Source organism: Orcinus orca, chromosome 2 (assembly GCF_937001465.1).
Source record: "Orcinus orca chromosome 2, mOrcOrc1.1, whole genome shotgun sequence".
NCBI classification, from domain to species: Eukaryota; Metazoa; Chordata; class Mammalia; order Artiodactyla; family Delphinidae; genus Orcinus; species Orcinus orca.
In genome coordinates, this window is record NC_064560.1 from 57,737,487 (window position 1) to 58,025,844 (window position 288,358).

The window sequence follows — 288,358 nt, forward strand, 5'->3', positions numbered from 1 at the left end:
AGTCCTTGTAATGGCACAAAGATAAAGGAGGCCAGTCTTACATAACTCAAATCCAATTTTATGACAAAACGTCATACATTTTACAATGAAAAGTCAGAAGTTCTGTTGAATGCAGATTTGTCTTAATTAAAATTATTTGGTTGCAGGTAAAGGGAAGCAACTCAAGTGGCTTTAGGACTAAAAATAGAGATGGGCTCCGGAATGCTTTGGGGAGCCCTAAGGCTTGATGGTCACAGGACCATTCATGGTACCCAAGAGCCAGAAAGCCCTCAGATACTCAAACTGTCCTCTCTCCCCATCTCTTTCTCCCTGCGTGTCTGTTTCATTCTTGCCTTTCTTCCATTTTTCTTTCTCTGCTTCTCCAGGAACAGGATGGAAAATGGCTGCCCCACACATTTAAGTATGTCTTCCCTAAATCCAAACAACCGTAGCCACATAGCAACGTGGCAACTGCAGGGCACTCTGCTCGCAATGGGCAGTTCTCAGGGAAAGTGAGTCATGCCTTGGGTAAACCATCCCCCTAGTGTAAATCATCAGGTTGGGACATGAATGGGGGATGCAGCCTTTGCCCTCAAGAAGCTTACTGTCCAGCGAGTGACACTGCTCAAGTTGCACAGACAGCGATGGAAATGGCAAAATGTCACCAGATCTGGAAGAGTGGTGCAGATAAAGTGCTGGGGGAGGTCAGAGGGAGAAGAGAGGGAAGACATGGGAAGAAATGGAGCATTGAAGGAATATTTCAACCAGCGTAGGAATTGGAAGGAACCCCAAACCCAAAGGGTGAAGCGGAGTCTAAGGGATAATCAAACAACAACCAGGGAGACTGAGCACAGTATCTAATGAGGGGCCGGGAATTAGATGAGGCAAAGCGGTTCAGAAGGAAAGCTGGGACTGAGCTTGTCCTGAAGTTTTCCTTTTGTATGTGCATAGCAAAGAACTGGCTCTGCAGAGTTACCCCATGCCCGTTCCTTGGATTCATCTTCAAAGCACCTCTCACGTTTTATCCTCATAGTGACCTTTCCATTCTTGTTCTGACTAGTACCTCTGGTGAGCAGTTTACCATGTACCAGGTGCTGTGTTACCTATACTGTCTCGGCAGGTTTCCATAACAGTGCAATGAACTAGGTGTCATTATTCCCACTTTAAATGCAAAGGTTAAGCAAGTTGCTTAGGGTGACACAGCGACGAAGTGACAGATCCAGGTCTGTGTGATGCCAACACCTGTGTTTTGTTATCACTCTAGTGTCTGTGGGTTCTGTCTCTTGCCTGTTAACTTCTGAGTTGTCACAAAAATAGCATCTGATGTATCACATTTTTCTGCCTCCACTAAGAAAATGACCTATAATTCCAAATCGCCTAAATAGGCTGAGAAGAAGCAGCTGAGACTGGTAAATACATGCAAATTCCTGGAAAAAGTCTGGTACAAAATACAAGACAAAGGGCTTCCCTGGTGGTCCAGTGGTTAAGACTTTGCCTTCCAATGCAAGGGGTGTGGGTTCGATCCCTGGTCAGGGAGCTAAGATCCCACGTGCCTCGCGGCCAAAAAACCAAAACATGTAACAGAAGCAATATTGTAACAGATTCAATAAAGATTTAAAAACAAACAAACAACAACAACAAAAACCCAAAATACAAGACAAGTTCAGCCTAGAAAACTCCCACCAGGTTTCTGCCCACTTTCTGCCTCTTGGGTTAAAGAGTTCTTGAAATCTGCATGACCATGTGTTTTCATTGTAAAACTTCTCACAGTAGCATTATAGCTCCAGTGGGGGATGCTATTGAAAGCAGAAGAGCATCTACATTTAGCACAGAAGGTCAGAAGGAAGCCTCTAAGTAGGAAAGTATGTGTGCTTAAACTTTTGACTGATTTAAATATGGAGAGAAATTTAAGCACTCTTTTGGTGTCAACAATTCCAACCTCATAAATTAGGAACAACTACAGTAAATGCATCTGACAGCATTTGAGCTAATTTTTTTTTTTTTGGGTCTAATTATAAAGCGTGGGGCTGAAATCATTTGCTTTGATTTACCCAATTTCCTATTGTCAAGTGCTACATCTATGCTTGATGTGATTATGTTAATGTGCTAATTAAGTTCAATGTCCTTTGTTGCACATTCTGCTTTCAGCAAAACAAGAGAGTAGTTCTCAAAGTATGTTTTCTTTGACTGTGTTCTGGGATAAATAGGGCAAAATACCTTGGGAGGGCAGGAAATGTTATCTTTTGGGCTGAGCTGGCTTCGATACAATTTAATTTGAATAATTGAACATATTTATGAGGTACAAGAAGCAAATAAAAAAAGAGCATTCAAGCTGTGTGTTGTGCCTTGCCGTCACCATTCGAGCTGCAGTAACAGCATGCAGCTTCGTGGGTCATAATGTTTTGGGGGGAACACTATGGGGACACAAGCCGAGAATATTCTGCTTATGTTTTCCCCAAAGCTATCTTTTCCTTGAATTTATATCTTGTATTTTTTCTTGACTCAGTTTACACAGACATTTTCGTTATCTTGCAGTTAATATTGCTTCTGATTTTCATTTCGAAATTCCAGAAAAAGACCTGTGGCCCAGGTCTTGTCTGAGATAATGAATATTTCTTAAAAGAGACTGAAAGAATCCATTGTTTCAATTTGCAAATGGTCCCATGAGTAGAAAGAACTCAGGAATGCCAGTTCCCTGCTCCCAAGATTATCTTGATGGGCTTGAAGGTATCTGGTTAACCTGCACTGCCTCGAGACACAGCCAGGTATCTGTGTGAGTGCTCTGTGTTAGGTGACTCACAGGGCAAAGGAAGTTGACACCATAATACCAAAAACTGAGCTGTGAGCAGTGGGGTACAGACTGGCTAAGAGCTGGGATGTGCAGTCAGACCCGAGTGAAGATCTTGGCTCTGTCTTTTACTTACTTGGTGAGTTATTTAATCACCCTCAGCCTCTGTTTCCTCTTCTGAACAATGGGAAGAGTACTGTATTTCATAGACGCCATCAATGGTAAAATACGTTACTGATTGATGTACCACAACAGAAAACACACATGCACAAGAAACAATGACAGTTAAACTGACGTGATACTTTCTTAGCATTTAAATTTTTATTTCATGTTATTGAGAGATGTTTTAGATTTATTTAGACAGACTTTTTAGAAAATCATGTATCACTCTTATGCATATATTTATTCTTCTCCTAAAAGTTGGTCACATTCAGTGTCCTTCTTCTGAATCACTTTCACCTCAGAGCTGTCAGTGTCCATGTTTTTCTTTACAGTATAATCATGTGGGCCATCAGCAGTGTGGAATTTGGAGCACTTCTTGCAAGAATGTCCTACTGTTGTCTTCAGGACATTCTGCAAGTCTTGATGCTGTACTTTCTTGTTCTTACCAGAAAGCATCAACAAAAGGCTTTTAGTCCAAGTTGTGTCTAGATAGAGAAAAATGACTGTGTCAATGTGACACGGACTGTGAAACACCACTGACTGGAAGATAAGTCTCGATTTCAGAAACGTGCATCCTAAAATCCATGAGATACTGTAGCAGCACTTTCCTCCCAGGGTTGCTGTGAGAAAAATTCAAATAGAATCCTGAAATAGTGCCTGGCACTTATTAAGCATTTAGTAAATAGTAGCTATTAGTAATGCTACGATAATACTTTGTGATGGCTCTGTATATGTAAATTATCAAATAATTTGATTAAGTTAATAAATTATACCCAGGCTATAATTACACAGTTATTTTAGGAATGTGTGTATGTTTGGTCTCAAATAAATGAAAAATTGAGACCAAAGTTGATACTAAATTATGTAGATAACTTAGGTGTACTAGATCCCAACCTGGAATAAAGATTCAGCTGGTTATGTTACTCATGGTTAATGAAGATCACCCCACCATCAATGAATTCGTTATGCAACTTCATTATGACACAGTCATTGCTGCAGCCAGTTCAGCCATGGACTCAGATATATGATCCATGGACAAAGACTTTTATGTTTTTAAAATGTCGATGGAAACATCTCAGCACCACACACCTATTAAAATGGTGAAAAGCGAAAGCACTGACAACACCAAATGCTGGCGAGGACGTGGAGCAACAGGAACTCTCAGCCGCTGGTGGGAGTGCAGCACGGTACAGCCACCCTGGAAGACAGTGTGGCAGGTTCTTACTAATTTAAACATACTTTACCGTTTCTCGCCCTATGACCCAACAATCACACCTCTTGGTAGTTACCCAAAGGAACTGAAAATTATGTTCACACAAAAGCCTGTGCGTGGATATTTATAGTAGTTTTATACGTTATTTGCCAAAACTTGGAAGCAACCAAGGTGCCCTTGAGTAGACGAACCGATAAACTGTGGTACATCAGATGATGGAATGTTATTCTGTGCTAAAAAAAAAGAAAAAAGCTATCAAGTCATGAAAAGACTGGAGGAAACCTATTACTAAGTGAGTGAAGCCAATCTGAAAAGGTTACATACAGTGTCCCCCAGTATCTGCGGGAATAGGTTCCATGACAGCCCTTGGATACCAAAATCCACAGACGCTCAAGTCCCTCATATAAAATAAAGCAGTATTTGCATATAACCTACACACGTCCTCCCATATACTTTAAATCATCTCTAGATTACTTCTAATACCTAATACAATGTAAATGCTATGTAAATAGTTGCCAGGCGAGCAGTAAAGTCAAATTTTGATTGTTGGAACTTTCTGGAATGTCTTTTTCCTAATATTTTCCATCAGAGATTGGGTGAATCTGTGGATTTGGAGCCACAGATGCAGAGGGCTGACTGTACTGTATGGTTCCAATTATGTGACATTCTGCAAAAGGTAAAACTTTGGAGAGAGTAAAATAATCAGTGATTGCCAGAGTTCTGGGCAGGGGGCGAGGGGGAGGGAGGGATGAACAGGTAGAGCACAGAGGAATCTTAGGGCAGTGAAACCACCTGTATGATACCATATTAGTAAGATCAATGTTGTCATAAATTTGTTAAAAACCCATAGACTGTACACCACCAAGTGTGAATCATTCTGACCATAATTCAAAAAGACACATGCACCCTAATGTTCATTGCAGCACTATTTACAATAACCAGGACATGGAAGCAACCTAAATGTCCATCAACAGAGGGATGGATAGAGAAGCTGTGGTACCTATATACAATGGAATATTACTCAGCCATAAAAAGGAACAAACTTGGGTCATTTGTAAAGATGTGGATGGATCTAGAGACTGTCATGCAGAGTGAAGTAACTCAGAAAGAGAAAAACAAACATTGTATATGAGCACATATATGTGGAATCTAGAAAAATGGTACAGATGAACCTATTTGCAAAGCAGAAATAGAGACACAGATGTAGAGAATGAACAAACGTATGGACATCAAGGGGGAAAAGGGTGGGTGGGTGGGATGAACTGGGAAATTGGGATTGACATATATACACTGTTGATACTATGTATAAAATAGATAACTAATGAGAAACTACTGTATAGCACAGGGAACTCAGTGCTCTGTGGTGACCTAAATGGGAAGGAAATCCAAAAAAGAGGGGATATACGTATACGTAGAGCTGATTCACTTTTCTGTACAGTAGAAACTAACAGCATTGTAAAGCAGCTATACTCCAATTAAAAAAAAAAAAAGAGTGAACCATGATGTAAACTATGAACTTTGAGTGACTACGCTGTGTCAATGTAGGTTCATCAGTTGTAACAAAGGTACCGCTTTGGTGCGTGATGTTGACAGCAGGGAGGTTGTGCTTGCATGGGCAGGGGGTATGTGGGAACTCTGTACTTCCTGCTCAATTTTGCTGTGACTCTTAAAACTGTTCCCCGAAAAAAGTCTACTAGAGAAAAAAGTGGAAACATTTCTAGATTACAGGAGACTACAGAGACATAGCAACATGTGACCCTGGATTGGGCTCTAAGTCAGAATTTTTTTTTTCTATAAGGAACATTTTTTTTGGTAATTGGGGGAAAAATGAGTACATAATTATTTCATCAGTGATAACTTCTTGATTTTAATAATTATAATGTGTTTACGTGAGAGAGAGTCCCTGTTCTTGGGAAATACACACTGAAGTAGTTCGCAGAAAGGGCTGCAATGTCTCCAGTTATTCTCAAATGGTTCAGAAAAGTAATGTGAAGATGTATATATAGAGAGAAAGCGAGAACACAAGTGCCGTGACATGTTAACAATGGAGGTGAAAGGTAGGATAGCTCTTTCTACTATTTTAAAGCTCTACTATGAGCCTGAAATTATTTCAAAATAAAAGAGAATAGAAAATTGGGGAAATAAACCACTTCAAAGGAGGTAAAATGGATGCGAAGTGTATTAAACTCATTTTGGACCAATTCTAAATTCCCCCCCTCTCTGACTTTTCATTATTGATACGCACATTCGTAGAATTGGAATCATAGTGTTTGTTTCTTTCTTCCTGCCTTTTTGTTTTTGTAACCCAACATTACTTCACATAAGCAATGCCTTGCGTTGGCAGAGTGTAACGACCAGGCACACTCCAGGGGCAGTTTGGAGCCCACTGTGTGCCCGTGCCTCGTGGCTTAGCTGCCTTACTATTGTTAGGAATTTCAGTTATTTCTCAGCCATTTATTGATTCCTTAGTGCTTGACTCTATATATCTAGCATTTATGTATCCATTATCTATCTATCTAGCTAGCTATTTTATACCTATCTATCATCTATATCTATTATCCATCCATCATCTATCAGCTATGTATCTATTATCTATCTATCTACCTGTCTAGCTATCTAGCTAGCTATTATCTATCCATCTATCTAGCTATTATCTATCTATCTATCATCTATCTATCCTCTATATCTATTATCCATCCATCATCTATCATCTGTGTATCTATTATCTATCATCTATCTACCTATCTATCTAGCTATTATCTATCACCATCTATATCTATTATCCATCCATCATCTATCATCTATGTATCTATTATCTATCTATCCATCTACCTGGCTATTATCTATTTATCTATCTATAATCTATATCTATTATCCATCCATCATCTATCTATCATCTATCTAGCTATTATCTATCTATCTATCCTCTATATCTGTTATCCATCCGTCATCTATCATCTATCTATCTACCTGTCTATCTATCCATCTATCTAGCTATTATCTATCATCATCTATATCTATTATCCATCCGTCATCTATCATCTATGTATCTATTATCTATCATCTATCTATCCATCTACCTGGCTATTATCTATTTATATATCTATCATCTATATCTATTATCCATCCATCATCTATCTATCATCTATGTATCTATTATCTATCTATCTATTTATCCATCTACCTGGCTATTATCTATTTATATATCTATCATCTATATCTATTATCCATCCATCATCTATCTATCATCTATGTATCTATTATCTATCATCTATCTATCTATCCATCTACCTGGCTATTATCTATTTATCTATCTATCATCTATATCTGTTATCCCTCCATCATCTATCTATCATCTATCTACCTGTCTATCCATCTATCTAGCTATTATCTACCTATCATCTATATCTATTATCCATCCGTCATCTATCTATCATCTATGTATGTATTATCTATCTATCTATCTCAATACTAATACCATCATCAGTAATTGTGAGAAACCGATTCCCTGTGCACTTCTTGCTCTTGCACCTGCTCTCACTTTCTCACTGAATCTGTGAGTTCTGGCCCCTGGGCATCTCACAAAGCACCACTTAGAGGTCATCAGGTATCCTTGAGAAACACAAAGCCGAATCGCTGACTAGAATAGCCTCTGTCCACACAAAATCCCTTCATATTTTTTGGAGACAAGGCAAGGGGATAAGTCCAGTTGTCTGTGTGCAGCAACGTGAATGAATGAAAGACCTGGGTGAGCGTGTTCATGTCGAGGAGCAGACTGTACACCTATGGCTGCAGAGGAGCAAATACGTTCATTGCGTGTTTTCCTTTGCAAGGGGCACATGACATATTATAATTACCATACGTGAGCAAGGTGTAAGGAGCAGCCGTAAAATGGGTTCTCACCTGTGAAACCTGCGTGTCCACCACCGAGCTCAAGGAGTAGCACGTGACAGATGTCTAAGCCCCATGCGCCCCGGCCCGGATCTCCTTCCTCTCCCTCTCTCCCTACTTTTCTGAGTCGTGTGCTTATTATTCCTCCGCTAGCTTTTTAATTTTACCACATGTGTATGTATCCCTTAACCATGCATGTTTTTAACTTTATGTAACCAAAATCATACTTACGTATTCTTCTGAAACTTATTTTTTCTTATTCAAAGTTGTTTTTAAGATTCAGCCGCGTTGATGTTAGTAGCCGTTGTTCATTCGTTTTCACTGCTGTGTATTACTCCACTCTGGAGCACACACCACGCTGTGTTTGTTCATTCTCTTATCCATGGCTGTTTCCAGTTTGGAGCTATTAAATAAAATGCTGCCATCAGCATCTTTTTGCGAATCGGCTGTGTCCCTCTGCATCCCTGTGCAATTTGGGGGCTCATCTGCTACTGTGACCCAAAGAGCTTCCTTGCCCAATTGTTGAGGGTATAAAACACAAAGTCCAATCATAAACCTTAGGAAACCCAACTTTGTACTTTAGAGAAGTTGTTTAGAGATGTTATTTCAGTTCACTACTGATCTCACCAGAAAGTTCAACAATCTGGGGTCGAATCTGTGTGCTGACATTGTCAACAGGATAAGGGACAAGGCACTCATCACAGCGTGTGTTCAGCTAGTGACCAGCGAAACCACAACAACCGGGTCTCAGAGTGGGCAGCCTGCAGGCTCCTGCCATCTGCGTGACCAGAGCTTATCTGGGGCGTTAAGGGCTTACCAGGGAAGTTACCTTTCTAGTTTGTATGTTATAATATCTCTCAGTAGTGAGGGGCTCTTTTCTGCATACATTAACACTTGGAGACTGAGTGAGCAAGAATTTTTGAGTCTGATCAACCTGGGTTCAAAGATTTAGCTCTGTGACCTTGGGACCGTTGCTTAACCTCTATGAATGTCAGTCACCAGATCTGTAAAATGATAATAAGCAAAGATTTACATAAAGGGTTAAATGAAGTATATACAGAAATAATTTTCCTCTGTTTAGGCACCCTTTATATAGGTATATGTGTAGATAAAGGCCCAGATAGTCACATGAATGCAAATGTCCTATGGTTGTCCTATAGATTGTGTTGATTTAAATTAGACATTGGTGAGACCAGGATCTTCTCCAGGGAGGTCATGGGATGCCCGGCATCACGTCGGGGCATGAACACCGCCCATGGTCTGGAACGTTGTTGTTTTTTTTTTTTTTTTTTTTAATTTAAGCAGAGCTCGTCAGGTGTTGAGGGACAGACTGAACTGACCAAATGCTAATCTGTTTTTAATAGGGAACATAAATGCCATGGTGCTCCCAAGGGTCGGCCAGTTCATTACGTCCTTAGGTAACCAGATCATAGGTTGAAGCCTGCGAGGGCAGGGTGGGGTGTGTTTTGGGGTGGAGGAGGGAGCAGGGTACAGGCCAGATGCTGAGTGATAGGAGATTAGAAAGATGGCCTTGAGGCCAGTATCACTGAGTCATGACAGCCTGATATGTCCAAGGGGAGGAACCAGCCACATGAACAGGTCCCAAGATCCCACTGGAGTCTTGGACACACTTTGCTTTTTGCGTGTTGCTTGATAAAGCTCCTCGTAGACCATTCCTTTTTGTTGCCAAAGGAGTTCTTGAGTATGTTTGTTTGTTGGTTGGTTTTTTAATTGTCAGTTGTAACTGGTCTGTTCTTTGTTTATTTGAATATGTATTTATCTTCGGCAGGACTTGCTTAGATTTTCTAGTCCCGTTCTTTCTGCTTTAGAACAAATAAAGATCTTCTTTTAAGTCAATGTCTGCTTTAAACAACTTTATCTATTTTATGTTGACTTCCCACCCCCTGAGCTCTGGGCTGGGGGTGGAGGTGGGGGTCCCGTTCTCAGCACAGGATCCCGTTGCTCTGATCAGAACTTCAGAAATGGCCATGGCAACTCGGCAAACAGCTCCTGTCTTTGGGCACCATGAGAGGGTGACTGGGGAAGTTCCCAATTAGGAATGCACCTGAAAAAGAGAAAAAAGTGAGGGTTTCAAAGATACCTTGTATTAACAATGTCTGGGACCTGTCACAGCAAGGATGCTACTGTCCTGTGGGTTGGCTCTCCCTCTGACCGAATTCTCCTGAGTTATGTCAACGGAGTGCCAAGGGACTGTACAGGGGCCAGAGCCGAATGGTTCTCACAATGAATATAGGGATAGTCAGTATTACCTTTCCATTCAAGGATCATGTAAGACAAATATAATTTGATGGGCAAATATTCTGTTTAAATTAAAAGTTTAGAAACTCACGTGATGAAATGGAGACCATATGAGGATCTGTGATTTCTCCTAAGCATCTCCTTGCTCATTTTCCCTCAATCCTGCAGGATGCTATGCTTAAACAGTTACATGAGGATGAGGAGACCCAGCCCCACCCTTGCTATCATCCCACAGTCTCTGTAACAGGGAATCTGACTTACAAGATTGAGAAACCCATGCTTAGGGAAGGGTACCCTTATCAGTCTCATCCTTGTCTTATCCAGTCCCCAGGAACAGCGGGGAGGAACCCACATCTTGGTAGGTCAGGAAGGGAATGCGTGTTTCCACTTTCAATTCTCTAGGGAAGCTGGAAATCTTAAACCAGGAATTGAGGTGGGCTCTGAACTGTCTGAGGGAGGGATGTTCCCAGGTTTCTGGGAGCTGGAAGACATTGGGACTCTGGACTTCAAGGAGCAGAGAAGGCCAGAGCACTGGGTGGTGAGAGGTGTGCACGTGGAGGTAAGGCCAGGTATGCAGTACCAACATGCCCCTGGTTTGTGCTTCATTTGTTTGGCTTGGTTTTCAGTTGATGACAAGTTGGTGTTCAGTGCAAGTGGCAGGTGATTTAGCAGCAGAGAGAAGGGCCAGTTTCTGGAGCACATGGGCCTGTAGTTAGAGATACTCTGAGTTCTGGTCCCATTCACAGGTGAGAAGAAGGCACAGAGTTGCCCTTTGTAAACAAGGAGAGCAGAGCCTGCCCTAGAGCCAAGCCGGGACGGCAGCCAGGGTGTTGGCAGCAGGGCCCAGTAGAGCAGAAATCTAGCAGGGTTCCTAGAAGAGACAGGTGCTGACCAGGAGAGAAGTCTGGACTAAGATGTGGCAGGGAGGTGGCCACCTGGGGTGGCAAGAGGCAACCAAGACAGATTCGTGGGAAATTCAAATTCCTCGAGGACCCCCAGAGATGCCTGGGCACGGGAAACCTGGTGAAAGACTAGACTTCTTGCTAATAAGGTGGGTATTTGTGTCGTACTCTGAGGCACCATAATGGAGGACTTAGGGATTTCTTCCCCTTCCTTCTAGCCATAAGGTACCCGCCTTGCCCAGGATGCTAACATGGTACACGTCTCTTGCCGTTTCTAACCTTTAATTGCCTAATAGATACAATACGCAGAAAGAACTGGAAAGTTTCAAAGGTTTACCTCTAAATTACACACAAGATGGGCTTTCAGGTTTGCCTCTCAAAGTCTATGACTGTGTTTAAAACAGGTAGATATTCAGAAGACCAAAACCTAACCCCTCAGTGAGTGAGACTGAACGTTTGCCAAATAAATGTTCTTGAACAGAAACAGATTTCCCTCTCACAGTGTGACCTACAGGAAGGGAAGTCATTGTCACCTGTCTTTTATTTGTAGTAATTTGCATGCTAGTGATTGAACAGTCGCAGACCAGTTGGTTGGATAATGAATTTGGTCTAGATGTGTTGTATCAGAGTAACCAGTGTGGATGCCAACAGAATGTCGAATATCACTTGGAAAGGGAGGTTAATCATTAACCCCATTAATTCACTTGGTATTTTTAAGCAAAAATTACCTCTGTAAATGTATAACATGGGAAAAGACCTAATGCATAATAGTATTACCTACTAAAACACCCGGAGAATCTTGTTAGGCTGAAAAAGAAAATCGTTGTCTTTTGTGAGGTGGTTTCCAAAATGGATTAATACAAACAGGAAAGCGGTTATCTATCAAAATATGAATAATTTCACATAGGTTCTATTTCTTCACTAATAAAGCCAAATCAAAAATGCCTGAGCCTGTGGAATAGTAGTGTCAGAGTGATGTGAACGTCAGAGAGTGGGGCACATAGGAGAGGAGTTGTTCTAATTCCTACTGGAAATGGAGTTGCTGAAACCGTTCTCACGCACCTGGAGAAAAGGAAGGCTTACACTGCATACAGTGCTGAGCACTGGGTAGAATATCTTTTTTCATACTCATTTCCCTCTTGTTCTCTAAGGGTAACTGATGTAGCTTTTAATATGGATCAGAACTATGGTTACCAATGGGGGGAAAGGGGGGGTGGGATGAATTGGGAGATTGGGACTGACATACATACACTACTATGTGTAAAATAGATAACTAATGAGAACCTGCTGTATAGCACAGGGAACTCTACTCAGTGCTCTGTGGTGACCTAAATGGGAAGGAAATCCACAAAAGAGGGGATATATGTGTACGTATAGATGATTCACTTTGCTGTACGGCAGAAAAGTGCAACATTGTAAAGCAACTATACTTTAATAAAAATTAATTTAAAAAAAGAAAGAAAAAGAACTATAGCAGGAAATCAAAAATAAAAACCCAGCCAAGAGGAGTTAAAAGATAGAGCTGCCGGGGTTCCCTATCGCTGGAAACGTGTAAGATGTTGCAGAGAAGCTACATTTCGTTCTGTGTATCCTGTCAAGACAGTCACATTGGGGAGGCATGGTGGGTTATATGATCACTCATGTCTGATAAGATACTCAACCACTCACTCCATAAATATTAGAATACTTCTTATGGGTCAGGATATGAGCTAGGTACCAAAGGAGAAAAAAAAAGAAAAGTGAAGGCAGTAGCTCACAGCTTAATGAAGCAAAAAACATATAAAAAAATCAATCCCAGTACAGCGAGATATATGCTAAAGTAAAGGAAAAGGAGGGACATGGAGCCCCTCCATGAAAGAAGTCATGGAGTCACTGCTTGGAAGGGAGAAGCCAATTGACAAATGGTGACCGATGAGTGAGAAGGTCATGGGGGAGGGGCAAAGGAAGCATTATGTTGTGTGTAGGAAATGACAAGTACTGGACTTTACTGGAGCATAGTTGGTGGTGGGGGGTGGAGAGTGAGTGTCAGAGGTCAAATGGAAAGGTAGGTGGAGCGGATACACGAAGGTCCTTTCCAAAGGCTCAGCCCTTGGAGTAACTGGTAAGTGCTTCTTTTGGGGCTTGCTAAATCCCCTTCTGCATTCCTCTCTGTTAATTTTTTTCTCTTTCTTTAACGCTTACCCACTTTGCAGTGGCCGTCCATGGGTACGTCCCCTAGCCTTTTCATCCTTCTCTCGGAACAGCATCCCCGTGTTTTTGAGCGCTGCTTCTTTGTGGCTCCAGCCACAAGGTTTCATCAGGAGCTGCGTTCTTCTCACATGATCAGGTCTCCTATCCCAAGATGGGACAGTCAAAGTCACCTGCCTCCTGGGCATGGCTGGGCTAGAGGTAGACATCCAAGCCAGGGCCAGCCTCAGCTGCTCTCTGTTCGTGGGAGCCAGAGAGTTTCATCTCTACATTTCAGGAGCTGTGTTCTGCACCATGTGGAGGAAGGTGGTGTGTAGTGAGAAAGAATGACCCACAAAGAAGAGGAGAAGAGAAAGATGGGCACAGTGAGTCCTGGCAATGTTCGGATGCTTGTTCCCGGTTTCCCTGAGGTCTAACTGGATCCCTGTCTTCTGTGTTTTGCTCACTTTATGTGTTATCTGGGTGTATTTAGCATCTCACGAAAGGTCTCTCCTTTGAGCCAATATGAGTTGGGGAGTTGCTGTGGTTTTGAATTCCTTTTTTTTCTTTTCCAGTTTACCCCATCTTACCCTAGGCTATTGAACCTTACCTCTCTCATAACAGCAAAAATATCAACAAGTAAGTTATACCAACCACATGCCAGATAATGTTCTAAGCTTTCTATAAATATTAACTCGTTTAATTCCCACAAAATTCCTCTCAGGTGAATGCGCTCCATTGTCTCTGTTTCATGGATGACGAAACTGAGGCACAGAGCGTTTAACTCCCACAGCAGGTGAGTAGAGCTGCTGAGATCTGAACACGGGCTGTCTGGCTTTGGAGGCCAGAGCAGCTGAGAGTCTACCCTGATAGGCTGTCCTTGCTTTACATGGTAGATGAGGCCAATCCAGATGCCACCAGCAAGTCAGCAAAAGGGCAAGGGCAAGCACGTGCTGCCCCAGTAAAACTGTGGAACCCAGACTGGGACTCGAACCCGGCCACAACCCAGACTGGGACTTGAACCCACAGTCTTTATTTTTGAATTTTATTTTATTTATTTTTTTATACAGCAGGTTCTTATTAGTTATCCATTTTATACCTATCAGTGTATATATGTCAATCCCAATCCCCCAATTCATCCCACCACCACCACCCGCCCCTGCCACTTTCCCCCCTTGGTATCCATATGTTTGTTCTCTACATCTGTGTCTCTATTTCTGCCCTGCAAACTGGTTCATCTGTACCATTTTTCTAGGTTCCACATATATGCGTTAATATATGATATTTGTTTTTATCTTTCTTACTTCACTCTGTATGACAGTCTCTAGATCCATCCATGTCTCTACAAGTGACCCAATTTCATTCCTTTTAATGGCTGAGTAATATTCCATTGTATATATGTACCCATCTTCTTTATCCATTCGTCTGTCGATGGGCATTTAGGTTGCTTCCATGACCTGGCTAATGTAAATAGTGCTGCAATGAACACTGGGGTGCATGTGTCTTTTTGAGTTATGGTTTTCTCTGGGTATATGCCCAGGAGTGGGATTTCTGGGTCATATCGTAATTCTATTTTTAGTTTCTAAAGGAACCTCCATACTGTTCTCCACGGTGTCCATTTCCATTTCCATTCCCACCAGCAGTGCTAGAGGAACCCGTGGCCTTTTAACTGAGATGACACACCTGGTCTCAGGACTCAATGAAGCTCAGGTTCTTGATGTCTCGTTGCAGAAAGAATTCAGTGAGAAACAAAGTGGTAGGTAAGAAGTGGATTTATTTAGAGAGAAACACACTCCACAGACAGCGTGTGGGCCACCTCAGAAGGTGAGAGGCCCCGAAATATGGCGTGGTTAGTTTTTATGGGCTGGGTAATTTCGTAGGCTAATGAGGGGGAGGATTATTCCACCTGTTTTGGGGAAGGGGCGGGGATTTACAGGAATTGGGCCACTGCCCACTTTTTGGTCTTTGAACTTGGCCTCGGAACTATCATGGCGCTGGTTGGTGTGTCACTTAGCTTATGTTAATGCATTACAATGAACGTATAATGAGGTTCAAGGTCCACTGGAAGTCAGATCTTCTGCCACCTTGGATCTCATTGGTTCTAACCAGTTTTGGTCACGTTCTATGGCTGTGTCGTTCTTTTAATGGTTGCCCCCTTCCCTCATGTTTCACCAGTACCTGAAGAAGTTCAGGCCTTAGGATGAGAGCAACTCCCAAGAGACAGACATCTCCAGGGAGGAAGACTATGCCTGTCCCATTATGGTCTAGTCATTGTCTCCAGGCCCACTCAGTCATAGCCACATGCTTTCCGCTTGGGGCCGGGTGACTCTGGCCCTTGCTAAGAGGAAGAGTTGTGCTCAGGCTAGCGGAGCAGAGTCTACGGTCCCACACTATGGCTGAGAGTAAACAACAAACTTCACATCAACATATCTTACATTAGCATTTGTTGTTGTTCCATCAACAACCAGAAAAAGCTTAGCCTGCGCTGCCACTGTGCTTTTTGTCAGTTCCTCCTTGAATTTCTAGTAGCATTTGCTGTATACATTTTCATGTCATGCTTCCTGGTCTCTTGCTATGTTAAAGTTAAAAGAAGATAACAATTCTTGGAATCATTGTACATTATACAGTGGGAGTCCTGTCTCTTATATCAAAGGGATACGAAGCAGAGGCAAGGTGATCTCTTCCCCCTACCTAGTGTTATCAGCACTGTGGCCTACACCCCGAGTCATTTCTGGGAGTACCGTACCCAGAATCGTGTGCTACGGGCCCAGCGGTTCAGCGTTAATTAAAAAAAAAAAATGCAAATCTCAGCTTTGAAAGCAATAGCCTCCTTTGGAATTTAAAAGAGTTCTAGGTTGTTTAAACATTGAGTGGGATTCCTAAGCCTGTTAACCGGTCACAGTCTACTAGCTCTCATAATTAGCACAAGACCACTGTACTGTGCAAACGACACTCAGTATTCAACAATGACTAACTGCTCCATTTCAGACTGCTTACTTAAGAGTGGGGGGTTTGCATCCACAATCGATGTTTCTGGGTAGTTACCTATTTAACACCGAGAGACAAGAGAGATGATGAGGGCCCAAATCACCCACTCCTCTATCCCTTCACAAAACCCTGCCCATTCCACCCCTCCACCACCCCCCCCCCACCAAATCCCAGCATTGTGGGTGACTCAATTCCAAGTCTTATTTGGCTACTGAGCTGTGTGACCTTGGGAAAGTCACTTCCCTACTCTGAGCTTCAGTTTCCTTATCTGCAGACTCTGGGGGCTGAATTGGGTGATGCCAAAGGTCCCTTCCATCTCTAAGATGTAGTGACTGGGGGAGAGGATCTAAGATGTAGTCACTGGGGGAGAGGATGAAATGCCTCCTTCTCTGTTCAAACGCAGACATATTTATTACTTACTGAAAACCACAGCACGGCAGACTCCAAGCAGACCATGGTAAGTGTCCCAGCCTCTTGTAGCTGTCCATAGTCTACCTTTTATTGCCATGGCAAATGCAAGAAGAATGATTAAAGATATCTGCAGAGCAGCGTTTTAGAAAAATGGGCAGAGGGCAGCAACACAGTTAAATATATGTGTGCGTGCAGCTGTAATGGTCACGTTTACTACACTTTTATTTTTTAGGGAGACTATTAAAAATGTATTTGTTTGGAGATAATACCAAAATGAGCCACATGTTGTGGCCGATGCGTGAACACCAAGGAGAGGGTCTTGCTTACCTCTGAGGGGTGTGGAAAGTCGGAGAATGCAAAGAGCTTGGTGGGAGCAGGGGTACAGTGATGCTGGGGGCTATGTAAAGATGCGCCACCACAGACAGAACTGCCAGTGGGGAGCGGCTCCTAAAAGGGGATCGTTCTGTAGCAGAAACATTGAAGGTGGATTTTTACCTTGCTTGAGGAGTGCAATAAGCCTCCTCTTCCACTTACCCTAACAAATCTTCAGTCAGGTAGACTGTGTATTTATTAAGTGCACATGGGTACTTGAGGGTGTTGCCGGTCGGGAGTATGTGGAAGAGAGCCTGAGCTCTCATTTGACTGATGTTGGGGAAATCAAGGGCAGCTACTTGGATGGGGGTGGTCCCAGCTGGTACCCGAGTTGCTCTCTCTCTCCCTCTCATCATCTGTCTGGAGCTGGCCCATCGTGATGCCGGATGCACACATGCCTTAAGTCTTCACCTGAAGTGTCTTTCTTTTCCACCTCTCCACATTCTGCTCATTTCTTTACAGCCTAGTTTGTGCTTTCTTGATCACTCCACCCTCTCTCTGGCCTCATTCATTCACCAGTGACCACAAGGTGCCCCAGGCAGCTGTGTGCTTCCTGAGTGCAAATACCTTAGAAGTCCAGGGAGGGCAGAGCCCCTGTGGCTCTCTTTCCACGGTCTGGCCAATACCTAGCTTTGTGCCAGGCACACAACAGACATTCAGTTTCGTGGAATCGATAAACAAATGAATATTAAGCACGTGTTAGTCAAATCAGTAGTGTCAAATACTCTCCGGAAGACAATGCTTATGCGAAAATATACCCCAAGCATTTTTTCTCTACCCACCCCTCCAAATGCTTCTTCGTAAGGATTTCAGACAGTCCGATGTTTTTGCAAACATGTCTACATTTAGGGGCCATCTTGCCCTTTGTGGCTCTCGCTGGGATGTGTTCACTCTTCCATGGAACCTGCACAGGGCACCCACTAGGGTGCCAGTCTTCTTCCTAAGAGCCAGCCTACCGTCTGGCAGAGAAACAATCCCTCCAAGCTCCCTACAGCCTAACTTTACCAGGATATGCCGACAAAAGCATTTAGAGAATCTTTTAAACGCTCAGGTGGTCGTATAAGCCTCCTGCAAGAACTTCAGGTGATAGCCAATGACAGCCACCGCGCAAGAAGGAAAGCAGAGCTGAGAGCCTTTCTCAAAGCCAAATCATCCACAAATTCCCGGGCCGGCTGCCTCTGCCAGGGTGTTTGCTGAGTGCGCTCGTCAGCTGTCCGTGGCCGTGGCCTTGGAGGTGCCCGTGGCCTTGGGCGTCTCTAGCCGCGGGAGCCGAGCGGCACGGCCCTGGCATGCTAAGTGGGCAGCACTGGGGCGCCTTTGTTTCTCTCCGTCTCCGAGACCTGCGTCCCTCTGCATCTTAAGAGGTTGCCCCCCCACCTTCTCCGCCCCGGCCCTCTGGCCTGGGGACAGCGCCCCTCCGTGATGTGTCCCGGACACCCGGGGGTGGGGGAGACCCGGACCCAGCGACAAGGGAGGGGGCGCGCCTCCGGCTCGAGCCTGGGCACCTGCGCGGGCCCGAGGGGGCGGCCCCAGACTCGGGGGTCGCCCCACCCGCCCGCGGCCCCAAGTCTCGCGGTGCTGCGGCCTGGCCGGGGGAGCCGCGGCCCGGCACCCCCCGCCGCGTGACAAAGGCTGAAGCGGGAGGAGGAGGCCGAGGAGGGGGCGGAGGCGATAAAGGCGGGGGCGGCGGGCGGCCGCGGCGGCGGGAGAGCGCGGAGGCAGCGCCCGCCCGCGCCGTCCTTTGTGTGGTGGCGGTGGCGGCGGCGGCGGCGCCTGGGCCTGCGCTGGCCTCGCCTGCCCCGGGTGGGGCGCCCGGCTCCGCGCCGCCCCTCCTCGTCCCCGCCCGGCGCGCGCCGAGCCTTCCGAGCAAGATGGCAACCCCGGCGGCGGTCAACCCTCCGGGTGAGTAGTGGCCGCGGGCCCCATCGCAGCCCGCAGGCCCTGCCCGGGGCCGGAGTGGGCCGGAGGGACTGGGTGCGCCGAGCGCCCCCGGGAGCGCGGAGCCGGGCGCTCGACACCCCCTGGGGCAGGGTGGGGGGAGCGGCTGTCATTTTGCGCGGCAGCCTCAGCATCAGCACCAGCCGCGGCATCTTCATCCCAATCTCTGCCCCATCCCGGTTTCCAGGACGCGCCAGCTCCTACCTGCGGGCGGCGGACGCTGCCTCGCATCCCTGGGAACCAGAAGGGCCAGTCCACGAACCACTTAAGTTCCGAAAATACCCAGCTTTGCCTCCCCCATCCGACGCCTTTTTCTCTTTCTGTTGCGGCCCCTGTGGCATCAGGCGTCTGCCGGTCGGGGCGGGTAGGAGGGTACCGCGTTGACCGAGGGAAAAGTTTGGACCCAGGATTCAACAGGGTGGAACTCCCCGGATGCTCCCCTGCCCGCCCCGCTCCCCAAGCGCTGGTCCTTTGAGCCCTTCGCGACTAGCTACTATGTATCCTGATTTTCAATGGACACACACACACACAGTCTGTAGAAACGCAGCGTGGAGAAGCCCAGGCCGGTTCAACATCCTCTGCTTTCTAAGGCTGACCTGTTCTCAGGGTGCCGTCTATGACAACTGTGCTCAATGGGCAGATTTCAAAAAATGGGAAGAGTTCATGATCAGGTGGGAATATTGACCTGCTTTGGAATTGCAGCAGGGAAATTCTATTTTAGTTGGGAAAATGCCCTACCTTGTGAATAGGACAGCCTGAAGGGTGTCCGAGAATGGAAAGGGGGACACCTAGACAGACTGCTACAAAGTTTTGGGTGCTGTGCAGTGACTGCTCTGGCCATGACATGGTGTTAGATCCCTGTGGAGGATGCGGGGAGAGTAAGAGAGAGGCCAGCGGTCAGGGAGTTCCCCGTAGAGGGAGGTCGTGGGGTGGGTGGGAGGGTGAACGCCCACAATGCCTAGCAAAGAAAAAAAATGTGTCGTACGAGTTAGAAGTGAAGGATTCCTTCCATCTAAAGTGGTAAGGGAAAGGTTTTTGGAGGTTGGACATTTTAAAACTGGAGTTTGAAGAACTGGAAGGTTTGAATACACAGAGCCCGGCGCTGAAGCGACTTGCAGGTACAAGGGATGGCGTGAGCTGTGGTGGACTTACTCTGAGCACGTGTAGATGCCAGTGGGTGGTTGGAGCATTAGGGGTATAAGGGAGCAGCGGAATATCACCCAGACTGGTTTGGCAGTGGCCAGGCTTTAGAGGGCTTTGAAGGACAGGCTAAGCAGTATGGGCTCTTGCCCTACACGTTATGAGAGAGTTCTCTGTGGTATTGAATAGGGTAGCCACATGGTCACAGTACTTGTGGAAGATTAATTTGTCAGCTAAGTTGAGGTACCATGGAAAGGAGGCAGCAAGACTGGAGGCGGGGAGGCGGGGTCAAAATGAGGCAGGTGCTGGGGAGGTGAGACTTAGCGGCACTGGCTTGGAACAGAAAGAGGAAGGACAACACCATTGGGCAGGTGGAGGAGCTCAGACTTGCACTGCTTAGATTGGGGGTAAGGGTAAAGGGGGTGGCCTAGGAGGCACTGAGGTGGGGTGTCCATGGAGACACCGAGGTGAAGAGCCTCAGTAGTTCCAATGACGGAGGTTGCATTCGCAAAGTAGGGAGTCTTGGAAGAACAGATGAGTTCCCTGTCCAGACGCTGTTTGAAAACAGCTGTGCCAGTTTGCTTGCGACCGAAGCCTGCCATTTCAACCTGTTCAGCTGCTTAAAAATCAATAACAACTTGATCGATTTAAATGTTATGACATTAGAAAAAGCGAAGGAAGTTAAATGAGGATATTTTAGTCCAATGTAGGTTTATGTTGGAAACAGGAATAAAATCAGAGGCAATGTACGTTTTATATATATACATATATATGTTTACACATATACACATATATGTACATACCATTACATCTCTGTTTAAGGCGTTCTGTCCATAACATTGTTCCGTGAGCTTAATGGAATAAATACGGGGCAGCTGCTTGGCGGTGCTGAGCACACAAATGTCTGTGCCTTGGACTGTGGGACACTTGAATCAAGCAAGTGCAGGGCATTGTTTTTATTATTTGCAAAATAATAAAATAATTTGGCTTGCTTGATGGACAGTGATGTCTGTGTCTTTTCTCTGTTCGCAGAGATACCAGAGATCTTGAGCATGGTGAGACCTTCTCAAGGGAAAACTCCTTGAGGGGGTCGCCTTTTCTCTTACCCACCCGTCTTTTCTTTGAGTGGCCCTCCGCGGTAACCCTCAGATCTGTGGGGCAGGTTGTTCTCTCACCACGTGAATCGCGAACCTCTTTGGGGAAAGGGTGTAGTTTCAAGGGATACAGCTAAAGGTTAGAGCCCAGAGAGAGGTTTCAGACTTTTCCTGGCAATTTACCACCAAGAGAGGCAAGGTGCCCGAGCTGGACACCCAGAGTCCACCTCTCAGAGGCATGAGTCATGTGATGCTTGGTTGAATGCCTCCTCCTCTTTCTCCCACCTCTCCCCCTCTCCCCAGATGCTGTTGCTTTGCAAAGAATAAGAGCTCAGTGAACACAGGCAAATGCACTGGGAGGCACCGAGGTTTATTTCTGCTGCTAATCTGTGTCCAGGGTACAAAGGTGACAGGCCGTCACTTCCGCACCCCTACCCACTTGTTCCTTTTTCTGCGGCTGACCACTGCACACCAGCAGACCCATTTGCGATGATGCTTGTCTGTGATGTACGGCAGGGGCACTCTGGGGTCTAGGTAGTGACAGATGAAGTTGGAATCTTCCTGCTCTCATGTATTCAGGTGATCTGAGCCAGGTTCAAACCTCTAACCTGCCCCTTCTAGGTCCCCTGTTTGGGTTTTCAGATTCTACCAGTTACTCTGGGGGAGGAGTGGTCTTTGGAGAAGGAAGGGTTTGTCTTCCGGACGTTCTTCTCGTGGCATCTGCCACAGTACTCCTGGTCTGGTTCCCCTCTCCTGGGGCCTCTGACCCCTCCCTATTTCTAGGTCATTGCAGCCCCTACCTTCGTTGCTAATATTACGGTAGTGGCTGATTTTCTCTATTCTTTCTAGATAGGAAGAACTTATGTCCTCTAGACTAGAGAATGGAACTCTAGAATCTTCTGTTCCGTATATATGTATTATTTGTTTCACTTCCTTTGGGTGATTTTTAAGCATTTCTGATTTGTATTTAATAATGAAGGTTTGAATTAGTTTCATGCATGAAAGGGTACGTGCAGCTGAAATGGCACAGTTCGGAAGGGGACTGTTTTTCCAACTCCATTGTTTCCACCTTAATCTTGTGTAATTTAAGCATGAGGGACTCAGGTTCAAATTCAGACCAGTGATCATTAGGAATTATGCATTATCGGAGCACACTCCGAAATGAGTATTTGCAGAGTGTTAATAAGGCTTGCACATTTTTAAACTTCAGAGGTATGTTTTAAGAGATTTAGAATTTCTACTTTTTTCTGAAATCAACTATTAGATTTTTTACCCCCTCCAGGTTTCTGGTCTCTGGCATTTTAGTTTGGAATTGATTGTATAGTGCAGAAGATTCTTGGCAAAAATTGCCTTAGATGGAGGGATATTCGGGTCGGTTCAGCAAACATATTGAACACCTTTGACCTTCCAAACACTGTGCAGGGCGGAGGGCAATGTGAACATCCCTTCCTCAACCTCTGGGAGTTCTGAGTCTAATAGGGGAGACGTCAAGACCAGGTTTATAACAAAAGGTGGAATGAAATGAACTTGACTAGGTGTATATGTATCATGAGAGGAAGCTTTGTAGGGAGGTAGCTTCTGAAACTGGACCCCTCAAAAAGAGAGAGTTTGGCCTATGGAGAATTTAGGAAGGGTCTCAGAGAGCTGGGGGTGGGTGTGTGGGTGGGTGGATTTGTGAAAGTCTGGGGAACCGTCAAGTGCTTGTCTTCTCAGTGCTCTCAGGGACCCAGATGGACCCCCAAGAACGATGGGGTAGAGTTAGAGCTTTGGAGAGATGCTAGCTGTGATTGCAAGCTGCCCAGCAGCACTGCCTCAGCTAGAGGTGGAACACCCAAACGAGCTGAACATACATGTCCAACGTCTTTACACACTGCATTTCGTGCTTTCTAGAAGTCTCTTGATTGCAAGATACATCATTCTTTTATGTGCTTCCAGGAAAATACTGTTGCCAGTTCAATGATGACGTACTGTCAATCGTAAAATGCTCCTCCATTTCAGTGATGTTTCAGAAGATTGCATCTAGAACCAGTAAAATACCGTGCATTAAGAAAAAGTCAATTTTGCTGCTTCACCACCTGTACGTAAAACATATGGTCTCTTTTTCCAGTAAAAAATGATACAGAGTTTGCCCTTTAGGCATGTGCCAGGGAGCCCAGTGATGAACCAACAGCCTTTTAGCACTTGTCAAAAGATAGGAGTGATATCTAAAAAAGAGATTGATTTATTCCTCAGTCAGTATTTATTAAGCAACTAGTATGTGTCAGTTACGGGGAGCTGCGCTAGCTTGAGGTCGGGAAGAGCTGGGCTGGTTCGAGGAGCCAGAACAGGCCAGGGTGGCCGGAGGACGGTGGGTGAGCAGGGGCGACGGGGGTGTGGGAGACCACTCACGGAGAGGCATGGATTGGGGTACGGGTTGAGGTTCGAGTGTAAGAGAAACAGAGAGCTAGACGGGTATTGAGCAGTGGAGACACGTGATCCCACCTGCAGTGGCTGCTGTCTGGAGAGCAGACTGGAAGGAGGACAGCGGAGAAGCAAGGGTCCCGTTGCTAACGTGGACGGGGGGTGGCATTGGGCGTGGAGAGAAGGAGATGGAGTTGAGATATATTTGGGGGCCAGGACGCCATGCCGAGCAGCTCCAGGGACACTAGTTGTATCCTCGGCCATCCTTGCAGTCGGGCAGGGCGCCTGCAGCACCTCTTTTTTGCGGGTAGCACCATAACTGTAGGGTACAGGGTTGGGAGAGGGTGCTGAGGGGGAGGGAAGAGTCAAGAATGAGTCCCAGCTTTCTGTCCTGACAGCTGGGTGGTGGGAGGTGATGGGAAGATAGTGAGGCACACGTGGCTGTGGGGTGTGCTCGAGGTTCCTGCATTAGACGGTTGGGTGCAGGTGCCCAGGAGACACAGAGGTGGAGCCGCTGGGGAGACCGAGGGCCGTGTGGGCCCAAGGGATCTGGGCTGGAGAAATAAGTAAAGAGCAGCTTCTCTAAATGCTTTCCTTGGGGAAAGTGAGATCAAGGAGAGTGGAACACTTGGACCAAATCCCCTCCATTCCCCAGCAGTGCCTCCATTACTGCTTCATTGTCGGCCTGTGCCGAGATTCACCAAGATGCACGGAGAAATAATTTCTGTATCTTTTCCAGAAGCATTACTCCACTCACAGTGTCAGCTCTGTGCTGGGCCGTCCTTAGGAAAGGAATGTCCAGCAGAGTTGCCCAGGAATGGGATATGCTGTGTGAGGAGCTGAGAGCGCTTTCACACAGAAGCGGGTAGGAGCCCTGCAGGTCAGGCTGATGCACTAGTTTAACACACAGAACTTCTTGTTCAATGAATAGAAATGGACTCCCGCTTCTAGTCAAGCCCTTTCCCACTTGAGGGCTTTTGCTTGTGCTGTGTTCCTCTTCTTGGGATGATAAACTGCTCACCTGTCCCTTCCTCCTCTCTCCCACCCCCTCCCCACACCTAACCATTTCCCCATCCGACTCCTTTTGTTTCCTTATGGCCTCAGCTTGAATTCTTACTCCATTGGAGAAAGCCCTCCTGACCCCTTTATCCAGATCAAGTGTGCCTGTAATGCATTCCACCAGGGCCCCGCAGGGTGGACTTGGGTTGGAGCTCTTCCTCTCATGCGGAATGAAACAGTAAATCACCTAGATGTTTGATCCATGCCTGTGTGTCCTGCAGCTCTGGGAGCCCCCCTGAGGGCAGGGAAGGCATCTGTTGCTGACGTGGCCCCAGCATCCGCCATATTGCCTCCTGTACAGCAAGGCATGCGGGAAGGTTTGCTGATGAGTGAATGTCTGGACGCCAGACAGTTGCATCACAGTTTCGTATGTGACTGCCTTGAAATGCCCACCTTGAAGAAAAGAAAGCATGTGCACTGTATCTGTGGGTCTCTGAAACCAAATACACCAGTGCTGTCTAATCTAGATTCTGATTTTTATTGGTGGGAACTGATTTTGATCTGAAAACCCTACCAGAATAATCTGTCCCCACAGCAGTGCCTCTAGACTTTATAATAAGGCCTTGGAAACACAGATATTATCCTTCTTCCCAGAAGGAGGGCAGGGCAGACTGGTAGTAGCCTGGAGACCAGCTGGTAGTGGTGGAAGACCCGTATCCCCACCCTGTGAAAGCCCCACAAAGGTCCTCCCCTTTGGGGCCTTCTGCTCTGTGTGCGAAACCGTTGCTATGGCTTGTGTAATCACTGGCAGTTACAGATAAGGTCCCCCGGGCTGGCTCTCCATCCAGCTGCCCCCCCCCGAGGGGCTGACACGGGTCCCAGAAAGGCAGCACTGAGGGGCCACAGGCCCTGGAGTTGGAAGCGAGACCCTTTGCAAATAAGTAGAGTCTGCGTGGCTTTCAAGACTGACTGTAACAATTGGAACATTTTTCAGGGAAATCCACAAAGAAGCAAAAATGTTCACAAGTAGGTCATTCCTGCTCTTGTACATTGTACAGTAACATGGGGCATCTTTTACTGCTCCAGTTGTGTTGGGAGAGCAGCTAAGCAGAGCCTGGGAGGGGTCTTCTCCTAGCCCCCGCCGAGGAGTTGGCTTCTTTCTTCCCCATAATCACTTTTCCTCCTGAACACAACAAGAAAGATACGTGTGGATTATGAAAAATTTGGAAACTATACGTAAGTGCCAAGATAGTTCTACTACCCACTATTAAGAGTTTTGCATATGTTGTTACAGACTTTTTAAAAAACGTCATAAGTCAACACAAAATAGAATTGTTCAGAACATATCATTTTTTTCCACCTTCATTAATAGGAACAGTGTATCTTACCAGAGATACCGAAGTGTTCTGATTTATGGCCTTGTCATAATTTTTTGACTTAGTCTCATATTTAGGCATGTAACATTTGGTGTGCTTTTCCATTTGTCAGAATTATACACAACATTGTAGTGTCCATCCCTGTATGTAAATATATAATTACATGACTTTTTTCCTTAGGGTAACTGCTAGAAGTGGAATTACATAGCCAAGTGGGTTGGTATGTTTTTATTTTATATTGCTTTCCACAGAGGTTAAACCACAGGCTCAAAGGGGTTCAGAGACTCACCTGGGGTCCCTAGGGCATACATGGACATGAGCTCAGATGCTCTGCTTCCAGCTCTGGGCAGGGCCCTGCAGCCCCCGCCAGGCTCCCCTCTGCCCCCCGGGTTCTGTCTGCACCCTAGCCCTGCCCTTACCCGTTCCCTTCTTTCACGTGGCCTTCCCAAACACACGTGCTATAACTGTCCTGGAAACCTTTGATCCCTGTCTGTTGTCCACACATCCTCCTTGGTTTGAACTATCCATCCCCCACCAGACCACCTGGCTGACCAGCCCCCAGACTCCGAGAGCACAGGGCGCAGTAAGGTGTTGTCCTTCCTGCCTGCCTTCTGTGGCATTAGGCAAGCTGTGGTAGTTACTGCCGCTTCAGATGCAGAATCAGGAGGTTTTAATAACGGAGGGTAAATGTGTTTGCTTTTGGTTTTGATGATCCCTGCTTTTCTTCCACAACTCTAAAAAAATAGAGACCAGCTGCAGGTGGCACTGGGCACCTCTGCACCCAGGCTCAGGTAGCAAAAGGAAAGGCTTGGATGTTGGCAGCCTGGGACGATTCTGGGGTACTGTGTCCAGGGTGAAGAGCACCCCGGGGGGTTGGCCCAAGCCAAAACCAAGCTCAGTGGGTGGATTCAGAGCTTTCCGGGAGCCAGGTCAGTGAAGTACCTTGCTGGTAGCCGAGTGAGGGACCAGAGGAGAGGAGGGTAGTCTTCTGTACACGGGGCACTCCTGGGGGACCTACAGTGACCTACTCGTGGCCATCAGAGGCTCTCTGCCTGTTGAGAAATGCAACTTCCCTCCGGTTTCTGTCTGGCCTGCCAAGCTGCCCTAACCACAGTTAAGGAAAATCCACTGGAATCGATAAATGGTTGATTATTTATCAGGAGAGCCACGTGGTTGCTCCTTACAGACAGCAATAGATGAGCTGGGTTCCAGACTTTGAGGCGACAGCAAGTAGCAAAGTTCATTTTGCCCCCATTTATTTCATTCATAGCCGTCCTCAGATGCTATTCTCTCGGAGACGCTGACTGAGCCAAGTGGCAGAGCATCTAAGAACCCTGGCCCGGGGGGCCAGAGATGTGTCCACACAGTGCTTATCGACTGGGAGACATTCCGGGTTGTTACAACATCAGGGGTGGGTGGGGAGGTAGGGTGGGAGGTGGCACCTTGGGGGTGGAGGCCAGGGACGCTGCTAAACATCCTACAGTGCACAGGGCAGCTCCCACAACAAAGAATGACCCAGCCCCAAATGTCACCAGTGCCAGGCTGAGAAACCCCGGTCTATGCGGACAGGGCTTCTCGTAAGCCTCTGGGCAGTGGCAACTGGGAAAGGAACCCAGGAGTTCCATGGGGTACACAGCTGGCAGAAATGAAGGGGCTGGCCCCCGAGACCACCACTTCAGAGTACGAAAACATGGTGGCTTTAGAAACAAGATGCTACTTCTCAGAAAATTAATGGAAGTTAATTTAAATGTGAAATAACAGAACTGCCCGAATTTTTTATTATTATTTTTAGAACAGCATTGATGTTTCTATCACATCAGCAGGTTTAAAACGAGGCATAGTCTGGACTCATTTGCCATAATTTGATATGCTTGATGGATTCCAAGTCCCAGAAAGAATGAAATGAATGAATGTGATCAAGGATCACAGCTGTGTTCTCTCTCTTTGAAAGCATTTCACATCAGAAAACTTCTAATTTGTTTCAGCCAGCCTTCCCCGGGCACCCCTCTGCCACCCCTGCACAAAGGGTGAGGTGCCCAGTGCTGGGGGTGGCGTGTAGAGAGATGCTGAGCGAAGTCGGTTGGCCACACGTGTGTTCAGCCAGTGTCCACAGCAGGCAGGGGCGGGACAGTTTTATGCAAATGACTGGCGGCTTGTTAGAGGGCAGGAGCGAATGTGACCCCGCCCCCCAGCTCCTCCTGAAGGGCAGAGAGAGCGTGTGTTACAGGAATGGCTCAGGGGCGCACAGCTCGATTTAGCACCAGAGTACGTACCTTTTCCTGAAGTCAGCCTCACAAACCACAGGTCTCTGTTTCCCGCTGCCTGCCCGGCGTCTTGTCCACCTCTCCCTCACGTTTTGCAAAGCCAGCACCTCCTCCACGCCCGCCTCCCCCAGGTCCCCTGTGGCAGTGAATGGTACCACACTCCATTCACTGGTCCAAGCCCGACATTAAGTATTTTAATTGCTTATCCACCTAATTAAACAAATATTAATTGAATGCCAACTCTGTGCTCACAGTGGTGTGCAAAGCCAGGCGTGGTCCCCGCCCCCGTGGAGCTCACTGTGGGGAGAGTCGGCCGTTTATTAAACAGTCACATGCACGAGGGTATTATTTAAGTAAGTATCAGGAAAAAGAAAGGTGTCTTTGTGTCCAAATGCAACAGGAAGCCATTGAAATGTTGTGGGCAGGGCTGTGATGTACTGGGAGGTGGATTTTGAAAAGATCCCTCTGGCTGTTGAATCAGGCCGGCCTGGTGAGGGCATCCATCCTCCCCGTCCAGGGAGGGGACCACCGGGGCCTGCTCCACGTGGCAGTGGACATGGAGAGAAGCAGGTGGATCCCTGAGATATTTAGGTAGGAGGTAAAGCCAACAGAACCAGATGATGGATCAGATTGAGCTGATAGAGGCGGCAGTGGCTAGGTTCCCAGTAGGGAAGGGTAGGGTGCTGTTTCCCAAGACGGCGAACGTTGATGAGGTCCTGGTATTTTGGTGGAGGTGGCAGGGAGATGACAGACTTGGTCTTGGGACATGTTGAGTTGAAGACATCATGAGTTCAAGGCATCCAAGTGGGGATTTGCCAGAAACCTCAAGTTGCTTCATTTCCCTTTTAGAGTTGGGATTTTCTTTTTTCTCTATGGTATCCCCAGTGGCTTGAATGAAGCCTGCCACATAATAGGAGCTTAATAAATATTACTGAGTGAATGAATGAATGGATTGGTCTCCAAGTTCCCCAAATTGCGAACCAATGAGAAGCAGCATGACCACTACAAGGTTCCTTTTCTGTTTTTAGTAACTTTCTACGCTGAAGTAATTTCAGGCTTACAGAAAAGTTGCAAGAATAGTGCACAGAACTCCTCTATTCCCATCACCTAGATTTCTCAAGTGTTAACATTCACCACCTTTGCCTAATCAATTTCTTCAGTTTTTCTCTCTATTTTCCTGAACAATTTGAGAATACATGGTAGACACGATGCCCCTTTTAATTCTAAATACTTCAGTGTGTGTTCCTAAGAATAAGCACATCCTCCTACAGAGCTACAATGTATGATCAAAATCAGGAAGTTAGTGGGACTTCCCTGGTGGTGCAGTGGGTAAGACTCAGCGCTCCCCAATACAGGGGGCCTGGGTTCGATCCCTGGTCGGGGAACTAGATCCCGCATGCATGCCACAACTAAGAAGTCTGAATGCCACAACCAAACCGATCCTGCATGCTGCAGCGGAGATCCCGTGTGCCACAACTAAGACCCGGCGCAGCCTAAATAAATATTTTTTAAAAATGTTTAAAAATCAGGAAGTTGGCATTAATATAACAGTATCAGCTAAGCCGCAGACCTTATTCATATTTTACCGTTGTTCTTCATAGCCAAAACCATTTTTTTTTTTTTTGGCTCCAGGTTTAAACCAGGATTACAAGTTATGATGTCCCTTAGTCTCCTTTAATTCTGGAATTATTGCTGTCTTTTTTGGTTTGTTTTTTTCCCTTTCATGGCTGTAACATTTTTGCTGAGTACATGCCAGTCCCTTTATAAAATATCCCTCAATTTGGTTTTGTTTGATGTTGCCTCACGATTACGTTGGGATTTTGCTTTTAAAATTTTTATCAAGAACCCCCCTAAGTGATGTTATATCACAAGGCTGCTTTTAGCAGGCATTACTTAAAAGCGAGTCTCTGAGTTGATGAAGTCAAGGTCCTGTGCAGATAAAGCTAAGGAAGGATGATTAGCGGTTCCACGTGCCATTCCCTACGTGCTTGGCAAACCTCTTTGGGTTCTATACACCATATATAGGTAGCTTCAGATGCTCCTTGTCAAGTGCAGGTCCCAGGGTTTTTGGGGTTTTTTTAAAAGCCTGTGAGGATAACAGTTTCCTAACTAAATATCAACTTCACTTGACAAATAAAATAATTATAATCTAACTGTGTAAGGATGATCATATCTCTAATAAAGTCAATAGGAAGTTGAAGTGTTTAATTACCAACTTTCCTAACATACAGATTGGAAAGCTTTTCAGGTAAGTTACTCATGTGAAATGCCTGAAACACACTGCAGTTAACAATCGGATCTTCCTTCAAACAGTAATTAGTGTATGATTTGTCCTGCTCTTCGTGGCTGGTGCATATCCAGGTTTAGGTGTGTATTTGTGTTTACTTTAGGAAGTGAATTTGCTGCTGCTTTTTTTTTTTTTTTTTTTTGTGGCTGCACCACATGTGAAATCTTAGCTCCCCGACCAGGGATCCAACCCGGGCCCCCTGCATTGGAAGCATGGAGTCTTAACCACTGGACCACCAGGGAAGTCCCCTGCTGTTTCTTCTATAGTCCACTTAAAAACAAGTTTGCATTTTACTGTGACTTCATAAAGAAAGACCTAGTGACTTAAAAATCAGATATTTGGGGTGCATAATTTGCCTGCAGAAACTTGCTGAGTTTTTCCCCAAGATCTGAGAATCTCCGTCCTCCCCCCTTCCCTTTACCCCCTCCTCCCTTCTTTCTTTTTCCCTATGTCTCTTTCTCTTCCTCCTTCATCTTCTCCTTTCTTCCATTTGTCCTTCCTCCCTTCCTCCCTCTCTCCCTTGGTCCTTCTTTCCCTCCCAGCTCCCCCTTCCTTTGCGTCAAAGACCCAAAGGAACCAGAGAGGTTGGAAATGTTCAGGTCACCACAGTAGCTCATGCTGGGTCACCTTGCTGCAAGTATTTAAAAACCCAGACTCCTCTACTGTGTGAGTGGTGACGATGTGAACACCATCTACTAGGGGACAGTAGAGGCAAAGTCCTCAGTTTTCCCATCTGTGAAATGCGGTGACTTCTTCATTGAGCACTGACTGTGCTGTGTGCTCAGGATTCAGAGGTGAGCAGAACACTGCCCCCCGGGCTCGAGGCAGGCCACGGAGGATGCGGTGACCATGGCTCGTGGGCTGGCTGGTTACCCTCTCGTGGCCGCTGCCTCCTCACATGTACAGTGGTGCACCTCATTCGGTTGCACTGTGGATTAGATGGTTCTGTTTAACACCTTTTGGGATGGGACCTGGCACATGGTACACACCGGGTCAGTGGTGACTTTGCTCCCTGTAGTTGTTTTTCACGGGGGCACGGAACAGGGCCCAGGGCTCAGAAGTGAAGGGCATCTTTCCAGCTGGGCAGGGAAAACGTGGGGAACAAATAACCAAATGTGCTTATGAAAGCAGGCAGTCTGATGTTACCAGGGCTCTTCTGTGCATGTGGGGATCACAAGCTGTCCCCGCTCCAGTATTCCTCCTCCCAGGCTCAATGCTGGGGAAGTCCCCGCCCTGCCTGTGTTCCTTACAGCCCTGGGAAGAAGTGCATGAGCCACAGGGACAGTCCCTCCCCCGCCCTGCTGGACTCCAGGCTTTTCCCTCCTGTCGTGTTGTGACTGTCCTTCTCGCCATCCCTCCCTGTTTGCTAGACTTTCTGCCCTGGTCCTGCCCCTAAGTGCAGACTAGTGTGTAATGCCCTGCCCCCCACTTCTCTGCTCCCTGTTCTCACTGGCATAGTGGGGTGGGGGAAGGGTCCCATCGCCCTAGAACAAGTCTCCCTCCTGGCCTCTTCATACTCTGGACAGACTGGGATGGGCTGACCACCCAAGAGGGTCCCCTGTTGAATGCGTAGGGCTGCTGTGACCTCAGACACGGTGCCTGGGCGCCTGGAAGCGGCCTCTGCAGGTGGTGGCTTGGTGCCCCTGTCTCCTTCCACCTCTTGAACTGGCGCCACTGGGCCTCAGGCTGCATCCCAAGACATTTCAGTTTTTCACAACACTTTGTGGACAGACTAGGAGTTAAGACGTGTGTCTCCTTTGTTCAAGTTTATTCATTCGTCTTCATCCATTCAACAAATATTCATTAACTGTATGCCCTTTATTAATCATGGTGCTTAAGTGCTGGGATTATACTGGTTAGAAAGAATGGCGCAGTCTGTGCCTTCAAGCATTTACAGTCTTGCAGAGGGCAGCTCCTGCCCTGAGTCATTCAGGCTGAATGTTCGCGCAGGAGCTGTTAGGCCCGTCTACCACTAGGTGGCGCAGTCACACAGGTAGCTCAGTCACTCAAACTCGACCTGCCTCAGAATCACCAGGAGGGTGGCTTGTTAGTACCAAGTGCTGCCCTGTCCCAGAAGCTCTGTCAGTAGGTCGGGGTCGGGTCAGAGAGGGGTTGGGTTGACATTTGTATTTCTGACAAGTTCTCAGGTGATACTGCTGGTCTCTGGACCACCCTTCAGGTCCACAGAAGCAGAAGCAGCTAAGCCAATACTGTGCCCGCTGCCAACTAACTCAGCCTGTCTCAAGGCTTCTGGATGTGTGAACTTCATGGATCGTTCTGATGGCTGGACGTAATAGCCTCATTTCACAGATGAGGAAGTTGACAGCTGGTAAGAGGCAGAGCTGCGACTGGCACTGATTCTGATCCTAAGTTCACCCTCTTTCCACTGTCACACTGGCTCTCCCTGGGTGGTTTGGGAGAGAAGGAGGAAGGTGAATGACTGAGCGGACCTGGGGAGATGTGAACTAGAAGTGTGATAGGCATTCCAGGCGGCAGGAGAGGTGGGAAGAGTGCTGTATTCGTGCCCGGTCCTGGCTCTGTCCGGCATGGGCCTGGTTTGTGCCCTTGGGCACCCCGCTTTTTCTCTTTGAGCTTTTATTTTCTCATCTACAAAATGAAGGTTTGGACCGTGGTGTGGGGATTTGTTTCATTTATTGTGCTGGGTATTCAGTGGGCCTCTTCAATTAAGAGACTGACTTTAGGGCTGAATTTTTTTTTTTAAGTAAATTCTTTCTCTCTAGCCTCTCTTTCTGGAAATTCTGTTAGTTAGATACAGACCTCCTAGATTGATCATCTCTCTCTTCTCTCCTTCCCCAGCTCTTGATTGCTTTGGGGAGGTTTATATTTCTTTAGAAAACAAACCTCCAGTCTCATTCCTTGGGGGAAATACCAGCTTGTTGGCATTAGGGGTTAGAAGTTCCTTACTGTCATTAATGGTGTGTCGGGAAGAAAGGGGATGAGGCATGTGTCACTGGGCCTCCTTTAACTGGAAAACGGTGGCTTTTAAAAGAAGCATCTAGATTCACTTTTCTTTTAAAAGAAAATGATTCTCTAACTGTGTAAAACAACAGAAGCCAAACTATACCACCAGGTACTACTATTTACAACTTGAAAAAAGTGATTTAAAGGTTTGAAAATAAAAGGACTGACCATGGTCTGTCAGGCCAGTGCAGACAAAAGGAAAGCTGTGATCACAATTTTAAAATCAGTAAAAAGGGAATTATTGCCAAAACATCTAATGGTACAAAGAAATTATTACCCTATAATTTATTGGTTTTGAACCTTAATGGACCCAACAACACTGTGTAACTGATAGGAGTTTCTTATGATACCTTGTGTGGAAACCCCATCTTACTGCTTTATTTTTACCCATCAAATTAAACCTGCCTCATCTCTGCCAGGTTGGCTGTTGGAACATCCATTTTCATTTTTCCGGGGAAGATACACCCTTTGGTCATTTATGATACCTTTGGACCTTACACAACTCAGGAAAATTGGAAACAGGCCTCTGGTCTTTGGTAGTTCCCAGTGAGATGCTCATTACCCAGACCCTCAGGTCTGATTGAAGGCAACCTGTTGGCTAGCTGTCATTTAGTCCAAGTGGGCTGTCAGGAAATTATAGCATTGAAAAATAAACAAAATTAGGAAACTGATGGATGAGTTAAATAGCTACTAAACACAGATGAATAGGGAATTAATGAATTAGAAAGTGGAATGAAAGAAATGACAGAAGTCAGCATAGAGATCAGAGTTAGAACATATCAAAGAGTGGCTATGAGACAAAGAGACTAGACTTCCTACTTCTTTTTTTTTTTAATTGAAGTATAGCTGATTTACAATGTTGTGTTAGTTTCAGGTGTACAGCAAAGTGATTCAGTTATACATACACATATATCTGTTCTTTTCCAGATTCTTTTCCCTTATAGGTTATTACAAAATATTGAGTATAGTTCTCTGTGCTACACAGTAGGTTCTTCTTGGTTATTTGTTTTATATATAGTAGTGTGTATAAGTTAATGCCAAACTCCAATTTATCCCTCCCCCCCGCCACTTTCCCCTTTGGTAACCATAAGTTTGTTGTCCATGTCTGTGGTTCTATTTCTGTTTTGTATATAAGTTCATTTGTATCATTTTTTTAGATTGCACATGTAAGCGATATATTTGTCTCTGGCTTACTTCACTTAGTGTGATAATCTCTAGATCCATCGGTGTTGCTGCAAATGGCATTATTTCATTCTTTCTTTATGGCTGAGTAGTATCCCATTATATATGTACCACATCTTTCTTAAAATTTATTTCTTTACTTATATTTATTTTGGGCTGCGTTGGGTCTTCATTGCTGTGCGCAGGCTATCTCTAGTTGCGGCGAGTGGTGGCTACTCTTCCTTGCGGTGCACGGGCTTCTCATTGTGGTGGCTTCTCTTGTTGTGGAGCACGGGCTCTTAGGCGCAGAGGCTTCAGTAGTTGTGGCACGTAGGCTCTGTAGTTGTGGCACACGGGCTTAGTTGCTCTGCGGCATGTGGGATCTTCCCGGACCAGGGATCGAACCTGTGTCCCCTGCATTGGCAGGCAGATTCTTAACCACTGAGCCACCAGGGAAGTCCCTGTACCACATCTTCTTTATCCATTCATCTGTTGATGGACATTTAGGTTGTTTCCATGTCTTGGCTATTGTAAATAGTGCTGCTATGAACATAGGGGTGCTTGTATATTTTCGAATTATGGTTTTCTCTGGATATATGCCCAGGAGTAGGATTACAGGGCCATATGGTAGCTCTATTTTTAGTTTTTTATTTTATTTTATTTATTTTTAAATTTTTATTGGAGTAGAGTTACTTTACAATGCTGTGTTAGTTTCTGCTGTACAGCAAAGTGAATCAGTTGTACATATACATATATCCACTCTTTTTTAGATTCTTTTCCCTTATAGGTCATTACAGAGTATTGAGATGAGTTCCCTGTGCTATACAGTAGGTCCTTATTAGTTATCTATTTTATATATAGTAGTATATACATGTCAGTCCCAACCTCCCAATTTATTTTTAATTTTTTGAGGAACCTCCATACTGTTCTCTATAGTAGCTGAACCAATTTACATTCCCACCAGCAGTGCAGGAGGGTTCCCTTTTCTCCACACCCTCTCCAGCATTTATTGTTTGTAGACTTTTTGATGATGGCCACTCTGACCTCACTGTAATTTTGATTTGCATTAGGCTTCCTCCTTCTTAGTGCATGAATTAGAATTCCAGTCAGAGATAGTAGGGAGAACAGGGGTGGGGCAATATTCGAAGACAAGAGGCTGACAATTTCCCAGAAGTAACGAAGGGCATTGAGCCTGAGATTCAGAAGCTACAACAAATCCCGGAAAAGATACAAAGAAATCCCAACCTAAAGAAAATGTAGTGAAAATAGAGAACACCAAGGACACCGAAAAATCCTAAAAGCAGTAACAAAGAACAGGCAGATCACCTACACAGCAGTGGCAGTGACAGCCGGCCGTTGAACAATGCGGGGGGTTAACCCACATACAGCCTGTAGTCAGCTCTCCGTATTCCCTTTCCTCTGCATCTGTGGATGCAACCCACCACAGACCGCGCAGCTCTGTAGTATTTACTATTGAAAATATTCACGTATCAGTGGACCTGTGCAGTTCAAACCCAAGTTGTTCAAGGGTCAGCTGTAGGTTGATGAGTGACTTCTTGACAGCAGTAATTCAAGCCAGAAGACAATAGAATAATAATTTCAACACGCTAGTTGAAAATAATTGTAAACCTAGAATTCGAAACTTTACAAAATTTTTCTTTTAAGAATGAGAGGAAAATAAAAACATTTCAAGATAAATAAATCAAGAGAGTTACAGATTTCATCAAAGAAGCTTGTAAAGGGTCTAATTCTGGGAGATGGTAAGTAACCCCAATGGAAGTTCTCAGGCACAGGGAGGAATGCTGAGCGAAGAGAGTGATGAACACAGAATAAACATAAGTGTGCTTTGAATATAAATAAATAATACTAACATGTACTTTATGGGGTGATCAGAGGTAAAGCTCTTCAGGATTCCTGAACTCTGCCAAGTATGTGTAATCGTATTTCTAGAGTAGTAATTAATGCATATAGAGTATATAACCTTCGAACTAGCAGAACAACAAAGAACAGAATGGTGTATATAACCCCCATCTCCAATAAAACAGCAACAAGGGAGGGGAAAAGAAACAGAAAAAGTGGGACAAAAGAAAAAAAGCGGTAGAAGTAAGTCTGTACATATAAGTAGTCCCGATAAATTAATAAACCTTTGTTTCTGGATTAGGAAACAAAGATTGTCAAATTAGATTAAAAATATATACATATAGCCATGTGTGGTTTACTAGAATCATATTTAAAATGTAATACAAGGAAGTGTGAAGTTTTTCCATTGGAAAAGTTTACAGCTTCAATAGGGCATGTTTTATTTCTTAACGTGGGAATTTTTTATATAAATTTCATTCCCTTTTGTATATCTTAACATTTTTCATAAGTTAAAATTTAAAAGTCAGCTTAGACCAAGTTAAATATCAATGGAGAAAATATTTTTAAAGTATGTGAGGAAGCGTTAATATCAATGTATGTATATCTGTACACGTGTGTGTATGTGTGAGTGTGTGAGTCTATGTGTGTATACACAAACAATAAAAGGAAGACTAAAACCTCGAAGACCATTTTTGAAATAAAGAACTAAGCAATTCAGAAAATAAATAAAAATAATCACAATTATGTTTAGATTCATTGATAACTAATGAAATAAAAGTCAAAACAAGGTATACATTTTGCTTGTCAGTTTGGCAACAGTTAAAATGCACTATAAAATCTTGCGTTGGCCGGGAAGTTCGTTTATTTCTGGTGGTAGTAAATGTGTAAACTCTCTGATTCAAGTATGTTAATCGATTTTAAGAAAATAATCAGAGTGAGAAAATACCTCATACGGAAAGGATTTTTGCAGTGTTGTTTATAAAACTGGAAACAATCTAAATGTCCAACAATGACAAATAATGGTTAAATTATTTGTATGTATTTTAAATGGCCTATCATTTAGGCATTACAATGATGATATACTTCTATTTTTATTGACAGGATAAAGCTTCATGATCTATTAGTTGAGAAAAGTAAATTATATTAATAATATGATCTTATTCATATTAAATATATCTATTTTTATTTGTATTTATATATGTACAGAAAGGGGTCTGGATTCATATTCAACAAAAAGTTAACTATGGTTATCTCTTTTTGTGTAAGCATATTTTCCAGCTTTTTTGGTCTTGTAATTTATAATCGAATAAAATTTTAAATAGAGAATGTGTTCCTAACTTAGAGGCCATATTTCGTACTGTGTGATTAAAAGCAGTAGCTTTTAAATCCAATGTACGTTGGTTTGCATGCGTTTTAGCTCTAGCCGTTACTTAGCTGTGTGACTTTAGGCAGATTACTTAGCCTCTTAACTTTGGTTTCCTTATCTGTGAAATGGAATAAGAACAATACCTAGCTTCTGGAGCAGTTGAGCTGAGCTGTTGAAATGAGACGCTGCATGTAAAGTGTTTAGCAGTGTGCTGGACGGTGTCTGTGCCCAGTGCATGTCAGCTGTTCCCATCACTGGAATCATTCTGGCTCTGAGGACCATTTCCACATGGAGCTGAGAAGTGATTCTCAAGTGATCTGAACAAGGGCAGCTTTGAGCAGTCAGTGTGGAAGCACACAGCAGCTCGTAACACTAGGAGCACATACCTGTCAAAGGGATGAGTCACATGATCGGTTATGTCACATGTCCTTTTCAGTGTCTGTTGAGATAAGCACAGGTCGTTTTTTTTTTTTCTTAGTTCAGCTATTAATAGATTTCCTAATGGTGAATTATCTGCATCTTCCTGGAATAAAAGGTACATGGTAACACTGCATGGTTCTTTTAATATTATTATTGTAAGATATGCTGGATTTGATTTGCTAAGATTTTATTTAGGGCTTTTCCATCCATGTTAATTAGTGAGATTTTTCTGCAAATACAGAATTTGTAGTGTAGCCAGTGAAGTGTTGTGCTTGTCCAATAATTCATCATATATACAGATTACAAATATTTATTGTGTGTGAGAGAGACATGGAGAAGAAAAAGGAGAAGAAGAAGGAAGGGAAGGGGAAACGAAGGGGGGAGGAGGGGAGGAGGAGGAAGAGAAGAAGGAAGGGGGAGGGGGAGGGAGAGAAGGAGGGGAGAGAGAGAGGTGGAGGAGAAGGAAGAGAGGGAGGGGAGGAGGAGAAGGAAGAGGGGGAGGGGAGGAGGGGGAGGGGAGGAAGAGGGAGGGGCGAGGGGGAGGGGGGAGGGGGAGGGGGGAGGGGAGGAGAGGGAGAGGGAGGGGAGGAGGAGGGGGAGGGGAGGAGGAAGAGGAATAGGGGGAGGGGGAGACTCAGAGAAAATAAAATCACAATATATTCGCCAGGATCCTTTCACTCTCAAAAGACAGACGGCCCAGTTCAAACTAGCTTAAACAAACCACGCAGGAATTATTGTTCATAAAGTTAGGATCGCCAGGCAGGCGTTTGGCTTCAGATAAAGATCCAGAGGTGCTAGCACTGTACCTACGGCACTGTTTATCCTTCCTTCAGTCCTCTAGCCCTTCCTCTTGTGCTGGTTTTAATCTCAGGCAGGCTCTCCCCGAGGGGTGGTCCAGTTACATCTCATCAGCGCAACTCCTGCAGAAGTCAGACGATAGCACTGAGCCAGGGTCTGTTGCCAGGGGATGCAGTACTCTGACAGACCAGATCTGGGCATGTGCCCACCCCAGGAGCCCTCTTGGGGTCCCACTTGAGCCACATGGACTGTGAGTGTGTGTGTGTGTGGGGGGGGCATATCTCAAACGTGGTTCTCAGCACTGTCACCAAAGTGCAGAAGGGGGCGGGACAGGCAGTTCAACAGATGATTGATTATCCGTAATTGATCAGGTGCTTTTGTGTGTCCCAGGTTGTGGTTACTTCATTTGGTTTGCACACCACTCCCATGAAGTTTGGTTTTATGTCACTTTACTCCCGTATTTATTGGGGAGATGCTCAGAAGCTTCCCCACTTTGCCAGGACTATAGAGTGGTAAAGTCAGTCCAAGTTGAGGACTCCTCTCCCTCAGTGGGGCTGCTTCTCCGGTCAGGACAGCCTGTGCCGTGTCTCCTGGAGACGCTCTCAGGCCAGCCATGGCGGTGTCGTTGTCAATGTCCCACGTGGCTTTACTATAGCACCCTCTTGTCTGTAATAGTGCTGTCAAATCTACCTGCGGGTGGAAGCCAAAGTGATTGTACCCGTACTGCTTCACTATCACCTAAAACCTTTCCTTTCAGTTGTCTGAGTCATAATTTTCCTTTGGTTTATTGACAAAACAGCTTTCACTGTTTTCCTCCCAAAGAGTCCTAAAAAGACAAACAGGTAGAGAATGGATTTCTAATTTGTCTCACAGACTCAGGCTTCCAGACACAACTGAAACCCAGAATCTTTGCTTCAAAGATGTGAATGTGGAGCTGTCTCTATCTATGGTTGCTTCCAAGAATCTGACATGAATTTTGTAACATTCCTTGTGAAAAATAAGTCTTGTTTTGCAGCACAAAGCGCTGAAGTTGAAGGATCACATAAGACGTACAGCAAGCGAGTTGTTAAACACTTATCACAAAGATGTTTTTGCAGAGTAACTTGAGATATTAGCCCTTATCCAGCTGCTCTTGACCAAGTCTTGGCACACTGGGTGTTTTTGCTTTACAATATTGAAGGTCCGCTCAGAGTAGCCTTGTTTCTGTCAAGATGAACATAAATGAGATGATCAAGATGAGGATGAACAGGGACTCAAATGCCTTTAAATAGCTCAAGACAAGAATGTCCTTCCTGGGAGCCTGAAATGCTGTGTAATCTTTGACTTCTTAAATGTAGAGCAGACTTCCTGTTTCTGCGAGTGTGGCTCACTAAATGGCTGTTTTAAAATCTGAAACCCTAAGACGCACGTTGCTTTTCCACTCTCTTCGATGAAGATAGCTATGTCAATAGCATCTCTACAGGATGATCTCTGAGGGTCGTGATCCATATTTGCTCCCTATTTCAGGTTCCCCAGTCTATCCAGGAGGCTCGATTGAATTAAGTACTCTTTAGAAATGGAGATTTACCGTTTATTTGGTGTATGGATAAAAGCGAAAAGATGGAAATGCGATTGATTGCCTTCTGTGGCCAGGGAGGTAGATTCTTGAGGTCCGTGCTTCTTCTCAAGATAAATGTGGATTATTGGTAGCTCCTAACAGCTCCTGGGTCATGCTGGCCCACATATTTTCCTTCTTTTTTTTTTTTTTTTAAGATTTTTTGATGTGGACCATTTTTCTAAAAGTCTTTATTGAATTTGTTACAATATTGCTTCTGTTTTCTGTTTTGGGTTTTTTGGCCTTGAGGCATGTGGGATCTTAGCTCCCCAACCAGGGATCGAACCCACGCCCCCTGCCTTGGAAGGTGAAGTCTTAACCACTGGACCTCCAGGGAAGTCCCCTGGGCCCCATATTTTCTACTTTGAGCATAACTGGACAAGTAGAGTTGGGTTTTAGGATATTATCTTAATAGGATACCTAGAACAGCAAATCATAGGAGCCCCAGGCTGCCATCAGAATTCACCTCCTCCTGACCCTCTTTCCATCAGAGCAAAACCCAACTTCTTAATGGCCCCTTTCTCCCAAGGCCACTACCTAGGAGGGGGCAGGGCCGAGGAAAGGGAAGACTTGGTTAACACGAGGGTGCGGTCATCATTCCCTGGGTTGTCTTCCCTCAGTGTCCACGAAGAGGAAAAATGTTTTCACTACTCTTAATCTGGTTAAATTGTTTAGAACACCTTTCACAAATGAAAGGCATTCTTTTTGCCCAGGTGCTGTTGACCAACTGTATTCGCTTGGGCTGCCATAACGAAATACCACAGACCGGGTGGCTTCAACAACAGATATTCATTTTCTCACAGTTTGGAGGCTGGGAAGTCCAAGATCAAGGTGCTGGCCCGTCTGGTTCCTGACGGGAGCTCACTGTCTGGCTTGTAGATGGCCCACTTCTTGCTGTGTCCTCACATGGTAGCGAGAGGGGGGAAGCAAGCTCTCTGGTGTTTCTCATAAGGGCACCGGTCCCATCGTGGGGCCTTCACCCCCGAGGTCTCATCTAAACCTCATCACCCGCCAGAGGCCTACCTCTGACTACCGTCACATTAGGTTTTAGGGCTTCAACATGTGACTTCTGATGGGGACACAATTCAGTCCGTAGCGCTAGCACAGAACTATTTTTGTTAGATGCTTGTTGTAGTGACCCACGTTTGGGGCAGTAAGGTCGTAAACTCGGGTGGGAAGAGTGAGAAGAAACAGACGTCAGGAAGGGCCGTGAGGAGGGGCAGCAGGCCTGCGAGGTTAGGGCTCTGTGGCCGAGGCTCCTCCTGCTGAGACCTGAGCTTGTGTGCTCTGTGTCCCTGTCTCCCTCTCTCCTAAGACATTTAAAAATTACTTCTTTGTTCATGGCTCAAACTGAGTCTGTACGGGACCATCCCACTCAATTTTGAGTTTGAGGCAGGGCCTGGCATGGTACCTGATAGAAGATGGCTGCCTGGAAAACCTTAACAGAAGGAAAGCAGGGAGTTTTGAGCCTCAAGATTGAAAACAAGTGAGGTTCTGCTGATGGAAAGAACGGAAGTCAGCTTACCAGATGGTTCGGGAAGGAAAAACTGAGTTCCGTTTTAGAATATAAAGATTGAGGTTAACCGTGGAACCTCTAGTCCATACATTATTGCCAAGCAGTTGAAGATCATGTAGTCATACGTCTTAGGAAGATACAGGTCATTTATTTTAACCCTGTAGTCACAGCAGGGATCCCCATGATAAAGCCATGGCCCGATAGCCCCCCACCCATGCTGGGTGACATGTTCATCTATAAGGCATTTAGACATTCCCATCCCAGCTCTTGGAAAGTTCTCTGCTACCCTTCAGTTCTACTATAATTCCTCCTTGTTCCCGTCATCTGAGGGCTTACAGTCTGCATCCAGCTTCCCTTTCTGCTGCCCGGCCAGCCCCGCTCTGCCTCGCTGTGTCTCTCTGGCATTTATGGTTAGATCACCCACCCTCAGCAGTTGGTCCTGATGATGGTGAAGGGCAGTCTCTGCTTGTCTATTGTATTGACCTGCGGGCTGAGTACAGGGACTTAAACACCACTGGTGTTTGCATAATAAGGACTGTACTCATCTGATGACTGAGTGGAACACTCATTGTGGGCCAGAGGCCCAAGATCTGGGTGCTTTCCTCCAACCCTATGAGAGGCAGTGCTGTGGAATGGTTCACCCTGACCACGTCTGTGCACAGACTCAGAGGACGCTAGGGAAACTGCTGAGTAGTGAGCCATACTCGTATGTGCATTGCCACATTGACCTACTAACCGTTTCTTGGACATTATCTCATGAGGCATGAGTACATGGGTTGCATCACTTACAGATGCAGCGGGGGTGGGTCAGAGTGAGGCTCACCCAGCTTCACAGGTGAGCAAAGAAGGGACCTGGATGTTCTTGTGTTCCAGCCTCAGCACTGTGTTCAACCTTATACCGCAGTTGTGCAGGGATTATCTCAGCTGCTTGAAACCACTGTCCGCTGAAGGGCCCTCAGTTGATAAATGTGGGAAGTGGTACTGAAGGAGGGTCCAGGTCACACAGAGGAGGAACTGGCAGAACTGAGACCGTAAGCTCTGTGTCCCACATCCCTGACACATGCCTTCACAAAGCAGATTCTTCAATTTAATAGGGGCGAATTCCGTTCTCTTCTGGAAGAGATATGCAGAGGATTCTGAGGAAGCAGAGAACCACTGTTGGTTCAAAGTGAACGTTATCCCTTTAATATGCCATTCCCAACTTTCATTCTCTGTCATCTGCTCATATTCACATCTGGCCCCTGGATCTAGAAATAGACAAAAAAAATTTTGTGACGTGTAATGAACGTAACCCTCGATGTGTATTTGACACATCCTTCAGGCCAGGAAGTGGCCTGGAAAATGTGGAGGGTTTACTTGATACAGTGTAAGTCACCAGAAGGTTCTTTCTTCTCAGAATGCCTTTTCTATATTCCAAGCCTCCTTTTAGGATAGAAAGCAGAGGAAGTGAACTTGACTGACACAGCTTTTCAGAACAAAGGGATGCTGTGGCCTAATACTGCTGGGTCGAAGTTCCCAGCAGAGCCTCCGCCCAGTCAAGAAAGCCAGGCCCTTTCTCATGCCAGCCAGGGTCACGACCACCATTCTGTCCTAGGAAGCGGCAGAAGCAGCCCTGCACCCCTGCCTGGCATCTCGTCCTTTTCCCGACCCTGCCCCCCTTGGAGTCACATCCACAGGACATCACTGTCCTCTGAGAAGTACCAACAGGGCAGCCGGTGAGGGACCACCAGCCATCGTCAGGATCTTTTTGTCCCCTCAGAAGGGTTCTCTTGCCATTCAGGTCTCCTCCCCAGGATGAGAGCCACTGTTCCTGGTATCACCATGGCTTCCTAGGCCTTCTGACTCGATACCATAGCTGTGACTGGGCTTTCAGCCTCTAAGATGAGTCAACAGGTCGTATGACGATGTGTGTGGTCCCGGCTCTGAGATCTAGGTGGTCTCCCCACTTCCCAGGCCCAACCAGCCTCTCTTCTCCCCTGTCCCCCAGCCATGCTGGCCAGTTTCCTGCCAGACCCTGGATCTAAGGTAGACCCGTGGGGGAATGGAAAGGTCAACTATGCGTCATTTGTATGGTCAAACCAGTCAAACCCATAGCAGAGGTCCTAAGTCAACGTTCTTCCCCTCCAAAAGCTCCCTGGGTGTATTCCCTCTTGGGATACCCCAGAGCCAGGAAGAACAAGCCCAGAGGAGACAGAGCCCAGAGGACCCCAGATGCCACCACCGCCGGTCTCAGATTTGACGTGTGAATGGTTTCAGGCTCTCCTTCCTGGCTTCTCCATACCCTTTTCCTGATGTCTTTGAGGGGCTGGATCTGCCTGATGCTTCAAGGTTATTGGTTGTGACCTTGGGGTTTTGCTCTGCTCGGGTGGTCTGTTTAGCTTTAATGACACAGAGAAATCGTCAGGATTGGGAATGTGGGAATGAGGGTCATAATATCCTCCCCCCATCCCCCCCACCGCCAGAAACTTGAAAGCAGTCACTTAGGCAGCCGGTCCAGACCTTGGGTGGGGGGAGGACGGTGTACCTGGGAGAGCCTGTGCAGCTTTCCCAGGTCAGCTCACCCACGAGCTCAGTCTGCCCCGCTCTGTGCTGGGCCCTTCCTGGGTGGTGCGTGCACAGGGATGAATCCCACATGCTCCTGCCCCAGAGCATGTCCTAGGGGAGTTTTCCACCAGCCGACACTCTGCTCGTCTTCATTGCTATCATTCACCAGGATCCAGTATCACACGCCCCCGTGACCTCCTGCCATGGGGCAGTGGGCAGCAGTCAGGGGAACTGTGCAGTGGAATTCTTCTGAAGAAAAACAGTCATCACCTGTCGCCACCACCCCATCCCTCCAATGCAGTAAGTCCCCTACACATGTACCTTCAGGTTGCGAACTTTCAAAGATGTGAACGTGCGTTCGCACATCCAGTCACGTAAGTTAGTTCACGTGTCTGGCGAACATTGTCACGTGTGTGTATCCTGTACAAGTGGTTGTGCTTTCGTGTACTGTACAGTACTGTTTAGAGTACAGTAGTACAGTATCTTTATTTCAAACCCAGGAGGTCCAGAAGCAAACGTAAAAGCAGCAGTGATGTAGCTGGTACTGTACTTTTCAAGGTACCGTAATGTAAGATTAAAAATGTTTTTTTTTTAATTTTTTGTGTTTCTTTTTTATGTATTATTTGTGTGAAAAGCATTATAAACCTATTACAGTACAGTACTGTACAGCCGGTTGTGTTAGTTGGGTACCTAACTTTGTTGCACTTACGAACGTGCTCTCGGAACGGAACTTGTTTGTATGTAGGGGACTTACTGCAAAGGCAACAATGAAACCAGAACTCAAACCCCGAATTGTCCCTGCAAAGTCAGCAGCCCAGGCCCTGCAATCAGCAGGCCGTCTGCCTGCTCTGCAAGGTCTCCTTCCAGAGGCCCTGGCTCTCTTCCGACAGGTGGGTTGCCGAGAACAGCAGGGTTATGATGGGTTGCATGGAGTCTTTATGGCCGTTGCTCCTGCCCATGTCCCGGTCACGGGAGGACCAGCCCCCCTCACCCCGTCCGCCATCTCCAGGGCAGTCTTCCCGAGGCCCTCTTCCCGCCAGCGCCTCTCCTCTGAAAGCCCCTTGGCCTTTCCTTTCCCTGGTAGCTGCGGGGCTTCCTTCAGGATCCTGAAGGCGGCACGGAGGGGCCCTGCCTGCTCTGAGCCTCCTCCAGAACGCCCGTTTCAGGACCGTCCCTCGTCGGGGCTATGGGTGGGGATGGGCGGAAGCAGCTTGGCCAGCGCTTCTTGCAGGCCAGGCCCGATTCCTCTCTCTCTCTTGCTTCATCTTCTGTCCTCTCCTTGTGCATTTTCCCCTCAGGCCTCGTGGCCAGGACAGTCCCATCGCTTACTGCCAGGACCCTGGTTCTGCAACCCAGCCAGCTGTTTCTCAGCCCCCAGCCCGAGCTGTTCCCGCTCATCCAGCTGCTTCTGCAGGGCTCTGCAGCCTTCTCTCACTGCCTGCACTGCTGTTGGCAGCTCCTGCTGGTCTTGGTGCCGAGGGCAGGCTCTGCACCCCTCATCCTCCTTGAAAGATCACCCAGGGGCTGAAGCCCTCTCTGGCCATGCGTGGGTGGCCTGCTGGGTGGGGGTCATCTTGCAGGAGGCCAAGCAGCAGAAGCAGCTCTCTGAAATGACCAGCCACCCCTTGATCTCTGCCTGGGCCCCTCCTCTGCCTCGGGGTCAAGTCCAGGTGTGGTGGCCCCAGTCCCCTTCGCAGGTGGCCTGATGGAACTGACCACAGACCTCGTGAGGGTTTGACTTGGTGGAGCCCTCCTGGGAGCTCAGCCTCAGAGATTGGGGGTTTTCTCAATAGGTAAAAATGCAACATCTGCTTCCCATCTAACTACTACTCTTCTGGGTGTGGACCGTGATGAGATACACACACTTGCTGTGTTCGCCGGCATCTCTGGGGCGCAGTGGGAGGGCAGTGCCGTGCCCACCGTCAGCTGCATTAGAGCTAGAAGGTTCCTCAGCTTCTCCTGGGACCTGCTTCGGCAGGAGGCTTGGGCTCATTTGCTTAGACCAGAGGTTGCAAATAGTGGCTGATGGACAACATCTGGCCTGCCTCCTATTTTTCTATGGCCCACAAGCTAAGAATGATTTTTACATTTTTAAATGGTTGGGGGAAAAAAGCCCACAGAAGAATAATACTGCAAAATGTGAAAATTATATGAAATTCAAGTATCATTTGATAAGTTGGCACACAGCCAAACCCACTCATTTACATACCATCTATGGCTGTTTTGGGACCATAACCTCAGAGATGAGTAGTTGCCACAGAAACCGTGGCCTGCAAAGCCCGAGATATCTACTCGCTGACCCCTCACGGAAGAAGTGTGCCGACCTCTGGCTTAGATGGTCTGGACTGAGGGGGACTTCTCTGCTTGGGCCAGAGCCTCTGAGCACAGAGTGATGTTCCCATGAGCTCTTGGAGCCTGGGGTCTTCATCTATAAGTAGAGTGTGGTCTCATGATCACCGAAGGCCTCTCCAGCCCAAGCTTTCCATGGTTCTAGGAAACCTCAGTAGCTCCTTCACCAGGAGCTCACCCACTCCGCCCTTCAAGTATCAGGGTCCTGGCAGAAATTGGGCCACAGGGAACAAATCCATTTGGTTTTTGGTACCAAGGAGCACAAAAACAATACAGTAATCACTTTGAAAAGAAAACTGACTTTAATGCCTTGCATGTAAACATTGTTACTCCTTTGCACATTTTGTATTTGTAGTCACTCACTGTGTAAAACTGAAGGCACAACGTGTTTCTCGCATGATGGATGAATTACATTCATCAAGGAATATATTCAACAGGGAAACCACTTTGTTTCATAAAACTTTTCAAAGGAGATTTTGTATCTCTGGAAGGATAGTGATTTCCTTAATCACCTTTTTGTGGGGTGTGTTCCCGTTTTTTTTTTCTTCTTTTTCAAGTAAAGGCATGTAAAGAAAGAGAAGAATTGCACTTAAAGGATGAGAAGCGTTCTTCTTTTTTTTTTGTTCCTGTTTGACAAGATTTCCTGAATGAGAAACGCTGGTCCTTCCCCGGGCGACAGCATGACACTGGACGTCTATAGACTTGAGGGTGTGTAACAGTATTGCCTTTCTCTGCTGCGTTTTCCTATGGAAAGTTTACCTCATTGACATTCATCTCTATGTGGAGTCACACAGTCGCATGTGACTGCACCTGAAAACTTGAAGCCAGAGATAGAGTCCCGAGGGACAACACCAGGGCAGAGGGACCTCAGAAAGAGAGAGTTTAGGTGAAGGTGTGCATATGCTTTTGTGTCAGGGAGAGGGTTGGCGGGAATCAGAGATGTCAAAGGGCTGAGAAGTGGGACCAGCAAGCAAGGGACAGAGGGAGGGGTCAAGAGAAAATTGACAAGGGGTGGAGAGGGAGGGGCTCAAGGGGGGGCAGTAATGCAGCAGGAGTGCAAGGGAAGGGAAGTGGAAGAGGTGGGGAGGGAGAGGAGAGGAGGGAGGGGAAGGAAATGTACAGGAGCAGGACGGTGGAGGTAAGCAGGCGGGTAACCAGGAGCTTAGACTAGAGAGGTAAAAAGTGGTGCCTCAAGGAGATTTTACATGACTTTTTCTTTTTTTTTTTTTTACATCTTTATTGGAGTATAATTGCTTTCCAATGGTGTGTCAGTTTCTGCTTTATAACAAAGTGAATCAGCTATACATATATTCCCATATCTCTTCCCGCTTGTGTCACCCTCCCACCCTCCCTATCCCACCCCTCTAGGTGGTCACAAAGCACTGAGCTGATTTCCCTGTGCTATGCGGCTGCTTCCCACTAGATACCTATTTTATGTTTGGTAGTGTATATATGTCCATGCCACTCTCTCACTTCGTCCCGGCTTACCCTTCCCCCTCCCCGTGTCCTCAAGTCCATTCTCTAGTAGGTCTGCATCTTAGGTTCTTCATGACCATTTTTTTTAGATTCCATGTATATGTGTTAGCATACGGTGTTTGTTTTTCTCTTCCTGACGTACTTCACTCTGATGGACCTAGAGACTGTCATTCAGAGTGAAGTAAGTCATGACTTTTTCTGAAGTCCTGGGTGCAAGGTGGTGGGTGGGCAGAGCACATAGCAGGTGGGAACGTCCAAGGCCACCTTCTCCTTGATTCTTTCCAAGTCCTTCTCCCGTGAGGCCGCACCTGGACTCTACCTGCAGGTGAGCTGCTGGTACCAGTGGGGTGTGTTCACCCGCTCATGCCCATCCCTCCCGGGATGACTTTTACACTCCCCAAAGCCCACTGTCCAGGGAGCTTCCCATCCCTTGGTGTCTGCAGACACAGCAGGTGGCCAGCATGGCTCCTCCTGGCCCTGTGTCCTCCCTCCTGCATTTACCTCCAGGCCGCTTTTCTCAGATGCGCAGCGTGCCTCTCCAGCTGCCGGCTCTCCCCCTGGGCTTCCTCCGTCTCTGGGCTGTAGCACTTGCTCCCTTATATTTTGGTTTTCAGTGTTCAGGAACCCTTAGGCTCCAAGATTCAGGGCATAGGAACCGCCCCCCCCCCCAAGAAGAGCCACTGTCTGGTGCTCTTGCTTTGGGGACGGCAGAACCCACTGCTGCTGAGCAGGGGCCATTCAGGCTTTTGAACTGGCTTCCTTTCACTGCGGGGTCCCCGTCCTCCCTTCCCCCCCGCTTCTCATCCGTTCCACTTCCTCCCAATCCAAACAGCAGTGCCTCCTGTGCGTCTTTCTCACCACACTCCTCTGTCTCGCGCCTGCTTCCTCCCCTCTTTCCCTCCACAGGGAGCAGGCAGTCATAAGGATACTCTATCCAAGGTCGTTACCGGGTCAGACATGGGTGGTGTGTGGGCTCCAGAGACGGCTTCGAAGCTGCCATTGGTTACTTGCCACTGATTTTGCACCTGAATAATTGAGAACCTTTTATGTGCCCCTTGGAGCAGCACTCAGAGTAAAATTAATTCCTCCACCCATTCATTCATTCACGTGAAATGTATGTACTGAGGGGCCTGGGCGTCCCATCTATGATGCTCTGCACCAGTGAGCAAATGACCTCCATCCAGGTGTCCAGGAAACCTCCACTGTCTTCACCCAAGTCACCCCCTTCCTTCGTCCTTCCCTGTCTCTGCCCAGCTCTCACCATTATAGAGCTTCCCCCTCCTGTCTTTACCCGAGGACGTGGCGGGGCTTCGTCCAGCCTGGGCGAGCCAGCTGTAGCTGAAGTCCCAACTTCTCACCAGACAGGCACTCTGTTTCTCGTTGACTTTCAGGCCAGAGGTGGTGTTTTAGACTGTTTAAACTGCTATAACAAGAATACCATAGACCAGCGGCTTAAACAGCAGACATTTATTTCTGACGGTTCTGGAGGCTGGGAAGTCCAAGATCAAGGCGCTGGCCTTTGCTGTGTCCTCGTGGCTGGGAGCAGAGAGACAGGGAGAGGAAGCAAGCTCTCTCCTGTCTCTACTTACAAAGAAACTAATTCCATCATGAGGGCCCCATCCTTAGGACCTAATGACCTCCCGAAGGCCCCACCTCCAAATACCATTCCACTGGGATGAGGGTTTCAACATATGAATTTGGGGGGACACAAAGCAGTCTATGACAGGTGGGTACATCACTCAGAAGAGCAGTTGGATCTGAGCATTCAGCAAGGCTTCCAGGAACCCTGTTCTACGGGACCCAGTTCATCTCAAACATGGCAACAAGGAGAGCACGGCAGTCGTTGAAAGATGTGTCAAGTCCCTAAGAAAAATGAATAGACACTGCTCCCTGCCCTCGGGGACTAGAGACCCATGCTCAGCAAATGACATATTGTAACAGCATGATCTTGCTTCCACCCCGTGCCTCCAGGGGTCTCCGTCACAGTGCCGCCTCCTTAGGGTTTGAGTGAAGGTTCGGAAGTGTTGCTTGCTGGGTGGTTCGGGGAGTCTAAACTCGGCAGTGGTGTTCCCAGGTGACCCACATCCCCCAGATCATTAACCATCTAGTGTCCTGGTGGGGGTGCGTTTGCTTCATGGTATATGGGTCCTGGCGCCAGAGGTGTTACCCACCCCTTTCACTGTGGCATCCAGGACCTGGCGTCCACACACAGCTGCGTGCGGTCTGGTTTAATATATGTGCCACTCTCTGTCAAAAGTGTCCTTGTTTGGATGAGGATCGATAAGGCCACGGTATCTCTGAGACTCTAGTCTGACTCGCTTTGTCTGTCGCTCACTGGGTAAACAGTGTTCACCACGAGTCCACCGGCTCATTGCCTCCAGAGCCTCTGGACCTTTCCCATGCATTGCTGCTTGCGGTGTGGGTGTGCTGACACCTCAGTTTCCGGGGCTCTGTGAACTTACCTGTGTGTCACTTCTCACACAGCCACGTGTCCTGGGCTCTTTGCTGGTCCTTCTTCCCTCACATTATCAGGCTCCCTCTTGCCTTCTCCGTATTCACCGCCTACACTGTGCCTGGGACCAAATACTAGGTAAGCGTCGGCACAGCTGTGAGGAGTTCAGGACCAGGTCCTGGTTCTGAGTGGTACCAACTGGAATGACCGGCCCCCTGTGTGTGCAGGGAAGTGGGCCTTTGCTCCCCACGGCCCACGGGCATGGAGAAGTCGTGGACTGGGGGTGGGGGATGAGGGGCAGGCCCAGGCCTCTGGCCACCGCTGTCCCTCGTCCCCGCTTCTGAGTTGGCAGCAGCATGTCCCTCAGCTCGAATGACTACTTTCCTAGTATTTCTTGGCTGGAGTCTCACCTTCTCTGTTTCTCTCCTTCTGTTTTTCTCCTCTCCTCTTGTCTGGCCTCATCTCCCCGTTCTTTCCACTTTCCTGAATATTTCAGATTGTTGACCACGTATATTTACTACTGTTCTCATCAGAAAAGAATAAATACTATCTCACCTGGGAAATGGGGATGGTGGTGCTTCTCTCACAGCCCTGCTGTGGGACTCAGCAGGTACTTCATCTTGGAGCCGCGCCCCCTTCCCGCCTACCACCCCTTCCCCTTCCTCCAGGGCGAGCTTGCTCAGCTGTAGGTGCTGCACGACTTCCCACCTGCCGGCCTCTGTTCCACTTCCCAGCTCCGTGCTCTAAGTTCCCAAGCAGCCCGCCCACGGGTCCAGCATCCCACGCCTGCTCCTTCACTTTCAAATCAACCACTTGCATTGTACCCCCATCATAAGAGTACTGTATTCTAAATTGTAACAACTTAGAGATACAGAAAATGCTAAGTGGGAAATAAAAATCACAGGTAATCTGACCGTTCAAGTATAGCTTTGTCCCCTTTTTAGTGTACTGACCTCAAGACACACACACACATACAGACACACGCACAGAATCTTTCTCTGCTGTATGTGTGTAATAGAGGTGCATTGAATTAAATCCATTGGACCTAATGCTGGATCTCTGAGCATCAAAGTCAACGTTTGGTTGTGTTTGAGGCTGGAGCTGAATATCACCATCGTTGAGTGAAAGCCAGACATTTTACAAAAGTAGGTTTTATTGCTATTTTACTATTATTTATTAGTAGTAGTTACATTGTAAAAGGTTGACATCTGACTCAGAATAATATATGGGCACTGTTCACGGCTGATTGCTCCTGTGTTCATCATGCTGCAGTCGGTGATACTAAATAGATGTTCGTTTGCAGTTGAGTTTGGGGGAGGAACGAGAGGTATCAGGCGGACTTCGTATTTCCCTAACATCTCCTCTTTTTTCTCTTTGTTTTCTTAATTGCATCTAGATTGTTGATGATTTCCTCTAGATCAGCCTGGTGTACTTGATTTTGAAGGTTTTCTCTCGTGCAGTTTGGAGGTAGCAAAGTTGACAAAGCTGGCTACTAATTCATCCTTGTACAGATATGAAAACTTCCAAATAAGAATTTTCCTTGAAAGATGCATGGCCTAAACAGATAAATTGTAAAAATTTAAAATCTCGACAGTTTATTGCTATGAAGGCCAGTATGTATACCAAACAACTCCACAATATTAATTACAGGGCTTCCCTGGTGGCGCAGTGGTTAAGAATCTGCCTGCCAATGCAGGGGACATGGGTTTGAGCCCTGGTCCAGGATGATCCCACATGCTGCGGAGCAGCTAAGCCCGTGCACCACAACTACTGAGCCTGCGCTCTAGAGCCCGTGTGCCACAACTACTGAAGCCTGCGTGCCTAGAGCCTGTGCTCTGCAACTAGAGAAGCCACCACAATGAGAACCCCATGCACCACAACGAAAAGTATCCCCCGCTCGCTGCAACTAGAGAAAGCCCACGCGCAGCAACAAAGACCCAACGCAGCCAAAAATAAATAAATAAATTTTAAAAAGCAGTCTTTCAAAATCTCTAAAAAAAAATATTAATTACAGCATACTCTGATAATCTCTTTTATTCTGCTTTGTATTATTATTTATGGTTCTATAGACATCTTAGCTCAAAAAGGATATAACAGTCTTCCTAAAGGCAACAAGCTAATGCATTCTCCCTTAATATTTGTATCATTTCCCCATTTTCTCTTACATTTAAGTATTTGAAAATTCTTAATAATTGGTTTTGCACGTAAAATTAATAGCTTTCAGCCTATGGCAATGAATTATGACACATTATACTCCTGCAACAATATATTTATAAACCATCTGATAGGGAGAATTGAAACATATATATAAGGAGCTTTTCAATCTTAGTTCGTCTAGAATGCCTATTTACGTTTGAAAGTGAACATTCGGACTTGAACAGTAAGTTTGTGTGGCATGCCTTGTTTTGGGATTGCTGTTGATCTACTATAGATGTAGATGACGATAGGGACCCATGTGATTATAGGGTCATTGATTACCCCCAAGTTCAGGGACGCCAGAAACGATCCTGAAATCGGTATTCCACTGCTCGTCCTTTCAAAGGTCGAGGCATTCGTTCAGAAGCAGGGCAAATACGGTGACTGAAGCTGAATTTTGATGAATCCCTGACAGATGTATGTTCGCCTCTAAGCTTTTGTATCCTGCTCTATGAATGTGTACCCTTAGCATTTTCCTGTAACATTATTCTTTGAAATCGTAATATTTAATGGCTGAGTGTTTTTTATCTGTGTGGGTATTCCATAATTTATTAGCTTTTCACTTTATGTCAGATGTTTGAGTTCATTTGGTTTTTTTTCAACTTCAAACTGTATTTGGACAGTCAGCACGCATGCGAGTCATTCCTTTCTTCCCTTACCCTTCATATCCTTGGCCGCCGTGCCAAGGCCTTGGCAGTAATCAAGAATTGGCCTCTTCCGTTTCGTACAGGAAGGTCTCTCACGTATATTCATGTCTCCTCCTGCCTCAAAGAGTTTCCTTCAACCACAGCCTGGATTTTAACTGAAGATCCCTCTAAGACGCTCTCAAGGGCAGCCTGTCCACTGACAGACCCCGAGCCTACAGCCCAGGGGACCTGGCCTGTCTTCTGCCTGACAGATGAGACCCACTTCCCTCTGATGGTCTCTGGCTGTCGTATTTGACTCAAGCATGGGACAATTCGTGGTGGAGGCCCCGTTGTGGTTATATATGTGGGCCTTTGTTTGTCATGTCCCAGAAGGCGGCCAGATTGAGTGTGGAGCTCACTCTTCCTGTCTTCCTCCAGAATCATAACCTCATCGGTAACCTCCCTGCCTTTCTTCCTCTGGGATTGTTGGTTGTCCGTCTTCTTCTTGGGTCTGTGTGTTTTACCCTTTTTATAAAGTTCAAGGCAGGGATGCAGGGCCTTCAGCCAGGAGGGTGGGCTTGGACACTAGTGGGAATACAGGTGCTAACGCCCTAGTGGGCTCTGGTGCAGTGTCCGTGTTCCAAAGGGCACAGCACTGCCCACTCGGGCCAGGGAGCAGGGCTCTGCGTAAGCCAGCATTGCTAGCTGAGGTGGGAGGGCATCTCCCCAGGCTGCCCTGGGACTGGTTCCAGTTCCCTAATGCCAAACCTGCCTGCTGGCTAGGAGTGACTCAGGCCCACAGCCAGGGCTCTGTGTCCAGGAGGGAGACACAAGCTGATGGAGGAAGGACCTGGCCTCTTCCTTCTTTCCTGGGTCCACTGGCCATCTCTTCCCATGTCTACCACCTCCTGCCCTGCTGCAGAGACCCCCACCCAGCCCGCCTTTGGATGAGGGCTGCCTTACAGAGGATACACAGCTGGTTAAAGTCTAGCAAGGACCTGGGATCAGAGTCCCCTGGCTCTCGGTCTAATGATTTTTCTGTACCTTGTGCTACAAAAATCCCACCCTATGGAGGGCCTTTGGGAGTCATGTGCCCTGCCTTCCTTCCAGAAGTGGAAGGGACCCTTTCTCCCTTGCACATCAGGAGGAATCTTTTTTGATCTCTGCCTGACATGTTTTGATAACAATCTAGAGATTTCAACATACATTGTGGTTGCACAAGAAATCCAAGTCACCAATTTTTCAGAACCTAAACAGTTAACATTAGAAATTTTGCCGCAAATAAATTGATCAGTATGCAAGACAGTTGTCACGGCTGAATCATGGTCCACAGTTAAGGTAAACAGATCTGTGATGACATTTTCTGAGCGGAATACAAATGCAGCTCATTTCCTCCCAGAGGTTTCTGACATTTCTTCTACACGGAAAACAGATTCTCCCAAGAAGGTGCTGGTCACAAGGAAGAAAGATCTTTGTTTAATCCCTCTGAAAAGGTATGGCTGTGAAATTTTTTATGCTTTCTGCGAAAAGAATTGTTCTAAGAGAAATGAATAGTGACGAGAGCGTTTTTCTTTGATTAGCTGTCCCTTACTCCCTCCCAACCATGGAGAGACCCTTTTGGGTTTTGTTTATTTGAACGTTCATTAAAATATTATGTCAGGGCTTCTCTGGTGGCGCAGTGGTTGGGAGTCCGCCTGCCGATGCAGGGGACACGGGTTCGTGCCCCGGTCCGGGAGGATCCCACATGCCGCGGAGTGGCTGGGCCCGTGAGCCATGGCCGCTGAGCCTGCGCGTCCGGAGCCTGTGCTCTGCAACAGGAGAGGCCACAACAGTGAAAGGCCCGCGTACTGCAGAAGAAGAAAAAAAAAAAATTATGTCATTGTATTGTGAGAGTTTGCATGTCAATAACATTGTTTTGCAACGTGAAGATCAAGGGATATTTTTCTTATTTAGGTTCACATGAAATAGTGCGGGAGGGAACAAAATGTTTTTTCATTTCCTCATGTTCTTTTCATCTGTAATGCTCTCAAGTTTCACATTTTCCCCCAGGTTTTTGCCCCCTATACTGTATTTTAGGAATTCTGTACACTGTGTCTGCATCTGAAATGTGAAATAGTCCTTAGCTAGATGCTGCATTGTAAGCTAGATCTGTTTTCTGTATTCAGGTGAAGCTTTCAAAAGCCTCAGCTTGTACTGCAGTTGAAATGAGCTGAAAACCTGCAACTTTGTGTAAGGGTAGGCAGTCATTCCATCCCTGTGTGTAACGGAAACAGCATTTCCTGGGTTGGGGGCAATACTGGCATTTGGGGTGGGACTGCTGTAGATGGAGATATTTCTGTCTATTTGTGCATTTGTCGTTGGTTATGACCAGGGATCCTGAGCAAGGAGCTATACAAGACGGTTGCATTTGAGGTGGGGGAATGATTCTAAGATCCTGTTGGGAGTTGCAGTTGGGGTAAAAGGCCAGAAAGCTCCAGTGACTGGACATGAACAAGAGGGCATGCCCCTCAAAGCAGGGGCATGAATGAGTCTGTTCACCAATTCTGGAGCAATCAAAGGAATACACTTAGGAAAAGGGCATCTTTTATATCGTGCTTCATTCCTCCCTGAAGCGTTTGCTGTCCATTGCCAGGATAGCACAGGTGTGGCCTCCTCCAGGAAGCCTTCTTGGATCTTCCTGATCCTTCCCACTACCCAGTGTTCAGTCTCTTGCATAGCACACAGCTCTCAGTATGAAATTACCTGGCTCTGGGTCTCCATCACACTCAAGACTGAACCTGTCAGCGGCAGGATGGGGTCTTTTCATCTCTGACCGACCAGCTGGTAGCACAGCTCCTGGCTCAAAAGCAGAGCTTTGCAAATGCTGTGTGTAATTGAAACAGGCCCCATTTTCTTACAGCAGCTTCTGCAGAAGGAAGGGATGTCCTGATTAACCCCATTTCTTAGTTGGAGAATAGATGGGGAAACTGAGTCGCATAGCAATGAAGCCAGACTAGAACCAGATGCCTGTTTAGTGCATGACCCTCTGAATAAATGGACAGAGGAAGGTGTAAGCGATCACACCTCTCCTTTGCTGCAGAGTCCCCATATATCAAGTGTATGGTGTGGTAGATGTAAATATGCAACCGAACCAACCGTATTTTTCTTCCTCCTCCAGAAATTTTTTGCCCCATGCAGTCTCAGTGTAGGAGGATCAGGTGGCCAAGGCTTTTTAGAGTCTTCCTTTCTGGGCTCTGACAGTGACACATCATGTATTTTGAGGCAGTAACATCATCTCCTTCCTCCTGAATGCCCTCTGGGTGGCTCCATCATTCAGGCCCTGTTATCTGTCATCTGGACCGCTGTGACCTTCATTCATTCACAGGAGAAGTACAGGTACAGTAAGAATGAATCACCAGGGACCAGACCTAGAATGGGAGGGGAAGGGATTGGCCAAGGACAGGCTTCCTTGGAAAAGTGATGTTTGAGCTGAATCTTAATGACCGTTAGGAGTTAACTTGGTGAAGAGATGGAAGAGAGCTTTCTGGCCACAGGACACAGCATGTGCAAAGGCCCTGAGGTGGGAGGGAACACAGTGTGTTCATAAGATTGATAGGGCTGTGTGGCCAGAGCCGAAGAGGTGGGTAGGAGAGGTGGACAGCAGCCTGGCCACACAGGAACTGGCTGATCGTTGCAGGGAACTCCACATTTGTGCTGAGAGCAAAGAGAAGCCGCTAGAGGAGAGAAGTAAGAGGTGGACTGGTCAGCTCAGACTCCTGTGCGAAGAGTGGGAGAGTAGATGCAGAGGGATCAAAGGAGGAGGCCCTGCGATAGGCCAGCAGAGAACCCAGAGGACGGAGAGACCTTTAGGACGTGACAGCAGGACTTGAGAACTGGATTTGGGAATCATCAGCACAGAAATGGTATTGATGCCGGTGCTTGAATGGGTTCACCTGGAGGGAGAACAGAGAAGAGGGAGTGGTGTAAGTGCCTGGAGGCCTGTTGGAGGAGGGGGAGCTGGCCAAGGAGAGGAGAAGGCGGGCCTGAGAGGTGGGAGGGAGGGGATGCGGCCCCTGGCAACCCAGGAGAGAGTGCTGGTGATGGTGAGTGGGCAGCTGCACCCCACAGAAAAGGGTGGGGGCAGAGATGAGACCCCTGAGATGATGCCAGCTCCCTAGCCGGGTGACAGGGACAAAGGCCTGACTGCGGGGGATTGAAGGGAGAATGGGAGGTGAGGAGACCCTGAGGGGAGACCCGAAGGGGAGCAGTGACTTTGCCACATGTGGCAACTTTTTTTTTTTTTTTTAATATTTATGTTATTTATTTATTTATTTGGCTGTGCTGGGTCTCACTTGCGGCATGTGGGCTCCTTAGTTGTGGCATGAGGGATCTTAGTTGCGGCATACATGTGGGATCTAATTCCCCAACCAGGGAGCGAACCCAGGCCCCCTGCATTGGGAGCGTGCAGTCTTACCCACTGGACCACCAGGGAAGTCCCTACACGTGGCAACTCTTACTTGTACAGTTGACAATTCCTCCTCTGCTTTTAGGATTGATATGCATGTTGACGTGGTGTTCTGGTCCGTAGGATGTGTTCATGTTTCTGTGGCACTAGAGCCTCTCCTTGTTACGTGTGGTCAGCCCTCAACTGCGGGGGAAGTCAAGGTGCGGACCATGACCGCCACGCTTCTCTCAGTGGAATTCCTTGCCAGTGCCCGCCTGGGTTGCCCACAGGGAACCAGAGTCAAGTGGGCGCGGGTGGTTCATCCGGGATTTCTGGGCTCCCTTGCTGGCTTTCATGAACCCTCTGAAGGCAGTGTGGAGCTGTGTGGGACCGTGGGGTCCCAGGGCTGTGACGGGGGCACGTGCACCTGCTCAGGTGAGGCTCCCCTGGGTGAGAGCACGGTGTGGTGAGGAGGGAGCCGTGTCCACCTCAGTCCAGGGCGGGGGGTGTGCATCTGTGGAGCCCTGCAGAGACCTGGGAGAGGGGGTGGAGGCACACTTGGGGCCTGTCTGCTGAGCCCTCCCTGGGCTATGGGTGGGCCAGCCACTTAAAGGCAGAGCTCTCAGCAGGGAGGCAGTATGAGGTCAGCACAGGACGAGGACCGCGGCTCAGGCTGCCCGGGTGTGTGGCAGCCCCCGTGTCTCCCTGTAATAGCATCACCCTGGGGGGCATTTTGCACGTGGGGCTGCAGAGGAGTCAGTCCCGTGGCCACCCCCCTCTTCTGTGGCCCACTGTCACCCTCCCTGCACTCCTTTGAGACAGAGCCATAGAAATCAAATCACAGAAGTGACCTAATTCCTTACCGTAAGAAAATGATTGTAAGTTTTGTATGTGTCTGTGTGTGTGTTTTACTTAGCAAACGCTTAGAAGTGCTTACTATGTGCCAGACATCATTCTAAGTGCTTTATGGGTACTAGCTTTTTTAATCCTCATAGCAACCTCATGAGGGATTTACTATTTCTTATTATGCCCATTTTATAGATAGAAGACTGAGGCACAGAGAAGCTAAGTTTTGCTCAAGGGTTATGTAAAAATACACACACACACAATGTCTGCTTTAAAAAATATTCTTTTCTTGGGGGAAAGTCAAAGGGGAAAGGGGAAATAACTTCTGCCAGGCATCTGTTATTTTTATTTTTTATTTGCCAGTCTTCTTTATTTTTTTTTAAACGACAGAAATTTATTGTCTCACAGACTGGAGGCTAGAAGTTTGAAATCAAAGTGTCAGCAGGCTTGGTTCTTTCTGAAAGCTCTGAGGAAGACTCTTTTCCATGCCAATCTCATTGCTCCTGGTGGTTGCCCACAGTCTTTGGCATTCTGTGGCTTGTAGACTGCCAGGCGTCTTAAATGAGGGCTCTTCCTTAATCCTCACAGTAACTGTGCATGATGTGGGGATATTCCTTTTTTTATAGATGAGGAAACTGGAGCTTAGGGATAATGAATAGCTTGCCCGTGACCCCAAAGCATGGACATTTCCTGCATGTCACGCAGCTTCCACCCGGGCCTGTGATTTAGAGTCTTGATGTTACAGCGTCTCTGGTTGCCCCCACCCCACCTGGGGAAGGGGTCTGCTGGCCGCCCAGCCTCTGCCTGAGCACCTTGAGGGGCGAGGGCCCAGCAGAGGGTGGCTGAATGGCGAGAGCCCGCTCTGCTGCTTTGCAGTCATGTGACCGAGGCATGGCCCTGACCTCTCTCTGCCCAAGTTCCCTCGTCTGTACAATGAGTTGACTTTATACCTCCCTTGTAGGCTGGATGTAAAGCACACGTGAAGAGCTTGGGACATAGCAAGCACTCAACATAAATCTTATTACCTTTATACAGAAATATTTTACATATTTTTGTATAGGATGTTTATCATTATTATTAAGCCAGTCCATTCCATTGTTGGACACTCTTGTTATTAAAAAGGTATCCCCTTCCTTTATCTCTGTCTCATTCGTTCACTGCGTCTAGCTCTCCAGCTATATATGCTTTTGACTGTGGCTTACAATGAAACCCTTTAAAAATACGTATTTCTCTGTTTGTGGTCATTAAATTAACACATCATTACCTTAATGTTAAATTAACACATGTTGTTGAAGAAAAAAACCTTGTATATTCAAAAACAAAAAGAGCTTTTAGGAGAAAATAAAACCCACCTATAATTCCCACAACAAAAATAGCCAAGTTTAACACATTGATGTACTTGTATCTGCCTTCCGGTCTTTTTCTGTGCATATATTAAGTACATACATACACACACACACACACACACACACACACACACACAGCTGTGGCATCCTTTTGTGAGGCATGGGTAACTTAATGTCTCTTGACACATACTGCCAACTCATCCTTCACAAAGGCTGTGTTCATGTACACCCCCAGGGGCAAGGTATGACCATGGCCACATTGTCACCCAGTAGGTATCCGACTCTATTTCCTCTCTGCTCAGTGCTACGGTCAAGTTTCCACTTTTCTTCCTTTTGGAGTGAAATTCAATAGCCCTGGAGCAAATCAACAATGGGCTTATGGGGATACTTTCCATCTAAATGTATAATACCAGGCTCGGGGACTTTCCTGGTGGCACAGTGGTTAAGAATCCACCTCCCAATGCAGGGGACACGGGTTCGAGCCCTAGTCCGGAAGATCCCACATGCTGCAGAGCAACTAAGCCTGCACTCTAGAGCCCGCAAGCCACAACTACTGAGCCCGTGGGCCACAACTACTGAAGCCCATGTGCCTAGAGCCTGTGCTCTGCAACAAGAGAAGCCAACGCAAATGAGTAGCCCTCACTTGCTGCAACTAGAGAAAGCCTGAGAGCAGCAATGAAGACCCAACGCAGCCAAAAAAAAAAAAAAATACCAGGCTCTGTCTTGGAGACCCTCACCTCTGAGTGAGGGTCTCACCGGGTGACCCTCACCTGGTGAGTGACCTTCCTCTGGCCACCTTTCCTGGGTGGGTGTCCTAGGAGATTTGGTAACTTACATTCGAGTCACATGAAAAAGTTGCCAGATCTGGGGAACAGTTGTCATTTTTCCAAAGAAGGCTGACAGCTGATCACATTGGTAGATATGAACATAGATTACAGATGAGAGAGACATGTTTTTTATATTTTTATTTGAATGTATTAAGAGCGGCTCCTAAAAGACATTAGAGAAAAGTTTAACCTTTAAAGTGAATTTTAGTCTCATCAGTTGCATCTTTCACTTGGTTTCTTTCGTATCTAAAACTCTATTTTAGTTACCACAATGGCATTTGATAAGATGAGACATCCGTTCCTTGAGAAAACTAAGAAAATGGGATAGGAGCAGATTTCCTTGATGTCGTAAAGCATATTTGTCTTAAACCAGCAGGTCATTACGATTAAATTCAAGGGCCAAGCAAGTTTGCTTACCATCACCGTAATCATGATAATTTTAATCGTTGCTTCCTGAGAGTTTTTTTCCCTCCCAGGCACTGTGTTAGGCTCTTCATATACATTACCCTTAATTTTTAAAATGATCCTTTGAAGTAGATTATTGCTAGGAACTGTTTGGGTTGTGATTTGAAACCAGGTATGTTTCACTGCAAAGCTCTGTGGCCTTTCTGGTACCCAGTTATTGGTCATTATTATTGAATATTCTGGAAGTTCTGACCAGTGAAATAAGACATGAAAAGAAATTAAACCTTTAACTATTTAAAGTGAGAAAATAGTATCATTATTTGTACCCCATAGGATTTGTAAAATTAGAAAATTCAGAAGAATTAATGATGAATCATTACAACAATTTAAAAAATTTGGTGAAATGGCAGGACATATGGCAATGGCCCTAGAAACTCTGTAGCCAAATTTTGAAAGCATAATACGTACATAGAACAGCAAGGGAGGGGAGGGCAACACCTATCTTAGCTGCTGGTCAAATCAGTTGATATCAAGCATGACAGAGTTATCGTAGCACAATTATCTTCATAGCTAGTAACCAATCAGAAAGTAATCTGGGAAAGGAGATCTCATTCACACTAGTAGCAATGATCATAATACACAACACAACATCACATCGTAATAACATCACAAAGTACCTAGAAATAAACTGAATGAGAAAGTGGGGGGATCTATATGATGAAAATGCAAGACTTTTTATTGAGCTAAAAAGGAAGTCTTGAGTAAATTATAGGCTTATGTCAATTCTTTGTTGAAAATTCTAAATGTTGCAGAACTGTCACTTTTCTCCAAAATTAATTGTACGTTCAAGATAATCCAATTAATTTCCAAAGGAGGTTAAACTTTATATCTTAATCAAATTATTCTAAAATTTAAATGGAAGCATAAGCCAGAAGAACAAAGATAATTCTGAAAGGTAAGAGCAGTGAGAGAAACTTGCATCACTAAGTGTGTTATAATGGTGCAATACTAGAGCAAGTATAGATAACTGGGTAATTGACAAAAAAAGAAAATAGATATTCTAGAAACAGACACATTTTCTATGTACAAATAAAACGTAAGACAGAGGGAGCATCAAAAAAACTTATGGGGAAAAGGAAGGACTCGAATAAATGAGGTTAGAACAATTGATCTTTTCTTATGCTGTGGACTGAATTGTATCATCTTCTCAAATGCATACGTTGAAGCCCTAACCGTACCAAGCCCCACCCCCACCCGCCATTGACTGTATTTGAAGCTAGAGCTTATGGGAGGTAATTAAGTTTAAATGAGGTCATAAGAGTAGGGCCCTAGGATTGGTGGCCTTAGAAGAAGAGAAAACGACACGGAGGGCAGGTGGTCTGTAAACCAGGAAGTGGATTCTCACTGGCGCCCAAATTGGCTGCCACCTTGACCTTGGACTGCCCAGTCCCTGAACTGTGAGAAAATACATTTCTTTTGTTTAGGCGCCCCGTCTGTGGTATTTTGTTATGGCAACCCAAGCTGACCAATACATCTTAAAACTCTACCTCTTAAAGCTTTCTCTAGTATTAAAAAATCTCTCTCAAAAAAAAAAAAAAAAAAATCTCAACCTAAAAAAGCAAGCAACAGATTGGAAAAAGATTGTAAAAGATTTTCAGAAAATGTGGCAAAGCTCTAATATCTTTGTCATAAAAAGAGATCATACAAATAGATGAGAAAAAAACCTCTGAGTCTCAGTAGGGAAGCGGGGACATGATATACAGATGCAGTGTACAGGAGAAAATGTAAACCTAGAATGAGCCAGGTCTTCTTAGAAATGCTTTTTGAATGCGGGAGGGGGGAGGGGGTAGTTTTGGACATTGTGGATGGTGAGCCACCATCCTTCTGTATTGTGTGTGCAGCCCCCTTTGCTGGAGATGTGTATGTGCCTCTCATTTGCAAATTATGTCCATGTATTTGCATATAAGGCTCCCTTGCTCCCTTCCCCTTATCCCATGGTGCATGGGCTCTATGACACATGCATATCACATGTAAAGATTGTAGCCAACTCAGCATATCCACCACATGGCCTTCATGAAGCATACACTTTCTCTGTGGTAGAAACTACTTGTGTCTGCCTGTCCACTTGCACTTGGTATCTCGAACCAAGCCTGGAGGGCACAAGAATATACCTAGTGGGGTCTGATGGAGGCAGGCCTGTCTTCGCAGAGCTGGCTCTTTTTCTGGGCCAGTGAAACTTAATCATGGGAAACAGTCCAGCAGAATAAGATGCTGATGTGACAGCAAGACCGGGCCTGCCCCTGGCCCGGCCCCTGGTCCACCGTGGGCACCTGTGGAAGTCACTTAATCTCTTTTTCCTTGCTCCCCTCATCTGTCTGAGGAAAGGATTGGACTTCCCATATTCCTCAACCCTTGCCCCATAGCCAGGGTTTTTGTGGAACTTCACCGTCTGCACCTTTGTTTTCCCCAAATAAAATGGGACAGATATCAGCTTCTTTCCTAACTGCACATTGCCTTCCGTTTTCCTCTCCTTCCTCCCCACTCCCCACCTCCGAGCTGGAGGGTAACCACACAGGGAAAGGGTGGGCCTTTCCAGGTCTGCAGACAATGGCAAAGATCTCCTCCAGCCTGACGTTTCCTTAACTCAAAGGCAGGAATGAGGTAGTTGACTTTAAAATACTTAAACTAGTGTCACGTGGAACATGAGTTGTTCGGAGAACACATTTTAAGAGTTTCCACCGTTAGAGACCTTTATGATACGCTGGCTTAGTCACGGGTAAACAAACGTCCTTATATCAGGACTTCTCGGTGTGTTTTTTTGGTGGGCACTGAAATCTTCGAGGAGGGGGATAAGTGTGTGGCTTTTCCCTAACCTGTTTGACCACGCAACCCTTTTTCCTGGAGAATCTTAAGGGCCTGATGTTCTGTGGGACTTACTTTGGGAAGCGGTGACTTTTGTTTTCACCCATGTTTGCACTGGCAGTGACTCAGCCTTTTAATTTTGGGACTTAATGGACTTAATGTGCTGTAGCCTCCATTGCAGAAAAAAAATACAGATTTCTTATCAGAAGCAGGCAGATATAAGGTTATGAGGTCGTTGCTGTTCATACTGCCTAGCTGTCACAAATCCAGTACAGGAATTGTTTAGAGAGGAGAGGATTGCTTTAAGAAAGGGATTTTTTTTTTCTCCTTGAGTACTTTCCAATGTGTACATTAGTTTAAAAAAAACCAAAAACAACAACAACAAAAAACTAATAGCTCTCAAATTTTTGTGAACATAGTGGAGTAGCTAAATTAAGATTTTGTTTATTAGTACTGTAAAATTCTTCTACAGAACTTTTGAGTGGAGTAGTTCAGGTTGACCTTAGAGTGTGTTTATTAAACACAGTGTCTTTGGACATAACTGTGGACCAGCGGTCAGATGCCTCCGTGGTTTCTGGGAGGGGGCAGAGAGCAGCAACTTAACACTTCTGAGCATCACCAACGTTCCTTCACTAACAAGGGCCCAGATCCCTGTCTTTATCCCAGACTGTCTTTCTGAAATACATTTTCGTAGACTGTTGCTTCCCTTCTGCCCTGAATAAGAGTTGGGCTGAGAAAATAGAGCCCTGTGGGAGTCATTCCCAAGAACAATAAGCAGGATCATAGAGGCCCCTGGAGTACTGCATTTGTCATTTAATGGTCTGAGGAAAGGTCATCTGAGTTCAAGAACTCTCCACAAAGTGGGAAGGAGAAATTCTTTAACTGTGGTTTCTTTGACGTTAGGGATGTGTACCTTGGTCTTAACAAGCTTCTGAAAGTTTCTAGCTTATAAGCAATAATACATTATGATAAAGATGTACTGGAAAGGTACTCTCGTCTAATGCCAGACATACCTGTTGTTTTTTTAACTGAAGTATAGTTGCTTTACAACCTTGTGTTGGTTTCTGCTGTACAATGAAGTGAATCAGCTCTATGTGTACATCTATCCCCTCCCTCTTGGACCTCCCTCCCAACCCCCGCCATCCCACCCATTTAGGTCATCACAGAGCACCGAGCTGAGCTTCCTGTGTTTTATAGCAGGTTCTCACTAGCTATCTGCTTTATACATGGTAGTGTATTTCTGTCAAACCTAGTCTCCCAGTTCATCCCCCCTCCCCTTCCCCGCACCGTGTCCACATGTCTGTTCTCTGTGTCTTGTGTCTCTATTCCTGCCCTGCAAACAGGTTCATTTGTACCACACCCAGAGTCTGTCATACAGAGTGAAGTAAGTCAGAAAGAGAAAAACAAAGACATACTTATTCTTTAAATTAACATTTCTTCCCAGAAAGTCCTGGCTGTGGAGAGCCGTTGTCACTGGCTTACCGTGCAGCCCGAAGGGATGCTTTTAAGGTCCCTGGACCTCACTGTCCTCGTCATGAATGGAGGGCCAGGCAGGGCTCTGTATTCGGGGATTCTGCGTCCATACTTAGAGAGGGGAACAGACTTTCTGCTTGAACACAGATGCCCAGGGTGAGGACCGAGCATCAGTGGTGGTGCTGCAGGGGACTGGCTCTTTTGGTTCTCTGGGCTGGCCCCATGTGGGCTACCAGTAGTTGGGACCAGCAGTGGGGTCCTTCCCCTTAAGCTTTGGCCACATGCCTGGATTCCTGAACGTCTTACCCGCCTCCAGGTGACAGGAGACAGGAGCTCTTTATGAAAGCTAAGTTAGCTGCGCGAACTCTTTTTTTACCACCTAAACTAAGTATGGGCATACTGCCCAGGGATATCCTTTTCCAGACAGGGGAAGGGCTCAGCTGCGTCACGTGACTAATGATGGGCCCAGGACCCAGGTCCCTGGATTCTCCTCCCAGGTGGTGCTTTTGGTCTGCCGACAATCTTCTTGCTTATTCTTGGACTTTTCTGGCATTAACAGAACCTCTCATCTTTGCTGAATTGCAGAAATGGCTTCGGACATCCCTGGATCGGTGACATTGCCCGTCGCCCCCATGGCGGCCACTGGACAGGTGAGGATGGCCGGGGCCATGCCCGCCCGCGGAGGAAAGCGGCGTTCTGGGTAAGCAACCTCGGTGGTTCCAGGAATTGGGCTTAATACATGTTGAGCAACACTCTTGACCTGTTAGGAAAATATTGTCTCTCCCCCTCCTGGAGAATCAAAGCTCAGCAGTTTGCATCCTGTTTAGATTTTGCAAGATTCCTAACTATGCATGTGATTTGCCTCTGAGTGTTTCTGGGCCTCGGCACCCAGCTGGGGACTTCTGTTTGCTTGTCCTTGTGGTGAGAATGGCTCTGTGATCCTGCTGGGCTTTGCTCAGGCCATCTCTCTGAGGGAGGGGACTTACCCATCCCTCTGCCTGAGCCCACCAGCCGGAGGGCAGCCCTGCAGGTCGAGCTTCAGCCCCTGTGGGCAGCAAAGATCCCTCTGGTGCTCTCTGTTCTTTGCTCCGTCTACCCATCTTTGCTAGGTGGTGTGCAGGAATTCCTTTCCAAAAAACTGGCTCTAGCCCAGCACCTCAAGGCTGGGCGGCTTACGTTGTAACCTGCTCTGCCAGTAAAGTTGGTAACAGTGTTAAGTTCTGGTGGGACCAGAAAGACCATCATTCCTAAACTGATGGAACCCAAAACGACATCTACTCATGATATATGGTGTCTGTAGCTGTGCAGAGATCTACGAAACCGATCAACCAACACAGATCCCTGCAGGAAAAACATAACCGACATTTTCAGACTCTGTATATCAACCAACCCCTTTCCTTCATTGAATCAATTTTATTTTCAATGAAATATTTGAGAGACAAATATTTGATAGACAAATACTTTCATGAAGTAGAATCAATTTGTCCTATTAATGCAATTTCCAATAACCCAGGTCTCCCCAGGAAGACAAGGGTCCAGGCTCATTTGTAAAATGGTCCATCATTTTAAACCTAAGAGTCGCTTTTAAACCAGTGTGATTCTTAAACGGGGCTGGGGGGGGGGGGAGCAGGTATGTCATGAGGACCTGGAATGGAATGGAGTAGGATGAAAAAGCCCCTTCAGCATTATAATTTGAGATGGTGAAAAGACTGCTGTGTGTGTAGTAGTCTTTAAAAGAAGGGCTAAGATTTTGGTGATTAGTGAGAGGGTAGTGGAGTCTGGTTCCCCAGCTTTCTCCCCTCCATTCAGCTCGCTCCCCTCCAGGGTCAGCGTTCCTTCCAGCGGGACCAGCAGAGCTCTCAGGAGCAGTGTGGTACCTGGGGCAGAACTCCTGAGATCAGCTTTAGAGTAGGAAGCAGCCTGCCCTGGGGCTGACTACAAACCCAGACATCCTCTTTTAACCAGCTACTCCTGCTAGCTAGGTGCTAAGCTCAGTGGAGTGTGGGCTGTTGAAAGAATGCACTTGATGTCAACATATAAACTTACTGAATTTTTTTTTAAGATGCCAGGCCTTTTAAAAATTATTTTAAATGTCTGTGCTTGCTAACTTCCATTCCCTGGGGACAGAGCCTCATTGCTGGCCCAATCCTTTTTAAGAAGAGGAAGCACAGGACTCTTTTTGTTTCTTTTTTTTTCTGTATATTTAACACTTTTTAAAAATTTTTTAAATTTTATTTTATTTATTTTTTTATACAGCCGGTTCTTATTAATTACCCATTTTATACATATTAGTGTATACATGTCAATCCCAATCTCCCAATTCATCCCACCACCACCACCCCCCACCACTTTCCCCGCCTTGGTGTCCATACGTTTGTTCTCTACCTCTGTAGCACAGGACTCTTTGATGCAGGAAGGTGGGCTGGGCCAGGGCCAAGGACAGGCAGAGTCGCTGGGGCCCAGTATTTGCAGGACAAGGAGCCCTCTCCGTGCAGGGGAGTCGTCGCTGAGCCTCTGCCACCCCTCCCGCAGGGTGTGTACTGGGCCTACGCTTTGCTCAGGGCTGGGCTGTGGCGAGCTGAGGCTCCCGCCCTCCTTGACCTCCGAGTTCCTGGCGTCCAGACCCTGACATCTGCTTGCTGCCTGAGCTGATGACCGGACAGTGGACTCGGTCTCCTTTCTGAAGAGGTCTTCCAGGCTGCCCCTTTCCCTACCAGGTCACACATGCACGGCGTGACACTGGAGGTGGAGGGGGACCTGGGGTGGACTGAGACAGAGCCCAGAGGTCACTTCCACTTAGAAGCAAGGAAGCACCACAGCAAGCAAAGAAACCAGAGATTCAAGGGGACGAACAGCAGCTGCTGGCACGCTACCCAACCAGCAGGATGAGGGCCCGCGCCTCCGAAACGCAGATCAAGGAGCCGACCTCCTCCGGGGGCTCGTCCTTTATTCTCCTCATTTTTGGAGCCCGTGCGCCTGCTTTCTTTTCCCCATCAGAAGGAAGAGCAGGCAAACCGCGCTTCCTTCTGCTAAGCCCCTGTGACTAAGGGATGTATCCTCTGCGTCTCAGCAAGGAAACCTCCATTTTTACAGGGCAGTTTCCATAGTAACTCTCACATCTGGTATTTTACGTGTTTTGCTGAAATTCTGTGATGGAGGCCACCGCGGTTGTAGAACAACCACAGCAGTGATAACGCCCCGCAGACCGCAGCCAGCGCTCTCAGTCCTGACGAAAGTCACATTCATCAAAAAGCAGGTCACCCCGGGCTTCCCTCGTGGCGCAGTGGTTGAGAGTCCGCCTGCCGATGCAGGGGACACGGGTTCGTGCCCCGGTCTGGGAGGATCCCACATGCCGCGGAGCGGCTGGGCCCGTGAGCCATGGCCGCTGAGCCTGCGCGTCCGGAGCCTGTGCTCCGCAACGGGAGAGGCCACGGCAGTGAGAGACCCGCGTACCACAAAAAAAAAAAAAAGGCAGGTCACCCCACTGCGGCGCCCACCCCTGCACCATGGCGCGTTTATGCACGCTCCCCCGTCACTGCCACGGTGCTCTTCCTCCTTCTCTCCGAGACTGTGGGGCACAGCTGGAGACGCAGGGAAGGGGAGAAGGAGAGAGCAAAGGAGTGGGGGGTTGGGAGAGGTAAGGACCTGCCTCCCGCCCCCTATTCCCTGCCTAGGTCTTCCCGCTCTGACCTGGTGATTCCGGTGGAGGGACGTGTCCCAGATTCCCAGGATGACCACCCAGCCCTAGTGTTTCAGAGCCAAGTAGAAGTGACCCCTCGTGGGGTTTGGATGCCCCGGCCACAGGCCTGGCCCAGCGCCGTGGATCCTCTGATGAATGCTCTTTCCCTGTCCCCTGACGGCTCCCCCAGTAAGCATCTTAGCAAGCAGCGTGCTCTGCTAGCAGTTGGGACAAAGGTGAAGGTTCAGAAGTTTCAGATTCTTTGAAAAATGATTCCACATGTGTGGCAGAAGTGACCAGAAGCAAGTCACCTGGATTGCGTTTTTGTAGAGAACTCCCTGATCCCAGTGAGGCGGTGGGACGGCATGGGGGGGCATCCACAGGGCACACTTGGTGCTTTTCAAGTGACAGGGGAAGTGGCTGTCATTAGACGGGCTGTGCCCATCCCCAGAGTCAGCCCTTGGTGGGGAGGGAGGGTGAGGCTGGAGGGCACTGGGTGTACCAGCCCCTTCCCGCTGCCCTGGAGTCAAATGTTGGGCTTCTAAAATATCGTCATTGGAGGGAAACGATTTCCAAATTGTGTGCGGCCAGTAGGCCAGCATCTCCCTGCAGTCTAACCCCACGGCTGCTGGAATGTGGTTGAGTAAAAGACATATTACATAAGCAGATGTTTTGCTTGGTTCAAATTTCTGCAGTAGTGTTGCTGTAGCCCCAGTCAGCTGGCCCAGGCCCTGAAGGAAGGGTGTTGGCTCGCACCCGTGTCACTTCTCTTTTTTTCAGCAGCAACTTCACGCTGGCCTGGGGTCGCTCGTTTGCTGCACTCTAGAACCAGCCTTGTTGGCACGGCGTCTCATCTTCTCTCATAAGAGCATAAGTGAATGATTTGCTGACTCATATTTGACGATGCATTATTATTATTATGCAATCACTGTCAGGCAGGCCCGCAGCACTCACTCTTAACTAGCTGCAGGCTCAGAAATGCTTTTCACGGCCTTTTATCGAGGTTAGAATCCATGCTCAGCAACAGGAAAGTGAGGTAAAATGCATTCTCAGCCCACCTTTTGAGGACTCTTAGATCATCCACTTATTGTACCGAATCCTTTAAAGTGAATACAATAGGACTTAAAAGGCATGTTTTGATTTCTCTCCCTTATTATCCAGATGCTTAAGTATAAAAGAGACACAAAAGACATACAGGATGATTTACTCAGAGTTTTTACAGCAGAAGAAAAGCACAGCTTTTGTAGTCATATTTAAAGTGGAGCCTTTGAATTGGTGGCAGAAGACCCAAAGGCAGCGTCTTGGCAAGCGCTCCTCCGAAAGATCCTTCTGTCCTCAGAAGTTGAATTGTTTTCTGTGTGGCTGATGGGCAGTGAGACCGCTTTGGGGTCAAGTGAGTTACCCTGAGGATCTGAACGGTCGTTTGTGTCCTGATTTCTCTCCTGAGTTCACGCCCACATTATGCATTTCAAAATGTGGCAGCACACGTGTGATCACACGCTTACACAGGTGGGAAGGCACAGTTTTGTGGTCCCTAAGTTTTCATAGCCAAATCCTGCTTCCTGAGTTTTCAGGAGACTTCAGAAAACTCCAGCTCCAGAGCCTGGCCGTCCCTCTCTTACACTCTCTGCTCAACTGGGCTGACCTGATCCAGACTGGGACCATTTACCGTATGGCTTGCTTCCCCATCCGTCTGCTGCATGAGGTTCAGGTAAAGAGACAAGCTGTCCTTAATGAAAACTCTGGTGACCAACTGTCCTGGTTGGCCCAGGACCTTCCCAGTTTTAGCACTGAAGCCCAGTACCTCCACAGATCCCCACATTCTGGGAAAACCGGGACAGTTGGTCTCCCTAAATACCCCAAAGATCGTGCAGCCTGAGGAGGGAAGGCCGACTTAATCAATTGTATCTTGCAGGAGCCAGATTATCACGCTCGTATCAACTTGACCTGAAAGGCGTTTTAAAGATAACTGTACATGTCGCACCCACTTGAGGTTTTGCTAAATGCTTGCATAAATCCATTAGAATTTTGAAAGTGTGAGTTCTTTTTCTTAACACTAGTCTGTTTTTGCCAGCCCAGGGGTGTTAAGTAACCTTCACGTCTGCAGCAGAGTCGCTCTTACCCGTGATGAACACTGGGTGGCAGTGTGGTTCTGTAGCTCTGCAGAGGCCCAGAGGCTCTGGGAGCAGGATTTTTGGTGCTATCTCCCAGACGTGATTTTTCAGGAAAGGTGAGGTGATGGCTTAGTAGCTAAGCAGTATATTGATGACTCTGCTTCATTTAGAAAGTCGTGCGTTCAGCCACCATTTTCCCACAACATAGGTGACTCTGCAGCTGCTGTCTGGTGCCCGGCTGCCCAGTCTGCATTGTAGGGGGGTGCATGTCTGTCTCTCCCAGTGGTGTTTTAACTCTACTTTCCCTTTCTTATCACTCTTCTTCCCGGTCTTCCCTCCTCTTTGTGCAGAAGTATTTTTGTTAACATCGCTGTCATCTCTCCCGGTTATGTAATGCCTTTTGTGCTTTTATTCCAAGCAGCCAGCGCAAGCCCTGGTGCCTGGAAATCAGGGATTCCAAACTGGCAGGGGATCCCATCAGTTCAACTCAGATTAGAACTCTGGCCACACTGCACATAAAACAGTCCAAAAATAAACATGTGATACCATTTTAAAGAAGATAATGTTCCTTTGCCCTATGTCATCACAGTCTCTAGGTCCCCCAAGTAACCCCAAAGCCTGGAGAGTACGATTTATCTCATTAGGGGCCTCTCCCATGTGCTTGTCCCGTGGTGGCTCTTCCTATGCAACTGGCCATTTCCTGGTGGCCTGGGTGCCCTGTGCCTTCCCCCCATCACCCATTACCCACTGGGGCCCCCACCCTGAGAGCTGAGGGGGAGATCACGTTCCCTGGGAGGCCAGCAGCCCTGGCATATGCAGCTGTGGTCCTAGAGCACACCCGCCACTCTGGTGGCAAGCTGTTGGCCACCAGGCAGGCCGGCCTCCCTTCTGCTTGGGGTCCACGGAAACTGTCCCACTTAGTCCCTCAATTCCACTGAGAACAAGATGGGGCATGCAGTGGCTCTGAGACGTTCTTCCCCCAAGGAATCCCACCTCCCTCAAATGTCCAGGAGAGCGAAGACATCTGTACCATTTCTGTTTTGTTCCCGAAGACTCTGGGTACACCTTAAATAAGTACCTGCTCTGCTCTAACATCTTCAGGAGTAAAATTAACTGACCTTAGAGAGGGCTGTTTTTTGTTGTTTGTTTTTTGAGAAGGAGAGTTTGGGATATCAGTTAAAGAAATATCTAACAAAACTTTTTGTTTTATGTGTATTTGGAGAGGCCCAATGAAGTGGGAATCTTGAGTATTTATTGGGTGAGTTTCAGTAAGCAGACAGGCACTTTGAGTAGCTTGGGCCCCAAACGACTGTTTCTCCCGCACACCCATTTACTTGGACCTGGAGTTTATAGGCTAATGGCCTTAAATGCCCTTTCCATGTTGACTCATCCACACCAGCCAAGTCCTCACATGGCACAACCAGTAGTATATGTTTCCCTCATAATCCCGTCATTGCCCTTAAAACTTCCTGTTTTTGAAACCCTCTTGGGCTTTTCTCAGTCTGTTAATATACCACAAAATAATTTAAAGAAGGAAGTGTCCCTGTGGAATAAATGATATGGAAGGGAGCAGGTATCCCCAAAGGTGGTGGGAGATAAGGGGTGTTGACTTTTCCAGCACAGCCTGAGCAACCCACTGGCAGCCTGTATAGGGTTCTAGAAGGGTTCGAGTTGATATTCCAGCACTTTTGCAGAAGTCCCCAATCATATAATTAATGGCACTGGTGCTGTAGACCTTTCATTCTGCCCTTTCTTGTCTCAAACCTGTACGACGACCGTGTAGAGATACTGTTTTTTGCACTGCCAAGGGTTGGGATTGTTGGAGAGCAATCTGACCAAATAAAACCCCCTGTGTGTGACAGCAGCTCATGTGTCCAGTTGAATGTCCTACGTACAATGAATGCTCACTCGTGATGTTGATTTTTCAGAATGGACTTTGATGATGAAGATGGAGAAGGTCCCAGCAAATTTTCAAGGTGAGTTTACTTTATGTTCCCTAGATTTAAAGAAGCCAAGACCATTTATCACCTCATTGGGACCAACAGGGTTTTAAATGTCTTTCGTCATTGAAAGAAAGCCATTGCCTCATTCTGTGCCAGTATTTGGCCCGGGGACAGGTAACTATTAGCAAACCTGCCAACCCCAGCCTGGATGATCAAAAGTTAAGGAACAAATTATTAGCTCTTTTGGCTTTTTGAATTAAATACTGAATGCCCGTTTCAATGGATTCTTTTTTAAAAGACAGACCTAGAGTTCAAGTTTAGAAAAACAGTCAAGATAAAGGCTCTTTTTCTACCGTGGAAAATAAGGAGAAATATAAGAAACCTGGGTGGCCCTGTTCTGGATGTAGGATATAAAACTGGACCTTAAGTTCCTAAGAGCTGTATCACTCACTGGCCACTTGACAGCATCTCTAACTAGGCTCTGTGGGGCTGTCCTGAGAACAGACTGCCTCACAGAAGGATACTGGCCCGTGGGAGCCGGTGGTGGTAGATATACCACATACATGAAGGACAAGCCCGGCCCAGCCCCATGGCTTTTTTTTTCTTTATTATTTCGTTCAAGTTATGGGAGGAAGTTTGGCAACACGGAGAAAAGGGCAAAGATCAGTCTTAGCAAAATGCCCATCTGTACTCAGTTTACTTATGGAAGGGCCTGCCTTGACATTCCTCCCCCGCTGCCCCATCAAAGCACTCCTAATTCCTGGTGGTTGATGCGTTTGAAAATGTACCCCAGGTTACGGGTACCTTTCTCCGGTATGCACAGTCCACGGTTTGGATTGACAACCTCAGTTATTTTATAAGTGTTTTTAGCAGAATGATGTCCGTATTGAGCCCCGGACCCATGGCCTCCCCCAGTTTGCTCATCCCCATGCAGTTACTTTTGGTTGGCTACCTTTTACCCGTGTTGTGGGTGTGGATTGAGCACCCCCTCCCCAAATCCAAGAGGAACATGCGTCTCGTTCCTATTCCTGGGCTTCCTGGCGTCTCCAAGTCCATAGAAAGTCTTGTCACTTGAGACGCTTTCCTCCCCGAGAACTTTGCCTTCCATCCTCCCCGCTCCGCTTGGGTGAGAAGGACAGAGAAGGTGGAGCACGCTTTGACCTCGAATGACCCCGGAGTTTCTAATCAAATCAAGACACGAGTTTCAACAACAAAAGCGTATATTAGTTTTCCCTTGGTGCAGACAGAACCCCAGCTTAGATGTCCACCCATTTCTTAGGATAAGTTTTAATAGCAGGGAGTGCTTTGTTCCCGAAAAGAGAGCTAGCCTCGGAAATAGGGGCACACATCTGCCCAGCCTAGTTTGCGCTCGCCTTACACAGCCTCCCTTTACAAGGAAACAATGACCTGTGGTTTCTTGGAGCAGAATTCCCCTTGAGATAACATTCCATCGCTTGTTGACCTCAGGAAATGATGGTTCCTGGGTCTCAGAACAGAGGGAGGAAGAGAGACGAGGAGTGACGTTTGTTTGACATGGAAGATCAGTGTCAGTGATGAAATAACAGTGCAGGGACACAGAGAGCTCATTGTTTGAGGTCCCATCAGGAGGAAACAGAAACCCTAGACTCTGTGAAACTGTCTTGTAAGCCCGCCAGTGAGTCAGGTTGTACATAGTCAGGGTTCAAACCTAGGCTTCTGGGAACCGCATCCTTTCCCCTGCACATGGAAAATAAGGGGGAAAGATGGGACATGCTTCCAACATACACTAGTACCCGCGGAAGCCTGGGCCCACTTCAGTGTGTGACCGTCGGAGAGTTGATGGACCTGTCAGCCGGAGGGGGCATCTGAGCTGCTCCCAGCTGGGGAGGCGACTGAGGCTACCTGCCCTCCGCTTTGCGAGCTGTTCTGGCAGCCGTCCAGGAGAGGGTCGGAGAGACTGCTGCAGGCCGTCTCCTGCCAGTGGCGGGCATGGCCTGCCTCGGGGCCGCTTCTGTTTCCCGCTCCTGTGCTTACAGTCAGCCTAGGGAGCTCTTGGGCGAGGCCCTGCCAGAGGGGTGGCTGAGATGCGGGCATCTCACCAGCAGAATTTGCTGTCTCAGAATCGGGCCAGGGTGCTAGGCTGTGATTTCTGTCCCCCTGCTGTGTGTGCAGCCAGCTTTCCCAGGGCTTCTCAAGGGTGGTCCCAACTCAAACGTCCAGCCTCTCGTCAGACGTCGTGTCTCAGTTTCGGATATGGGAAATGCGGTCACAGCCACATAGGAGGTAAATCAATTGGGTTTGGTTCCTGCCTGATCACAGCAGGTCTCAGGAAGAACAAGGTAGTAGCCATGAAGCTGCCCACAGCCACCTAACCACACACATGCACACGCGTGCACATGTGCATGTGTGTACCCAGCCGCTGCACACAGGTACACACATATGCACGCGCACATGCGCACACACATGTGTTCCAGGGCCAGAAATGCCCTGAGGGCCGCTGCACCATCCCCAGGCCTCAGCCCTCCTTTCCACACCGGTTCATGCCGCTCTGGGGGCTGTGGGACGCAGGACAGGGCTTTGCTGGCCCCGGATGCTTCCCACCTCCCACACAAAGTCACGGGCAACCTGGTGGGCAGAAGCCAGTCTGCAGGGGCTGAGGATTGTACTGGGGGATGCAGAATTGAAGCCTGGGGGAGACAGCTCGTTGAGCAGCTTGGATGTGGATAAAAAAGGAAGAGGGCATTTGGGGCTTGGGGAGGGAGACCACTCTTAAGGATGGGAAGAGACCATGAGCACATGTCCACGGGGAGGGGGAAGAGTGAGTATAACCGGGGATTTGGAAGGTTCTGGAGTGGGGTTGGGGAGAGATGGGTGAAGGGAGTGGGGAAGGGGAGGGATAGCTCCAAGCCCAGCAGGGGGACCACCCGTCCTTGGCCGCAGAGAGGAGGAGCTGCAGGTGCAGCTGAGTGTGATGCTGCTGGGTGTCCGGAGAGTTGAGGGGTTCATTCTGATGGTTCCTCCTCTCTGGTTAAGCAGAGGCCGTGTGCTGTCAGGGGCAGAGGCTTAATGGTGCGCCTGAGAGAGAAGTTTGGGATGCCTGGGTGGAAGAGATGTACGAACTGTACCGTAGACCCCACACCCTAGCACACTGTGTTAGCGTGCGGTTTTCCCCCAGCAGCGCCCAGCTGGTTGGATGGGGGGATGCAGATGGCCTGTGCACTCAGGCCTGGGGGGTCCAGCAGGGGGGCGGGGTCAGCAAGGTGGTTGATGTTGATGAGAGGGCCGTTGAAGAGGTCAAGCTACAGGTCCAGCTGCAGAAGGAAGAAAGGCCAGGAGCAGAGAGAAGTGAGGGTTGATGACCTGGGAGAACATGGAGGGGAGTAGACTGGAATACAGCTCGTGCCACCCCACGTTCATGGTCTGCAATTTCAGTCGGGGTCTAACGTTTTTACCTCCGTTTCCTCCATTAGCCTCGTTGGAATTCAACCTGGGGCATCCCAGACTTCCCTCTCAGGCACACCTGTAAGCCTCTGCCCACTGCAGATGAACGAAGAACCTTCTGCTTTTGTGGGAATCTGAGGGAGCTGGAGAAGCAGCGGGTGTGTTCACGAAGTGGGGAGTCGCAGCTCTGGGAGAGGTTGGCCGAGGCTCAGGGGTGGGGGGATGGCTGCTGGAGAAGAAGGGGGACGCGGAAGGTGGTACAGCCGGGCGGGCTGGTGCAGGTCCGCGCTGTCGCGTGGGTGGCTGGTGGGGACGGTGACAAGGAGCCTGGAGGGTGGTCGAGACAGGTATGTGGGAGCGTCAGGGGAGTGGGCGTTCGGAGCCAGCCTTTCTTCCCAGGCTGGGCTCCACCTCACGCCTCTGGGAATTCCAGTTGCCAAGTCATCCTCCTGTCATCGGTTGGGGTTGAGCTCTCCATCTCCGGGAAAACTGATTATACACCAGGAAGTGTTTCTCCGAAGATGAATCTCCCCGGCGGGGGTGAGTGGGGCTGGACCCGCCTTCGGGGAGGCCAGCATGAGCCCCTCCCTGACCCCGTCCTCTCGCGGACAGCCCTGGTCTCCCTTGGAGGCGCTCGCAAATCCTGCCCAGCAGATCCAGCATCCCTACACTCGAGGAGAGGCCAGAGCTCTTCCGTCATGCTGAGCGGCTCAGGGTTCTTCCTACTTTAATGCCCTGTTGGTGGATAATCTAGTGAGTCCCAAAATCTCCTCTTGTGCCTGCAGCTGGGCTCAGTGGCGTCCTTCTTTTTTTTTTTTTTAAATTCTTTTTTGTTGTTGTTTCTTTGTTTTTTTCATTTTGGCTGCGCTGAGCGGCATGCGAGATCTTAGTTCCCTGACCAGGGATCGAACCCGCGCCCCCTGCATTAGTAGTGCGGAGTCTTAACCACTGGATCGCCAGGGAAGTCCCTCAGTGGCGCCTTGAATACTGTTTCATACACAGGACAGCTGGCATCCCAGAGCTGTCATCAAGAGAGTCAACTTTACACAGCATGCTCTCCGTGTGACTTACATATATGTACATACACGTGTACGTGTATGTGTGTAATGTTCATTAAAACAGAAGAGTGGAAACATGAAAACTAGAGATCTTTTTAAATGTTGGGTTTATATCTTAGGAACAACCAAGTGTTCACTCCCAAACCCTTAGTTTTTGTCGCTACGTTGCTATCAACCTGATTTTTGCCATGTTCACACTCATTCTGCACCCTTTCTCAGAAGACCCAGGAGATCTCGCAGGGAGTTCTCACATCTGTTACTGTGAATTCAACTATAGTGCATGGGACCATCTACAAACCTGGAACTAAAAGACCTCGTTGATGAGTTTTCTTAGTCTCTCTTCCACCCTTCACCCTTCGAGGACCGGCTCCAATTGACCTTCCCGAGGTTCCATCCATCATCTGTGTGACTCTCAGCTGTTCCCTGGGGACACAATGTCACCCAATTGCAGCAGTCCAGAAGGAGTCCTTATATTTTTTTGTAGGGTTTTGCCAGTGAACCTCTGACATTATCTAAAAGTAAAGCTGCCCACGCTAGGAAAGTTTCCACAGAATTGACTTTTCCTTTTTCATCACACCCATTTTGATATTTTCCTCTTGGTTTTGTGCAGTATTTACGCTTGTGGGCATTTTGTTTCCTGGCTCTGTGGGTTGCGATGATGTTTTAGTTTAATCTTTCCCTGGGAATCTACCACCCTGTTTTATTTAGAGCTCTGATATCAAAACCCCATTGATAAGGGACAACTATGCAATGTGGGCTTGTCCTGCAGAGATCTTTCCTGGCAGAAAAAGAAAAAGATTGTCATGTCCCAGAATTCTCAGTCTGTCCATCTTAGCTGAGAGAGCTGAGCATTCTGTTTCGAGGTGGGAAGATGCTCAAAGTACTTCTGATGCAGAGAGGGCAGCTGGGAAGGAGCAAGGATTGCCTTTTTTTTTTTTTTTCTACTTTATTTATTTATTATTTGGGGCTGTATTGGGTCTCCGTTGCTGCGCACGGGCTTCCTCTGGTTGCAGCGAGCGGGGCCTACTCTTCGTTGCAGTGCACAGGCCCCTGATTGCGGTGGCTTCTCTTGTTGCGGGGCACGGCCACTAGAGCGCGGGGGCTTCAGTAGATGCGGCACATGGGCTTTAGAGCACAGGCTCAGTAGTTGTGGCTTAGGGTCTTAGTTTCTCCGCGGCGTGTGGGATCTTCCCGGACCAGGGCTCGAACCCGTGTCCCCCACATTGGCAGGCGGATTCTTAACCACTGCGCCACCAGGGAAGCCTGGATTGCCCTTTTCTGTTGGACTTCATCTTATCAGTAACCTTGTGGGGGACACCCTGGATTGGCCATGTGGACTCCGTTTAGAGCAGGGAGAGATTCAGCTGAGCCTTCTGACACTTCTGAGTAAACACCCAAGGTGAGCACTGCCAACCTTCCCAAACATTCTCCTTGCCTCAACAGCCTTAGTTCTTTTTTTTCTGGACTGTGATTTTCTTTTCTTTCTTTCTTTTTTTTTTTTTAGTTGGAGTGTAGTTGCTTTACAATGTTGTATTAGTTTCTGCTGTACAGCAAAGTGAATCAGTCACATGTATACATATATCCACTCCTTTTTAGATTTCCTTCCCATTTAGGTCATCACAGAGCATTGAGTAGAGTTCCCTGTGCTATACAACAGGTTCTCATTAGTTATCTGTTTTATACATAGTAGTGTGTATATGTCAATCCCAATCTCCCAATTTGTCCCACCCCCGCTTTCCCCCTTGGTGTCCATAGTTTGTTCTCTACTTCTGTGCCTCTATTTCTGCTTTGCAAATAAGTTCATCTGTACCTTTTTTCTAGATTCCACTTATAAGCGATATTATACGATACTTGTTTTTCTCTTTCTGACTTACTTCACTCAGTATGACAATCTGTAGTCCATCCATGTTGTTGCAGATGGCATCATGTCGTTCTTTTTTATGGCTGAGTAATATTCCATTGTATATAGGTAGCACATCTTCTTTATCCATTCCTCTGTCGATGGACATTTAGGTTGTTTCCATGTCCTAATAGCGCCACAGTAAACATTGGGGTGCATGCATCCTTTCGAATTATGGTTTTCTCTGGGTATATGTCCAGGTGTGGGATGGCTGGGTTAGGTGGTAGCTCTATTTTTCGTTTTTTAAGGAACCTCCATATTGTTCTCCATAGTGGCTTCGACAGCCTTAGCTCTTATGAACAGTGAAGTCTGGCAGAGAAGTTGGGTAGAACCTGGCATGGTGTAGCCCATGAGCAACCAAATTACTGGGGGGTTTAGCTTGAGACCTTCTCGTCGTTTCAGTGGGTTGGGGTTAGGATTGGAGTTAGAACGCTTTGGAATGAACTCCTTTCAGGTGGAGCCAACCCTCTGCCCTCAGGCCCATCTGGACCAGTCACCCCTTCGTAGATGTTGGGCTCTCATGCCACTGACTTCAGTTTTGATGCCCTTCTTTCCTTGCTCAGCAACCCCAGCTCCTCCTGCTTTTCTCTTGCAGAGACTAACCTAGATTTGCAATGACAGTACCTGGATAACCCCAGACTTTATAGAGAAGGGGAGGAAATCGTTTCTGGAGTCATAAGTAGTCCTGAGCTGTGTCTCTCTAGAAGCCGCCAGGCCTCTTCTTCCCCATAGAGCCTTAGGTATCTTTGCCTGTCAGTCTCCCCGGCTGTTCCAGCTCTGAGCCTAGTTCAAATCCTGGGATGTCAGTACCTCTCTGAGCTCAGGGTCGTCTTCCACAAAGGGCGGTCCTGAGGACCAGAGCAGTGACCAGTGGGAGAGGCCTTGGGAGGCTGTGGGGGAAGTGATCCCACCAGAATGGGGGTGATCAGAGACTGGGCCTGGGCCTCCTCTTTGCAGGACCTGGGCTTTCTCAGACTCCATCTCCCTGTGTCTTGTGTGAGCCTTATCTTCAGCCTAAACACCGGGGTATCTTGCAGCTGCTTTGCAGAAAACCACGCCGTGGATGGCTCCTGGGGGCAGGGTTCCTGCCTCCTTCCCAAGGAGGAAACATCTTTTGCTCCTTCTGCAGAAGCCTTGGAGCCCAGGGAAACTGCCTCGCTGGATATGCCTCTGTGGGTCCCCTCCGCAGGGCCTGTGACCAGCGTCACCGTGGGGCTGCCCAAAATGCCCTCCTCGGGCCTTCATGGCTCTCACGGTGCCCTGCCCTGCCGCCCAGGAAGGGCTGGGCAGGACAGGAAGGGTGTTCCCTGAAAGCTTGCAAGATACAGTCTCCCTCCTGGTGTCAGGGAGGAGGAGCCAGGGCCAGTCTGAGCCTGAGGCTGCTGGCAAGGACTCGTGTGGAAACCCCCCAAAATCTGGAACGCCCCCCCAAATCCTCCCCCCTTGGTCAGGATGGTTCCCCATCCCAGTCCTGAGGGACAGATGGTCTGCACCTCCGCAAAGGGTCTCCTCCCGCAGTCTGACTCCCCCCTGGCTGGAGGGGACGGATGCTGCTTTCGCATGAGAAGTGCTGAAGACCTTTACCGAATCAGACCTTTCCTGCTGCTTGGCCGTGTGTATCCAAGTGGACAGAAGAGGCGTTTTGCTTGTTTCCTGCTGGTCTGTTGTTGAGACCATGGTGGCCTGGAGAGCAGCGCGTGTGTCAGGAGGTGGCGGTGGAAGCTGAGGTGTCATAGAGGAGCGTGGCCCTGGTCCCACGGGAGCAGGGCTGCTCTACCAACAGTCCTGTCACCTGTGGAGCTACTAAGCTGGCAATGGCGGGGGGTGGGTGTCAGCACTGACTTCTCAGGTTTGGGACCTGGCCATGTGGGTGACCAGGCCGAGAGGGAGCTGGTCGTGTCCCTGATGGTGTCAGGCTGTCTGCCACCCCCAGGGCTCACAGCTGGTGACAAGAGCAAAGAGAGGCAGCTGGAGGACTTAGGTTTACCACACGCTCCTCTCAGCCAGGCCTGCCTAAGGGGCATGCAGGGTCTTGGGGCCCTCGGGTTCCTGGAGATTTCTCGGGACTTTTGTTGTAAGTCCTGTTTGTTCGTAAGTCCAGCAGAGTTAGCCTAGGTCCCCAGCTAACACAGTCGGCTCTCTAGTACTGTACTGGAATAGATTTATAATACTTATCACACAAATAATACATAAAAGACAAACATAAAAAATAAAGAAAACATTTTGACTCTTACAGTGCAGTACCTTGAAAAGTACAGTAGTACAGTACGACAGCTGGCGTCCAGGGGCTGGCATCGAGTGAACAGGCAAGAAGAGTTACTGACTGGAGGAGGGGGAGGAGGTGGGAGATGCTAGAGCTGAAGGATCATCAGCAACAGGAGACGGAGGGCGAGCTGCAACGTCACTCACGCCTGACGTGGATGGCGCAAGCTCTGGTTCCTCGCTGGAATCAGATGCACGTTCGCGTCTTTGAAAGTTCGAAACTTGAAGGTTTGTATGTGGGGGACTCGCTGTGCACAGGGGCTGTGTCCTTGCCTGCCCACTCTCTGTTGCCTCTGCTGGTCTGTCAGCGTCTGTCCTGCCTGCCCGCCCCCAGCACTCAGACCCTGAGGTGCCCCAGGTGTCTTGGGTCTGTGGTGACCGGGAGACCTGGCCCCAGCGTGGAGCTGTCCTGTCCATCTGCCTGTGCAGGTCTGTCGTTCCCTTCCCACCAGAGATGGGAGACTCAGCTGCCATCCGCGGAGTTGAAGGAAGATCTTTATTGAGATTTCCAAAGCACCCCTATTTTGTATTTAATCAGGATGGACGTGTATCTCACTGCTCCGATTACCCTTAGGAGGTCAGCCTTGGGAGCCGAGTTGGAAGAGAAACCCAAGGCAGTGTGCAGCTGCACTTCCTCTTTCTTGCCCTTAGTTTCTGCAACCGTGTTCCTGGGCCAGGCTGGGGGCCCTCTTGTCCCAGCAGAGGTGTTATAGCCGACGGCTGTGCCTGCATCCTCAGCTGTCACTGCTGCAGAGCCCTTGCCCCGTGCCCACGTACAGAGGGGCTCATTGCCTTATTGATGCTGCAGGTGGGGCACACGAAACTCAGATGCCAAGGGCACAGGCTGCCCCTGCAGCTCCTCCAAGCAGACCCCGCATCGGCCCACACCCTGTGAAGGAGGTGGCCTGGGTCCTGGGGACACTTCCTTCTGTTTTCCCAAGAGGGTGTTTTTCCTGTTTCTTGCCTCCGTGATCTTTCAAAACGGACCTATATATACATACATGTATATGAATAGACATATACGTATTTTAATAGATTCCGTAGCTACACTCATTTATCTTGTTGCTAGGTAACCGGCAGCTCTTCGTCGTTTTGACCTCCTGTTGGTAACTCAATCTTATTTCGTGAAACGATTGGAGCATTTTCTGCACTGGTCAGTCAATACAGTCGGTTTTAAACAGTTGCCCTCGCGTCTCCGTCAAGCACCTGATGTCACGAGTTGGGTTTATCCAGTGCAGGGATGAAATTGCTTTAGATCCATGTTTAAGAACTTCACAAAGACTCTTCCCCCCAGATGTTTACAAGGCGAGATGGTCTGTGGCTCTTTTGGAAATAGGATCAGAAGCAGGCGTGCCCTGGTCCAGTCTTGGCGCGGTTGCTGTGGTAGCTAGCCAGGGGCTTGGACTTGGCCCTGTGGGTCTGGGGCATCACTGAAGGGCTGGAAAGGGAAGAGCTGGGTTTGCGTCTTTAGAAATATCCACCCAGTCACAGCACGCAGACTGAACTGAGGGCGATGAGATGAAAGAGGTGACCAGACTGCGGAGGCTGGTGGCACCGAGTTGAGGGGGTGAGAAGTGGTACCAGCCGGTGGGCGTGGGCCGGGAGAAGGTAGAAGAGAACCGGCAGGTATTTAGAAAAGATCTGACGCAGACCGAGTGTGAGGGGAAGAAGCACTTCACTGTGGGCTGCCCTGAAGGTGAGGAAGAGGGGACAGCGCATTCCTGTGCTGTGAGGCGAGTGAAGGAGCTGAGCGCCTGCTGGAACACAGGGCGGAAAAGTGGGTGGGCCCCGACGTGGGGTGCAGGGGGGGTCCTAAAAATCAAGCTGAGGAGGTGGAACTTAGACGGCAAGCCGTAGGAGCAAGTTAGGGTTCGGGAGTGTCTCTGAGCAGGAGATACGGGGAAGCATGTCCAGGGCCCCCCGGCAGGGATGTGCATCCCGCATCGTAATGTACTGTTCCTGCGTGGCCAGAGTTTCTGTCCGAGACACCCTTCAGCAGTCCCAGGCAGCGTTCTCTGCACACCGTCTCCGCTCCTGTCTGCCTCGATGAGGTGCAGGCTGGCAGGGTGGAGAGCACGCCCCCGAGCGAGCTCACCCAGGCCCTCCCGGTGTACAGTGCACAGTGGGCCAGCGGCTCCAGGCCACCTGTGACAGGTGTGTGTGGAGGGCACAAGTGGGTGATGGTGATGAAGACTGGGGCACACAGGAGTCCCCTGACCAATTGCCCCCTTCTCCCCACTGCCCCGTCTCTGAGATGGACCCCCTCCGCTTGGTTGTCTTTACTCTCTCCACAGTATACGAGCCCCCGCCCAGGAACCTGAGAGCCGAGAGCCGTTTCTCCCGAACAGCGGGCATCCTCCCTTGCCCCGTGCAGCAGGGGTGCTTGGGCTGCCTCCGGCTGTTTCCTGTGCTCCCTAGTCCGCTGCCAAGGGCCCTCACTATGGGCAGGAGGGGAGACCTTGCCCCAGGAGTCCCCTTGCTGGCCTCAGCTGCCCTCTCCTTCTGCCTCCCCGCAGGACTCACCCACCTCCGAACCTCTCCCCAGCAGCCCGCTGAGGGGCGTGGGAGACCCAGGCCCTGTTACCAGCCCAGTTTCTCACGCTCCTGGTTGCTCGGCCCTCTCCTCCAAGCCCCAGGACCGCCCCTGCACCCAGGCCTGTCTGCTCCTGCCCACAGAGGCTGCATCCCAATTCCAGCCCTTTCTTTGATCCTGCTGATTCTCCCCCCAGAATACGCCCCCTTTACCTGCTCCCTCCCAGCTCCTCCCCCAGCCCTTCCAGGAGCACCTCCCCCTCTCCTCTCTTATTCTCTCCTGGGGTCTTTACTTTCCATGTGCCTCTGGGAGCATTTAATCCCATCCTGCCTTCATTTCTACTATGCAAGGTGATGTTTTACCATCCTAACTGGTACTTAGCTGCTCTAGGATAGGAGCGGGGCATTCCCTGGTTCTTTGGTCCCCTCCCCCTTGTGCGCTGGCTCAGTGCTTTGTGTATAGAAGGTGCTCACCGGGCCTCCCGGCTTAGCTCCTCCCCCTTGGTTTGTTCGCGTGTTCACGTGACCCCTGCCTGTGATCAGGCCTGCCTGGCGTCTGCTCCCAGCCTGGGAGGGTGGGGTGCGAAGCCCCATGGATACATGCAGCGTGTGAGGCAGCCTTGCCTGGGGTGCTTCCTTTCTTGCTTAGTGTCACCCTCATACTTTGAGCACCTGTGAAACCCTAAATCCTACAACGGACGTGTGATGTACTTTTAGACAGTTCTTTTATCCAAGGTGACAGCTTTGTCTCAGTGTCGTTGAACTGGGTTGGCTGTCACTCCCTTTCAAGCCTAGAGGTGATAATCTCGAGACAGAAACATGCTATCATCCCTTTTGCTAGTTTAGCATCTTAACACGTCAGCGAGGGTTGCTCTCAGAATTCCTGGCAGCGCTGGGCTTTTTAATGGGCTCTCCGTTGTTTAGTGAGCGGGATGCACCTGTTCTGTTACTAAGCTGCAGAAAATGTGCAGCACATAGTGCAAAGGCTTGTTCACAACTCGATGTGACGTAGGTCTGTGGCGTGGCTGTTCAGTGACACCAAGAATGGCAAGGCTAGACATGTTTCTCACTGCGGGTCAAAGTAAACCACGTATTTGAGCAGATGGTAACTACATTCGGTGTGTGTGCACGTGTGTGTGTGCGCGTGCACGTGTGTGTGTGTGCGCACACGTAGCATGTACAGATCCGTGGGTGCACGTGGAAAGCATGTTGAGTTCACTTTGATGCCTGAAGGATAATGTCTTCATTCTTTATGCTTATTAAAAAGTACTTAGGTACATAGGAGCAGTGGAAAGCTTTGAGTACATATTTAGAGGTGAGTCTGAGGCATCTGTAGAAGCCTGTCCCCACCCCACCCCCCGAGAAAGAAACTTGCTAATGTGTCGGGGAGCTGCTCTGCCCAAGATGTGTTCAAAGCCACTGAATTAGCCATTACGAGCTAGTCTTTTGATGACTTGGCATTAACGATGTACGTGCCGTTTTACACCGTCAGACAGTAACCCCCAGTCTGATCCTTCTCTTTCCCCCTCCCCTGATCTCGTGCTTTCGGGAAGAGAGAACCACAGTGAGATTGAAAGGAGGCGGCGGAACAAGATGACCCAGTACATCACCGAGCTCTCTGACATGGTCCCCACGTGCAGCGCGCTGGCCCGGAAGCCAGACAAGCTCACCATCCTGCGCATGGCCGTCTCGCACATGAAGTCCATGCGGGGCACCGGGAACAAGTCCACAGACGGCGCCTACAAGCCTTCGTTCCTGACGGAGCAGGTACCCCGTTGGTCCCTCGCCTGCGTGCTTTTCTTCCCCGGTAATGGCATCATTGGAAGGGGAGAGAATGATTGACAGCATCGCCAAGATGAAACAAGCTACGTGGGGAAACAGGGTTAAAGGCTGAGGTAGGGACGAAACCAGGGGATTTTATTTCCATTCTTCACTAGGAAACGCTCTTCCAGGGGTGTTTGTCTGATTTTGCGTCCTCTGCTTTTTAAATTTCCCATGTACCTTAATAAGGCATCACTCAAAAAAAAGACATTGTGCTTAGCATGCTAATATAGGAGAAAGCCAAGCAAAACCACAGTTCTTCTGTGGTAGAATAGCGGTGGTGATCATGATGGCGATCAAAGTTTTGGTAGCTGTCACAACAATCATAGTGGCAAGGATCCTAACAGCCAGCACTTAGGCCTCTGCCCTGAGCCGGGGTCAAAGTCAGATCTTTCTGTGCAGGATTTCATTCAATCCTTATTCTAGCCCGAGGAGGAAGCCTCTGTAATTCATCCCTGCTTTAGAGATGAGCAAGTGGACTGGAGGCTTAGAGAGCGTCAGTCCCCTGCTCAGTGGCGGGGCCAGGAGTTGACACAGGTTGGTCAGACCCCAAAACCATGTATTTAACAGCTGTACTAGGAGCTGCATAGTTGGGAAGAGCAAACCCAGGAAATGGTCAGTGGGAAGTATTTTGTAACTTGACCGTTCCCTGCGCTGGAAGGCCTGTGTTCTGGGTCATGGTTCTTCTCCATGCTGGTCAGTAGTAGCGCAGATCATCAGATGCCCTCAGCTTCTGTTTGCTCACCTGTGGATGAACATGAGCTCTCTGCCTTCCTGACTCTGAGGGGTACTGCAGGATAAAGGAGATGATGGACTTGAGAGCACTTTGTATATGGTGCAGGCAGGGGAAAGGGAAGTGATGTGCTGTCGGGGATGCAGGTAGGAAGTGTTAGGTCTCGTCGGGGGCTTCTCGGGAGAGAGCTGGCCCTGGCAGGCTGTGAAGGAGCCCCAGAAGATGCACAGAAACGGGAGAGGAAGGGATTCGACACGAGCAGACCAGTGAGCACAGAGCCTTGGAGGAACAGGTGAGGAAGGCGTGTCCAGAGACAGAATCGTTTATTGTGCCAGTGTGAAGAATCCGTTCATGTCACAGGACTTAGGTTTAGAAAAAGAGCAAAGGGAGAGGAGCTAACATGTATTCCTGTGTGGCAGGCATTTTAGCAAGGGCTTGGGTCATCCCAGGGCCCACGTGTTCCTCACCTCGAGGTGTGAGGAGGTGTGGCAGCAGAGTGACCCTCGCTGGGAGGCCACGGGGCCCGGTGGTCCAGGGCACAGGGCCCAGCCTCTTTCCACCTCTGTAAAAGGACCACAGTGATGGCTCCCACCGGGCAGGGTCGTGGAGACAGGTCAGGGAGGCAGCAGAGGAGAATGTTTAACACGGGGCTGCAGTGGAATGAAGGATGGAGAGCTGGCAGGTGAGCAGACAGAAATGCATTATGACCACTAGGATCGTGAAAAGCTTTTTCTCTGCATTTCTTTAATCCTTACGTGGACCTGCCAGGGTCCATATTTGACATTAATCTCTTTACCTGTAAGTGACTCAGGATTAAGAAAGTGAAGAGAAGAGAGAAGGCAGTTATGCAAGTTACATGAGTCCTCCCCATCTTTCTCTCTCGGTTCCCAGGTAGGTTGTTGATGACAACAGCAGCTACAGGTGTTAAGCGCCTACTGTGTGCCAAGCCTTTACTAAGTCCTTCACGTGTAAGATCTCACTGAACCTCACAGAATCTCACTGAAGAAAACGTGTGAAGAAATGGAAGCCGAAGATGCTCAGTAGGGAGCCCAGACTTGCACGGTGAAGTGGAAGGGCCATAGCTGATGGTCTCCTTTCATGCCACAGTCCGTGCCTTTAGACCTAACTGTTGGCTTAACTGGAGAATACAGGCAAGGCTCATTCTGGATTCGAGGCACAGGACCTTGGTCATGAGTGACGTGCTCCCAGAAGACAAAAACCGGGGAGGAGGGTGTAGAAGGAGGGGCCCGTGATGAGGGTGAGGCTCTGTTCCATAAGCCCTTCCCACAGTCCTTGCAAAAGGGCTGAAACTGTGAAAACCTACGTGGAGGCATCAGCGTCCACTTCCTCTCCTCCAAAGACAGAGAATTCTCTACTTTCCCAGACAACCTGTTTCATTTTTTACAGTCCTTCCTGTTGGCAAGATCTTCTCCATACTGAAAGTAAAACCGCTGACCCAATCTTCTGAACTGAGTAAACATCTAAGCGACATGGAACAGCAGAAGGCCAAGCAAGAGAAATGGACAAAATAAACTTTTCCTTAAAAAAATGCTTGTACAGCCTGCTTCCACGCTAGATTCCCAGACAGAGGATGTTACAGTTCTGACTCGGCCAAGGGCTCAGAGACGCTGGCAAATCTCCCCAGTTTCTGCTCCCCAGCAGACTCACATTTTCTAATTTTCGGGCTTTTGGAGCCCCCTCGGGACGGGCACTGAAGGTGGGGTCAGATGCTCTAGACTCCACGTCTTTTGCCTCCATGCAGATGGCCCTCACTCTGTTGTTACAGAGGGGCTTCCGCCTAAGATTACACGTGAACAAAGGATTCCCAGCAAAAAGTGCTTGCCAACCACTGACTGGAAGGATCCCTTTGTTCTTTGGGCCCTGAGCAGTGTGTGAGGTTGTTAGAGAGGCGGCTGTGGACCCCAGCACACGGGGAAGAGATAGCCCCCCAACTCCTGCAGGAACGGAGCCCCTTTCATTCAGCAGGAAAGGGCTCCTGAGCTTGATGGGAGAATGACAGGGTAGGTAGCCACACCTGAGCTGCCTGCAGGCCCTGCAAAGAGAAGACTTTATAACAGAGTTGACTTTGCCCCCTCTATGTCCCTCTCGGGATGATGGCCAGGCTTCCTGCCGCCCATTCATTGATCCCAAGCAGCTTCCTTCCTGCCTTCACTGACAGTCATGAGCTCTGTGAGTGTGACTCCAGGGCTGGTGCAGTCAGCCTCTCTTCTCACCGTAAAGTGACATGGACAATGCTAGGTGCCCTGCCACCTTCTGGGATTACTCTGAGAGTCTGTTGAGATGTTGGCTGTCAAGGAGTCATGAAAGTTTGACAGACATGCAGATGTAAGGTGATACTCTTACATCTGCCGCCAGCATTCAGCTCAGAAAGGAAGGAAGAGAAGAAGAATGAGTGCACTCTGAGTGTGGCAGGTGGTGGCTGGGGAGACACCTGGTGCCTTTCCTTCTCTCCTCCCACTTTCCCATGTCCCTCCCTCCCTTCCATGAGCCCCTTGTGTACCGGGCCCTTCTGCTCCAATGACATGACTGCAGTTTGAATATGTAGGTGAGGCCATTCACACCTCTGACAACCCAACACCTCCCTGGTGATCACTTCTTGCTCTCTCATTCCCCAGGGCTGGAAATTTCCTCTCTCCCTAAGAAAGGGCTGGTGAAGACAGGGTTAACAGTGTTTGGAGTAGCTGTATCTTAGGGCTAGTATAAGCTTCGTGCATTTTTACAGCTCATTTTTCCAAAACAAACAAACAAAAGCCCCAAAAACTGTTTGTGTATCACAATGAATTTCTGAATAAAAGTTGAAGGTTGCTAATAAGACTATTTAATTGTCCTGGGTTTGTCCATGCTTGGTCCTAATCATGATTTTTTCTTCCCAGGAACTGAAGCATCTCATCCTTGAAGCGGCTGATGGATTTCTGTTTGTAGTGGCGGCTGAGACGGGGAGAGTGATTTATGTGTCTGACTCCGTTACCCCCGTGCTGAACCAGCCCCAGTCAGAGTGGTTTGGGAGCACCCTCTATGAACAGGTGCATCCTGACGATGTGGAGAAGCTGAGAGAGCAGCTGTGCACCTCAGAAAACTCAATGACAGGTCAGTGTAGCTCTCTCTCTCTCTCTCAAAACTTTTCCCTGGAGAAAAATTTCTTTCATTAAACATATCAGGAAGCTGGAGGTCAGAAAAAATTGCCTACAGGTGAGGGATGTATTTGACTTAGCTTGTGTAATAGCTTCATTCATCCTGTAATGTTTTAAAACTTCATTTTTAATACATCATTTTTTTCCTATATTTTACCTGCAATTAGGGCATGTCGCCCCTAGGAAGCACTGTTGACACATTAGTCACAAGCACATGCTCTGAAATGAGGGTTATGCCTCAAGTGCATGATTATTTGTGAACCTGATTATAGGCACTGATTTCCCAGACCTTACTTACCAGAAATGAAATTTCTCATTGAGACGTTTAAATACAGTCAGCTCTGCTCTAACCCAAAATGCGTGTCATAAAAATCACTGCAGTAAACAGAATCATGAAACAAAACCCACAGGGCTTAGTGGGAGAAAGTGGGCTGGGAACACAACACTCAAAAATTTGTCAGTGACAGGTAAGAACAAAACTAGGAACCTGATAAAAATGGGAGCACGGCTTGACACATTCGATGGTTAAGAAATTTATAAATAGTACCATAAATGTGGCACTTGACCTTGAAACTGACTTGAAGTTTACTTATGGAAGTGAGCCTCAGAAGGGCTGCCACTTGGGTGTTCCTGTGAAATGGTGCAAGGACAGTCATGTGAAATCAGGCAGAAATCAAAAACTGTAACACCAGATGTTGGACAGGCTATGGCTCATAACACACACGGTAAATTGAGGCGGCTGCTGTGTGCCTGAGTGTGTGCATTTTGTGAATTCCTATGTGGCTGAGTTCAGCTGGGTGCAGTTTTCTGTGTTCATCTAATATGTCTTGCAGATGAAATCATGCATCAGCAAACACAAAATTCACATTCTGCTCAAATTGTCCCCCAATGGATCAATGGCACTGGAACAGATTTGCGTTTTCAAAACAAGCGTTATAGTAGAGCTGACTTATACCATGATGCGTGCATTCCACTTTATGATAGATCTGTTTGTGCAATGGTGTTCTTCCTGCCACACTGAGAGCTACTGGATCCTCATCCACTTCTGTGTCTGCCTGCAGAGCCTTACTCGGTGCTTGGCATGCAGTAGGCATTCAGCAGAAGCCTGGTGAGCAAATGAGGCAGTGCTTTGCTCATTGTAGTGGTCTGCGAGGGCTGCCATAACAAAATACCACAGGCTGAGTGGCTTAAACAACTGACATTTATCTTCTCACAGTTTTGGAGGCTGAAAGTCCAAGATCAAGGTGTTGACAGGTTTGGTTTCTGGTGAGACCTCTCTCCCAGGCCTGTAGACGGCCACCTTCTCACTCTGTGCTCACATGGACTTTCCTCTGTGTCCACACATCTGTGGTGTCTCTCCCTCTTTATTTATTTATTTTTGGCTGCGTTGGGTCTTCGTTGCTGCGTGCGGGCTTTCTCTAGTTGCGGCGAGCAGGGGCAGCTCTTCGTTGTGGTGCGCAGGTTTCTCATTGCAGTGGCTTCTCTTGTTGCGGAGCACGGGGTCTAGGCGCATGGGCTCAGTAGTTGTGGCTTGCAGGTTGTAGAGCGCAGGCTCAGTAGTTGTGGCGCACAGGCTTAGTTGCTTCATGGCATGTGGGATCTTCCTGGCCCAGGGCTCGAACCTGTGTCCCCTGCATTGGCAGGCTGATTCTTAACCACTGCTCCACCAGGGAAGTCCCACTCCCTCTTTCTTCTTATAGGGACACCAGGCCTACTGGATTAGGGCCATACTCTTTTGACTTTATATGACTTTATTCACCTCCTTAAAGGCCCCGTGTCCAAATACAGTCACATTCTGAGGTTCTGGGGGGCTAGGATTTCAAGATATCAATTTAGGGGGGACACAGTCCAGTCCATAACACCTATGATAAGACTGAATCAGATGTTGTCAAAAGTGACAGCAGTACCACTGTTTCTGAACGATAATAGTCATTTTCTCAGAGTTGGTTATCAATGATACATGAAAAGGAGGGAGAAGATAAAGGATTAAGGTGTGAGGACAGAGCCTACATTGTGCTTATCTCGTGTCTCCTGAAATGGTGACACGTGACCGTACTTGTAAAACAACGGCGCTGAAACAGACGCAAAGAAAGACGTGCTCTGCCATCCTCCAGCCTGGGGTGAATTAGAGAACTCCCTGTAGAAATCGTTGGGAACACACCTTGTAAAGTTAGATATCTGGGAGGGATGTGAAAGGGAAATAAAGCAGCCAGGAAGTGTTGGTTTGACAGCTGAAATCACCTTCTGTGGAAAGAGCTGTCTTTTTCCAGACTTCAGTGTTTGAACACAGGATGTGGCTTTTTGAAACCAGTCAGGAGACCCAGCTGGGGCAGTTGGTGGGGGAAGTGATGGTCAAGGGCAGGTCAGGCTCTGGGTCAAGGGTTTAGCCAGCGGGCTCACCAGAGTTGGGTGGACACTTCTGTCTGTGGGAAGTCTTAATGTGTCTGGCAATGTTTAAAGGGGCAGAGTGAACCACATTTGGACAGAAATGTCCCTGGAGTGGACCCTGGATGGTGGCCTTGGCATCCTTCACCTCCAAAAAGTTCCTTGTGCTCTTTCGTGGCTTTTTTTCTTTTTCCTTTCCTCTCTTCCTTCCTTTCTTTCTTCCTCCCTTCCTCCCTCCCTCCCTCCCTCCCTCCCTTCCTTCTTCTCTCTCCTTTCTTTTTCTTTTTCTTTTCTAAGAACGCTGAACACGAGATCCCTCCTTACTCCATTTTAAAGTGCACGTTACTGCATCCTTAACTATAGGTACAGTATTGAAAGCAGATCTCTAGAACGTACTCATCTTGCATAACTGAAACTTTATACCCATTAAGCACAAACTCCCCATTTCCCCTTCCCCCCAGCCCCTGGTAACCACCATTCCCCTCTCTGCCTCGATGAGTTTGACCACTTTAGGCACCTTGTATAAGAGGAATCAGGCAGTATTTGTCCTTCTGTGACTGGCTCATTTCACTTAGCATACTGTCATCTAGGTCCAAACCTATTGTCGCAAATGGTAGGACTAACCTCTTTAAGGCTGGATAATGTTCCATTGTATGTATAGACCACATTTTCTTTATCCATTCATCTGTCAACGGGCATTTGGACTGTTTCTGTATCTTGGCTATTGTGAACAATGCTGCAGTGGACGTGGGAGTGCAGATAGCTCTTTGAGATCCTGCTTGCAGTCCTTTTGGATATACACTATAGCCAGCAGTGGGGCTGCCCCAGGCAGGGTTGATTCTCACCCAGGCTCTCCTCATATAACAAAAAAGGTGTTTATTAGAAGCTCTAAGTTTATGTTCTACTAGCTTTGCAACACCAGCAGAAACTGTTAGCCTTCCCAGTACTTCCAGCAAATGTCCCAGGATTGGCTCTCTTGGACCAGCTTGGGACACCTGCTCTGCCCTATTCCGGTGGCTAGGGAGTCTGAGCCAGGGTGTGAGGCCAGCTTCTCCATCCAGGGCACTTGGACCCAAGAGGTGGGGAGATGTGATTTCCCAGAGGAAATTAGCGCAGTCACTAAAAGTTGGCCCTGGCTGGGAGAGCCAGGCTCTGGGCGTTAGAAGTGATGCCCATGGGGAAGGATGGGCGTTCTCCTGGAGAACGGGGAGCACCTTCTCCTCTTACTGGGAATGCTGGGGATATTGGGGTTAAAGGATTCTGAGCTGAAGATGGAGCCAGTGTCAGGTATGAGGGAGGGCAGTGATGAGGTAAACGTTTGATGGAGGGAGGGGCTGCAGAAATAATTACTGTGGGTCTTGGAGTGACCTGAGCCCCAGCTTACTGTGTGGAAGGAGAGGAACCAAGGAGAGGCCCAGGCTTTCTAGATGGTGGCAGAGCCTCTGACTATAACTGGATGTGCCCAAGGGGTGGGGTCAGAGGGCAAGCAGCACAGAGACCTGCCCAGCAGAGTGCAGAGAGAGCGAGTCCTTCTCTGTATCTTCCATGATCTATCCCAAGACCCCACCCACTCACCACCACTGTGGCTGCCGAACTCTGGAAAGCGCTGATCCTGGCGAGCAGAAACTGGAAACGCCTTGTCAGTGACACTGTGCTGCGCAGGAAGTGCCTGGTGGCCCCGGCTGGGAAGCGGACGTGGAAGAGGATAACCCGTGGCCTCGTCAAGACTAGGTTTATTTGGCCCATTTCCCCACTCTGCTCTTCTGTGGCTCTGTTTCTGCTTGACTCTTCCTTCATTCAGAGAATTGGGTCAGCCTTTTGGTTCAGTATAGGGAAGAACTTTGCAATAGTTAGAACTGTCCAAAGGCACAAAGAGTGTAAAGCCAAGTTTCGATTAACCTTCCTTCCTTCCTTCCTTCCTTCCTTCCTTCCTTCCTTCCTTCCTTCCGTCCTCCCTTCCTCCCTCCCTCCCTCCCTCCCTCTCTTCCTTCCTTTCTTTTCTTTCCTTCTTTCCTCTCTCCCCCTCTTTCTTTATCCAGTCACTACTTTTTAAAAATCATTGGGGACTTCCCTGGTGGCGCAGTGGTTAAGACTCTGTGCTCCCAATGCAGGGGGCCCGGGTTCGCTCCCTGTTCAGGGAACTAGATCCCACATGCATGCCTCAACCAAGAGTTCGCATGCCACAACTAAGGACCCTGCCTGCCGCAACCAAGACCTGGTGAACCAAATAAATAAGTAAATAAATATTTTTTAAAAAAATCATTTATTCATTCATTCAACCATTACCTGTTTTGCATGGCCATAGAAAGGTCATTTGGGATGCAGCCTCTCCTTCCCAATCACCGACAGGAGTTTCCAGCTGTTGTTGAATGAATGGACCCCCATTTCTTAATTGTTCCAAATTACTTGTGATAATTCGGGTAGAGCCCCAGCCAGGTCGGTCCCTGAGGCCTTTGGCTGGAAAGCTCCAGTGCGTGATTCACATGTCCCAATCAGCTGTGATTAAGCTTCCCTATCTCCCCGAGAGCTTCGCTGAAGTCCAGAGATACTTTCAGCCTTGGATCACAGGATTTGGCCGGGCCGCGGTCCGGGCACAGATAGCAGCTCACCAGGAAGCCGTGCTCAGCCAGCTCTGCCGGCTGACCTGTCATCACGCTGTTTCTGGGAGAGGTTAAAGATGCTGCATCTGCTGTGCAGTCTCCCTGCTCGTCCGCGAGAGGGGACGCCTTTGGGACCCATCGCACATTTTGCTTTTATTTTCTCACTCAACCCTAACAGTGAACTATTAATAACTATAACAAACTCTTACCTTCTGATAGCACGTTTTTACCACTTTAGTGGATATGAACCCAGGCTGCACCTGCATCTCCTAAGAGCATCTTAGAAATCATAGGCCCCCTGGGCCTAGACTCAAGAGCTACATTTTAATGAGATCCCCAAGGGATTTATATGCACATTCTAGATTGAGAAGCCCTGAACTAAAGAATTTAGCAAGTTGTGGTTGGGGTCTTGCAGCTGCTGGGGTCGGAGACATCCTTCGACTGCTGGGACCGGCAGGAAGCGGTGGGATTGGCCCCAGCAACCTCTGCTGCCCGTCTTGGATTTGCCCAGCTCTCGGGCCCGAGGCCAGGCCTTTGGGGAGAGCAGCTGGAGGAGCAGCCCTTGGAGGCTTGATGCCCAGGGCACTGGCTAGCCAGGCAGGGGCACGAGCATACACAGAGCAGCCTGCAGCCCTGGGACCTCGCTCTGCAGTCCACACATGGCAGACTCTCCACCAGGGTCAGGAGGAGGTTTGCAGGGTCGGCAGTTGGCATCCTCCCCTGCAGAAGAGGAGGAGAGCAAGGAGCTGAGGGCGGGCTCACACTGCGCCCTCGCGGACCCTCTGGAGCAGAAGCAAACTAGTTACGCGTGGCACCGCACAGGACAGCAGACCTGCCTGGGAAAAGAGCTGACGGCAGTCAGCATTCAGCCTCACCCACCCAAGGCAGCTGGGCCTCCGTCGTAACACTTTGCAAAGGAGGGCAAGGACGAAACCGTATTGGACTCAGCCACGCAGCTGGGTCCTTCCGGGAAGAAGGTCAGGCCAATAATTGGTCCCCCAGGGGTCCCATGAAGTCCACCCCTGTGATATCAGCTCTGGAAAAATATAGTCTGTTTCCAAATGTCAGTCATGAAGGTAACTTCATGAAAACCATACTTGCAAATCTATAGCTTATTTTCTTTGGAATAGCCACACTTAGGCCTTGGACTAACGCCAGACTCTGAACTCCTAAACACATTCATCAGTCCCTTTCTTGCCATATTAGGTAACGTAGATAAATGTGCCCCCCCAAAAAAATCCTTATTTTATCTGAGTCAACTATTAACACTGTTATTGGGTTTCTGCTGTTTTGAAATAGAAATAAAGTGTTTTAGTGGCAAGCAAAGCATGTTTATTTGATTCAGGCTCCTTTGCCCAAGTTGTGTAGTAAACACTTAGGCCACCGGAAACAGCGTTTAGAGTTGGGTCGCCAGAGGTGCTAGGTAAATGCACGTGAGAGCGCAATCGGAGAATCACGAGCTGGTTAGTTTCATGTCTTCCTAGTGACTTTTCCACTAGAAACCGCAACCTACTTAGATCTGTTATCCCAGATGTTTCTCTGGCGCCAGTTCAGTTCTTTCTCATTGTTAAATATTTATACAACCTGCCTTGTTTTGCTTTGCTACATACATAGCATGTTGTTGCTGCTGAGCTGTTTGTGTTTTTCTCACATATTTTATGTTGAAAGATATCTCATGAATCTGGACAGATTTCCAGCTTGGGTTGCTGGGTTCATTATCACTCTGGTGTCACCGCGGATAAAGGAGTTGGGCATTGTTTTCACACACGTCGCAGATTGTGGCTGGACGGCCAGCTTCCCTGCCATCAGGGAGAGCAGAGAGAGCCCACCCCAGCCAGCGTGTGTGCTCACCAGGGCGGCTGAGGGGTGAGATGGGGTGGGCACGGGGCCTGAGGGGAGACCACTGGGGGTCGTGGAAGCATCCCTACGCTTGGAGTCAGATGGACCTGGTGACAGTTCGGTTCATGGCCCTTTATTTTGTGTGAATGACTTAATCTCCCCGGACTAAGTTTCCTCACCTGTAGATGCAGACAATAATATGCCCCCTACAGGACTGCGTTGAAGCATGAACGACAGGACATATGGGATAGTATTACTGATTGTGTTTGAGAATTGTGGAGATTTCATTCACCTTTTTTTTTTTTGTGGTACGCGGGCCTCTCACTGTTGTGGCCCCTCCCGCTGCGGAGCACAGGCTCCGGACGCACAGGCCCAGTGGCCATGGCTCACGGGCCCAGCCGCTCCGCGGCATGTGGGATCTTCCCGGACCGGGGCACGAACCCGCGTCCCCTGCATTGGCAGGCGGACTCTCAACCACTGCGCCACCAGGGAAGCCCTCATTCACTTTTAAATAACTGAAAATTATATTTAAACACTGATGTGGATCAGTGGTTTTCCAAACTATCTGTCTTGCTTGCTTTATTTCTCTTCTTACCCCTATAAAACCTGTCTTAGGATTTTGGCACTGTTGACAAGGGAAGGTGGGTAGACTTTGACCTTTCTGAGTTTTGCCCAGTTATGAAAGGATGGCTTCCCCCTCCCACCCTGTGCTTGAGATCCCCCATCACACATTCCGGAGGAGGAGAGGGGTTGAAGAAGTGCTTACTCTCTTTCTCTCTTTGTTCTGTTGGTTCATTCATTCATTCATTCATTCATCCAGCACATATTTATTGAGTACTAACTCACTTTGTGCTGAGTGTTGGGGATATAGTGGTGAACAAAACTGACGCAGTCTGGCTCTCCTGGAGGTTAAAGTTTAGTGGGGAAGAGAGACAGCAAAGAAATAATCACATGTAACACACACAACACACCATGACAAGTGTTAAGGAGGAAAAGTCCAGTGGGGGCGTGGAGAACAAATAACATAGGACCTGGCTCATCTGGGCAGGTTGGAGTGGGCTCTTGTGAGTGAATGAGGCTTAGTGACATCTGGGAGCTAAATGTTACCCGAGGAGACGGTGGAGGGTGAGGAGAGTGTATGCTCAGTCCCAGAGCATTAAGTACCCAGACCACTGCAGGTTTTCAACCAGAGGAGTCCCGGGATCCATGGTGCTTGCGAGAAGCTCACTCCGGCTACAGAGTGGAGAACATGCTGTGTGGGAGCCAGCCTGGGTGGGGGGAGTCAAGGTAACGAGGGTGTGGGAATTATCCTGGGGCGGTGATGCAGACAGGGGTTAGGATGGTGTCTTAGTTTCCTTGAGATGCAGTCACAAATTACCACAAACTGGGCAGCTTAAAACAACAGGAGTTTACTCTCTCACAGTTCTGGAGGTCAGAAGTCCAGAATCGAGATGTCAGCAGGGTCGAGTCCTCCTGTAGGCTCTGGGGGAGACTCTCTCAACTTCCGATGGTGGCCAGCAATCCCTGACGTTCCTTGACTTGTAGACACATCATTCCCATCTCTGCCTTCTCATCACATGGCGTGTGTGTCTCTGTGTCCAGTTCCCTCTTCTCACAAGGATGCCAGATGTACTGAATTAGGAGTCACCCTCATAGAGTATGACCTCATCTTAACTTGGTTATAGCTGCAAAGACCCTATTTCCAAATAGTGTCACATTCACAAGTTCTGGGTAGATGTGCATTCTGCGGACCTACCATTCAAGCCAGTACAGGAGGCGCGGGGGAGTCGGAGATTCAAGACATGTTCAGGCAGCAAAACCAACAGGGGGAGATGATCCACTGACCCTAGTTCTATCTCTGCCCAAATTATGTTTTAAAAGCTGATGATCTAGGGCCTTTGGTGACCTTTTGTTGCTGCCTGGATTGTCACTGACAAGTTTCTTCCACCAAAAGTGAGTTGGACTGGGGAGAGCTGGAGGTTCCCCCTCAAGGGCCCCGACGTGTCATGTTGAATCAAGTCACAAAGCTCATCCCTTCCTGTCATGCGTTTGCACCCCAGTGGATCGCTTTGGACCCATCAGCCTGCTTTCATGATCAACTTGGCTACAATGCAGAATGTGCTCAGTGTACAGCGCTGGGAAGCAAAGAGACTCAGTGTTGTTCCTTGTGTATAACTGTGGGTCACGCTGCAGCGTGAGTCGACAGTGTCATGACCCCAGGACTGGGTCTTGCAGCCCAGTGGGTGGGGTGGAGTTTGCGTGCCCCTCCCCCAACTATGCATGGCGCTCCTTCAGATCTGAGCCTCAGCAGAGGTAGGGCTGTGCTCTCCCAGTTCCTCTCCTTCCTGCTCCCCCCCCCCGCCCCCCGCTTCGCTTCCTTCTGGCTGGACCTGCTGACGCTCGCCCCCATCCATCTGAAGGAGGGGGAAGCCTGCCCGAAGGCAGGATACAGAGCAGCCTCTCAGAGCTGGTGGGGCCTGGCATTCAGTCACCCCTCCTGACTGGGATGGGCAGTCTCATTCCTGCCTCTCACGCTCCCTCCAGCTCCTAGCCTGGGCTTCCGTCTCTCTCTGCCTGCCCTCGTTCTGACCTGATTCACTGCGTGATATCTGAGTCCCGCCCACCGCCCCCTGTCTTGGGCCAGACCTGCCACTTTGCACTGTCTTCACGGACAGAGCAGAGCCAGCCACAGTCCAGAGCCAGGGCCAAGGCCGTGTGGTGCTGAGAGCGCTGGAAGGTCGCCGCGGCTGAGCGCGGGCTCAGACGGGGAGAGAGCAGGGGTCCAGGTCAGGGGTCCAGGTCAGGGCCTGAAGCTAGAGAGGGAGCTGGGCGATGCTAGGATGGCCGAGGGCAGGGAACAAGCAGGGCACATCCGAGAGGGGAGGTGGAGTTTGTCCTCCAGCTTGGGCCATGTTCTGCTGTGACACAGACCTGGACTGCTCGGGCCTGTCTCTGCCGGTCTTCAAGGTACAGAATCAGTTTCCAGATGTAGGACTTAGACCGTCGGTGCAGCCACAGTGCCTGCGTTTCCTGAGGCTTCCTTTGGAGTCAGACCCTGCAGCTAGGGTAGGGCACCCATCCCTTCACCAGACCCAGACTCTTTTCTCTTCCTGTCCTTGCCTCCCCTTGTCTCAGGACCTGTCCTGCGTTGTCCGGAGTAACAGCTTGTTGGGAAAGGGTCCAAAACTTAAGTGTGCCCAGCTTTACAAGTCTGCAAGAGGCCTGCCTAGGAATGGCACTGAATGATTGGGTTTTCCATTCATCATGGAGCACACCTCTGCAAGAGAAGTTACGGAGAGGCGCACAGACTCCTGCACAGAGGGGCTTCCAGGAAGGCAGGGAGACATCCAGGGATGCAGGTGAAACAGCCACCGCTGGGAGTGTTGTGTTCATTGTATTTATGTACAGCCAAGTGGATTCTCCCCTTTGGTGTTAGAGAACCAGCCGCTTCCCCTTCAAGTGAGAGCCTCCCTGGGTGAATCGAGGGAGCCCTCGGCCTCTGCCCAGGCTGTGCCATTGCTCAGCTGGGCAGCCAGGTTTGAGAAGAGAGGGGAGCAGGGCTGCCATATCTGGGGAGGGAAGTAGTCTTTTCCCAACTAGCAAGAGCAGTGAGTCTGTCCTGAGAAAGGGGGAGCCTGAGGTTACAGTTCTTAAATAGGTCAGCATACACATTTTCCATCCCATTATAAAGGCATGTGAATTAGACTTGAGAACTCTAAATCTTGCTTCAAATTCACGCCCAGATTTAACCATATCAAAGAACCACTGGTGCGTTTCTCTGAAACGCTAAAATCACCCCCTAAAGATCTGTTCTCTACATGCTCATTCCTGTATCCTGGCTTTTCTTGAACTGAGGAACATGCAGGAGGCGCTTGAAACAGCTGCTTTGTAAATACGTTTTTTTAATTCCCAGCCCCTGACACAGTGGTTCTCAAGCTTGATGCACATCAGAATTTTATCGGATGTTTTAAAAATTCTAATGTCAGGGCTTCACCACGTTTCTCTGATTTTAATTATGTTGTGGTCAAGCCCAGGCATCTGTATGTGTAAGAGCAGCCCTGGTGATTCCAGTGTGAACTAGAGGTTGAGAATTGCTGTATCCTGGTGTATCCCCGCCAAATAAAACCCAATCCAATCAAATAATACAGCCTCATCTGTTTTACACTAGGAGAGAGATTTCAGCAAGATCAAAATAACAAAGAAACAAAATGTTAAAAATGTAATCGTGTAGCAACACGATTGAAAAACGAGCAGCTTCAGCATTTTAGAACCTGTTTGCAAGAGTCTTGATTTCTTAATGAGGTATCTTTTGTCCTAAGTTTGATGCTCAAGAAATAAAGACCTTTTTTTTCCTTCCACGTATGAGAGGAAACTATAACGAAAATAATCTATAAGTAGCGTTGTTTTTAGACAGATGAAATTATTTGGAGTTCGTTTAGGACATTTGAAAAGACACATGGAGTCATTGCTTCCTGCTGGTATGATTTCGGTTTCAGTAATATTCTCACGTGATGGTCACATTGTGTAATGCTTTGGTTAAAAATAACTTGATTGCAAAAACCCCAGCGTGATCAAGAAAATTAAAATAGTTTCCTTTGGTTTCACTAAAAAAAGAGACATATTTCCTCTGAAAGGTTGTGACTCACGCCAAATGGTTAAATAAAAATGCACACATAGCACTGACCTTTCCTGTTTATTGCTTTCTCAGTAGAAGCTAATTGAGGAAAACATCTACATTCGGTTTTCCCTTTGTTTTTGTTTTTTTAACATCTTTATTGGAGTATAATTGCTTTACATTGTTGTGTTAGTTGCTGCTCTATAACAAAGTGAATCAGCTATGCGTATACATATATCCCCATATCCCCTCCCTCTTGCATCTCCCTCCCACCCTCCCTGTCCCACCCCTCTAGGTGGTCACAAAGCACCGAGCTGATATCCCTGTGCTATGCGGCTGCTTCCCACTAGCTATCTATTTTACACTTGGTGTCCATGCCACTCTCTCACTCGTCCCAGCTTACCCTTCCCCCTCCCTGTGTCCTCAAGTCCATTTTCTACGTCTGCATCTTTATTCCTGTCCTGCCCCTAGGTTCTTCAGAACCTTTTTTTTTTCTTTTTAAGATTCCATACATATGTGTTAGCATATGGTATTTGTTTTTCTCTTTCTGACTTACTTCACTCTGTATGACAGACTCCAGGTCCATCCACCTCACTACAAATTACTCAATTTCGTTTCTTTTTATGACTGAGTAATACTCCATTGTATATAGGTGCCACGTCTTCTTTATCCATTCATCTGTCGATGGACACTTAGGTTGCTTCCATGTTCTGGCTCTTCTTTTCTTATCCACCAGTTTTCTCAGGCTGTGATCTGACGGGTGGGTTTCAGTTCTCCCCTCTCTGGTGATGATGTAAGTTACTCTCCAATGAGTGACAGACAGTGTCATTCTCTAACCTTGAGTTGAAGGCTCATATTCTGGGGATCTAGAGTCACTAGAGCTGTGCATTGTATGGACCTCAGAGGTCACACGGGCTGACTCTTCTCTGGATCACACAGCTCCTTCCAGAGCACGCCTCTGGAGTGGGCGCCTGGCTCCTTCTGGAATGTCCGCAGGGGCAGAGCTGACGGCCTCGGCAGACAGCCCTGTCTGCTTTGGGATAATATCCCTGTGCTCAGTCAGTTTGGTCACCCCAGCCCCTGTTCTAACCAGCACAGCTGACTTGTCTGATAGGACTGGGAGTCTGCACACACGCACACAACACACACACGTGGGGTGGCAAGTGAAGGACATGGACTTGGGAGACAGAGTCTGCCATGAGTCTGGGTCCTGGTTTCCCTCTCGCCCGGCGAGGCCACCTTGAACAGAGGCCGGGTTCTCCCTGGGCCTTGGTTTCCTCCTCAGGGTTGCCGTACGGCTGGTGCCTAAGACGGTGCCTGGCCTGTGCTGCGTGCTCAAAGCTCGTGGGCGTCCACTCTCTGCAGCCGGCAGCCTCGGTCTCAGGTGGAGTCCCCAGACACCACGCCTGGTTGGGGGTTCGTGCACACACCTCCTAAAAGAGCCCCCGAAGAGGAATGGTGAGGGAGAGGCAGTGTGGGTCAGAGGCAGCACCACGCCAGGTTGGGTTCAGGAGAGGTCAGCTTCAGCCTGATGCCACAGGGAGCTCGCGCCAGAGTTTATCCCACCTGGAGGAAAGGAAGAGGGCTGTCCTTGGTCACAGACCCCGAGGGGTGCGTGTAACTCCCTGGCACCTTTAGGCCAGGCGGCTTCCAAATGACTCCAAGGACACGCCTCTGAGAAGATGCACGTGTGAGCCGTTAGCTGAAGCACTCCAGCAGCTGGAAGAGGGATCTGCTGGTCAGAGATCCAGGGAACTTGGCTGGGACAACAGCAGTGGCCACGACATCCCTCGAAGTAAAGAAGCCCGAGGCGGGAGATGAGGATCCTCAGGCTTGCCCACAAGAGCAGCTGAGGTTTGTCCTGGACAGCCTGACAAGCAAGTCTTTGGATTCGCCACTGTCCCAGCTCTCTAGCACTGGCAACAGCCAGGCCCAAGGCAGAAGCCAGCTCCCAGGGCTTGACCACTAAGTCTTCGTGGATGAAGGGGAAACCTCTTCCTGGGAGGCAACTTGCATGTCTTTATTTAATCCAACAGATATTTATTTAGCACACATCACTGTGTTAGAAACTGAAAATACAGCTGTGGGTGAAACAAACGTGGTCACCATCTATGATGGAGCTTTTGGCATGGCTGGGGGAAAATAGCAAGCATGGTCAGACGAATATAGAATTTAAATGGTGATGTGTTCTAAGGGGAAGAAACAGGAGTCTAAACACAGTAAGAGGGGACCCCGACTCCCATGTTAGCAGTAGTGGGGAGAGTGGCACAAGGAAAGTCCTCTCTGAGGAAATGATTGTTAAGTTGGGACCTGAAGGATATGAATGGGGATTAGCAATCTGTAGGGCCTGGAGTGTCAAGAACTTCCCCAGCCATGGGACCAACACGTGAAAAGGCCCTGTGGCAGGGAAGGTACTGTCAAGTCTGGGGAGGTGAATAAGGCCATGGAGTGTGATGGGGGAAAGGCCAGGCCAGTGGCAGCCACAGAGGACCATTACGCAGTAGAATTTACTCAAAGTGCGAGAAGCAGTCCCTGAGCACGTTATCATGCTCCGATTTTCATTTTTATGCGTTTTCTGGTGCAGGGAAAGAAATGGTTTTATTTGGAATCCAAGAATGAAAGGAACTAATATATACATACTACCTGAGGTGCTCTGTGAAGTAACTTCACAAATATTTCTCATGTAATGCTCAGGACAAGCCGTTTTTTGTTTTTGCTTTTTTACATGTGGATATCCAATTGTTCTAGCACCTTGTTGAAAAGACTGTCCCTTCTCCACTTAATTGCCTTTGCATCTTTGTCAAAAATCACTTATCGCTGTGTGTGTCGGTCTATTTCCGGACTCTCTATGCTGGTCTGTTGATCTCTTTGTCTGTTCATACACCAGCTCCACAGTGTCTTGATCACTGCAGCTTTCATGAAATCAGGTAGTGTTCATCTTCCAACTTCTTCTCTAGAGTAATTTTGGTTCTTCTAGGTCCCATATGAATTTTAGAATCAGCTTGTCTGATCCTACAAAAAAAGTGTGATGGGATTTTGATTGAGGTTGCATCCAATCTGTTGATCAATTTGGGAAGAACTGACATCTTAACAATATTGAATCTTCTGACTCGTGAGTACTGTATACCTCTCCGTTTATTTAGTTTCTCTTTCATTTCTGTCAGCATTATTTTGTTATTATCATGGTACAGATCTTGCACATCTGTCAGATTTATCTCTAAGTATTTTGTATTTTTATGCTTTTGTAAATGGTATTTTCTTCATTTAAAGTTCTAACAGATGGAATATAGAAGTAGAATTGATTCTTTTTCTTGCCTGATTGCATTGTCTAGAACTTATATGTAAAATATGATGTAGAAAAGGAGTAGTGAAAGTGGATATCTTTGTTCTTTTTATGATGATACAAAGTATTTAGTCTTTCAACATTAAGTATTATCTTAGCTTCAGTTTTTCAAGGACTTGAGATTTGAGTTAAGTTATCTTCTACACAAAGTTTGCAGGGTGTTTTTATTACAAATTGATGTTGGATTTTGTCAAATACTTCTGTGGCATCCATCATGATAATAGTATGGTTTTTCCTTTTTAGTTTGTGCATGCAATGAATTACATTGTTTGATTTTCAGAAGTAAAGCCAATCTTGCATTCCTGGGGTAAACTCTACTTGGATGTGATGTATTATACTTTTTACATATTGTTGGATTTGACTTGCTAACATTTTGTTTAAAAATTTTTATGTCCATGTTCATGAGGGATATTGGTCTGCAGGGTTTTGGTTTTTTGGGGTTTTTTTCTGGTAGTATCTTTGCTCTACTGTCTTGTCACTTGCATTGACCCCTATGAGAAACCTGCTGTCATCTTTATCTTTGTTCCGCTTTTCTTCTCTGGCTGGTTTTAAGGTATTTCTCTTTGTCATTGGTACTGAACAATTTGATTATGATTTAGCTTAGTACAGTTTTCTTATGTTTATTATGCTTGGGGTTCATTTAGCTTCTTTGGTCTTCAGGTTTATAGTTTTCATCAAATTTATTTAAAATAGCAGCTATTCATTCTTCATATTTTTTTTCTATCTCCATCTTTCTTTCCTGTTTCAGGGACTCCAGTTACCTGTATATTAGACTGGCTGAAGTTGTTCCACAGTTCATTGATGCTCTTTTTATTTTATTATCTTTGTTTCTTTTTCTTCTTAAAAATCCTTTTATCTGTGTATTTCACTTTAAATAGTTTTTTTCTATGTTTCCAAGTTCACCACTCTTTCTTCTGTGATACCTAATTTGCTATTAATTCCATCCTGTGGATTTTTTATCTTAGACATTGTAGTTTTTGTATCTAGAATTTCAGTTTTTTCAGTGTTCAAGTTTTTACTGTCCTTTCTGATATTTCAGTTGGTGCTTTCCCTGTCCTCAGATAATCTCCTCACATGCATGTGAGGTCAAGGGGGACCCTCTACAGATCTCTGGCGTTCTCTTTGTGGACCTCTCTCCCTCCTTGTACTCTGTCCTGTGGATTCTAGCTGCTTGGTCTTCCTGGTCTGTCAGCTTGATTTCCTCAACTCAGGGAGTCCGCTGGGCTCAGCCTGGGTGCCCTGTGCCTACGGTGCAGCCTGGAGTTCTCCAGGTAGTGTGGTGGGGGACTGTAGGGCTCAACCTGTGTGTTTCCTATCTCTCACAGATCACTGTCCTTCGCTGCCTCATGTCCAGTGTTTTGAGCACTACTGTTCTGTGTTCAACTGTTCAGTAGTTTTGTCAGTTGTTTTGACTGTTTCGGAAGGGAAGGCAAATCTGGCCTCTGTTACTCTGTGTTGGCTGGAAGCAGAAGTCCTTATATTTCTTTGAATGTCTCTCCTCTGTCAGCTCTGTTTTGCAGTTCCCGTGATGGATCTCCTGACTGTTCCCTCAGAATGTTAGAGGTTTGCTTATCGCACTCACCTCCTTTTTCTTTTTCCGTGATGTCTGGGGCAGTTTCTCTTTGGATCTTTCTAATTCAGCAAATTGAGCTTTCAGCAGTATCACTTTGTACTGCCTCCATTTGAGTTTTCAATCCTGAAATCATGTTTTTCATCTAAAACTAATCTTTCCTGGTCTCAGGTTGTTCTCTTTTTATTTATGAAAGATCTCCTCAAATATCGCTGAGATTTGGTATTTCGAAATATTGTTTTCTTTCTTGGAATGTGTTTCATGGAGTGGAGTGGTATTATTCCAGCTTTTCAAATCACTTCCTTCCTTGTTAGGTACTGAATCTTTTCATCTATTAAGCTACCCTTCCCCCTCCCTCATCTATTTATTCATCCTATGTTCTTAACATTTATTAAGACTTGAGATGATTTAAGTCATTGTATATTTCTTTGAAACTTAATTTGTCTAGCTTGGGGGTCTGGTTGGCTGGCAGGGGCTATGAGGTTGTGCAGGCAGGGGCCGCTGTGTGCTCTGGTTGTGGCAGCCTCAAGTTGGCAAGGGCATCACCCACTCCTCTCACTAGCATGCTGCCCCTTGGAAGCGGCCTTTCCTCCTCTTCGTGGAGCAGGTTGGCTGCTGTAAGTCAAGGTGATGTGAGAGCTCTGCCCCTGGCCTCTCTGGGTCCAGACTCTGGACCACTTCTCTGCTTTCTGACCCCCTAGTCTCTTTCCTGCTTGCAGATTTAGAGGTTTCTTTTAGGGGACCCTTTCCCTTCCTTCCCAGGCAGCCCATTCTTTTGTATTTGTTGAGCCATATTCATTCTCATCCCATCCTTAGATGTGCTGTTTCTTGCAGAAATCCCTCCATGTTTCTGATCCATGTTTCAAGACCCCTTCCACTGTTTTTCTGCATGGGTACGCACCGTCCCTGCCACTTTTGTATTTCTTTGATCATTTCATTAGCAATTTGCAGGGGAGGCGAAGCACGACCTGAAATTGCCTTCTTGAGCTACATGTCAACCTGGGCTCTTTCCATGCACCAGGCAGCCTCTCTGCAGCAGAGGACAGAGAGTAGGGTTAATCATCCGCCCTCAGGCTTGCATTTCTGGCATTTTTGTAGCATGATACCCCAAGAGGAATGTATTTCTTTAAATCACACTCCAGCACATTCTAAACAGGATGAAGAATTTGTACTTTGTCTACAGATTACATAGCAGAAGAGGTGCCGGCCGGCCACAGGGGGGACTGCGGGGTGACGATTTTATAATGAATAGCAGAGCCCCGGGCTACAGCACGCGGCACTCCAGTTAGTCCACGTCATGTTTGGAATGTGAGCGTTGGAGAAAGCTGTTAGGCTCTGGGGCTTTTCAGCGAAGTATGAGAGCTGTTGTTTAGGTGGATGAGATGGTGTGGCCTGTCACGCCTGCTGGTGCTGTCTGCCCCATCCTTGGTACGGATTTGCCCCAAATGTTCTGGTCTTGCGCTTGTCCCTGCACACAAGGCAATTATCCCTTTGATGCTCTGTGCTGATTTCACCGCCCTCCTTTTGCAGAGCTGCTGCCTACTCCTTGCCCAGTTAGCGACTCCTTACCACCTTCCCCAGATGGTGGAGTGGGGAGATGGAAAGATTGACACAAAAACCAGACTGCTTGGCTGGGAGGCTCCTTCTGAGTGTCCGCGGGGCCTCTTAGTCACCGTGCTCAGTCCTCTTTGCCAGCCCTAGCCAAGGGTCCCTGTGAGCCCTTTTGCGTATTTCGTTATTTCACAGCCGCAGACGAGAGTCCTGACCCAAACCCCAGCCACTAGCTTCCTTGGTCCAGAAAAGCAAAAGGGCTCAGAGGAGGGATGTTTCCCCTCAAACCTATCCCTACCCCCGAAAACAGTTCACTCTGTGGGTCAGCCAGGAGCCTGGTTCTGCTCAGTGATCATGATGGCTCTTGCCAACGGTCACTTCTTCCCAGTATTGATTTAGAAAAACAGCACAACCTAAAAGTTGACAGTTACGTTTTATTCGGAGACCTTACTGAGGACTATAGCCTGGGAGTCAGTCTCTCAGGTTGCTCTGAGGAACCATTCCAAAGAGGTAAGGGAAGAGCCAGGATATACAGTAACTGCCCTACCCACGCACCTTCAAGTTGCGAGCTTTCAAAGATGCGAACGTGCGTTCGCATGTCCAATCACGTAAGTTAGTTCATGTGTCTGGCATACCTTGTCACGTGTGTGCATCCTCTACAAGTGGTTGTGCTTTTGTGTACTTTCCAGAACTGTACAGAGTGCAGTCGTACAGTATCTTTATTTCAAGCTCAGGTTGTCCAGAAGCAAGCCTCAAAGCCCGTTGGTGTAGCTGGTACTACTGTACTTTTCAAGGTACTGTACTGTAAGATTAAAAGTCTTTATTCTTTGTGTTTGTTTTTTATGTATTATTTGTGTGAAAAGTATTATAAACCTATTCCAGTACAGTACTATAGAGCCAGTTGTGTTAGTTGGGTACCTAGGCTAACTGTTGGACTTACAAACAAGTTGGACTTAACGAGTGCGCTCTCGGAACGGAACTCGTTCGTATGTAGGGGACTTACTGTACAGGAGTTTTTGCTAAAAACGAAAACAAACAAATAAAACCAGATAGTTGAACATGAAAAAAATTACTGTTAATCACAAAAAAGCAGACATCTCAAGGATGTTAGTCCTTTCTGTGTATGGGAAGATGCAATGAGTCTGGGCTCATTGAAATCATTCCTTTGATATGTATCTTAACTCTCTGGGGCCAATATCCTGTTTTTCTCCATCCTGAATCCCCTCAGGGCGCACCATAAGGCGGCTGCAGTGGCTGATGGCTTGATGGCAGGCAACATTTGTTGTTTACCTGAAAGGCAGGCAACAATATTTTGTCCATGCCAGCAAGCTTTTTTTTGCTGCGGACTGAACACTGTCCCTGGATACTAGGGACAGTGAATCCCAAGCCTGGCGTCTCTCTTTCCCTGAGTGTCAGAGGTAGGCAACATTGGATAGTAATGCTAGCCTTACAGGTTTTTTGCTTCTGAAATCGAAATTATTGTTATTCTTATATAAATCTTACGAATTTCCCCAGACAGTTCTGGGACAGTTAGAAGTTTTGCTTTTACAATACGATGTTGCCTGTGCAAAGCACATTCAACGTTTGTTGCCAAAGACATCAGGGGACGGCTGGGTCTGTCGGAAGCACATTTCCTAAGCATCTGGAATCTCTGGCTCTCCTGCCTCTGTGTGAAGAACAGTGGAACAGCCCTGAAGGCTGGACTCTTCTGTTTGCTTCTGTTCACGGCATTCTGGTCTTCTGGGCCTTGGGGCTGGGCCTCAGCCTCTCTCCCCCTGAGCTCCATCTGGACAGGACTGTACCCCATTTGCAGACCCCTCCCTCCACTGTCCTGCACCCTGCTCAGATCCCTTGGCTTGGGACACCCCTCCCCTCTAGCTCCGCCTCTCTGGACCTCCAGGGCTCCTTCTAATGCCGCCTCTTCCAGGAAGCTTCCCTTGATAGCCCTTTGTGCTCTCTGACGTGAAGCACTCTCTTTCTGCTCTGTGCTGCCTTTGCACTTGGTCTAGACTTCTCCTCCAGCCCTCAGTTGAGTTGGCTGAATAGCTGGCAGAGAACGGTGCCTTGTCTCCCCCTAACTGTGAGCCGCTGGAGCGTGCACTTTGAAGTGTCTATGGAATAGAGCCAGTTCATAGATTCTTGCTCCCTGCGAGCCTTTCAATGTTCATGAGCTTCCATGTGCCCTCTTTCGACAATATTATTTTGACAAAAAACTGCTGCTCTGTGTGGTGAATTTCCATCTCAGGGCAATTGGGCTGCCTTTTGTAGTCCCTTCTTGTCCAAATTCACCGCGTGCCAACCACCCTCCTCTCCTGCCAGCCTGAGTCATGAGCACCGGATGTGATATGGAAGAACCCTACCCAGCATACGGTCCAGGTGGGGAGAGTTTAACACAACGTGTAACTCGAGCTGGGTAAGGAAGCGTCCCTCAGTTGCTGCCATTAGACCTTGTGTCTTTTCTTACGAAACCCCTTCCAGAGCCAAGTGCCAGTGTCCCAGTGTATAAATAGTTGTGAACCAGCTAGTGTGACACACAGCCTGCCATTCATTGGATGTCACCCAGCTTTCCCTGCCTGGATAACCAGACAGAACCAGGGGCCCAGGTTACTAGGGGAGGGCCCTTGTTTACTGCCTCTGTGTTGTTGAGGAGATCTCAGGAGCTCGGCTTCCAGTAGCTGCTCAGGTTTCCTACTGCCAAAGGGAGATGCAGTGAGGCTTGAGGTGGGTGGAGGTGCTCTGAGACAGAAGCCCTAGTCCTAAAACTTCAGGGATCCTTTAGAAAATAGGGGGAAAAAAGACTCATGGGACATGCATTGGAGCACATGAAGACTGTAATTCAGCCACCATACAGTCATGACAGCTTAACCTCCGTGGTAGGTGGTGGCGATTCAGGACAGAGCTATTGGACACCAAACGTGTGGGAGACACCTGGCCTGGGGGACACGAAGAGATCCAAGTCATCTGACCAAGTACCGTAAGTCCCCTACACACAAACGAGTTCCATTCCAAGAGTGCGTTCATAAGTCCAATTTGTTCATAAGTCCAACAGAGTTATCCTAGGTCCCCAACTAACACAATCGGCCCTCTAGTACTGCACTGGAATAGGTTTATAATAGTTTTCACACAAATAACACATAAAAGACAAACACAAAAAATAAAGAAAACATTTTTAATCTTACAGTACAGTACCTTGAAAAGTACCGTAGTACAGTACAACAGCTGGCATCCAGGGGCTGGCATTGAGTGAACAGGCAAGAAGAGTTACTGACTGGAGGAGGGAGAGGAGGTGGGAGATGGTAGAGCTGAAGGATCGTCAGGAACAGGAGACGGAGGGCAAGATGCAGTTTCACTCACGCCTGATGTTGATGGAACGCACGTTCGCATCTTTGAAAGTTCACAACTTGAAGGTTCATACGTAAGGGACTTAGTAGCTATGATGTTAGGGAAAATGGTGGGCAGTATATTCAAAGGTTCCCCAAGCTTGCCCCCTGCCCCCGATTATTCACTCAAACATGAATCTAGGTTCTTCTGGGAAGGGATTTTACTGATGTGATTAAAGTCCCAAGTCAGGTGACCTTAAAAAATGAAGATTATCCAGGTAGGTCTGACCCAATCAGGTAGGCTATTTAAAAGCAAATTATGGGCTTCCCTGGTGGCTCCGTGGTTGAGAGTCTGCCTGCCGATGCAGGGAACACGGATTCGTGCCCCGGTCTGGGAAGATCCCACATGCCGCGGAGCGGCTAGGCCCGTGAGCCATGACCGCTGAGCCTGCGCGTCCGGAGCCTGTGCTCCGCAGTGGGAGAGGCCACAACAGTGAGAGGCCCGTGTACCGCAAAAAAAAAAAAAAGCAAATCATTTTATCTGGCTGGTGACAGAAGGGAAAGTTGGAGAGATCCGAAGCACAAGAAGGATACCGTTGCTGGCTTTGAAGGTGGAGGGGGCCGTGAGAAGTGATCTGTGAAGGTCTCCCTGAGAGTGACTCCCCCCACAAAAAAAAGCCAGAATGGAAATGGGCACTTCAGTCCAACAGCTGCAAGGAACTGAACCTGCCAAGACCTTGAATGAGTTTGGAGGTGGCGTCTTCCCAAGAGCCTCGAGACAAGAGCCCAGCCCAGCCAACACCTTCAGTTTGGCCTTGTGGGACCCTGAGCAGAAAACCCAGTCAAGTCCACCCAAACTTGGACCTAAAGAACGTGAGCTAACAAATAGGTGTTGTTTTAAGCCTCTGGGTGTGGGGTAATTTGCTACAGGGCAATAGAAAGGAACACAGATAATAGGGGGCAGAGCATTCCCTGGGCTGTCGGGGGTTCCCAGAGGAATAGGAGAGGACCCCTGCCCTGAGAAGCTCACATCCTGCCATCACCAGTAAATGGTTGCATGTGGATTTGAAATAGTAGAGCAGCGTTGCAGACGAGATAATTATGAATGTATTCTTGATGAGGAAAAGGTGAAAAAGAAAGGCCTTGTTTCTAGAGCAAGAATTTTAGAGGGAAGGGGAAGGAGAAGCGCTTTCTGATACATTTCATCTCGAGACTTCACTTTCATGTTCATCTCCAAGCATTTGCAACAAGTCAAAACCTTGACTGTGACTCAGGCAGTGCTCCTGGGGTCGCATTAATCCCGTGCAGCTCAGACCAGAGCAGCATGAGTTCAGCCAGCTGCTCCGCTCGGGCCCCCAGAGGGTTTCTTTAGAATGGCGCTTTCCCACTCCGCCCGAGCATTAACTCCCCCTTCCCAAAGCTGAGTGAGCTTTTGCTTTTTGTGAACATGTCCCGCTGAACCAGGGACTGCATTGCTAGCACACCCTGTTCTTCTGAGAGGCTCTTGGAGAACTGCCCCCTACCTCTAAAGACAAAATGGAGACCTGTCCAGGAGCAGAGGGGCCCGAGCGAGGGACAGGAGGGCTAGGTGACCTCGAATCTAGCAGAGTTTCTCAGTCTTCCTAGGGTGAGATCCATCTCTCACTCTGATTCCCTCTGAGATCACCTGTAAAGAGGGACCATATGTATATAGTCTATCATCCGAACCTGGACACTTTGGGAGTGAAAAGAGGCCCTCCTAATAACTATGCTGGGACATTGGCAAAAGCCAGGACGGGCAGGTGTGGTCATTCTAACCATGCCCGCCCTGAGGGGTGCTGCTCCTTCCATAGCTCCATCCAAATATAGACATAAATCCATTCCAGTGATGTCCGAGGAATGGCTGAGACAGGCTAGCATAATCTACAGGTGTCTATTAAATCAGAGGGAAAAACTGAAAAGCAGGAAACACACACACAGCTAAGAATTACAAGGAAAAAGTCCTTGCATTTTCCTAGTCTAGGTTTCTGATCCTGAAGCAGCTACGGGCTGGCAACGATCCCCTGCAGATGGCTGACCTCTTGCCCCCCTGCCTGCCCATCTGCTTCCGTTTGGTGGCTGCTATCTTAGCATCTGCTGAGGGATATGGCCTCCCAGGTCCCCCGAGCAATCGCTGCTGTGACGAGCACAGACTCCAGTTCAGATCGTGACTCCCCACTCCCCAGTGATGAGACCCATCTTGGCTGAATTATTCAGTATCTCTGGGCTTCAGTTTCCCCATGGGAACAATACAGCCTACCCAGGGGCTAGCAAGGAGGGGGTGGTGTTGTGAGTTTCTGCCCAGGGTGCCAGGAATAAAGGGCTGCATTGTTTATAGAGAATTAAAAAACAATACCAAAGCCCACTAAAAGGTCATCTGCTTTTTATTATCACCCTGTACCAGCAGTTCTCGGCGATATCGGTGATAAAATATTTCTCCCCTCTGAGGCTGGTGACTCCCGATGCCCTTTTTCCTTCTCCCCACTCTACCTGGGTACACCACTCTGACCTAATTCCCGGGGTTGTGATGTAGATCAAACAAATAATGCATAGAAAGTGTTTAATAATCGTTTATGATAATAACCGGTCCTTCCTAAAATCCTCTAAAAGTGAATCCTTTGTCTTTCCTTTTCTGTCAGAGGCCAGAGATTGTTGTGTTGGTCTGGGCTATTTGGCTGCAAGTAACAGAAATTAAAATTGAACTACTTTAGGCATTAAAGAGGGCACTTATTGGCATCAATGATTTGAACACTGCGAAGGAACTCCTTCACTGGTTTATGTCTTCACTGCTTTCTTAGAGTCAGCTTCATTGTCTTAGATCCAATTCTCCATGAAGCTGGAATCATGGCTGCTGAAAAAGCTGTGCTCAGATTCCTAAAGAAAAAGGGGAGAGGTAGAAATGGTCACATTTTGCCTATGGAGGATTCTGATTGGCCTGGCTGGACCATGTCCTGGTCTTGGGGCCAGTCACTATGGACAGAGGAGGAGTGAGGTCCAGTGATTGGCCCAGCTTGTGTCAGGTTGCCCAGCCCTCACCCATTCACTGTGGGCACAGGGTGGATGAGGTGCTATGATTGGCCTAGCTTGTGTCAGTTACCCAACACTCAGCCAATCACTATGTCCCAGGAGATGGGCTCTTATAAGATGGCAGCTTCTCGTTTGACTTCCGTAATAAAGGAATAGCACAAGGTAACCAACAAGGTCCTACTGTATAGCACAGGGAACTCTACCCAATATTCTGTGATAACCTACATGAGAAAAGAATCTAAAAAAGAATGAGTATATGTACATGTATAGCTGAATCACTTTGCTCTACACCTGAAACTAACACAACAACGTTGTAAATCAACTATACTTCAATAAAATTAAAATTTTTTTTTAAAAAGGAATAACACAAGAACATTGTGGTGGGGGAGGTTCTGGGTGGATAGAGGAGCAGTTGTCCTTGGCAACTCTACTGCCCATTCAGAGACCCCCGCTTCTGGTTTGAGAAGAAAATAGCTTGGCTACAACTTCAGAATTGGTATATTTGTACCCTCAGTTGTGTCCAAACACCTGCCAGAGATAATGAAAAATAGGAAAATGTACCCACCCTCGGTAGCAGAAGGCCCATTCTCTCCCAGGCTCAGTAGCTGTAGCTCGTGCTCTGGAGTTTGTTCTGGAACAGGCCCTGTGCACTCTGCTTAGGTTCCTCTGCTGTGGGGTATGTGTTCCTGTGTGCACAGCTGCTGGAATGGCTGGGCTCAGCCTTTTGAGAATGAGAACACAGTGTCACTGGAACAGCAACCAAAGTCTCCTCTAGCCCCTGGGCTCCCGTTTCAGGGGCCACACATTTTTGGAAGGACATCAAATATTGTCCATCATGGAGCCGTCGCTTTGCTTTTGTTGCTAATCATTTTCTCTTGTTTTCCTCCTTTTCAAACCAAGATAAGATGTTTCCAGTTTTCTTAAGGATTCTTTTGATGAAATAATTCTAATTTATATTTGTATTTCTGTTATAGCCTGGGGAGCTGTTTTATGAGCACAAAGCCTTCTTTTGTGATCTTATCCAAGACAAACTTCTGATTCTTCTTTTATCAAAAAGTTACTACTGACCAAAATACTACTTAAAAATCAGCTTACTGAAAACAATTATAGAAGGGCCCTCTGCCCATAGAAAAAGGTGCTCTGTTGTTGGACTCTTTATAATCATTCTTCTTCTAAAATAGGAGTCAGCAAAATGTTTTTTGTAAAGGGCCAGATAATGAATATTTTTGGCTTTGTGAGCCATATTGTCTCTTTCACAACTACTCATTTCTACTGTCCTAGCATGGAGGTGGCCATGGGCAGTGCATAAGTGAATGGCCATGGCTGTGTTCCAATAAATATTTAAAAACCAGAGAGTGAGCCAGCTTTGGGTCATAGGTCAGAGTTTGCCAACTCCTGTTCTGAAGCATCTTATGCTTTTTCACTGTCTTTTTAAAAGTATAGTTAAAATCCAGGATGTGTCATAATTCTTCTTTCCATTTCATGGAGCAGAAACACTGAATATTGGTCAATGTGTTAACTGCAGGGTTCACTAGGACCTGGCATTAAGAACCTTAAGAAAATGTTTTCATTTGATGCAATAATTCCATTTTCAGGAACCTGTCCTAAGCTGATATGGCTAGTTTTTTCTCTGTAGTTATTTACCACAGTATTATTTGCCACGTAAAAAACCTGGGAACAACTTAAGGTCCCGTGGTAAACTGTCTACTCAAAATAATATCACAGAGCCTTTCAAATAATATGTATGATTAAATCCTTTATGAGTCTATGTTGTAATATAAAGTGGAAAAATATATACCATGAAACCTCACTTAATTAAAAGAAAAGAGCAGGCATGCATAGAAAAAGATTGACAGGAAATACACCGAAGTATTAATAGTTTTTTCTCTAGAGAGGAAGATTATCTGAGTTTTTTACTGTGTGTGTGTGTTTGATTTTTTCTAAAAAGACCACTTTAGTTCTAGAATTTTAAAGAAGTATTTTAAGGAGAGAAGTAGTTCTTCAACCTTCTAGCCTGAGACAGTGTAGTATGCGTTATTCTAGAATCTTCCTTAGAGAAGCCAAGGGGCAGGGGCTGGGTTGACTCTAGGAGAGCCTCTCAGACCTGTGCTCTGTAGTCCAGGACGGTCATCTTAGGGCTCACAGAGTGGCTGCCTGGGGTCTGCCAGTCATTTATACGGTAATTCTCGAAGCAGATTATTGAGCTCTTATGTGTAAGTCTTCGAATCCCCACAGAACCTTCAAAGTAGGCAGGTCTGACCCTGCTTTCCAGTTAAAGGGACTGAGACAGAGAGAAAGGAAGTGACCTGCTCCTCTCCCACAACTGCACCTGCAGCATCTGTGTCTCCCATCCTTCCCAGCCTTTCTCTTTGAAACAGCCTACTTCAGGTTTGGGATGTGTTATTCACTCACTGATGGTTCTGCTTTGTACATCAAATTCAGAAAAAATATCTGCTTCCACAGCTGCTGGTTGCGTTGGAAGATTTCTGGGGCTTCTTCGGAAAAGTGGGCCATTGTGTAACGTGAGACCTGCCTGCTCTGGTGACCGGCTGGGTGCGCGTGCTCAGAGAGAAGCTCGTGGCTTCTGTACTGAAAGCAGGAAGAGCTGATGGGTTGGGAGGCTTCGGCACTGGCCTGTCTGAATTCAAAGAACTGGTGAAGTGGGAGGGCCAGAGTGAAAGGACCAGCGGGTGTGAAATTTGTGGTCCAGAAGGGGATGTTCGAATGTAAACTCTCCCAGGGAGCAGTTGTAGATGCCTGTGGGTTCCAGCATACGGTGGTGGGCGTGGAGTCTGCCATGGAGTGGGGGGAACATATCAGAATTGAGGAGGGCAGATACTGAGGCAGGGATGTTAGGTGAGTCCTCCACATGGAGGCTGAACCCATCCATGGTGACAGCAGGTCTTGGGGTGAAGAGAAGGACTATGAGTGATGTGCTAACATCTAAAAATGAAAGAGGAGCAGTGACCCGGAGGTTTGAAGACTACAGAGGATTGGGGGAGAGGGGTAGTTAGGGAGTTTGGGATTGCCATGTACACATTGCTATATTTAAAATGGGTAACCCGTAAGAGCCTACTGTGTAGCACAGGGAACTCTGCTCAATATTAGGTAACAACCTAAATGGGAAAAGAATTTGAAAAAGAATAGATACATGTATATGTATAACTGAATCACTTTGCTGTACACCTGAAACTAACACAACATTGTTAATCAACTATACTCCAATATAAAATAAAACGTTTTAAAAAACTACTGTAAAAAAAAATAAAAGAGGGCTTGCAGGTGAACGAGGCTGACATGGTGAGTGTGGAAGGATCCTGTGGTCATATGAGAGGAGTGCTGGTTTGGAAGGGCTCTGGGGGCCCAGGAAGATGGCAGACCTACCTCTGACCCCGTAGCATATGGGATGTGAGAGAACAAGTCTCTTTTCCAGAAGAAATGCTGCCAGGGGAGCAAGCAGGTCAGGCTGGACTCTTAAGTCGGGGGGGCTGGGGAAAGGCCCTCAGCTTCTGAAAGGAGCTGAGGATATAGGAGTTTGTTTATTTCAGAGTGCGTGTTCCAGAGGGCACCTAGAGGAGATGAGGGAGGAGGGGAACGGGGGGCTTGGATCGTCGTGGTTGAAGAGGACAGAGAGTAGGGAGAGGTGACCAGGGTGGCCGGGAGTTTAGGCACCGGCCAAAGGAAAGCAGGATGGGAATAATGGTGACACCAGCCAGTGACAGGATTACAAAGGAGCGAGTCCTCCTGACCCAGTGGATGGGGTTGGGCATCAGGGGAGTTTCTGGAAGGGGTCAGCTTTGGCCTGGTTGATTGTGTTTCTAGGGACCCACTGGGAACCAGTCCTAGAAGTCCAGACCCACGGTTCTAAGCAGACCAAGGTTTCTGTGGGTCAGGAAAGAAGGTTAAGAGCGGTAGAAATAGCAGCTGTGTCTCCATGCTTACTTCTCTCCTGGGGACCCCCGTTGTAAGTAAGATCGACACCCAGTTGCCATGGGATGGAGCGTGATTCTCAGTCCATTACACTGGGACTCACTGCCCAGAGCCGGGGGTCGGCCCCCTCCCTTCATACATCTCCCCTGCTATTAAATTTGTCACCAATCCAATTTCCATAAGCCTTTCAGGAACACACCTACTGCATAAAGTAGGCATGCTTTCCATTCCCAAGGAGCCTGGAATGGGGGTTCGTTGTGCCTGAGGAAATTGGAGAAGCACACGGAGAAATAAACGCTGAAGCTCTTGCCCCTCAGGGTCAGGACAGCAGACCGTGGAAATGTGTTTTTTCATTTCCTAATGTTCCAGGGCTCATGTGCTTCGCAGCTGTGATTTATTTTCACAGCACACTCTGGAATTTGACAGACTTTCATGCTGGCCTGCTTCACAGCTGAAACCATTTGCCGTTTGGTAGATGATGAAGCAAGTGACAAGTTCCACTAAAACAGCCCTAAAAATAAGACGTCTGTGAGTGAGACAGACAGGTGTCAAACGCTGGCGGGCCTCCTCCGTGCGGGATGGTGCCAGAGCTCCCAGCAGACAGAGAGCCGGGCGACGGGCTTGAACTGTGGGGTACACCTCCTGCTTAAAGATGCGTGGCTCTGTGGTGGGCATGATGGTGACTACCGGTGTTCGGAGGGCTGCTCACCCCGCACCCTACAGAGCCCTGGTCCACCTGGGGAGCTGGGGAGCGAAGGCTGCAGTGTCCCAGCTGCTGCTGCAGGTGCTGGGGAAGGAGAGTTGACGCCCCTTCCGAAACCCTGCGTGCCGCCCCTGCTTCCTCCCCTCTGCTCGAAGAAGTGGGAGTCACTTGGGTGGGGGGGGGCGGCCTTCTTCAAGGACCTTTCAATTTCAAGTGATAGAAACCCGTTCAACTACTTACTGCAAAGGTGTGGCTCTCTGACCACTTTCTCACTCTGACTTTATTTTGTTCCTAGCACGTATTTCCTCCCGACACACTCTCTCTCCTGTCTCCTCCCTTCCCTCCCGTTCTTTGGTTTTTGCTGTCTATTCACGCGCTGGAACATAATGGCCTTTGCCTGTTTAGCTTTTTGTGCTTATATTGGTGCTTACCTATTGTAGGTGTTTAATAAATATGTATTAAATGATGGCAAATGACACCTTGGGTAGATTGTGACAATAAATAGGAGTTAGTCAGGCAAAGGGAAGGGAGGTCCCAAGGCAGCTGCAGGGAAGGCCCAGAGCTGAGAGGTGAGAGCAGCCCCTGGGGACCCATGATGAGTCATTGTATGCCAGGGAGGGAGCTGAGCGGTGGTGAGTGACTGGTCAGCAGGAGGGGGTGACAGGTAGAGTGAGGTGAGCAGACACCAGATCTTGGGGGACCTTTTAATGCCATGCGGCATGTGGCATGTGGGATCTTAGTACCCGATCAGAGATTGAACCCACGCCCCCCGCAGTGGAAGCGCAGAGTCTTAACCGCTGGACCGCCAGGAAAGTCCCATTGGGGGACCTTTGATACTGGGCTGCAGGACTTGGATTTTATTGGGAATCCATCGTGGCAAGGAGGAATGTGACAGGATCATTTGTTTGAAGTCTGCTGGGAAACTCACCCTTATTGCTCTCCTTCTGTGTGCAGATCACTTGTGTATGTGTTGTATCACAATGATCCTGGAAGTAAGATCCTACTCCTCCATTTTGCAGGAATAAAACTGTGGGCTAGAGAAGCTAAGTGCTGGGGGTCACACAAGGCATAGAACCATTGTCATTTTTGTGTTTTAAGTAAAGACTTCTGGTAGCTGCGCAGAAGCCTGATTGAAGGGGGCAAGGCTGCTGCAGCACTCCATCCAGGGGAACAGCGGTGGCAGATCTAAGTAGTAGCAATGCAGATGGACGTGCATAGACCAAGGTGTACAGGAGGGAGAGTTGACAGAACGTTAGTAATTGACCAGATGTTGGAGTGAGTTTTTCATATTCACTGTTTAATAAGCTGTTATAGAGCACTTTCTATGAGCCATGCTCACTTTATAGCATTAACCCATTTAATCCTTGCAGCAACCACCCGAGCAAAGTGCTATTATTATCCTCGTTTTACAGACGAAGAAGCTGAAGCACAGAGATGTTAGGTAACTTGCCCAGGGTCACACAGTAAGTGAAGGAGGCAGGATTTAAAGCTAGGTCCACGCTCTTAGCTATTAGGTTTCTAGATGGAGCACCTGAGTAGTGGTAGTGCCAACGACCAAGGCAGGGAACTACAGAAAAGGCAGCTCTGGCTGCTTTGGACAGGAGGACGGATTTGGTTTTGGACCTGTGGAGTTTAAGGTGTCTGAGATGCCCAAGAGACAGCTGGACACAGAGGAGCTTCCCAGAGGTCTGGCTGGAGATGACATCTTGGTGTCATCGGCATGTAGGGCGTAGGGGAGCCAGAACATTACTAGAGGGTCCTGGGGAGAGTGAGAGAGAAAAGGACCAACCCTCCCACACCGCAGGAGTGCCAGGCTGGGCTGAGGAGAAAGAGCCGCCACAAGGGCTGAGAACCAGCAAAGGAGAAGCAGGAGAAAGTGGTGTCCTGGGGTAAGAATGTTCCAAGGAGGAGGGACTGGTCAAGGTCAGGGATGAAAGCAAGAGCGACTGAATAGTGTGTATTGAATGTGGCAACAAACAGGGACCCTGTGGTCTAGGCTGGAGCAGCCTTGTGAGCTGTAGAGAAGGCAGAGTGCAGGGGCCAAGCCATCAGGAGGAGCGGGGCGGGAGACAGTGCACGTGGACAGGATGCTCTGACGACGGGGGTTAGGGGGAGGATGGGAACTTCAGAAGTTGGGGGACAGGATGGGAACTTACAAGAAGGATTTTTTATTTGTTCCCACCCCACCCTGAGACACCAATGATGAAAGATACTTGATGATGTTTGAATACTGGAAGGAGCAGATGGTAGGGAGGGGAGACGTTAGAAATAACTGGGTTGGAGGGCTCTGGCTGATGGAACAAAGCCCATTGTGGGTGGGGAGGCCGCACTGAGATTCAGCATTTCTTCCTCTGAGATGAGAGCACAGCGGGTGATGGGTGCAGATGCGTGTGTGTTTTAACGTAGGGACAGGGAAACAAGGAGGTAACAACCCATTTATACTAGCATGTTACTTAATGCCAATTGTGTTGAAAAGTCCTCTTATGGATGGGTAAAAACAACTCAGTTCAACTAGCAAGCGTATACCGTCGAGCCTCCGTATCCATGCAGATTAGTTCCAGTACCCGCCACAGATACCAAAGTCCACGGATGCTCAGGTCTCTTATATAAAGCAGTGTAGTATTTGCATGTGGGATCTTAGTTCCCCGACCAGGGATCGAACCCACATCTCCTGCATTGGAAGCGTGGGGTCCTAACCACTGGACTGCCAGGGAAGTCCCCCTCCTTTATACTTTAAATCATCTCTAGATTACTTATAACACCTATATGTAATAACAATATAAATGTTATGTAAATAGTTAATTCAAGTTTCGCTTTTTGGAAATTTCTGGAATTTTTTCCCCCAATATTTCCCATCCATGGTTGGTTGAATCTGGGAATGCAGAACCCATGAAATACGGAGGGCTGATTGTACACTGAATCAGACACCATAAGTGGTGCTAGGACACAACATTTTAAACTTGATTCCTTTCTTCAAGGTACAGAGCTCAAGGTCAAGGAAAATGGACATGTCATTAAATCATTACGATACAATATGGAAAGTGTTATAAATGTCTGTTTCTTCCACCAGACATGGTGGTAGACATGATCTTGCACATATGTGCATCCCCTGAGCCTCACAAGATGCCTGTCTCATGAAAAGCATTTGATAAATACTGAAGGAAGGAATGAAGGAGGAAGGGAGGGAGAGAGGGAGGAAGGGAGAAGAAGGAAGAAAAGGACATGAAACTCTGCCTGAAGAACTTAGAAAAGATTTCCCAGAGGTTGTGACATGTGAACTGGTGCTGAAGGATGAGTAGCAGTTCACCGGGATGACAGTTCATGTGGAACAGAGAGAGAATTTCTGGCAGAAAGGACCATATCTGCAAATGTGTGAGGGCACAAGGCACTTATAGATATGCCTGCCTGGTGAGTGCTTTGATGAGGCCACGGTCCAGAGCTGCTCTCTGTACTGCAGGGAAGCCTCTAACCACATATGGTTACTAAGCACCCGAAACGGGGCCAGTCGGAATTGAGATATGCTCTACATGTAAAATACACACCGATTTCAAAGACTTAGTATGAGAAAATGTGGAATATCCCATTAGTAATGTTTGCAGGGATTACATGTTGAAAGGATAATGTTTTGGATATATTATTAAAAGTAATTTTACCTGCTTCTTTTAACTTTTTAAAAATGCTCCTGCTAGAACATTTAAAATTACATAGATGGCTCTTAGTATGTTTCTCTTGGACAGGGTACCAGGAAGGGAAGGGGAAGTGAGGTTGAGTGGCAGGCAGGGCTCAAATCATGGACTCTGTAAGGACCTCCTGTAAGCAATGCAGTTTTTAAAAATTTTTATTTTATATTGGAGTTTAGTTGATTTACAATGTTGTGTTAGTTTCAGGTGTGCAGCGAAGTGATTCAGTTATATATATACATATATATATATATATATATATTCTTTTTCAGATTCTTTTCCCGTATAGGTTATTACAAGAGTATTGAGTAGAGTCCCCTGTGCTATACACACTCCTATATATAAAATAGATAATCAACAGGGACCTACCATATAGCAATGCAGTTTTAAGCCAGGACGGGCACAGTCAGATGCGTGTTGTCTAGACAGCTGTCAGCTGTGTGAAAGGTGGACTGAGGAGAGAGGATGCTGGGGGTTGGAAGTGAGTGAGTCTCCCTCGAGGAATGATGAGCCAGACGAGATGGACCGACTGAGTGTGCGGGAGGCGAGGGAGAGGAAGGTAAGATGACATCTAGAATTCTGGCTTCGATTGCCGTTGGATGGAGACGCTTTTGCGCGTATCTGGGGAGAAGTGGGTGATGCTGCCTTCGAGGTATACAGTCAGCTGCTGGTGGTTTAGATCTTGGTGCTGGAGTTGTAGACGTAGGGTCATTAGGATAGAGGTGATCATGAAAACCTCGGAGTGGATAAAATCGCATAGGGGATGCATAGAACAAGAAGAGAAGATGGCTGAGGTTGGAGCCCCTGGGGGATGAAGGGGCAGACACGAGGAGAGTGGAGAGTGCTTGTCAGAAGCCAAGGAGAGGGGGGATTTTTGAGAATCATTGTGCCGTTGAGTAAAGTTCTGCCAAGCAGTCAGATGAGTCAAAGAGAGAACGCGTTTTGGATTTAGCAATAAGAAAGTTGTTGGTGACCTTGGTGAATGCCGTTCCCATGAAGCAGTGGGGGAGAAAGCCGAATTGGAGGGACTGGTGGTGATGGAATTGAACAATGCAGAGGCAGCAAGTGTGGACCACTCTTTGAAGAAAACAAGGCATTTGACTTGTGTGGATTTCATTGCTTAAAGAATGTTGGGAATTCCAAGAAACAAACGACTTGCGATTTGTGTTGCCCCCTGTGTTTTCATTTGCAGAGCTCTCCCTGCACCTGCACCCCCCACCCCAATCAAAGGCAGAGACTTATGCAAATGTCCTTTTCTCTCTCTCTCTCAGGCCGGATCTTGGACCTGAAGACTGGGACGGTCAAGAAGGAAGGGCAGCAGTCATCCATGAGGATGTGCATGGGCTCCCGGAGGTCCTTCATCTGCAGGATGAGGTCTGTTTGGGGGAACAGTGGGCTGGGCTCTGATGGGGTTGCTCCCTTCTCACCTCCGCTGAGAGTCCTGATGGGCTGTAAGATCACACCTTCACTCTGGTGATGTCATCTGACTGCAGCATGTAAGCCTTCTCCTTCTTGGTCTGTCTCACCTGTAAATGGAGAAGATGAGTCGACAGTTGGACATATAGTTCAGGAATTCACGGGAGAGTTTGGGGCTGAAGACATAGAGTCAGGGATTGACGACAGTGAGGTGTATCTAAAGCCCCGAGACCGCATGAGATCACCTGGGAAATGAGTGTTGCTAGAGAAGAGCTCTGAGCTCAGGCCACCGCTGCACGAGGGAGGCGAGGAAGAACCGGCAGAGACTGAGAAGGAGCGGCTGGGCAGATGGCAGGGAACAAGAGAGGGAGAAGGAAGTCTCCAGGAGGAAGGCGTGGTCCACTGCCAGATGCTGCTGCTGATTCCCAGATACGAGGACTGAGGATCCATCACTGGACCCCAGAGGGAGAAGCAGCGGCAGCTGGAACTGCAGGCAGGTGAGCGAGGCGGGCGTCCTCCTCTCCTCCAGGAAAGAAGTCGGTCCCCGCTGGCCCGGGCACGTGCTCTCCCAGGCTCTTCTTGAGCACTTTTCCCGACAAGGCCACCCAAGTCCACACCAATCCTGATTCAGCTCCAGCACCTCCTGCCCTCTCCAACCTCCTCCCCGCCCCTGCCAAGCTTCCTGATGCTCCGATCTCAGGGCCGGGCACAGTGGAGCCACTCACTACCGTCACCTTCCTCCAGTGGTTTGCTTCTGGGACGGGGACTTACCACTTGAGCATCTGTTGGGAACTATGAAGTTACAGACAATCGATGTTTAAAATGAATCTATATTTTCACTAATTCAAAGTCACCTTTTAAAGCAACTCTACTTCTTTTTTTTTTTTTTTTTTTTTTTTTGCGGTACGCGGGCCTCTCACTGTTGTGGCTTCGCCCATTGCGGAGCACAGGCTCCGGACGCGCAGGCTCAGCGGCCATGGCTCACGGGCCCAGCCGCTCCGCGGCATGTGGGACCCTCCTGGACCGGGGCACGAACCCGTGTCCCCTGCATCGGCAGGCGGACTCTCAACCACTGCGCCACCAGGGAAGCCCAAAAGCAACTCTACTTCTTAAACAAAAACTGTTAATCTACGGCCTAGGCCATCTCAGATCACAGGTTGCCTGTGTTGAGGGGAGCCCTGCCTCTCTAACCTCTAGCTGAGTCCTGAGAACCGGCAGAGGACTTGAGTATGGCTGTCCTTTCCTCCCAGTCGGCTCCTCTCCAGGCTGAGTATTTGGAATGCTTCCAGAAGACACGGATGGAATCCCCTTCACCACCTGCCTCAGGTCATAAGGCGGTGTTGGAGTGACAATACACGAGCATCTCCTTGTGATTTAGCACTGAGTCTGCGCAGACTGCCTTCCCTCTGTTCAGCCTACAGGGGCAAGCTGGGGGGCTCGACTCACGTGCGTTAGTGTCCACCCAGGGACAGAATGCCATCAGTTAATGTAGTCCGACACAGCAAGGGCTTTCCACAGTGCTTTGGCCCATCCTAGCTTGATGGACATTCAGTCTAGCACCAGCGATGTGAATTCTTAATTGCACCGTCTAAGCAGTTGCCTTGTGAATGAATTTATTGGAAGCATCAAGTTCACCATTCCTGAGTAGCCTCCAGTGCCATTAGCACTGCCCTATTGACCAGATTCAGGCGGTCCGCTTCCTGCCCTGGTGCCTCTCAAGACATGCTCTAGGTAGCTCTTCCCAGTACCAGACCCACACTACCTGGATTTACCTGTAAGGTGTGCAGCACTGCCATCGGCTGAGAGCATGGCCTTCGCCTCCAAATAAAGCAGCTTAGTTTCAGGAAGACACTGGGCATTCCCAGGCAGCAATGTCTTCAATTGACCTGCTGTGAAAATACGCTCGTGCTGGCAGCCATCCCAGGTCTCAGAGTATATAACTGGACTCTTATCTTTGTTGTATTGAATACTGAGGCATCCAGGGCATTACCTGCTATGTAGCTGGGAAGTGGAAGCGCATGTAAAGAGTGGACGTCCTGAGAGCACAGGTCAGAGGTTGGCCACAGTGCAGGCTTTGGACATGCAGAGCCTGGATGCTGAGAGAGTTATGGAGAAGGCAGAAAAGGTGCTACCAGAGTGGGCAGTGGGACGCCTCACGTCCCCTGCCTCCCAGAGAAGGACCCCAGAAAGCCCTGATTCCAGACTCATCCCTCCCTGTCCCCACTCTGACCTTTGCCATCCGCAGGCCTGCAGCTGTCTGCTTATTCCTAGTGCCAGAACATTGCAGGGGAGGAGGCAGTTTCCACGCTGTGAAGCTAAAGCCTGAGAAGATGCTTCTGTTCATCAATTGGCAACATCTGTTTTGAGTTGATGCCTCTGCTCGGGCCTGAAGAGACACTGTTGCTGTCATCACCCTCTTCCCTTGTTTCCTGAAAGCCACCAAGTTACACTGAAATGATCTGCAGGACGGAGCATGGCCAGGATCCTCCTAGTGTCTTTCTGGTTGTCGGCGGCTCCTGGGCTGGGCCCTGAGGCAATTTCCATGTGCAGTGCAGAATGGCTCTTGCCTTCAGTGACAATCAAAATTCACAGGCATGCAACCCTGCTTCTGCACTTTGGAAAGAACTTGGCTACAGGGTGCTCGCATTAGATAAGGCCCATATACTTGCCTGCAGCACTATGTGCTTTATAAACTTGCCTAGGTCTTCACTCACTCTAATATATTTATCAAATCTTAGGTGTGGAAATGCTCCTTTGGACCACCTTCCTCTAAACAGAATAACCACCATGAGGAAAAGGTTCAGGTCAGTAAGCCTTTCTGATGTATGTTTTGGGGCTGTGCTGGTAGATAGCTTAAATGCACTATGCTAAGGAGTAGCCGGACTTGAAGACGGGGCTTAGCCTTGGAGAGCACCAAGAGACCCGCACATCAGGGTTGCAGTGGTTGAGATGAGAAAGGGAGTTGGGTGGATTTATTTTGCATATTCAGACCATGTAGGAGGAGGGAAAACAGGATGGTGGGAAGTCAAGATTGAAAACCACAAGGCCAACAGGAGAACCCAGTAACTTAGATACCAAAAGAGTCATGGACATCCTTGCCTCACCCCCAGATGTCGAAAACAAGCTCACAGAAGTTCTTTCTCTAGGAATGGCCTTGGCCCTGTGAAAGAAGGAGAAGCCCAGTATGCTGTGGTCCACTGCACAGGCTACATCAAGGCTTGGCCTCCAGCAGGTAAGCAGAACCTGCATATTCATTCCCAGGGGATCTCATGTTATTTCACCTCACCATGGTATCCTGTTAGAAATGCATTCTTTTTTCGTTTTTTTTAACATCTTTATTGGAGTATAATTGCTTTACAGTGTTGTGTTAGTTTCTGCTGTATAACAAAGTGAATCAGCTATATGCATACATATATTCCCACATCCCCTCCCTCTTGCATCTCCCTCCCACCCTCCTTATCCCGCCCCTCTAGGTGGTCACAAAGGACCAAGCTGATCTCCCTGTGCCACGCAGCTGCTTCCCACTAGCTATCTATTTTACATTTGGTAGTGTATATATGTCAATGCTACTCTTTCACTTTGTCCCAGCTTACCCTTCCCCCACCCCGTGTCCTCAAATCCATTCTCTACGTCTGTGTCTTTATTCCCGTCCTGCCCCTAGGTTCATCAGAACCATTTTTTTTTTCGATTCCATATATGTGTGTTAGCATATGGTATTTGTTTTTCTCTTTCTGATTTAATTCACTCTGTATGACACACTCTAGGTCCATCCACCTAACTACAAATAACTCAATTTCATTTCTTTTTATGGCTGAGTAATATTCCACTGCATATATGTGCCACATCTTCTTTATCCATTCATCTGTCGATGGACACTTAGGTTGCTTCCATGTCCTGGCTATTGTAAATAGTGCTGCAATGAACAATGTGGTACCTGACTCTTTTGGGGTTTTTTTTTTTAAATGTTTATTTATTTATTTATTTGTTTTCTTATTAGTCATCCATTTTATACACATCAGTGTATATATGTCAATCCCAATCTCCCAATTCATCACACCACCACCACCACCCCCTGCCGCTTTCCCCGCTTGGTGTCCATACGTTTTTTCTCTACTTCTCTGTCTCTATTTCTGCTCTGCAAACCGGTTCATCGGTTCCATTTTCTAGGTTTCACAAATATGTGTTAATATACCATATTTCTTTTTCTCTTTCTGACTTACTTCACTCTGTATGACAGTCTCTAGATGCATCCACGTCTCTACAAATGACCCAATTTTGTTTCTTTTTATGGCTGAGTAATATTCCATTGTATATATGTACCACATCTTCTTTATCCATTCATCTGTCAATGGGCATTTAGGTTGCTTCCATGATCTGGCGATTGTAAATAGTGCTGCAATGAACATTGGGGTGCATGTGTGGTTTTGAATTCTGGTTTTCTCAGGGTATATGCCCAGTAGTGGGATTGCTGGGTCGTATGGTAGTTCTATTTTTAGTTTTTCAAGGAACCTCCATACTGTTCTCCACAGTGGCTGTGTCAGTTTACATTCCCACCAACAGTGCAAGAGGGTTCCCTTTTCTGCACACCCTCTCCAGCATTTATTGTTTGTAGATTTTTTGATGATGCTCATTCTGACCAGTGTGAGGTGATACCTCATTGTAGTTTTGCTTTGCATTTCTCTAATGATTAGTAATGTTGAGCATCTTTTCATGTGTTTGTTGGCAATCTGTATATCTTCTTTGGAGAAATGTCTATTTAGGTATTCTGCCCATTTTTGGATTGGGCTGTTTGTTTTTTTGATACTGAGTTGCATAAGCTGCTTGTATATTTTGGAGATTAATCCTTTGTCAGTTGCTTCGTTTGCAAATATTTTCTACCATTCTGAGGGTTGTTTTTTCATCTTTTTATGGTTTCCTTTGCTGTGCAAAAGCTTTTAAGTTTCATTAAGCCCCATTTGTTTATTTTTGTTTTTATTTCCATTTCTCTAGGAGATGGCTCAAAAAGGATCTTGCTGTGATGTATGTCATAGAGTGTTCTGCCTTTGTTTTCCTCTAAGAGTTTGATAGTGTCTGGCCTTACATTTAGTTCTTTAATCCATTTTGAGTTTATTTTTGTGTATGGTGTTAGGAAGTGTTCTAATTTCATTCTTTTACATGTAGCTATCCAGTTTTCCCAGCACCATTTATTGAAGAGGCTGTCTTTTCTCCCTTGTATACTCTTGCCTCCTTTATCAAAGATAAGGTGACCATATGTGTGTGGGTTTATTTATGGGCTTTCTATCCTGTTCCATTGATCTATATTTCTGTTTTTATGCCAGTACCATACTGTCTTGATTATGGTAGCTTTGTAGTATAGTCTGAAGTCAGGGGGCCTGATTCCTCCAGCTCCGTTTTTCTTTCTCAAGATTGTTTTGGCTATTCAGGGTCTTTTGTGTTTCCATACAAATTGTGCAATTTTTTGTTCTAGTTCTGTGAAAAATGCCAGTTGTAGTTTGATAGGGATTGCATTGAATCTGTAGATTGCTTTGGGTAGTAGAGTCATTTTCACAATGTTGATTCTTCCAATCCAAGAACATAGTATATCTCTCCATCTGCTTGTATCATCTTTAATTTCTTTCATCAGTATCTTATAGTTTAATGCATACGGGTCTTTTGTCTCCTTAGGTAGGTTTATTCCTAAGTATTTTATTCTTTGTGTTGCAGTGGTAAATTGGAGTGTTTCCTTAATTTCTCTTTCAGATTTTTCATCATTAGTGTATAGGAATGCAAGAGATTTCTGTGTATTAATTCTGTATCCTGCTACTCTACCAAATTCATTGATTAGCTCTAGTAGTTTTTTGGTAGCATCTTTAGGATACTCTATGTATAGTATTGTGTCATCTGCAAACAGTGACAGTTTTACTTCTTTTCCAATTTGGATTCCTTTTATTTCTTTTTCTTCTCTGATTGCTGTGGCTAAAACGTCCAAAACTATGTTGAATAATAGTGGTGAGAGTGGGCAACCTTGTCTTGTTCCTGATCTTAGTCAGTTTTTCACCATTGAGAACGATGTTGGCTGTGAGTTTGTCATATATGACCTTTATTATGTTGAGGTAGGTTCCCTCCGTGCCTACTTTCTGGAGAGTTTTTAACCGTAAATGGGTGTTGAATTTGTCAAAAGCTTTTTCTGCATCTATAGAGATTATCATATGGTTTTTATTCTTCAATTTGTTAATATGGTGTATCACATTGATTGATTTGCATATATTGAAGAATCCTTGCATTCCTGGGATAAACCCCACTTGATCATGGTGTATGATCCTTTTAATGTGCTGTTGGATTCTGTTTGCTAGTATTTTGCTGAAGATTTTTGCATTTATTTTCATCAGAGATATTGGCCTGTAGTTTTCTTTTTTTGTGACATCTTTGCCTGGTTTTGGTATCAGGGTGATGGTGGCCTTGTAGAATGAGTTTGGGAGTGTTGCTCCCTCTGCTATGTTTTGGAGGAGTTTGAGAAGGATAGGTGTTAGCTCTTCTCTAAATGTTTGATAGAATTCACCACTGAAGCTATCTGGTCCTGGGCTTTTGTTTGTTGGAAGATTTTTAATCACAGTTTTAATTTCAGTGCTTGTGGTTGGTCTGTTTATATTTTCTCTTTCTTCCTGGTTCAGTCTCGGAAGGTTGTGCTTTTCTAAGAATTTGTCCATTTCTTCCAGGTTGTCCGTTTTATTGGCATATAGTTGCTTGTAGTAATCTCTCATGATCCTTTGTATTTCTGCAGTGTCAGTTGTTACTTCTCCTTTTTCATTTCTAATTCTGTTGATTTGAGTCTTCTCCCTTTTTGTCTTGATGAGTCTGGCTAATGGTTTATCAATTTTGTTTATCTTCTCAAAGAACCAGCTTTTAGTTTTATTGATCTTTGCTATTGTTTCTTTCATTCCTTTTTTATTTATTTCTGATCTGATTTTTATGATTTCTTAACTTCTGCTAACTTTGGGGTTTTTTTGTTCTTCTTTCTCTAATTGTTTTAGGTGTAAGGTTAGGTTGTTTATTTGAGATTTTTCTTGTTTCTTGAAGTAGGATTGTATTGCTATAAACTTCCCTCTTAGAACTGCTTTTGCTGCATCCCATAGGTTTTGGGTCGTCATGTTTTTGTTGTCATTTGTTTCTAGGTATTTTTTTATTTCCTCTTTGATTTCTTCAGTGATCTCTTGGTTATTTAGTAGGGTATTGTTTAACCTCCATGTGTTTGTATTTTTTACAGTTTTTTTCCTGTAATTCATATCTAGTCTCATAGTGTTGTGGTTGGAAAAGATACTTGATACAATTTCAATTTTCTTAAATTTACCAAGGCTTGATTTGTGACCCAAGATATGGTCTATCCTGGAGAATGTTCCATGAGCACTTGAGAAGAAAGTGTATTCTGTTGTTTTTGGATGGAATGTCCCATAAATATCAATTAAGTCCGTCTTTTTAATGTATCATTTAAAGCTTGTGTTTCCTTATTTATTTTCATTTTGGATGATCTGTCCATTGCTGAAAGTGGGGTGTTAAAGTCCCCTACTATGATTGTGTTACTGTCGATTTCCCCTTTTATGGCTGTTAGCATTTGCCTTATGTATTGAGGTGCTCCTACGTTGGGTGCATAAATATTTACAATTGTTATATCTTCTGGTTGGATTGATCCCTTGACCATTATGTAGTGTCCTTCTTTGTCTCTTGTAATAGTCTTTATTTTAAAGGCTATTTTGTCTGATATGAGAATTGCTACTCCAGCTTTCTTTTGATTTCCATTTGCATGGAATATCTTTTTCCATCCCCTCACTTTCAGTCTGTATGTATCCCTAGGTCTGAAGTGGGTCTCTTGTAGACAGCATATGTATGGGTCTTGTTTTCGTATCCATTCAGCCAGTCTATATCTCTTGGTTGGATCATTTCATCCAATTACATTTAAGGTAACTATTGATATGTATGTTCCTATTACCATTTTCGTGATTGTTTTGGGTTTGTTATTACAGGTCTTTTCCTTCTCTTGTGTTTTCTGCCTAGAAAAGTTCCTTTAGCATTTGTTGGTGGTGCTGAATTCTCTTAACTTTTGCTTATCTGTAAAGGTTTTAATTTCTCCGTCGAATCTGAATGAGATCCTTGCTGGGTAGAGTTATCCTGGTTGTAGGTTTTTCCCTTTCATCATTTTAAATATGTCCTGCCATTCCCTTCTGGCTTGCAGAGTTTCTGCTGAAAGATCAGCTGTTAACCTTATGGGGATTCCCTTGTATGTTATTTGTTGCTTTTCCCTTGCTGCTTTCAATATTTTTTCTTTGTATTTAATTTTTGATAGTTTGATTAATATATGTCTCAGCATGTTTCTCTTTGGATTTATCCTGTATGGTACTCTCTGTGCTTCCTGGACTTGATTGACTATTTCCTTTCACATGTTAGGGAAGTTTTCGACTACAATCTCTTCAAGTATTTTCTCAGACCTTTTCTTTTTCTCTTCTTCTGAGAACCCTATAATTTGAATGTTGGTGCATTTAATGTTGTCCCAGAGGTCTCTGAGACTGTCCTCAATTCTTTTCATTCTGTTTTCTTTATTCTGCTCCCTAGCAGTTATTTCCACCATTTTATCTTCCAGCTCACTTCTCCATTCTTCTGCCTGTTATTCTGTTATTGATTCCTTCTAGAGTATTTTTAATTTCAGTAATTGTGTTGTTCATCACTGTTTGCGCTTTAGTCCTTCTAGATCCTTGTTAAATGTTTCTTATATTTTCTCCATTCTGTTTCCGAGATTTTGGATCATCTTTACTAACATTACACTGAATTATTTTTCAGGTAGTTTGCCTATTTCATCTTCATTTATTTGGTCTTGTAGGTTTTTACCTTGCTCCTTTGTCTGTAACAAATGTTTTTGTCATTTCATTTTTTTTTTTTAATGGGTGGTTCTGTATTCCTGTCTTACTTGTTTTTTGGCCTGAAATGTCCAGCACTCGAGTTTGCAGTCAGTTGGATAGAGCTGGGTCTTGGTGCTGAGATGAGGACCTCCAGGAGGCCTCACTCCGATTGATATTCCCTGGGTCTGAGGTTCTCTGTTAGTCCAGTGGTTTGGACTCAGAGCTCCCACCACAGGAGCTCGGGCCCAACCTGCAGCCTGGGAACCAAGATCCCGCAAGCCAGTCGCTAGGGTTCCCTCCATCCCCTTAGGTGTCCGTGGTCCCCCATTGGTACCTGGTAGGTGCCCTAGTTGTGAGGAGACGCGAATTACGTGTCCTCCTAGTATGCCATCTTGACTTCACCAGAAATGCATTCTTAAAGAAAGAGACAGGAAAATAGTCTTATTTTCCTTTGTAGTTAGAACATAGTGATCTTTGTAACTGCAAAAAAAAGTCCTGCTACTTGAAACAAAGGTTTCTAAAAAGAGCAATCCTGCAAAGGTGGTGGGAGCCTCACAAATCCTTTCTATGATCTGTCACCCAGAGCACTCTGTAAAGTCAGAGTGACATTTGAAACGATAATTGTATTCAAGTCGTTAGAGAAATGCAAATCAAAACCACAATGAAATACCTATTACGCTCACTAGGATGGTTCAAATAGACAGACAGTAACACGTGTTGGTAAGGATTTGGAGCAACTAGAACCCTCACACTTTGCAGTGGGGATGTAAAATGGTGCAGCTGCTTTGGAAAACAGTCTGGCAGTTCCTCAAAAGGTAAAAAACACAGAGTTGCCTTATGACTCAGCAATTTCACTCCTAGGTGTATATATATATATATATATGTTCAAGAGAATTGAAAGCATATGTTCACAAAGAAAACTGTACCTGAATGTTCATCGCAGTATTATTCATAGTGACCAAAATGTGGAAACAAATCACATGTGTACATCAGTGGGTAAATAAAAAGTGGTGTATCCATATGATGAAATAGTATTCAGCAATAAAAAGCAATGCAGTAGTGATTCATGCTATAATATGGGCAAACCTTGAAAACATCATGCCGAGTGGAAGAAGTTAGACGCAAAAGGCCACTCATGATTCCACTTATGTGAAATATCTGGAATAGGCAAATCCATTGAAACAAAAAGTAGATTTATGGTTTCTGGGTTTCTCCAGGTGGAGAAAAATTGGGAGTGACTGCAAATAGATATAGTGTTTCTTTTCAAGGTGACAAAAATGTTCTAAATTTAGATAGTAGCAATAGTTGCGCAACTCTGCAAATCTAAAAACCACTGAATTGTGTACTTTAAGATGGCACATCTTACGGTATGTGAATTATATCTCAATAAATCTGTTGCTAAAAGAATATATACAATGTTAAACCATTTGTGGACACTTTATGGCCCCCAGAGTAGTCTGGCTCAGTGGATGTTCCAGGTCAGCTTGAGTACAACATGTATTTCGCTGTTGTTAAATGGAGTATTCTTTAAATGTCAATTAGATCAAGTTGATTGATAGTGCTGTTGAGGACAGCTATATCCTTATGGATTAGTTACCTGCTTGATAGATCAATTACTGGAAGAAGGGTGTTTAAGTCTCCACTGTAATAGTGGCTCGGCCTATTTCTCCTTGCAGTTTCCTGTTTTTGCCTCACATATCTTGACGCTTTTTTGTTTGGCTCATACGGGTTATGGGTTTTTATGTCTTCTTAAAGAAATGACCCCTTTGTCATGTAGTGCCCTTCTTTATCCCTGATAATTTTCCTTGCTCTGAATTCTGCTCTGTCTGAAATTAACACAGCTACTCTAGCTTTCTTTGGATTAGTGTTAACATGGTATATCTTTCTTATCCTTTAACTTTTGAACTTTGTCTTTATATTTAAAGCGAGTTTCTTATAGACAACCTATAGCTGGGTCTAGTGTTTTTAATCCATTCTAACAATCTGTCTTTTATTTGGTGTATTTAAACCATTCACATTTAATGTGATTATTGATATAGTTTGATTCATACCTAACATGTTTTTTTAAATTTAGCTCAATGTTTACTTTTTTATTTTTTATTGGAGTATAATTGCTTTACAATGTTGTGTTAGTTTCTGCTGTACAATGAAGTGAATCAGCTATATGTATACGTATATCCCCTCCCTCTTGGACCTTCCTCCCACCCGCCCCCCAATCCACCCATCTAGGTTGTCACAGAGCACTGAACTGAGAGTGAAGTCAGCCAGAAAGAGTAAAACAAATATCGGATATTAATGCATATATGTGGAATCTAGAAAAATACCTAGCATGTTTTTGATTCATTGTATTTGTTCTTTGTTTCTTCTTTTTCTCCCTGCTCTTTCACCTTCCCTAGTTTTCATTGAGCATTTTATTTATTTATTTTTCAGTCCAGATGGTGTTGACTTTATATCTGATTCAAACATTTTATGATCAAACTGTCTAATTCTAAAACATGCCAGTTCAATACCTCATTTGCATGCTATGAGCTCCTTTTTTTAGGGCTTTTTTTTCTTTTCTTTTAAAGAGGCAGCCTTTATTTTAAGGATTTTTACATTGAAGAATTCAAAAACTGGTAGGTTTTTGGAACTTATTGATCTGTATTTAAAAGGAACTGTTGACAAAGATTCACCAGAAATAATCTGAACAAGCAGGAAAGTACAGTTAATACTACTGAAACCTACTAAAATAATTCCAGGACATACGGTTTATCCGACATCATTGAGCATTTTATATGATTTCATTTTCTCTTCTCTCTTGGCATATCAATTATATTTCTTTAAAATTATCTTTATTGTTTGCCCCAAGTTTGAAATATACATTTACAACTAATATAAATCCACTTTTAAATAATATCATACCACTTCATGGGCAGTGTAAGTACCTTATAGCTAAGTGTCCTTCCTTCCTCCTTCCCATGTCTTCATGTTGCCCTCATTCACTTTACTTATCCATAGGCTGTCATTGCCCAATACAGTTGACCCTTGAACAACGTGGATTTGAACTGCGTGGATCCACTTATAAGTGGATTTTTTTCAGCAAATACATATATGTACTGTAAATGTATTTTCTTTTTCCTTATGACTCCTGGTAACATTTTCTTTTCTCTAGCTTACTTTATTGTAAGGATACAATATATAATACATATATCATACAAAATATGTTAATTGACTGTTTATGTTATCAGTAGGGCTCCCAGTCAACAGTAGGCTATTAGTAGTTAAGTTCTGGGGAAGCCAAAAGTTATACATGGATTTTCAACTAGGTGGGGTGTCAGCATCCCCAGCCCCCATGTTGTTCAAGGGTCAACTGTACACTGTTACTGTTATTATTTTGAACAAACAAGTCTATTAGCTCAATTGAGAATAATAAAAATAAAATATTTTATTTTTACCTTAATTTATTCCTTCTCTGATGCTCTTCCTTTCTTTGTGTAGATCTAAGTTTCTGAACTATATCATTTCCTTCTTCATGAAGAACTTCTTTTAACATTTCTTGCAGGACAGTTCTGCTGGCGATGAATTCTCACCATTTTTGTTTTTCATAGAAAGTCATTATTTCTCCTTCACACTTGAAGGATAATTTCACTGGATATAGAATTTTAGGTTGGTGGTTATTTTCTTTCCACACTTTAAATATTCACTTCATTTTCTTCCTGTTTGCATGGTTTCTGATGAGAAGTCCACATAATTCTTATCCTTGTTTTTCTATATGTAGTGTGGGACTTTTTTTCTGGCTTCTTTCAAGATTTTTCTCTTTGTTTTTGGTTTTCTGCAGTTTGAATATGATAGTGTAGTTTGCTTAGTCTTTTTTGTGGTTTGTTTTTTTTCATTATTTGTACTGGTTGGTATTTTCTGAGCTTCTTGGGCCTGTGGTTTGGGGTCTGTCATTAATTTTGGAAAATTCTTAGACATTATATCTTCAAATATTTCCTTTGTTCCATTCTCTTTCTTCTCCTTTTGGTATTCTAATTACATGTATATGTTTTGAAATTGGACTACAGTTTAGGGGTGTTCTGTTCTGGGTTTTTTTATTCTTTTTTCTCTTTACATTTCAGTTTTGGAAATTTCAATTGACACATCTTCAAGCTTACTGATTCTTTCCTTGACTATGTCCAGTCTACTGATGAGTCTTTCAAAGGCATTCATTTCTGTTACAGTGGTTTTTTTTTTTCCTAGCATTTCCCTTTGATTCTTTCTTAGAGTTTCCATCTCTCTGCTTACATGACCCAACTGTTCTTGATTTTGTCTACATCTTCCATTAGCACTTTGAATATATTAATCATAGTTATTTTAAATTCCCAGGCTAGTAATTTCAAAATCCATGTTGTATCTGAGTCTGGTTCTGGTGTTTAGTTGTCTCTTCAGGCTGTGGGTTTTTTTTGCTTTTTAGCATACCTTGTAAATCTTTGTTGATATCCAGACATGATGCATTAGGTAATAGGAACTGAGGTAATTAGGCCTTTAGTGTGAGGTTTTATGTTAATCTTGTGATGAGTTGGCAGTGTTTAATGTTTGAGACATATGTATATAAATATCTACAGATATATAATATATTAGTTTTATTTATATTTATATCTTATTTGTATATGTTTTTCTACTTAGACCATAATGCACAAAATTGTCAAGCCGTTGTTTGCCTAAAGGCTGGACTCGAGGACAGGGACTCAGAAGGCGCCAGTACCTTTACAAGTGTCCAGAGCCTGGACCTCAGCTTTGTAGATCCACTGTCAAGACAGTGCTGTCAAACTGATCAGATGCAGGGTTCTCAGCAAGAGTCCTCCGAAGCTGACATGTTAATCAGGTGCGATTCTGTGATGCCCTGGGTTTTCCTCGCCACTGGCATGGATGCCCATGTCCATTGTCCAGGGCATATATGAGGTTTGGCAGTACTTGAGACAACAGATTTGTACTGGAAGGTTGTCCAATGAGAAGCAAATAAGAGCAAAGGGATGTGGGCAGCCTGGAGAGAGATTTCCAGCAGGGACTCAGTTCACCGAGCACAGGAGATGGCGTCATATGTGCAATCTGCTGAGCAAGGCTCTCGGGCACCAGACATAGCCCATCCCTCAGGGAGCGTGAAGATGTGTTAGTGGGGGACCAGCACGTGCACAGGTGACTCCAGGAGAGAGTGGGCAGGTAGTCAGCCCTGGGACAGAGGAAAGGTCCCTAACGTGCCCCGGGGTCAGGAGAGGCTTCCTGGGCTCCTGAGACCCATTATATAGACGCCCCAGTCCTGCCAAATGCAGTGTCTCGGGACAAGCGGGCCATCTCCTTCTTGATGCTTTCCTCATTTGAACTCATCATTCTCATCATACCAGGCAATTCCTCTTCCTTTTTCTGGCGTCAAAGTGCTTTTTTCTACCACTTTATTTGAGCGCCGGGCCTACACATCACAGGAAATGCCACCATCGTGGTCAAACTAACCCACAGTATCCTTGTGGATGAGCAGGAGAAAGGAGGCTGATGCCCGAGGTGTAGGCAGGTGACTGCATCCGGAGAGTCTGCCAGGAGGATTTGGGGCATGCTTTTCTGGAGCCGCGTGGAGTTCTGTACCCGAGGGTGCTGGAGGGTACAAGGTCACAGGGGCAGGAGGATTTGTTATGCATTTTCTCCAACGACCGCCCTTGAAACTTTGCCACAGGAAAAACGGTTGAAGGAACCAGAAGTGTTTATCTTGGAGAAAGTGAGACATGACTTTTGTCTTCAAGTATTTAAGGGGCTGTCATATGAAGGAGGAATTAAACTTACTTAGGATAGTTCCAGAAAGCACAAGGCAGATTTTAACTTAATAGGGAGATATGAGCAAAAGCTATGAACAGGGTGTTAAATACATATACAAATATGAATACATACACACACTCAGCATCTGGAAAAAATTCAGCCTCCTGTTAATCAGAACCGCAAGTTAAAATAATTTTATACCATCTCCTCTTACCTATCAAATAGCAAAAAATTAAAAAGACAAAACACACAGTATTGGTAAGGTTTAGAAAAATGGACACTTTTATGTTCTGCTGATGGGAATATAAATCAGTACAAACCTTCTGTAGAATAACTTGCGAGTATATATTAAATGCCTTAAAATGCGCATTCCTTAATATACAGGAATTGTACTTCTAAGAAGTTATTTTAGGGAATTGATCAGAGATGTGTGTGTGTTGTATAGTTAAACATTATTTATAATTGTGAAAACCTTGAATTATTCTAAATTTCAAATTCTAAAATTCTAAATATCTAAATTTAAATAATAAAGAATTGGCTGAAAATAGCATGAAACACCTACATGATAGGCTACTGGACAACCATTAAACAGGCATGCTTTCAAAAGATATTTAAGAATGAAGCAAAGTGCTAAGAAGTGTTAAAAAGAAAGACAGGTTATGCAACATAAACATCATGGTCCCAATTTTATTTTTAAATTATAAATGAATAGTGTATCTATGCATTGAAAAATTATATATAGAATATTAATCATTGTTATTTCTGTGTAGGAGATTATTGGTTACTTTTTCTTCTCTATTCAGTCTTACATTTTCCAAAATTTTACATGACTTTCATAATCAGAGAAAATGACATTTTTAGGAAATCAAGCTGAATTTTCTAAACAGCATTTCAGACAATTGGATTGAGTGGTTTGCACTGAATTCAGAAATTGTGTCATTTTGTTTGTTTTTTGGTTTGGTTTTGTTGTTGTATTTAGTTGTTGTGTTTCTATAAAGATAGAGGTTCTAGAAAGTAAACTTGTATCCACACGTGATGATTATATCATGCCTCCAGGGTCCTGAGCTGACGTACCTTGTTCCATGGCTGTTAATACTCTGTTTGTTGATTGATAACTCCATTCTTTACACATATAACCCACTATCTTGCACTTACATTTAGATCTCTTAAGACCAAGTGCATGCTTCATTTTCTCAAGCAGTGCTTAGCACATAGAATGTATTTCACACAGACTGGATGGATGGATGGATGGATGAAAGGAAGGAAGGAAAGAGTCTTGCCTAGACAAAAGAAATAGTTGACTTAAGGGAATGGGTATTTGAAAGAATTTCTTGCCAGAATTTTCAAAGATATTTATAGAATCCACTTTGCCAGAAATCTTTTGAGAGGGTACAGATAGTCATCTGGCCTAGATGAGGTGACTGAAATGAGGTCATTGTTCATGCTTGCCCTATAATAACGTCATGAAACTGGAGCATTGGAGCAGCAACTCACTGGATGCTTGAACGATGCCTCATAAATGTCCACGAGGAACGCTGTCCCTGCTTGTTCATGGGCTTAAGCTCCTTAATTGTAAACAATGACTTCGTTAGGAAGTATGAAGATTCCTGAGCACCCAAGTTGTGAACAATATCTACAGGCCATCTTGGAAATCTCTAAAGGTGAGCAGAAGCAGTAGGCTTTGTGCAGCCAACAAGGGCCTCATAAGTAATTCTTTGCCAACCCACTCGCAACACGTGTGCTTATTTCTGAACCGGTGAGTCCTGCACTCGAGGTTTTGCCTGGTGCCTGTGACTCCACGGTAAACATAAACATTGCAAAAAATTCTGCTGTATTCCAGAAGCCCTTTCTATTACACAATGGCCTTCCCAGGGCCTCACATCATCTTATACTACATAGGTTTCATTTAAACTGTTTGGGGTATGACTAAAGAAAAAACAGAGTTCCACAGTTGCTTTGTCTAACCCTCCAGTCTCAAGAACAAACGCTGTGTTCAAGATAGTAAAGAAGGCATCACCATAGGTGCAGAAGAAAGCACCCACGATGGCTTGCAGTTTACATTTTGTTTATTTTTATTTATTTATTTTTTTTGCGGTACGCGGGCCTCTCAGTGCTGTGGCCTCTCCCGCCGCGGAGCACAGGCTCCGAACGCGCAGGCTCAGCGGCCATGGCTCACGGGCCCAGCCGCTCCGCGGCATGTGGGATCCTCCCGGACCGGGGCACGAACCCGTGTCCCCTGCATCGGCAGGCGGACTCTCAACCACTGCGCCACCAGGGAAGCCCGCATTTTACATTTTGTGAGGTATGTTCAGAGTCCAAGGGAAACTTTGAAATTCTGAAGATGTGAATTGTCTCCACCCCACTGTCATTGCCCTGGCACCTTGCATTTTGAAGACTGGAATCCAGCTTTGAGCCAGAAGCCATTTCTGTAACAGAGGCCTCTTTTCCAGTAACCATCATCTGACGTGCTTGGTTCATCACCGAGTCATCCACGGAAAATCTCTGATTAATTGGCAGTGTGTCTGCACAGGAGAGCCAAGGTCTGCCCGGGTGGAGGGAGTGCTTGACCAAGATCTGGTTACCTCCCCTTGGGACCATCCTGGTCAGCAAGAGGCTTGGTTCTCAGTGGCCTCGTGTGCTTTTTCATCAGCGAGGCTGATGCTCTACTGCGTTGTGCCGCTAGACCTTCAGTAAGCCTCGGCCGCAGCATGCCAGAGGCCTGAAGTTGTTTTGGGGTTTTAGCTAGAATCTGCAGTGGTCAGGCCTGCGTTGTCACTTTACCAGACACCTCAGCCCTGCCACGAGCTCATCGACAGCAGCCCTGCCCTTCTTGCAGGTTGCTTGTTGAACATAGTGTGTTTGGTTTTTTCCTTCATTTGAAAATCTTCAAAAGCTGCTTGTCTGTATTGAAGACATCCACCCACGAGGCAAAGCCTGGATCCCTGCTCTCTCCAACCCTGAGCCAGTTCTGTCCTGCCCAGGTTGCATGTGCACATCAGGACTCAGTCTCCTGCTCATGATCTCGTTCTGATGTCCTGGTGAGACATCAGAGCCATGAACTTAGCTTGTGAGATGGAGAATAACAGTTGGCCACAACTCCCCTCCTCCTCGTTCTTAGGCAGGGCACAAGCCACCCTTCCATTTCCTTCAGTGAATACTTTCTGATCACCTGCCATGGGCCAGGTACTTTACTAGGTCCTGGGGATCCTAGGGTGAGTCTGACGCAGTAAGCCCTTAAGGAGCTCACAGTGCAGTGGAGGAGACAGGTAGGCTTGCAGGTCATTGCAAAGCCCTGGATCAAGGGTCATAACAGAGGCACTCATAGGGGAAAGCATGTAGGAGGTAGATTCCATCTGCTGGGAATGTCAAGGTTGGCTTCTCACTCCTACACGCTATGGCCAAGCCTCACTGAAAGCCTAATAGGCAGAGAGTAACCTTTGAGCTGAAACATAAACATAAGGGAGAGATGGGAGTTTGCTAGTTGAAAAAGTGCTTTACAGGCACAGAGAGTGGTATGCATAGGGCAGAGGAGGTATACCGACGATCACAGTTTCCATCTGTGAGAGCCCACTCTGTGCGGGTGCTGTGCAAAGTACTTTATGCACTTCGTGCCTCGGTGTTCACGACAACCCTCATGAGGTCCAGGCATTGTTTTTATCTCCATTCTGCAGAGGAGATGCTGGAGGATTAGCATAGCGACTTAATCAGCCCAGTTCACACAGTAAGTAGCAGAAATGGGTAGTGGCTCTAGGCCTTCCTGATACTCTGAGGTGGGAGAGAGATGCTGTCTTGGGAACTGTGTATAATTCACTGTGGCCGGTATGGAGGATGGCTGGACAGACGGGTAGAGTCAGATCCTGGGGGCGAGGCCTTCTGTGCTAAGCCTGGGAGTCTGGACCCTTCTCTGCTCTCTATGGAGAGTCACTGAAAGCCACTGAAGGTTTTAAAGATCATTCTAGAAGTTGGAATGAAGTGAGAGGAGGGGAGGGACAGACCTGATGGCAGGGGGGCCCAGAGAGGACTAACCCAGGGAGAAATTGTGAGGCCTGAATGAAGGCAGTGGCTGTGCAGATGGAGAGGCACGTGGAGAGTGTACGGACAGGGGGGAAGTGTGAGCTGATGGGGAAAAGCAGGCCGCAGGCTGGGGCCGTGCTGGGCACATGGCTGGTGGGTGGTGAGACTGGGATTCGGTCCCAAGGAGACCGACTCCAGGGACTTCCCTGGCGGTCCAGTGGTTAGGACTCTGCGTTTCCAGCACAGGGTGTGCGGGTTTGATCCCTGGTCGGGGAACTAGGGTCCTGCATGCCGCACAGCACGGCAAAAAAAAACTTCTAAAAATAAATAAAAACAAAACCAGGGAGGCCAACTCCAGAGTCTGTGTGTTTAAGAATTACACTAGATTGCCTCCCCCACCCCAGCCAACTAACGTGGAAATAATCTGGGCTTTAGATCCGTAATTTAGATTTTAGATATATGGTCCTTATTATTTTACATTATCTATCTTTCAAGAAATAGGTTTGCCATTTGCAGTAAAGTCTGGGACTATGTTACCAACAATTAATCAGCCTCCCTGGTTTCCTCACTCCCCTCTCCTGGCTTCTTGACCGTGCTCCCTCCATATTTTGTGTCAGTGCCAGGATGAGCCTTGAAATAATTTCTTCAAGATGGGTGAGTGGGTGCTACATTTCACAGTTCCTTGGACGTGTGAGAAGTTCCTCCTGTTGCTCTTTTATGGCTCTATGGAGGCTTCGTGGGCCACGGGATTCTCCGTCAGAACCCGGGGACAATGCTCCGTCATCTTCAGACGTCAGCGCTGTAGAGAGGTCTGAGACCAGCCTGTAGTTCTCTTTTCTCCGTAGGCTGTTATTCTTTTCTCCCACTATGACCCTTGTAGTTTGTTTTGAGTTTACCCTTGGAATTCAAGACTTTCACTTAGATATGTCTAGTGTAGATCTGTTTTCATTAATTTTATTTGGAGTTGGATGGGCCCTTAGAGTTCTCACACTTAAGCCTTTCCTCACCAGGGGGAAATCTGTCTGGATCTTTCCAAGTTGCCGCTGCTTCTCAGCCCGCTCTACTCACACCCGGAAGTTCCATATCCGTTTCCTAGATCTGTTCTCCCTACCACTTGAGAGTTTTGCTCATCATATTAATTTCTTTATCCTTCTGTTCTAAATTCTTGGAGAATTTCTCAGCCCCAGTCTTCTATTCATGATTCCCATTGAATATTTTAATAATTTGGCCATTACACTTTTCATCTGAACTCAATCCTTGCTGAATAAAGGCTGTGCCTTTTTCATAAGCATTATGTCCTCTTGAGTCACACTGAGTAGCTGAGTTTAGATTTTTCCTCTCCTTTTTATTTTTTTTTAATAAAAAAGTCTTTTCTTTAGTGGGAACAGTTGCTGTGATTCTTCAACTCAGTCTTCTCTTGTCCACTTGCTTGTGATTTTTTTCCACGTGGCTCCCCTTAGAGAGGTCACCGTAAGGGCGTCCATCATCGAGTGTTGAGCACGGTTCCATCATTGGTCATGTGGATTCTAGTAAGAGCTCTCAGGCCCTGACAAGGGCAGAAGAGGAACGTTTAGCTTTACTGTTACCTGACGAGGAGTTCAGTTTTCTGTAGCTGAGGGCCAGTGGTGGGGCGAGGTGACCAAAGTCACAAGCAACCCTGATGGGACACACTGGCATTCTGCCGCCGTGCTGTCTCCTGGGAGGTGTGAGGTCAAGATTGGCTCTCCCTGGAGACTTGGCCCGTTCTGTGCCACTGTCGAGCCGAAGCAGCTCTAAGCTTGTAGGTTAGTCCTGCTGGGGGCCCTTCCACACACTCCCTATTCCTTCATGTGCAGGGAATCATAGCTTACTCAGTTCTTCCCTCAATCCCATCTTGCCCAAACAATACCTCAACAGTTTCTCCCAATTGCTGGTCTTTTAAGGTAATCCTCCCTGGTTTCTGGTACTGACATATCCTTCTCCTATCTCAGACTCTGGTCATTTCCACAGTAATTTGGGAGGGACAGGTAGCTACTCAAGTGATCTCAGTTTGCTCTTAGGAGCCAAAAGCACCAGTTGTACTTTGAAGCTCTGCTTTGCAAAGTGGGGGGATCCAGCTCCTTAGGGTTCCCAGCAGGAACCCTGAAATGCAACATACCTGCAGGCCAGCGATTCCTAAAGTATATTCTGAGATCACAGTCCCCAAAGATACACCATGAAGAAAGGATTCCCTGGTCAATAATCTGAGTACCTTTCTCTCTCGTAGAGAATAGTACTCCAAAGTTGCATATGTCCTGAGAAGGCCTACAGTGATAAAACCTCTTGATCTTTGTTTAAACTATGTTTCCCAAATGTATTTGGCCAGAGAATCATTTTTTTTCCCCTAAAACTTATTAATATTCCTCAGAGAACACTTTGGAAACATACTGTGAACAAGTGGCTGTTTTTTCCCCCTGCATTTGGTGGAATGAAAAAAATACGTCTTAATTCACATGTGAAGATGTGAATCCCAGGACAGACTCCACACAGTGTTACTGAAAAACAACCCAACTTTCCGTGAGTGTCTGCACAGAGTTAATGCAACCCATAGTAAGACATGAAGAAGCCTTTCTGGCCGATGTTAAGTTTCATCCCAAACAGCAGTTTCCAGTTACACTAAACTTGAGTGTTGTTTCTGTTACTCAAGATTTTTTTAGACCTGGCATTAGTGGAAAGTGTTTCCAAAGAAAAGGTAATTTAACGTCAGGCAGAATGGGCTTGTGAAACCAATTAGGAAATCGTTGAAATCTGTTAAAATGGTAGGATTATCCTGTTCCTATTAAAAACCACTTTGAGAAATGTTGCAGTTCCTGCCAGGAAAGCGTTCCCTCCCGACACAGTTCCTCCCGGCCCTGGCTTCCAGCCTTGGCTGCCCGCCCTTCCTCAAAGCAGCGTGTTCTTTTCTCTGTTATAACAGTAACCACATGCATTGTGATGATCTGGTTCTGGTTCTCTGTTTCCCGCTCCAGCCATGAACTCCTTGAGAGTAGGAACCGGTCTCATGCGTGCTGAACCCTTAGTGTGTAGCATACTGTCAGGCACTTGATAGGCGCTCAGAAGGTATGTCAAACTTGACTGATCGCATGGCCAAACTCTGACCTGGTGTTCGGACCGAGAATGTCAGAGTCAAAGAGAACCTTCAGCGTTACCCTGAGCCAGCCCCTCCTCTCTATAGAGGAAGAATCTAAAACCCTTCAAGGCTCTTGCATCTCAGCTGACCCCAACACTTCTCCCCTCCCCTTGACCACAGCCCAAACCCTGCGTGGGAAGCCTGCAGCCAAGCAGAGCTCAGCTACCAAGAGGCTCGCTCAGAAATGGGATGATTCCTTGTCTTTTGACCAGTGCCAGGGAAGGCATTACCAACCTCACAGCAAAGACGAGAGCTGGATGTATTAAGCCCTATGTGGCAGGGACTGTGCTGAATGCTTGATGTATACTTTCTCATCTGATGCCCAAGGCGGCCCCATAGCAGAGGAACTGTAATTGTTCCTATTTCACAGATCATAGCTACTCTTATTCCCATTTCCTGAAACTGACAGAGGCCTAAGGCTTTGTAGTCAGTACATAGAGGAGTCAGGGTTCCTGACCTGAGACTCCTCTGGTCACTCCAGAGCTGGAGCCCTTGATCACCAGCAAGTCGCCCTGTCCCATAGACTTGTCTTCTGTCAGTGTCGATGCCAGACATGATGACCATTTTACCTTTAAAGCGTCTTTCCTGGAACCAGTTTTGCCACTCAGTGCACTCATTGTGAGGCCTTCCTAGTGGCACCTCTGCCCCTGACATACAGAGAAAGTCTTGTCACCACCATTTCAAATATAAAGAAACTGCCTACCTTCCCGGATTGAGAGGTAACCTACAGTGCTCAGCGGCTGTGCTCGGAAAAATTCTCTCCTGTGGATGCAAGTGCGTTCTTTGCTCCACGTGCTTAGGCCATAGACCACTTTCTAAAAGACCCTCATGGTGGCCAGTACACTGCAGGGCAGGACAGAAAGAAGAGCTCAGCCAGCCTGTAACAGAAAGTCATATTATACTTCTATCAAACCTATTTGCCCTTCGTATCACTTATCACTTCCTCACTGTCCAGATTCTTACTCGGGTGAGCTGCGCCGGAACAGATTCTGAGATGTGTCTTCCAGGTAGTAGTTGCTAGAATCAATTTCACAGGTGGAATGAATGGTCCTGAAATTGGTGACCAGCGGGGAGCTTTTGAGGTTTTTGGAAAAGGGGCTTGAAATACGGTCAAGGCTGTGCTTTGGCAAGGCGAAAGTAGCGATAGAGTAGACCACAGTCAGGGGGAGGCGGGGCTGAAGAGGAAAGCGCGGTAGGAGTACCTGTTGGGAGAAGAGTCTTTGGAGCCCTGGTAACGGGAGGGTTGTGTGTAGGCAGCGTCTGGAGGGGGACCAGGGGCTGTGACCAGGGCCTGTTGGAGGAAGAAGCAGCTTCTCCTGGGGAGGGGGTCACAGTCAGGGAGGTGCCCTGGAAGCAGCCACATCACAGAGCCTGTGAGAGGTAGACGGCCAAAGCTTCCGGTCTTCAGTTGCAAAGAGTACGGTTCCCAAGGACTGAGTAGAAGGAACTTATCTGGGAGCTGGATAGTTTTGAGAAAGGTGAACAAGGCCAGGTGGAGGCTGGTCTTCATGGGGGGAAGACTGTGGAGAAGAATGAAGCAAGACACTGATGGTGGTGAGAGGTGATAGCAGAATCAGGATGTGAGGGCCACGAGGGGGACCGGCTATGGTGAGTGATGAATCAGCAAACTTTGAAGTCACGGAGGAACTCCTGGTGCCAGCCGGTCCCCAGCCTGCCCAAGACAGAAGTATGGTGACCAGAGGTTGGAGCCATGGTGGAGCCCCAGAGCGGGCATGGGTGGCAGGTGGACTGCTAGACACAGCTGTACCTTCTAGATGCCTGGTTGGCCCTGGTGAGGGTTTCCAGCTTCTAAAAGGTGGAAATGGGGGAGAAGCCAGTCAATGGAGCATGTCATTTATCTCTGAACTTTTTATAACTGAAAGCTAAAAATAGCAGTGAAGTGCTACAGCTAAACTACGGAGAGGATGAGAGGTTCAGTGTCCTTGGCTTCCTTTGGAACACAGCCCACTGCTTTCCATCGAAATCCCTCCTCTGTCAGGGAAGATAACACATACTCAGGGGCCTCGAAGTGGGCAGGGGGACTGGGGGACCTCATGGCCCACTCCTCTCTGTACCCATGGTGACACCAAGGCGGGGAGAGGGGCAGCTGTCATGCCCCCGAATTCCTTTCTCCTGACGTCTCTGCTGTACCTCAGTGCAAGTTTTATTGTTACAGCCCCTTAGCCCTTTGTTTACAGATTACAATTTACTGGAAATGAAGCTCTATCTTCTGAGTCCAAGTTTATACAGAAAATACTCCTTTACAACTTTCCCTTCAGGCAAAAGAAGATGCACGTTAATTTTCATGAGTTAATGGCAGCTAATTTGGCAAGAAGTGTTGCATCTCTACCAAATGTTTGAGAATTAAACTTCCGCCATCATCACGTGCATTTTCCCTCAATTAGGTAATCGGGGCAGAGCTCTAAAGTCTGAAGTTAAGTACGCCACGCTCATGTTTCTAACCTTGTTGGACAGTGAGGTGCAAACTGGGAAAATTTCCCAGGTATGTGAAGCCCACCTTTTTAAATACCAAACATCATGTGACAGCCTTTTTTTTTATCACCTTTTTATTATTATTACTATAAAACAGACCATCTTTGTTAAAGAATTCAAGATCTATAAAATCTTTAAAAATAAAGTAAAATTCACCTGAAAACTTATTTTTAAAAAATTTTAAGGGGTTGTGAAGTAAAAAGTAAGTCTCCCTTTCCACCCTGGTTCTACCCCCAAGAACCAGTTCATAACACCCCAGTGCTTCTCATTCTAGACATTTTTCTATATATTAAAAAAAATGGAGCTCATATGTGTATATTTTATTTCACAGCCTGTTTTTTTTTTTTTTTTTTACTTTTCATGGATATCGTAAATGTTTCCAAGTTAGTACATAGAGCGCTACTTCATTCTTTTAAATGCCTGTGTAATATTCCATCAGCTGCTCCCCAAATTAGAACATTAAGCTTGTTTTCAGGTACTTCCCTTGCGGTCCAGTGGTTAAGACTTGGTGCTCCCAATGCAGGGGGCAGGAGTTCAGTCCCTGGTCGGGGAACTAAGATCCCGCATGCCGCATGGTGCGGCCAAAAAAAAATTAAAAAAAAAAAAGACCGTTTTCGGTTTGGGGCTCTTGCAAAAGATACCACAGTGGATATCCTTGCACACGATTGTTTGCCTGTGGGTGCTGGTGTTTCTACAGGATAGTCTCAGAAGTGGAATAGTGGAATAAAATACATTTTAATAGATATCATCAAATTCCCTTACAAGGCAGGACACATGTCCATGTTTCCACACTCCTACCAGCTCTGAATGTTTTCCTTCTTTTGTAAGTTTTACCAGTCTGATAGTTTTTTTTGGCGGGGGTGCAGATGACATATTTTAAATTGGATGGTCTTCATGAGTGAAGTTGAGCATCGTTCCTGGGTATATCGACTGCTTGTATTTTACTGTGAGTTGCTTGTTCATGGTATATGCACATTTTCCTGCGGAGTGATTTGTGCTTTTCTTATTTACTTGTAGGAGGTCTCTATAATATTATGAATATTAATCCTTTGTCTACTATATGTTGCAAATATTTTCTTCTGGCCTGTCGTTTATCTTCTACTTTTCTTTGCAGTATCTTTCATTGCACAGAACTTTTTTTCTGCTTAAATGAGAGGCCCAGAACATGCTGTCATCTTTTTCCCAGATGATTCAGAGCTGGCATGACAAAGGTCCAGAGCTGGACAGGAATTGAAAGGACAATTCAAAGATGTCCTCAGGACTTGTCAGCCCACTGCTGCCTCCCCTGCGGTTGTTGTTGTTTTGTCGGTTGTTTTTTTGGGTTGTTGTTTGTTTCTTTTTATGCTCTGTGAGGATTCGCTGTCCTCAAATTCACCTACTGGTAGATAATTCTTACTTTCCATGTGCCTATTTTTTTTTTTTTTTTTTTGCGGTACGCAGGCCCCTCACTGTTGTGGCCTCTCCCGTTGCGGAGCACAGGCTCAGCGGCCATGGCTCACGGGCCCAGCCGCTCTGCGGCATGTGGGATCTTCCCAGACCGGGGCACGAACCCGTGTCCCCTGCATTGGCAGGCGGACTCTCAACCACTGCGCCACCAGGGAAGCCCTCCATGTGCCTATTTTTATACTGTCCCATCCAATCACAAATTGCTGGTTCTCATCCTTCATGGTCTAGACAACCAAACAGCACAACTTGTCAGTATCATGGGCAAAAGGAATAAAATAGGTTGTGAGTTGGGAACTGACAGCTTTTCCTGAGAGTTAAGTGCCCGGGCTGTAGTGAACGGCCTTTGACATGTCTGTTAGGGCTGCGTAGAGACCTTATTCTGGTTTGCTGAGATTGATAAACATATAATTTGTTGAGGGATGAGGTGCTTTTGTAGGCTTTTTTCTTACATGAGAAACATTTATTTGGAGCCTCTGCATGGGACTCAGAGCCTTGACGCTATATGGAACTGTGCCCGACTCGTTAAGACACCATACTTCACCCTCTTCCCCCTGACGCCATCCCTGGAGACATCTTTCCCAGTCTCCGCCGGTCCCACCAGACAGACACACCCAATTCTGATGAATCCTTGTCTATAAAACCTTCACCAGTATTCTCCCAGCAACTTCCCAGCGAAGCTATTTGTGTCATGTTGAACTTTTCATTATAGCTTTTTTGCATCTGTCTGTCTTCCCTGCTTATAACAGCGCTCCTGGAAGGCAAGGACCAGATCATATGCATCTCTGTATTATTTAAGCTACTGAGCACAGGGCTTAGAACACAAAGGGGGCCTGGTGAGTGTTTGGTGACTAAATTTCTCTTTGCATCTTCCGCTCGTGTACCCTGCAATACCTACTCAGAAGGAACCCAGGTTTACTAATACCACTATTTTAAATTGTTATTTAATCATTACTATTGAAATAATTTGTAAAATTTTATAATAAAACACTAAGCTAAGAAAACAGAAGCGGCAAATACGTTTTATTTCATGGCCCACTTTGATGAACTGTTTTGGGTCTGCTTCAATAACTAGAGGGAAAATATACCATAACCAATTAGTGACACTTGCCATGAGTACAGGAACGGGTTCTCCCAGTTCATAAGCTAGGTTTGTGTCATATCTAACGTGTTAGAAAGGCCAAGAATAGAGTATTCACAGAGGTGTTTTGGGTTGAAATGGGTCCCCCTACAAAATTCATGTGTTGAAACCCTAAGGTCTTGTACTTCAGAATGTGACCTTATTTGGAAATAGAGTCCTTGCAGATGTAATTAAGTTAAAATGAGATCATACCAGAGTAGTGTGGGCCCCTAATCCAATACAACTTGTGTCCTTATGAAAAGGTAAACCAGTTATGGTATTTGGACAAAGAAACCTATCCTGGCTGACTTTTGGTGGAGGATGGAAATCAAAATTAAACTCTCATTAAAGACTATTTTGTAATTAACCACCGTGGCCCCATTCCATATCAAGACTTAGTGGATGTGGCCAAAACAGTGTTTATAGGAAAGTTGTGGCTTGAAATGCTTGTCTTATTAAGTGTGGGAAAACTAGGTATTTAACTTATGAATTAGCAATTTAACTTATGAAAATAGAACTTATTTAACTTACAAACATGGAAAAAGAATAACAAAATACCATGAGCAAGCTAAAAGGATAGAATTAATGAAAAAATAGAAATGCTAAAAATTAAACTAGAAAACAAAATTTTTGTCCTATTGATAAATAGTTATTCATCAAGACTGGTAAAAGAGAAAACCTCTGACAAGTCTATCCCTAATTTTTTTAAAAAAAAGAAAGAAAAGAAGTGCATGTTAAGGGTGAATAGATTTATCAGAGAAAGTTAAAAAACTTACAAGCATAGTGTGCATAATTTAGATTGATACATGCTAAAATCTTTGGGAAGAAAGCTGATTTCTGGGAAAATCGAATCAAAGAAAGGTTTTTGTTTTCTTTTTTTAATGAGAGGAGATCAAAACTTGGCAAGAAATTGCAAAAGCTGACAAAGAACTGCTCTCGCCAATGGTGCAAGGCCTAGAGGTTTTATGAGCAAATTATTTAGACACTTAAAAAGCATAGGAAGAGATAGCATGTGTACTGCTTCGTTTCTTAAAGTTCGCACAACTTTGATACAAAAACAGACAAGGGCATTTTAAAAAAGAAAACCATGAACCCAATTTCATTTATGAACATACAGGTGCTAAATGCAATGTTAGCAAATCAAATTAACAGTTATACGTATACGTATTAATTACAAGACTACCTTAGTGCTTTAACATTAGGAAATCTGTTAATGTAATTAATCAAAGGAGGAGAGCTAATTAATTTTAGCTATTAATTTTTTAAAATAAAAAGTTTTTGTAAACCAATAATAGAAATATGTTTCCTTAATGCAGACAAAACAAATATCTGAAACCAACAATCAATATCTTGCAGAATGGTGAAATATTAGAAGGTTTCTGATTAAAATGAGGAATATGAGAGGAGTGATCAGTATCACCTCTATTAATCAACATTGTTTTGGAATTTCTACTCCAGACAATAAAATAAGAAAAGGAAATAGGGACTTCCCTGGTGGCGCAGTGGTTAAGAATCCGCCTGCCAGTGAAGGGGACACGGGTTCGAGCCCTGGTCCGGGAAGATCCCACATGCTGTGGAGCGACCTGGCCCGTGCACCACAACTACTGAGCCTGCACTCTAGGGCCCGCGAGCCACAACTACTGAGCCTGCGTGCCACAACTGGAGAAAGCCTGCACACAGCAATGAAGACCCAATGCAGCCAAAAATATATAAATAAATTTATTTTTAAAAAGGAAAGGAAATAAAGCATAACTACTTGAAAGGAAGAAAAGAAAGAAAATGATGATAGACTAAACATTACTTGCAAATGATATGATTAGCTGAAGAACCAAATCAAATCTACTGAAAATCTTTTAGAAAATTGAATACAAAGCCATTTAGGAAATACTAAAAAAATCAGTAACACATTAGACAATAGCATATGAAAAAATACCCATCTATAAAAATAGCAACAATTTAAAATACATGCTAATAACATTAACATGAAATATATTGTAGAAGATTTCTTCACTTAAACTACAAAATAATATTGAAGGATATGAATGTAGCTAATATATGAATTATATATGAATATAGCTAAGTGGAGAGTCACGTGTATTCTTTGATATAAAGGTTTAAGTATTGCAAAGATTTCAGTTTTTTCTAAACTAATCTATAAATTTAATACAGCTTTAATAATTGCCCCAATGGGATTTCTTTTAATTGAAAATTAATTCTGAAATTCATATGGTCAAATAAATATAAAAGTTGCTAATAAAATCTTTTTTTCGGTACGCGGGCTTCTCACTGTTGTGGCCTCTCCCGTTGCGGAGCACAGGCTCCGGACGCGCAGGCTTAGCGGCCATGGTTCACGGGCCTAGCCGCTCCGCGCGCGGTATGTGGGATCTTCCCGGACCGGGGCACGAACCCGTGTCCCCTGCATCGTCAGGCGGCCCCTCAACCACTGCACCACCAGGGAAGCCCAAAAGTAGCTAATAAAATTTTGATTAACAGAGTACTGGGGAGTAATTGCCTTACCATATGTGAAAATATTTTTTAAAGCCTAAATAATTAAGATGTGATCAATGAATTTTATAAATCCAATTACTGAACAAATATAAAAGACCTAAAACAGACCCAAGTATCTTTAGAAATGTGGTGGGTGATGAAAGATGCATTTTCAGTTAGAAAGTAAAAAATTAGTACATAGTTTGAGGACAACTGACTGATCATTTGGAAAACCATCAAATACAGCATATCAAAAATAAGTTTCAGATTTATTAAAGGTAAATATGAAACTATAAAAGTACTGTATGAAAATATGGGTGAATATTTTACATAATCTTAGGATAAAGGTTGTGCTTTTCAAAGAATGACCCCCAAAGACAAAAACCACAGAGTAAAAACTGACAGTTTTGATTATCTATACTTTAATCATACTCTCTGCAGAAATAAACAAAGAAAACACTTTAAAGGAAAAAAATATAGAAAGTAACTTATATGAGACCCATATATATTCTTTTTCTTTTTTTTTTTTTTTGGCTGCGTTGTGTCTTCGTTGCTGCCCGCGGGCTTTCTCTAGTTGCCGTGAGCGGGGGCTACTCTTCGTTGCGGTGCATGGGCTTTTCATTGCGGTGGTTTCTCTTATTACGGAGCAGGGGCTCTAGGCGCGCGGACTTCACTCGTTGTGGCACATGGGCTCAGTAGTTGTGGCTCGTGAGCTCTAGAGCATAGGCTCAGTAGTTGTGGTGCACGGGCTTGGTTGCTCTGCAGCAGGGCTCAAACCCGTGTCCCCTGCATTGGCAGGCAGCTTCTTAACCACTACACCACCAGGGAAGTCCTGTATTCTTAATATATAACAAGAGTTTTAAAATCAATGTGGAAAAAACCCGCAACAGAACTTTTATATGGCAAAAATCACGTACAGGCTGTCCATAAAAGAACAAATGGAAAACAAATACATGTTCAAAGAAAATCAGAGAGAAGCAAATACAACTAGTAATAAAGTGCCATTTATACTCTTTGAGCTGGTAATTTCACCCCAAGGGTTTTTATGCTAAAGAAATCATTGACATGCTCCAAGATTTTGTCTAGAAGGATGCAAGTAATTGTATTTCTTGTATGTGGGAAAAACTAAATGCATTAAGTATAAGAGAGATTGGGTTAAACAAATCACAGCACATCCATACAAGAAAAATGAAAACACAAAAATGTTTCAACACAGTGAAAGGTTTTCTCAGTAAGCTGGAAAGTTTCCAAAGTAGATTATAAAACAATATAAGAAAAAAAAAGACATTTTATTATACACATATACACACAGTAAAGGACATAAGGATATTAACATAATTAAGGTTAACTTTTAATGTTTGTCCTTTTATTTATCTATAGTTTTCTAAATTTGCTCCAAAAAGACTGGACGGAAATATACCAAGACATCACTTTTGATATTTTTGTGGTAGGTCTTATGAGTGGTTTTTTTACTCCCCTTATTTCTACTCCCTTTTTTTTCAAAATCTTGTTTATGTACCAGCTTCATTGAGATATAATCCACATATCATAAAGTGTACGACTTGAAGTGTACAATTCAATGGTTTGGGGTGTATTCACGTAGTTTGGCAACTATCATTAGAAATAATTTTAGAACATGTTCATTATCCTAGAAAGAAATTCCATACCCATTAGCAGCTATGCCTTGTTTCCCCCCAATTCTAGGCAACCACTAATCTACTGTCTGTATCTGTGGACTTGCCTGTTCTGCACATTTCATATAAATCGACTCATGGAATATGTGACTTTTTGTGACCGACTGCTTTCACTTAGCATGGTGTTGTTAAGGTTTATCCATGGTGCAGCATGTGTCAGTATTTCCTTTTTGTTGCCAAATAAGATTCCAGTGCCTTGGTTTGCCACATTCTGTTTATCCATTCATCAGTTAACAGGCATTAGGATTGTTTCCACTTGGGGGCTGTTGGGAATATTGCTGCTGTGAACATTCATGTACATGTGATTGTGTGGACATTATGTTTTCATTTCTCTTGGGTGCATACCTAGGAGTGGAATTTCTGGGTCATATGGTAGCTCAGTGTTTAACCTCATGAGGAAATGACAGACTGTTGTCCAAACCAACTGCACCATTTTACATTCCCACAAGCGGTATATGAGGGTCCCAATTTCTCCACATCCTCACCAGCACTTGTTATTGCATTTTTTTATTAGAGCCATCCTAAAGGGTATGAAGCGGTATCTCATTATGGTTTCGATTTGCATTTCCCTGATGACTAATGATGTTGAGTATCTTTTCGCATGCTTACCAGCCATTCATATACTTTCTTGAGAGTAATGTTCAGATCCTTTGCCCTTTTGTTCATTGGGGATATTTGTCTTTTTATTGTTGAGTACTGAAAGTCAAAACCCCTTTAAAAGATCCTGTGTAGCTTGAGAGCATTACCCAAGCAACGCTTGGAAAATAGAGAAAATCCAAAGATTTAGATGATAATCTGGAGATCGCATATCACTGCCCTGTCAGAGGCATTTCATCAGAAAAGCATGTGAGGGCTTGATCCCGAATCCTTTCCACCTGCCAGCGCCAGAGCCTGCCCCTGCCTTCCTGTGGTCTTCCGCAGCCACTTCCAGACCCTGGTGGTCTGAGCAACGATGATCACAGCTTTCTTGGCAGTTGGGTCCCTACAGCTGCTCGTGGGATTGTGTCAGAGCCGCCTTTACAAATGTTTGTCTCCACTGTGTTAGATGCCAACCCTTTCATGGGAAAACTGAGTCCAATGTCTTAAGGAGACCCTTCAGACAGGCACATAAATAAATTCCCTTAAGGAAGTTTGGGTTTGCTGAAGATTTTCTGGAAATTTTGCAAACACATACTTGGATCTCATTCACAACTAAAGATTACTTGCCCACGTGAAGGCCCAAACTATTTATTTAATAAGTCACAACTTTCCACCTCATTTGTGCAAAGCCAAGGGATTATTTTAACATAATCATAGCTGGTGGATTAAAATGCCTTCTTACAAATGAGTCTGTTTATACATTTAAGGGACTTGTAGCTTGGGCCCCCATCAACTCTCTTCCTCTACACTTCTAGACTGATGCATCTTCTAATTGAGACACCTTATTTTATTTTATTGATAAAATCACCACTATTTTATTTATACTCGCAGCTTCTGTGGGCCAGGGGTTGACACAGGGTGCAGTAAGGATGACCCGTCTCTGCTTCTCAGTGTCGGGGACCCCTTGTCTAAAAGCCAAACAGTGTCACTTCCACTGTATTTTATTGGTCAAAGTAGTCACAAGGGAATCTAACTTCAACTCTTGATAGAAGGTATGTAAAGAGCATTTGTGGCTATTTTTTTAAAATCTGCAAAAATTCTCAGTCAACACTGGTGGAATAAAGAACGAATCAACAAATGGATTGTGATATCTCTAGGCAGATGGTCTCAAGTATCAGCCAATGAGAGCCTCATCCTGCCCGATTCCTCCAAAGGATAGAACAGAAAAACATGGTTTCTTCATGCTGTCCTCTCTGCTTCCTTTTCTGGCCAATGGTATTGCACCCTCATCCTAAGTGTGGCAAAGGTGCATCTGTGCCCACTGCCCACAGATGTACCTGCTACCAGCAGTTGGGGAGTGAGGTCAGGGAAGCGAGAAAGAAGCTGACATTCGGGCCTTGGGCTGGGGACTCCACGCATCCTCTCATTCAAGCCTCACAGCATGACGTGAGCTATTTCATACCCATTTCAGACAAGGAAGCAGAGGGCAGAAGAGGCTGGGTCACTCTAACAGACACCACTGGTGCCCTACGGCACTGCAGCCTCAGCTGCATGCAGCAGGCAAGCTCAGACTCACCTCAGGCTGACAGCATCCCATGTCAAGATGTGGTGTCTGGGACTTCCCTGGTGGCACAGTGGATAAGACTCCCAACGCAGGGAGCCCGGGTTTGATCTCTGGTCAGGGAACTAGATCCCACATGCGTGCCACAACTAAGGAGCCCGCCTGCTGCAACTAAGCAGCCCGCCTGCCGCAACTAAGACCCGGCACAACCAAATAAATAAATAAATATATTTTTTTTAAAAAAACCAAAACGATGTGGTGTCCTTCTCCTCTGCACCAGGGACTCCCCTGCAAGGGTCCAGTTGTAGGCAAAGCCCAGGGTGTGGAGGTGCTTCCCTGATCTTGGGTTTTCTTCCTTTTCTCTTTCACTCTCCTCACTGTCTCGCCCCTCCTTTCTTGCACTCACCTCCCATGTAAACTATCTGCACTAAAGTCCTGTCTCAGGCTCTGCTTTTGGGTTGACCCTAAACCAAGATACCAACTTGTCCATTTTCTGGAAAAACTAGGATTTGAAAAACTCTGATCTGAACTTGGTTTAGACTGCAGAACCTGAGGAGTGGTGTGAGTCAAGTCGCCCCTCAAGACTTTTTCCACTGTCAGCCAGATTCAGTAGAAGAAGAGTTGGGCATGGGGAGAGGGTGAGGATAAAAGAGTGGATGGGACTTACGGTCACTGTTTCTCCTGCAGCCCTCTCTTGAATAAGACTTTATCAAGATGGGCATGAACAAATCAGTGAAGGAGGACATGAATCAGTGCATTCAGTCTTCTAACACTTTAACTTCCTTCTCAAGGGATTTCTGGAACTGCAGTCAATGACAGTAGTTGCCGTACCACTCATGAGCACTGTAGCACGTAGAGGCCTCTCCCAAGGTGGGTGTAGAGACGTCACACGGACCTCATTTTAATGCAGGCTAAGATGGAGCTTAGCCAGTGTGGCTCCAGGACCCTGACTTCTGTGTCAGATATTGTCAGTGGCATATACCATGCTAGAGAACTTTCCATGAAGTGAAACTGAAGAATATGGATACTACCCCCAAAAGGGTTTAAAAACCATCTAAGACACAAATAAGCTTGAACTTAGATCTTTAGTATTTCTTCTAAGCAGCATATGGTTAAGTCTTGCTTTTTTATCCAATCTGATAAACTTGGCCTTTTAATTGGGGCATTTAGACCATTTATATTTAATGTGATTATTGTTATGGCTCATTTATGTATCGTTTTCTATGTTCCTATTTGTCCTTTGTTCCCTTTTTCCTCTTTTCCTGCCTTCTTTTTGATTTTTTTTATGATTTCATTGTATCTCCTTTTTTGAATTATTAGCTGTAACTGTTTTGGTATCTTAATGGTTGCTGTAGCGCTTATAATATACATCTTAACTTATCAGAGTCTATCTTCAAGCAATATTATACCACTTCACGTACAGTATAACAATCTCACAATAGTGTGCATCCATGTTTTCCCCTCCTGGCTTTTACATTACTGATTTATTTCACAGGAAAATAATCTTGGGAGTTCCTTGGTGGTTGGGTTCAATCCCTGGTCAGGAAACTAAGATCCTGCATGCCGCGTGGTGTGGCAAAAAAAAAAGAAAAAAAAACTTACATATTTACTCATGGTTACCGTTTCCAGTGGTTTTCATTCCTTTGTGTAGATTCATATTTTCATGTGGTGTTATTTCTCCTGTGGCGTAAAGATGTTTTTAACATTCTAATAATGATGGTGTGCTGGTGCTGACCTATTTCAGCTTTTGTATGTCTGAAGAAATCTTTATTTCACCTTTATTTTTGAAAGATATTTTCACTTGATATAGAATGCTAAGTAGACAGGTTTTTTTTTTCAATACTTTAAAATATTATCTTCTTACTTACACTGTTTCTGACAAGAAATCAACTGTCATATTTATCTTTGTTCCTTTGTATGTAAACATGTCTCTTTTTTTTCCCTCTGGATTCTTTGAAGACTTTCTCTTTTTTTTTCTTTTTAATTAATTAATTTTTGGCTGTGTTGGGTCTTCGTTGCTGTGCGTGGGCTTTCTCTAGTTGCAGCGAGCAGGGACTACTATTCATTGCGGTGTGCGGGCTTCTCATTGCGGTGGCTTCTCTTGTTGCGGAGCACGGGCTCTAGGCGCGCGGGCTTCAGTAGTTATGGCTCGCAGGCTCTAGAGCACAGGCTCAGTAGTTGTGGCGCATGGGCTTAGTTGCTCCATGGCATGTGGGATCTTCCCCAACTAGGGCTCAAACCCGTGTCCCCTGCATTGACAGGCGGATTCCTAACCACTGCACCACCAGGGAAATCCTGAAGACTTTCTCTTCATCACTGGTTTTGAGACATTTATGATGTGCCCTGGTGTAATTTTCACATTTCTCGTGCTTGGGGTTTATCACCATGCACTTGCAGGAAAAATTAATTTCAAAATTTAATTTAAAAGTGCTGGTTTCACTTGAGAATGTCCTTGATGAAGAAGTAAAAATATTAATAATATTAATTGTATCAAAGTCTGAAATTGTCAGTATGTATAAAGTGGCTTCTGCTGCATACCAAAGCATGCTGGTTGTGTCAAGGAAAAGCGCTCGTGCAGTTGTTTGAGTTGTGAGCTGAACTAGCTGCTTTTTTCACAAACACCGTGTTTTTACTTGAAAGAATGACAACAAACTATGGTTATTCAAACTTGTGTGTTTGGCAGGTAGTTTTCTTAAAAAGTTAAAATGAGCCTGTCACTTCAAGGAAAGCAGTTGATAGTATTTGTTGTCAGTGATAAAATTCAAACTTTTTAGTGAAAGTTTGAATTTTGGAAAAGTTGTAGCCACCACCATCATCATGACCAATACCTAACCATATCTTCTGATGCGATACATGGTGAAATTAACAAGTGTGATTTTTTTTTATATTGTATAATGTAATGTGTCAACATTTAGAAGATCTGTGTAATTTGGTAAACCAGTATTTTCCAAATGACCAATACATGATGTTCAGAATCATGTATGGGTAAAAGATTCAGTCAAAGTGTTAGACCAAAATCTATTTTCACATAACAGAGTGTGAAAATTTCATTGATATAGTCAGCGAATCACATTTCAATTAACCTTTAAGACACTATCACTTGTCAAGGCTCAGGAAACTATCAAAGAAGAATATCAATAATTACCTTAAAAAACTTCTCCCCCCTCCAACTAGCCTCCATGTGAGGCTATATTTTCTTCATATTCCTCAAGTAAAACAACATATTGTAATAGATTTTGTGCACAGCAGATAATAGAATACAGCTATCTACTATGCAGCAAGGCATTAAAGAGATTTTCAAAAATGCCAAACAGTAATTCAGAGATAATTTTTTAGGTATCTTATTGAATAAAGCAGAGAAACCCTTGAGACATTTCCACTAAGATCAGGAACCAGGCAAGAACGCCCACTATCTCTACTACTAGTCAACACTGTAATAGAGATATTAGCCCATGTAATTAAACAAGAGAAATCAGAGGCAAAAACTGTGTAAAGAAGAAGGAAAACTATCTCTGTTTTAAATTATATGATAATATACCTACAAAAGCCCAGTGAATCAATAATAAAATTAACTGAAGCAATAATTCAGTGAAGTAACACAATACAAAGTTAATATACAAAAGTCAATAGTCTTTGTATACATAAACAATACACAGACGCGTAAGGGTAGAGAAAACCCCATTTATAATAGCAAGAAGGAAGGTGAAATACTTAGGATGGGGGAGTAGGAAGACCCTGAGCTCACCTCCATCCATGGGCACACCAAAATTACAACTATTTACAGAACAATTACCAATGAGAACAACCTGAAGACTAGGAGAAAAGATTTTCCACAACTAAAGAGATAAAGAAGGAACCACAGGGGCTTCCCTGGTGGCGCAGTGGTTGAGAGTCTGCCTGCTGATGCAGGGGACATGGGTTCGTGCCCCGGTCCGGGAAGATCCCACATGCCGCGGAGCGGCTGGGCCTGTGAGCCATGGCCGCTGAGCCTGCGTGTCTGGAGTCTGTGCTCCGCAACGGGAGAGGCCCACTTACCACAAAAAAAAAAGAAGGAACCACAGTAAGATGGGTGGGAGGGGCAAACATGCCATATAGTCAAGACCCACATCCCCAGGGAGGTGACCCACGAACAGGAGGATAATCACAATTGCAGAAATTCTCCCCATAGAGTGAGGGGTCCAAGCCCCACATCGGACTCCCTGGACTGAGAGTCCTGCATCAGGAAGACAAGCCCCCAGACATCTGGCACTGAAGGCCAGCAAGGCTTGCGTACATATATGTGTTGGTGTTGGGAAAATGGACAGCACATGCAAAAGAATCGAACTGGACTACTTTCTCACACCATACCACAAAAAGATCAAGATGGATTAAAGACTTAAATGTAAAACCTGAACCCATAAAACTCTGTGAACTAAAATATACTATGCTCTTTGACATCCATCTTAGCAATTTTTTTTTGGATATGTCTCCTTAGGCAAGGGAAACAAAAGCAAAAATAAACAAGTGGGACTACATCAAACTAAAAAGCTTTTGCACAGAGAAGGAAACTAGCATTAAAATGAAAAGGCAGTCTACTGGATGGGAGAAGATATTTGCAAATGATATATCTGATAAGGGGTTAATATCTAAAATATACAAAGAACTCAGCATCAAAAAAGCAAACAACCCAATTAAAAATTGGGCAGAGGGTCTGAATAGACATCTTTCTAAAGAAGACTACAGATGGCCAACAGACACATGAAAAGATGCTCAACCTCACTAATCATCAGGGAAATGCAAATCAAAACCACAGTGAGATAATCACCTCACACCTGTCAGAATAGCTATTCTCAGAAAAACAACAAATAATAAGTGTTGGCAAGGATGTGGAGAAGAGAACCCTCATGCACTGTTAGTGGTCATGTAAATTCGTGCAGCCACTATGGAAACAAAATGGAGGTTCCTCAACAAATTAAATATAGAACTACCATCTGATTCAGCAGTTCCACTTCTGGGCATTTTTCCAAAGAAAACAAAAATACTAATTCAGAAAGATATCTGCACCCTTATGTTCATTGCAGCATTATTCACAGTGGCCAAGATGTGGAAGCAACCTAAGTGTCCATTGATAGATGACTGGATAAAAGAGATGTGGTATATATACACAACTAAATATTGCTCAGCCATAGAAAAAAAAAAAATGAAATCTTGCCATTCGTGACAGCCTGGTTGGACCTAGAGCGTATTATATTGATACTAAGTGAGATAAGTCAGGCAGAAAAAGACAAATACCATATGATTTCACTTCTATGTGGAATCCAAAAAACAAGACAAACAAATGAACAAGATAAAACAGAAACAGACTCATAGATACAGAGGATAAACGACTGCCAGAGGTATCAAATAAATAAGTAACAGGGATGTAACGTACAGCATAGGAAATGTAACAACTTTTAAGGTGACAGATGGTAACTAGACTTAGTGTGGTGATCATTTTATAAAAACATCAAGTCACTGTGTTGTACACCTGAAACTAATAGGTCATTTACACTTAAATTTTTAAAAAAATTTAAGTACTTAGGAATTTTCATAAGTATACAAAGTACAAGTAGATATGAGGAAATTTTTAATACAGTTCTGGAAGACACAAAAGCAGGCGTACAAATGGAAAACATCCCCTGTTCTTGAGTAGGACAATTCAACTTTATAAAGATGTCAGTTCTCCTGAAGTTGGTTTATAAATTTAATTCAGTCCTAATAAAAACAGCAAACTATTTATGGAGTTAAATAAGTTGATACTAAGTTCGTGTGAAAAAATAAACGTCTAAGAATAGACAAGAAAACAATGAAAAAGAAAAACTACAAGGGAGGAATAGCCCTGCCAGAGACTAAAACATACAATAAATCCTCTGTAATTAAAATCCTGTGGTACTAATGCTTGATGGACAATTGGCCTGTGGAATAGAAGAGAAAACCCAGTATTAGACCCAAATACATACTAGAATTTATAGTATGATAAAGGTGGCATCTCAAATCACTGCATTTTTAATAAATGTTAGTGGGACAACTGGATAGCCATTTAGAAAAAGATAAAATTAAATCCAATATATCTCACACCGCTACACAAGAATAGCTCCAAATGGATTAGGGATCTAAATGTAAAAAAGGAAACCATAAAATGTCAGAGGAAAACAGGGCTAACTTTCTCTTTAACCCTGGTGTAGGAAATGGCTTTCTAATTATGACTCAGATACTAGAGGTAATAGATAGATAAATTTGACTACATAAAAATTATAAATTTTTTCAATCATCGTAAGGGAAGTCAAAAGACAAAGGCCCACCCGGGAGAACATATTCACAACATATACCACAAAGGCTTAATATGCCTGATATACGAAGAACTCCTGAAAATTGAGGGGCAAAGGATCAAAATCCCAATAGAAAAATGGGGAGGGGACTTCACTGGTGGCGCAGCGGTTAAGAATCCGCCTGCCGGGCTTCCCTGGTGGCGCAGTGGTTGAGAGTCCGCTTGCCAATGCAGGAGACACAGGTTCGTGCCCCGGTCCGGGAAGATCCCACACGCCGCAGAGCGGCTGGGCCCGTGAGCCATGGCCGCTGAGCCTGCGCGTCCGGAGCCTGTGCTCCTCAACGGGAGAGGCCACAGCAGTGAGAGGCCCGCGTACCGCAAAAAAAAAAAAAAAAGAATCCGCCTGCCAATGCAGGGGGCACGGGTTTGAGCCCTGGTCCAGGAAGATCCCACGTGCTGCAGAGCAACTAAGCCCGTGAGCCACAACTACTGAGCCCATGTGCCACACTGAAGCACGTGCGCCTAGAGCCCGTGCTCTGCACCAAGAGAAGCCAGCACAATGAGAAACCTGCACACCTCAATGAAGAGTAGCCCCTGCTCGCCACAACTAGAGAAAGCCCAGGCACAGCAACAAAGACCCAACGCAGCAAAAATTAAAATATATAAATAAAGAAAAAAGAAAACCTTTTAAAAAAAAATAGGGAAGATACACAAATAGACAATTCACTAAAAGATAAGATACAAAAATGATCCTCAAACATATGAAATGATGTGCAGACTCACTCATAATTAGAGAAATGCAAATTAAGACAGCACTGGAATACCATTTCTAACCTATCCAACTGACCAAAATTAAATCATATGACAGCATATTCTGTTGGCCAAGACTGGGGAAAAAGGCCTCTCATACCTTGTTGGTGGGAATGCACATTGGTACACTCCTTCTGGAGGGGAATTCGGCAACACCTAACAAAACTACATACATATACACTTACCTTGTAACCTAGAAATCCCACTTCTAGGGTAGGTGTATCTTCTGGGTGTATCTACACCTCCAATTCTTAAGAAAATGTGTGTGCACAAGATTATTCTTTGCAGCCTTGTTTGTAGTTACAAAGTATTGGAAACACCTAAATGTTCATACATAAGAGGGTGGTAGTATTCAACCTTGGTTACTCTACATAATGCAGCAATATGCAATTCTGAAAAAAGAATAAGGAGGAGCTCTATGAATAATTACGGAGTGACTTTCAGGACATACTGTGAAGTGAAATAAACAAAGCCCAAAAGAGCATCTACAGTGCACTGCCCTTCATAGGAGAAGAGGAGACAGATGCTCATTTGTGCAAAAGAAATACAGCGAAAGATAAAGCAGAAACATAAGGGGCTGGTTACCTCCAGCGGGGGGAGGGGGGTGGGGACGGGGGAGGCAGAGAGGAGTGTGAAGAGGGTGGTGGGAATGAGGAGGGAGTGACATTTCTCTGGCCCTTACAGCTAGAGTCGTGTTAACACTCCCTTCACAGTCTGTAGTGATGGGCTGTCACTGTGCTTGTGTGATGCCATCACCGTGAACCTTCAATCTGACCTAGTGCGAAAATACTTACGTTAAGTGTTATGCAGTATAAAAGGGAATTTTCTACTTAACAGCTCTTGTCTAGGAGATATCAGAGCAGAATGCTTGTTTCACTACAACAGTTCTAACCAACAACAATGAGGATTGTTTTAACCAATTCCTTCCTGTCCAGAGCACTGGTTTTTAGCGCTTAATCAGTTTCTCCTTTCTATCCCTCGAAAACCCTGACTTTACATCAGAAGGGTGAACACTGGTTATGTTCTCTTCCCTGGCAAGTTAGTCATTTTGGTTTTGGTGAGTTTTGTTTTTTGTTTTTGTTTATGATTCTGCCTCTGATGGTCTTTGATTTTTGGCAACAGATAAGTGAAATATTTACATAATTTGAAGTGCCCCTATACACTTCTTATCGAAATTTCTCTTATAACCAAGTGTTTTAGCCAAGGTTTGCAAATGTATAAATGAATAATTTGTTTCATCTTCCTTAAATCCCTCTGCATCATCCACAGATGCAGATGATAATGTACCGTGAAATTATCAAAAGACATCAGGCAGAGAGAGGAGCAGGAAATGAGCGAGGGGTGGTTAATTCATTGGCAGCTTCCCAGACCCTGCAGGGTCAACAGTGGATCTGTATCTTTGACTGTGTAAATAAAATCATGGACACTTTTACCCTTTTTCGATTCATCTTGGACATGTCGTTGATGACTCTGGCATTTCTCATTTCAGGAATGACCATACCCGAAGAAGATGCCGACGTGGGACAAAGCAGTAAATATTGCCTTGTGGCAATTGGAAGACTCCAGGTAAGAAAAAGCTCACAGCCTTTTTGATCTCCAGGGAAGGCTTATTATTGCAAAGAGCAAGAGCCTGTAGGTTTGGATGCCTTTTTAGAACTCCTGTGTCCTCAGTATTGTTGGGTTCTGTGTCTCACTCTGTGGGAGAAGGATGAGGCTGAATCTGGGAGAAGAAGGGGGGCAGGGACTCTGAGCTGCGGGCAGCAGAAGCAAGCTGTCCTTGCTTCACTGAGGCCCTGAGTCAGTCCGTCTCCACATGTGCGCCAGTTACTGCAAAGTTGAGCTCTGCTTACATCACACCCGGGTTTTTAAAATATTTTTTATTGAAGTATAGCTGATTTACAATATCATGTTGGTTTCAGGAGTACAGCAAAGCGATTCAGATATATAGAGAAAGATAAATAGAAATATAGATAGATAAACAGATACATAGACAGAGACATAGATAGACACATAGGCACATAGATAGATATTGGGCTGGCCAAAACGTTCGTTCACGCTTTTCGGAAAAACACGAACGAACGTTTTGGCCAACCCATTGCATAGACAGATATATCTTTTCCAGATCCGTTTCCATTATAGGTTATGACAAGATACTGAATATAGTTCCTGTGCTACACAGTAGGACCTTGTTGTTTCACACCCCTGCTTAATCCCCTTGAATGTTGCCTCATCGTCTGCAGGATAAAGCACTCACTCACCTTACAGCCCCACCTCCTTCCTCCCCCCTCATGCCCTGTTCCCAAACGACAGCACGCCCTTTCCACAAGCCCACCGTGCACTTCCCCACTGTTGCAGGTGTCCATGGGCTGTTCCTTGTGCCTGGTATTTCCTTGTTTCCCTTCTTCTCCTTTTACAACTCCTTCTCCTCTTGTTTACTTCCTATTTCCTCATCCTTCAAGATCCAGTGAAATGACTCCTTTATCTGCTTAGTCAAAATGAATCACCCCCTCCTCCCTACACGCCTGGCATTACGTTTATATGTCAGTTCTTCACTGTCTGTTTTCGTATAGTTAGTTGAGGGCAGTCCCCTTCCTTGCAAGCTCCTCGAGGGCAAAAAATGTGTCTTTTTAATCTTTTGAGAATTAGATATGCTGAATAATGTATATAAAGTCCGCTGGCTTCATGCCTGGCACACACAGTAGCCACTCAGTCTTTCTCCTTGTGGCATCGAGGGCCCTCCCCGTACTGATGAAGGGGCCATGACAGATGTGGTTCAGAGGACACTGACCTTTCACATCCCTGGTTTCCTAGGTCTTACCATTTTCAGACAGATGAATAAGCTATTCCATTCACATGTGATAAGCATTGGTTATTCCTTGCAAATGGGGAAGAAAGAACACTTGGGTAAATTCAGTTCACAAATAGAGACTTTCCAAATATTTTGACCAGTTCCTTAGACTCATTTCCCATCCTTAGTAATGGGAAGGTGGGGGAAGGGAAGGGTATTAACATTTCTGAGCACCAGCTGTGTGCCAGGTGTTGTGCCAGGGTTTGACGTGCAGTGTCGCTCTGAATCTCACAACCACCCTATGAGGTTACAGCTTCCTAATTCCCAGGGACTGATAAGGAAACGGGCTCAGAAATGTAAAGAAAGTGGTCCACTCTTCCGGTTAGTCCAGGGTGTGGCCAAGGCAGTTTGAAACATTTTAGACTCATTGTACTCATGACCTGGAAGGATCTGTGAAATTAAATCCACATGGGGGACTTCCCTGGTGGCGCAGTGGTTAAGAATCCGCCTGCCAATGCAGGGGACACGAGTTCAAGCCCTGGTCCGGGAAGATCACGCATGCCGCGGAGCAACTAAGCCCGTGCGCCACAACTACTGAGCCTGCGCTCTAGAGCCCGCGAGCCACAAGTGTTGAGCCCACATGCCACAACTACTGAAGCCCGTGCGCCTAGAGCCCGTGCTCCGCAACAAGAGAAGCCACCGTAATAAGCCTGCGCACCGCAACGAAGAGTAGCCCCAGCTCACCGCAACTAGAGAGCCCGTGCGCGGCAACGAAAACCCAACGCAGCCAAAAATAAACAAATTAATAAATTAATTAATTTTTTAAAAAATCCACATGGATTGTTCCCATTCTCTAACTCAGTCTCCATCACCACCTCCCTGTGGATTTCTCCATCCAGGTGACCAGCTCTCCTGTGTGCATGGACATGAGCGGGATGTCGGTGCCAACGGAATTCTTATCCCGGCATAACTCTGACGGGATCATCACATTTGTGGACCCAAGATGCATCAGTGTGATTGGCTACCAACCCCAGGTAGGTGGTTTTGAGCTCATGGCAGTCAGCTAGAGATTTAGTTTTACTTAAAATGCACCTACTTCATTTGTTCGAGATACTGTACATCACAATATAGGGAAACACAGGGTAAAAATCCATCTCCCTACCTGGGTACAGTAATGTCGTTCCAAAGCAAAAAAGAACATTGTATGCCACTGCACTGCTTAAAATTAACTCTCCATTTTTTGTCCTAACCACTTCGTTTAATCTAAATGATTTTTCTCAAACTAGAATTAAGATGCTCTATGAAAAAGAGGCTCTCTGATCAATTAAGTTTGATTAACACCGAACGGAAAATCTCCTTAGAAACTTTAAAAGTATATTAGTGTGAAAGATGCTGAAAAGTCTTAAAGATGTTCAATTAATTTTGTCTAACTGCTTGTTTCTCAAATGTATTTGGAACCTCTTTTTACAGGGGGCACATTTTCAAGGCCTTTCTTTAAAAAAAGTCTATGAGAAACACAGAAGTCATAAGAAACACCAAAAGGCAGGAGAGATTGTTCCAAATTAAGATAAACCAAAGAGATAGAATAATAATATTAATGTAAGAGCCTTAATTGGGTCCTCAGCCTGAAGACTTATAAAGGACATTTGGGAGGAAATGTTAATATGTATGGAATAATGGGTGATTTTATCAAATAACTATTGATTTTTTTTAGGCATAATATGGTATATTATGGATTTGTGAGATGGTGTCATTTTTATGAGATACATATTTCAGGGGAAGTGTCATGATTTCTGCTAATTATTTTCAAATGATTCAACAAAAAATTTTAAAATATATGTGTATATGAAAGATATTTCATTTCTATATATTTTATGTTTCACTTATATATTTATGTTTACATATATATGAAAGAAAGAGGAAAATGCAAATGTGGCAAAATATTGACAATTGATGAATCAAGCTAAACAACACACAGGTGTTTATTATACCACCCTTTCAACTTTTCTGTAGATTTAAATTTTCAAAATAAAAAGCATTTGAACAAAAAAGAAAGAAAAAAAGGAACAAAGTTTGGGATATGTTGATATGGGTATTTTAATTATATATATATTTTTATAAATTCGTTTATTTTATTTATTTTATTTTTGGCTGAATTGGGTCTTGTTGCTGCACACGGGCTTTCTCTAGTTGCGGCAAGCGGGGAATACTCTTTGTTGCAGTGTGCAGGCTCATTGCGGTGGCTTCACTTGTTGCAGAGCACAGGCTCTAGGCACGTGTGCTTCAGTAGTTGTGGCACACAGGCCCAGTAGTTATGGCTCACAGGCTTAGTTGCTCCGTGGCATGTGGGATCTTCCCGGACCAGGCCCGTGTCCCCTGCATTGGCAGGCGGATTCTTAACCACTGTGCCACCAGGGAAGTCCCCCATGTAGATTTAATTTCACAGCTCCTTCCAGGTCATGAGTACAATGCGTCTAAAATGTTTCAAACTGCCTTGGCCACACCCTGGACTCACCGGAAGAGTGGACCACTTTCTTTACATTTCTGAGCCCCAGTTTCCTTATCAGCCACCAGGGAAGCCCACATATATATTTTAGAACAGACCAAATTGAAATATTGGAACCATTCATATAATTCTACATCTCTAGGTTGATGGCAAACTTCAGATTTTGGATTGGAATGATGGGGAAAATTAATCTGTTTCCAAAATCACCATAACCTCTGATGGCCCTCTGTTTCCAGCCAGATCCATTTATCCGCTGGCACCTTCCATGGGCATCTAGATGCTTTTTGGCACACAGATAAGACTTCCTTTCCACCGTCAGTGTCCGCTCCCACTGAGGCCATTTGCGGATTTGGGTTCTGATCGATGACTTAGTTTAAATCCTTTGCCATTTAAGGCACTTCCAACTGGACCACTTTCCTACAACGCATTTGCCTTTTGACGGTTTATCTTTTTATAGTTGGTTTCATTGCAAAACACTTTTGTTTGGGGTTAATGCTGGGTCCTTTGAATAAAACATAGAGGAGCAAAGGTAGGTAGTAAACAGGCTTTTAGCAAGTACAGTTATTTTATGATAACAGCATTTCTCCAGGCACGAGAGAGCTGCAGTTTCCCCATTTAAACAATTCCAGTTTTCATAGGCAACACATCTGTCCTCATGCTATCATTTGCGTTCTTTTTGTTTATTAAAATGTTTATTACAGTTTGCCTGTGCAGTTTGCCTCTCCAAGGCAAACAAAAATAAAATTGCATTTTGAAGCCGCTGCTCTAATGCCTTAGCACAATTAGAAGTTGGTGTTGAACATGCCGAGAGGACTGAGGATAGCGTACCAGACGCCAGCTCCATGATTGCTCAAAGAGAAAATTTGCATGCACTTCTTTTCCCCTAATGATGGTGTGAGCTAAAGGGTTGAAGGGGGTGTATGTGAGCGCTCTTGTCTAACGGTGAGATATAAAAAAATGAAATGTGGGATTGGAGATGATTAAAGCTTGTCTCTTTATTTAGGATCTTCTAGGAAAGGACATTTTGGAATTCTGCCACTCTGAGGACCAGAGCCATCTGCGGGAGAGCTTTCAGCAGGTACCACCAGTGCTCATTTACAGGTGACGTAGAAGCCGGCTACACACGGATGTAGTCCTTCGATGTGCCAGGCAGGCCAAGCAGGATCCCACCGAAGGCATCAGTCAGGGCCCCTGCCGTGAAGGGGCTCGCAGTCCAGCGGGGACGGCAGACCATCAGGAAGGAATTTCTGTTCGTGGGAGAAGAGCAGAGGAGGGAGAGGTTGACAGTGTGGGGAAGAGGCCGGAACAGTCTCGGAGGGGAGGCAACAATTGGGATGGGTCTTAAACGATGAGCAGAGAAGAAACGACATTCTAGACTGAGGGGCCAGCACCTGAGATGCAAAAGAGCATGGCTTTTTGGGCGAGTTATGAGTAGTTCCTCACGGCTGGAGTGACCCTGGCCGGCTTGTGGGGAGGAGGTGGGCAGTGGTCAAAGATGAGGCCGGTGAGGCCAAATTCTGAAGGGCCTCACGTGCCATTGCGAGGTGCTTAAATCCTCTCCTGAGTCGTTTAAGTGCGGATTCCCTTGAGGATTTGAAGTGGAGCAGTGTTGTTGAAAAACAATTTTGGCAGCCCAGGTATGCAGAAGAGACAAGGGTACGAAATAACTGGAACAAAAGACAAATTGGGAGCCTGCTTCAGTCGCCCAGGTGAGAGGTGGTGAGACCTGAAATGGGGTAGGAGCAGCAGAGGAGGCGGTTGTGGGGTTAGTGATGCTTTGGATAGAGACAGTGAAGGAGAGAGAAGGATTGAGGATGACCGTGAGGGTCTGAGAGGAAGGCCACACTACTGACTGCATCCCGAGCAGCATTATGACCAGCTGCTGTTTATTGAGCACCTACTATGTGCCAGGCGCTATGGAAATCCCTTTCGCACACACTGCTTTCCTGAATCTTCACGACAGTCACGGGAGATGGGCATTATTATCTTCATGCTACAGGTGAGTCAAGTGAAGCTCAGTGAAGGAAGAGCACCTTAGGGCAGGCTTCTCACTGAGGACCTGCCACCTCCTGAGCCCGGGTCCACCTGGGAGGAGAGAGAGAGAGCCCGTTTCACAAAGGGCTCCGGCGACTCGCTTCAGCCCCCGCAAAGAAAAGGACGGGTAATGTTACAGCAGAGGGGCCTTTAAATGACTTTTTAAGAGGGAATAATAGCTCGTCATTCATCTGAGAGAATAAGTCCTTGACATTCTGCTTTACAAGTGTTTCAGAATGAGGGCCTCTGACAGCTGAGCTCTCCTATTAAAGGCCTGGGTATGTCTGCACAAATAGATCTAGTGCTGCAATTACACGCCTCCTGCGCACGCAGATCGCGTAACCCCTCCTGCGCGCTCCGCTCTGTTCTTCCCAAACATCACCAGCTCCTGGTTTTCTTTCCACCTGTCAGACTGCTTTGTTGTCCCTCTTCTGCCTGCGTCTCCAAGCCATGATGCCCTAGGGCTCCGTTACTGACCTTCTCTCCTTCTCTCTAATATCCCCCAGGCGATTTTTCTTCATTAAAAAAAATGTTACTGGAGTATAGTTGATTTATAATGTTGTGTTAGTTTCAGGTGTACAGCAGAGTGATTCAGTTATACGTATACATGTATCCATTCTTTTTCAGATTCTTTTTCAGATAGGTTATTACAGAATACTGAGTAGAGTTCCCTGTGCTATACAGTAGGTTCTTTTTTTTTTTTTTTTTGTGGTACTCGGGCCTCTCACTGCTGTGGCCTCCCCCGCCGCAGAGCACAGGCTCTGGACGCGCAGGCCCAGCGGCCACGGCTCACAGGCCTAGCCACTCTGCGGCGTGTGGGATCCCCCCGGACCGGGGCACAAACCCGTGTCCCCTGCATCGGCACGCGGACTCTCAACCACTGCGCCACCAGGGAAGCCCTATAGTAGGTTCTTGTTGGTTATCTATTTTATATACAGTAGTGTGCGTATGTTAATCCCAAGCTCTTAATTTATCCCTCCCCCCCCCAGTGTTTCCCCTTTAGTCACCATAAGTTTGTTTTCAAAATCTGTGAGTCTGTTTCTGTTTTGTACATAGGACAAATACCGGTATGATATCACTCATAGGCAGAATCTAATTTTTTTTAATGATATAAATGAACTTATTTACAAAACAGAAACAGACTCTCCCAGGCGATTTTATCCACTGGATGACTTCAGTCCAGACCATCGCCTGCGGATATATAGGCACCTACCCCACCCTTGCACTCGAATGCCCATTAACCTTCAAATATAGAATGCTCGATTCTCTTCTCACAGCCCACAGTCTCCCTTGCACCACTGTCTTTCTGGTTGCAAAGGCCAGAAACCAAGAAGCAGTCTTCACTCCTCCCTTGATCTCCCTCCACACATCCAGGCCATCGAGTGCCCCTGTTACACCTCAAGAGACACCCGTAACCCGCCCCGTTCTCCCTCTCTTCGCTCCTACTGACCTTGCCTAGGCCACCCGTCCATATCTCTCATTTTGACTTTTGCAGCAGCTCCCTGGCTGGTCTGCCTGCTTTTACTCTCGTCCCAGGCCAAACCATTCTGAAAACGTAAATTAGATTTCGCCACATCTTTACCTAAAAAGTGCCGGCGGCTTTCCCGGGCACCTAGAAGCAGGCCCCAGCCCCGTACTCACCACGGATGCAGGAACCTCGCCCTGCGTGTCTCATCCGCATGTGTTCACGACACATGGGCCACCCTGGCCTTCTTTTGGTTCCTTGAACACATTATGCTTTCTCCCACCTCAGGGCCTTTGCACGTGTTTCCTCTGACCCTCACTCTTCACGTGACTGACACCTCTTAGCTTTTAGGTTTTAACTCCTGTCACCTCAGAGACCCCATCAGTGACTACCCTAGCTGAGAAAGATCCCCTAACCTCCTTCTCAGTCCCTCGTTTTTCCTCCACAGCAACTGTTGCAGTTTTCAATTGTTTTCTTTGTCCATTGATTTCCTTTTTTTTTTTTTTCTGTCTCCTCTACTAAAACATAAGCTCCCTGTGGGCACGCTCCACATCTGTGCTTTTCACCATCGTCTCCACCACTGGCTATGGTGTTTGCATGTGACTGTTCTTAATAAAGTAGTCTAAATGGACCATCACCCACAGCAGGTGACTTTCAGTTTGGAAAAAATGGGAAATCAGAATGGTTAAACATTCAGTAAACACTGCTATAGTATATCTCTTATGCCACCTTTGCTAAATATGTGGAAATTATTATAAACTGTGTGGTCTAGCATCGTCCTCTTTGGACTGGGTTGGCTTCATTTTCATATGGAAATAAAGCTCTAACAGTGACTGTTGGTAACCAGCCAGACCCTTTGTCATACATTATCCTGTATGATCCTCAATCCTTCACAGTATATTATCAGCCCCACGTTTTTGCAGTGGAAACCAGGACTCAGAGAGGTTCAGGCACCTGCCCCGAGTCACACAGCAAGGCAATAACAGATCTAGGGCTGGAGCCTGCCTCCTTCCACAGCCCCACACCGGCCTCACCGTCTGACAGCACCCCTGAGATTTTAAAAGAAAAAGAAGGAATTTAACATCGATCCCACGCTGGTATCTGGCTTAAGTAACCCTCGCTCTGAGAGCAGCCACCTCATTCCTCAGGCAGGAGGCAAAGCCAAAGCAACCACGCCCTAGAGCCGGCAGCCAGGGCAGGTCACAGGGCTCAGCGGGCAGCAGGCAGCAGCCACAGGGACATCCTGGGGAGCGCCAGGCCTGGGCCCCTCGCTTGTGTTCTTTGGGTTCTAGCCACCAGTGGTCGGGGTGAGGGACAAATGTTGATAAAGGGAAGCAGCTTGTTTTTGCAAAAGCACGGAGGAGGCTGTGTCAGTTCGGAGTCAGCCCTTGAACTCTGGATTTAAACAAAAGTATTTGAATGACCCTGACATGAGACCTTAGAGTGGGATCGAGTTTGTGAGGAATACTGTGGTTGGTTTGTGAGGTTGGCTGGGAATCCTGAGTTCGCTCTGGTGTCTGCTCTTGGATTCCCTCTCTGGATCCCAGCTGACCTAGAAGTCAGATGAAAGAGTGGAACCCAGTGAGATTTAAGACAGGTTCCTTCTTCTCTCTGCTCAGATGCCTTCAGTGGTGACGGTGGTAGCAGTGGCGGTGGTGATGAGTAAGGCTGTTCTCGGGAAGAGCTGGGCTAGGCTGGGTTTATGCCTGGCCTTTGTGATCTAGGACACTAGCATCGCACCTGAATGAGGCGCAGTTGAACGTACCAGCCTGGCCTCCAGGCCTGGACTGTGATACCCACACTGCCTTAACGTGCCTAGTCTCATCCCCCATCGCACCTCAGGTCTCCCCGCCCCCAAACGTCTGCTCACGCTGCGCCTTCTGCCAGGAGAGCCCTCCCCAGAAGGCGCAGCGTGTTCACTTGCCAACATTTTACCCAAACCCATCTCCCTCCAGGAACCCTTTCTGGATCCTGAGAAAGGCTGTCTCCTCGACTTGCTGGTAACCTGATCTTGATCTCAGGTGGCCTCGGCCTGCAGCAGCTTGAAGCAGGGCTTCTGGTTCCCGGCCAGAGATTGAGGTCAGGTCGCGGCAGTGAGAGCACCAAATCCTAGCCACTAGACCAGTGGCCAGTGACAAGGCCCTGGCCCTTCAACTTTGCAGAAAAGAATCCCACAAAGACAGAAAGTAGTGAAGCAAGTAAAATGTTCATTAGGAAAAAGAATATGTGTGGATAGACACACGGGCGGGCTCAGAGAGAGAATCACTTATAGGGGGCATTTCTTCCCGTTTCCTTTGTCCAGTCACCTTGCTTTGCCCGGTTCTGAGTCCATATTTGATTTATCTCAGGGTCCTCCCATGTGTGCGCGCATCTCTTAGCCAAGGTGGATTCTAGTGAAGAGGCCTACGGGTAGGTTGACATCACCTACTACGGAGTGGCTCCCCTTTCCTTTTTGACCTCCAAGGAGCCTTTCTGCACGTGTGTAGTCGGGAAGGTCTCCTTGACTTCGAGGATGAGGAATATGTGGTCTTTTATCTCTTATCTGGGTGGGGCCCAGCTCGTCTCTCGCTCCTGCAATCTTGGAGTGTCTGCCCACAGCGGGGCAAACTCCAGCCGCTGAGCCTGGGACCCATCTATCTCCTGCCTCAATCTTATGTTTCTGTAGTGGTATTTGCTCTCTCTGAGTTACAGTTACCCATGCACCTGCCCTGCCTGTGCTAGGTGAGAAGCTCTTTGGGGACAAGTGTTCTGTCTCAGCTATAGTGATTCAAGAAAAGACAAGGGGCACAGGGGCCAGGTAGACCTGGGATCCCATCCTGTCTCTGCCCCTCCTTAGTCATAAGGCTTTGGCAGGATAGTTAACTCCTTTGAGGCTCAGTTTCCAGTTACACAAAATACTGCTGTGAGGACTGCGTGAGGTAACACGCACAAGATGCTTGCCCGTCAGCCCCGAGGCGGGTGCAGGGCTGCACTCCCTCCCCCGGCTCTTTAGCCGCAGCTCCAAGGGCTGAGCTTGCACATGCCATGCCTTGGGAGTGTTTGTTACATGGAGTTAAAAAATTTCACACCATCTCAGGCATCCTGCTTAGAGGAAACATGAAAAGGTTCCATCCGCGAGCTTCAGAGTGTGGAAGACGTGGTCTCACGACGGGGGCGCTGCCTGTGTCCTGTGTGCTTTGTGCAGACTCAGAGGAGGACCCCTCAGAACATCGACCTGAGGGGCACATGGCCTTGACCTCTGGCCAGCTTCCTGTTGGGGCTGCAGGCCGGCTGGCAGGCACCCCCGAGCGCCCGGCCTGGCCTCGCCACACGGCTAGGCTTCCTCACGTGAGGTGTCGGGAAGGGTCTCCCCTCCTTGCGCTTTTGGTCTGGTTTCTTTATCACGTGGACTTTCCCACCAGGGAGCCCAGCACCCTCAGGTTTCATCTCATCCTTCTCCCCAGGGGTGGTGCAGAGAGAGGATGGCCGCCCCGGCTGCATCAGCCCAGGGCACAGGGCCAAAGACGCATCAGGTCGGCTCAGGAAATGTGCTCGAGGGGCCTGCTCTGTGCCGGGCCCTGGGCTGAGGCTGGGGGAGACTCGGTGACCGAGGGGTCCCTGCCCCCAGACTGGTTACGGACGTCCAACCTGGAATACAGCACAAGTGCCTCCCCGACCCCTAGGACCAGGTCCCCATTCTCATCTCTGGTCACACTATGCTCTGCAGTCGGGCCTTCCCGTCCCGAAGGCCAGGAGGGGGCGCTCCTGTTTGCCTTGCTTTGTCCTGGGTGCGTGAGCACAGCCAGGCCCAGACTCACCAGCCATCTGTGTCCTTCCTCCTCATGTTCCTGCTTCAGCTGAGAACTGCCCCTGAGAACGGCTGCTTTCTGCACCTGCGCCCGCCCGCCTCCGCATCTCCGGGTTTCTGTGTGTGATACATCGTGTGTGTCTGCACAGAGCAGGAAAGCCAGCCGTGTGTCCGCTGAAACGCACTTGTGGTTGGGAACCAAGATCTTGGTTCCTGTCCCAGCTTTTCCACCAAAGTTGTCCGATCTTGGGCAACTTATTTTATTTCTGTGACACTCAGCGTTATCCTCTGTAAATAGTAAAGCCCACCTCACCTAGTTCTTGTGAGGATTTACATTTGGAAGTATTCTGGAAACCATACTGCAACATAAAAGAAATCGTAGAGGGACTTCCCTGGCAGTCCAGTGATTAAGACTCCACGCTTCCACTGCAGGGAGCACGGGTTCGATCCCTGGTCAGGGAACTAAGATCCTTCGTGCCACACAGCACAGCCAAAAAAAAAAAAAAGGGTAATAATAGATACATGCATACAAAGAGATAATGCATAGAAATTAGTTATTTTATCTCCTCCCAGAGAGTATATTTAATCCAATCTACAATGTTAAACAGCGTTTAAGAATTTCTTAATGAGAGGTATGAATACAATGTCACGACATAGCTGAGTATGAGAGCCTTACTTCACGGGAGCACTGTCAGCAAACCCAGAGCGCCCTAGCAGCCAAGGCAAAAAGGGAAACCCTCCAGCTTGCAGAGTTCTCATGATCTGATTTGTAAACGCTGAAATGTTCTGATATCAAATGGGCATTGACTAGTTGGTTTCTCACACGGTGGCGACAGAACAACCTAAATGCAGTGCCCGGCCTCACGGGGGAAGTGGACAGAGGGCTCCCGTCAGGTGACCGCTCTCTCCCACCCCCACCCTCCCTCCGTGCCTGTCTTTGGCTACGATGCTCCTGTCCTGAGCTCCCGCTGGCTGCCTCCCCCTCCTCTGTCTGGCACCATCCTTCCTCCTGCTGACTTCCTTCTCCAAATGTTTGCTCAGGTGGTGAAGCTGAAAGGCCAAGTGCTGTCGGTCATGTATCGATTCCGCACCAAGAACCGGGAGTGGGTGTTAATCCGCACCAGCAGCTTCACCTTCCAGAACCCCTATTCTGATGAGATCGAGTACATCATCTGCACCAACACCAATGTCAAGTACGTACCTTCCCCTCCCGGGACCCCCTTCTCAATTCCCTCCTGAGGTGTGAGACCCCAGTGCTGAGCGATGACCCCCGTGGCCCTCCCGCTCCGTCAGCACAGTCGGTTCGAGGTGCTCTGGTTTCCCATGCTGTTTTCTCTGCCGAGCCCAGCAGGGCAGAGCTGGGGGTTTCCTCGTGCCTCCGCCGTGTACCTGCTGCCTGACCTGGTTTCGTGGTCCTGCTGAAGCCGGGGGCAGAGGAGTGAGGCTGAGCCTCTTGGCAGCGCTAGGGTGTCAGGGCAGGCGGCGTGGGGGTGGGCGTGCCCAGGACACGTGGTTTCTCTTCTGCCTGATCACTGGCGCCGTCCTCCCAAGATCTTTGCTGGCGTCACCACCGCTGTGTCCCACACATGTTAACACACAGACCCGAGCTCCGGTCTTGGCCCCCCTGACTTCCCAGCCATGTGATCTTGACTGCTGTGTCCCCTCATTCCTCACGTGTGGAAGGGGTGATAACACCTCCCTGTCAGGTTCCCGTGAGGATTAGATGAGGTCCGGCTCCTAGATACAGGCGGGTCATGCCTCCTCTCCGGACTTCCTCTCGAGGAAATAGAAGTCCAGAGAACCAACAGGAACAAAGGCAAAATGATGTTGAGGTGTGTGGCAGGAATTGCAGCCTTCAGGGGCATGCGATGAGCTGACTGGTGAAACTGTCACCATGGCTCCCCGTACCAGTCAGTGCACTGCTGTCCTCCACTTTCCCAGGTCCGACACTGAGTCCGTGGAGTCTGTTCCCACCCTGGCCACCTCCCATCCTCATCTGCTAACAGCCACCCCCCCGGGCACTGATGCCTCCGGGCACTCACTGTGACCTCCTGGCCTCCCTCAGGGCTCTCGGTTGCCATATCCCAGCTCCCTGGGTTTGGGGGTTCCCATCTGCGTCCCACAAAGCAGCCTCCTTTCCAGGCAGCACCCTCAGTGTCTCGGCTTTGGCCCAGCTCCTGGGCCACAAGGCACAGAGCTTGACAGGTGGGTCCACACAAGATCCCTCAGAGGACAGGTGACCTGGGTTTCAATCCCAGCTCCCGCCTGGGCAAGTCACCTGCTCTCTTGAAGCCTCAGTTGCTCATCTGTAAAATGGGGAGAATAACAGAACACCCACCCCCCGCCTCGGATCCTGCGCGTAGACGGTGTGTGTGGATCGCCCTGGCGGAGCAGCAGCCCTGGGCGGTGGGGTCTGCAGCAGTCAGCACCGATGCTCTGGAGGCGGAGTAGCAGCCCTGGGCGGTGGGGTCTGCAGCAGTCAGCACCGATGCTCTGGAGGCGGCGGCAACCCCTCTGCCACCTGCCACGGCTGCTCGGGTTTCTTGGCTTGTTCTCTACGGGCTGCCCCAGATCCGCTAAGTGCGCGCTTCCTTCGAACCCTGCGCACATCGTGTTGCCTTCCAGCGAACAGAGAAGCCAGGGCCCTCCGCGTTCATGTGGGGGTCTGTCTCCATCCCCTCCATTCCTGCTCTGCTGGCTTCTCCCTCCAGGGCCAAGCCCTCCATTTGCTTTCTAGCTCCCAGCGCATCCTCTGTCTCCCGTGGCCCCTGGGTTCTCGTCCAGTCCCTCCACAGCCTCCCTCCCAGGCCCTCACCTAGCCACGTGGCTTCCTGATCTTGGAAAAACCCTGTCTTGCCAATCCTCCTTGCTTTCCTCCCAGCTGGCCCTGCCACCTGTCTGTACTGGAGCCCCCTCACCATGCATCTCTTTTTGACCCCCGAGAGCCTGGCTGTGGCACCCAGCTCCGCTAACTTGCTTTCCCAGCAGCCACCAGGGACCCCATCAATAACTCGTTCTCAGTTGTCATTCTTCCCAGACTGTCTGGCCAACTCCTCTTTTTGTCTTTTTCTTTTTTTATTTTAATATAAATTAATTTATATATTTATTTATTTGGGGCTGCGTTGGGTCTTTGTTGCTACGCGTGGACTTTCTCTAGTTGCGGCGAGCAGGGGCTGCTCTTTATTGCGGTGCACGGGCTTCTCATTGTCGTGGCTTTCCTTGTTGCAGAGCGCAGGCTCTAGGCTCATGGGCTTCAGTAGTTGTGGCTCTCAGGCTCTAGAGTGCAGGCTCAGTAGTTGTGGCACATGGGCTCCGTAGTTGTGGCTCGTGGGCTCTAGAGCGCAGGCTCAGTAGTTGTGGTGCATGGGCTCAGTAGTTGTGGCTCGCGGGCTCTAGAGCGCAGGCTCTGGAGTTGTGGCGCATGGGCTCAGTAGTTGTGGCTCACGGGCTCTAGAGCGCAGGCTGAGTAGTTGTGGCTCATGGGCTTCGTTGCTCTGTGGCATGTGGGATCTTCCCGCACCAGGGCTCGAACCCAACTCCCCTGAATTGGCAGGCAGATTCTTAACCACTGCACCACCAGGGAAGTCCCGACTCCTCTTTCTTTGCATCTTATCCCTCGGCTTACTTGATTCTGATTCTTCTTACACCTCCATATTCTAGTCAGGACTTTGCTGGTGGTGAGAATAACAGGAGGAAATATAGCTGTAGGTCCAGGTATGCAAAAAGATAATGCCATTATGTTTTAATAACTGACTTTGTCTAGTCACTGCTTGGTAAACTCAGTCAAATCGAGGGGTTTTTGCTTCTCCCACTTCCCCCGACCTGGGCAGGAGAGGGAGCCGAGCAGCACCCGCTAGTGCCAGGCCTATGTCCCGCCCTGGCCTTGGGGAAAATGGTGAATCTCAAGACACAGGAGGAAGAGTCAGACGGGCAGGGCTCAGGATCCCATGGCTCCTTCTTCATTCCACAGAGGGGATGTGGAGGTGAGACACAGGCCTGACCTCCAGGAGCTCCTAGGGTGAAGGTAACAGGTGTGCTCATTGGCCTGGAGCCAGGGACGGGCAGTGGGAGCCCCGGGGGACGAGGCTGAAGTGAGCGAGAGAGCAACAGACCTGCTCGGCATCTGTTCAAGCCACAGCTCACCTGCAGGCTCCCCCTGCCTGTCCCAGCCCCTCTCCAGCCCCGCCAGCTGCCTGTGCCCGAAGCCGTGGAAACGGGCAGGCCGGCCACGCATTCTGAGCCGTGGGCACTCTCCTAGAACGTTCACTTTTTTTTTTTTTTTTTGTGGTACGCGGGCCTCTCACTGTTGTGGCCTCTCCTGTTGCGGAGCCCAGGCTCCAGATGCGCAGGCTGAGCAGCCATGGCTCACGGGCCCAGCCGCTCCGCGGCATGTGGGATCTTCCCGGACCGGGGCACGAACCCGTGTCCCCTGCATCGGCAGGCGGGCTCTCAACCGCTGCGCCACCAGGGAAGCCCCCACCCTCTTGATGCCCACCTGTTGACTGGCTCTTAGCGCAAGGTGCCTCCTGCTACGATCCTGTCCCTCTTCTCTTCCATTCATCCCTGCCTGCCTCCCTGCCCCACGCCCGCCGTGTGTGTGGTGCCTGGTGTCTGTGGCTTGCTGCGAGAGAACCTCTGAGGGTGTGGCAGGAACAGCCCACCTGTCACTGAACCTGCTCAAGTGCGGGCCTACCTCTGCAGTGGAGAGCACGGTCCCAGGCTGGGGACCGGGCAGAGTCCTCTGGACTTAGGGCAGAAGCACAGACTGAAGCTCCCTTTTTGGGGGTTTTGGTAGTTTTACCCTTTTCACCATTCATTCACTTCTAACATGAATACGGGCTTCAGCCATCACGGTCGCGTGCCTTGTTGCGACTCAGTTCAACGCAGTGGGTAGTCACTGAGCACTGTGCCAGGAGTCCAGTAAACTCAGGACGCCTCTGTTCTGGTCTCTGCACCACCACCATCCCGCCCCCCCGGAAGGCTCCCGTCACGTGGAGAGCGTGAGAAGTAGGCAGCAGGAGGGAGGGACAGGTAAAAACGCCATCACGAGGGCACAGGGGAGACAGAGAATTCACGCTTCCACACAAGGCCTCCGAGAAAGCATCCCCAGCAGGTAGCGCTGCAGCGGAGCCTGGAAGGAAAGTGAAGCCCTTCCTCCTAAAAGCCGTCACAGGCAGAGGTTTTGATTATTTCCTGGAAGTCAGACATCGTTGACAAAACAGAACATTCTGTCCCCGGGGGTGTCCCTACATCTCTTCTCAGGACGATTGCTCCTGGCAGCTCACTGAGGTTAGATGGGGTGACGATGTCCCTCGGCACATGGCCTCACACCAGAGGCCTGAACTGTTGTCTGCTGGACCAAAAGGTCTTCAGTGGGTAAAGATGGTAGGAAATGTTTACTGTGAACAGTAGAGGGCAGTGACAACTGTCACAAGAACTGTCCGCCCTGCTTCACGTTTGTGGCTAAACGTCGCCAGCAGCAGGCAGACTCGTCATGCAGAGGTCCTTACGTGCTCTGTGCTTGCAGGGCGGGGGGGAGTTGCAAACCCAGTTGCATTCAGGCAGGAGCATCGGAAAGAAACTCCCCAGGGAAATGGAGTGTTAATGGTCAGCATTTGAAGCTGCCGAGAAGAAGACCTCTTTGTCACCCTTGCCTATTTTCCTGGTACGTTGATGGAGGAAAATGGAGCGAAGTCCAGAAAACACAGACTCCCATTTCATACACTGGTGGCACAACTTTGACACGTGCCCACGTCTTAAGGTCTAGTGATCGACACCGTTTCAGGTAGACAAGCCGTGGGCGTCTTGGTGCGGGAGTCATTCGCACGACCCAGGTGCTGTGCTTTGCTCAGCGGGGACGGAAGGCAGCTCTTTGCATCTGCTGGGTCTGAGCCCTGTTTGTGCGACAGCCCCTTGCAAAGTCACTGTGGGTCTTCATAACCACAGCTGCGTGTTGTGCCTGTGTGTGTGTGTCCTTGAAACTCCACCACGCCCGTAGTCACGGTGGGCGTCTCAGGGCCCGCCGTCCAACCCCACGTCTTCAGGGACGGCTGTCTCAGGCCCAGCCCACCTGGCCGGTAGTTGGCAGGATGTGGGAGCAGGGAGTAAAAGGAAGCAAAGAAGACCTACAAGGAAGGTGTCACTCCTGGTCTCTGCAGAACTAAGAGAAGGGGAAGGGGCCAAAACACCCTGTCACCAAGCCCCATCCTGGGACTTGTCTTGGGTCCTGCCCTCTCATCCGCCTGCAATAGACAACCTGGCAGAGAACCGGCCCCCAGGTTCCGTCTGGGTTCCTCTCTGGCCCTCCTTCTCCTCCTCTGCCCCTTCTCTGATGACCCCATCCTGGCCTTTGCCATCTCCTGGGTGAGCATCCGTCCTCCTTCCTGACCGGTTCCTCCTGCCTTCCATCCGGCCCCAGACGCCATCTCTCTAAAACCGCACTCACGCTGCGCCCTGTCCCTGATCAGAACAGTTCCAAAGCCCTTGACAGGCACCCAGAGTCCTTCACGATGGGCATGCAGACGGCGCTCAGTCAATGGTGGGTATTATTCGCCTCGCTCTGGCCAGCTGAGCTTGCCCAGCCCCTAGATGGCTCCAAGCTGGATTCCGGTTCCACCCAGGGGTGCGACCACACGCTGCCCCCGGATGCCCCCCTGATGGCTGGTTGCTCACTTACTCAGGCTGAGTAAAAGCCTCCATTCTGGGAGCGTCAGAGATAAACTGACAGCATCTGCCCAACATCCTGCGCCTTCCCGTGCAGGGAGGCCACACGGACAGGAAGCCTGGGCTTGATGGTTTCTAATCATCAGCTCTAGTCCCCCAGCTAATGGACAGGGGGCAGGGGGCAGCGGTCGGGGGCAGTGGGAGCCCGGTTCCCTCAGGTCCCTCCCGTGCACTGTCAGTCAGCTTGCAGCCGAGCTGCCGTTTGTCTCCCTCTCTGGAATTTGCAAGCACACCAAGGTTTATTTTTATTCCGTGGCCGTGAAATGTCCGAGAAAGCTCCTTTGGCTTCTTCTCAGGATGGGGCGGCCTGCAGGTCAGCATTTCTTCCCCATGCACTCGGCTACGGAAGCGGAAACCAAAGGCCAGGACAGAGAATCTGATGTCCGGACCACAGGGGGAGTGAGGTTAGGATCCTTGGGGTTTGCCAGCCAAGCCTGAGACTTTATTTTCCTTCTACGGTGAAAGTTGCTTTCTGTGGTCTCAAAGCCCCCAGAGCAACAGAGCTGAGAACAAACTCCCATCGTAACACCTCAGGCCCTGACCACACTTCTGTGCAAATTAGAAGCCCATCTTCCCTGCATCACAGACCAGCCCCAGGGTACACAGCAGGGTGAGTGGAGAGGTCTGGGTTTCTGCCCTGTTAACCCCACGGCCGGGCCCCAGGCACAGCAGCACAACTGCCCACTCACCAAGATTCTGTGCTTGGACTGGACACCAAGGCTGAGCCACAAGGTAGGAGTGGTCATTATTTCTGGGAAAAATGCTTGTGGGTTGAAGGTTGGGCCCTGGGAAACTTGTGAAAGGAAGAAAGGGTGGTCCACGGATTCCCGCCATGAAGGAGAGTTCAATGCTCCAAAAATCCCAAAGCACAGGTCTTTTCTTCTCTCCCACCTGGTGGCTCAAGGTGCTGTCTTGTGGGGCCCACAGCTCTGGAATGGGAGACGTGACATGATGGTTCCTGTTACACCTGTGGGACAGAGTGCGGGGTCTGCAACCAGACAGCCTTGGCTTTGAGTCCTGTGTGCACCACACAGAGCTGTGTCACTGAGCCTCAGTTTCTTTATCTGTAAAATGGGACTTTTGCAGAGATGTGAAAACAGTAGCGAAGTACTGGCTCTGGGTACTACACTCAGATTTTAGAGGCCCTGCAAATGAAAGATGAGGGTGCCTTCAAGATGTAAATCAAAAGAAAAGAAAACAAAACTGTCAAGTAAGAATAAGAAAATATAGAAAGTTGTGATTTTTATATTGATGATTATATCGATTCTTTAAAATGTTTTTGAAATATCCCTTTTTTTGAAAATTATTTTAGTGCTCCTGTTTCCTGGTGTTACAAGCATAGGCTTAGGCTGCCTGGTGGGCAATCTCAGGATGCTGGTTTTATTGTTAACCTTTTCCCTGGGCTCTCACACCAAGGTGGGAAGACATACTGTGTGCTCAGATAGAACCTCATTCTTCCCGTGTTGTGGCCTTAACTCAGCATACCGCAATTGCTTGCCACTTGTCTGTTTTCCTCTGGAGGTCGTCAGCTCCCCAGGGGCAGAGACCACATAGGTTCTGAATCATCATTCTCTCTCCAGTGCCTGGCACAGAGCTTGGCGTAGATATTTCAGCACACTTCACTGAAGACATGGCTCACCCGGGCTTAGTTCCAAATAAACTATTCACTGGGTCCTCCAACTGGGGTCCTTTTCTAGGATGTCTTCCCTTACAGGGGACACACACGCCAGGGGCACCAAGTGAAAGGCACGGCTGGAGGAGTGAATAGTGTTCGGACCGTACATCTCTGAATGCTGAGAAAAAGAGTTGAGAAGCACAATTCAAGTTATTTTGTGTTTCTCCAGGGCAGAATTGGAACTCAAACTGGGAGTTGTAGGAAGGTAGATTTGGGCTGTTTGGGGGACAGACTTTTTATATTGTTTCTGTCTACAAATGGAGTAGCAAGCTCCCCAGGACAGTGGCGGTCGGGCAGAGACTGGCCAGTGGCCCATCTGAGATGATGTATCAGTACTAGGGACTGCTCCAGCTGGGGAGCTGGGGACCAGATCCCCTCTGTTCATTCCGTTCCTAGTTGCTGAGAATAGTCAGGAAAAGGAATGCTTCCGCACGTGGTGTTAGAAAGTCTCTTCGTTCTCAGTCTTCACCACCTACCAGCCTGGCGGTTGTGTTGACGTTCGTGTTTGCCCTTTGAGACCTTGTTTCCACACTCTGCCCTGTTATGTGCCCGGGAAGGGCCAACGTTGAACTCTATGGACAGGAACGAGAGGGTTTCCAGTTGTCCAGCCAGTGGAGGGACAGGCTGCAGACAGTGGGGTGAGAGGAGGCCGGCCACCGCCCAAGGCGAGCGGAGGCTGCATCCGTCATCAGGCAGCTGCTCCCTGCCGGCTCCCCCTGCCCCTTCAGCCCGGGGGGAAGTTGGGCTTCCCCCCACTGCTGCTAGCCCAGGGGTTCTTCAGTATCCAAGCCGAGTCTCCCTTACCACTGTCCCACACCTGCCAAGTAACCCCTTCCCTACACCCTCTTTGATCACCCCTTCCAAGAGCGCCATCCAGTCTCTGCAGCCCGGTAGCCTCTCTGGGCCTCAGTTTCCCCACTTGTAAAGGGAGTTTCTAAAATATCTACCTCGAGGGTTAGCTCACGGTGAGGCTAACGTGAGTTGCGTGAGCGCAGAGCCGTAGCAGAGGGCTGGGGCGGATGCACAGTGGACGCTGGCGTCTTTGCCCTCCCCCTGGCCCAACTACACCGCTCCTTGGAGGGGGGCCCTCCAGATCCTGCTGATTGAGGTTGCAGTTATTCCCACTGCGAGCTCGCGGTGGCCCCTCTGCAGGGACCTGCTCCCCTGACTGAGCCGATCCACACCAGCCCACCCCTCCGTTCCTCCCCGTGGAGTGTCTAGGGAGCTCTCCGTGCACCTCACACCCCGAGTGAAGGCGGGGGGAATCTGTGAGCTGTCCCTCCAGGGGTCCTGCTACCTCCCTGTCCAGGGCGTGGCCAGGGATGAGAAAAGCTTGATGTCCAAAGATGTACAAAGGGACCCCCAGGATCATTCTTGCCTTAAAATAGTGAAATAGTGAAAACGAAACTCTGTCCAATTAATGCAAGCACTTAAGATATTTTTTTCCATGTTCCAAATCTTGTTCACCCACATAGGATATAACGTTTGTAGCCGTAATCATAGCGTCCGTAACATTTCGTGCTGAACTTTTCCACACACTCTTATCACACCTTCTGGTGTTTCCAGGTGGTCTTCACAGTGGCCACTGCTGGTGACCGTGGAGGATTTCCTCAGCAAATTAATTTACGTAGTTTACCAAGCCACTCCCCTATTATAGCCAGCTTTACGTGGATAGCTCTTGTTTCCTGCCCCTGAATCATTTCCTTAGCAGAAACCCCAGCAGCAGGGGGACCACCTGGAAGGGAAGGGCGTGACCCTGGCCGTACCTCCTAATGTGGTCGCCGTACTGCTTTCCAAGAAGATTGCGTCCACACACGCTTCTCCTACAGAGTGTGAGCTGAGTGGTTTCAACACCGAGCCACCACACTAAGCATGTTTTTACTAACTTAGTAGGTGAAAAATTATACTTCGAGGTTATTTTAATTTGCACTTACTTTGTTTATTTCAGTGGTGAAAATATTTCCCTAATTACTTGCTCGTTATATGTATGTACATGTTATATGTATACATATTGCATATTACGTACTTGTTTATGCTCGAATGGTCTGTTCATGTCCTTTAAATTGATGCACGGGCAAGGGTGGGGGACTGATTTTTGTCAGTAATTTGCCAGTAAGTTTTTGTCTGACATCCTTGTTGGTGTTTAAGGGTCATCCTGCCCCTTTTTTAGGCTCAGAGCTGCAGGACTCACTGTGCCTTGAAAGTAACCCAGTTTCCATACTTTAAAACGTCAAGCAACCATTCTCTCTAAGTAGTCTTTTGGTTTCCCAAGTCCAGCAGCCCAGTACCGTGCAGAGAGCAGAGCAAGCCGGGTCAGACGCGTGAGGTCAAATCCTGGCTCTGTCGTGTCACAGCCACTTGCTGGTCAGCCAACTGGGACAACCGCTTGGCCTCTTTTGACGTCCATCTCTTCATTTTAATGTGGGGTAAAGTAACCACTGTGAAAATTCGGCGTGAGACTTGGATGGGATGATGTCACCTGCTACCAGCTTACAGGGAAACAAGCATTGGCTGAAGCCAACAGCATCGTTGGGCTTTTCTGAATTTTGCCTTAAATGTTTTTCTCTTTTAATGTTGGTGTCTTTTACCCTGCATAAAATGAAGTCATAAATCAAAACTTATTTCCTAAATATTGGCGGCCTACACTTGAAAGACAAGGCTTGGGGTCTTGATTTGGGACATAAAAATAATGAAATCAGTCATAACTGAGAACAGCTTAGAGATCCATCGGGCGCTGCCGTCTGCCCTTGGGGAGCGGGGACAGCTGTGGCTCCGCCCCGTCAGCACCACTTCTGTTCTTCGTGACTGCTGACTCCTTGTTTCCCAGGCAGCTTCAGCAGCAGCAGGCGGAATTGGAGGTGCACCAGAGAGACGGGTTGTCATCCTACGACTTACCGCAGGTGAATTTCTGGAAAGCGCGTTCCCAGTTGGAACTGTCTCCAACCAAAGGACTGCGGACTAAATCCAATCCTTAGCTTGAGCCCCTCCGCTCAAGAGGTGCTGTCTCTCCCTCTACCCACCCTGCAAAAAGCATTTTGGTCCCCGGAGTGGGGCGGGGGGTCGGCTGTGACTCTTCCATGCAGAGCCGAGCCGAGCCATGAAGAGTGTAAGACAGGAAGCGCTAGGAGACGCGGTCAGCCAGCACAGTAAGTGCCCTACATACGAACCTTCAAGCTGCGAGCTTTCAAAGATGCGAACGTGCATTCGCACGTCCAGTCACGGAAGTTAGCTCACGTGTCTGGCGTACATTGTCACATGCGTGCATCCTCTACAAGTGACTGTGCTTTTGTGTACTTTACAGTACTGTAGAGAGTACGGTAGTACAGTACCTTTATTTCAAGCCCAGGATGTCCGGAAGCAAGTGTAAAAGCAGCAGTGATGTAACTGGTACTACTGTACTTTTCAAGGTACTGTACTGTAAGATTAAAAAGGTCTTCTTTATGTTTTGTTTGTTTTTTAGGTAGTATTTGTGTGAAAAGTAGGATAAACCTATTACAGTACGGTACTAGAGAGCCGATTGTGTTAGTTGGGGACCTAGGCTAACTTTGTTGGACTTACAAACAAATTGGACTTAAGAACATGCTCTCGGAACAGAACTCGTTCGTATGTAGGGGACTTACTGGTACTGAGATGCAGAGGCTGTGTGGGAACTAACCCTAACCCTAACCCGAACCCTGACCCTAACCCGAACCCTGACCCGAACCCTAACCCTAACCCGAACCCGAACCCTAAGCCAGCACGGCTTTGAACTGTGTCAGCCCTGCAGCCTCCTCGCTGCTTCTCCCGCCTTTAGTCTGAGCCGCTCTGTTCTCAGCACACTTGTCCGGTCACAGCCTGTGTCTCCCACTTCGCTGCCCTGTCCGCTTTCCTTCTCCCATCTCCCCAGGCCCCACTGCGGGAGAAACCGCAGCTTGTGTTGGTATTTGGCCTCTCTCTCCAATTAAACTTTATGTTCACTTTCCCGATATTTAGACTAGGTTGATTATTTTTATTTATCTCTCTCCAAGTGATCAGTGGGACTCCAGTGACCTTTCTGTGACCTCTCGTTCACACCCCCGCCCGTCTGTTCTTGGCTTTCCTGTACAGAAAAGCTCCTACCCTACACAACACCGAAGGCTGAAACGCCAGCAATTCTGAGGGAGGGGGATCTGGTGGAGGCAAACAGGTGACCTCTGGGAGCGTTTGCTCTGCACCTCACACGCAGGATGCTCTTGTGTTTTCATGTGCAAACAGGTTCCTGTCTCCAACCTACCAGCCGGGGTTCACGAGGCCGGGAAGTCTGTGGAAAAGGCAGACTCAATCTTTTCCCAGGAAAGAGATCCGCGGTTTGCCGAGATGTTTGCAGGAATCAGTGCATGTAAGTTTCCAAAGGATGCTGAGGTCGTGAGATTGTGGGGTTTATAGTTGCTGTCCAGCCATTTGGAGGCAGCCACCCTTGAGGGTGAATTTACAGCGACTTCTATAGGGTAGGAAAGTAGCACCAAATACAGGGGTTCCAGTGGATCCTCTCTACTCCTGGCCTCGCCTCTCATTTACCCGTTACCTGGGGCAACCAACCTGGAGCCTCTGACATCTCATCTTCAAAATTTGAGGAATTGGAATAAATGAGCTCTATTAATCATGGTAGAATTTAGTTTTATCAAGACAAAGACATGTCCCTATAAAAAACAAATATATCTTGGGACTTACCTGGTGGTGCAGTGGTTAAGAATCCGCCTGCCAATACAGGGGGCACGGGTTTGAGCCCCAGTCCGGGAAGATCCCACGTGCTGTGGAGCAATTAAGCCCGTGTGCCACAACTACTGAGCCTGCACTCTAGAGCCCGTGAGCCACAGCTATTGAGCCCACGTGCCACAACCACTGAAGCCTGCGCACCTAGAGCCTGTGCTCTGCAACAGGAGAAGCCACCGCAGTGAGCGCACTGCAACCAAGAGTAGCCCCCGCTTGCCACAACTAGAGAAAGCCCGCGTGCAGCAACGAAGACCCAACACAGCCAAAAATAAATAAATTTATTTAAAAAAAAGAATCTCAACTTAATCTCTAATGCAGAGAGGACCGCATTTTAAAATAAAAATATGCAGTAAAGAGGAAAATAAAAATTATCCAGTATCCTACCACCCAGATTTAATCGTTTTTAACTTTTTAAAAGTCGTCCTTTTTGTCTTTTTCTGCACATGTGAAATCTTCTTATATACAAAATCGAGCTCCTGCTGTTCGGTAGCTTACTTTTTCACATGACAATTTATTATGAACGTCTTTCTAGATTATTAAATGGTCTGAATCGTATTTACCGCCTGCGTGGTGTTCCATTGTATGGGTGTTCCACGGCACATCCTTCATGGTGGTCCCTGGGGTGCTCACCTGTGTTAGCACTGCAGTTAGAGAAAATGGCGCCATTCTTGGGACGTTGCTGGCGGTCCAGTGGTTACGACTCTGTGCCTGCACTGCAGGGGACTCGGGTTCAATCCCTGGTCGGGGAGCTAAGATCCCACAGGCTGCGAGGGGCGGCCAAAAATAAATAAATAAATAATAAAAAGGTATAAGAAATTTTTTTAAAAAAAGAAAATGGTGCTGTTCAAAGTTCAGGTGTCACATGGAAGCCACGTGTGCAGCTGCCTCACTCGCCCACTCAGACTGCCGCTAAGATCAGCAACATATAAAACTTGGAAATGTCTTTGTCAGTTCCAAAATTCAGGGAAGAGATTCCATTTTCATGTGATCTGTGAGATACAGTGTAATCGGGATCACCTGAAGGGAGAAACCGGCCGACTCACGCCACGGAAGCGTGGGGAACGCAGTAATGGGCGTCCTCCTAGGGCTAAGGAACTGGGGTCAGCACGGGCCACAGGGAGGAACAGAGAGGCCCCAGGCAGCTGGGAGAGAGCAGATCTCAGGCCTCCTGCTGCCAGCACCTGTAGTGGAAGACCCCAGCCCTCGTGCCCACGTGGCTGTGAGCCAGATGCTAGGAAAGTAGGGAGCGTGCTGGAGCTGCCTGAGCTGAGAACAGCAACAGAGAACAGACCTGTTAGCACGACGGGGAGGCTCCCCTCTGGTGCTTCCCACCGGCCATCCAGATATGCCGCCCGCCCACAGCGGTATTTCCTCGACTTTTATAGAGAAACGTAATTTCGTCCAGCAAGAGGAAACAATAGCAAAAGTTCCTCTTCCTCTCAGATAAGCCTGAACTATTTGGTCAGATACCCACAGCATTTCTGGGAAACCCATTTGAAATTTTCATATTATACAAACATAGACCTTTTCCCATAAAGATGACAAAATAGAAAAAAAATTAACAGAAAAGGAAAAAGAAGGGAAGGAAAATATGTCATCCAAGAGTATTTCCACCAACCAAGCTGCTTTCCTATATGAAAAAGCAACAGAAAGACCTTCTCGGACATTCACCATCTACTTATACTTCCTGGAAAAAAATTACTTGCAGAAGACTGTGCTTTTTGTGAAATGAATGAAAATATGGAACACAAGAATGGAAGTGATAGGTTGGAAAAGAAGTAGCGATGAAAAAGTGAAACTAGTGACACCTGGAATTAATATAACATTGTTAGAAGATAAAAAAGATACTTAAAAATAAAAACCAGAGTCAATTCAGCAAAGATACGTACTTTGGATCAGGGGACTAGAAACAGACATTTCTCATCAGTCTATACTATTTTATCTCTGACATATAACTTCAAGTATGTTTAAACATAACCACTAATGGATGGAAAAAAAAAAAAGATGGAAGGAAAGAGGTCTCGCCTCCAAACCACTTCCAAGAAAAGACAAGGAAATTTTTAGCAACTTGCAAAACACTCAGGAGAAAAATAGAGAGAGCAAGAAAATATGAATAGCACGAGTAATGAAATAAGTTGATGCTCAAGGGCTTCTGACGGATAATTCTTGAATAGTATGGTGCCAAAATGTGATACAACCAAAACAAGATGAAATGAAAGTATGGAACCGGAAAGAGCGGGTGGTGATGATGCTCTCCAAAACCAAGGAGGAAAGCAGAGAAAGAAGCCTATTGTATACAGGTAAAAGGTGGAACCTAGGGCTTCCCTGGTGGCGCAGTGGTTGAGAGTCCGCCTGCCGATGCAGGGGACACGGGTTCGTGCCCCGGTCCGGGAAGATCCCACATGCCGCGGAGCGGCTGGGCCCGTGAGTCATGGCCGCTGAGCCTGCGCGTCCGGAGCCTGTGCTCCGCAACGGGAGAGGCCACAACAGTGAGAGGCCCGCGTACCGCAAAAAAAAAAAAAAAAAAAAAGATGGAACCTAAAATGAAGATATAAATGTCATGAACAATGAAATGTGAAATCCAAAAATAGTTTGAAACACAAGAGATCCTGACAAAGCCAGATGACAGCAGAAGATTTCAATATGCCTTTCTTCATCTCTAGCAAATCATGTAGATCAAAATAATAAAGATATGGAATATTGAATAATTTTATGTGTATATATATTAAGTGATAGATAGATAGATAGATGTAATTTTGTACCCCACAGATGTCCTGGAGCATTTAGAAAAACAATGTTTCTTATTTAACCAACCACCAAAAAACCTTAAATACATGAGAAAAAGTGGCTTGTTTATAGTCAAGAGAAGTCCAGAAGTCTTCCTAACTCATGCAGCTTTTAGCCTCATCTCTTTCTTTCCAAGATTCAAGGCCTTATGATCGGGTTAGCAATACACACCCGAGTCTGATCTCTTTCCATCCTGTAAGGATTTCCCAGTGAGCACCCCGTCACTGCAGCAAAAGAAAATGGACCAGGAAAACTGCTCAGTGCCTCCGGTTTCTCCAAACGTCACAGAGGTTTGTTGACTCGTGTGGGCGATTTGTCACATGGCCCCTGAAGCCAGCTCTCTGGGCCCCAAGCCTGTGAGCCCGAGCGTCCATCACTTCTCACGCTCACTCAGGGGAGGATCCACCCGCTCCGCCCATCCCCCCACCAGCAACCAGAGACATGTGCAGACGTGGGGTCTGTCCAGGCGCAAAATAATTGCCTTTATATCCTTTATTCCAAGATCTTGTTGCAAGCAGGGATGTTAGGGTCTATAGGAATAAGATGCGTGGGGATTTTGAGGTTCTAGGGAAATTGGGAGGGTGCTTCAGAGAGCCCTGGACCCCTCAATTACCAGAGGGAGTGAGAAGGCTCCCGTTCCCACTCCTGTTTCTCAAACTACCGCCCTCTTCCTCGTGTTAAGATCTCACAGCCCAGCTGGGACTTGAGCCCATTTCTTCAGCCTCTCTCTGTGGGAGAGACTGCTGAGCTGAGTTTCCTACCTAGCGCTCCGCGGTGGCAGAGAAGCATCCACTATTACGCATCTTGGCTGGCCTGAGTGTTCTCACTTGTATGAGGAGCTTGGCCTCTCAAAGAAACCCTTGTGGAAGGGGAAGGAACGCAGGTCGGGGCCGCTCCAGGTTAGCTGGAGCACCTGCTGGGTTAGGGCAGCGGGGTCAGGCAGGGTTCTGGGCCAGTGGGAGGAGTGCTGGACTTGGATTCAAGCCCTGAGTCCTCCTTCACTGGCTTGTGAGCTTGGACAAACTGAGCCTCAGTTTCCACACTAGCAAGTGATAGCAAACATTTAAATGCTGTTGGCTCTGATACTGGCCCCTGTTCTAAGCACTTAACTTATGCTAACGCATTGAATTCCCACCACAGCCCTATGAGGAAGCTGCTATTATTATCACCATCTTTCACTCGGGGAAACGGAGACAGGAGGAGGTTAAATAACATGTCCAAGGCCACACCCCAGATAAATAGGTCAGAGCTGGATGTTAGAGCCTGTCCTCTTAATCATGGCTCTGCACCTTCTCACGCATAAAATGAGAGGTATTGGGAATTCCTTAGCGGTCCAGTGGTTAGGTCTTCGCCTTCCAGTGCAGGGGGTGCAGGTTCGATCCCTGGTCGAGGAGCTAAGATCCCACATGGCAGACTTCCCTTGTGGTCCAGTGGTTAAGAATCCGCCTGCCAGTTCAGGGGACACTGGTTCGATCCCTGGGCCGGGAAGATCCCACATGCTGTGGAACAACTGAGCCTGCGCTCTAGAGCCTGTGCTCTGCAACAAGAGAAGCCACCGCAATGAGAAGCCCGCGCACCGCAACGAAGAGTGGCCCCCGCTTGCCGCAACTAGAGAAAGCCCGTGTACAGCAATGAAGACCCAGTGCAGCCCCCCCCCAAAAAAAGCACAAACATATAATAATAATAATAATAAAAGGATCCCACATGCCTTGTGGCCAAGAAACCAAAACATAACACAGAAGCGATATTGTAACAAATTCAATAAGGACTTCTTTAAGAAAATGGTCCACATCAAAAAAATCTTAAAAAAAAAATATGAGAGGCATCATACCCACCCCATGTGAGAAGAACTCCGTAAAATACTGTGTGAGGAAGAACCCTCTTTAGTTCTTTTCATCTTCCCGACTCTCGGAAAGAGCCTGCCTTACAGCTTGTGGCCCAGCTGAGGCTTCAGGGAACAGCCGGGGGCCCGCAAGAGCAGCTGCAGAGATCAGGGCGGGGCGGGCCGCATGGGGATGGGCTGGGCCGCCCAGGGCCTGTGCCCTCCTGCTTGTGCCCGCCACCCCTGCATCTGTGCTTGGGGCTCCCTGCCCTGGGGTCTGCAGGGCAGGAACTCCTCCAATGTGACCCTTGCTCTGCTTTTCCCAGCGGAGAAGAAGATGATGAGCTCGGCTTCTGCAGCAGGAACTCAGCAGATCTACTCCCAAGGCAGCCCGTTTCCCCCGGGACACTCGGGAAAGGCCTTCAGGTACCTGGTGGGGGCGGGCAGCGGGGCAAGAGGGGAGGAAGAGGCCCCCCTACCCAGTGAAGCCCTGGGTCTCAGAGCTTGGCTCTGCGTGCAACAAATACTGCAAACCTCACTTCGTGCTTACGCCTCCACATGCCCGGGCCAGGCTCAGGAGTCCGGTGGCTCCGGTTCTGCCCTGTGAGCCCTAGGTGAGTCACCGTAAGTGATGGTGTCAGTTAACTCTATATCAGATGTGAAAGGTGCCAGCCACTGCGTTGTGTAGCAGTGCCTGCTGGGGAGAAGGGAGTGGGGTGGCCTCTAGCCAGGACCCAGATGGGGCAGAGCTGGGGACACCTGACAAGGCAGCAGGTTCTGAGGCCATGGCCAACTCCAATGGGGAGAGGACAACTTGACCCATCATGCCTGGGGTCTCAGCCCAAAGGGCCACTCATGGGAGGTACAGGCAGGATGTCTTGGTTCTTAGCATCAGGGACCTCTTGTAGGTCACAGAGGAAGCTGTGACAACACCACCATGACAGCACCACCAGAGGCAAGGCCTGGCTCCACTGCCTGCTGGGGAAACAGGAGCACAGGCTGGGGAGAATGGCTAGAGGAGAGACCCGCAGCCTTCAGGGAGGGTGTGGGGGTACTCAGCTGAGCATCAGATGCCCGCAGACTCACTAGACGAAGCATCTCAAATGCGTGCCCAGGAGGATGGGGCTGCTCAGCCCAGCCTCTGGCTGACTTGGCCGGAGCTGAGTTTTCAGATAAGATGCAGGCAGCGACCAGGACTGGGCAGGTGGGACCAGCCACCCCAGGGAGAGGTCCGGGCCGGGCTGCCCTCTCTAAGGGGATGAGGCTCGTGCTTCCACGCTGGTCCGTGGACAGACCTCCTGGGGAAGCAGCAGGCAGCTCGGCAGCTGTGCCCTGGAACAGCAGCCTCTGAGACCTTGGAGTGGCTCTGACCAGCCGTGCAGCTGGGCCTCGCTGCATTGCAACCTGTTCCGAGTCTCTGAACAGGCAGCGACTCTCTGGTCTGGGGACAAGAGGACAAGACGACAACCCACAGTGAGCTGCTCCTGAGCCGTCATCACTGCCGGTCACCCTGCTCTGCTGAGCGCTGGCCGAGGCTCCAGACTTCTGCCCTGCTGCTGTGTTACTCGTGCACTCAGCACACGGTGACCCCTTGTAGTTCCGTGCCAGGCTGTGTGCCAGCCTAGGCCCGTGTTCACCGAGTCCTCATAACACTTGCTGCTCCCCCGCAACCCCCTGCCGTCTGGCGAGAGGGCAGCAGGGACGGAGCAGAGGCCAGAGGTGAGGAGGGACAGCCCGAGGCAGCGTGGCAGGGGGCGGGAGGGCCGCCCAGAAGCAAAAGTCAGGTGGCCACCTGCTGCCAGGGCGGGCACCCAGCCACCGGGGATCAGGAGAGATGGGGAGGCCTCGAGTCTGGGAGAAACGGAACGAGACCTCGGAGGCCTTGAAGACCACGCCCGGGAGTTCGGACTCCATCACTGATGACTTGTGGGAGAAGAGGCACTTGAGGAAGCGGAGTCCTGGAGAAAGTTCAGGGTGGCAGGGGTGCGGGGGGCGCAGTGGAGGAGTGAGACGGTCCAGCTGGAGGTGCTGTGCCTGTGTGGACTGTCATCACAGAAACAAAAGAGCGGGACAGGGTGGAGGGCAGTTACCAGAAGGGAAGGCAGGCTGGTGTCTGGACGGCTGTGTAAGGAAGGAGTCCGGGGGGGACATCAGCCCCCGTGTGGAGCCTGGCACTGGGGAGGCACTCACTAGATACTGGTCTATAGAATGAATGGATGGATTAATTAAAGAGGGCTTCCCTGGTGGCGCAGTGGTTAGGAATCTGCCTGCCAATGCAGGCAACATGAGTTCGAGCCCTGGGCTGGGAAGATCCCACATGCCACGGAGCAACTGAGCCCATGCGTCACAACTACTGAGCCCGCGATCTAGAGCCCGTGCTCTGCAACAAGAGAAGCCACCACAATGAGAAGCCCTCATGCAGCAACAAAGACCCAATGCCACCAAAAATAAAAAAATAAATCAATCAAATAAATTTATAAATAATAATAATAATTAAAGAACGCCTGTGGGATGGGCAGTTTCCTGTAAATCTGCAGGGCCTGAGCTGGTTAGAGTGGGAAGGGCTACGGGATGAATGACCCTGAGCCCCCAGCAGAACGGCACAGCTGTGGCAGCACATCCCTAAGTACGTCCCCAGCCCAAGTCCTGCTGTGGTCCCGTGGGCCCTGTGCGTACGTTAGCCAGGGCACCTTTCCCTGGACCCACAGGGCTACTGCCAGCTCTCCAGTCAGTGCTGGGAGGGCACCGAGGGCCACCCTGCCCCAGAGAACAGTGATCAGAAAAGGCCCTCTGAGCTCACACATTCATCAGGAGGGAGAATGGGAAAGGAGTCCTGTGTTAAGTGAGGAAGTGCTCTCAGGAGGATGGGAATGAATTTCCCCTTGATCGTGGTTAGTGCAGGAATGTCTTGCCATCTTTGAGTTCTCCTTATTGTAAGAGGGACCGGATAGCATGGAAAACATATTGTAATACAATTAGTGAAACGGTACCCGGTCTTACTGGTCTATAACCTTCCATTCTTTAAAAACCTGGCTGAAAACCCACCTCCACCCAGGCCTTCCATGATTAGCCCGCTTCTTCCCACATGATTCGCTCGTGGGCACCCAGCACTCTGCCTGTGCGGAGCTGGCCCTGGGGAGGCAGGAGGAAGAGCCTGAAATGAAACGCAAGTCTTCCCCGGTCTCCTTTATCTGTAATGAGCTTGTTGTATAACTGGCGGAACTGGGAAAATCTCACAGAAGCCGTGCCTAGCAGTGCAGCCAGCGCAGGCCTAGGGGCAGAGACAGCGGTCAGGGACTAAGCCTGCGGGAGGACAGGCAGGGAGCACGGGTGACACACACAGCGGGTGTCTACTAAGGACTCGTTGGATTCAACTGAAGATTCACTGAAGGGTCAGAAGAGGTAAACAGCAGTTTGCGCTGGGATGGGGGTGGGCAGGTCCAGGCCCCACCCTGCAGGCTTCCACTGACAGGCTCTTTTCTCTGGAAGCCTGTGGCCTATTTCCTGAATCCTTAAGCTTTATAGGTGCCCCAAAGGAAGAAATTAACCAGAGCACAGAGAGCAAGTTAACACCAAGACTGATTTTTATTCCAAGAAGCTGCTCTCTTCTGGAAATCATCCGTTGAAAGCAAGAGACACAGAGGGGTGGGATTGGGGCTTCCTAGAGGAGAGTGAGGGGGAGACCCTGTGGGGAAAAAGAGGCAGCAGTGGTGGGTTGAGGGAGCCCCGGGAGAGAGAAGGAAGGCCGGGGGCTCCCCCTGAGGGCCTTCGATCTAGTGATGCACAGCTCCGGTGGGAGAGAGCGGTGCGCTCCGGGAGAGGTGGCCCGGGACAGGGCGCGTGGAGCTGGGGCGTCTCCCCGGGACGAATGCGTTTGCTTCCCTTGCAGTTCTTCGGTGGTGCACGTGCCTGGCGTGAACGACATCCAGTCCTCTTCCTCGACGAGCCAGAACATGTCCCAGATCTCCCGGCAGCTAAACCAGAGCCAGGTGGCGTGGGCGGGTAGCCGGCCGCCCTTTCCCGGACAGGTATGGGTGTCGGTGAGGGCACTGCCCCCAGGTGCCCAGAGGGTGCAGAGCACCTGGGCTGTGCTTACTTTGCATCCCAGCTCTGAGAAGGGGCGGCACTCTGAGCTGCAGCTGACCACCCCAAACGCAGCCGGGCTCCCAGGAGCACTGGCCCCCCTAAGGGTACTTTGAGAACTGGGTCCCCAGCAATGGTACCGAATCCGGTTTCAGCAGCCTTTTCTCCCGGCAGCCTCGGGGAAGTCCTGGGGAACCTGGGGGAGGGGCGGGCGCACAGAGGTCCTCAATCAGGAGCGAGCCCCTCACCACTCGGGACCTGCATTTCCCTGGCCCAGGAGTGCGTGAGAACATCAGCGCTGGGACACACGCGGCTCCGTGTGGTCGCTGTGAGGACGGCCGTCCTCTGGGCTGAGGGAGTCTTTGCCAAGGTCCCATAAGCAGAAGGCAGAGGGCCTAGATCCTTGTAGCCCTGGGCATGAATGTCAACCAGACCTGCCCCAAAGATCCAGGGCCCCAGTGCTGTGGTTCTTGGGCCGGCACACAGTGGCCTGATCCCAGGCCTTGTGCCCAGCAGTCCCAGGAGGGCCTTTGGAGCCGCTATCGGCCCAGGGCGGGACTGCCGCTGCGGGTGGCAGTGACCAGCCCAGGCCGTGGACCGGGGACACCTGCTGCTGATGCTCTCCATCTCTGTGCTTCATCCCGATTGCAGCCGATCCCCTCCCAGTCCAGCAAGACTCAGTCTTCTCCCTTTGGGATTGGAACGAGCCACACCTACCCGGCCGACCCCTCCTCCTACAGTCCTCTCTCCAGTCCAGCCACCTCCTCGCCCAGCGGGAACGCCTACTCCAGTCTTGCCAACAGGACTCCAGGGTTCGGTAGGTGGGGAAGGAGGGAAAGAATGCCTGGGAGTGTCAGCAAAGATGCTTTCTGAACATTCTGAGTTTGGGGGTCTGAGCCCCAAGCTCCCAGAATCCTGGTACCAGGTCTGGAGATTTCCAAGCGCCTCTTCTCTCTGGCTATCTGGAGGCCAGTCGTGTCCCTAAGAGACTGGCTGCCTAGACCTCGGCTTTGTGGAGGCTCTGGGACTCTACTCCCTTGCGCTGATGTCATCTGAATGCTATTTTAACCCTTTATGGCCCTTGGCCAGGACTTTTAGGTCGCCCAAGTCAAAAACCCTATAGTCTTATTTCAAAAAACTAGAGAAGTATAGGTTATAGGGATGACCAATTGTGTAAGTAATAAACACCGTAAAGTTCACTTTTTAATATTAAAAGAGGGATCCTATCCCACATAAGAACATCTCGCCTAGCTTTGTTTGCACAACCTCAGGCCATCAAGGGTTAAGTAACCACTTCCTGCGGTGCCCTTCCCAGGAGCCCTTACCACTGCTCACCCTGCAGGTATTTAATGGACCCCCTCAGCATGTCTGCCAGGGTCCGGGTTCCATGTCACATGGCAGGGGCTCAGAAGGGACCGTGGGACTGGCAAGAAGCCCGAGCTGGTGCCCATCTCCCCGCAGTGCTGTCCCCAGAGAGAGACAGCCAACAGCGTGCTCGGGGAGGGAGCACGAAGCAGCGCCCAAACATCTGAATCTCCATTTGAGTTGCAGGCTTCCCCTTAAGCCGTGTCAGCCTTAGGAAAGAGCAGCGCCTTGTTCCTAACCCATACCTGGAACTGGCAGCTGCTCGCACGCCCTCTCCGTCCCCACCACTAATAGCAGCACTTCGGCCCCCTCAGCCCGAAGTCTCGAGGTCTCGGGGCCCAGCATTTCCCGACTCCTTATCTGTGGCTCCCCCTTGGACTCAGCTGTCCCCTCAGCGTGAATCCCATTTCCTTGTAGCAGGTTCTCACGTTCAGCCTTTAAATATTCTTGCTAGATTAGTCGGTGCGGTGCGTTTAGAAGCACAGAGCCCTATTTCAGGAAGGAGAAGCCCTGAGGCAATTGCTTTCAAGTCAGCCAGGCCCTCACCTAGATCCACCCTGAGGGTGGAAGCCTCTGGTTCCCAGGAGCAGTCCCGCCTCCCTGCAGTCTCTGCATCCGGCTCCCTCACCGGGATACGGAGAGACCTCCCACCCTCCCCCAGCCCCAGTCTCGTCCTGAAGGCGGCCCGTGGCACACTTGGCATGCAGGCACCTAGTCCTTCCTGGAAGCACAGGGCCCACCTGGCACTGACCTACTCACCAGGCCCTCCTGAGTGCCAGGCCCTCCTGAGTGCCAGGCCCTGGGCTGAGCCCTGGAAACACAGGGAAGGAGACACGGTTCCGACCAGCAGTGCAGACACGGAGGCAGGGGAGACTGATGGGAACAGAGAGACGGCAGGCCAGTGCTGGAGGTGCAGCGGCCGAGGCCTACTGAAGGCAGGAGGGTGAGGAGAGGCTCAGAGGAGACCTGGCACTCACCCCGTAAGGCCTAGAAGCACCTCAGTGTGGCTCTAGCAAGAAAGGAGGGGAAGCCACCTGCTACCCCAACGACTAGGGCCTTTAGCTCTGTGAATCTGTCTGGTCTCCACTTAGCAAATGCTAGGCCCTGAAGTGCACATGGAGATGGAACACAGAAAGGACAAAGCGTGGGGCTGAGGCCACCGTACAACCTGAAGACCAAGAACAGGATCACACAAACGGGGTCCAGGCTCAGCAACCATTTTTACAGCTGCCGTCCAGCTATCTCACACTCGGATGATAACAATAATAGTTATGACAGTAGCTAACTCTTACAGATGCTTACTACATGCCCAGCACTTTACACATTTGAGTTCACTTAAAGCTCATGGTAGCCCTATGAGGGAGAAACTATGATTATTCCCATTGCACAGATAAGCAAACTGAGGCACAGTGAGGTCAGATAACTTACCCAAGGCCTCACGGCTGGTCAGTGGTAGCATCATGCCTGTGGAGCCAGGTAGTGCCATCTGAGTCTGTGCTCCCATCACTACCCTATCCTGGCCGTTCTCTCTAATCCATCGTTCAGGGTATCTTAGAATTAACGCGGGAATTGGATGTGTCCTGATTTATACTAATGAGAAAGGGGCTGGAACCCTTTCAATGAGTGCATGGAAGACACTGTAAAGTAGAGAAAATAAGGACTGCGGAGTTTCTTGGGGCCTTACCATCAATACCTTGTTTGTTAACCTCACAGAAGCAGTTCGAGTGGGAAAGGACACAGTTGGCGTGTGTTTGGAAGCCAGCTCAGGTGGAGCAATGAGGTGGGGACAGGAAGCTGAGGAGGCGGGAGGCTCAGGCTGGAGGTAGGGAGGAGGACCTTCAGCGGGGTGGGCGCCAGAGTCATCTGTGATGCAAGGCTCCTGGAGGACAGCCCCCAGTGCAGGCGGGGGAGGCCCAGGCAGAGGGGTCAGAGTTCACAGCAGGGTGGAGGACCATGGTGTGGATGTGGCCTGGAGAGCGCACGGACCACGGGATCTGTGGCGTGTGGGTAAAACAAGCAGCTTCTGCCCCAGAGGGCTTCCAGGGCAGGGGGACCTGACCCCTGGTGTGCCCTCCAGCTGGGTCACACTTCTCCGGGCCCTTTGGCATCGGAACCTCCCGTAGGTCCCTGGGTGGAACGGACCCTCTTCACTGCCACGTCTTGTACAGACTGATCCTTGTGTCTGGAGTCCTGGTGGAGGAGAGGGGGCAAGCTTCCGTTATGGTCAGAGAAGAGAGGGGGCGTGATTAGGGAAAGGGTCTGAGGGGTGTGTTATTAACAACCACGGCTGCTCCAGAGCACGGAGGGGAGGGCTGCAGGGAAGAGCAGATGGGAGTGGGCGAGTGGGGAGGGAGCAGAGCAATCTCGGTAAAAGGTCACTTTCATTAATTATTAAATAAATATGAAACCATTAAAACAGCTGGTGGTGCTTACATTTGCAATGGACACACCCTGGCCCCGTAGGTGCAGATCTGAGTGGCTTCCCCGGGCCTCCACCAGGGCGTGGGTGAGACAGCTGTACCTCGGGGCCTGTTGGTTGGGCCTGAGGGTTACAAGCAAGGCAGCCTAGAGAAGACCACACCCCATGAAGCCTTACCTTGTTGAAGGTGTATCCACCACAGGACACACAAGCTACTGGGGGTAAACAAACTTGCCAGAGGCTGTGGGCTGCAGCAGGTCTGCAGAAGCAGCCTGGCAGTGTTGTGCTCCTACACTGGCTAGAGGGCGCAGGTGGACCAGAGCCAGTGGACCCCCCCGCACCAGGTGGCTTGAGGTTTCATGGAGAGCGCCGGCAGGGTGGAGCTGGCCTGCAGCCCTCTGGGTGATTGAGGATGCTTGCTGAAGAGTGGGTGCCCCTGGGCCTCCTGCACGCTGCTGGTAGACACACGCCCGCCGGGCAGAAAAGCCACCCGAACCAGAAGACAAGCCACTTCCTCTGCTGTGCCCGGCCTGTCTCTCCAGCTCCCTCTATTGACAAAGCCTAACATTGCACCAGCTAGCAAAGGAGAAATGTTTCCAGGGTCCAGTTCCCATTTCACAAAGCAGGGCAAAGGAGGGTGGATTTAGGGTTTGGAGGCATTCAAATGATAACTGCCAAAGATTTATATGATGCGAATCCCTGAACTGGTTAATCCTCTGTTTCAACTACCCGCAGGCGTCTGCTTGTTGATATTACCATGTTTCTAGGAGAAATGCAGGGAGCCAGGCAGACGAGTTGCACGATGAAAGTGGTTCAGGGGTGCTGCGGCAGGCCAGGCTTTCATTCCCTGCCTTGGCTCGAGGGCTGCATATATGCCTTTTCAGGGCTGGGACTTACTTACATTGCTGTCTTACCCCGTGCTTCCTGATGTAGTAAGTTGGCAGACACAAGCGTGTCCATTGCTTCTCATGTGTCCCCCATGTGCCTTTCAGTTTAGGAAGAGGTAGCTAAAATATCTCATTCCCGCACAGCACAAGTCACAGCTGGCCTAGCAGACTTACCTTGGAGAGGAAGATTGAAAGAATACGTCATTCCAGCAGTGTCTGAAGATTCTTTCAGGGAGACATAGGATGAATAATTAGAGATAGGGAAGCAGGGTAGGATACGCACTGAGAGGGGATTGCAATAACCCGAAATGTTTGCAGACACCCTGTTCCTCTTACTCCCCCCCTCCTGCCCCCAAAACTCAGCCCTGGGAATTCTTCAATTTCTTTAATTTGAGGGAATTATAGACCATCCCACCCTTACTAGTTAGTGATGAAAAGACAAGATCTTAACCGGATAAAGCAGAAACTAACACACCATTGTAAAACAATTATGCTCCAGTAAAGATGTAAAAAAAAAAAAAAGATCTTAACCAGAAATTGTGCGAGGCGTGTGATCCTTGTTGTGAGGTGCAGCTCTTGGCTCAGACCCACAGGGAGGCCTTTACCTGGGAGGCGCTCGCAAGAGGATAAGCTGCCCCTTTGGTGCTCTTTGCTGTCTTTATCCAGCAGGGCTTCTGAGCTGCAGCAAAATCACCCCTGTTTGAGAGCCACTGAGCTAAACCCAGCCGCTTAGGACCCCTGAGCTGGACTTCAAGTGAACCTTGACTCTTAGGGCAACTTCCAAATCAGATGAATCTCACCCAAAATGTTAGTTAGCAAAAGTGAAATTATAACATCGAGCGCCAATGAATTTTTCTTTTAAGGAAGCTGTCATCCCCTTCCCTCTACAACCTAGAAATCTACAAGCTCCTGAAGATTCTGACTTTGGGTTTAAAAGCCCACCCAGTTGGCCCAGATTGTAGCAGCCTAAAAATATATTCTATTTGGACCCCTGGGCTGGCAGGTGGCCCAGGCATCCAGCCAGGACTGTAGCAGCCTAGGCCTTGCGCAGGAAGCCCACAGAACACAAGAAACAGAGCGTGGCTAGAACCTAGCTCACGGTTTGCAGCCATATACGTGGCTTTGGGAGCACTAAGGGAACACAGGGATGTTGGTTAACGCTGGGGCTTTTTCCAGAAAGGAACCTGTGGGTACATCTTGAGGGCGGGCCATGAACATGCCCTGTTCACCAGGTGTCTGCAGGCAGGTCAGTCAGGGCCAGGGTTTAGGCTAAGACCCCACATGGCTCGGTCATCCGGGAGAGGTCATGTCGTAGTTATGACTCATTATTTAATCCGAGAGGTCACTAATGCAGCTCAGGAAAACTTTCAGTAGCAGAGGCTGGATGGAGGGCTTTCCCCTTTAACTCTCCTACCACATGGCCGGGGAACTCATCCTGCAGATCGTCTTTGGATGTAACTTTCTCCAGGAAGATGCAGACTGAGTTAGGTCTCGCTCCTTTGTCCCTCCACACTGCCCTTGCTTCCCTTATAAGCACTCTTAACAATTCCAGTTGCCTACGTACTCATCTTTCTGTCTCAGTGGATTGGGCCATTGCAATCCATGGTATCCCCAACACACTGCTCAGTGTCAGGTACATAGTCAGGGTTCAGTATGAAAGCTGTATTTATCAAATGAATGCCCGTGAGCTTCAGTGTCAGAAAGATTAGGTTCAAACCCTGCCTCTGGCATTTATAAGCTAAATGAGTTGGGGATATTTCTTGACATCTTTGAGCCCCGGTTTCCTCATCTGAAAAACGTGGAAGATGGACCCATCTCTTAGAGTCAGAGTGAAGAAGAAATGAAATGAAATAGTGTCTAGAAAGTACCCAGCACGATGCCTAGCACATAGTCAGTACTCCAAAAATACTAAGTCCTTTCCCTCCTTCCTTAACTAGTCTATGCTGTTTCTAAAGCAATGCAGTTAATTGATTTTTTCTGTTGCACACATTTAAGAAGAGCACTTCCCTCCCCAGAAGTTTCAGAATTTTTATTCTGAAATCTTGTCCCTGTAATTAATAGAGTCACCCCCAGATACAAATGGAGAGCTAATCTTCCTCTAATCTTCATGCCCCCTCCACCCTACCCTGTCTCTGGCTGTCACCAAGGAAGACTGATGAGAGAATGTGTTTTTGTTTCATTATAAGTCAGCGATGTCCGGGAAGCCTCAAAGGGGAATAGAAGTAAAAGTGTACAGAATGTTCATGTTTCTGCCTCCTCCCCTCTTTCCCTTCCTTTTTCTATTCCTTTATTCTTGCCTTCAGCAGATACTTATTGAAGCCTCCTTTATTCCAGGCAGGATACTCAGTAAGGCCTGGGACAGACGTAGATAAGATCTCTGGCCTTAAGTTACTCACCATCTGGGGATGAGTCAGTGTAGCATGATGGGCACCATCCCGAGAGACAATGCAAGTGCTGCAGACGAGCGGAGAAGACAGAATGACTGAGGGAATCAGTCGTGCAGGGTCACGTTCAGTCGGGACTTTGAGCGTGAGTAGATTCCTGCAGGCACAGGGCAGGGGAAGGATGCCCACGACAGAGAGACCACAGGTGCAGCAGCACAGCGACGGAGCGGTGCGCAGTGTTTGGGGGGGGGGGGGGTAAGTCTACAACGGCATGTGACTAGGGTGAGAGGGGCTGGGGGCACAAAGAAGGGGGAGATGGGGTTTGAAAAACAGGGACCATGTGCCGAAGGCTCGAGTGTGCCCCCTCTGAGGAACGTGGACGGTGGGGGACTGCGTTTTTTTGTTTTGTTTTCTTTTGGCCGCGCCACGTGGCTTGTGGGATCTTAGTTTCCCGACCAGGGATTGAACCCGGGGCCACAGCAGTGAAAGCACCAGGTCCTGACCACTGGGCCGCCAGGGAACTCCCATGGGGTGGGGGTGGGTGCGGCGAGGGGAGACTGTGTTAGTTTCTAAGCAGCGGATGCCGTTGTAGGAAGACCACCCCGGTAGCTGCGTGGGTCTGGGGGAGATTGGGTGCTGGCCCGGCTCGGAGCACTGGTGGCAGCTGTGAGAATGGATGGAGTGAAGGAGACTGGGCGGAGGGGTGTTTGGGGATGCAGCACAACCCCAAACGAGTGACTGGACGTGAGGGCTGGGTGGGAGCAAAGAGTTGACAGGCGTGGTGTCCCCGTCTGGGCTGTCCGAGGAGGTGGGACGATTGTTTTAGGCGTGAGGGGTCCAAGGTGTCTGTCATACTGTTTAGACACGTCTCCTAAGGTGGATAGATGGACCCGAAGCTTAGGAGAGAAGCTGCGCTGTAAACACCACCAGAGATGTGAGATGTGGGTCTGCCTCTCCCAGGTCCTCCCTTCACGCCCCTCAGCACAGCCAAACATCAGTCCACAAGTCCTGGCACCTCTCTCCCCAGAATACCTCAGATCCATCCGCTTCTCTCCACCTCACGTCTGGTGCTACTGTCACCTCCTGCAAGGATTACTCCCGCAGCCTCATGCTACCTGGGCTTCTTCCCCCTCACCTTGTCCCCTCGTCCACTGACAGGGTGACCTTCCCAAACGTGAAGGTCTGTGTGCGACGCACCTCAGCTTAAGAGCCTTCAGCAGTTCTCTGCTGCCCTCATGGTGTGGGCCCTGACCCTGGTGTGCCCTCCAGCTGGGTCACACTTCTCCGGGCCCTTTGGCATCCGGAACCTCCTGTAGGTCCCTGGGTGGAACGGACCCTCTTCACTGCCATGTCTTGTACAGACTGATCCTTGTGTCTGGAATGCTTTTTAACCCCACCTCCAAGCCTTACGCCTGGTTAACTACTAACTATTTCCCTTCTGCTCTCAAGTGAAGTCTCTGAAAAGCATTTTCTACTTGCCATAACTAGGTTAGGTATCCCTCCTAAGAGGTTTCTTATTACAGCTCTGCTCAACCTTCTTATAGCACAGCTTACAACTGGATGGACATAGCTGCCTACTCCTTTCCCCTGACCATGCTGTAAGCTCCTAGGAACTGTCTCGGATATAGGAACTGTCTTGTTTCCCAGTGTATGTACAATACTCGCCTGGAGGCTGGATCAGAGTGGGAGCTCGGGAAATACCTGCCCATGAATCAATGAATCAGTTAGTTCATGGGGATAGAAGAGGTTGCCCCCTTCCTGTCTGCTGATCAAAGGGAAGGCCTAACTCAGACCTCTGCATTCAGCCCATGTTCAGGGGTGGAGACATATGTAAGAGCCAGGGGGCACCTGGCAAGGAGTGGCGTAGGAGGTGGTGGAACCAAACTCAGGTGTAGTCGGAGAGGTCAGCCAAACAATTCCAAGAAGGTGGTGGTCATAAGTGTCGATACCCAAGAGAGCTTAACAATGAGAATCGAATTTGAATTTCTGTTGGGTTGGGCTCGGCTATACAGACTTCGCTGCAGAGTGATTGCCGAGCGTGGAGGAGGGAGGGAAAGGTGAGAAGACGCTGTGTGTATGGCCAGCAAAGTGAAGGAGAGGTAGACATGGGGTTTGAGGAGCCTGTACTCGTCTGCTAGGGCCGCCATCACAAAATACCGCAGGCTGGGTGACTTAAACAGCAGAAACTTACTTTCTCACCGTTCTATAGGCTGGAAGTCTGAGATCAAGGTGTCAGCAGGGTGGGTTTCTTCTGAGGCCTCTCTCTTTGTCTTGTGGATGGCCACCTTCTCCCTGGGTCTTCACATGGTCTTCCCTCTGTGCCTGTGTCCGGATTTCTTCTTCTTATAAGAACACCAGTCATATTGGATCAGGGTCCACCCATATGAGCTCATCTCACCTTAATTGTCTCTTTTTTTAAAATATTTATTTATTTATTTATTTATTTATTTATTTTCCTGCGTCAAGTCTTAGTTGCGGCATGGGGGATCTCAGTTCCGGCATGCAAGCTTCTCTCTAGCTGTGGCGCACAGGCTCAGTAGTTGCGCTGTGGCACACGGGCTCTCTAGTTGTGGCACGTGGGCTTAGTTGCCCTGTGGCATGTGGGATCTTAGTTCCCCAACTAGGGATCGAAGCCAGGTTCCCTGCATTGGAAGGTGGATTCTTAACCACCGGACCACCAGGGAAGTCCCCTTAACTGCCTCTTTAAAGGCCCCTTCTCTGAATACAGTCACAGTCTGAGATACTGACGGCTGGACCTTCCACATATGAATTTGGGAGACACACTCAGGCCACGTAGGAAAGAAGAGTGGAGAGAATGAATTCATGATGGGCAGGACTCCAGCACGGATCACTGTGGCAGGAAGGTCCTGGAGGAAGCCGGAGGACTCCTGAGAGGCAGTCATCTCTGAATATGTGAGGACAGACCTCGTGCTGTGCCCCAGCCTTGCTTTCAGCAGAGGTGGCTGTTTCCATCCATCCTCCCTCCGAGCAACAGGTGGCCCAGCTTGTGCTTAGCCTCCTGGGCCTCCAGGATGGGGACTGAGTGTCTGTCCAGTGGGGCTTCCCTCACTGCGCCAGCTGGGGCTGCTGTGCATTTAATCTTGCCGTACCAGGCCTGTTCTAGATTGTCCCATTCCGAAACTGGGCCAGGGGACGTGATTCTATGAAAGAGCTCCTCCTGGCCCAGGGAGTCTCATGAGAGAGTCTCAGGTAAAGGCATTTCAGCAAAGCCAGACACATTTTTTTTAACAACAGAATCCTACATACACGATAGATTTAAATCCCTCTTGTGCTGAAATAGGGAATTGTATCCTTCCCTGATTTTCTAAACCCCTTTACCAACTGTGATCGTGCAGAGCTTGAAAGGCACCAGTGGTGAAGCTTTCAAGGGAGTGTATGTCTTATTAAAGCCGTTTATATCTCAGGCAGTAGGTGAGATGTATGTGTGTGAGAGGGAGGGATTGATTCTTCCCCCTGCACACCGTCTAGCCATCCCCCAGATTAACCCAGTGTTCACTCATCAGGTGGTGTGTAGGGTCGCCTGTGATCGGTAGGACTGTTGAAAGAGCAAGGGAGCCACGATGGGGCCTGTCCTGCCGCCCAGAGCTTGACAGTGAGCCCATTGCCTCCGAAACGTTATTGAATGGTTTGGAACAAGAAGAAGTTCCTGTGGGTTTTTTTTTATACACCTTAGGATAAACTACCCCCTCGGGTTGAATCTTTAAATGTTTTAGACAAAATTCTGCTCATTTTTCTTGGTTTCTGTTTTTCCACTGGGTATTTTTTGTAAAGTGTAGACAGAAGCAAGGTTGCTCTCACTTACAAATTATAATTTGCTGATTCCCACAAAGAGACCTGTCTTCTTGTCTAAGCTGCACCCAAATGCCTTTCCTCCCAAACCAGTGATGCTGAGAGACCCTCAGCTAAAGAGATGGGCAGAAAGGGCCATGGCTCTGGACCCCCGTGGAAGGACCTTGTGGAACGCCCCACGTGGCTTCAGCCAAGTTGCCCAAAAGGCAGCGAGGCTGCCGGAGGTCAGGGCTTGCTGAGTGAGGCTCTTCCTCTGTCAGGGCCAGGTTCCTTTAAAGAGCGGCCTGTGAGCTCAGGGGCATCTAGAGTGGCAGGGACCGCCTCTCCCTTCTCGTGCATGTCAAGGAAAGGGCTGCTCTCAGCCACAGACAGGCCCCACGGAAGCAAGCCTCCAACAGTGATCACAGAGGGCCGAGGGCTCTGAGGCTTCCGGCCTGGGTCACCTGGCAGGTGCACGCAGGGAGAGCCACCCTGTCCAGCCGGTCCCTGCGCCATTCGCCAGAGAGCCCCCTTTCCTGTTTCACCCATCCAGCTCTCGGGTGCACAGCCAACTTCTTATCTATCAGCCAATGTGAGAGAGAGGGGCACAGCGAACACAGTCAGCCAGCTCTGGATGGAACGCGCCTTTCAGGAATGTGGGACCCTCTGGGCTGCAGTGGTTCTTAGGTCTCCCAGAGCCACGGGATGGCTTTTAAAGGAAGTGTCCTGTGCGTCGGATCTTTCAGCTGAAAGTGGACAAGGTAGCGGGCAGTTCCAAGGGCGGCCCTCGGAAGTCTGGTCGCAGTGGCAAAGCCAGCACCACGGACAGCAGAGCGGTGAGCAGCCGTCCCACCAGCAGCCGGGTCAGACTGAAGTGTTCCAGGTAAATCAGCGAGCACCGCCTTCTCGTAGGTACCGGCGCCTCTCTCTGCTTCCTGTCCCCCTCGGTCTCTGCCTCCCTGCCACAGCACGACTGCCGATAGAGACTGTGAGTGCCGGCCCCTCCCAGGGAAGGTAGTAGCCCCGACTTGGGGGGGTCCAGTAGGAGGCTCAGCTCTTCTCGTGAGGCTGCCTGGGCGCCTTGCCACTCTGAGTTTTTTGAGCCATTCCTGGTCCATCCCTCGCGCCTGGGGCAGCCCTGACCTAAGTGTGCAGCAGCAGTGGACGCTGCCGGCGGCCCCGTGGTGCAGGACGCAGCCCCTTCGGGGTGTTCGGAGCTCCACTTCTCAGCCAGAAAAGTTCTCACTGGGGAAAGGCTCCTGTTGGGGGCATGAACCAGCTGATGCTCTATCCGCCCCACCAGGTCTTCATGAGGGAGCCCCAGGTGCCTTCTGTCATGTCCCAGAGCCTGCCCCGCAGAGCGAGGATGGGGGAGGAAGCACCTGGTGGTAGGGCTCTGAGACCCGCAGACTAAGATCCCCCTTCTCAAGGGAGAGCTTTCCCTTTACCCCACCCTCATCCCAAGCACCTTTCCCACCAGGTCGAGCAGCATCTTCAGAGACAAAGGTCTAGAACCCAGATGTCACTCCAGGTCCACAAAGGGGCAGGATCCTTTTACATATGCAGAGAGGTACCCTGACCTATAATGATTAGCCCCTCCTTCCTCCATCCATAAGGCTCAGCCCCGGCCCATTCTTATGCCTCACAACTGCCATGTAAGGCAGAATCCCCTAACCTGGTTCTTCATGGTCACGATGCTAAAAAGAGTTCTTGGTCAAATAAGTTTGTGAAACATGATTAAACAGACTTATTCGGTTTCTTGACTGCAGGACTTATCAGAGCCTTTATTATACTAACGAGGACTGAGGATTTTTAGGAGGTAGGCAAAGTATACCTTGTTTCCCAAACTCATTTGTCCACAGAATTCTTTCCTCCCAGAGTATCTCATGGGCCAAGAATTGGACACAACACACTTTGGGACATTTGCCATAAGGGATGGAAATATAGCTCCTCGGATTTTCTGGTTGGGTAGTCTGAGGCCCAGAGAACTTGAAGGACTTGTTAAAGGTGAAGTCTAACCTTGCATGGATTTGGCCTTGCCCTAGATATATACAGTGAAGACAGGCCACTCAGCTGTTCACACACGTAGCCCTCCTTTTGCCCCTCCCCATGTTGCAGTGCTGCTGCATTTTGATCGTCGGTTGTATGTACCTTGCTTGGCACCAAGCTGGGTTCTCCCCACCAGTGGGCCTCTCGTCCACCCTGGCTCAGTTTTAAATAGAGAAAGGTCGTGTCCTGACGTTGTGTTTGTGTGCTGGAATGACAGCTCCCAGGAGAGAACAGCTTCCCAGGATCTCAGACATTTGAGGACCGTCTCAGAGCATCCCTCAGGTGGCCGGTGGCGTGTTCCTGGGCCGCCCCCTTAGAGAGATGACCGTGAGGGTGGCTGGCAGGCTGGGCTCCTGGGACGTGCCGGTGTCCAGGAGGATGGGCCGACTCCCCTGCCCTTTCTTTTCTTCTCTCCTGCAGGACATGTTGCCCATGCCAGGAGATCCAACCCAGGGGACCGGCAACTATAACATTGAAGACTTTGCTGACCTGGGCATGTTCCCGCCGTTTTCTGAGTAGCTGCGGACAGAGTGAGGCTTCCACCGGGCAGTGCCCCCCATGCTGTGACATCTACGCCCACGTGAACGGGCCCCCCCCCCCGCGCCCTGCTTGCCCTGCCGCGGGACCCCCCAGCAGAAGACATCTCGCCCCCGTGTTCCCCTCACTGCCGTGGTGTTGCTCAGCTTCTAACCCACAGCTGCAGCTGCTCGGCCACCGACGAGGAGCCCAGTAGACGTTGGGGGCTGGTAGTATTTATTGTATTTCACCTGTCTGTGCTTGGGAGGCGAGCCCATTGGGTTCTTAAAACCTGGTTGTGAATAATCTCATATTAGACAATTTTCATCTATAAAAAGTTCAGTTACAGCTCAGAGAGCCCGAGCGGCACCCTCAGGCCTGCCCAGGAAGCTGGAATCTGGTTTCTTCTGGCCTTTAACTCCTGTGTCCGGGTGGGGCTTAGGGGGTGTTGGGGAAAGAGGTGAACAGGATGCACAGGCTTTGTTCTCGGAGCTGGAGAGGAGGAGCCTGGGGACGCCGGGGGGGACGCCAGCTCCTCTGGGCCCTGTCTCAGCCACGTCTGTCTGTGCGTCCGTCGTGCCGTGAGACGTGTGTACGTGGTGCAGTGTGATGTGAATCCTTGTCCTGACGGATGTGTTGTGCCCCGTGTCTGTCGTGTGCGGCCACAGTGAGGGTCTAGAATCCAGGGTGTGTGGCGAGAGTGACATCCCGGATGTGCAGCCCCGTCCAAGCTGAGCAGGACCCCCTGTGGCCGGAGGAAGCAGGGCCCAGGGCCTGGGCACCGGGCGGACAGGCTGACCTGAGCAGACGGGTACTTGACAGCGTCACCAGGAGTCCTGGCCGGGAGCTGCTCACTTTGACGGGTCAGTTCTTTGGTCCAAGCCCCCCCGCGTGCAGATTCAGAGCCCACGAGAGTGCCCACCCTTTCCTCTCTGTGTCTGAAGAGCGGCCTCTCCTGGTTCCGCCAGGTTTCTCATCCTTGCCCTGTTGGTGAGAGCCGGGCTTTGTCCCCACCCGATGGCTGCAGGGAGCACCCCTTGAGCTCACAGAGACCCTGGCCCCCATGGGGGTGTAAGAGGGAGGGCAGGGCGCCCAGGCCTCCCGGTCCTTCTGTGCCACAGGGTGCCTTCCTGGGACCAAGCTCTGGAGATGACTGAGGGGTGAACCCTGTGCGTGGAGGTGGGAGCTCTGAGACGTTCCCCACCAGGCCGCCCGAGCGTCCTCTCTTCAGCCGGCTGGGAACAGTGGCATCTCGGGGGGCGGAGGCAGGGGGTGGGGGGGGATTGCGGGGCTCCGGCTCCGGTTTTGGTTCCAGTTCTGATTCTGCCGCATACTCGCCAGGGCCTTGAATTCCTCAGGTGGTCTCAAGAAAGAGTAAGAGCTGACTTCTAGAAGCTTCTACCTGGCTGACCTCTGAGCCCCCGGTCCCTGGCTTGCTGTGTTTCCCTCAGATTTGAGGAGGTCAATTGAAGAATCCATTCCTCCATTTTTACTTACCTCTGCCCCTCGCGTGCCCTTGACGCTAAGGAAAGAAACTCTCACGTTCTCTTCCTTTCCTGTCCTGCATCAGCATCCCATCAGCTCACCGACTCCCAAAGGGGGCAGCTGGAGGAGCCCATTCACGGGGAAAGCCTTCCCTTCCGGTGACCCCTGTCAGGCACCTGGCTGGGAAACAACAGGGCCCTGCAGAATGGAGTTGCTTCTAGGCTGCCTGAGTGGGGAGTGAGCCTGGCCCGCAGCAAGGAGCCAGGGAAGAGCGTTTGCTCTCATCCTCTGAAAGTTCTGCATTAAAAGCCCAGCCCTGGCTGGCACCCAGAGGGGGTGTGTGCCGAGTCTTGCCTGGAGAGCTCCAGCTATAATAGTCCACCATTGTTCAGGAGAATGCCTTTGTCCGGTAGCTTTGTGTGATCCCGGTTCCTAGGCTCTAAATTAACACTGACGTTACAGTTTCTAGAGTGGCTCTTAATCCTTTTGTATGTAGTGGTGATAGGACGTGGGGTTTAGACGCACATGATATCCTTTCACCCTTAGGAGCCTTTTGGCTTCTGGAAAAATGGCACATGGCTGAAACTCCACACACCCTGTCAATACCAGACCCAGAAAGGGCTCCCGGGCGTGCCCTGCCCCTGGGGCCACCTCTGCCCACCCCTACCCCCAGCCCTGATCTTGCCTCAGGCGGTGGGCTTAATTATTTCCCAGAAAGGCACAAGAATAGCTTTTGGATCAAAGAATGGTTTCTCAGTGAAATGAAAGTGGACTTCCTGTGGCTTTAGTCTCTGGGTTTGGAAGTTTGGCGGGGGATGGGGGTATGTTTGTCTTTCATTCTGGTTTCAGAGGGCACTTGGGGATTTTCTGAGGGGTACACACTGGTCGGCACGCCGACTAGGCCCAGCCCACCTGGGCTGTGCTGGGTGCTGAGGGGATGCAAAAGGACAGAGGAGGGGGCTTCCCTGGTGGCACAGTGGTTGAGAGTCCGCCTGCCGATGCAGGGGACGCAGGTTCGTGCCCTGGTCCGGGAAGATCCCACATGCCGCGGAGCGGCTGGGCCCGTGAGCCATGGCCGCTGAGCCTGCGCGTCCGGAGCCTGTGCTCCACGACAGGAGAGGCCACAACAGTGAGAGGCCCGCGTACAGCAAAAAAAAAAAAAGGACAGAGAAGGACAGCCTTGCCCCCAGGGACCTTTCGTCTACTTCACCCACTTACACAGCATCTAGGGTGAGGACCACTCAGTTCTAGAAGGCAAGGATTCATGGGCGACTGAAAGCCAGACATAAAGGGGGAGCATCGTGACTAAATAGGCCCCACGTCCCCCTTCCAGCTTTGTCCCCAGAGCCCGCGAGGGGAGTCTGACTGCAGTCTAACCCACAGCTCGAGTTCTCTATTTTCTCTATTCCCCATTCCACTCTTTGGTTGTGATTCTTAGAAGCCACTAAGGAACAGAGAAGACCCAGAGGATCCCACATCTGAGGGATTCTCTCCCCAAGGAATTTTAAGACAAACTGGGGTGAGAATTAAAGCCCTAGAGGGTCTAATTACCCCAGTTTGCAGAAGAACCTCCCTCGCCAGTCCCGCCCAGCCAGGAGGCCAGGATGCCCACGGCCCCTGCGTCGGCGTGGCCTTTGGCCCTGATCCCTCTCCTACTGGAGACGGAGGCAAAGCTGGGTTGGGAAGGTGAGCAACACCTAGGACTTTGGCTCTGGGACTCTCTTCCTCACACACACCTCATCTCACAGCTACTAGGCCTTCGGCTGGCTTTCCTTAGGCTGAACAAACAGAAGGCTTTCCACCCAAAAGGGCCAGATGGTGGCTGCCTGAACCATTGGTGAGGACGCAGACGCAGCCACGCTGAGGCTCGGCCTGGACTTGGTTAGGGAACTGCGACAGTGGCTCCGGAGGTTCTAGAACACCCTGCCTCTGTGTTGCTCCCCACTAGCTTTGTCTTTAGTTTTGGTTTCAGGGAGCAATAGAGCATCACAAACAGCCACATTCTTCTCCGCTTCCCGGTTTATCAAATTCAACCATTCTGTTGTTTCCCGAATACCTGTTGCAACGAGTAGGATTCTGATAGCTGATGGAACTGACATCGGGGAGCGTGGATCTCCTGTGCCAATAAAGAGGCCGTGTTCCCCAGACGAGCCACCCTGGACACTATCAGTGCTGCGGCCAGGCTTGGCCGAGAGACGAGGCAGGCCCCGGGAAAATGAGTGTGTTCCCCTCCGGACACATCAGTACCTGGGCCAGCAGATGAGCAGTGAACCTCTCCCCTCTGGGCCCACCTGCCCCCTAACAGTTACGACCTGTCATATTAGCAAGATCAAGCCAGTCACCTAACAGCCCTAGCCAGTAACAAGTCAGGATGGAAATGCTCCTTGTTCTACTAGAAAGTATGGGTTTGGTCATGAGGTCGCTGTGCCCTGACTTGTGCCCTGACAAGTTGGGACAACCCAACTTGTCCGTTGCAACCCTTCCCCCTGTGCCAGATTCTCATCTTGCATATGAAGGGAACTGGCTGTCCTGCTTTTCCCCGGCTGCCAGGCGTCTGGGGCAACTTGAAGCGGCATCACACAACGATGCAGGCACAATTTCACATGTAGGTGTGCCTGGGTCTTGGGGCCAGAGCCTATGGGCCAGTGACTGTGGAGGTGGGGAAAGGGGGGGTCTCACAGGACCAGGACAGCTTGCTACCAGTAACAATCTCATTTTCCTTCAAAAGCGAGAGAGTTCACAGATGAGCTTCAGTGGACAATTTAAGCACTTAATCGTTTCTCTTTTAACCTTTCTTCTTATGAATGTGAACTGTGCTGTGGATAAATCATCATTTGTATTGCTTGAATGTTCTCTATGACTAACAGTTATTAAGTCAGTTGTGTATATGTGTAACTAATGTAACTGCCTTTTAAAATTTCATTACAATAAAAATGGCTTTGCTCTGAACGCTGAATAGCCCAGGCCAACTTTGTAATTGAACAATTCATAGAACCTGCTCTTGGAGTTTGGGAGATTATCTCGTATTAGGCTTCCTAAGGGCTGTGTTGTGTTGTAGCCAGGAAAGGGTGTAGAATGCACATATGCTAAAGAGTGACTCTGTCAGGGGGTCTAGCTATGTAAAATTTAAAAAAGAAACTAATAATTCTTGGCTTTTATGTTAGGCAAGGCCCTCTAGAAGGCTCTTTGCAAATGCAATTTTTATTATCATTATAAACCTCTGCTCTGTGGATATTATTCCTGGTTTATAGATTAAGAAACTGGGACTCAGAGAAGTTAAGTGACTTATCTAAGAACACACAGGAAGGAAATGACAGAACCAAGATTTGATCTTAGGTCTCATTACAAAACCCTGTGTATACTGTCCTCTTCAAACGTCTACAGTAATTATTTCTTTTTAAAATTCTCCCATAATTAAATTAGTATTTTAATATGCTCAAACTTCTAGTAAATGCTTACAGAATCTAACCTTCTCTGTTGAAAGAGGACCATTTGGATTCTAGCAAAATGGCAGACTAAAATCACTTGGAAACTGTTTTCCATCAAACGTTTAGCATTGTTATTTTTTACAGCGTTATTGAGCTACTACTGACATAAAAGAAACTACACATATTTAATTGCACACGGGAGGTGGGAATTCCCTGGCCGTCCAGTGGTTAGGACTCGGTGCTTTCACTGCCGTAGGCCCAGGTTCAATCCCTGGTTGGGGAACTAAGATCTAGCAAGCAACACGGCACAGCTAAACCAAACCAAACAAAAGCAAGTACTACAGGGAACATAAGTGCAGAACAGGAAGTGAAGGTGATGAAATCCATCTGATTCCAAGTTTTGAGAAGTGGTGCACACACCCCATCACCAAGTGATTGTGGTTATTTTAGAAGAAAATATTTTTAAAAATAAAATAAAATAAATGTACACAGGAGAAAATTTTGCGTCCTTGAGTTAGGCATAGATCTCTTGGATACTAGACCAAACACGTGACCTGTAAAAGAATAAAATGACAAATTGGACTTTAAAAATTCAAAGGTCACAAACGTGTATTTAAATGACAAAACTCATGAAATTGTTCACTTAAGATGGGTTCTTTAAATTATGTTTTGCATAAATTATGTCTAACTTAAGTGGATGTAAAAATCATAGCAGGAGAGTTTTTTGTGGAATTTGACAAAGTGATCCCCAATTTCCTATGGAAGAAGAAGACAAAAAAGAATAGCCAATACATTTTAATATGATATTTTAGAAAAAAGAAGAGAACGAACGAGGAAGAAGAAGAGAAGGAGAAAGATGGAACATTCAAACTACGAGGCTCCTGGAAACGTCATAATTAAAAGTGTGGATTGGCATAGAGATAGAAAACTAGACCCACAGAACACCGCAAAGAACGTAGAAGTACACACATTCAGAAAAGGGAATATTTGGTACACGTGCCACTGAAGCGAGCCGGAGACTGTTATTTGCAAGAGTCAGCACTACAAATCATGGCGACCAGACAGACTTCCAATAAATGGTGCTGGGGAAAAGCACATAGGAGAAGAAGTAATTATATGCTTATCTTACACAATATACAAAAGATAAATTCCACACAGATGAAAACATCTGAGTGTTAAAAGCAATATATGTAAAATATTTAGAAAAACATCTAGGAAAATATATTTATGAAATCAAGTCAGGGAAGGTTTTTTTTTTTTTTTTTTTTTTTTTCTGTACACGGGCCTCTCACTGTTGTGGCCTCTCCCGTTGCGGAGCACAGGCTCCGGACGCGCAGGCTCAGCGGCCATGGCTCACGGGCCTAGCCGCTCCGCGGCATGTGGGATCTTCCCGGACCAGGGCACGAACCCGCGTCCCCTGCATCGGCAGGCGGACTTTCAACCACTGCGCCACCAGGGAAGCCCGGGAAAGAGTTTTTAAACCAGGCACAGAGACCACAAACCAGGAAAAAAACCTGTTATGTTTAAGCTCACTAAAAAATAATCAGCTTAAAGAAATGGAAAAGACAACCAATAAACTGGTAGAAATATTTGCAATTCATATACCCAGCAAAGTGGTATTCACTTTGTTGAGAGAGAATATTCACAATATAAGGATTCATAAAAAACAATAAGAGGGGCTTCCCTGGTGCTCCAGTGGTTAAGACTGTGCGCTCCCAATGGAGGGGGCGTGGGTTCAATCCCTGGTTAGGGAACTAAGATCCCACATGCTGCAACTAAGAGCCCGCACGCCACAACTAAAAGATCCCACATGCCACAACTGAGATTTATTTGGTGCAGCCAAATAAATAAATATATTTTTTAATCAATAAGAAACATATCAATACAACTCAGTAGATGAATAGCCAGAGTTTGAATTGCCAATTCACAGAAACTCAAACGGCATTAGATACACGAGAAAAGACTGAACCTCAATAGTAATTAAGGGAAACGCAAAATTAAAGCAAGATCACATCTGTCACTCAGATTTACTAGGCAATTGTTATGAGGATATGGGGAAACAGGGACTCTTCCCTTGCTGGTGGGAAACAGGACAGATGCTCTGACGCAATATCCCGACACATCAAAAATGTACGAGCCCTGTGACTCAGTGAACACAAGTGTCTGTCCTGGGAAACCTCCCATGTGTGCACGAGAGGGCAGGTAAAAGAAAATTCACTGCACTGCTTGCAATAGTGAAAAAGTGGGAACCGGCCTAATCATCCTTTGAGCAGAGAAACGAATAAACTGATTTAGTCACACAACATTTGTGTGCAGCACTTAAAACGATCTTGTAGCAGCGTGCACACATCCTAAAAACACACTGTTGAATTTAAAAGACTGTGCCTATTCGTATAACTGAAGGCAGTTACGTATTTTTTGGTGCATAAATAGATATGCAGTAAAAGTTTTTTAAAAGAAGAATCTCATGGATGGATAGGCACAACTGAGGAAGGACATAGATGAGCCCCAGACTGAGCAGCTGGAGTTTGTCCTCTAAGATGAAGATAACAGGAGGATAATAGGAGAGGCTGAGCCCTGCCCAGATAAAAGATAGAGACCACATATTTCTCATTGTCAAAGTCAAGGAGACCTTGCCGACTACACAAGCACAGAAAGCCTCCTTGGAGGTCAAAAAGGGAGTGATGCCAACCTACCCACAGGCCTCTTTGCTGGAATCCATCTTGGCTAAGAGATGCGTGCACACACAGGGGTGGACCCTGAGATAAATGAAATATGGACTCAGAACCAGGCAAAGTAAGAAGATTGGCCAAAGGAAGCCCGGAAGAAATGCCCCATATAAGTGATTCAAACTACCACGAGGGCACGACTCTCTCTCCGAGTCCTGCCGTGTGTCTATCCACATGTACTCGTTTTCCTCCTAATAAACACTTTGTTTCACTGCTTTCGCCTTTGTGGGAATTCATTTCTGCAAAGCCGTATGGGTCAGGGCCTTGTCACTGGCCACTGGTCTAGTGGCTAGGGTTCAGCACTCTCACTGCCACGACCCAACCTCAATCTCTGGCCAGGAACTGAAACTTTGCTTCAAGCTGCTGCAGGCCGAGGCCGCCAGAGATCAGACAGAGAGGGAAAGAGGGGAAGGAATGGCTGTGTGGTTGAATTCCTTAAAGCAGATTAAGACAGAGAAAAGAGAGAGGCGTTGATTGAAAATAAAGGGAAAAAGCAAAGTATCTGAAGCAGTTATGGCAAAATGTTAAACGCCTGTTTCATCTTGTGATGAGCACATAAGAGTATGGTACACTTTTTCTCAACTTTGCTGTAGAGTAGAAATAGTTAATAATTAAACATAAATCAGTAAATGAAAAAAACAGCTACTTAATCTCACTATGTAGGACTTCCCTGGTGGTCCAGTGGTTAAGACTGGGCTTCCACTGCAGGGGGCACAGGTTCGATACCTGGCTGGGGAACTAAGATCCTACATGTCACGGGGTGCAGCCAAAAAAAAAAAAACGAGAGAAAGAAAGAAAGAGATCTCACTATGTAGTCAGAGAAATGCAAATTAAAGTAACAATGAGATGGCGTTTCTCACCGATGGATTGCAAAAGTACAAAATAGTGATTATATCTGCCACTGGTAAGAATACATGGGAAAGAATTTTCTCACGTAATTTTGGTAGAAATATAAGTTTTCACAACTTATTTTGAGGGTAATGTGGCAATATCTGTAAATTTAAAATAAGCATATTTTGATTCAGCTATCTCACTTCTAAACACGCTTCCTAGTGAAATAAAAGCTCTGAAATGCATAGGTAGGTATATAAGCATGTTTACTGCAGCAATATTTTGCAGTGGGAAAAAGCGAAACTAAGGCAAAGGCTTAACAGATGAACAAACTGGAGAACATCTGTAATTAAATATTATATATAAAATAAATTAAATATTAAAATATTATATATTAATATAATTAATATGATATTAAATATTTAATATAGCATTATTATTAAATATTATATAGCATTACCTCAATATATTAGCAAATGAAAGCAATAATCAGAAAAGCATAAATACTTTTAATCCATTTGATAAAAACAAACATTAGCAAAAGCTCATTTTGTAGGTTCATTTATGAAGACATGATTGTGTATATATATGTGTGTGTGTGTTGTACATGTAAAGTGTGTAAAAATATTCACATTAGACTGTATTTGAAGGGGAGAGAATGGTCACAGGGATTCTAGAGGTGGAGAGAGTAAGCAAAAATGAAAATAAATACATATAACTGGAAAAGTGTTCTGGTCCCATTGCATTTATATAAAATTCTGTGTGCGTTTATATGCATGAAAGATTATGAAACGATAGTAACCTATCTCAAAATGATAGAATCTCAGGTGAATTTACATTTTATCCTTGTAATTTTTAATGTTATATGTTTTACAAAGAATATATATTACTTATAAAATCTTGAAAAATAATAAAAAGCAAATCGCCTGTTGGAGTAAGAAAATACTACTCAATGATCTGTGGTGACCTAAATGGGACGGAAATCTAAAAGGAGGCGATATATGTATACGTATAACTGATTCACTTTGCCGCACAGCAGAAACTAACACAACATTGTAAAGCAATTATACTCCAATTTAAAATGAAAAAAGAATAAGAAAGTTAATGACTAGCAGCATACTTAGGAATTTAGATGCCAAGAGGTGGGAGAGAGAAGCATGCACTTATGCAGTGGTTAGAAAGAGCTGTAGCTGGACACACCTGTGACAGACTGGACAGTGAAAGAATTGTCAGGCAGGAACAGGAGAGAAGAAATAGTGAATAAAGCCCAAATACTTGCCAGGACCTGGGCTGGTACTTCACCTGTAGCCTCTCTTTAATCCCCCAAATAGACAACTAAACGAAAATACACTCTTGTCATAGACAGAGCAATAGTTATTATTTTCCTGATGTTACTAATAATATACGCTCATTATTTTTAAAGTAGAGAGTATAGGAAAGTATGAAGAATGAAAGATTTGATTCCAATTCACGCTGTGGATGAAGGGACCCAGTGAGTAGGGAGAGGCGACAGGGATGAAGAGCAGTGGTGTGGAAGCACGAGGCTTCTCGGGACTGGAGGGGGGAATAAAGATGCAGAAGCATCAGCTACGTTCTCACTGTGCTCCCTACACTTCCAAGGCCACCTCCCAGCCTCCCCGGGGTCCCAACGCCTCCTCATCTTCCACTGAGAGGAAAATAAGGTCGTCTCCCCTGTTACCATTTTGAAGCCTAACGGTCGTGAACTTCTACTTCTCCCGCAAACCCTCTCAAGCTCGTTCTCTCCGTAACCACTTGCGTGGCACCTGCCACTTGCCAGGCATGGTGCTGGGGCTACACAGCGAAGACCCATCCCCACCCCTAGAGGCCCCATTCCTAGGGGAGAGAGACGAGCAAACAGAATATGACGTTCCAGAGTGTGCTAAGGGTTTAGGAGGAGAGCACACATCCTGCGCCAGCACAGATGGCCAAGGAGAGCTGGAGAAGGGCTGACTAGCTTGGAAGGCTGTGGTTAGTATGACTTCACCCATCAGGTCCCAGATGGGGCCCATCAACAATGGAGCCTCCCTACTGGGCTCACAGCTTGTTGGCTCAGCTTTTGCAGAAAGCACTTAATGGGTTCCCGTCTCCAAGCCCGAGACCCTTATAAGTCATGAACTAGGTATGCCACCCCTCAGCAGGACACCAGATTAAAATGACTGGAATGCAGCCTGCCTCTGGTCCTAAGGCCCAGCTCCTAATTCTTCCCACACATTTCACTTAAGAGTCAAATAAAAATGCCAAAAACAAAGAAACGTGACCTGGCACTAACGGGGCAAAGAAAACAACATTTCATCACAGCAGTTCATGTGTGTGTGAGCATTTCTCTTCCCGAAGTGTCCTTCGTGGTAAAAGCCATGTCGACTCATGTTTCTCATGGAACTTCCACATCCCTAAATGGCTACCATGTTTTTCATCACGGCCATGTTTGAGCCCACAGAACTGAGCTCTGTCGGTGATGACGTCACACAAGGGTGATCCCTTAGACCCCTGACTACTCTTCTGGGAGGCGTAGTTCTGAGAGCTGCCTGTGGAAGACACAGAATTTCACCTAGTCACATCAACGCAGTCAGGAGCCAGGATCCCAAGTGCTGAGAAGACGCTAGAGACCCTGGAGTTATGTTTTCCTAGGTTCACTTCCCTCTGGCAGAAGGAAGTGTTAATGCACTTCCAAGTCATCAGGTAAGGGTGGGAGGGAGACTTTCGTCTAAGCATGGGTGCTAGCACAGGGAGAGGGGCTGGCTCCCAGGAAGGTGGGACAGAAAAGAGAAACAATCATTGGTGTGGTGGTGAAGAGGTTTTCAGTGGAGGCCAGTTCAGGGTTTTTATTTTTGTTCTTTTTTCTTGCAGTACGCGGGCCTCTCACTGTTGTGGTCTCTCCTGTTGCGGAGCCCAGGCTCCGGACGTGCAGGCTCAGCGGCTATGGCTCACGGGCCCAGCCGCTCCGCGGCACGTGGGATCTTCCCGGACCGGGGCACGAACCCGTGTCCCCTGCATCGGCAGGCGGACTCTCAACCACTGCGCCACCAGGGAAGCCCTAGTTCAGGGTTTTTTTAAATCAGTCTCTGCCCAGTACATCCAACAGTACATGGTGCTCAGTGACTGCTTTAAATTATAAGGAATTCCTTTGCTGTACACCTGAAACTAACACAACATTGTAAATCAACTACAATATAAAAGAAAAATTGAATTAAAATTTTTTTAAAAAACTATAAGGAATTCGGGACTTCCCTGGTGGTCAAGTGGGTAAGACTCTGCACTCCCAATGCAGGGGGCCTGGGTTCGATCCCTGGTCTGGGAACTGGATCCCGCATACCTGCCGCAACTAAGAGTTCGCATGCCGCAACTAAAGATCTCGTGTGCCACAACTAAGACCCGGCGCAGCCAAAATAAATATAAACAAATAATAAATAAAAATTGTAAGGTCGGATCTTAACAAACGGCACCACGAAACAGAGGAAAGCTTCAAGTGAGCTTTATTAGGGAGCGTTCCCGGGCGAGGTTCACTGGTCCGAGAGAAAGGGGCCCGAGAAGTCGCACCCAGGCGAGGGTTGGGCAAGATTTTATAGGGGAAGAAGGGAAAGGGGTGTGGTGAATCTGGGAGGGCGCAGGGTATTCCTTATTTGGTGGTCTTTTCGGGTATCCTGGGGGACCGTTAGTCCCGCCCCTCGAAAGGCGGGAAGGCTGGGCTGGGTTCAAAGTCCCCAGGTCAGTTCCTGGAACTGGGTGGTCCGGAATGTCTCCAGGGCAGTTTCTGGAACTGGGTAGTCCGGAGAATTTCGGTCTGATGCAACCTGTGAATCTGATTGTGTTCCCCTGCCTCAGGCCAGTTGGCCTTACAAAAATAAATAAGTGGGCTTCCCTGGTGGCGCAGTGGTTGAGAGTCCGCCTGCCAATGCAGGGGACACGGGTTCGTGCCCTGGTCCGGGAGGGTCCCACATGCCCCGGAGCGGCTGGGCCCGTGAGCCATGGCCGCTGAGCCTGCGCGTCCGGAGCCTGTGCTCCGCAACGGGAGAAGCCACAGCGGTGAGAGGCCCGCGTACTGCAAAAAAAAAAGAAGTTAACAAGAAAGTCATGACACGTGACGCGGTTGAGGGAACACAGCCCTTCTGAGCAGACCACGGAGGTCCCTGTGAGTCTGTTATCCTGCTGCTGAAAGACCTCTGCGCATTTTCACACACCCCAGCTCTCTGCTTTCACTCTTTTTTTTTTTTTTTAGATTTATTTATTTATTTATGGTTGCATCAGGTCTTCGTTGCAGCACGCGAGATCTTTCGTTGCGGTGTGTGGGTTTTCTCTTCTCTAGTTGTGGTGTGCAGGCTCCAGAGTGCATGGGCTCTGTAGTTGTGGTGCACGGGTTCCAGAGCACTTGGGCTCTGTAGTTTGCGGCACGCAGGCTGTCTAGTTGAGGTGCGCGAGCTCAGTAGTTGTGGCAATCGAACCTGTGTCCCCTGCATTGTAAGGCAGATTCTTTACCACTGGACCACTCTTGGAAGCTGGGTCTCCTTGTTGAAGGACTGTCCTCAGGTTACTGGATTCTACTCTGCTGAAGCACACAGAGCCAGGAGTGCCTGAGATTTTTACATCCCACCAAGAACAGCCCTTTACCAATGACCAACGAATGCAGCAGCATCAATACCCCAGCTCCCTTGCTCCTTGATGGGATATCTCCACATTGTAACTTAGTATATTTTCTCTAGAGCATCCCTGTGACATTGCGATACACTTACCTCTGTGGAAACCTTATTTGCTTGATACTGTAGCCTGCTGAGTCTTCCTCTTCAATACCACTTCCTGGGGTGAGGTGTCCCCGGGAGCCTTCCCTGGTGTTTGAGGTCAGCTGTCCTGAGTATCCTGTGAGTGCTGTATCTTGTAGATTTGTACAGTTATGGGATGGAGGTGGTGGCAGGTCGAAATGCCACAACACCCCTTAAGTAAATCACTTTCACAAGGAAAGTGATTTCACATTTTTCTAAGATGATACTTCTGAAGAAGGCTGTCTCAGACAGCCCATCTATAACAAACACTTAACTGCAGCAAAGTAAGGAATCGGAACATTCACCCTTCATTATTCTATCAGAAAAAAAGAAATTCAAAAATATTTTTAGGGACTTCCCTGGTGGGGCAGTGGTTAAGACTCCACGCTCCCAATGCAGGGGACGTGGGTTCGATCCCTGGTCGGGGAACTAGATCTGGCATGCATGCTGCAACTAAGAGTTCACATGCCACAACTAGGGAGCCCGCCTGCCGCAACTAAGACCCAGCACAACCAAATAAATAAATATGTTTAAAAGATACTTTTAAAGCTAGGCATACAAAGAATTTCACCTTTCCTTTTCAATAAAAATAAATTTAAAATTTTAGTAATATTTGATACTGTAGATGTGGAAAAGACTTTGCCCTCAAAGAAACCTATTTTCCCCAGGACTAGGGAAAGCTATTTATCCTGGTTGACCTGAGATTTTCCCAATTTTAGCAGTGAAAGTCCTATGTACTGGAAATGAAGATAACCAGGACATTTGTTCACCTACCCAGGATGTCAACATTTCCTGGCAAGGCGCACAGAGCCCCAGAAGAGGAAGGAAGATGCTGACAGGGTATAGTGGGACCACAGATGTTTAGAGCTGGTGGGGATTTCAGTGATTACAGAGCATTTTTAGGTAACAGATGAGGAAAAGGGGTCCAGAAATTCAGAAGAACTTGTTTCCCAGAAGCGTTGGCAATCGAGGAAAGCCCTTCTCTGCCTGGTTCTTCTAGATGAATAAAGCCAAGAATCAAACCCACAAAGACCTCATTTGTGGGGAATTTTCTACATCACATTCAACTCCCCAGATGTGTGGAGAATGACCCTTGCACTTTGACCCAAAGATGGCTGACCAGGTCAAATGAGTCCACATCATAAAGGGATTAGCAACTGAATGCAAACCCACCCTGGCAGTTTGGCTCACTGAAGAGAACTCTTGAGTTTTTGAGGCTGAACTTTCTGAGGAGACCACGTGGTTTTTCCCCTGAGGAAACCCGACACAAGAGCTCTTGTCATCTCGTGGGACCCTCTGAAGAGCCCGAGGAGGATGGAGTGGCTGAAACCCCAGCTTGTCCCTGTGGAAGAGAAGGGAAGAGGCCCAGGGCAGAAGCCCTGGAGTGTGGCCACCACAGAGCGTGTGGCCCAGTGCTTGGCCTGCCACGGGGCTCCCAAGCCAGAGGCCCTGTAGGAGCAAGCCCGGTGTATTAGTTTCCTCGGGTTGCTGCAACCAATTACCAAAGCCTGGTTGGCTGAAAACAATAGAAATTAAGTCTCTCACGATTCTGGAGACCAGAAGCCTGAAATCAAGATGTTGGCAAGGTTGGTTCCTTCTGGAGGCTCTGAGGGAGGGTCAGTTCTGTGCCTCTTCCGAGCCACCGGTGGCTGCCAGCAGTTTTTGGCGTTCCCTGGCTTATAGCTCTGTGCCCCCCATCTCTGCTTCCATCTCTACGTGGCCTTTCTGTGTCTCGAATCTCCCCCTCCTTTCTCTTATAAGGACACCAGTCATCGGATTTAGGGCCCACCCAGGTAATCCAGGATGATCTCATCTCATGATCCTTAACCTGATTACATCTGCAAAGGCCCTATTTCCAAGTCAGGTCACATTCACAGGTTAGGACTCAGATATATTTAAGGGGAGGTACAATCAACCCATTCCACAAGGCAAGAGGGTAGGGAGAGTTCCAGTTGCCTGTTCTTCCCCAAAAACATGCAGGAGTCCAGACACTCTGTCTCAGAAGTGTGGAGGCCCAAACAATATCCTGAAATGCCTGGAGCAACGGAAAACATCACTGCTACCGACGTGCGAGGCCATGGAAAATGTGTCGGTTCCTGAAGAAGCACTTGGATGAGCAGAGAAAACAGTTGCATGAGCCGGAAGAGCAGGTGGACGGGATGCAGAAACAGCAGGCCTGAGAGTGACAACAGACAGCTGGGCATCCTCAGTGCCAGAGAGGGAAAGGCCTGAGGGTGGTCACTGTATGATTCAGACTGTCAGAGAACCAAGTGGGAGCTTCACGTCTATTCCCTGAGACGCTCCTTTCAGGCACTTCCATCTGCCACCATGGCCACCGTGACAATTGCACAGATCTAGAAGACACAGTGCTTACAGAAGGCTCGGAACAGCTGACCTCACACCCCAGGAGACAGACACCTCACCCCAGGAGGAGGGAGGGGAGGCAGGAACTCCAGCGGAGAGTGACGTTTTCAGGATGCTAAGGGCCAGTTGCACTACTCTTCAGGAATAGAATGGATTCATTGAGAAATGAAAGATGGGGGGGGGGAGACAGTTTCCAGAAAGGCAGCTCAAAGCTGAGTAATTTGCTGGAGAAAAGGAAGGAGATGGAGCAGTGGCAGGAATTATGGTGAGGTTAAAGAAATGGGGCAATGGAGACCCCTGCCAGGACAGGAGCAAATGGTACAAGTCCCTAAAACCAGCACTGCCTCTCCTTGCCCAGCAATCTCCATCATAGAAGAGAGCAGGGCTGGTGTAAAAACAAAACAAAACAAAACAAAAATCATGCGACACGGAGAGAAAGAAAAGCTGTTCTCAAAAATCTGAATCCACCTGGTTTGAGACTAATAGGTTCACTGACAAAGGTTAGAGATTTTGTTCTTTTTCCTTTTTAATTAATTAATTTGGCTGCAGCGGCTCTTAATTGTGGCGCACGGGCTTAGTTGCCCCACGGCATGTGGGATTTTAGTTTCCCCGACCAGGGATCGAACCCATGTCCCCTGCACTGGAAGGCGGATTCTTAACCATTGGACCACCAGGGAAGTCCCTGTTCTTGTTTCTTTTGTTTTGTTTATGTTTTGCATTAGAAATATTGCGTTTTTATCTTCCTGGAATCTATTTCTTGGAGGCCAAGTGTATGCTTCAGAAATACCCTGGAATGGACAGATACCTAGGATGTGGTATGGGTAAATTCATCCCTGTATCTCTACCGTCTAACACAACATCCGAAAAAGCGATCAAAGCGTGTCTTTAGTTTGATTGAACGTAAGGAAATTTATCCAAGGGCAATGATGGATTTGCCCATTGGGGTACCATACTCTCCATCTGTAGGCACCTCCTTGGCCTGGAGATAATGGTGACACGTCTCACAAAAACAGAGGGACTGCAGGTTGTTGGCCTAAATTTCCAATTACAATTTGTACTTTTGGGGGGTATCATTCATGCAAAAGTGGAGCAAATCCCAGAGAAATTTCCAGTGGACCCTGGAGACTCCCAGATGATTATGGATCAATGGCGAATGTTAGAGTAGGAAGAAGACCAAAGGAGAGCCTGGATCACCTCACATTTGTGTATTGGACAGGATCCCATCTCCAGTTCCTTTGACCCCTGCTGCCTGACCCAGTGTCTCTGAGTCTGGAGAGACGCTCAGCCTGGGCTGTTCCAGGGGGGAACACACACAGGAACACCTGGGATAGGCAGGGACTGGACTTGGAAGCCTTGTTCAGAGACACAGGCTCTGTGCGGATCTATATATCACAGATGGTTGGTGCTGTTTATTTATTTTTTTGCTTCCATATGGACCTGTCTGATTTGTGTGGGATCTGAAGAGTAGAAGAGAGGACTACCATTTTGAGAGGAACAGTAAGACAGTGAGGCTGATTGAGCCTAGAAAGAGGGCGGGTCCACTCAGATTTCAGAGATAAAGTCCTCTGTCATTCATCCACTGTAGAGGGTGTTTGGGGAAAGCTAGGTCATGGCTACAGCACTGAGCTGAGATGAGATCAGCGTGGTGTGGGAGCAGGAAGTCATCCATGGGGCAGAGCACCACATGCGTGTGGAGGACGTTCAGCTCCAGGTCAGAAACCCACAATCACGGGCTGCCAAGTTTGCATTTCTCAGCAACAGTGACGTCCCGTGAAGGTGCTTCTCTAATGGGGTGAAGGAAGGGTGGAAAAGGGTATTTCCAACTCGAACAAGATGAAGACGGACATACTCCGGAGCATCACAGGAAGTGTCCGTGCTGACCCGCAATAGAGAGAGGGCTGGCATTCCCCGGTGAGGGCCAGAGGCTGTGTCGGGCCACAGCAACTGTGCAGGAAGCGTGGAGCTAGAGAATGCTGCCTTTCCGGAATAGATGCACCAGCCAATGTATCTTCCCTCTTTTTTCTGTTCATAAAGAAAAACAAAAACAGAGGAGGGAGTGTGTTTTGGAAGGATTATTCTGGAAAGAGGATGGTAGTTACATTTATCAAAATTCTTCCAATGACACATGTTGCATTTTTCAAATGGAGATAAAATTCACATACCACGTTAAATTGTACAGTTCAGTGGTTTTAGTCTATAAACAAGGTTGTGCAACCATCGTGACTAATTCCAGAACATTTCATCACCCCGTAAGGAAACCCCACACCCCTCCTATTCCCCTCCTCCCTTTAACCCCAGCAGCCAGTAATCTACTTTCTGTCTGGATGGATTTGTCTGTTTGGTACATTTCATATAAATGGAATCCTACTAAATGTGGCCTTTTGTGTCTGGCTTCTGTCATTTAGTGTAAGGGTTTCAAAGTTCATCCACGTTGTGGCATGCATCAGAACTTTATCGCTTTTATTGCCAAATAACATTCCCTTGTTTTAATATACCACTTCATTCCCTTAACAGCCTTTCAAAGAGCAAACATTTTTAATTTTTACCCAAGTTCCAACTATTAATCTTTGCTTTTGTGGATGTGCTTTTGGTGTTCTTAGCTAAGAAGTCTCTAACCCAAGATCACCGTGGTTACCTCTATGTTTTTCTTCTAGATATTTTATCATTTTAAGCTTTATCCTATTCTTGGATACCCCCTCTCCATATGCATTGCTTCAAGTGGTTTATTTCCTCTTTGTTTTTGTTTCATTTTTTTTCTAATTTTGGAGGAGGGCAGCATTCTCAGCTCTATGAGATCAGAGATCTCTGTCTGTTTAGTTCACTTATCTCCCTCAACAGCTGGAAATATTACCTGGCACATGGTGGAGACACGATATTTGATGAATGAATGAATGATTTCTGAATTTCCCTCTCCCATGGCCAGAAGCACTTCTGCTTCCTCATCTTACTTGGTAAGAACATCTTCTACTTCGTATTCTTCTTCCTACACAATGGACTGCATTGTTCTAGGTGTTAGACATCCTCCCTGTCCTTGACTTCATAATGACAGAAAGGCCTACAGAAGAAGGAACATATCCAGATTACTAAGAGAGAAAAGACGTTAGAAGGTATATCAAAAATACTTTCTACACTAGGCATTGTTGTTGTTGCAGCAGACAGATTTATTTGATCCAGATTATTTCAGAGTTATAAGCTAAGCCTTTCCTATTAACAATATGAGGCCTTTAGGCATTAGAGAATTAGCTAAATTGAAACTGCAATGAATCAAAAAAACAAACAACCCAATCCAAAAATGGGCGGAAGATCTAAATAGACATTTCGCCAAAGTAGACATACAGTTTGCCAAGAAACATATGAAAAGATGCTCAACATCACTAATCATTAGAGAAATGCAAATCAAAACCACAATGAGGTATCACCTCACACTGGTTGGAATGGCCATCATCAAAAAATCTAGAAACAATAAATGCTGGAGAGGGTGTGGAGAAAAGGGAACCCTCCTACACTGCTGGTGGGAGAGTAAATTGATACAGCCACTATGGAGAACAGTATGGAGTTTCCTTAAAAAACTAAAACTAAGGCTTCCCTGGTGGCACAGTGGTTAAGAATCCGCCTGCCAATGCAGGGGACACGGGTTCAAGCCCTGTTCCAGGATATCCCACATGCCGCAGAGCAACTAAGCCCATGCGCCACAACTACTGAGCCTGCGCTCTAGAGCCCTCAAGCCACAACTACTGAGCCGCATGCCACAACTACTGAAGCCCGCGCGCCTAGAGCCTGTGCTCCATGACAAGAAAAGCCCCTGCAATGAGAAGCCCACACACTGCAACGAAGAGTAACCCCTGCTCACTGCAACTAGAGAAAGCCTGTGCACAGCAACAAAGACCAAAAGCAGCCAAAAATAAATACATAAATAGATAAATTTTTTTTAAAAAACCTAAAAATAGAACTACCATATGACCCAGCAATCCCACTACTGCGCACATACCCTGAGAAAACCATAATTCAAAAAGAAACACACACACACACACACACATACACACACACACACAAAAAGACATGTACCACAATGTTCATTGCAGCACTATTTACAATAGCCAGGACATGGAAGCAACCTAAATGTCCATCGACAGATGAATGGATAAAGATGTGGCACATATATACAATGGAATATTACTCAGCCATAAAAAAGGAATGAAATTGAGTTATTTGTAGTGAGGTGGATGGACCTAAACTCTGTCAGAGCGAAGTTAAGTCAGAAAGAGAAAAACAAATATTGTATGCCAACGCACATATATGGAATCTAAAAAACGGTACTGATGAACCTAGTGGCTGAGCAGGAATAAAGACGCAGATGTAGAGAACGGACTTAAGGACACGGGGGAAAAGGGGAAGCTGGGATGAAGTGAGAGAGTAGCACTGACATATATACACTACCAAATGTAAAATAGATAGCTAGTGGGAAGCAGCTGCACAGCACAGGGAGATCAGCTTGGTGCTTTGTGACAACCTAGAAGGGTGGGATAGGGAGGGTGGGAGGGAGGCTCAAGAGGGAGGGGATATGGGGATGTATGTATACATGTAGCTGATTCGCTTTGCTGTTCAGCAGAAACTAACACAACATTGTAAAGCAATTATACTCCAATAAAGATATATAAAAAAAACTGCAATGAGATATCATTCCCCATCTATCAGAATGGCTTAGATGCAAAATAGTGACAACACCAGATGGTGGCAAGGATGCGGAGAAGATGATCGCTCAGATCTTGGTGGTGGTGAGTTTGCAAAATGGTACAGCCACTGGGGACCTGGTAAGAGAAAGTCCAGTGGTATAGCAAAGGCAGAATCCAGGTGCCCTTTCTGTGAGGACTAACGCCCAAGAGCGCAGACCCCAGGAAAAAGGAGGTCCCCAGACCTCGATCACAAGGCAACACCTAGGTTTCAGAAAAGCTCAGTGAATAGAATGGGCAGCAGGTCGACCTGATGGTTCTGGGCGGAGCCAGTAGCTGAGGTCAAGAGGTCCCAGCAGTGGGCAGAGAACCAGGGGGCAGGGAGCTGGGAGGCCCTGATGGACGCTTCTTATAGTACAAGCACATGTTCAAGGTCCTAACGGGATTCTAATTCGAGTACTCGCCCCTGCTGCACTTGTACATGCTGGCTTTATACAACAGTCTTAAGAATAAAAAACGGGACCTACATGTGCTGTCCTTCCTCCACTAAGTGGTCATTATCACAGGGATACAGACTCTGTCCCATGAGAGCTAGAAAAGACCATTGCAAGTTTCGTTTTTGTTTTTTGCGATATGCGAGCCTCTCACTGTTGTGGCCTCTCCCGTTGCGGAGCACAGGCTCCGGACGCGCAGGCTCAGCGGCCATGGCTCACGGGCCCAGCCGCTCCGCGGCATGTGGGATCTTCCCGGACCGGGGCACGAACCCGTGTCCCCTGCATCGACAGGCAGACTCTCAACCACTGCGCCACCAGGGAAGCCCGTAAGTAATGATTTAACATTAAACTGGGAACATTCCATTCTCTTTATCCTATCCTTCCGTACCCACTCTCGACTCAGGGAGCAGGGAGAGCCTCTATGTATCCTGCTTCTAGGGGGGAATAGAAAGTACCTTTAGATAGAGAGATTACATATAGACACTTCGGAAGATTCAGCCTTTACTGAAAGTTTGAAAGAATTTTCTAGGCATTCTAGGATCTAGACTACAAAAATACAAAGCCAAGCTTAGAGGGCTGAGGGGAGATTTACTTCCCTTTGGGTACCGAAGACTCATGATGACCTAACAGTGATCTTCTTAGCTGCAAGTGTTCCGAATGTGTCACCCCCAAACATGCCATTTTGGCATATTGATTACTTTTAATTAAAGGTCCTTGAGAAACAGCCAGTGCAAGAAAGGCAATCTGACCCTCCTTTGCCCCCTGAAAGCAGAAGATAAATCTCCCATGTGAAGTTGCCCTCCTGTACCAGGAGGGTAGAAATTATCCTCATCACAAGAGACAGGGAGTTTAGGGCTGAGAAAGCTGTATAAAGATACCTTGTTACTTTTTCACCATCTTACTATTCCGGGCCTAAATTTCTTTGTTCTGTCAATTCTTCACAAATGCATTGTTTCTTTATCTGAAAGGAACAAAAGCTTCCTGCTCTGGTCACTTGAGTCTCATATTTTATGGGGGTCCCATTTATACAACCATAATTCAATGTGTTTGTCTCCTGTTAATCTGTCCTTTTATTACAGGGGGTGGGTCTCAGTCAAGAACCTAGAAGCATAGAGGGAAAATTATTTTTCCTTCTCTATGCACCCAAAAATGAAGTGAGAGTTTGACCAGAGAGCAGAAGAGGAGATTCAGAATGGGCAAGACCAGAGTGTAGTTGTAGGTGGGTCCATGGTCATCTCACAGAATACTAACCCTGGTGTAGACATGTGTGTGGGCATCCCAGTGGGGCTTGTGCCCTCTTTATAACAAAGTTCACCACCTAAACAGGAAGTCAGCCATGGTCAGGGTGGTCCTGAGGAAACAGCAAGAGCCCCCCAGTTCCCAGGGGGATGCAGAAATGCTGAGACAGCTGGCGGCTGTGAAAGGTGTGGGGTCACAACAGGGATGACCACGGGAGCTTTTGTACCAAAGATGGGGAACATGGACCTGAATAGCCAATACCAGCACCCCCAATACCAGCACCCAGTGTCTGATCCGGGTTAATACAGCACCTAGTGTCTGATTCCAAGTTTGCCAACACAGCAGAAGGAGGTAAGGACAGAAGATGGCACAGATAAGGGAAGCAGCCCCGCCAAGATACCCCTTGGTCCCCTAGAAATTAGACCACCTGCAGGGAGCTGAAAAGTGGAGTGAAATGGGGAGAGTCTCAGATTTGATCCGAAAGATACTAACTTTTAAAGCAGAGTTGAGTGAAAGAACAAGAGTTTTCTACCATCTACCGAACTAAGCTGAGTCCAGTCTCAAAAAAATAAAGTTGTATTCACATGCAGAAGAGGTACGGCCGTACCTTGTTGATGTGCCGCAGTGACAGCAGTGGCAACTTGAACATGAGGAACTGTCTGGCAGCCACGAAAATGATCCACATGAAAAGGCTGGAGCAGCCTGAATGTGGGCATAGCCGTGAGGTGAGCAAAGAACTCCAGATTGTTCATTTTGGAGGCAGTGCCGTGTGGCTTTGTGTGAACCCAGCCAGCGAGTACAAGGGAGGTGTGGATAGGGAATTCAGGAACACCAGATTTCGGGGATTTCCTAGACGGAAGATGCTAAGCCCAAGGTGTGTCTCTAGGAAGAAGAGGTAGGATGCTCTAAACTGACTATGGTCGTGTTCTCTCTCTTTCAAGAGGCCCCAGCACTGAACGGACTAACGGATACCCCCTCAGATTTCCAGCCTCTGAGAAAATCTGTAGCGGTGTTTGACCACCAACCCAAAGCAATGCCAGGTGTCACCCTGGAGCCCATGCAGACTTGTCCAGGATGTGTGAGGTCCCATCTGGGAAGCAGGCAAAGCAAGGCTGCAGGACTTGGACAACCTGCTTCTCCCTCTATGTCTCAGCATCTGTAAGAACACAATCAGATTAATAGTGCAGGCGTGGGGAGGGTTGTCGAGGAAGGGGCCCCAAGTCCAAACAGCACAGCAGAAAGGGGTATCCCTCCTCCAGGGATGCATGTGTGCCTGTGTGTATCTGTGCATGTGTGTGTGTGCACGTGTGTGTGTGTGTGTGTGTGTGTGTGTGTGTGTGTGTGTATGGCAGGGGGCTGGAGGTTGTGAAGCAGAGGACTCCCTCCCCTGTGTTCCAGACTGCCTCCCCTCTTTTTTTTTTTCTTTTTTTCTCTTTATTTATTTATTTATTTCATTTTTGGCTGCATTGGGTCTTCGTTGCTGCACGTGAGCTTTCTCTAGTTGCGGTGAGTGGGGGCTACTCTTCCTTGTGGTGCGTGGGCTTCTCACTGTGGTGGCTTCTCTTGTTGTGGAGCACAGGCTCCAGGCTCACGGGCTTCTGTAGTTGTGATATGTGGGCTCAGTACTTGTGGCGCACAGGCTTAGTTGCTCAGCAGCATGTGGGATCTTCCTGGACCAGGGCTCGAACCCATGTCCCCTGCATTCGCAGGTGGATTCTTAACCACTGCGCCACCAGGGAAGTCCCCCCTGCTTCTAAAGACAGCCCAGCAATGAACTGCAACTTGCTGACCCCGACTGCTCTGTTTCTGGAAGGAGAAGAGAGGAACATTCTTTTCACCCTGCTCCAGAAACACTAGACTAGCAGCTCGGCCCATTTTTACTAGATATACCATCAGAAGGGCAAACCCTCACTGCTGACCCAAAGTGTTGTCACCCCACCCTTCCCTCGTATTCTTCACTAGGCCGAACTCTGAAGGACACTGGAGGTCTCCGAAGTCCCAGTCATGTATTTTAGCCATTGTGCAGTGTGGTCCCGCCTATTTGTCCAGCCTCGTTTCTTCTCCTTTGCGTCATCCTGTTTCCCAGTCCCACCTGACTGCTTGTGGCTACCTGTATTCCTCTGCTCTGCCTGCCGCATCAGAATACCACCAACTGGGTGGCTTCAACAACAGAAATGTATTATTCTCACAGTTCCGGAGGGTGGAAGGCCAAGGCCAAGGTGCTGGCAGGGCTGGCTCCTGGTGAGACCTCTCTTCCTGGCCTGTGGATGGCTGTCTTCTAGCTGTACCCTCACATGACCTTCCCTCTGTGTTCCTTCGGGGAGAGAGATCTCTGGTGTCTCTTCCTCCTCTTATAAGGACACAGTCCTATAGGATTAGAGCCCTACCCTATGACCTGATCTAACCCGATTGCCTCCCTTAAGTTCCTATCTCCAAATACAGTCACGTGGGGAGTTAGGGCTTCAACATATGAATTTGGGGAGGCACAATTGGGTCCCTAACACTGAATGCATTTCTTGCCTTTTTTCCCCTCTTTTTCTTTTCTTTTCTTTTTTCTTTTTTGGCTGCACGGTGTGCAGGTTGAGGGATCTTAGTTCCCCGACCAGGGATCAAACCCACACCCTTAGCAGTGAAAGCACAGAGTCCTAACCACTGGACCACCAGGGAATTCCCTCTGTTTTCTTGCCTTTGTTCATCCCAGGCTTCCAACTGTCTGCTCTCTCTACCCCCATCCCGACTCTCTAGCTGCCAAAATCCAGACCGATTTCCATCGGTTCCCTGACCCTCCTGACCCAAGGGATGTCTCCCCTTTTTACCCTCCATTGCACTGGGAGTCTCTAAGGACATGCAATTTCTGTCTCGATTCCTGAAATTTGTGGACTTATATTTGTTCCCGCCTTTTACCGTGAGCTACCCGCGAGGAATGCACATGTTTTATTGCATTTTTAACCATCACAGCGCCCGACATTGGTTGCTCGATAAATATTTACTGAACTTAATCAAAAAGGTGGAGGCAAGCTACTGCTGAGAGTATTTATTCAAAAGAATGAGTGTATCATTTCCGTTGGCCATCCTTGCGTACATTTTCCCATGACGGGCCAGTGATGCTGTGTTGCAATGTGTCGAACGCTATGAGTTTCCTACGGCAATCGTAACAAGTCGCCACACGCATAGCGGTTTATTATACTCTAAGGGTCCTGGAGGTCAGAAGTCCAAATCCAGTCTCACTGGGCTGAAACCAATATGTCCGCCAACAGGTTCCTTCAGGAGGTTCCGGGGAGAATCTGTTCCTTGCCTTTTTCAGCTTCTACGGGGTTGCCTGCATTCCTTGGCTCAAGACCCCTTCCTGCAGTAACTCCAGCCTCTTATTTGCCCTATCACGTCTTCAACTACCGATTCTGATCCTCCTGCCTCCCTTGTATAGGCTTCGTGATTCCACTGGGTCCACCCACATAATCTAGGGTCATCTCCCATCTCAAGATCCTTCATTTAATCTCATCTGTAAAGTCTCTCTGACCATGTAAAGTGACCTACTCTCAGGATCCAGGGATTAGGGTGAGGACCTCTTTGGGAGGTCATTGTTCAGCCGACCACACCTCCCAAGGGAAGAACAATTTCATTCAATCAGAAGTGTTGCGGTTATCAACAAGCAGTCATGTTACAGTGTGTTCTGTTCTCAGAGTAGCTTTGCAACAGGCCGAGGAGTAGGAACAGGCATCCTCCCTGTCTGGCTCTCCGGACAGTCAGACCTGCCGCACTTGGGCCTCCAGGGTGTTCTCCACTCCACATTCTTGTACTCCGGTGTTTTCAGGTATAAAAGACGGTAACACAAGGCTGCTCTGCAGATGCAAGGAGGTGATGCCTGCGGGCAATGCTCCATATACCTGCTTCCTGTCATAAAATCTGTTTCACGTCATTCATGTACCCCTCCGTCAACCCCGCTGTTTCACATGTCCTCTGCTCACGTACCTATGACACCTGCAAGTGCTGAATCTGATCGTGATTAAGTAGGCTCCGTGATGGAAGCCATGTTTCCTCCACTGGCCGACTTACATGAGGGCCTCCTGAGTTCCAAATGCAAATGACTCCCGTTTGACTGATATGCAGTACAATTCAAGCATGTCTGGTTTCACTGTCATTTTCAAGGTCGATGGAAACTCCCATCAAATAGACACACACACACACACACACGCACACACATTTACCCCGGGACGCTTGGTTCTGCTGATACAACTTCCTGCTAAGTCATCAAACATTGAGTGACCCCGCCGCCCCATGAGGACATGACCTGGGCAGCTGGTGAGAGGCCTGAAGGAATGGAGAAGGGGTCGTTGCTACCCTGGTGGCTCGGCAGCCCCTCTGCAGCCTCCAAGCCCAGGCTCGTGCCTTCTAGCTGGTCTTCCACACTGTGGCTCACAAAATGTCTATTTAAAAGGGCAAATCTGCTTGACGCCTCTCTTCCTAAAACCCTCCACGCTTCCCCCACGGGACAGTCCACGCTCTTTCACATGGCATTCAAGGCCTGCCTGTAAGGCCCTGCCCATCCATCACTCCAGCTTCGTGGCCAACTCTTGCCTCCCTCACCCACTGGACTGCCCTCTGCTACTCTTGAAGCAGCCTTCGTGCCTTTGACTACGCAGCAACTTTGCTTCTGATGCCCTTGCCCTTAACTAATGACCTTCCAAACTTAGCTCAGGAAGCCTTCTCTGGCCCCCCAGCCTGACAAGGCATTCCTGCTCCATGCTCACACGTGGGGCAGGGGCCGCTTTGCATGGACACAGCTGCATGGTTCCCTTAAGGACAGTGGCTGCCCCACTCACTTCTGTTATCTCCAAAGCCTCATACAGTGTTTGGCACCCAGTAGGAGAACTGGATTAAAAAGAATTCAAGAAACGTGCATCTCAGCAGAAGGAGTTAAGCTACCCTGTCCTGTGCTCTCTTAAAGGTATGGGCTTAGCTCCCTGATATCGGTAAAGCAGCCCATAGATGCTGCAGTTTATAAAAATCTCCCTTGGTGGCAGTAAACCGTTAAGCCGACAAGTCCAGAGCTTCAGAAACTCCCAGAAAAGGACAGAAGTGACGGAAGCTGGTATTCATTACTCACCACCGACATTTGTTTTCCAACCAAACGGGATTCTTGATTAATGGTTTTGTAAATCATTTGGGAAATATATAAAAACAAATTAACGTGATGTTCTCTGATTCCCAAATCCCTGCCAGCCATCGTCCATAACATTACCATCAGGCGTCTGACGAGCATCTCTCCTCTTTGCCCAACCCTTTGGAGTCATGGGGAGAAATTCAACCACCTGATTTGAAGCCACAGTCTCGATGAAGGACACATTTGATGTCACTGATCCCAGGAAGACACAGAACAGTCACCATCTCCTGCCTGAAGGCTGATGTGTAATTCCAGAGAGCTATTTTATTTATTTCTTCATTTCCTCTATTCCCGGCCCTCAAATGGCTTTGGAAAAACAAAAACATAAATTTTCCTACCAAGATTTGACTCCACTGATGTATAAGGCAATCAACAACCAGTGAAGATTTCTTATAATAAATGTGCAACACCAGCTACCTCTTGTTGACACTAAATGTGCTGTCATTTATCCCTAACTGTATCCCAGTGCGGTAAGGACCATATTCGCATCGTACGGATGTGAGAGCTGAGGCTCAGCTTTACCAAGTAAAGCCGGGTAAGTGACGGAGGCATGATTTGAACTCGGGACAGCTCTGACTTCAAAACCGTGCTCTGAGCTGCTGCATGCCGTGTCCGAGTCCACAAACTCTGCCCCTGTATCCATGAATTGATTCAGATAATCCTAGCATCCAGAGGTCATCTGAGCCCATCACCTTTCTCACTACCCACAGCATCTCTGCTAAAGCAGCAAGCTCATGGCCTCCCACGGTGGCTGGATCCAGCTCTGCTCAGCAAACATTGTGAGCCAAGCCTTTCCCAGGTTGAGTTCAAATCTACTATCGCTCCTCCCATTAGTACTCGTTTTGACCTCTGGGACCACACAGAACCATCTTTCACAAGACGGCCCTTGGGAAGACTGAAGACATGATCCACCGTCCCGGGCTGTATCAGGACACAGGACTGAGCCCAGGGAAGAAGCTGAGTTTAGAGAAGGGACTGATCTTGAGTATGTCAACTACACCCAGCATTGCTGCTACTCCACGTGAGGTCTTGAGCCAACGTCCAAATTCTCCATCTGCCAAATGGAGCTGAACTTAGACTTTTTCTCCCCTGGGGACTAGGAGAGGAAGGGCTACTCTCATAATGGTCGTCCAGAGACACACTGAGTGATAAGGATGGGCCCTAGCAGGGTGAGATGCTACAACGGCGGGGTCAGTCACTGGGCCTGTCCCGTCCCTCACTGCATCCAGAGGGAGCCTCATGGAAGCTCAGTGGCCAGAACTAATTAGTGATTCCCAAGCCCTGTTCCTATCTGACAAGGCTAGGCTCCCCATCTTAGAGGTGATGGTTGTGTTTTGGTTTGACTCTTCCCCTGTTCCTTTCTCTTCTCTTGCTATTGTGGTTAGTGAAAAAGAGTTTAGTACAGGGTACAGCAAACTTCCTCTGCAAAGGGCCAGAGAGTAAATATTTTAGGCTCTGTGGGCCATACAGTCTCCGACACAACGACTCAACTCTTCCATTGTAGCAAGAAAGCAGCCATAGACATAGGCATAGGTCAACGGGTGTGGTGGCATCCAACAAAACTTTCATTTTAGAAACTGAAATTTTAATTATATATAATTTTTTTTTTTTTTTTTTTTTTTGGCCATGCACTGTGTGGCATGCAGGATCTTCCCTGACCAGGGATCAAACCCACACCCCTTGCAGTGGAAGTGGAGTCTCAACCACTGGACCACCAGGGAAGTCCCATTATTGTATCTAATGTTAATGTCAACAATATTACTTGATTTTTTTCAAATATTTAAAGATTTAAAAATCACGTAAAGATTGCCAGCCGTGCAAAAGTAGACAGAGGATTATATTGGGTCCACGGGCCATAGTTTTCAGATCCTTGGTCTAGGATGTTTACTGATCCCAAGTGTAGCTGGGCTGAGAGACTCTAGACCATATGATCTCCCAAATGTTTGACCCCAGACTCTGAATCTGGGCCATGTGCAATTTATATCCCAATGACTCTTCTGGAAATAATGTGTATCCTGGCTCCACATGGCTCCTTCCCCTGCAGCTCCATTTCTCTGCCGAGGGCCGTGCCAAGTCCAACATCAATTGCTTCATCGCATCCGTTTGCATCTGAAATTTGTGGTGTCACTCTTTGGAAGGCTTGGCTTGCACAAGAGGAATATTTGACAGCTGCCTGGAGCTTTGACTCATTAGTGAAAAAGGGCCTAGGGGGAGAAATATGATTAAGAGGAAACGTGAAGGCTTAGGGACAATAGCAATTTGACAGGAAAACGGGCACTTGGGGAAGCAGGAGTGAACCAAGAGTTGGGATGGGCCATTGAGTTGGATCAGTTGAGGACTCAGTAGTTCTTCCTGGAGCTGAACACTGATCTTTTCCCATCGTAAAAAGATTTCTTAAACTTAATGTACCGTTTTTTGGCGCTGTGATGTGAGAGTTTTTGGTTGCAGCAAGTTGTTTTCCTAATCTGGAATTGGATGTTTTGAGTTCTGCTAAATTTTGTTATTTCTTTTAAATGCTTCGTTTGTTTTAGGAAAGTCCCAGGGCTCTTCTTCCTGTTTGCATATTGACTTGTTCACCAAAACTGCTCCGTTGAATTCTGTTCTTTCCTGCTTTCTGTGCTGCCTGGGAAAAGGAACACCACACGGTTAGGGTGGAAATAGCAGGGACCTGAGTCGGAAGACAGGGGTTATCACTAACCAACAGGTCAACAGATTCACCTTCACTGTTCATTGTTCCATACCCAGGAATAGGTATAAACTTTCCCAGGCACTGCATCATGAAGGTGGGTGAGAGACACAGAGTATTTACAAGTGTCAGGCCTTACTGCTCATGGAAAAAAATTCAAGGTACTTTTGCCAATCATGTTCTGACCCACAACTCCGAGGAAGGAAATGAGACAAGTTTCCAAGTTGTCAGCAAAGTGATTACATGAACCACACGTTGGAGCCATTGTAAATACGTATCAGTTCACAGATTATGGGAAACGTTGAAGGGCTCTCAGTACATATGATTTCACTTATACCAGGTATCAAGTATAATCAAATTTAAAAAGACAGAAAGTAGGATAGTGGTGACCAGGGGCTGGAGGAAGAAGGGAAAGGGCAGTCAGTGTTAAACGGGTACAGAGTTTCACTTTAGGAAAATGAAGTTCTGGAGATGGATGCTGATGACGGATGCACAGTAAGGTGAAGGTACTTAATGCCACTTAAAAATGGATAAAATGGTAAATTTTATGTTTTGTATATTTTACCACACTGAAAACATTACCCATTAACAAAAGAAATACAAAACATACACTCCAAAACCTGTAAAACATTGTTGAAAGAAATTATAGAAGACCTAATAAATGGAAAAACGTCCCATGTTCGTGGGTTGGAATACTTAATATTGTTACGATGGCAATACAAACTGATCTACAGAATTAGAACAAAAAATTTATAATTTGTAAGGAAACACAAAAGACCCTGAGCAGCCAAAGCAATCTTGGGAAAGAAAAATGGAGCTGGAGAAAGCAGGCTCCCTGACTTCAGACTATACTACAAAGCTACAGTAATCAAAACAGTATGGTACTAGCACAAAAACAGAAATATAGATCAATGGAACAGGATAGAAAGTCCAGAGATAAACCCACACACCTATGGTCACCTAACCTATGACAAAGGAGGCAAGAATATACAATGGGAAAAAGCCAGTCTCTTCAATAAGTGGTGCTGGGAAAACTGGACAGCTACATGTAAAAGAATGAAATTAGGACATTCTCTAACACCATACACAAAAGTAAACTAAAAATGGATTAAAGACTTAAATGTAAGACCAGATACTATAATACTCTTTGAGTAAAACATAGCAGAACACTCTCTGACATAAATGGCAGCAAGATCATTTTTGATCCACCTCCTAAAGTAATGAAAATAAAAGCAAAAATAAACAAATGGGACCTAATTAAACTTAAAAGCTTTTGCACAGCAAAGGAAACCATAAAAAAACTGAAAAAACAACCCACAGAATGGGAGAAAACATTTGCAAATGAAGTGACCCACAAGGGATTAATCTCCAAAATATAAAAACAGCTCATGCAGCTCAATATCAAAAAAAAACAAACAACACAATCAAAACCTGGGTGGAAGATCTAAATAGACATTTCTCCAAAGAAATCATACAGATGACCAAAAAGCACATGAAAAGATGCTCAACATCACTAATTATTAGAGAAATGAAAATCAAAACTACAGTGAGGTATCACCTCACACCAGTCAGAATGGCCGTCATCAAAAAATCTACAAACGATAAATGCTGGAGAGGGTATGGAGAAAAGGGATCCCTCCTAAACTGTTGGTGGGAATGTAAACTGGTACAGCCACTATGGAGAACAGTATGGATGTTCCTTAAAAAACTAAAAATAGAATTACCATATGACCCAGAAATCCCACTCCTGGGCATATATCTGGAGAAAACCATAATTCGAAAAGATACGTGCACCCCAACGTTCATTGCAGCACGATTTACAATAGCCAGGACATGGAAGATATGGTACATATATACAATGGAATATTACTCAGCCATAAAAAGAATGAAATAATGCCATTTGCAGTGACATGGACGGACCTAGAGGTTGTCATACTGAGTGAAGTAAGCCAGACAGAGAAAGACAAAAGACAATATGATATTGCTTATATGTGGAATCTCAATATATACAATGTCCAGAATAGGTAAAGCCATAGAGAAAGGAAGTAGATTAGTGGTTGCCAGGAGGCGAGGAGGAGGGGGAAATGGAGAGAGACCGCTATGGGGTACTGGAGATTTTTTTTTGAATAATGAAAATATTCTAGAATTAGATAGTGGTGCTGGCTGCACAACTTTGTGACTCTACTAAACACCACTGAATTTTATACTTTAAAAAGATGAGTTGAGGGTTATGTGAATTATATCTCAATTTTAAAAAGCTATACCTCTTTTTACTCCCAGTCGTAGAGCATGAAGATGATTATTTCCTTGCACCTTTTACTTCTAGCTGGCATAATTTTATCCTTCTTAATTTGATAAGCAAAAACGTCTTGGGTGTTTCAACTTGCGTAATCAAAGAAATCGAACCACTTCTTATGTTTATTGGACATTTGCATTTCATATTTGTGAATTGTCTGTTCACAGTTTTTGCCCCTTTGTCTTGTAGGTGTTCATTTTCTTCTCACATTAGTTCATGAGATTCTTCTCTATTTTAAGGATTTTAAGCCTGTAACCTTTTGTCATAAAGTTGCAAATATTTTCCCAGTGCTTAATTTTCCTTTTAATTTTCCTTACTTGTTCACTCTTTCAGTCAATATTTATTGATGCCTCCTATATGTCCTATGTGAGCCTTTTGACTTAATGCAAATAAAAATATTTGTGGGGTCATTGCGTTACTCTTTTTCTTTATGCTTTCTGACTATGCTCATATGCTTAGAAAAGACTTGTCCACATTAAATCCAAAAGATGTGAAAAATCTAATTTTCTCTTAGGATCGCTTTGGTTTTCTTTTTTACATGCAGCTCCTAAGTTTGTGTGGAATGTTTTCACCATAGTATGTGAAGGGAGCAGCGCCCATCACGGGGGTCCTTGGGAGGCTGGGGACCTCTGCCTAGATGCCCCATGGATGCTTCAGAAGCACTGGGGGTAGGGTAGGGGTGCCTACTTCCGCCCATTTTTGCTTCCCAGCTCTCTGTGTCACAACAGTGAACGTTTATTACCCGCCTGTCACTGTGCTCAGTATTTCTTAACGAATCAGGTCACTTAAGTCCCACACGACAGACAGCATCTCTGTTTTACAGATGAGAAACTGAGGCTTAGGAAGCTTAAGAATTTGTCCTAGAATTCACAGAAATCTGTCACCAACCCCTGCCTTCTCAGATCGTGCTATGAAATGTGGGAAACCCAGAACCCAGAGAGAAGGCTCCGTCTGATTCTGAGATGTAATGGTGTACATCGCTCACCGCGGGGCAAGCATCTATTGAAATCCATCTCTGCTCCCTGCACGCCCTGGGTATAGCTGATGGACGCAGATGAGTAATGCAAAACCCCTGTCTTCAGGAAGGTCACTGTTTGCTTAGTCCCTTAGAGAATATGTGCAGCATCATTTTGCCTATTGCTAACCTGATGAACCCTCCTAGTTCTATTCTTACCTAATGTAGCAGAAACCTGGGTAAGCTTTTCTTATACTGTTTCTTGGGCCAACGACAAAATGCGTCTTACTTCCCTTAGCCTTTGGACAAGACTCAGTCCTCATTCCTCTGGATCTCAGCCCACCAATAACGGTCAGTCTCCATGGTGACAGGGTCAGGCACTTGAGACTGCCCCCAGGGAGCTGGTAATGGCCTTCTGAGCGATAGCTTTGCTGCTTGCTCCCCAACCCCACCCACTTACCCTTCGCCCTGGGAGCGGGGCGGGGGGCGGGGGGGGGTGTTGAGTGTGTGGTGGGGGAGGAGTTGGGAGGACTCACAGTCTGCTGCAGGGGCTGCAGAACCCCCAGGGCATCCTCAAGGCTGAAGCACTGCACCCAGGCATCTGACATTCACCGTGTCTGCTGTCCTATGGGTGGGACTTGCTACCTGCAAGAAGAGGTTAGGACAGACTGATTTCAACCAAACATGGCCAATTCCCAGAAAGGAAGTTAACCAGGAACTGAGACTGGCATTTTTTTTTTTTTTTAGTTTTTAGCATCTTTATTGGAGTATAATTGCTTTACAATGGTGTGTTAGTTGCTGCTGTATAACAAGTGAATCAGCTATACGTATACATATATCCCCATATCCCCTCCCTCTTGTGTCTCCCTCCCATTCTCCCTATCCCATCCCTCTAGGTGGTCACAAAGCACTGAGCTGATCTCCCTATGCTGTGCAGCTGCTTCCCACTAGCCATCTATTTTACATTTGGTAGTGTATATATGTCCATGCCACTCTCTCACTTCATCCCATCTTACCCTTCCCCCTCCCTGTGTCCTCAAGTCCATTCCCTACATCTGCGTCTTTATTCCCGTCCTGCCCCTAGGTTCTCCAGAACCATTTTTTTTAGATTCCATATATATGTGTTAGCATATGGTATTTGTTTTTCTCGTTCTGACTTACTTCACTCTGTGTGACAGACTCTAGGTCCATCCACCTCACTACAAATAACTCAATTTCGTTTCTTTTATGGCTGAGTAATATTGCATTGTATATATGTGCCACATCTTTACCCATTCATCTGTCGATGGACACTTAGGTTGCGTCCATGTCCTGGCTATTGTAAATAGAGCTGCAGTGAACATTGTGCTACATGACTCTTTTTAAATTATGGTTTTCTCAGGGTATATGCCCAGTGGTGGGATTGCTGGGTCATATGGTAGTCCTATTTTTAGTTTTTTAAGGAACCTCCATACTGTTCTCCATAGTGCCTGTATCAATTTACATTCCCACCAGCAGTGCAAGAGGGCTCCCTTTTCTCCACACCCTCTCCAGCATTGATTGTTTGTAGATTTTTTGATGATGGCCATTCTGACCGGTGTGAGGTGATACCTCACTGTAGTTTTGATTTGCATTTCTCTGAGGATTAGTGATGTTGAGCATCCTTTCATGTGTTTGTTGGCAGTCTGTATATCTTTGGAGAAATGTCTATTTAGGTCTTCTGCCCATTTTTGGGTTGGGCTGTTTGTTATTTTGTTATTGAGCTGCTTGTAAATTTTGGAGATTAATCCTTTGTCAGTTGCTTTGTTTGCAAATATTTTCTCCCATTCTGAGGGTTGTCTTTTTGTCTTGTTTATGGTTTCTTTGTTGTGCAAGAGCTTTTAAGTTTCAGTAAGTTCCATTTCTTTATTTTTGTTTTTATTCCCATTTCTTTAGGAGGTGGGTCAAAAAGGATCTTGCTGTGATTTATGTCATAGAGTGTTCTGCCTATGTGTTCCTCTAAGAGTCTGATAGTGTCTGGCTTTACATTTAGGTCTTTAATCCATTTTGAGTTTATTTCTGTGTATGGTGTATGGAGTGTTCTAATTTCATTCTTTTACATGTAGCTGTCCAGCTTTCCCAGCACCACTTATTGAAGAGGCTGTCTTTTCTCCATTGTATACTCTGGCCTCCTTTATCAAAGATAAGATGACCCTATGTGCGTGGGTTTCTCTCTGGGCTTTCTAACCTGTTCCATTGATCTATATTTCTGCTTTTGTACCAGTACTGTACTGTCTTGATTACTGAAAAGGCTGGCATATTTTTAATCAAAATGTGCTCCCTAGACCAGCAACATTAACGTCTTCTGGGAACTTGTAAGAAGGGTAAGTTCTTGGCCCCCCCAAGGTGGACCTACTAAGTCAGAAGCTGGGGATGGGGTGGGCACAGCAGTCTGTGCTTTATCGAGCCCCCCAGGTGATCCCAAAGAGTGTTAAAATTTGAGGGCTGTTGTTCTAAAGCAGTGGACTCCAAATTTAGCTGCACTTTGGGCTCAGCTAGAAGCTTCAAAAAACAGCTGGGGCTTCCCTGGTGGCGCAGTGGTTGAGAGTCCGCCTGCCGATGCAGGGGACACGGGTTCGTGCCCCGGTCCGGGAAGATCCCACATGCCGCGGAGCGGCTGGGTCCGTAAGCCATGGCCGCTGAGCCTGCGCGTCCGCAGCTGTGCTCCGCAATGGGAGAGGCCACAACAGTGAGAGGCCTGCATACTGCAAAAAAAAAAACCCAAAAAAAACCCAGAGGATGCCTGTCCCCGTAGGGGGCTGCAGCCAGCTTGTACCAGCTCGCAAGAGGTGGATACAGGGAATGGATTACATTTTGTGGGCCAGAGCAGTAGAAAAAGAGACTGGATGACCCCTAGAGGAGAGAGCTAAGAGGGAGCTGGTGCTACCTAGAGTCTGGGATCTAGATGCCCTGAGGCTGAGGCTCCCACACCCTTGCAGCCGCCCACACCTCGGTGCCCCAGGAAGTCAGAGCTTGCATCCCTGCTGCCGCGGTTGAAGGCAGGCTGCCAGATCAGGGCTCCTGCTGGCCCTGACACCACCTGAGCCACAGCCCCCAGCATCTGGCTGGAGAGACTGTTGACATCACGGCAGCCTGAGCTGGAGCCCAGGAGTCCTCCCTCCCCACTGCTGCTGCAAGAACGACAGCTCGGAAAGCCTTCTCTCCCCATCCTCCAACCTCCTGCCAGTGCCGCTCAGGGCCAGAATCTAACCAGCGTGCAGCGTCTGCATGCGGTGTGCAGGGCCCAGCTCCTGCCACACAGCGCAGCCCATGGAGGAATGCAAAGGGGGGCTGAGGGCCAAAATGACCAGCATAGGGTGGGTGGCCGAACCTTTCATGGCCTGAGGTAGCTAAATGGGGCAGGAAGCATCTCAGTTACACCCCAGGCAGAGCGTAAGCCAGGAGAAAATTGACCTTACAGATATAGATTTGCTTGTCCATTCTTTTTTTTTTTTTTTTTTTCTGGCTGTGCCGCGTGGCACGCGGGATCTTAGTTCCCCGACCAGGGATCATACCTGCGCTCCCTGCAGTGGAAGTGCGATCTTAACCACTGAACCGTGAGGGATGTCCTAAAAAGTGACATCTTTTAACAACGTTTTCGCCTCTGGGAATATGGTACGGCTATTTATTTAAATATTATTATATGTTCCGTAGCGGTAATTTGCCGTTTGCTTTATACTGGTCCTATACTTTTTGTGTTACATGTATTTGTAGTTTGAGTACTGTTTTGTGTGTTTTTTTCTGTGGAGATTTGAACTGGTTTTGTATTCCGTTTTTCTGTTTAACTAGTTAGTGATAGCTTAGGGGAAAAGCATTTCTGTGCATTTCTTTTATAGCGACCTCGCTAAGTTTTGTTTTGTTTTATTTTTGGCCTCGTGGCATGCGGGATCTTACTTCCCCGACCAGGGATCGAATCCGCACCCCCTGCATTTAAACACTCGACCGCCAGGGAAGTCCTGTTTGTCCATTCTTTTACTCACTCATACATTCACACATGCGTTCGTTTGCTGTTCGCCAATCTAACCGACAGTGAGACCTATGATGGAAGCTTCCCTCCTTCCCTCTTTTACACCCTATTGATCCCGAGCTTCTGTGTGGGCTTCTGGTATTCCCTGTAATCATTCGTCCCTGCACAGAGACTGGAACCAACAGCAACGGAGGAGGGGGTGAGGACCCTGAGATGGGCTCTGTTCACAAGCCCATAGAAAGGACTCTGTGAATGGACCACGAAGCTGGTGCTGGAATTCCTCCAGTTTTGTCACTACTCCAGGTTCATTGTACCCTGCGGAGAGCAAAGACTGCTTTCACATCCTTCTTTTTATTAAAGAGGCAGAAGCACACCTTCTCCTTGAGGGAACGGGACTTTCTCTGGCACCGAATTTTAAATAGAATTTGTTGCGTGGAGCTTTCTACAACACATTGGCCCAGCAAAGGCTATCAGACTGCTTCTGGTGGAGGCATCAGAGAAAAGCCAAGGGGCCAGAAGGAGCCCTGTCTGTCGAAAGTACTGTCTCCTGCAAGTGCTTGGGAGTTTTGGGGAAGAACGTGTGTTCTGGGGAGTGGACCTCAGTGATGAGATGAGGCCCCCTAGTGCACTCAAGCCTCAGCTTTTGCTCATCGTAAGCACCCAGCAGGTTGTTGAGATGGGTGGTGGATGGATAGGCCAGGGATGGTCAAGGCTCTGCTGAGTTGTTTCCTGCAGTTCCCATTGCATCCTTCTGGGAGAAGGGATGGCTGATGATGGTGAAAAATGGCCCTCGCTCCTGCCCAAGCAAATCCTCCTCCTTTAAAATCACCCTTCCAGCTCCTCTGGCAAGAGCCTTAAACAGAATCAGAGAGGGAACCTCTGTCTGAGTCGAGCAGGGCAAATGTGAGGGAAGGGAATGAAGGCACTCGAGGAAGATGTTGCTGGGCAGGTCAGAGTGGCCCCAGTGAATAGAGGTGGGCGTTCTAGAGAGGAGATTCTGGTGTAGCTGAACGGGTCTTGGTGAGCTGTCCTGGGTGGGGTCGGCATGGAAACAAGGGGGGACGCAAGGTTGAGTCTCAAGGAGAAAGCAAAAGACAAAAAAGGAATCTGACCTGAAGGGTAAAGAAAGTGAATAAGCAAAATGGAGTAAGAGGATTCATAAGGCAGGCTGTGAAAAAATTCCCAGAGGCAAGTGGGGAGGAGAGGAGATTCAAGGGCAGAGAAGGGGGTGCAAAATCCATAGTTAATTTCCACATTACCCTTTCTTTCATTTTCCTCACGGATATGGTGGGACTGGAGCTTCTCCAGTTCAGCTGGTGGAAAGCTATAGCCTAACAGAGACTTTGCAAATGCCAGAGCCAGGTTCCCACGACCACTCATCAGGTGAACTCTCCCTGGGAGCTGAGTATGAAGCCATCTGTGGTACGCCGAGGAACACACGCCTTCTTACCCACATCTCTGGCTTCTGGATCTGCAGGGCAGGCTGCTAGAACACAGAGGGGGGATCAGTGGAGCAGAATGAGGAAAAGATGGGATTAACACCCTTGAAAAGCAGGTGGCATTGGAAAGCCACTGGGTTTATGAACACTGGTTCCTTTCTGTGTGAGCAAATACAGGGCATGTCCTAGAAGAGAACTGATGGGTGACTCCCACCCAGAGGGACCAAAGCTGATCGGCACGTTTCTACTGTTCTTGGCTACAGCGTTCTGTGGCCAGAGTAACCGTGATGCAGAGACTCAGCAGGAAGAGGAAAGCCATAATTGTGTGCAACATGACGTTCTGATGGCAGAAATTCAATAAGTCATATGAGAATTCTCTAAAGGTCAAGTTGACAGTCTCGTTGTGTTCTGTAGAGATAGCAAGGGAAATATTTCATTTTCTGTTTGAGATGTGTCATCTTGCCATCTGGAGTTAACATCGACTTAGTGGGCCTAGGTGTTTTCTTCCAAACCCAAGAGGCAAATAGCCTATCAGAGGGCACTTGGTGATCAGCCCATGGAAGGAAGAACATCTCAGAGACCACGAAGCCGGCCATACATGGAGGCGCCTGTCGGCATTAGGAATGAACCATTCTCATGAAGGGAACTGCCAGAGGGCCATGAGCATGGAGAGATAGATAAGAGAGATGGGTAATAAAATCCAGGTGAGTCATGTCCCAAGGGCACTGTGCCCCTTGGGTCTTACCCTTCCGTAGGCTCCTTATTGATCCACCCTCTTATTCGCTGCTTAGCAAAGCTGGGGCACGGACTCTGCAAACTCCATTTCCCAGATCCCCTTGCCAAGGCAGCCTTTTAGATTTTGCCAAAAAGAAGCATTAGAGAGAGAGAGGGGAGGGGAAGAGGGACTTCCTCTCTGTTTTTCCTGTTCGTGGCTGAATCCTCGCTCCAGCTTCCAGCATCTTCGGGTACTCGCGAGACCGGCTGCCTGTGGAATGCCAGGTCTGGAGTGAATACAAAGGTACTGTTTTAAGAAGGTCTGGAATGTCATCCAAAATGTGTTCCTCAGGTTCTGAAAGACCAGGGTGAATGTCACCGTGAGGGGCAAGGGCAAGTCCTGAAAGCCAACCTCCTCCTTGGATACGGAGGACGAAGCACTCAAAGAGACAATTCAGAGGAACAACTACATGTTGTTAAAACAAAACATAATGCAACACATACACAAATGTTCAACTACGCCAATAATTTTTTTTAAAAAAAAGGAACAAAGAATCAATATTTATTTATTTATTTTTGGCTGTGTTGGGTCTTCTTTTCTGTGCGAGGGCTTTCTCCAGTTGCGGCGAGCGGGGGCCACTCTTCATCGCAGTGCACGGGCCTCTCACTATCGCGGCCTCTCTTGTTGCGGAGCACAGGCTCCAGACGCGCAGGCTCAGTAGTTGTGGCTCATGGGCCCAGTTGCTCCGCAGCATGTGGGATCCTCCCAGACCAGGGCTCGGACCCGTGTCCCCTGCATCTGGCAGGCGGACTCTCGTGTTGACAGTTTAATGTAGATGATAACCATTGACTCTCAGGAAATGATTATCGTTAGACACAAAATACATCATGTAATGGATTGTTTGCTAACATATTATTGATGATAGTGAAAAGGTTAAACTAAATACCTAATAGAATGATGGTAATTATTGTAAATCCACAATATGAAACACTGTTTAGACACTTAAAGGTCTAAATAATACATTTAGAGTACAAAATGTACTATTTAGACTGTGTAAGAGTACATTTAAAATGTCTAAGTTAAAATAATCCTGTAAACAAGAACCTAGTGACATATAAAAATGTTTGTAGGATAATATTACTTAGTCAAATAGAAAAAAGCAAAATTTTTTTTTGGCGGCACCACATAACATGTGAGATCTTAGCTTCCCGACCAGGGATCAAACCCATGCCTCTTGCATTGGAAATGCAGAGTCTTAACCACCAGACTGCCAGGGAAGTCCCCGAAGGAAGCAAATTTAAAAACAAATAGTAGGACTTCCCTGGTGGCACAGTGGTTGAGAATCCACCTGCCAATGCAGGGACACAGGTTCGAGCCCTGGTCCGGGAAGGTCCCACCTGCCACAGAGCAGCTAAGCCCGTGCACCACAACTAGTGAGCCTGCGCTCTGGAACCCGCGAGCCACAACTACTAAGCCCGCGTGCCACAACTACTGAAGCCCGCACACCTAGAGCCCGTGCTCCGCAACAAGAGAAGCCACCGCAGTGAGAAATCTGTGCACTGCAATGAAGAGTGGCCCCTGCTCTCCGCAACTAGAGAAAGCCTGCGTGCAGCAACGAGGACCCAACACAGCTAAAAATAAATAAATAAATTTATTTTAAAAATATAGCATATACATTTAGTATGATCCCATTGTATTAAATACATGCATGTATGTGTATATACGTAAGAGATATTTTTTAAAGGGAAGTTTTAAAAAGTCCTCTTGCCCAGGTCACACCCCAAACCAATTAAATCATCATAATAATTTACTGGGCGGAACTCAGGCCTCGGTAGCACCTCAGGAGATTACAATGTACTGTCAGGCTTGCAAAACACTGCTGTAAGCACACCCAGTCTCAACCTACGCACTCTCCTCTATACCTTTATTTAAATTTTTTATTAAATTGGTTTGATTTAATTAATTTAATCAAAATTTGATTAGTTCTGATTAAATTGATTGATTTTTAATCAATTTTTGATTAAGTCAATTGGATCCCAATTGATTTTTTTTTTTTTTTTGGTGAGCATTTGGTCTTCAAGAAAATAGACAGTCCCCGTGTCAGGCTTGTGGCAAAGAAGCCTGGAGCATTTTGCTGGGGTCGAAGTGTCTGGAATGTCTCCGTAGCCAGCCTGACCTCACCTGAGTAAACCATCCTCCTCCGCCCCCATCAGAAGAGCAAAGGGTCTATCTCCATTTATTCCACCATGTTTTTTATTTTTATTATTTATTTATTTATTATTTTGGCCACACCGCATGCAGGATCTTAGCTCCCCGACCAGGGATGGAACGCGAGCCCCCTGCAGTGGGACCGCAGAGTCTTAACCATTGGGCGGCCAGGGAAGTCCCCACCGCCATGCTTTTTTAAAAGGAGTAAGTAAGGGGTCAGGTGGATCACAGCATAGAAGAGGGGACTGAGCTGTCTAGTTGACTCTGTAATTATTTTTGCAGGGAGCGATTCCAAATGTTTTCAAACCTCAAAATGACATCGAGCAACCTCAGGGAACTCAAAAGGTAGGCCCAACAGTGGGGTGGGAGCCTCCTGAAGACTGAACAGCTGCCTGCCTCCTGCTCCATCCAGCCTCACCCAGCTTGGTCCATCTGTCAGGATGACCTCCCATCACTCAGAGTCTGGCGGGGATTACCACCTGCTGCCTGTCGCTGTTCCCATGGAAGGCTGCAGGGGAGGAATAGTCATTTCCCTCTACCCTTCTAGGTTCTGTAGCTGAGACCCCATGTGTAACAGACAGATTAACAAGGGAAAAACCCTCAATGCTCTGTGGTGACCTAAATGGGAAGGAAATCCAAAACAGAGGGGATATATGTATATATACTGAGTCACTTTTCTGTACAGCAGAAACTAACACAACATTGTAAAGCAGCTACACTCCAATAAAAATTAATTCAAAAAAAAAACAAGGGAAAACCCAACAGAAGTTTAATAATATGTATGTACGCCTCATGTATACATGAGTGATACCCAGGAAAACTGAGTGAAACTCCCTAAGATGTCCCAAGCTACCACCTGAAACACCACCTTCAGCTAAAGGCAAAAGAAAGATGTTGGGCGGGGCCCAGTAGGGGAGGCGACCAGGAAAAGCCCAGTAAACAAGGGTAAGGTTTGTTATGCAGGTTTAAGCCGGTGCCTTCTCCACTGATACACAGTTTCTGGAGATTTCGAGCCTTCTTTCCCTTCCTCCAGGAAGACATCCTTACAAATGGAGACTTCTCTTACAAATGTAAGTTTCCCTCACAAAAAGGCAACTTCTGTCCTGTTTTCAGAGATTCTCCAGTCTGCCATTTCTTAAAAATAATCAGCTCCAAATAATCTTGATGCCAAAGAGGCACTTTCTGCTCCCCTTCTCTTTTCAATTTTTAAAAATTTTTATCGAAGTATAGTTGATTTACAGTATTGTGTTAGTTTCAGGTGTACAGCAAAGTGATTCAGTTATATATATCTGTATATATATCTTTTTAACATGCTTTTCCATTATAGGTTATTACAAGATATTGACTATTGTTCCTTGTGCTGTGCAGTAAATCCTTGTTGCTTATCTGTTTCAAGTCTAGTGGTGCCTATCAGTTCATTCTGCCGCCTTCCTTGTTTGCCGTGGGCAGAGCCTCAGCCCCACATGATCCCCACACCTATTCCGGGTCTCAGCCTGCTCCAGGTGGGTGGGTTTGAGACAGGCTGTGCGTAGTGTGGAAGGAAAGAGCACAGGAAGAGGAGCCAGAGGTCTGGATTCAAACATTAGGCCCTTGGTGCTCTGACTGACCTCAGCCTTTCCGATCCCCACTTTTCTCGGCAATGAAGTAGGAATAAGCGTTTCCAGCCTTCCTCACAGCTGTGTGTGTGAGCGTGTGTGACACCTGCAGTGGATCTCAACCTGGCTGCACACTGGAATCAGTTGAGCTTTGAGAAATGCTTGTCCTACCCCCAGAGATTATGATTTCGTTGGTCTGAGATGCCTCTAGTGCATCGGGATGTTTCAGAACTTCCGGAGGGATTCCAGTGCACAGCCAGGGCTGAGCCGCCCTGCTCCGCCGGATGTGAGAGGCCTTTTGAACAGCAGACACAGCTCTACTACAGTGATTTTCAAAGTAGGGAGGGGACCAGCGACTACTGGTCCCCTTGTTAGAAATGTCAACTACGGAGCCTTAACCCAGTCTTAGGAATTAGTGACTCAGAGCAATCTGTCTTTAACATGCCCTCCAGATGATTCTTGCAGTGATAAAATGGGAGAACCACTATTTTATTTTATTTTTTTTTGCGGTACGCGGGCCTCTCACTGCTGTGGCCCCTCCCGTTGTGGAGCACAGGCTCCGGACGCGCAGGCTCAGTGGCCATGGCTCACGGGCCCAGCCGCTCCTGCGGCAGGTGGGATCTTCCCGGACCGGGGCACAAACGCGTGTCCCCTGCATCGGCAGGCGGACTCTCAACCACTGCGCCACCAGGGAAGCCCGAGAACCGCTATTTTAAAACAATGGTCCTAAACCGTGATTGTTCAGTAGAACTTGTGGGGGAGACTTTTAATTTGAAAACAATACTGATGCCCAGACCTCAGAGGGTGATTCCCATTCAGTCACTGGGAGTGAGGTCCAGTCATTGTTTGTTTTTTTGGTTTTGTTTTGTTTTGTTTTTAAGTTTTCCAGGTGATTCTAATGCCACCAGGTTGGAAAATCTGTTTTTTTTTTTTTTTTTTTTAAAAAAAAGGTCTTTTTGAGCAGCAGAATCCTCTAGAAGGAGCACACACACAGCAGAAGACCAGGCTGTGTCTCCAGCTAGCCGGGAACAGATGCCGAATCTCTAATGTTTATAACGTGACGGGATTCATCTCTTTCATTAGTGACCTTTGGTTAGGTTGAATCATTTCCTTTGGAAATAAGAGAAAATACCTCCATTGTTTTTAACAAGTTCTCTTCATCTTTGAAAATATTTTGTGAAATGACTTGGAAGCCTCCAACTTCCTCATGATTTTGTCTCTACTGACCTAAGCAAACAACCACATGATGTCGTTGGGAAAACTGTTGATTTAATGGGGGTATTTTTCACAATGGATGTGAAAAGCCTTTCTCAAACTTCACCCACTGCAACTTACTCCACCCTGCCCCCATCCCATTTTATGGCCAGGATGCCGAGACCCAGAGAGGCTCCATATACCTTGCTGGGGTTGAGCAGAACATTAATAGCCGAGCTGGGAGTGAGGCCAAACTCTTGCCACCTCCTCCAGCTTTATTTTTGCCAGATGACACTATGTGGGTGATAAACATTTCACTGGAATTTTCCCTAGTATCACCAGATTGCTGCCTGGGGCAGTAGTAAAGCGCAGGGCCTCTTGGTATCAGCCTGCCCAGGTTCAAATCCTGGCTCAACGGAATGCTAGCTGTGAGCATTTTGATAAATTACTTAACTACTCTGTGCCTCAGTTTCCTCATCTGTAAAATGGGGACGCATAGAGTTCCTGTGAGAATTAAACGTAAGGCACACAGAAGAAGAGAGCCTTGTGTAGTAAGTGACAGTCATTTTTACGGTCCACGAGGTGCTTTGCCTCATTGTTTTTGCACCAACCTCCAGCCCCTCTTTCACTTCGGCCTTACGTCCCCCTCTTGGGGCTCCCTTTCCCACACTGTGTCCTGGGAGTCTGTGTGCTGGGTCAGAAGGAACTGGGCCCTCACACCTCAATAGCGGGAAACGCTGCTCAGTCTACAGTAAAGTGGGAGGGTGGAAGTTTGGGACCTGGGAGCAAAAGGAGGGCTCTCGAGATCAGGACTTCTGAGCACTCTTGTTCAGAGCACAGATGTACATCCAGTCCATCAGCAAACCTTACTGACTGGGCCACTTGGGATGATGACCTTGGTCCAATGTGGACCATGAGCCTTTTGGACAGTTATCTGAGAACTTCCCATCATCAAATACTTGGACTGGAGTGAGGACACTGCTGTGGCCACAGTTTGGCCCCTGAGGTGCCATGTGACATCGAGCTGGACACCAGTTTCTCTGGCCCAGCCTCCCCATTGGCCCAGCAGGCACAGACTGGTTATAAAGTGCTATGACCTTGTCACATTTGATCCTCACAAAAACTGGTAGTGAGGGTGGGTGTTGTTACCCTATTTGATGAAGGTAGAAGCCAACTCTCAGGAAGACTTGCCCACGATTGTAGTTTAATACAAAGAAGAGGCACAGGGGAAGAAGCCCCCCTACCACCCAACACCACTCTGTTTTCTTATACCCACCACCATGGGCTGACCTCATGCCCTCATCCCTCCCCTCCACCATCCATGTCCAACCTCCCTGGGCTTCTCTCCCTAGTCCCTCCTTTTCCATAAAAATCTATCTTTTTTTCTCCACATCTCCACCAGGACCTAGTTGATTTTAAATGGTGTGTTGGTTTCAGGTATACAGTAAAGTGATTTATATATATATATATATATATATATATATATATATATAAAATTTTTTAGATTCTTTTCCACTATATGTTATTACAAGATATTGAGTATAGTTCCCTGTGCTATATAGTAGGTCCTTGCTGGTTATCTATTTTATATATAGTAGAATGTATATTCTAATCCTAAACTCCTAATTTATCCCCTCTCTACCCACTTTCCCCTTGGTAACCATAAGTTTGTTCTCTATGTCTGTGAGTCTATTCTGTTTTGTAAATAAGTTCATTTGTATCATTTTTTCAGATTCCACATATAAGTGATATATGATAATTGTCTTTCTCTGTCTGACTTAACTTCAGACAGAGATGACCTAGTATGATCACCTCTAGGTCCATCCATGTTACTGCAAATGGCATTATTTCATTCTTTTTCATGGCTGAGTAATATTCCATTGTATATATGTACCACATCTTTATCCATTCCTCTGTTGATGGACATTTAGGTTGCTTCCATGTCTTGGCTATTGTGACTAGTGCTGCAAGGAACATTAGGGTGCATGTATCTTTTTTTTTTTTTTGCGGAGGGGTGCATGTGTCTTTTTGAATTATAGTTTTCTCTGGATATATGCCTAGGAGTGGGATCACTGGATCATATGGTAGCTCTATTTTTAGGTTTTTTGTTTGTTTTTTTTTTTTACGGTACGCGGGCCTCTCACTGCTGTGGCCTCTCCTGTTGTGGAGCACAGGCTCTGGACGCGCAGGCTCAGCGGCCATGGCTCACAGGCGCAGCCGCTCCGCAGCATGTGGGATCCTCCCGGACCGGGGCACGCACCCGCGTCCCCTGCATCGGCAGGCGGACTCTCAACCACTGCGCCACCAGGGAAGCCTCTATTTTTAGTTTTTTAATGAGGCTAGGCTTTAGGCAAAGCGAGCCAGCCTGGCCCACAGTGAGTTCACAAGTTACCACTTTCAGGAAACTGAACTAATATTTAGCACAGCTTCTTCAGACGAAACGCCACTCCCAAAGAGAATGACTGACTCATGCATGACAGAAATTTCTGGTGCCTTGGCATGCCGGAGATACAGCTGCTGCCGTAGGTGAAGCTGGCCCGTGGAGGGCAGAAGGGATGCAGGAAGTACCGGGGCTAACTTGCTGGAGGTACTTCCCTCCACTTCCTGGCCTCAGCTTCTCTGTCTATACAATGGATGGTGGAACTAGGTGCTGGCTGATGTAACGTCCAGCTCTGGTGTTTCCGTCTTCCTTAATGTCCCAACACCCGCTGCTGGGGGTCTGTGGATCTTCAGGGTACACTGGTATTTTGCCCCCCTCTCTCCTATATCCCTTATGAGGAATTCCAAATTACTTAAATTTTTTTTCTTTTTTTTCCCTAACCTTATGGTTAATCATTTAGTAAGGAATTTAATAATGCTCTAATGAATTGTGTTATAATAAAAAGTCTAATTGGAGGTTTTGAGGCTGTGTCACCACCCACCCTCCACCCATCCTTTTTTTTGTTTTTAAGAGTGTAATTGCTTTACAATGTTGTGTTAGTTTCTGCTGTATAGTTCAATGAAGTGAATCAGCTATATGTATACATCTATCCCCTCCCTCTTGGATCTCCCACCTCCCCACCTACAATCCCATCCACCTAGGTCACTGCAGAGCACCAAGCTGAGGTCCCTGTGCTATACCATAGGTTCCCACTAGCCATCTGTTTTACACATGGTAGTTTATATGTCAAACCTAATCTCCTAATTCATCCCACCCTCCCCTTGCTTCTCTCTTCCATAGCTTTGAAATATTTCAGGCCTTTTTAACCTCACCCAGGCTTCCATTGTCCTGTTTGCCTCTCGCAGACAGAGAAACTAGAAACAGGAAATCAAAATGTTGGATTCAACAAATATTACTTTAGTGGCAATTGGCTGTCAGATGCATGGAGCGAGCACAAAGGGGGTGGGTCTTGGTTCTCTCCCTCAAGGCCCCAGACTATACACCCAGTCGCGGTGGAGCCAGATGAGGGCCACAAGAGGGGAGGAACCAACAACGGAGGGGGCTTGGAGGAAGGAGATTTGCTCAGTCTGGAGACGCCTGGCCAGTGAAGAGGGGGCAGAGCCGGTCCTGAGCAGCAGGCCCACTAAAGACGGAAAAGTGGGTCACTGTGGGGCCTTCCTTTGCATTTATTGTATAAACAAATGAAACAGCAACAGTAGAAGTCAGGGAAAAAGAAAGACAACAAACAAAACACCACAAATTTTCCGCTTAACACATCAGACGTTTTTATTCTTCCAAGTCTTTTTCCAGGCCCTGGTGACATTTATGCAAAAATGTTTTGTTGCAGTAAACACTGCAAGGCCTAATTCTGAACTCAGCTGTTCTCACTTAGCCTCACATACCAGTACATTTCCACGTTGCTACACAAACTTCATCGGTTTAATAGCTGCCCTGAATTTCACTGGCTGCTTTCACCAATGCCACCAACAATAGATGAGTGTACAGTTTCCTGAAATCTGCGTGATTATTAATATGATTTATTCAAAAGGTTTACTGACTTGTTAAACACTGAACTTCATTGTTATATTTTTCTCATTTCCTTGATAACGAGGAAGGTTAAATATGTATTAGGTTTTTTTTTTTTAACTCCTATCATAGTTTATTTCCTGAGATTCCCAGTACAGAATTTCTAGGAATTAAGGCAAGAAGACAATGCTACTCTTAAACTCCTATACCATGCATAAGGTTTCCCAGAGAAATAATATTGGAGACCTCAGAGCAATACCCAGCCAGGGACTGTATTAAGTTCTTCAGTTCCCTCAAAGCAACAACTTAAAAATAACCATATAGAGTTTGTCTTAAAAGGAAGTCTCTAGGTAGCTGCAACCTTTCAATGGAGTAGCAGTCTAATAGAAAGAAAGAGATCCTATACTGTGGCCGTAGGAACTAGGCCTTGAGAAACTAAATTTGAAAATTGTATCTCCTCTTAATTCGAATGATCTTTGGGTTTTTTGCTTGCCTGGACCTGCTGTGTGTATTAGCTCTTTGCATTGGGTGACCAACTGCCCTGGTTTACCCAGGATTGAGGAGGCTCCTGGGATGCAACTTTTGGTTCTAAAACCAGAACCAGATGATCACCATATCTTTATATACTAGGTTCAGCAATTGCACAATTAGTATTTGATGCTTTCCTTCCCACTCTCCCAAATAAGCCTTCCTTTCTTTTTGGTCCATAAGAGAAGTAATAGGGTCACTGTAAAAATAAATGAAATAGGGGCTTCCCTGGTGGTCCAGTGGTTAACACTTCGCCTTCCAATGCAGGGGTTGTGGGTTTGATCCCTGGTCAGGGAACTAAGATCCTACATGCCTCATGGCCAAAAAACCAAAACATAAAACAGAAGCAATATTGTAACAAATTCAATTAAGACTTAAAAAAAAAAATGGTCCACATCAAAAAGAAAAATCTTAAAACAATAAAAATAAAAATAAATGAATTAACACAGTTTAAGCACTCGGAACAGTGCCTGGGACAAAGTGCTTAATAAATTGGAGAAGAGAGGGCATAGCCTATTGATTCAGATTGTATCGTGTGGAATCAGACTGCTTGAGTTCCAATCCTGGCTCCTCCATTTCTTCCTCTGCAAAACTGAGATGACCATTACCTGTCTTGCAGGCTGGTCCTGAAGGTTCCATGAGCTAATACATGCAAAACACGTAGAACAGGGCTTGGCCAGGATTAAGCCTCCAAGTATTAACTACTGTTCGTGGCAGCAGAAATAATAGTAGTAAGTACCTACAGATGCCATTATTGACCATCTGCTATATGACAGGTGCTGCTAAGGTGACCAGCTGTCCCAGTGTACCTGGATCTGTTGTGGGTTTAGCACCGAAGGTCCCATGTCCTGGGAATCCCTCCAGCCCAGGTAAACCCGTGGCTTGCTACCATAAGAACGTTAAATTATCTCACTTCTGTGAATGAAAAATGTTGCCGCCCTATCAGTAAACAAAGAATGTTGCCGCCATCAAGCCATCACATGACAGCGGCCCCAGTGGTGCCCCCTGAGGGGACTCAGGAAGAGAAAGCACTGGCCCCAGATAGCAGAAGCGCACATCAAAGGGATGATTTCAGTGAGCCCGGACTCTTGCATCTTCCCATACAGAGAAGAGCGCTAAATTCTTTAGCTTGAGATACCTGGTTCACTTCAATTCACAGTGATCTTTTGATGTTCCGACTACCTGGGCTTTGTTGAAGAAACGCCTGGCTCCTCCCATGCCTCTTTGGAGCCGTCGTGCAGCACTACCTGAGAGTCCTGTCTCTTGGGCTTGAAGTCCTCAGAAAGTCCACCAAATAAAACATAACTCTCAACTTTTAGGCTGTGCATTTTTTTTCAGTCGACAGTTTATCCTCCCAACACCCTCTGCATTACACGTAGAGAAACAGGGACTCCGAGTGCTGCGGAAATTTGCCCAAGTGACACAGGTAGTGAGGGGCCGAGCCAGCTGGCCGCAGGACCTGAAGTCACCGCCGTCTATGAACAGTGTCTTTGCTGGGAAGGAGCTGGATGCCGCCAAGAGGTTGGCCCGTGGACACTTGAGATCAGCTTTTCACATTTTTCATATTTTCTCACATGCTGGCTCTCTGTACACTGACATCAACCTCACAATGTCTGTGGCTTCTGTAGGGGGGGAGACAGAGTTTTGAGAGCCACTGTCACCCTGATGCTTAGGGACACCATCGGCTGGTGATCACACAAGTGCCAGAAACGTTGAGTGAGAGGCTGAGGCCACATACAGGTACCCTGTCGTCTTACCTCTTCCTCAAGCCTATTGACCGAGGTGCTGCAGAGCCCAGCAAGCCAGGATCAGGCAGGCAGGGACTGGCATTGTGTTTTTAGACGGTGTTTGGCAGAGAGAGCAGCCTGGGCTGCATCTGTGTGGTACATATACTCTGGGAGTTGAGGCCTCCTGCACCTCATCCTGGAGCCTCCAGACCCGGTGCTGGACGGCCCTCTCATCCCACCGTGACTGGAGCTGAACCTCCTTGTCGGTTCAGAGGGATGATCCTGCAAACACAGTCCCTCAGTCCCTGCACAGTGTCTGTTCCGGGGCTGGCAGGGCTGGCAGGCAGCCTCCAGCTTCCTTCTAGGACGCAAGCCCCGGGAGAAAAGCACCATAGGGGGTTCGGCCGGGAGGGAGGGCTGTCTCCCTCCCCCGTGTGCACACCGCTGCCTTTACCTTGAACCCGCCTCAGGTCCTTCTCCCTCTCCCTCGATAGACAGGGACTCCTGCGGGCAGAGACGGTGCCTGACTGTGTAGGTGCCCGATATTCTGTCTCCCCGCAGACAAGCGCAGACGCCTTAGGGTTTGGTCCTACGCTGTGTGTAGCAAAGGAACAGTCTCTAAGGATGGAACGATAACGAGAAGAAGACGGTTCTATAAGATGTAGCGAAGTGCTCTACACGTAACCCTCACAACGACCCTAGGAGCAGGTGAGTGTGGCTGCCCACAGCTCTCCTTTTGCGTTCTGTGCTTCTGCTAATGCAAACTAAAATCACGTTGCCTTTTTTCTTTTTGCCTTTTTAATTAATTAATTTATTTTTGCTGTGTTGGGTCTTCGTTTCTGTGCGAGGGCTTTCTCTAGTTGTGGCAAGTGGGGGCCACTCTTCATCGCGGTGCGCGGGCCTCTCACTATCGCGGCCTCTCTTGTTGCGGAGCACAGGCTGCAGACGCGCAGGCTCAGTAGTTGTGGCTCATGGGTCTAGTCGCTCCGCGGCATGTGGGATCCTCCCAGACCAGGGCTCAAACCCGTGTCCCCTGCGTTAGCAGGCGGACTCTCAACCACTGCGCCACCAGGGAAGCCCTCTTTTTGCCTTTTTAAAAATGTATTTATATTTTTGGTTACATGGCATGTGACACCTTAGTTCCCCAACCAGGGATGGAACCCACGCCCCCTGCATTGCAAGAGTGGCATCTTAACCGCTGGACCACCAGGAAAGTCCCACGTGGCCTTTTTTAGCCATTGAAAACTTAGCATGAGTTCAGAGGGGAGGGATAAGGAGGGTGAGGGGCCTCGAAAGAGCCAGAGGAAGACTGCTTAGGCTGAGCTCACAGGAGGCAGAGACCACTGAGGCCTCCCGAGGAGCAGCAATGCCCACCCCGCAGGGCTCTGCCAGGCGGCCGCTGAGAAGGCCTCCAGAGCCTGCAGAGGCCATGGCGGGGCATGAGGAGGCCCCTGTAAAGCTGTAGGACCGGCGAGGGGTGGGAATGGGGACAGGACTCAAGACACTTGAACTGGATTAGAAACACAGGCTGGTGAATTTGCACAATCAGGATAAAGCAGAGGGTAGCTGAGCCAGCGCCTCTGAGATGCTATTCTCCTCTTGATTCTGGGCTTGGATGGGACTATAGTCAAAGGATGCCGTCACCCAGAAGGAGCCCAGACGATGAGGAAAGAAACAGCCGCTTCCAGAATACGTCCTTTGTTTATTCACTATAGCATAAGCCAAAGGTGCCTGCAGCAGTGGCGCTGCCTGGAATAATTTGCAATTGATACAGTTTCCACGACCTTCTCTAGATTTCCCCCTTTTTTCTTCAGTGGACAGAATGGGGATGAGTCATTGTACCTGACTTCACTATGACATCAACTGGCACGCATCTCCTCAAGAAGACTTTTGTCTGCTGACTGCCCTTCAGGGGAGTATGTTTATATTTATGTCTCGTTTATTCTCCTCCTCTGTGGATTGTGGTTTTCCAGGAGAGAAGTAAATTCCGTTTTAGGGGATAGTGGAAAATCCAATTGTTCAATACACGATAAATCCCATTTCCTATCCTTTTTTTCAAAAGATGAGCTGTTCAGGGCTTCCCTGGTGGCGCAGTGGTTGGGAGTCCGGCTGCCGATGCAGGGGACGCGGGTTCATGCCCCGGTCCAGGAAGATCCCACATGCCGCGGAGCGGCTGGGCCCATGAGCCATGGCCGCTGAGCCTGCGCGTCCAGAGCCTGTTGCTCTGCAGCGGGAGAAGCCACAACAGTGAGAGGCCCACGTACCGAAAAAAAAAAAAGATGAGCTGTTCAGTCACGTGAGGGAGGATAATTGAGAAATATGAAGTTTCTGATACTGCTGCCTCGTCAGTTTCTGCGGTATCTTTACCTGTTGTTTTTACCTTTTTATTTTAACAACATTAACCTTCTCTGCCATTAGGTTCCTTTCACCAGAGCATCCGTCTGTGTTCATTGATCACTCAGATCCTTACAAAGAGGCCCCACCCTTCACTTTGTCACCTTCCACTCGCATGCCTTCTGCTTTGGAAATATCGAATTACGTATCACCTTCCAGATATGCTGTGCTCTCTCCCACCACCAGGCTTTCACACGTGCCACTGGCTTTGCAAAGAATGCCTTTCCTTTTGTTACCTGCCTGGATCACTCCTCTACATCCTTTAAGCACAAGGTTATCCCTGCCCCTTTCTCCTGGAAGCCTGCACAAGCCTCTCCCTGAGAAGGTTGGGTGTCCCTTCGCAGGCTACAGCCTTCTCCGTCCACCTCTGTCACATGCTATCATAACTGCTGCTTGCTTGGGAACTCCTTGCAGACAAGGACTGTGGCTTTGTGTCTTCTTCAGCCTTGTATCCCCAGGGCCTTCATATTGTACAGTGCACGGCACAGAGTAATGGCTCCACAAATACACATTAAATAGAAACAAATATCTGAGGAATCAATTTGCTCTGCCACCTCCTTCATGAAGCCTTCCTAGATCCTTCCAACCTGGAAGGCATTTGCACCTGTGCACTCCCTTTGTACTCTACCTGTTTCTCTCTTTTACCCCCGATCCCTTTCTCACTGTCCATTCCACTGGCAAACTGCCTGGCACTTAGGAAGTGGTCACTGAGGGAAAGTTCGTTGAAACGGAGCTGAATTTGCTCACAGTGGTATGGAAAGAAGCGTTCTGGGATATTCCACATACCAGGACAAATTTTTTTTGCTCTTACATTGTAAAACCAATATATCTAAGAATCCAGGGCAGAGCATTCGTTCTGAGACGCAGTCACCTGCCTGTGTAACATCTTCATCTTTCACTGGTTATGAAGTTGCACAGAATTTGTTGCAGCTGTCATTGTTTTGAGGTCCGCAGAATTTTAAAGATCTAGGGAGTTCCATGGTGGCCCTACTGGTTAGGATTCTGGGTTTTCACTGCCGCGGTCTGGGTTCAACCCTTAACTGAGATCCCGCAAGCTGTGCGGTGTGGCCAAAAAAAAAAAAAGAATTTTAAAGATCTAGAATGTGAGAGCTGGTATGGACTTAAAAGGTTATCTAGGGACTTCCCTGGTGGTACAGTGGTTAAGAATCCACCTGCCAATGCAGGGGACACGGGTTCGAGCCCTGGTCCAGGAAGATCCCACATGCCGCGGGGCAACTAAGCCCGTGAGCCACAACTACTGATCCTGCGCTCTAGAGCCCACCAGCCACAGTTACTGAAGCCCTTGCGCCTAGAGCCCATGCTCCGCAACAAGAGAAGCCACCACACCGCAATGAAGAGTAGTCCCCGCTCACCACAACTAGAGAAAGCCCACATGCAGCAACAAAAACCCAATGCAGCCAAAAATAAATAAATAAATAAAATTCTTTTTTAAAATGAGAGACACTCAACTTAAAAAAAAAAAAAAGGATACAAAGGAACTTATTTACAAAACACAAGTAGAGTCATGGTTGTAGAAAACAAACTTGTGGTTACCAGGGGATAAAGTGGGGGAGGGATACATTGGGAGATTGGGATTGACATATACACACTACTATATATAAAATAGATAATTAATAAGAACCTGCTCTATAGCACAGGGACTCTACTCAGTTCTCTGTAATGGCTTATATGGGAAAAGAATCTAAAAAAAAAAAAGAGTGGGGACTTCCCTGGTAGCATCGTGGTTAAGAATCCGCCTGCCAATGCAGGGGACACGGGTTCGATCCCTGCTCTGGGAAGATCCGACATGCCACGGAGCGACTAAGCCCGTGCACCACAACTACTAAGCCTACGCTCTAGAGCCCGTGAGTCACAACTACTGAGCCCGCGTGCTACAACTACTGAAGCCCGCACGCCTAGAGCCCGTGCTCCACAACAAGAGAAGCCACTGCAATGAGAAGCCCGTGCACCGCAACGAAGAGCCCTGCTCTCCGCAGTTAGAGAAAGCCTGCGCGCAGCAATGAAGACCCAATGCAGCCAAAAATTTAAATTAATTAATTAAAATAAATTAAAAAAAGAGTGAATATATGTATAACTGATTCACTTTGCTGTACACCTGAAACTAACACAACATTGTAAGTCAATTATACTTCAATAAAAATTTAAAACAAAGATTTCTTCTCTGATCCCCGTTGTCTCTTATGAGGCACTTCTCCTACCTCCCCTCTTCCCTCCTTCCCAACATCCAGCTCCTTCAGTCTCATTCCATCTGAGAATCTGACTTGCCCACTGCCTTCCTGGTCACTCCTCCTGTATTCATGGAGGAACTGGGCTCCTGTCTCTGTAACTTCCTCTCCACCCTCACTCCTGCCTTAATCCTTGGTGACTCCAGTATCTAACTATTCAGTGTATTGGCCTTTCAATTCCTTAAGCTTCTTACCTTCAGCCCAGCACAGCCCCTTCTTCCCTTCATCATCTCTAATACGCCGCTTTCCTAATTCTTTGAGCTAGGACTTCCCTGGCGGTCCAATGGTTAAGACTCTGTGCTTCCACTGCAGGGGGGCGTGGGTTTGATCCCTGGTCGGGGAACTAAGATCCTGCATGCCACATGCCAAGCCAAAAATTAAAAAAAAATAATAAAATTCTTTGATCTGAATCCCTCAATCCCCCTCCCTCTTTTCCCCATTAAAATTTCAACACCCCTTTACCTCCCTTATGTCTTTGTGTGTCATCATTACCATCCATTCTTTCAAATATCTTCATTTCCTTTGTTCCTTTCTCCCTCTATCACATTTAGGTGGCAAAACTCCAACCCTAGTCGAATCCACCTTGTGGCTTTCCCAGTCCTCGTTCCTGATGGCCTGAATGTCACTGGAGGAAAGTCCGGAATCTGGATGACTGGTTCACTTTAAAGGTCATAACTGCAAGCTGAAAACAGGCAGGCAGCACCGCACGGCAAGTCCATTTTTTTTTTCTTTAGTAAATCTGCTTTTCTCTTCCCCCAGATGACAGTTTTATTATGTCAGGCTACTTCTCCCTCCATGTCCATCTGATGACCAGATGTCCTTTTGGAAGCTCTGTCCACTGAGACTCTATCTCTTCCCTTAGTGCTGTTTTCGGGACCACCCGTGAGTGTCTCTGTGGGCGCAGCAGTCTATTTGGGGCTAGAACCAATAAATTGAGTTGACTGATTCATGTATGACCCAGGCATCGGTTTTTCCTTCCCCCATCAGCTAGTTGTAGAGAACCTTCTTTGTGAGGCCGTGGGTGGGAGCTGTTGCCTTGGCGCCCCAGAAGTGGATGACTTGGGAGATGTCTGTCTGCAGAGTTCACTTGTGCTCTCCAGACCTGTTCAGGCCTAACCTTAAATGGTCGGTTCCCATTGTGCCCTGCTATTGTGCCCACCCCCAGCTAATGACTTGGTGGGTTTGCCAGCTCTCAGAACCTACTGGTCCTTCAGGGACTCACATCAGTCACACAGTCTCAACTGGGACCCAGTCATATGCCTGGATCTGCTTTTCAAATGGAGAATAGTTCTCTGCTACGGGTAGCGTGGCCTTGTTCCAGAGCCCTAGGGGGCTGCGCTGGACCCGCCTACCTCACACGGTCTCCTTGCCTGCCATGAAATCCTCTCACACCTTGGAATTTGCCAGGTCATGTGGCCCTAGGGGCAGCACTGCTCACATCACATCCTGTACCTAGGGCAGAATTCTCTCCTGCTCTGGGCTCTAGCCAGGAAGCCTGAGGGAGACATAGAAATAGCTCATTCATACCAAGACACTCTTTTGAATACTTATTTGCTTCGCACTTAGGAACTTAGAATTCCCATGTTAGCATTTAGTAACATAAAGTTAATTTTTTGTCACCTACCATTTCTTTTAAGTGTCCAGGCCAGCACTGTCCAGTAGAAATATAATATGAGCCACATACATTAAGTCTAAATTTTCCAATAGCCACGTTACAAAAGAAACAGGTGAAATGAATTTTAATAATATATTTTATTTAATCCAATATATCTAAAATATTTTCAGCATGTGGCACTAGCCACATTTCAAGCGCTCAGTAGTCACACGTGGTGAGCGGCTGTCATACTGGAGAGCTCTGATCCAGACCCCTTCTCGAGAAATTCCTTATATTCATACACAACTTTAAAGGTTACAGAAATTCCCCATGCCTTTTCTAGTTTGTTCTGAGAGAGAGCTCAAATAGGTTTTATCCCTTCTATGTTAGAGATGAGAAAACTGAAGCTCAGAGAAATGAACTTATTTGCCCAAGATAACCCAGCTAGCATGAAAGCAGCGGAGGTGGGACTCAGATCCGGCTACTTCTCAATCTAATTATGTTTTGAATAGAGCAAGTGGTTCTCAAACTTGTCTGCACATTCAAATCACTTGAGGATCTTTTAAAATTTCCAAAGCCCAGGCCTCGCACCACATGGGTTAAGTCACAGTATCTGGGGTGGGACACAGGCACCAGGAGTGTTTGAAGCTCCCTGAGGGTTTCAGTGGGTAGCCATGTCTGGGAAACACTGGTGTATATCCTTGATACTCAAAGTGTGGTCCATAGACTAGCAGCATGGGTGTCAGAAATGCATCATCTCAGTACAGCACAGAGAATATAGCCAGTATCTCATAATAACATTAAATGGAGTATAATCTGTAAAAATATTGAAACACTATGTTGTACACCTGAAATAATACAATATTGTAAATCAACTATACTTCAATAGAAAGAAAGAAAGAAAGAAAGAAAGAAAGGGAGGAAGAAAGACATACATCATCTCAGATCTTGACCAGACCTGCTGAAACAGAATCCACCTTTTAATAGGATACACCAGGTGAGTCCAGTAAACTCTAAAGTTTGAGAAGCAGTATATAAAACATGCTATTCTGCTTTTAGATGAAAGAAAACAATGCATTTTTATTGTGGGGGACTGTTGAAAATGGCAGGAGTTGTGACTTCAAGTTCGTAGCCTTTATGTTTTCATTAAATTAGTATTATATAACTGTAATGTTGTTTTCTCGATTTTACTATGACTGTATTTCTGAATGATTATGAACTCCTTACCTATTGCATACATGTGACTTGAAAAGACTCCAGAGAAACAGTCCTAAATCTCTTTCCATCCATTTCTCTCAAGCTTTAAATGGTACTGAACCTTTGTTTAACAAAATGAAAATTTTTCCTCATTCATTCAGCAGACTTACTGAAAATTTACACTGTGAGTGATGTGGACAGGTGAGATGGGGAAGAAAAAACTACTGACGTGGTTCCTGTTTTCAGGGGGCTTACAGTTTGTAGCAGAAAGCTAATACACCCACCCAAATAGCTACAGAACAGAAGAGAATGTGGGTCATGAAATGAGGATGCTTAGATGAAGTGTCCTGTGATTCAGAGGTGGGAGAGGTCACTTCCTGCTACTGGGATTAGAGAGGCTGTCATTAAGAAGTGGCCTTTGTGCTGAAGGATGTAGACATTCAGGAGTGGAGGGAAGCTGTTTTTACAGGAGAGGACACCCTCTCTGGTGGGGCTTTAATCCTTAGGGCAATGTTGATGCGTCTTAATTAGGACGCTTGGTTGTAAGGGACAGAAACTCAGCGCACTTCCTGGTTAAGGCAGAAAAGCAGATTTTTGGCTCACAGAATCCATAGATTGAACAACCAAAAGGTGGAGAGGCCTCTGGAACATCAGGAACCATAGACTCAAAAGCTGTCAGGACTCTTTCTCCCCATTATTATTATTATTTTATGTCACGGTCATCCTCTCTTATACGGAACTGGCTTCCTCAACATGACAGAAACATGATTGCAAAAGTTCCTATCTTTTGTTGATATCCTACACTTTCTAATACCAGAGAATAAAACCCCAGATATCTGGTATTTGCTTCAAAATCACGTGGAAGGAAAGGAAGCAAGATAGAGCTGAAACAAGGTTGGCCATGAATTGATCATTGATGAAGCCGGTTATCAGGTACATGGGGGCTCATTACGCTATTCTGTCTACTTTTATATATGTTGAAAATTCTCTTTAAATTAAAAAAAAGAAAATCCTTGAGAAGGAATTATCAACATGTTAGCCTGTCTTGATCCTACCTCTGAATGAAGCCATAGCAACCAGGGGATGTGGTGAACTTGGCAACTCTTATGGTTGGGACTCCAGGGTAGCCAGGGAGGGGCTGTTCTCAGAAGAAAAGGTGTTTCTGTTTCCAGGGGAAAAGGAAGGGAGGCATCCGGGGTAGAGAGGGTCTGCTCCATGCTGGCTCCTGGCTTTATTACCTGCCTCTCTCTCTTTCCATATTTCTGACCATCATCAGACCATCCCGGCTGCATGTCCCATGTGTACCCCTAAGTTGATAGGATCAAAATCAAACTCTTGATCATCTGCAGGGTATTCTTCCCCCATTCAGTTGCTCCAGACAGAAATGTCTGAGTCATATTCAACTGATCCTGCTTCCTCACAATCCCCCATCTCAGTTTTGTCAGTTCTGCCCCTGAGATAATCATGTGCTCCATCTTACCCTTCCTATTCCCAGCTCCACTACCCGAATTCAGATTTCTCCCAGCCTCGATCCCACCAAAGCCTGTACTATCTCATACAACACAGCACAGCTGCCTACAACACCAACTTAATCATTTCATTCTCTGCTTTGTTGTCCCATGACGACCATAAGACATTAGGGTCATTCAAAATCTGGTCTTAAACTCCTTTTTTTTTTTTTTTGGCCACTCCACACGGCATGTGGGATCTTAGTTCCCCGACCAGGGATGGGACATATGTCCCCTGCAGTGGAAGCATGGAGTCTTAACCACTGGACCACCAGGAAGTCCCCAATAAATGTATTTTTAAGAGTTTCTTTCCATTTGCACCCATTGGGGTCTATACACCTGGTACATTTATTCTTCTGTACTTTTGCATATGCTGCTTCTCCTATATGAACACGCTGGCCGAATTCTGTAAGTTTGAGCTTAAAACCCACTTCTTTCACTAAAATCTTCTCTCCCTTCCCCAGCAGTGCTCATTCCTCCTGTGCCGACTTACTTACGCACCCTTTGTAACACCATACGATAATGATCTTTTCTGATTTTCATTCTTTTACCCTCAAGCAGCAACCCAGTTTCAATCATAATGAATGTACCCCCTATACATAAAATAGTGAGTGAATGTCTCAATAAATTTTAAAGCTACAACACAAAATAGGCTCTCTTGCTTACAAGGGATCCCCCAACTCTAGTTCAGCCACCCACTGAAGATTGAACTTTGTGTGTGTGTGTGTGGTACGCGGGCCTCTCACTGCTGCGGCCTCTCCCGCTGCGGAGCACAGGCTCCGGACACACAGGCTCAGCGGCCATGGCTCACGGGCCCAGCCGCTCCGCGGCATGTGGGATCTTCCCGGACCGGGGCACGAACCCGCATCCCCTGCACCGGCAGGCGGACTCCCAACCACTGCGCCACCAGGGAAGCCCTGAAGATTGAACTTTGATATAATCAGGTTCAGTGAAAGGGAGCTCTCTCCTGACACGCCCATTCTACTTTTGGAGAGCTCTGGTATGGTTCTCCCTTAGACTGACCCTTGAATCCTGCTGTCTGCCACTCATGCCGGGCACTCCAAGTTCTACCCTAGGAACCTCCAGAAGGACAATCGGACTTTTGAAATCAGCTCTCATGTTCTTCAGTCTAAATATCAAACGTTCAAGGGACTTCCCCGGCAGTCCAGTGGTTAAGACTTTGCCTACCAATGCAGGGGATGTGGGTTCAATCCCTGGTCAGGGAGCTAAGATCCCACATGCCTCGTGGCCATAAAACCAAAACATAAGACAGAAGCGATAGTGTAACAAAGTCAATAAAGACTTTTAAAAAGTGGTCCACATTAAAAAAAATCTTAAAAAAAATATCAAACGCTCTTTGAAGAATTCTTCAGAAGGCAGGGTGTGAGCAGCTAAGCCTCTGAGCGTGCTTCAGCCTGTCGCGAACTATCTGGATGTGCGGCTCCAGACTGCATGCAATACCCAGGTGTGGTCAGGTTGGGAACAGGCCCTCAACAAGGAAGGAGTGGGAAGGACTGTGAGCGATATTGAGGACACACTTGACGTTGCATAACCCAGTACAGTTTGTCATGATGAAGAATGAAAGAGACAGGTGTTTGTGTTTATCCAGGGCTAGAGACTGGCAAGAGAACAGCCCTGAAGGATCACGGAGAAGAAGACCTCTCTTGAAATCCATTCCATCCAATTATATCATCTTCACGCCATCATCTTGGTCCCCCTGTACCTTGAAGACATTGACATCTAAAGTGAATTTGTTAAAAAAAAAAAAAAAAAAAAAAGGAATTCCCTTGTGGTCCAGTGGTTAGGACTCTGAGCTTTCACTGCTGAGGGGCACAGGTTCAATCCCTGGTCAGGGAACTAAAATCCTGCAAGCTGTGAGGTGTGGCCAAAAAAAGAAAAAGAAAAAAAGTGAATTTGTTCAGGCTTTCCTCTTTACATTCTCAGGACAGATTGATGTATTTTAAAAATCTATCTCTTCTCTTTATTTGACACAGTGAAGGATAAGACACTTTTCACATTATTTTCCTAATAATATGTTGCTTAAAATTGGATAGATTCATGATCCCTTTAAGAGAGATTTCATAAGAAAATAAACTAAACTTTGTCTCATCAGACTTTCAGAAATGAAATGGAGTTTCTAAGTCATCTATGGTTAGGGTTCTCCCATAAGTGTGTGAGAATCAGGCTTCAAGGCTGGGTGCCATGAAGGAATAGGTTTCCTAGATCTTTACTCTTGGCTGGAAGAGTATGGGGTGGGGGGATTGGGAGGGAATGTGTAAAACTCTCCCTTCCTACGTTGACTATTTCAAAGGAGAAGAATGGTGGAAATTAAAGCAGGGGTAATTTCTTAGTCATAACGGAAAAATTTCTGAGTATCAGAGTCTTCAAATAACATTGCAACAAAGTCAAACATCAACCTTCTTTGAAATAGCTGACGAACACTTGACTAGGGAGGGAATGCCCCTCAAGAGGGTTGATGACTACTTATGTCATGGGGACAATGTGACCAGATCAGAAGGGCTTTTGACTGAATTTAGAAGAAGAGAGAGAGGGAATTCCCTGGCAGTCCAGTGTTTAGGACTCTGCAGTTTCACTGCCGAGGGCTCAGGGAACTAAGATCCTGCAAGCTGTGCGGTGTGGCCAAAAAAATAAATAATAATTTTTAAAAAAGAAGAGGAAGAGGGAGACAAAAACCTAGAAAACCTGTGAAACCAGGTACGGTGGAAGACAGGTTCAAGGTATACAGGAAGAACCACATGATTCACACCAGAAAATTATTTGAATAATTATATGAATGACACATACAACCTCTGCTGCCTGCATAATAACGCACATTTCACTGGTAATGTGGATTTGAGATCACGATGTAGTGTAGTAAATACAGTCTTGTAAGAATAGGCTGAATTGGTGTGATAGGAGCTCAAGATAGGAATATGAGGATTAAAAAGGGTATACACTTTTTAAATGACGAGTTATAAGGGAAACTGGACTAGCACTGCAGACCCACAGAGCATGACCGTATATTGAGGGCCAGACACTGCACTGGGCCCTGGAGATGTGATGATAATTGAGACAAACATGGTTCCCTCCCTCTTGGACCTTACAGTCTAGTGGGGCTGAAGGTAGAGAGGGTGACCTGTTTAAGGAACTGAGAGAAGGTTCTTGTGAGGTAGGGAGTAGTTAGAGACAAAGTTAAAGAACTCAGAGGCCCTATGAAGGAGTCTAGACCTTATTTTCCTATCAAGGGGATATCATTGCAGGATTCAAAGCAGAGACACGACATGATCAAATTTTATGGGGGACAAGAATTGAGGCAGAGACTACAAGCTAAGACAGCAATCTAGGCGAGAAAGGATCATAGCCTGGGTTATGGTAGGGATGGATTCAAGCACAGTTAGGAATTAGAACTGGCAAGACCCAGGTCAATTGGAAATAGAGAGTGAAAAAGAAGAAGGAATCAAAGACAATATCAAAATTTCTGGCTCTGTCATTCAGAGTTGAAAATATAGGAGGAGGTTCTGGCTCACTGAATGCGGGTTGGGGAGAAAAGCTCGGTTTGGGACATGTTGAATAGAAGGCGTCTGTGGATCGTTCAAACTGAGATGTCTGGGAGGCAAGTGGAAGAGCAATTTAAAGATGTGGGGGCAGGGACTTCCCTGGTGGTGCAGTGGTTAAGAATACGCCTGCCAATGCAGGGGACACAAGTTCGAGCCCTGGTCCGGGAAGATCCCACATGCCGCGGAGCAACTAAGCCCGTGCACCACAAGTACTGAGCCCATGAGCCACAACTACTGAAGCCCGAGCGCCTAGAGCCTGTGCTCTGCAACAAGAGAAGCCACTGCGATGAGAAGCACGCACACTGCAACGAAGACCCAACGCAGCCAAAAAAAAAAAAAGACGTGGGGAAGTGGTGGGCTACTATTCATGATTTAGAAGTTGAGATTATCCAGAGAGAAGCCCTCAGAATGATATTATGCATTTGCCCATATCTGTGAAAGAGAATTGGAAGCAGACTGCAGAATATGCACCGTTTTTTTTTTAAACACCAATTCCATTCATACTTATTCCACAACAACATTTTTTTTTAAATAAATAAATCTATAAGGGTTCGGTGCCCTGGAGGTTTTAGTCTGTCAAAGTAAGAACATAATTGTCTTCTTGGGGGACGTGGCAACCATCAAGAGCTAAACGGAGAATGGAGATGTCTATTAATATTTCAACAAGAGTTGTATTATTATTGTAAACATTGGAGTCCTAGTTATTGATTTAGAAATTATTGACCTTAAAAGTGTATATCCCTCATCCCTGACTTTTCATTTTTCTTTCTCAGCTGCTCAGGTTGGGGAAAAACCTTTCCTAGCATTTTACACTCAGATGGATTTGCAGAGGGCCCGAGGAACTGTAGAGGTTCAGTGTCTCTTAGAATTCCCAACTGGTGATAAGGTTATATGCTGTAAAGACAGACACAGTGCTCAGGTCAAGAAATTCTCTTGACTTATCAAAACTCTTAAGAATGCATCTCATCATCTCCTGGGCTTAAGCTATATCTCAGAAATTAGTGGGATGCAAATTATTTGACTTGCCTGTTTGCATAAGATGTCCTTGCCATGCTTCAGGGCATACCAGATACAATCATACCATAATTACAGGAGAGCTCTGGGGACTGGCTTCAATTAACCAAGCTTCTTCTCAGTTATTATTATATTATCCATATTTATAGCATTTGACATTTCCACAGTGCTCTTTAATCATACTGTATGTGGGTTGCCTTAATCTAAATCTTTCAACATACTTGGGATACTGGCTGTTCCTGTTCTCTGGATCTTCCAGATGGAGAAACTAGGCATGGACCAGTATCCAATGATAGAACCTGAGAGTTAGTCCCAAGTCATTTGGACAGGCCAGTGGTGGTTAAGCATTCACACCGAAAAGCAAAGGCCTGCTGGGTAAAGTTGGGTAGGTCAATGGGATGTTAAGAAACGGGACTAAAGGCAAGAAGACACTGTCTTTAGTTCAGAGGTCTGAGGACTGCACTTGCCCAGCCAGAGCAATGGAATCTCTGGAGCCAAGTGTCCTGGCAACCACTATTCTATCAAGGCAAGAGCTGTTGTAGCGCTTCTGCTACCATTAAGCTGAGTTAACTCTGACTCCCTTGCTCCTTCTTCCTTGGGTCTAATAGTTCTCTAGGCTGGACAGTGGAGCTTGGGGCAGGGAAGGAAGGGTTGTCTGAATCTGAGATACTGAATATAGGACCCCACAAGCCATGTGGGATGGCCAAAAAAAAGGACCAAGGTCAGAACAAGCATTCTGGGCTGTCCGATCAAAGGAGTGGTTAACAAGAGAATCTGTAAGAGTTTCGATGGGAGGGAAGAAGAAGGGTGAAGGAACAGGAAGTTGTAGTCAGGGAAAGGAATGGCAACCTCCCGGGAAATGAAACAGTGCCACGTGATAACAAGGGCCAGGTGGTGACAACCTGGTCAGAAGACATGAGGCAACAGAGAATTGTGAGGTCAGGCTCTTCACCTGGAGTGCTGTCACTGTGAGCACCACCTTCATCATAGGGAAGGGAGGCAGAGAAGGGAGGAGAGAAGGAGGGTAAACCCGCTGCAAAAGAAAAACCCACCACGGAGGAGAAAAGCACATTCCTGGGCTAGGCAGGTACCAACACTGTGAAAGCCCGTGCAACCAGATAATACAGACTCCAAGAGAGAAGAAGAAATGGTTCTTGAGGCTGGGGTGTGGGTTATCTTGTTCATCTTTGTATTTCCTGCAGAAACCACCATATTTCTGGCACATAGTAAGTCTCGGTAGAGCTCTGCTTAACTCAATTGCAATAAAATTATTTTGTTCTCATGTGAATGGAAAATTACTTTATCTTTGGGATGTTAATTTTTGAAGAATCTTAAACTAGCCAGAAGAACGTTTTCATTATTCTAAAGTACTTTCTTTCCTCCTTTTTTCCCCCCCTGTTTGGTGTATAATAACCTTTATTATTCCTTTTAAGTTATAAAATAAAACACGCCCAGAACTAAAAGAATATACACATCTACCAGAAACAACCAGCCGACCAAACCAAAACAAAACCCCCATAATCGCATTGACCAGTGATTTTTTTTCTGGGCCTAAAATTTTAAAGTATATTTACTTATTGTTGTACATATTTTTGTGTTGTTCTCACTCAAAATATTGTGGCTATTTTCCTATGATAACAAATATGGTTCTTTCATTTCAGTTTTAATGGCACATATGGGTCTATTGCCTGAATGTGCTACCATTTTCTCTTTTAGACTTTGATGTTCTCAATGTTTTGCTTTGCTTTTTTTGCCCTTCTAAACTACGCTGTCATAAACATCCTAGTATTTAAAGATCTCTGCACAAAATGGATTATTTCCTTAGGCTAAATTTCAACATGAATGACTTGATTACAAATTTGACTTGTTTTAAGCATTTTGATATATATTGTCAAGCTTCCTTCCAGAAAGTTATATCAATTAATACTTCCACCAGAAAGTTGTATCTGAGAGTGCTTCCTTTTCTAGATCATATCCAACAGAGCACTAGTGTTTTTTATTCCTTTTTCTTTTTTTTAATTTGGGTCAATGCAAGAAGGTTAAAAGTAAACTTTTAAAATTTGCTTTTTTAAACTGCGTCTAAACTTTTTTCATATACTTATTGGTTATTTGTACTCCTTTTTATAAAATGCTTGTTCATATATTTTGTTCATTTTCCACATTGGGGTGTTTTGTCTTTTTTTTTTTTTAAATGAATTCATGGCAAATATTTTGGCCTAGTTTTTCAAAATCCTAAAAATCAAAAAAATGTAAATTTTTTATTATGGGAAATTTCCAATATATACAAAAGTAGAGAGACTTGTATATGAAACCTTCATGTACTCATCAACTCAGCACCCAGATTCGACAATTATCAACTCATAGCTAATCAATCTTGTTTCCTTTTTTTTTCTTCTATTTCTTTCTTTCTTTCTTTTTTTTTTTGGTAGCAAATCTTCAACATCATCTCATTTCATCTGTAAATATTTCAGTATTTAGAAGACTGAAAATTATGTTGTCAAATCACCAATTTTTTCCTTTGTGGTTTCTGCCTTTGGTATTAAGCTCAAAAATATATAAATTTTCATCTGTATTTTCCAGTTGTCTTTTGGTTTCCTTTTAAAAATTTTTTGATTTTTTTGATCCATCAGAATTGAACTTTATCTTTTTTTCAAATATTTAATCAATTATCGAAATAAGTTAATATAATCCTACAAATTTGAAATATCAACTTTATCACACCTGAAATATTTACAGACAGCTAGATCTGTCCGGTCTTATGCTAGTATTACTGGTTTTTGAGTATGTTCTTTCATTATTATAAATTCCCTGGAATAACACTATAGAGCAATCATTCATGTACACTGTTTTCATGTGCAATTATCCAAAATTCTGGAAAAAAAATCCCAAAACCTTAAAATTGAAGCCTTGATATTGTTCATTATCACCTTAAAATTAGATTTGCAAGCTCAGCATAAGAAAGGCTGTTCCTTCCTACTTCCCATTTAAAAAAAATCACTTATATAACCTAACTATTACATCTTTGCACATTAAAAAAGCAATTAGAAATTACTAGAAATTGAATTCCAATAACTAGTAAATATGTTTTGGATTCCTATTACGTGCTAGGACATAATGTTTGGTGCTGATTGTACAGGGAAAAGCAAGATGGACACAGTTCCTATCTTCAAGTATCTTACCAAGTCCAAATTCTGTGATCAACTTCAGGGACTCTGGACCTCCTATTAAGAATCCCTGAATAGGTGATAGGATGAGACTAGTTAGAAATGCAGGTCTGAGGACCTAATCATCCATGAGAAGAATGGAACTGTGAAAACACCTATCTGTGTGTTGCTGGTGTTTTATTTCTTTCAATCCTTATCTCTGCAGTGCTTTCTCAGCATTTCATGGATCTCCTGAGCTCTCCCCAGCTGGGTTCCAGTGACCTCATTTACAACACTTTTGATAAGAGCCCTCAGGCTGAAAAAGGTTCTGGGAAAAGATACTTTGCCTCCAAAAGCTTTTAGTTGAATGGTGGGCCCTTCCCCTAATTAACACGGGCTTAGATTTCCTGGAATTGCCTCGTGTCATCTATACTATTTTCAAAATTATAAGCTTGATTTTCTTCACATTTCCAATGCATTTAATAGATATCGTCTCAAAAATCTATCCCATCTTCAGGCATACTTTAATATTTTTTTTAAATGGGGGGAAAAAAGCAAGATTCAGGCATAACTGCTCCATTGTCGATCAACAAATATTCTTTGATTTTACTGAGAAAGCAGTTAAGAACAACGTAAGATCTTTTGCTTATGATTCCTGAATCCGATTCCTAATTATTGCATTAGGCTACAGGTAACAAAATACTCAACTACAGTTACATAAAGTGACTTATCATTCTCACAGAATAAGAAGCCTCCGAGATGAAGGCAAAGCTGGGCAGCTATCCAACGATGCCACGAAGGATCTAGAATTTTATCTTTCTTCTCCACCATCTTCAACTATGAAATTCACCCTCATAGTGGCAAGGTGGCTTCCATAGCTCTAATAATAATAATGCCTGCAACTCAAGTGGGAACCAAGGGAAAGGGCAAAGAGAAACATTCCAGATGAGTCTGGCTCTGTTAAGTCTTTCCAGAAGCTCTACAAAACTCTCCACATAGAGACTATTAGCCAGAACTGTGTCCCGTGGCCATCTTCACAGCGGGGGAGGCCAGGTGACTGTGCATCTTAACTGGGAGCATTGTTACCCAGAACAAAACCTGAGCTCTGTTGATAAGAAAGATGGGGAGAATGCCGCAACTCCTTAGACGGAGGACGTGTGTAGTCTATTCCTGCAGGGGGATGCTGGCATGGGCTTTGGACTTCTGTGTCTTCCACAAAGCCTGTCCTTCAATAATACTGCCCAAGACAGAAGGTACAGTCTTGATCTCTTGATGCACTCACTAAATCACTCACTCATTCTTTACTTGATCAATTTAATAAATATTTACTGAGCATCTTCTTTTAACCAGGCATGGAAGAAACGGTGGTGACCAAACTAGGTATGATCCTTGCCCTCACAGAGCATCCAGTCCTAAATTTAAAAAAAAAGAAAAGAAAAGCAAAAGTAAAACAGGGCACTCATTTTTTTTTTTTTTTCCCTAATTGGGCTGTGCCACTCGGCTTGCGGGATCTTAATTCCCCGACCAGGGATTGAACCAGGGCCCTGGCAGTGAAAGCACCGAGTCCTAACCAGTGGACCGCCAGGGAATTCCTGGGGGGCAATGTATCTTAGATTTCTCTTTTACCTTCCATCGAAACCACCATATTCAGTTTTGAAGCATAAATATCCTCCTCTTATGGTCAGTGAAAAATGGCTCATTCTCCTCTACACTGCTGACACAACTGAGGCCATCTCGACCCACTCAAAATCAAGCGGACGGATCTGGTAGAAAAGTTCAATGTGTAAAGGGCCAATACTAAATAATTTGAGACCAAGGCATTTAGCTACTTGGAATATCGTTTAGTTTACTGACCCAGACTGGCTTAGCAGGATGCAGAGTTAGTCTGAGCAGCAGACCAATGAGCTTGTTGAGGGCAGGAGGGACTGTGTCTTAGCCACCTTTGCATTCTGCACATCAGCTCAGTGACCGAATCATGGTAAGTAGCTAGTAAATACGTTTGCTGATCTAGACCCAAACTTACGTCTTTCTCTACCAGAATGTTGGAAGAGCCAAAGAGACATTCTTTAAAGTCAAAGTGAACAGCTAGTAATCCCTGACTTCTGCATTCTATAGGGCAAATTTATTCTTCCTGTGCTGCATGTTGAAGTTCTCCAACCAATATGCCAAGGCACGCTGCCACATTTGTTGTGGGTGTGAGAGGTGTGCAGATACTGAACCCCTTCTGTCTGGGGAGGCTGAGCCCCCCAGGTGGGAGGGGGCATTGTCTCAAGGGGCCACACAAACTTGACCATGACTGTGTGTGGCATGGGGTGAGAAACATTTGGGAGCTCTATTCTATGGCACAGATAACATTTTGGTTTTAGGTGAAACTTCATGAAGTTTGAATAACTTAAAAACAGACTTCAAATACATAGTTTGAACAGTCTTTGTCAACCAGATTTTTCTTTAGCCAAGTTTTTGAATAGTTCAAAAACATCTAAAAATGATTTTGGTGAAGACATGGTCTTTTGAAACCAGGTCTGGAAGGTTATTGAAATCAATATGGGCAATTTCATTTAAAAAAGGGTCTCAATTTAATATTCCCACAAACCTGAACCAACATACCTCTCCAGGGAAATAAATACTCTGTTTTTTTTTAACATCTTTATCGGAGTATAATTGCTTTACAATGGTGTGTTAGTTTCTGCTATATAACAAAGTGAATCAGCTATACGTATACATATATGCCCATATCTCCTCCCTCTTGCATCTCCCTCCCACAATAAATGCTCTTTGAATCCACCTCTGTGTAGCCTTCCAAGAGGATGAAAATAAAAACCAGGCTTTTATTTATTTATTTATTTATTTATTTATTTATTTATTGGTATTATACTCCATGACACTCCACAAATCCTTTAGGGATGTAAAAAAACAAATATCTGACTTTAAAATTTTCCTAACAATATTAACACTACTATTACCAGGCCATCTGGAATATAAAGCTGGTCTCTTCCACCAGCTGCACGTTAGACACACCTACTTGGGGCTCTCACTCTTTCATGAACTGCCATGCTATTCAAGTCCCATCAAAAGACAGATGAGGAGAGCAGTATTGGAGAAAGACTGACCAAGGGGCATGTTAAACCCTTTTTCATTTCAGTTCCCCAAATCCTATTTTATTCTGAATAAGACTAGGGAGTAACACACTTGGCTATCACCTTACCTTCCCACAGAAATATCACCATGGAACCAGGATTCAAAACCATTTCCTTAGCTTTTACAGGGATTTGGGGGTTTTTTTGTTTGTTTGTTTTGTTTTGTTTTGAATGCATGGGGAAAAGTGTTCTGAATCTTCTGCCAATACTTTAATTAAATTGTAAGGTACTTGAGAGCAGGGGCTATCTTATCTTTATAGCTTCAGCACAAAAGTTCTAACATTTTAGGTGCTGTGAGCATGAAAAACATTACATCAGTATATGTTGAATACAAGAAACAAAGTGCCTAAACAGTAGCAAGTTATAAAGCTTTTTAGAAAGGGAAACCTAATCTCCAGAAGATAAAATTTGGTTTGGGGTGAAACATCACCAAGTGCAAATAACGTTAAAATAAGACTTCAAATATTTAGTCTGAACAGGCTTTGCCAACCAAGTTTTCTTTAGCCCAAGTTTTTGGACAGTTTCAAAAACATTTAATAACTATTAATATTTTAGTGAAGAAATAATCTTTTAAAACCAGGTCCTGAAGGTTATAGAAATCAGTATGGGGACTTCCCTGGTGGTGCAGTGGTTAAGAATCTGCCTACCAATGCAGGGGACACGGGTTCGATCCCTGGTCTGGGAAGATCCCACATGTCGCAGAGCAACTAAGCCTGTGCTCTAGAGCCCGTGAGCCACAACTACTGAGCCTGCGTGCTGCAACTACGGAAGCCTGTGCACCTAGAGCCTGTGCTCCGCAACAAGAGAAGCCACCACAATGAGAAGCCCGTGTACCGCATCGAAGAGTAGTCCCTGCTCACAACTAGAGAAAGCTCGTGTGCAGCAGTGAAGACCCAACACAGCCAAATAAAGAAAGAAAGAAAAAAGAAATCAGTATGGGTAAATTCATTTAGATGAAGGTGCTCAAAAATACACCTTCGACTGATGGCGCAGTGGTTGAGAGTCCGCCTGCCGATGCAGGGGACATGGGTTCGTGCCCCGGTCTGGGAAGATCCCACATGCTGCGGAGCGGTGCGCGTCCGGAGCCTGTGCTCCACAACGGGAGAGGCCACAACAGTGAGAGGCCCGCGTACCGCAAAAATAAAATAAATAAATAAAAAAAAAAATACACCTTCGGGGCTTCCCTGGTGGCGCAGTGGTTGAGAGTCCGCCTGCCGATGCAGGGAACACGAGTTCGTGCCCCGGTCCAGGAAGATCCCACATGCCGCGGAGCGGCTGGGCCCGTGAGCCATGGCCGCTGAGCCTGCGCGTCCGGAGCCTGTGCTCCGCAACGGGAGAGGCCACAACAGTGAGAGGCCCGCATACCACAAAAAAATAAATAAATAAATTTAAAAAACACCTTCCACAAAAGCCACAACGATGTTTAAATTCTCCTGGATGTCTGTGAGTTAAAACAACAGATCCAGAGTGGTGATGCTGGCAACCTCCATGTGTTTAGCTGCCCTGCTGGCAGTCCAGGAGGGGTATCTCCTGTCAATTCCTGAAAGAGAATTTAGCTGCCAATTCAGGAGGAGAAAGGAAGGATAGAAGGCTCTGCAAAGTTGGCACCGGAGCTTACTCAGTCTCAAGGCACTGAGAGTAATATTTGGAGGGGGGAAAAATCACTTAAAGGTGCATGCCAAGATTACAATGGATTTAAATCATTATAAAATCTTTCCTGATTAAGACCATTAAAAATCCGGGGCCCGAGAAACAAGCCTTGAGAAACTAGCACTGTAAAGGACGCCTAGCTGCTACTAGAAAATCTACTGCCCGTGGGATTAGAAATGACAACGGCCACGTAATATATTGCTAACTATACAGTGCGGCCCTGTTATAGTAGCTGACTTTTATAGATACAGGGATTTACTAAAGGCCCAGTCATGTCCCTAGGAAAGCAATACATATGCAGAAACAGCCTCCTGTAACACGGAAATACAGCGATCGCCGCTCTATCCCACACCACCAGTACCCTTTATGGTCCTGAGACTTTGGGAAGAGGCAGTTCAGAAAGCACCATGGACCCAAAGAGTCAAGTATTTCAGGTTCATTCCAACTCTCTTCCACTCGTTAAATTTTCAATAGATTCCCAAGAACCTCCATGCATGAGAAAACTTGGATTGGAGGAAGGGAATTTCAGGGGGAGGGGAGAGAGGGGAATGGTCCGATCGGGGAGGATACCCGCGCCACTTCCACTGTCCGGCCTGGGGATCGGCCCACCTGCCCCACGTGCCTAAGCCCAGGTGCCCCGCTCCTCCGGGTCCCTGCGCTCCCGGAGAGCCCCTGTCGGCCCCAGGTCGTGCTTCCCAGGGGGCTAAAGGTGCCGGCGCCCCCTCCAGGGCCCCCTCTGGGGATCTGCCCCCTTGCCCCCCACGCAGACCCCTAAGCCGGGCGCCCCATGCTCCGGGCCCCGGTCCGTCCCGGGAAGGAGGACTCGCTTCCCAGGCCAGAGCAGGTGCCCGCGCCCTCACACGCGGAGTCGGAGGAGGTGGCCGGGGAGCCCCGCCCAGATGCCGAGCCCGGCGCCAGGGCCCGGCCGGGGCGCGGGCGCTCGGTAACCCGGAAGTGGCGGCGGCGGCGGCGGTCGTGCGGGAGCGGGGGCCTGGGGGCGGTGCGCTCGAGCCGGCATGGCCGCCGCCGCCGCCCGCTTTGTGTGCAGCGCGCGGGCCCCAGCCGCCCGCGCCTCGCCCGGCCCGCGGGGCCGCCGCTGACCCACCCCGACTCTAAGCTCGGCGCCCGCCGGGCCGGCCCCGCCTCCCTCCTCCTGCACTTCCCCTCCCCCCGTCCTCCTGCCGCCGGGCGGGCGGGCAGCAGCCGCCCTCCGTGCTCTGCTCGCGCGCTCCTCGCCGCGCGCCCGCCCGCCCTCGCACCCGAGCCAGCCTGCCTGCCTGCCTGCCGTACTGGCGGCGGCGGGCTCGAGGCCGCCCCGATGCCCGAGCCAGGCCCCAGGATGAACGGCTTCTCGCTGGGCGAGCTGTGCTGGCTCTTCTGCTGCCCGCCCTGCCCGAGCCGCATCGCCGCCAAGCTGGCCTTCCTGCCGCCCGAGCCCACCTACACGGTGCTGGCGCCCGAGCAGCGCAGCCCCGGCGCCCCCGCCCCGGCCTCGGCCGCCGCCGCCGCCACCGCCGCGGCCCAGCCGGCGCCGCAGCAGCCCGAGGAGGGCGCGGGCTCGGGGCCCGGCGCGTGCAGCCTGCACCTGAGCGAGCGCGCCGACTGGCAGTACTCGCAGCGCGAGCTGGACGCCGTCGAGGTCTTCTTCTCGCGCACGGCCCGGGACAACCGGCTCGGCTGCATGTTCGTGCGCTGCGCGCCCTCCAGCCGCTACACGCTGCTCTTCTCGCACGGCAACGCCGTGGACCTCGGCCAGATGTGCAGCTTCTACATCGGCCTCGGCTCGCGCATCAACTGCAACATCTTCTCCTACGACTACTCGGGCTACGGCGTCAGCTCGGGCAAGCCCTCCGAGAAGAACCTCTACGCCGACATCGACGCCGCGTGGCAGGCGCTACGCACCCGGTGAGCCCGGCGGCGGTCGCCAGGCCTGGCCTGCCACTGCGGGGAGGCGGGCTGCGGGTCCCTGGGGCGGCCTGAGAGGAAAGGGGCCCCTCGTCCGGGGCTGTGGGCGAGCAGAGACCCCCCACCCCACCCGCCGCCCCGCGGCCGCCGTGGATTCTCTTTTCTTCTCGCTCCCTGGCTTTCTCTCACCCCCTCCAAAAACTCCGCCAGCCCTCGGGTTCCTGGAGAGTTCGGACTCGGAGAATTTTGCCTGCTTTGGCGCGCCCGGGTGCCCCCGATCCACCGGCTGGGTCTTTTGTGGTTCTGGTTACCGCAAGTGGCAACGTTGGGGTGCTTAAATACCGGGCAGAAACAGCTTGGTTCGCGTTTAGTTTGTGTGAGCTGGCAGCCAGAGGCTGGAGGTCCTCAGGCTGAAGTGACCTTGGGTAAGGCGCGCGAGTCTCATACCTCTGTTTCCTTCCTTGTAAAATCAGGGGGCGAGACGGGAAGACTTCCAAAAGACGTTCCGGTTGTAAAGTGCTCGGCGGGGCCGTGTCTGGGCATCCGTGGAGTCAGCCGCAGGGTCGGGTGGTGTGAAGTTTGCCTCCTGGTGGGGCTGAGTAGCTGGCACTGCGGGCAGGGAGTTAGCTCGTGCCTGTGGGCCTGGCATCTTCCTCAGAGCCTCAGTAAAAACCCAGGATGAGTTGGAATCTTACGTTACAGGGTTTGGGGAATCTCTTGACCTTGAGTTAGCATTCAGAGGAGAACGACAAAGTATTTTATCGAGGAAGGGCCTTTTATGTGCAAGGCAGAAATTGGGGGCGTGGTTTCAGGGCTAGACCTAGTAAGACCAGCAAACAAAACTTGAGTGTTAGTCCGAGTGAGGCAGAAGTCTGGTAAGTGGGCAAGTCGTGTCACCTGTTTGTGGTCCGGTTTGGGTATCTATGTTTTTGCCCCAGCCACCTGGTAGCAGGGATGGTGAAAATACCTGAGATCATGTCTCCTATGACATCCGATTGCTTCAGATGAAAGAGTCCCCAGAATAAGTTGAATTGGCACTGTTATGGCTATTGACACGTATAGTCTTTATCTAAAATGTTTGCTCGGCTCATACAGACTGCCAACATTAGTGATTTTTGTCTCCATACATATGCTCATAAATTACCCTGTGCCTTTCCGGGAAAATGACTTGTCCAACAGGGAAGTACTTAGGATTTAATAAGTTGCTTATTCACGTTCTCCTGAAGGAGTTCATTTGGGTGATAGCTTTTTGAAAGTGGTTTAGGCTGAGATGGTACCATAGGCAGAGACACTGAGTCAGAATCTACAAGTTAAAAAGCCACCTGTTCCAGTAAAGGGTTTCAAAAGTATGTGTGTCACACACAATCAATAGATTGCTAGAATTTGCTGTTGGTAAAGGTATTAGAAATAAGGGTTGGCATTAGATCTTTTTAAAGTGAAACATTAAAATCCTACCTTGAATAGGTTTTATGATAAAATTTCTGCAGAACACTGTTCCTGTATGTGCCTGTCTGGATTAGAATGAAATCCTTTCAGATATGCGTGTCTGGATTAGAATGAAATCCTTTCAGATGTAAGGCTAACCCTTTGCTCTGAATATGCAGGTGTGTCTGTGTTACAACATATGTGAGGCATAGTTATTTCCTGGAGACTTGTCATATTTAATTTAATTAAGGGCATTGTTTTAGGTAAGGTTAAATTTTGAATTATGTGCTGGTATAGCTTA

At 47.2% G+C, this 288,358-nt stretch overlaps 2 protein-coding genes and 1 long non-coding RNA gene across 12 annotated transcripts in view; all 3 read left to right on the forward strand.

The window, feature by feature from the left end:
* The first annotated feature begins 18,499 nt into the window (after positions 1-18,499).
* Positions 18,500-217,271, forward strand: ARNT2 (aryl hydrocarbon receptor nuclear translocator 2). Of its 9 annotated transcripts, XM_033402967.2 has the most exons (20): positions 45,045-45,170; positions 66,737-66,851; positions 73,873-73,920; positions 86,613-86,826; positions 90,508-90,721; positions 124,618-124,720; positions 127,501-127,566; positions 127,909-127,994; positions 166,517-166,593; positions 168,715-168,849; positions 171,325-171,399; positions 178,649-178,800; positions 188,833-188,905; positions 190,239-190,362; positions 195,672-195,771; positions 199,235-199,373; positions 200,080-200,245; positions 211,019-211,155; positions 211,753-211,842; positions 212,742-217,271. In XM_033402967.2, the coding sequence occupies exons 1-20, from the start codon at positions 45,074-45,076 to the stop codon at positions 212,838-212,840; spliced, it is 2,310 nt and encodes a 769-aa protein (XP_033258858.1). In that variant the 5' UTR covers positions 45,045-45,073; the 3' UTR covers positions 212,841-217,271. The 9 variants fall into 9 exon arrangements, with proteins under 9 accessions (XP_033258860.1, XP_033258864.1, XP_033258858.1 ...); XM_033402969.2 differs by lacking the exons at positions 45,045-45,170; positions 211,753-211,842 and adding an exon at positions 18,500-19,033 and having other exon boundaries at positions 211,019-211,260; XM_033402973.2 differs by lacking the exons at positions 45,045-45,170; positions 211,753-211,842 and adding an exon at positions 18,956-19,033 and having other exon boundaries at positions 66,737-66,801; positions 211,019-211,260.
* A 37,958-nt stretch (positions 217,272-255,229) lies between these two features.
* On the forward strand, positions 255,230-281,032 carry LOC117196009 (uncharacterized). 2 transcript variants are annotated; one of them, XR_007474926.1, is made up of 6 exons: positions 255,230-255,367; positions 262,337-262,429; positions 263,849-263,995; positions 268,479-268,640; positions 270,423-270,518; positions 280,683-281,032. It is a non-coding gene; the product is annotated as an uncharacterized LOC117196009 (long non-coding RNA). The 2 variants fall into 2 exon arrangements; XR_004475982.2 differs by lacking the exon at positions 280,683-281,032 and having other exon boundaries at positions 270,423-270,687.
* A 4,559-nt stretch (positions 281,033-285,591) lies between these two features.
* Positions 285,592-288,358, forward strand: part of ABHD17C (abhydrolase domain containing 17C, depalmitoylase) — a 56,915-nt gene continuing 54,148 nt past the window's right edge. The window contains exon 1 of the mRNA XM_004278323.3: positions 285,592-286,632. Within this exon, the coding sequence (XP_004278371.1) occupies positions 286,046-286,632 (587 nt within the window). The 5' untranslated portion in view covers positions 285,592-286,045. The remainder of the gene's footprint in view (positions 286,633-288,358) is intronic.

Bases quoted from the DNA above. Each gene is read 5' to 3' on its own strand.
- ARNT2 (XM_033402966.2), top strand. From the start codon at position 45,074: ATGGGGCAGTGGGCAGCAGTCAGGGGAACTGTGCAGTGGAATTCTTCT. The intron at 90,722-124,617 runs GTCAGTGTAGCT...TCTCTCTCTCAG, and splicing joins CTCAGAAAACTCAATGACAG to GCCGGATCTTGGACCTGAAG. The intron at 200,246-211,018 runs GTAGGTGGGGAA...CGGATCTTTCAG, and splicing joins CAACAGGACTCCAGGGTTCG to CTGAAAGTGGACAAGGTAGC.